The sequence below is a fragment of the Adiantum capillus-veneris genome, chromosome 25 (genome assembly GCF_014529385.1).
Source record: "Adiantum capillus-veneris isolate H3 chromosome 25, ASM1452938v2, whole genome shotgun sequence".
Lineage (NCBI taxonomy): Eukaryota > Viridiplantae > Streptophyta > Polypodiopsida > Polypodiales > Pteridaceae > Adiantum > Adiantum capillus-veneris.
In genome coordinates, this window is record NC_140955.1 from 62,289,892 (window position 1) to 62,578,249 (window position 288,358).

The following is a 288,358-nucleotide window of genomic DNA, read 5'->3' on the forward strand; positions in this document are numbered from 1 at the left end:
AAAGTAGCATGCACGCTGCCTTCTCACCATGCCTTTCAAGGCATGGGGGAGCTCCAATGGAGCCCCCATGGAGCTCCTCCGGTGGATCGAACATGTGCACGCGACAACACACACACACACACACACACACACACACACACACACACACACACACACACACACACACAAGATGGATGCGTGAGTACCTTTTTTTCTTCTACTCCTTCTACTTCATAGCAAAACAACCTCCTTCACTTTCACTTCACTCCACTTTCATTTCAATTTCATTTCAATTTAAATGTGATATATTTATAAAATATATACATTAAACCAACACATAAATAATTATATACCAAGCTACTAATTGAAATAATAGAATAAATATATAGTAAAAATGCTACGTTGTATATGTAGCATGCACACACAGTCATACACACACACACACACACACACACACACACACACACACACACACAAGACGGATGCGTTTTTATAACTTAACTAAAAAAATTGCTACGTTTTTTACACACACACACAGTCATATATATATATATATATATATATAAATATAAATATAAATATATACACACACACACACACACACACACATACACAGACACACACACACACACACACATACACATACACACACAAGACGGATGCATTTTTATAACTTAACTAAAAAAAATGCTACGTTTTGTACACACACCCACAATATGACTGTGTGTGTGTGTGTGTAAAAAACATAGCAATTTTTTTAGTTAAGTTATATATACACACACTCACTCATACAAGGTGGTGAGAATTAGCGATGAAAATCAACTCATAACTATGGCCATGAAATCAAATTGAATGGTATTATCTAATAATTAATGTAATAATAAGCAAAAGTGAACCAAAAATTTACAAAAAATCATCAACTTTTTTGGAAATCTCATGTCAACTAGGCAAAGTGTGTAGCCAATTCAAATTACAATTTTGACATTTTAACCATTGCCAATCAATTTAATCATTAGTATCTCAAAACTAGGAAAAAGTAATGTCAAATTTGACTCAGTGTGATTTGAGTATGCAAATAAACAAATTCAGCAGAGTGTGCAAATAAACAAATTCAGCAAATCATATCACTTCTCATTCCATTTTAAACTCAATTATGCATGCACACATCATTTTAACCATGTAAGTTCACTCGCACGTGCTTGTGCCCGTGCACGCACACAGACAAACACACACACACACACAAAAGCAATTAGGCACAAAAACTAGGTGCACAAAAACTTAACTTAAAAGAATGCTATGTTGTTAACACACACACACAGTCATATATATATATATATATATATATATATATATATATATATATATATATATATATAAATTATACACACACACACACACACACAAGATAGAGGCATATAAATAGCTTAACTTAAAACAATGCTACGTTGTTTACACACACACACACACACACACACACACACACACACAAACACAAGATGGAGGCATATATATAACTTAACTAAAAACAATGCTACGTTTTTTTACAAACACTGAGTCACTCACACACACACACACACACACACACACACACACACACACACACACACACACACACATATATACACACACACACACATGCACACACACACACACACACACACACACACACACACACACACACACACACACACACACACACACACAAGATGGAGGCACTATTAGACTGCATTAAATGCAGTCCTTGAACCATCATTTAGAAATTAAATGGCCCGCCAAATTTGATGACAAATTCCATTGGCAAGCACAAAATTATAGATTGTACATATTCAAAAATTATAATTTACTAGTTTGAATGCACATACATTCACAACCGTCATATATTATGACGTACTAGCCAATTTAAATGCACTTCTTCAATTATGAATTTCATTATTCTTTGAGCCGTCTATGTTAATGCACAATATCTTATGCAACTACCTTATACACAAAATCCATGGGTCTTTTTGTCTACCTACCACTCTTTCACTTTCATTAACCTTCACCACTTTCATTAACCTTCACCACCTTGACTTAACCCACCACAGTTTTCTTGCGTCTCCATCGTGTAATCTTTTGGTTGAGATAATATGTCCAACATGAAAGTGACAATAACTTGGAAGGTTGGTGGTCAGATAGTCGACCACGACATTCAGTTGAGGGGAAACTCATTGTTGCTTAGTGCTTACTATTTGCAGAGCTTGCTACCTCCTTCTTGCCATTTTCAATCACTATCTGCTCTTATTGAAAATGATTGTGGCCTAACAAAAGTCTTATTGCAACCACAGTGGGATGTTGAAGGCCATCATCATTTCTTAATAGATGGATCTTTGTTGAGCTTGTTTGAGTTGCTTCATTCAGACACATTTATACAGATATCTAATAGTAAGAAAGAAAATGATAAAGAGATATCTGAATAGGTTTTAAGCATTGTGCATCTTGAAAGTAGCGGTGGTGACGATATAGGACATCTCAAAACTCAGTGAATCGTCATTTGGATTCAACAAAATCCATGGGGCAAAAAAGTTAAAGGATTCAACATTATGTGGAGCTTCTTTTCAAGTTGTTGAATTTTCACAACATTATGGTGGAAATTTGTGCTTTGAGTTGCCTACAACTCAGGATAAAACAAAATGAATGTCAGGGATGTAACAACGCTTTGAGGATCACTTGTGGATTCGCCCATCTGTTACAACCATGGTGATAGCATTCACAGTTTGTCTAAGCCATTGTTTGGGATGTATGCAATGCAATTATTCAACATGTCCTCATTATATTAAAGAACAAGAATTTAATAGTAGAGATTTTCATGGATATTTGGATAAACAGGTCAAGAAGGACTACCTTGCAATGGAAGAGAAAACAACAATAACTTGTCATTATGGTCAGAAGGTTGTTACTTGTGTTGCTACTCGTCCTTGCAAAATCTATTATGTTTTGCCTAGAGATGGTACAATGTTGGGACTGGCAATACATGCTGGTAAACATTGTCATAATTTTAAGGCAAGAACCTCCAGGGCTGCTATTTCAAGAGTGCGGAAATTGGTAGGTGTAGTACTAAAAATTGAAAACGGTGGCCCAAGAAAAATTCCAATGTTGGTGGCACAACAACTTGTGCTTAACTCCTTGGTTGGTGAGGAAGATAAAGTTACATCCGATGGACAATTCACTGATTTTTTGGAAGAAATGATGCCACTTGTTCAAACGAAAGGGTATGAAAACTCAATTTTGTTCCTTGAATTTGTTAACGCTTTAAAGATTATTGATTTAACTTTCTTGGGATGCATCATGTAGGTTTTCTTCAATTTTTTCAAAAGAGAGGAAGAGTGAAGGTGTTGTTATTGGGGATGGATATGATAGTATTTTATTGCTTCAAAAAAAGTGCATGTTTCCTTTTTTCCATGGGAGTAGACTTCCTAGACAGGGCGAAGAGGATGACAAGTGCTTCCTATTTAATATGTCCACTATGGGATCATAGCACTAGTCCAAATTCACATTTGCACACATCAGAGCCATACACACATCATGAGCTAACTCTACCACAAGTTTGAGCCAAAAATGCCAAAGTAGACATTATACGCGTTGTTGCACACATTTTGAGAACCCCGTTTTTTGTAAATTTGTACATACGGACATGAAGCTCAATGTCAAAAGTGTGTGTGGGCTATATTTTTGTGGGTCTTTTATCTTGATTTAGCAAGCACATGTACATGCACTACAAGTCGCTAGTCTAGTGACAGCTGTCAGGCTACTATAAGTGCCCGTGAGTGAGTTTTTTGAAGTGAGCCTTGTATATAACTTAAACTCATGTACAAAATTAAAAAAGTTCAGCCAAACATCAGAAATTTTCAGGTTTTAGCTCGTTGGGTCTCCTTGGTGCTCTGGAATGCAGTTTTTTGCCCCGACTAGCCTTCTCTACGTGTAGTCGTGCTGGGACAGCTTTCTGTTTGCGTCAATTTTGCTCATGGAGGCGTGTGGAATCAATTTTGGTCATCTTCAGATTTCTCGCCAGTCATTTTTCAAGCTTTCTCTCAAGCTTTAAAGTGCCCCAATTGGAGTTGTGCTCATCAGGTTACGACTAGTTCTCTACAGGGTTATGGCTATGGCAGCCTATTGGCAAATTGTGTGTAGACAGATTCGGAGGGCATGTATCTATGAATTGTGCAATTGATGTTGAAGTTGTGGGTTTGTGATGTTCAATGGTGAAAAGGGAGGCCCTTGTCTTCATATGCATTGGTCGGCGTGTGCAGTAAATCCGTGCTTTGACAGGGTTTTGCTCCTATGTGACATAGTCTCTTGGGTGGGCGACGGCTAGTAAATTCCCAAGGGTCTACTCCTATTGGACTTGTGGTGTTTCAAAGGGATTTTGCAAAGCTTTTGGTATCTTGTGGTTCTCTTTCAACGCTCTTGGGTGACATCGCTATAGAGGTGTTTCAGCTTGCTTGTTTCCCAACAGTGTTTTGGTGCCCACCACCGAGGATCTTCTTCAAGTGACCTTCAATTGACAACTTGGATGGCTATGGTGACAGAGTTTCCAAGGTTCTTTGGCCATGTTGGTGAGGATGCTGATGCATTCATTGAAAAGATGGAGTTTTCTTGTTTGATGGCAAATAAAGAAGATCCAATGATTATGCTCAAGATTTTGTTCTTTTGCTTGAAAGAGGATGCAAGGATATGGTATGATGAGTATGAGTTTTGGTGGAAATCATATCAAACTCCATTGGTGATGACTTATGATGCATTAAAGAAGGCTTTTCTTGAGAAGTTCAAGAAGGTAGAGGACTCAACGGATGTATGGCACTCCATAGAAGGACTTGTCCAATGTGATGGTCAAAGTGTAGATGCCTTTGTCAAGGAGTTCAATGCTTTGTGGAGACGATGGTGTGTTTCTTTGGGAAGTGATGCTCCTCCTCTTATGCTTAAAAAGTGTATGTTTATGCAAAGTTTGAGGGCTGATTTGAAGTTAAAGGTTGAGCTTAAAAGGCCACTTACATTTGATGATGCAGTAAAGGTTGCAAAGCATAAGGAATGGAAGCTAGACAGAGTGAGGCAGCTTGGATTGCAAGAAGATGTGAAGCCAAATGTATCTTATGTTTTAGACATAAATATGGACAACGTATGCAATGAAGACTTCCATGTTTCTTATTCTCTTGAGCATGTGAAAGAAGAATGTCATATGCATAATGAGATTAAGAATAATGCTCTCATTATGCTATCTTTGTTGTTTAAGTGCTTTGATGTCAATCTTCCTGTCAAAGATGATGATGCTAGTAAGGTGGATGTAGACAAGAAGGCTACCATAGTCATGAATGAGTCTCAAATGCAAGGAGATGATCATTTTGAATGTCCAAGTCACATGGCTAATGCTTCTCATATATGTTCCAATGAGGATGAGTATGCTTTTGATATGAATGTTATTGCTGTGAGTTCTTCTCTTGTAGATGAGGTAGTCAAGGATCACAATATGGAGGTCAAGGAAGATAAAAATGACAAAGAGGGTGATGTGTATGATGAGGTCTCTCGAGTATATGTTTTGGGTGATTGTATGCAAAGGGGTGATGAAGCAACTAAGTATACTAATTGTGTTGTTGATGAGGACCCTATCAATGAGAAGCTTCATGGCGTGCATGATGGTGTGGGTGATCCTGCCTTAATTGATGAAGAGAATATTGAGGTTCTAGAAGATATGGAAAATGATGCAGATTCTCTTGTTATGCCTCATGTAAATATGGTTGATGCTACCTTGTTTGATCCTCTTCTTAAGGAGCCTAAGGTATATATGGAAGATGGATTACCTTGAATTGGATAGAGGCTTAATGAAGAGTGGGGAGAATGAAATGGATATGCATGAGGATATAAAAATGGCTGAGATAAAAGTTGAAGACTTTTTGGATGAGATGTTAAAGGCTTCCTTGCATGCTATAATGATGATTTAAGGGTGTTTCTCTGTTGTACTTGTTGAGAGTCCTTTATGCCTAAAGAGGATTTGGATTCTACACATTGTTTGTGCTTTCATATTAAGAGTGACACAATTGATATGGCTGGTGTTTCTTCATGAATTTTGTGCTTACGTTGTATGGCCATTTGATCCGGGTGGATAATATACTTATGCTACTGCTGAGCATGAATGCTCTAGCAGACTGGGGGTTTGGCAAACTATGTTGCACACATTTTGAGAACCCCGTTTTTTGTAAATTTGTACATACGGACATGAAGCTTGATGTCAAAAGTGTGTGTGGGATATCTTTTTGTGGGTCTTTTATCTTGCTTTAGCAAGCACATGTACATGCACTGCAAGTCGCTAGTCTAGTGACAACTGTCGGGCTACTATAAGTGCCCGTGAGTGAGTTTTTTGAAGTGAGCCTTGTATATAACTTAAACTCATGTACAAACTTAAAAAAGTTCAGCCAAACATCAGAAATTTTCAGGTTTTAGCTCGTTGGGTCTTCTTGGTGCTCTGGAATGCAGTTTTTTGCCCCGACTAGCCTTCTCTACGTGTAGTCGTGCTGGGACAGCTTTCTGTTTGCGTCAATTTTGCTCATGGCGGCGTGTGGAATCAATTTTGGTCATCTTCAGATTTCTCGCCAGTCATTTTTCAAGCTTTATCTCAAGCTTTAAAGTGCCCCAATTGGAGTTGTGCTCATCAGGTTACGACTAGTTCTCTACAGGGTTATGGCTATGGCAGCTTAGTGGCAAATTGTGTGTAGACAGATTCGGAGGGCATGTATCTATGAATTGTGGAATTGATGTTGAAGTTGTGCGTTTGTGATGTTCAATGGTGAAAGGGGAGGCCCTTGTCTTCATATGCATTGGTCCGCGTGTGCTGTAAATCCGTGCTTTGACAGGGTTTTGCTCCTATGTGACATAGTCTCTTGGGTGGGCGACGGCTAGTAAATTCCCAAGGGTCTACTCCTATTGGACTTGTGGTGTTTCAAAGGGTTTTTTCAAAGCTTTTGGTGTCTTGTAGTTCTCTTTCAACACTCTTGGGTGACATCGCTATAGAGGTGTTTCAGCTTGCTTGTTTCCCAATAGCGTATATTGTCTAAAAGTCTTGAATTGACATGTTGTTGTGAGTTTGGAAATTCTAACACTTTATACACATCATTATGAGCTCCCCAACACAATTTCATCACACTTGGATATCTTTTGACCTTCAATCACCCAAAAAAAGTGGAATTTTGGATGCAAAAATCCCTTCAAGCCCTTTGACACCCATTCACAAGCTCAAATTCAGATTTGAGACCATGGACATCATGCACAAGCTACACAACTTACCCATGGAGTTTCATGTTGTTTTGCATCAATAGACATTATACGCTGTGAGCGGGATGAAAACACACACAGCGCCTCTATAACGACCCGTCACACACTCTTGGGAAGATACACACACACACACACTATGGGGCACCACTCGGCTTAGACAACACACCTGGCCGAGACAGGGAACACACCTCTGGAGTGAGAGGAGAGAGACTATCCACTTGCCCACTCCACACAGACACACACACACACACACACACACACCCAAAAAACTCAGCTCAAAAGAGGAGAATTTCTGATGGTTAGATACAATTGAGCTTGGGCCAACACCAATGGGGCAAATAGCTCACACACTATGGGTGAAAGAAGCCAGATACAATCACAAACTGGAGCAGAAACTTCGCTCATAGGAGGAACTTACACAGAAAAACAGCAGGAAAAGAGTGAGGAATTTGGCAAAATGGACAGCGCCATCGCGTCCGGAACGGCCCAAAACCCCAGTCTACAATGTCAAAGTGCTCAAATCCGACCTCGGATGAGCAGTTTACGGCCAAAACAGGCTCCAAAATGGGCAAAAACACACCTGCGGCTGTTCCTCCTCTCTTCTCCACGTTTTTTCTGGTCTTCTCTCTATTTTTTCAGTTCCCACACTTAGCTTTATTAGTTGGGCACCCTTGGCCTTTTAGATGACCTCGAACGGACCCCGAACAGGCCAAAAACTGACCTCGCAGTGCATAGTTGTCACCTTTTTGCATCATTCGCACACCTGGCACTCAGCTTTTTTCCAATAATGCATCTCGCCACCACGTGAAGTGGCCCCAAAAAAAGGTCCTAATGATGACCTTTCTGCATAACTCTCACAAGAAAACACCCACGTTGTGTCCGTCCTCATCCGCGTGCAAATATTGACCTCGTTCGCCCTCCTGACGCCACTAGATGCCATCTGACGCACCTGCTGACCTCACGTCGTCGGCCCGCGGATAGCTTCCTCGAGAAGTTTTACGCGCTACCAACTCCTCCTTATTGTAGAAAAACACAATGGTACTAGTAACGATGAAAATCGATGCACTATGTACATGGTGTCCTACCTGTACACATGTGGGCCCCACGTAACCACTTGGCTAAGGAAAATGGGCAATTCTTTATTTGATGCACCATGCATGGGTATGTACATATGCACAATCCCTTGCTCCAAAAAACTCCTGACATAATTTGCCCACCCCCTAGCCTGCTAGAGCATTCATGCTCAGCAGCAGCAACACTAGTAGATGCTCATTCCACCTGGATCCCACACAAAAACAGTTCGCATTCTTTGCATCAAAAGCTTAATCAAACTTTGACCTGGTTCCGAAGGAAAACCTGTAGAGATGCCATTTATCAACCTCCCATCAAGAAAATCATCAATTACTTTGGCATAGACTTGCATGTGCAAATATATCTCCTTCTCCATAGCTGAGAGGTCTCCACTAATCATTTGCGTCATTAATTCCTGCTTCTTTGACAACTCAACCTTGGTTTGCATCAGCCCTTCAATCACTTCATAAGGTCCTTCACTTTCATCTTCAACTTCATTCGCAAATGCGACTAAACCACACTCCTGGATTTCTTTATCCATCAAAAGAAATGCAACATCAGCATCCTCATCACTGCTGGTAGTGCTATCACTGTCCTCATCTGTCACCGTGGAAGAGTCTTCATCACTAGACTCATCCTCATCTTCATAAAGCTCCTCTAATCGTTTCCTTGTGTCCATATTATAAAGCTTCTTGGTACCTGTCTTTCCATAGAGGCTAATTGTACCATGTCGCCAATCTTGAACAGCTCCCACTGCACGTAACCATGGTCTGCCCAGTATAATAGGATATGCTCCCAACCCTGCTGGCATCACATGAAAATCAACCACTGCCTTTGCATCATATGCCTCCACTTCTAAGCTCTTTACAACACCCAAGCATTTTACTTTTTGATGGTTTGCCAATCTGATCCGAAAACCTGACACCCCAGCCACTGTGAGACCCATCTTCTCAACGCATGAGTGTGTTATGACGCATATTTGGGCTCCGCCATCCACATAACCTTGTCCCAAATTTTTCCTTTTATGCCACACATCTACTATTGGACAAATGTCTGGTAGCTCGTCCATTGCCAACACCTTCACTGAACCTCTCTCTGGCTCTTTCTCCATTGGGTTAACCATCCTCTTCCACTGTCGCTTTAGTTTAGGAACCATTTCTATAAGCTGCCCAAAAGTAACCTCTGCCTTCCTGCTCGTCAGATCCTCCTTCAAGTCATAGCTTAATTGCCCATCCCCTAGTGGAAAATCTGAAACATGAAACTTTCGACGAGCTCTCCTTTTCCTCTTGGCCTTGACATCCTCGCCTTCATGGCTCTTTCCTTTCTTCTTACTAGGACCTGGGGCACTTCTTCCTTCCTTATCCTCTGTGGTCCTCTTCCCAATAGGCATCACTAATGTATCCTCTAGCTTTGATGCCTTCTCCAAGGTGACTACACTTAGCACTTTTGTCTTTCCCTTTTCCTCCTGGGTCAGTCCACTGGTTCCTTCGTCTCCCTTAATTTCGATGCCATAATCATTTGATCTAGTTAGCACCTGTCTTGGCAATGGATACATGTCTCCCCCCATCCTTGGTGGCTTATCACATTGCGGGCTGATGTGACCCAACTCTCCACAATTATAACATGTGGGCGTCTGCCTCCAAAACCTACTATTACTTTGTCCAGCACCATTCCTAGGTCTTTCTTCACCTCCTGGCTGATTTGCAAACCGCCCTCGACCTCGATTATTTCCCACTTGACCTAGCATGTTTAGGCTGAGATTCTTCATCAGATCAACCACTTGCCTCATGTCTTGCCTTAGGCCATCATCTTGCACTGCTGTAGTGACCACTGCTGGCATAACCTGAGTAGTAACAGGAACCACTGGTTCATGATGAACCCCTGACATGCGCCCTTGTAAAGACTCTATAGGCTGAAATTCAGACCTCATTGGCAAAGACTCCACCCCTAACTGGCTCATTTTCCTCAGCTTCCACTCTTTGTTCCTTGCTACCTCTAGTGCATCTTCATATGTCCTAGGCTTCTTTAGCTCCACTCTCCAACGTATATTCTCCCAAAGACCAGCCAAGAACCTGTCCTTCTTCATCATGTCAGGCGGGGGTACCTGTGGTGCTAAAGCCTTGCACATTCGCTCCCATGCCAATGAAAACTTTCGTATGTACACATCTACTGGCTCACCTTCCTTTTGCACCAAAGCCTGTACTTCTTGCCACACTTTGTCAGGATCTTCTATCTTCACAAACTCCACTTCCAATCCATGCCTTAGATTATCCCAACTCAATCTTATAGGTGGATCAGCCATACGCAACTCCTCTTCAAATGCTTTGGACCAAGCTCGTGCATCACTCTTCAAACAAATTTGGAGAAGGCGTAACATTTGCGTAGGGTCATGAATCTGGTTGCTAATGCAGGCAACCTCCATCTTTTCCAAAAATTCTTCCACATCTTCATCACTTCTTCCATGAAACTCGGGATAAGAGAAAGCCATGGCTACCCAAATTATGATGCTTTGAGAACCCCTTCGAACACACGTGCAAGAACCCAAAACTTTTCACTTCCCAATCCCCAGAAACTTCAATGGAGCTCAACTTTAGATAAGGACAAACACATGCACATCAAATGAGTTTTCATAGTTGATCATCGGAATGACAACAGGCAAAGGACATTCCAGGATCTCTCTCAATCTTCTTGGCCCAAACATAAAGACTATGCGCTGCTGGAAAAAGATCTTCCTGGACACATGAACATTAATCTGAATTCTTTGCGTTAAATGAAAAGGAGTGAACTGAGGGCCATTTTGATCATCCATTAAAACCAACCATGAAGCTCCCAAGAAGGCACACCTGACTCAACCTCTGATTTTGCCAAAATTTCAGTAGCATAACAGCATAAATGGCTCAAAATACCAAAAAACCAGCCATCATAACTTGGGAAAATTTCGACAGAGTTTCCCCAGAAGTAGAGCAGTAGGAACCCAAAATATAGACTGTATCAGTATGCATAAACTGTCAACAATAGAACCCGAGCATCAATTAGGAATCACTAGTACATAGCCTATGGCGAGGTCACAAAAAGGGTGCTCCAGCTACCTGTATCACCGAAAGGATCTCCACATTTGAGAATCCCCCAGCTCAATAAAAACCTCACGCTATCGACCCTCACACGAAGGCTAATGCAAATCGTATATAGTCAAGTCTCAGAAATGACTATCTTCCAGACCAAGTCTCAGAAATGGCTGGGACTGCCAAATACAACCAAGTATGGCTCCACAAATGCGTACAATGGCAGTTTCCACAAGTAACGTACAATCCAGCAGACAATGCGCTCAAACAAGCGCCAAGTGATGCATACCCACAACAACTGCAAGTGACATCACTGCTAGTATATCACTGTACTCCAGCTACCTGTACGTGTATGAATCACCTGTACCTGTCCCTGTCCCTGTTCCTGTAACCTGTAACCTGTAACCTGTAATCTGCAACCTGCAATCCCGAAGCTCGAAGCTCGAAGCTCGAAGCAGAAGGTACTCGAAGAAGATCCTCCGTGGGGGCGCCAAAAGAATGTGAGCGGGATGAAAACACACACAGCGCCTCTATAACGACCCGTCACACACTCTTGGGAAGATACACACACACACTATGGGGCACCACTCGGCTTAGACAACACACCTGGCCGAGACAGGGAACACACCTCTGGAGTGAGAGGAGAGAGACTATCCACTTGCCCACTCCACACAGACACACACACACACACACACACACCCAAAAAACTCAGCTCAAAAGAGGAGAATTTCTGATGGTTAGATACAATTGAGCTTGGGCCAACACCAATGGGGCAAATAGCTCACACACTATGGGTGAAAGAAGCCAGATACAATCACAAACTGGAGCAGAAACTTCGCTCATAGGAGGAACTTACACAGAAAAACAGCAGGAAAAGAGTGAGGAATTTGGCAAAATGGACAACGCCATCGCGTCCGGAACGGCCCAAAACCCCAGTCTACAATGTCAAAGTGCTCAAATCCGACCTCGGATGAGCAGTTTACGGCCAAAACAGGCTCCAAAATGGGCAAAAACACACCTGCGGCTGTTCCTCCTCTCTTCTCCACGTTTTTTCTGGTCTTCTCTCTATTTTTTCAGTTCCCACACTTAGCTTTATTAGTTGGGCACCCTTGGCCTTTTAGATGACCTCAAACGGACCCCGAACAGGCCAAAAACTGACCTCGCAGTGCATAGTTGTCACCTTTTTGCATCATTCGCACACCTGGCACTCAGCTTTTTTCCAATAATGCATCTCGCCACCACGTGAAGTGGCCCCAAAAAAAGGTCCTAATGATGACCTTTCTGCATAACTCTCACAAGAAAACACCCACGTTGTGTCCGTCCTCATCCGCGTGCAAATATTGACCTCGTTCGCCCTCCTGACGCCACTAGATGCCATCTGACGCACCTGCTGACCTCACGTCGTCGGCCCGCGGATAGCTTCCTCGAGAAGTTTTACGCGCTACCAACTCCTCCTTATTGTAGAAAAACACAATGGTACTAGTAACGATGAAAATCGATGCACTATGTACATGGTGTCCTACCTGTACACATGTGGGCCCCACGTAACCACCTGGCTAAGGAAAATGGGCAATTCTTTATTTGATGCACCATGCATGGGTATGTACATATGCGCAATCCCTTGCTCCAAAAAACTCCTGACAACGCGTACAATGCCTCTTCTCTTATACAGATGCCAAACTCCACATTTTTCATCAGAAGCATGTTCACCACATAGTATAAAAGCCATGCATGCAATTCAGACAAATTTGGGCAAGGTTGTGGTGACCACTTGGATCCTAAAATCAAAAAACCCTGGCAAAAGACACATTCTATGGCCCCACACACATGACTCATCTCCAAATCAAAATATGAGATGATGAAAGGATTTTTAATCACCTAAGGATGCTACAAATGAAGTTTGGGCCAAAATCCTCAATAGTGACATCATACGCGTATAATGTCTCTAGAGGTCCAAATGACAATTTTGGGGGGATTTCTCACTTCGAATGCCTTTATCCCATTAATCTTAGCCCAAAGCCCAAGTCTCATCAAGTTTTGTATATGTATATCCATCTAAACCCAGGTTTTGAAATCCCCAGCACTATACTTGATTATTGGCTCCAATCACATGAAAAGAAACCCAAATCAAATTCTAACATCACAGGAGTGTATACCATGCTAAGGCCTAGCTACATTACAAGTTAGAGCCATTTTGAAGAAAGTAGACATCATACGCGTATGATGTCTCACTAGCTTGAAAATGAACTTGGAGGCTAAATTGACCCATTCTAAGCCTCTACCACATGATTATGAGAACATCTACCAAGTTTCACCCCATTTGAACCTCATTTGCTCAAAACTAGGCCAGAATCCAGCTTTAGAGTCTGAAAGGTGTTCTAATGATCATAGCTTGTCCAAATAACATCCAAATTGAAATTCAGGCATATACCCATGATATACATGATATGAGCTATGCACATATGAAACATCACTCAGTTTTGAGCACGTAGGCATTATACGCGTATTATGTTTGATAGCATTAATCTGCACCTAAATTGCAATTGTGACCACATGCATAGCACCATTAGGCCCTCATTAGCTTGTGTTTCAAATTTGAAGTCATTTGGGTAGCTAGAAACTAAGAAAATGCAAGATTTTTTATTTAAAAAAAATGCTAACTTTTGCGCTTGGAGTGCCTGTAGGATCAATGGAAGCTAGCAAATTGCCAGCCAAGAAGCGTAGAAGATGTCCTTGAAGGAAATTATCACAGCCAATGAGCCTTACAGACTGCCAAAGGAGACACTGAAGCCAGCGAAGGCTTGGGTAGATGAGGCCACATTAGAAAGGGAAGGATTGGCAGTGTACCAAGGTACATTCACAGACCCGCAAGGAAACACAATGGATATTCCACAATGAATCCACAAGAAATGTTGGAATATGCAAACAAAGGAAGAAACACTCACCCAGTTGGAAAGAGCAGATTTTTACAACTTCTTCACAGCACCACACTAGCGGTGTGAGTAGGATGGAAACACACACAACGCCTCTATAATGACCCGACACACACTCTTGGGATGATACACAAACACATTATGGGGCACCACTCAGCTTACACAACCAGCCTAGCCGAGACAGGAAACACACACACGGAGTGAGAAGAGAGAGATTTCCCACTTGCCCACTCAACACTCACACATACACACTCACACACACACTCTCAATTCAGCTCAAAGGAGGCAAATTGCTGTTGTTTAGACTCAATGAATCTCAGCCCAATACCAATGGGGCAAATAGTTTACACAGTATTGAGGAAATACACCAGATACAACCACAAAGTTAAGCAGAGGCTTCACCCACCGGAGAAGATTACACAGAAAAACAATAGAAAATCTGTGAGGAATTTGGCAAAATGGACAGCGCCATTGCGTCCGGAACGCCCAAAAACCCCAGTCTACAATGTCAAAGTGCTCAAATCCAACTTCGGATGAGCAGTTTAGGGCCAAAAAATGCTCCAAAAACAGCAAAAACACACTTGTGGCTGTTCCTCCTCTCTTCTCCACATTTTTTTTGGTCTTCTCTCTTTTTTTTTCAGTTCCCATACTTCGCTTTATTAGTTGGGCACCCGTGGCCTTTTAGATGACCTCAAACGGACCCCGAACAGGCCAAAAACTGACCTTGTAGTGCATAGTTGTCACCTTTTTGCATCATCCGCACACCTGGCACTCAGTTTTTCCAAATAATGCATCCCGAAACCACGTGAAGTGTCCCCAAAAGGTGGTCCTCATGATGACCTTTCTGCATAAGTATCACAAGAAAACACCCACGTCGTGTCCATACTTCTCCGCGTGCAAGTATTGACCCCGTTCGACCTCCTGACGCCACTCGATGCCATCTGACGCACCTGCTTACCTCATGTCGTCGGCCCGCGGATAGCTTCCTCGAGAAGTTTTACGCGCTACCAACTCCTCCTTATTGTAGAAAAAACACAGTGGTACTGGTAATAGTGAAAATCGATGCACTATGTACACCCTGTCCTACCTGTACACATGTGGGCCCCACGTAACCACCTGGCTCTGAAATATGGGCAATTCTTTATTTGATACACCATGCATGTATATGTACATATGCGCAATCCCTTGCTCCAAAAAACTCCTGACATAATTTACCCATCCCCTAGCCTGCTAGATCATTCATGATCAGCAGCAGCAAAGAGAGATATGAGACTCGCCGCATCACAGGTCTCCTCATCCCTCACCAACATTGCTTGATCCACAGACAGCTCATCTTGCTCCACCATCATCAATCTAGCATGATACAATTTAAGACGCAATCCATTTACCCTTGACTTATGTAGAACACCATCCAGGTTAGCCAACTGATATGTGCCATTTGGAAAACACTCCACTACCTTGAAAGGGCCTTCCCACTTAATTTGAAACTTTTTTTGGAAGGTGTTGTCCAGCTTACTGTTGTAGTGCAATACCAAGTCATGTTTCTTGATACCCTTACTTTTGACCTTTTCATTTATCTTTGCCAAAGCCTTATCCTGCATCTGCCCATAATGCTCCAATGCGCTCATCCTATCCAACTAAACCTCTTGTAACTGCAAGAGCCTCTCTTTGAATGCATCACTAGGTGGCCCAAGCAACTTCTCTAACATCTTGACCGCAGGCAACTCTACCTCCACAGGAAATAGTGCTTTCTTTCCATACACCAAATGAAATGGAGTAAACCCTGTAGCTGTCTTCACCGAAGTACGGTAAGCCCATAATGCACTAGGCAATTCCAAATCCCAATTCTTTCCTTGGTGCTCTGTCACTTTAGAAAGAATTTGTACCAACTCACCATTGAATCTTTCATTTAAACCATTCAACTGCGGGTAATAAGGAGTGGTATGCTGGTGCCTAATCTTCATCTTTGTGCATAAGAAGTCTAGCAGTTTAGCTCTAAATCCTGGCCCCTAGACCCTTATATGAAAGTAGCTCTAATGGCACCCCAAACTTGCAACATATTTCATCATACACAAAATTTTCCACATCCTTTGCAGTGATCTGTTTTATTGCTATAGCCTCTGCTCATTTAGAGAGATAGTCCACTGCCGTCAAGATATAGCTTTTGCCCCTGCTTGTGATAGGTAACGGGCCTATTGCATCAATCCCCCACTTTTCAAACACATCAAACGCCATAATGGTTTTTCGTAGCTCTGGCTTCAACACTCTCTTCCCAAATGCTTGACACCTATTGCAAGACCTACACCAATGGTGAACATCCTTGTGCAAACTAGGCCATACATACCCCTCTTGCAAAATCTTATGCAAGGTGATCTTTAGAGGAAAATGGCCACCACATGCGCCTTCATGATTCTCTTCCAACACTCTGTAAAGCTCCTCCCGCCAAGGTACACGTCTCAACACGAGATGAGCCCCTTTCATGTATAACACATCACCAATCAATTTGTACCTGTATGCTCTACGCACAAAGCCATACTTCTTAGACTTCTGAATCTCCTTTGGAATGATTCCTGTTAGCAAAAAATCCTCTTCTTGAGCCAAACTTTCCCGGCCATGATAAAGAGGTAAAGTGGTCCTCAACACAAATAGCTCCCTAATCATGCCTTGAGCTGCTTCATGTGCCTCTCCATTTAGAGCACCTTCAATGTGTCGGATGATCCATGCTTCAGACTTTTTTAACAGGCCTTTAATTCTGAAGCACATTTCCTTCAATGAGGTGTTCTTGCTCTTCCACACACCCAGCACTTGCTTCACCACTAACAAGGCATCACCTTTTATGCTCAACCTTCAAACCCCATGCTTCAAACAAATGTGTAATCTGGCTTCCAGAGTAGCATATTCAGCCTCATTGTTACTATGAGCATCCAATTTGAACCCTCTCTTGCATACTAGCTTCCCCTCTGGATCATAAAGTGCTATACCCCCTGAAGCTGCATCATGGCTCGTTCTGTATGAACCATCAAAGAACAACACATGTGCATTGATGATCTGTGGCACTTCTTCAACTACCTTTCTCACCACCTCTTCCTTAACAATAAGGGGATTCTCCTTGTAGGTCAACAAATCAGCTAGGGTAGCCCTTGTACTATCTTCCACTAGAAAAGAGAACTCAAACTCTTGCAGCTCAATTACCCATTTCTTCACCACATTTGACATGTTAGTACCATTAATTAACTGTGGCAAAAAGGAATAACTCGTCAAGAAAACAAAAGGTCGTGGTAGCAAGTAATGACGAAATCGTCGACAAGCAAATATTACACTGGCCATCACTAGCTCTACTTCCGAGAACTTTCTCTCCGCTACCAACTTCACTCGGCTTGCACAATACACTGGCCTCATATAATGGCTGCCCTTCCCCTTTTTCAATAGCATGGCTCCAATGGAATCATCCCCTACTGATGGATTTACATAAAAAAATTTCTCCCAATCAGGAGCCTGCATGGCTGACAACCCCCCTAACACCTCTTTCACCTCTTGAAACACTTCTTCACACTTGTCATCCCATTGCAATGGATCATGCTTTGCCACTTGCTGTAATGGATAAAGAAGCTGCAAAGACAATGGAATAAACCGTGCCATGTACTTCACTTTGTGTATAAAAGTTGCCAATTGCTTCGTACTCGTAGGTGATGGAAGAAGAATAATAGACTTAACCTTATCTGGATCAGCCTCAATGCCATTTTCTGACACCATATGTCCCAATAACTTCACCCTTGGCTGTGCTAGATGACATTTCTTTGGATTTAGTTGTCCTCCACTTCATCATATCGAGCCAATACCATCTGCAGCTTCTCATGGTGTTTAGCCTTACTGCTATAAACACAGAAGTCATCCATAAAAGCTTTAACACAACTACCAATGAATGGTTCCAACACCCAATTTTCTCTCTCTTGATAGAAGGAAGGTCCATTTGACAACCCAAATGGCAATACTGTGTAGCAATAGTAGCCCCATGGCGTAATAAAAGTGGTCTTTGTGCGGTCTTTAAGAGCAATCTTCAATTGAAAATAGCCTGAAAAACCATCACACACATTGTACCTCTCATAACCTGCCACTGAATCCAAGATCTGATCGATGAATGGAAGAGGATATGGGTTCTTCTTAGTGGCTACATTTAAGGGTTTAAAATCTACACAAATTCTCCACTTCCCATCCTTCTTTGGACTGACTACAACTGGACTCACCCATTCTGTGGTCTCCACAGGGACTATGAACCCTGCCTTCAATAACTTGTCCACCTCTTCTCGCAAGGCTTCCATTTGCTCTTGACCCATCCTTCTTAGCCTTTGCTGCACTGGCTTAGCACCTTCTTTCAGCTCTATATGCATCTCTTCGCCCTTGAACCCTCTGATCTCTTCATATGAAGTAATGAACAAATCAGGAAAACTAGCCAGCATGTGCAAATATATATCCTTCTCCATAGCTGAGAGGTCTCCACTGATCATTTGTGTCATCAATTCCTGCTTCTTTGAAAACTCAACCTTGGTTTGCATCAGCCCTTCAATCACTTCATAAGGCCCTTCACTTTCATCTTCAACCTCATTCGCAAATGCAACTAAACAAGACTCCTGGATTTCATTATCCATTAAAAGAAATGCAACATCAGCATCCTCATCACTGCTGGTAGTGCTATCACTATCCTCATCTATCACCGTGGAAGAGTCTTCATCACTAGACTCATCCTCATCTTCATAAAGCTCCTCTAATTGTTTCCTTGTGTCCATATTATAAAGCTTCTTGGTAACTATCTTTCCATAGAGGCTAATCGTACCATGTCGCCAATCTTGAACAGCTCCCACTGCACGTAACCATGGTCTGCCTAATATAATAGGATATGCTCCCAATCCTGCTGGCATCACATGAAAATCAACCACTGCCTTTGCATCATATGCCTCCACTTCTAAGCTCTTTACAACACCCAAGCATTTTACTTTTTGATGGTTTGCCAATCTGATCCGAAACCCTGACACCCCAGCCACTGTGAGACCCATCTTCTCAACGCATGAGTGTGTTATGACGCATATTTGGGCTCCGCCATCCACATAACCTTGTCCCAAATTTTTCCTTTTATGCCACACATCTACTATTGGACAAATTTCTGGTAGCTCATCCATTGCCAACACCTTTACTGAACCTCTCTCTGGCTCTTTCTCCATTGGGTTAACCATCCTCTTCCACTGTCGCTTTAGCTTAGGCACCATCTCTATAAGCTGCCCAAAGGTAACATCTGCCTTCCTGCTCGTCAGATCCTCCTTCAAGTCATAGCTTAATTGCCCATCCCCTAGTGGAAAATCTGAAACATGAAACCTTCAACAAGCTCTCCTTTTCTTCTTGGCCTTGACATCCTCGCCTTCATGGCTCTTTCCTTTCTTCTTACTAGGACCTGGGACACTTCTTCCTTCTTTATCCTCTGTGGTCCTCTTCCCAATAGGCATCACTAATGTATCCTCTAGCTTTGATGCCTTCTCCAAGGTGACTACACTTAGCACTTTTGTCTTTCCCTTTTCCTCTTGGCTTAATCCACTGGTTCCTTCATCTCCCTTAATTTCGATGCCATAATCATTTGACCTAGTTAACACCTGTCTTGGCAATGGATACATGTCTCCCCCCATCCTTGGTGGCTTATCAAATTGCAGGCTGATGTGACCCAACTCTCCACAGTTGTAACATGTGGGCGTCTGCCTCCAAAACATACCATTGATTTGTCCAACACCATTCCTAGGTCTTTCTTCACCTCCTGGCTGATTTGCATACCTCCCTTGACCTCGATTATTTCCCACTTGACCTAGCATGTTTAGGCTGAGATTCTTCATTAAATCTACCACTTGCCTCATGTCTTGCCTTAGCCCATCATCTTGCACCGATGTAGTGACCACTGCTGGCTTAACCTGAGTAGTAACAGGAAACACTGGTTCATGATGAACCCCTGGCATGCGACCTTGTGAAGAATCCATAGGTTGAAATTCAGACCTCATGGGCAAAGACTCCACCCCTAACTGGCTCATTTTCCTCAGCTTCCACTCTTTGTTCCTTGCTACCTCTAGTGCATCTTCATATGTCCTAGGCTTCTTTAGCTCCACTCTCCAACGTATATTCTCCCAAAGACCAGCCAAGAACCTATCCTTCTTCATCATACCAGGCGGGGGTACCTGTGGTGCTAAGGCCTTGCACATTCGATCCCATGCCAATGAGAACTTACGTATGTACGCATCTACTGGCTCACCTTCCTTTTGCACCAAACCTTGTACTTCTTGCCACACTTTGTCAGGATCTTCTATCTTCACAAACTCCACTTCCAACCCATGCCTTAGATTGTCCCAACTCAATCTTACAGGTGGATCCGCTGCACGCAACTCCTCTTCAAATGTTTTGGACCAGACTCGTGCATCACTCTTCAAACAAATTTGGAGAAGATGTAACATCTGCGCAGGGTCATGAATCTGGTTGCTAATGCAGGCAACCTCCATCTTTTCCAAAAAATCTTTCACATCTTCATCACTTCTTCCATGAAACTCCGGATAAGAGAAAGCCATGGCTACCCAAGTTACAATGGTTTGAGAACCCCTTTGAACACACATGCAAGAACCCAAAACTTTTGACTACCCAATCCCCAGAAACTTTAATGGAGCTCAACTTTAGATAAGGACAAACACATGCACATCAAATGAGTTTTCATAGTTGATCATCAAAATTACAACAGGCAAAGGACATTCCAAGATCTCTCGTAATCTTCTTGGCCCGAACATAAAGACTATGCGCTGCTGGAAAAAAATCTTCCTGGACACATGAACATTTATCTGGATTCTTTGAGTTAAATGAAATGGAGTGAATTGAGGGCCATTTTGATCATCCATTAAAGCCAACCATGAAGCTCCCAAGAAGGCACACCTGACTTAACCTCTGATTTTGCCAAAATTTCAGCAGCATAACTGCATAAATGGCTCAAAAGACCAAAAAACCAGCCATCATAACTTGGAAAAATTTTGGCAGAGTTTCCCGAGAAATAGAGCAGTAGGAACCCAAAATATAGACTGCATATGTATGCATAAACTGTCAACAATAGAACCCGAGCATCAAGTAGGACTCACTAGTACATAGCCTATGGCGAGGTCACAAAAAGGGTGCTCCAGCTACCTGTATCACCGAACGGATCTCCACATTTGAGAATCCCCCAGCTCAATAAAACCTCACGCTATGGACCCTCACACGAAGGCTAATGCAAATCGCGTATAGTCAAGTCTCAGAAATGACTATCTTCCAGACCAAGTCTCAGAAATGGCTGGGACTGCCAAATACAACCAAGTATGGCTCCACAAATGCGTACAATGGCACTTTCCACAAGTAACGTACAATCCAACAGACAATGCGCTCAAATAGGCGCCAAGTGATGCATACCCACAACAATTGCAAGTGACATCACTGCTAGTATATCATTGTACTCCAGCTACCTGTACCTGTGTAAATCACCTGTACCTGTACCTGTAATCTATAACTTGTAACCTGTAACCTGTAACCCCGAATCTCGAAGCTTGAAGCTCGAAGCAGAAGGTACTCGAAGAAGATCCTTCGTGGGGGCACCAAAAGAACTTTTGGGATGATACACACACACATTATGGGGCACCACTTGGCTTACACAACCAGCCTGGCCGAGACAGGAAACACACAGACGGAGTGACAAGAGAGAGATTTCCCACTTGCCCACTCAACACTCACACATACACACTCATACACACACACTCAATTCAACTCAAAGGAGAAAAATTGCTGTTTTTTAGACTCAATGAAGCTCAGCCCAACACCAATGGGGCAAATAGTTTACACAGTATTGAGGAAATACACCAGATACAACCACAAAGTTAAGCAGAGGCTTCACTCACCGGAGAAGATTACACAGAAAAACAGTAGAAAATTTGTGAGGAATTTGGAAAAATGGACAGCGCCATTACGTCCGGAACGCCCAAAAACCCCAGTCTACAATGTCAACGTGCTCAAGTCCGACTTCGGATGAGCAGTTTAGGGCCAAAAAATGCTCCAAAAACAGCAAAAACACACTTGCGGCTGTTCCTCCTCTCTTCTCCACGTTTTTTCTAGTCTTCTCTCTTTTTTTTTCAGTTCCCACACTTTGCTTTATTAGTTGGGCACCCGTTGCCTTTTAGATGACCTCAAACAGACCCCGAATAGGCCAAAAACTGACCTCGCAGTGCATAGTTGTCACCTTTTTGCATCATCCACACACTTGGCACTCAGTTTTTCCAAATAATGCATCCGACAACCACGTGAAGTGGTCCCAAAAAGTGTTCCTCATGATGAACTTCTGGCATAAGTATCACAAGAAAACACCCACGCCGTGTCCATACTTATTAGAGAAAGAAGAGAGGAAGTAAAGTTCTACTCTCAAAAGAAGCCCAATCAGACGTTTGAAGACCTTGTTTGCAGCAAGCGACCCCAAAAGTACACAACACCTCCCCATGCAGTGGCTACTACCATAACTTGGGCATTGAAAAGCAGTGTGCCCAAAGAAGTGAATTACGCCCAATATTTTCATGATCAAGTGGTGAGCATGGGTATAGAGAAGCCCAAGTACATTGGAGGTGGGGAAACACTGATGAAGATTGCATATGAAGCTATCGGTGCAAGAGGACAGTGGCCCAATCCACCAACATAGAACGAGTGGTTCATATTAAAGCAAGATATAGAAGATGAACAACTAATAGCAATAGCCCCAACAGTCACCACATGACTTCGGAGAAGGCTACAGATAGTACCAAAGGAAGAGCTTGAGTAGCCCATAAAGAAGAAGGGTAAGATGGCAATGACAAAAGAATCTAGGCCCAAAGAGACAAATAGCTAAAAAGCCGCTCAGATCAAGAGGTTGATTGAGAAGTTTAGGGTAGAATAGGCACTCAAAGGAGACTTTGAGAAGCATTGGGTACTAGACCCATCAAAAATCGGAGGAAGATCCTCAAGACCTCTAGAGGATCAATTTGAGCACTACATCTGATATATAAAGAAACAAAAAAGGTGATCGAACATTAGAATTTAGAGCCCTTCACAATGGAGGAGGTACAAGACATCAAGAGAAAGTTGAAAGAAACGCTAGAGGATCCAGTTATGAATGGTCAAGAAGGTGACAAAACAAAAATACAACCCCACCACCTTCACCTCTAGGCTCCTCTACTGCTCCTCTAAGTCCAAAACCCTCTACATCCCAACCACAACACTCACCAAAAAGAACAGAAGAGGTAGAAACTCCACCGTGGACTGCCAAACAGGAACTAGAGAGAAAGGAGATCCTAGAAAACAGATGAGAGCTAATAGATCTAAAGGACCATAGCTAGACCAAGAAACATAGAGAAGAGTGCAAGAAAGTAATTCCCCACAGCTTGGAGTACTAGGGTTGGTCCAAATCCTTGGTCCAAATCTTGCAAGCACCAGAATGGAGACCATTGGCCAGCCCATGGAGAGCACCTCCAATAGGGGTCATGTTGAGTATGGGACGCCAGGTTCCATTTTCTGGCCCGATCCCTAGGACATCAACCAAAAGCTTGGTTGTAGAAAATGAAGAGGATGTTAGAGCCGCATATCAAATACTTGACAGAGTCAGAATGCGATCTCTAACACTTTGCAAGAATATAGTATGCTGTGTACTAGGGAAGAAAATATGCACATGGAACATAATCACCTCAAGCATGATCCACATTACCAACCAGAAAGCTAAGGACGCAGAAAAAGAGATTGAGAATCTCAATACAACACTAAGAGAGACTGAGAGCGAACAAGACATTCTAACACTGGAAATGGTAGAGGTTTTGAGAGAGGTAAAGAATTTCTAGGAAGAAAAAGAAAGAGTAGAAGGTGAGTTAGAGGCAGCAAAAGATGAAGTGCTAGAGCTGGAGCAAAATTAGAGCTCCAGGACTTGACAATCAAGACACTAAGGGAAACCTCAAGGGCTGCATGGGTAGTTGTTGCAGGAGCAAATAGTCAAGCTATCCAAGCCTTGGAAGCACAAATCACTACCCTCCAAAATGAATTACACCTAGAACAAAGACAAAGAATGCATATGGCAGAAGGGTCCCTAGCCACAGAAGAAAGAATGAAGACTCAAAACCAAGAGCTCCAAAAAGAACACGAACAGCTCCAACGACAGTTAGCTACTCTGCAAGAGATGTTGGTAGACCAAGCAGAAGAAGCTACAAAGAAAGATATACTTGCTCAACAAAAGATAACAGAACTACAAAATGAGATAGTCAAAGCAAGGACACAAAAATAGAATCGGGGCCCAGTGATCTAGCAACTAGCTCCAGAGATGAGCCCTTGCAAGTTCCTGAAGATGCAAAAGATCTGCAGCACCAAGAAGAATAGCTAAAGATAGAGGAGGAAGTAGAGAAATTGTTAACTGTAGAGGAGGTGACACGCCTCTAAGTTTTGATTGAAAGGTCCACAACTGAAGACCACAAGGTACCCTTAGAGTGGGAGACAAGAATGTTACACTACGTAGGAGTCCAAGGGCTTGCCACAAATGTGCTTAGGAAGGATGACCACAGATAGGGATAGTGAAGCTCCAAGCACGGTCTGTATGAGCAAAGTTCTAGATACCTAGACAAAAGCACGAGATGTGAAATCTGAGGAGAGATCCACATAGATAGCTCCAACTAGAGTTCCTATTGGGGTCTACAAGGCTAGAGATTTCCTCGCAAGAGAACCTGAGTAGTGAGAATGGTTTCAAAAACACAATGAATGCAACCAGCTCAAGTAGCAAAGTGTGTTGCCAAGAAGTACAATGAATTAAGAGATACCTATGCACATGTTTCACTCTTCAAACAAGTTTTGAGAGGTGAAGAGGTGGTGGATTTCCATACTCAGTATGAGGGATTTGGGTTAACATTAGAAGGAATAGCCTAACATGGTTTCACCTTTGAACAACAGAGATTCTCCAAATATAGAGAAACTTCTGCAAGAATTTACTGAGGAATTCTTGAAAAGTGGAATCAAGCACAATACTGTGTCCCAAATCTACACTTTTGAGCATAAAGAGAACAAGACGCTTCAAACAATACATAGAAAGATGTCATGTATAGGAATTACTACAAGACAAGAGATTATCAATTCTCTTTATAGAGGGCTTGAGAAACAAGGCTCTGAAAAATGACATGCACTTAAAAGCTTGCACCACATTGAGTAAGTCACTAGGGAATTATTCTATCTATTGGACAATTGTAAGATTTATGGAGTGGTAACAAAAGATGCAAACAATATGAAAAGCAGTGCCTCTTCTGCTACAAACAACGAAGAATGTTCAGGCTCATGGTTGAAGAAGTGATCAAAAAGATGAACCAAAGCTATCAACAAAACTTAAATGTACAACAACTACCAGCAACAACAAATGTACCATGTGTATTAAAGTGGTGCGTGATCGAGAAAAAGCGTACCAATCATGAGACAAATAAATGTTTCTACAACACAAATTACATGAGGGAAAGGCCATATGGACCTTCGAGGATTCAACCTTCTCCACCACCACCAAGATACTAGATAGGCCAAAATAACGGATCCCAAGGGGGAGACAAGCCTCGATTAGTGTTGGTCCAACAACCTCCCTTACATCGAGTGAACCAAGCAATTGTGAGATACGCACATCTTGTAGAAACACTCGCAATCCGAGGACCGCTGCCATTGATTTTATATTATGAATAACCAAGTGAGACTTACAAGAGAGAGCCTGAGAGAATTGCATATGCCAACAAAGGCCATATTTTGTGGGTAAGTACAAATGATGTTGCAAAGCCATCATATCTTGCTCAAACAACAAAGAATCACTATATGCAATGGACAAAAACATGCTCATGTTCATAGCAAATCATAATTATAAACCTAGAGGTTATCCTCCTAGGTCAAGAGAGCCAATGGGGAATTAGCAAGCATCCCAACCAAAAGCTCCTTGCTATGGATGTGGAAGTCATCTTTGGGCAAACGTTTTCCCATACAAGGGTGAATGCAAGAATATTCTTGGGTTTTGTGATGGATGTGGGATAGATCATATCCTTTCAATTTGTCCCAAAAATATCGACAAGAAGGGGAAAGCAACAATGAACATCATTAGGATATTTCCATGTTCAAATGGATCCAAAATCGAGCTAACCATTCCAACAAATGTGATTTCTTGAGCTCAAGCTCAAAAAGCTGCAAAAACCACATTGATCGAGGACAAAAACAAATTGCCAGTTCAAACAAAATTTGAGATTTTGTTGGTAAGGACTTAGAGAAAATTGTGGATGGAAAAAAGAGACGAAATGAAATCAAATAGGATCAAAGAGAAAATTGCCTTGGAGACCAAGCTGCAACAAACAAGGGAGCAACTTAAAACACCATTTTAGAGAGTTTGAGACTTTAGAGCAAATTTGGGAGTCACCAACGTCTTGAAGATTTGGCCATATGGACAAATCTCAAACTATTTTTCCAGGCCATCTTAAGCTTGTTTTGAAAGTGGGAATTGGGAAATTCCCAGATTCACTAATTTGAATGCACTTAATCTTATCATTTGCCATCTTAATCCCATTTCTGGACACTAAATGTCCTAGAAGTTGTCCCTTCCAAACCATGAACATTGACTTGAAGGGGTTCATATAGATCCTCCTCTCTTTGCACCTTTCTCTTTTGCATTTCTTCAATGGAGAAAATTGTGAAATCATTGACGAAGATGGCCAGAAACTTATGCAAGAATTCATTAGAAATTTCCATCATACATCTCTAAAAAGTTTTTGGAGCATTACAAATCCCATATGGCATCACCAAATACATGAATGCTCCCCATAATGTCATTTTGGCCCTATCTTCAGGTGTAATTTGTAGTTGATTATAGCCGCTATATCCATCCATAAAGCTGTAGATATCATGGCATGCAATCTCATCCAGCATCATTTATATGAATGGTCATGGAAAAGAATCATTAATAGTCTGGGCATTCAACTTTCTATAGTCCACACACACTCTCAACTTCCCATTCTTCTTAGGGACTACCACTATAGGAAACAACCAACCACTACTTGCTACCTCTGTGATGAACCTTGCTTTGAGAAGATTGTCAATCTCCTCCTTCACCCTCTTAGCATAGTTAGGGCTCATTTTGTACTTTTGCATCCAAAATGGTTTGGCATCCGGTTTGAGTGGAATTTTATGTTGGCACACTTTGGGATCTATGCCTTTTAGATCAGTATGTTCCCAAGTGAATACGTCCTTGTATTTTTGGAACACTGCCTTTGACTTTTCTTTGATCTCTGGCTTCAGATGCTTGTTGATATTAATTGTTCTGGGATTTTTCTATGAGCCAAGATTCCATTCCTCTACCTCTTGATCATCTAGTATAGTAACCAGTTTGTACCTCCTCCATTTTGTTTGGCCATTGACTTTGTTTCCTTTTCGGTTTGAATGTCAATAGACTAATCATTGAAAGGATTACCGATTTTTAGAAGATGATTTTGTATTTTAGGTGTTAGTGCCGTTGAATTGCCATCATCAAAATTTACCAAGCTGGTTTCTTCTTCTAGTCTAATATCAAATTTTGATGATATTAATTATTTTGGCAGACACTCATCTATCTGAACTGGTCGTTCTTCAAAGTTTAGCTCAATAAACTTCTATGGATATTGTTGCTGGTGTCTTTCAGCTTTCTCTTTATCCATCATCACAGCACTTTGATAAATCTATGTTAACGAAACAAATTTTCATAGAAGCAAGCATCTTTTCAATATTTTTGGTCCCATACTTCTTGCAAAACTGCTCATGTCTTAGAGCCTTTTTCTAGTTTTTGGTATTATTAGTCTTTGATTTGAATTCTTCTAGAGCTCCAAATAGTCAAGGTCTAGCTTGCATAATTATGAATCACACCAATAGTTTTGAGCCAAGGTCTTCCCTTGCACATCCAATACAAAAAAAATGGTCTTAATCTTTTCCTTCCCCACTCTGATTTGCATATTTCAATCGACCCAGTAACTTGGACTACTCTGTGATCAACCATTCTAACTCTAAATGGGACAGGCTTCATCTCATCATCTATTTCTAGGGTGTTGATGAGAATAGGTATTTGTTGATTCTTGAGAGCAGTTGTTCTTTTGAGTACCTCTATAGGAGCTGACTTTAGAGTTAGGCTCCTATCATTGATCTCTCTAACTTTTTCCCATAAGTGTCCTGGCCAGTCTTCCTCTACGAATGGAATTTCGTCTAAGGCATCTTCGCTGTCTGGCACTATAAGTTCTGGCTCTTTTGTTTCAATGTGGGGTTCTACCACCACTTCAAATTTTACTTGATTGTCTCTTATCACAAGCTCCTCAGGTTTTGCCATACTTTTGAGCTTGGGTTTTTGTTTTTCGAGCATTTCTTGCGTGATTCTTACCAAATTTTGATAAGCTTCAAGCTTAGTTGCTTCCATGTATGGAGAAGGATAGTTTTTCCATGTTTTGGCCTGCTTTAAGTCCTGCTTACCGGCTTCCAAGACTACATTAATAGGCTCAAAATGTCAACCAAAATTGATCCTCCAGATTTCATGGTTGTTTCTTTGATTTTGCTTCTAGTTTCTTTCACCTTTTGCTGGAATAGCTTCTTTGCTTTCTCTTCGATTTTAGCCTTTTGTTTCTGCCTTTTCATCTCATACCTTTTGTTTCTGCTTCTTTTGGTCTTTTGAGAGGCAATTTTTGTATTCTACGAATCATCAGAGGAGTTATGTTTCTTTTTCTTAGCCTGGGATCTGGTGATTACCTTGGTTGGAACTATCGGTTCACTCTCAGATGAGCTACTAGGTATCACTTGGACTACATTTACTACTATTTAAAGGATTTTTAGGATAGTCTTCCGAGAAGTGTCCTCCCTTGGATTTTTAGGACAGTCTTCCGAGGAGTGTCCTCCCTTTTTGCAACATTGTATGCAATAAGCTTCAACTGGCTTAAGGTCCTTGTGAGGCTCTGGACATTCATTTTTCTAATGATCATCTGCACCATAGTTATGACAGTTTCCCGTTCTTGGCTTAATCATGGGTCTTACCATAGGAGGTCTAACACCTTGATTAGCTACATAATACATTGGTGCAAGCTCTGGTGGAGCATAAGTCACAGGTTCTTCCATTAGTGGTGGATGTGAATTATACCAATCTCCTTCTACCATTACTGTAGATGGACTAGGCTCAGCATAGGGTGTAACATGCACCAGTGCTTGTTCATCTATGACTCCTTCTGAATGCATGTACTTTACAGGCACTGCATTATGTCCAGGATATGGAGGTTATTGACCCAACACGGGTTGAGGTATTTCCATAACCATTGGTGGTCTTTGAGTTGGTGCCATGTTAGGCTGGTATCTGTACATGGGTTATCCTTGTGGCCTCATGGGCACGTACTGAACATTCCCATCATACTTTGGTCGGTAGTAGCACTCATTGGTCTCATGGTTGGTCCATTTACCCTCAATTGCACACCATTTCCGTGGTTTAATTGCTTGTCCCTGTTGAGGTATCCCTTGCCCTTGTCCCCTCATAGGTGATTTTTCCATGTTATTCATTATGTCATTCATCCTTTTGAGCATGTCTTCTATGGCTGAAAGTGATGTTGCAGCAGCCGTTCCCACTTGTGCTGGTTTGGTGGATGCTGTTTTCTTGCTTTGGTTGTCTTTAGGGACATCTTCTTCGTTGAAAATATCGCAATTGTCTCCTAGGTCAATAGCATCTGACACACACTCTTCTAGGGTGGTATGCTTCTTGCTATACAATATAGCATGAAGTTCTTTGTTTAGTAGTCCCTCTAGAAACAATGATACTAATTGTTCTTCTGCAGGTATCTCTAGCCCTGGGCATCTGGCAATGTATTGTTTCATTCGAGTTGCACAATCCCTAACAGACTAACCTTGTTTCTGTTTAAAGATGTAGATTTGAGCCACCGTATTGTGTTTGATCCCCGTTTTGGCACAAGTAGCTACAAATCCTTGAGGTAATGTGTTCAAGTCCATGATTGACCTTCGTGGAATGTTTTGGAACCATGTTAATGCTTTTCCTTCTAATGTCATTCCAAACCCCTCAAATTGAGTATGGAAATGGAATATAAGTTCTACTCTTAGCACTTGCTTAAAGCTTGCTAAGTGGTTGTATGGATCCCCTGGTCCACTATATTTGCTAACCCATTTTTGAAAATCAACTGGTCTGCCATGTCTATTTGGTTCAACTCCCGGTCTCCTGGCAGTTGGTCCTTTTCCGAGTCCTTCAAACTAGTCTGTTGGAAATAGTGACTCATGTAGCGCTGGACTGGCTTTAGTGTCACCCGGTTTTCTTTATGATGAGGTGGTTTCTGGTTTCTTAACATTACTCTCAAAAGATCTCTCACGGTGTTCATCTCTTGGAATAGTTTCTGGTCCTTTGCCCAATATCCAATCTCTTATTGAATACCCTTGATGTTTGGTTTGTTCTACCTCTTCAGGAGTCATCATAACAAAGTTGTTATTATAACAATCTCTAAACACGTAGGTTGGTAGATTTGCTGATCCCTTATCCTTGATCTTGAAGATATAGATGGGTGTTAGTTGTCTTGATTTGGCATGTGAAGTCCACAGAAGATCTTTTACATTTCTATCCTCCCAACAATAGACTCCGATCCTAAGATTATCTGTACTGAGCCGTTTCAAACGCTTTAAATCAACTTGATCATATCCCTCAAATTCTAAAGTTGGTGATCCTTCTTTTGCGACCATATCTGAAATTATGGTATTTACTTCTAACCCCCATTTGTCTATCACGTCAGGGTTTTTGACTTGTAAATACTGAGTTCCGTTTCTATCCATGTACATTTTTCCTTGTTTGTTTGCCCTGACCTCTTCTTCGAACTCAATACCATGGTCATCAATGCGAATGGCGTACTCTTCGTTAGGATCCAGGCCGTAAACCTGAGCTCCATGGCAATTAGTCTTATAAAAAGAGAGTTTATGCTTATAGTGCATTGTCGTTCCAGTTTCAGAGTGAGTCGAATAGGAAGACATTTCAGATGTTGAATCTGAAAAAGTGTCTGAGACTTCTTCAAGAATAGTGTGCAAGGAATTGCCTTGATTCACGCTTTCTTCGATGGATACTCTACTGGAGGTTTCTCCAAATATGCCTTGATTTCCTAATACACGACCAGATCTAAGGTTCATAAAGACTTATGAAGCCCTGGATAGAGTAATTACATTTGGATTGACTTGTTGTCAATTTCTTCCAAAAAACTTGACTTGATTGCAACTTCTGTCAAGCTACCGATTCCTTGTCTGCAACCTGATTCCTGTATCAATTTTGATCAAGTTAGCTATTCTTTTACAAAGATAGTATAGTTTTTGCTAGCTATTATGATTGGTCTACGTATATCACTACAAATCAAGCTAATTGAGTCAACAATTGAAATTTTCAAACTCGACTTTGGAAAAAATCAAAGGATTAATCTGCAACCTGGAAATTGAGTGAACATGTACCAATTTGGATCCGATTGAACCCAAAATTGCCCGGTGGCTTTATATTATGCTGGTCTAACACTGTACAAGTTCAAAAGTCAAAATTGGTGTCTTTGTGTAGCAGTAATAAATAGTCACGATTATTTACTTTGGCAAATTTTTGCACTTTTTGGCTTGGTTTGCCAAGTATACAACCTGTTAAGGTCCTTGGACAAGTGTCAACAAGTTTGGACAAAATCTATTTAAGTTTATCAACTATTTCGTGTCCACAGATTGGGTTTTCAAGGATCTGGCTTAAGTCTCACTTTTGTGATCCAAATTTCACCAAAATTGATTTGTGTGTCTATACTTGATATGCTTAACCTTGTGGTATGTTCGAATATGCAAGATTGTCAATTTTTGAAGTAGATGTAAATAATCACGATTATTTACTCTAGCAATTTTTTTTTACAAGTTTTTATCCCAATCTTGACACATATATGTTAAGCACTTCAACTTAAGGTCTCTAGCCAAGTTTCATCAAGTAGTTTGGACTATTTTTGGTCAATGGTCATCAGTTTTATGTCCGCAGATTGACTTTGCAATTTTGGTCACAATTTTCAATCCAATCATCCAAATCTTACCAAATTTGGTTTGTGGGCTTATTACAACATGGTAAAACTAGTGGTATGCTAACTTAGTAAAAAAAGTTGAAAAATGGGACACATGTAAATTATCGCGATTATTTACAATAGGCAACTCTTTGCATCTTTTTGGTCAAATGAGCATATACACATGTCTATCACATCAATATAAGCCTATGAATCAAATTTCATTGAGTTTGGACATTTTTTTCCCAAATTTACACTCAAGTTTCAAAAAGTCAGTACAAACTTTAGTTTTTACCCAGTTTTTTGCTAGTTTGGTGATCCAAATCCTATGTGTTTTTAGGAAAGTTGTTTGTACACATGCAAAGAGTCACTGGTATCAACCTTCGTCAAATTTAAGCTAAAAGTAAATAATCGCGATTATTTACTTCAGGCTTAAAATTTTTTCACTTTTTCAATGGACAGTCTTTTCATGAGTTATTTTAAGCTTAGGAATCAAGTCAAAACTTAATTTCGCCTAAAATGTCAAGAAAAAGTAAATAATCTGAGTTTTTGCAAACTCTTGAAATTTTTACCTCAAAGTGTCCTTTAGCTTACCCATTGATTCATACAACTTTTAAGCATACTCTCCAGTTGGATTGAGTGGTTTGGAGTCTTTTCATACTATTTCTAGCCGTAGACCTGAAATTCTGCAACTTCAAATAACAACTCACAATGATTCTTTCGGAGAGAGCAATGTTCTGAAATCCTACTTACCCTACTCCTAGGTTCTCATGCAAAGGGGTTGTGGAATGTGTCCACAAACACTCGTTTTCTTATTTTTTATGGTTTCCTGAGCATTGATCTTAAGAATTGTCTCATCTATCAATCATTCTCAAAATTGTAATCTAGCTCTACAATCCTACAATCCTAAAGGCACTCACCAAGTACGATTACTTCCAAGCTACCACTACATAGCAAAAGACGACAATCTTAAGCTATGCGGTTTCTAAAAGAAAGTTTTTACTCTAGGAGATCCTAGAGGAAGTTAAAGAATAACTTCACAAGATGCTCATGTTTTTCCCTAGTTTAGGTCTCTTCGATCCTTGGCAGTGGCGCCAAATGTGGGACGGGTGTCTAACCTCACTCCTATCTTATTGCAGATTTAGCGAGAACCACGATTAAATTGTCAATCCACGAAGCTGATTTGACTAGTGCATAGAGGCTACAAGAGGTTGCCAATCTCTCGAAAAATAGCAAACAACTCGCATCTAACTCAAGATACACTCAAGTGGCTCAAATCACCAAAAGCCAATCCGCTCATCGGCAAACAAATCACATCCGTTACAGCATCAAATGACATCCAAACGTAACAAAACTTCTAGGAAACATTTATAAGACCTAAGCACACATGCTTATGGTCTCAAATCCCACTTTAGGTCAAGTGCCAAAATCGTGATTATTAACAACAGTGGATCTTTGACCTAGTCGTTTTCGACCCAAAATACACCTAAATGCTTAGCAATGATGCCCCAATACCCCGCCTATGCTTAGTTTTTGATTGTGAAGTGTAAATTCCTATGATGAAATTAGGTCGTGGGTCGGTGACGCCAAAAGCTACAAAATATCGTGACGTGTTTACATCAATGCGTACAACTCTTACCTGCGGTTGCAATGCAACCAACGCGACGACAATGTGACAACCGGGGAGGGAGCAGGTAGCGCGAGAAGGAGAGAAGCGAGCCCCGTTAGCTCACGCTGTGTATTTCATTATCCAAAAACTTAATAATAACTTACAAAATTGGCTTTTGTACCTTAGCCAAGGTCTTTGTTGGTCAAAACTAATAATTTGGGAGCTCTAACTAAAGATAGGTAATGACAGGTTGATACAATCTGGAATCTTGTAGCCCCGTCTCATCTATTACAAGGTTTATCCAAAAAATAGGAGTTACAATATTCTCGATTTATAAAAAATAATAAGTTTTTTTACAATGAGAGCTCCAAAAAATGGTATTTGAGTTAGCTTGCTGCTAACACTTATATAAGCAGGGTTTTACTTTGGTGAATTTGTTTTACAACCTAGATGTGTAAATTCGCACTACTCGTAGCGCCTCAAAATGTGATAGGGATAGATTAGCACCTCCATTTCTTTTTTTGGAAAGGTCTCTTGGAGAATCTAGGAACTAAGTTGAATTTCTCCTCAGCTTATCACCCACAAACAGATGGCCAAAGTGAGATAGAAAATTTAACTATTCAAAGCCTATGTTATGAAAGTAGATCAAAGAGATCAATGGGAAAATTATTTACTCTTAGTAGAGCATGTTTACAATAACACTAACCATACTTCCACAGGATAGACACCCTTCAAGGTAATTGAAGGAAGACCTAAGTTCCCATTGATAGTCAAGACACTTGGAAAGATATTTGATGTTGATTAGTATAGTAGAGGCTTTGAAGAATATTTTCATAAGATTAAGGAAAATATAGCCATCACGCAACAGAATCAAAAGGCTCCTATTGACAAGCACAAAAGAGCCTTGCCCTTCAAAGAGAATGCTTTGGTATTACTTAAGTTTCCCAAAGCACATCTAAGCCATACTACATGCCAGGGGACACAAGGACTTCCAATGGGTCACCAAAAATATTATGCTAAGCTAGCAAAAATATATCATGGCCGATTTGAAATCCTTAAGTCCATTAATGAATTGGCTTACAAGTTAAGGTTATCAAGCACTTGGTCCATTTGTAATTCCTTTCATGTGAGCCTTTTGAAACCTTATAAGGGGGAGCCACCCAAAGCAACAGTAATTGAGTTTAGGAGCCCCTGAAGTATCTGAACTTCTCCACCAATCCAAGGTTGAAGCCACTTTGTTACATTTTTTAGCAGAGCCCTAGTGAAGCTGCCAAGCTTCAAGAATGTCCAAAGAGACGCCAAGATCTTACAGTGCATTGTGGCATCCATCCATGTTCCCCCTTTGGAGGCAAGCTCTGGGTTCTTAACACTAGAATGGTAACAGGACATTTTTATGTCCTGAAGGGGATCGGGGAGCACCACAGACGGAGAGTGAGAGAGAGAAGAAGGAGACAGACACGATGTGGGTGGGGAGACTCAAAAAGTGAGCAGCCCCATATACACTTATGCTATGTATAAGGTATACAAGTCAGTGGGCGCCCAGACTCTGGGCGGCTGGGCAAGGCACAAATGCCTATACCCCAACAACCTCCCACTTAAAGGCGAATGTGGCTTTAAGCAAGGGAACCTAGTCAAAAGACTACAAAAGGCGAGAGAAAACCGCTCTCAACCGATGCCCACGGGCTGGCTGTGATCGTGTGCATCCGGCTGTCCTGCTCCCGTGTAAGTCCATACACCAACAGACGTACCGCACACGTACTGCAAGTATGTACGCAATACCTGCATATCTCCCTCGTGCACTATGCCATCATCAGTCAACAAACGACTGACAACCCCAACTGCAAATGCTCCCACTGCAGCTGCGATATCTGGTCTCAAGATCAATATCTCATACATGAGACCACTGAATGCCGATGCAATGCTAGCGGGCCCTACTAGCTCTACGGAGCATGCATCAACATATATATCCTTGGCAATAGGCATCTCTGACTGACAAGGCGTGTCAGCCACATGCATCTCCTGACTGTCCACAAAAGACACATCAACCTGTTGTGCAACCTCAGAGCAAACCAGCTGCTCTAGGTGTCTGCTGGAAGACATATCCTGCACAACTATATCCCCATGCTCACTTTCGAGCATAGAAAGGAATGATTGCATAATCGCTGACGTCTCAGCCTCCTCTGCAATCATCCACTGCAAACATGACCACTCAATCTGGTGTGACTCACTAGAGCTCTCATGCTCTAACTCCGTATGCATAGACTCTTGCACAACGTCCTCCTGTCGTGACTCACTAGAGCAAGACCGCTCTACCTGTCTATCCTGCATAGAAGTATCTCGCACAACTGACTCTCTGCTTTGCTCAGTCACTAGCAAAGCATGCATGTCTGACTCTGTCACCTCTCTGTGTGACTGCTCAAGTCGTGCCCCAACTGTGTGCACAACGAGCTCACTACTCTGTACTCCATGCAAAGTACCCTACAACCCATGAGCAAAAGAGACTTGCCTGCTCTCTCGCTCTCTACCTGGCTGCATGATCACAGAGAAAACACCGTCTCTCTCGTGATCCACATGCAATGGGTAACCTGTACCACTCTTGGCACCTCTCGCAATCACTAGCGAACCCAAATGCATCACAAAATCTCGCTCTCGTAGCGAAATCTGACATCCACTATCCCGTAACTGTCTGACTGAGATCAAATCCCGTCTCAGATCTGGCACATAACGCACATGACGCAGGGTAAATCTCATACCACTGGGCAAGGACAAACATACGTCTCCTGCACCTTCAATGTCATACACAACACCATCAACCATGTGCACACAACCAAGTCTCCCACTAGAAAACGTGCTAAACCACTCACGATGCGACGTGACATGGAATGTAGCATCTGAATCTAGTAACCAATGTGCAATCCGATATGCAATCCGTAGACATAAGATTGTCTGAAGACAAGCTAGATGTAAATGTGACATCGCCGTCACAAGAATACTCAATAACCACCGTACTGATCTCACTAGCATCTGTCATGCCCAAATCTGCATCACGCATCTGTCGCCTCCGTTGTCTCAAACGCCTGAAACATCGACGCCTAATGTGCCCTCTATGTCCACAATGCCAACATGTCAAGTCTCTATGCCGTCAAGACTTGCGTGTGGGACCAATCTCTCCCATGGACATAGAAGTGGGACTAGACTCCCCTGTAGACATGGATGTCGCGTACATAGCATGTAAACTCTGCCATAAAGCATGAGTTGTAGTCTCCCTCGAGACCTGCCAGTAAACAGACTCAACCAGATGCAAACAAATCATAGACATGGCTAACTCATCAAGATCCTGACAATCATCATCACGCATAGAATTGGGCTTCGCCGATAAACCACACAAGGGTTTATCCTGCCCCAAATCTGCCAATGCAACAAGCATATGCTCCTTCCAAGCAACAAAATCTGCACCATCAAACTGTGTCAGACCATAACGCTGGAAGTCAAATGAAAAATCAGCCATAATGGTCACAAAAGAGCAGCCAACAATGAGTAGCAAATGTCAACCAAATCAGCCCTAAACTGGCTCGAATCGCATCAACAAAAGTCTGCAAATATGGCTGTAAATCATCCCCGAAATTCAGCTCTTAAACAGCTGCATAAACAAGTCACAAATGTGTCCCAAATCAGCATACAACTGAGCCATACATGGACACCTGCAAAGAGGAAACAATGGCTGAAAATTCAGCGCCCAAATAAGCCCTCAAACCTGTCTGTAAACTTGTAAACATGTAGCTGAAACCTGCTGAAAAACCTCAATCCATTAGTGCTCGAATCCGGCTACCTAGCTCGTAGCCACACAAGCATATATCACAATACTCACTCCTGTGAGTGTGCCAAGATAACTGTACGCCTGTCAAACCCGTGAGCTAATCACCAAGCCCACACTGTGCGGTATCGATGCATACACACGCACAAATCTCCCACCTGCAAAGAACACCGCACGCAAATGCTGAGTGCAACCCGCAACCTCTACCTAGATCGCATAAATGATACGCATAAAACTCCTGGGAAAATTTTGCCAGAGTTTCGTTAGTAAAACGGCCACAAAACTAGTAACCAAACTGACTGCATACTCAAAACCATGAGCAACCAAAGCGCATCAAACCGCACTCCAAATGCATGCACCAATCTCCACACTTTGCATACATCATTGCAAACACCTGCAAATCTAGTACACAAATATTTGCTCTACCTGTGACTGCCAAAAAACATGCTCGAGGCATACATTGCCGAGCTCAAAATGCAATCACATTAGTCTCCTTGAGCATCAAACCACATAAGGCATACATTGTATCCTCCCACCTGTGAGGAAACTTGCAGCAAATATCACTCTCACATCTGAGAGCAAACCATGTGTGGAATCCTCGTCACACAATAAACAATTGCTGCTGCAAAAAATTTAGTGTTCAGAATTTTAAAATTCTGATATAACGAGCCTGTTCGGAGCGTGCCAAAACCCCAAGGTAGACTCCTGGATCACATGTATCCGAGTCCGGGTGTGAAAGCTATGCCAAAAACCTCCGTTTCGACCCAAAAAACGCAGCATAAACTGCCAAAAGAGGGCTGAAAATGCAGCTCCTCAACTGTAGCTCAAATGAGGTTTCTGATGGCTCGAATGGCTTCGAAAGGGGGGTAAAGCGTCAGGACGCCTATGGAAACACTCTCGGAAAGTTGAATTTTTCGATGCCGAAGTCGAAACCCTATTTGCACTCTTGAAAGTGTGCACGCGTGGACGCGATTTCGGGAATGAAACTGGCTCTCCGCTGTCGTCGTGACTGTGCACACACGCGATCCCTCCGCACCTACGCTCTGATACCAATTGAAGGGAATCGGGGAGCACTACAGACGGAGAGTGAGAGAGAGAAGGAGACAGACACGATGTGGGTGCGGAGACTCAAAAAGTGAGGAGCCCCCTATACACTTATGCTATGTATAAGGTATACAAGTCAGTGGGCGCCCAGACTCTGGGCGGCCAGGCAAGGCACAGACGCCTATACCCCAACATGTCCTTGGACACTTTTGTGTCCTGTTAAGTGACCATTTTGCTTGAATTATTTGAAGAGTATGAAAATGGATTTCTAGGTGCTATATATCCACAAAGTTGCCTTATGAGCTGAAAAAAACTTAGCATTTTTTTTGGAGTATCGATCTCACCATTAACCTTACTCTTGCACAACATTTTTGAACCTAAACTGTGTGAAAAAACGGGTACTGTTTTTGACTTTTTTTCAATTTTTGGCAACTATACCACTCTAAACTTCATGTTTGTGAGGTTTAGATGGCTAGAGGTTAGGCCTTCATAGTTCTCAATATGTTTTGATGCTTGCAGGGAGAGCTAAGTGTTAAAATTGAAAGTTATGACCAATTTACAAGAATTGCATAATCCTGTTTTTTGGCCAAAATTAGCATTTTTATGATTTTTTTGGGGGCTTTCTTGATATCCAAATTCAATTTTGATTATGTAAGTGTAATATATAACATAAATCTAATCTTCCTTGAGTTTTGGGGGACCTAATATTCTATATAGCATAGTATATGATGATGGTTGAGTTTTTTTATTGCTGAAGAATACGATACATTTTAGAGTAGCAAGTATAACTTTCTCAATATTTCTAGTTTCTTAGGCCAATTGTGTGTATTTTGTAGGTAGTAAGCATATCTAATCATAGACTACAAACTTGGCTAGATATTGAGTAGTTTCTATGGGTTTCTAGAGGTCATAATGCTAAACCCAGTTTTTTCATGTTTGCTGTATTTAGCACTTTATCATTGCCCCCAAGGTTCCAATTGCAAGAGATCCATTATCCTTTTGACATGCTCTATGGCTCCTTTTAAATCAAAAGGCCCAAAGGGAACTAAGAAAACATGTATATAGTATATGTATTGAGCGTGACTATAGAAACTTTGATGATAGGTGTGCAGAATGGCAGAAATGCAACTTTTTTGTACCTATTTTTTTGTCCAAAAAAAATTAGTGAGGTAAAAGCAACCATATGTTTTGGTCACCAACCCATTGAAGTTAACGGGGCATTTTATCTCATGTCTTACAAAAATCCCCACTCTTATTTATATGCAATCAATCGTAAGAAATTGTTGTTTTGGGCAAAATGCACTGGTCCATCAACTTTGGAGGCTTGTAGTGACCAAGGGATGAGAAAAATTACAAGTTTCTCATTTTTTCCATATGTAGTAGTTAATGGACTATAAGCTCATGAAAGGATTTTTCAAAATGAGTGGATCTACTATGGTTTTGGAATTTTTTCCCAAAACCCTGAAAGGACACTTTTATGTCCTGTTAGGTTACCATTCTAGTGTTAATCATATCCCAAGACATGATGGCCCATGCCTCCTTTTGATCTCCTAATGAAACAAAAAACTTGGCACATACAACTTCTACATGTTGTATGGGGTCAATGATCCCAATGCCGTCTTGATTCTTTAATCTCCCTATCCATTCTCATTTTCCCCATTGGCAAGGGTTTGTGCTTTTGTTGTTGCTCTTCCATACTAACCGTTTGAGATGCTTTAAAAATTCTTTCCAATTGGACTTGCTCATTTTAAGAAGTGGAGACACAAACAAGATGTAAGAGATCATGAATGCATTGATCATAGTAGCTTTGCTATGGAAGGGAAGGAGCACAAAATCTCATCTTCTCATTTTTCTCTTTATCTTGCTCAAGCCCCAGTCAAATCTCTACTTATCCAGTAAGCCTACCCAAAAGGGGCACCTAGGTGCCTGAATAGACTACCTTTACCGATGACTTTCCCTGACCAATCTGTCAAGTCAAACAAGTTGCTTTTTGAAAGAGAGATCAATCTTGATTTTTTAATATTGCAAAGTGAGCCTGACGCAATAGCAAATACTTGTACAATCTCGAGGGCTCTTTTCAACACATTTGTCTTGGCTTTTAGAAAGAGCAAATAATCGTCAGTAAACAACTTTGCAAGCAACTGCTTACCTCCAAGAAGTGACACCTTGAATTTCCCCTTTTGCTGCACTGTCCTTGATCAGGTCTATCAGAGGGTGAGAGCCAATGGCAAAGAATAGAGGATCAAGGGAGCAGCCTTGTTTGATTGAGCACGCATTCTCAAACATTCCCACTATCCTATTGTTGAAGAGAAGCTCAAAGTAGCTTCCCTCCCCAAGTGTGTGCACTATTCCACACATCTTGGGTCCAAAACCCAGAGCCTTCGTGACCACCACAAGGAATGACCAAGAGACTCTATTGTACACTTTATCCATGTCAAGTTACATTCTTGTTTAGATAACACCGTGTATTCAATGCCAACCATGGTTGCTAGGATATTTCATAAATATAGCATCCTTTGATGAAGCCATGATGAGGGGTGATAACTTTGTTCATGATTAGAGCAAGTCTTTAAGCAATCACCTTGGTAATGAGCTTGTACGCCATTGTCATTATGGAGATAGGATACCAATGTTTAAGAATGGAGCAATAAACCATTTTGGGAATTGGATTGATCAGTCCTTTTCTAAGGTTTGCATCCAATTGCCCCTCCAAGAGAGCCCTTTTTGCAATCTACACAAGCGGGGATTTAAGATCCTCCCAAAATTATTTGAAGAATTCAGTTGTAATTCTGTCCCACCTAGGGGATTTTTCCTTCCCCATTGCATGCAAGTTAGTTTAACACTCTTCGACCAAAATAGGCATCTCTAATGCTTTTGCTTCAGCTGGCAGCACACCACATTTCACAGTACCAAGCAATTGGGCTTTAGCCTCCTCGATCTCCTGTGAGCATTCTTTCGGCTAATATGAGTTTGGACATAGCATCATGGTCTCTTACTATGTTCACCTTCCTATCAGTGATTGAAGAAATACAATCCCTTCTTTTTTTTGACTTTGAGCGCTCTACTGAATGAGACTGGTTGGAAGGGTCTGGTTTGAGGGCAATCTCTTGGGCCAACATTTGAGTCTTTTTTATCTCCTAAGCTTGCAACTCAACAAGTAGCGTTTTGGCCTCAAGCCATCTCTTGTGCTCCCCTTCCGATGCTCTACCTTCTTGCTTAATTTTGGAAAGATCCTCTGGTTCTTCTTTTAGATCCCTATTTTTGACCTCTTGAGCCTTCTTCACTAGAGGACCTGCTCGTTTTATCTCTGATTGGGTGCTACGCACTAGGGAAGACTACGTGCGAGGGTCTGCAACATCCACATCACACTTTAGTTTGCATATAGCCTGCTTAGCTAGGGACCTGAAGAAGGGGTCCTTGAAGAGATGTTCCCTAGAGACTAGATTCTTCTTCTTCCCTTTGAGAAGCCCGGGTCATTACTGCCTTGGCTATGTGAAGCAGTAGGGGGAAGTGATCCGACTAACTCATGGAGGTATCGATATCAATTGTCATAGAAGGGGGAAGACAATCCGCCGGAAATGTAGCCCTTGTCAAGACGGGAAGCCATGTAGGCATACTGAAGGCTCATGTACGTCCAGCCAGGAGAGCTGCTCCACGGACCAACATTCCACAAATTGACTAGCGCCCATTTTTCATAGAGCGCTTGCCATTTGGACTTTTTAGAACCTACAAGTAGGCTACTTGAGCCCCTTTTGTCCTTTTGAGCCTCTACCATATTGAATTCCCCCATGATGCACCAGTCTCTTTCCACCCAATGGATGATCTCTCAAATCTGATCCACCTAGAGTTTGGATCTCCTTTTAGCATCAAAAGGAGCATATACATTGATAATAGTAATAAATTGTCCCGCCCACTTCACCCATATCCCAAGGACTCTCCCTGAGGCATGGTTAAGCATTGCTTGTGGCTCCAATTCTCTGTCAACAATGGAGAGCACCCCACTAAACCCAAGAGAGCCATCATCGTAGAACACTAGCTTGCTCCCTATTGCCTGTTTCCTGCAACTGGAAGCTTCAAGATGATGCTCCTAAATAAGCCAAAAATTTGTAGCATGTTTTTTTACCTCCCAGAATTTTTTTTTTCCCCTTTATGCCCCTCACATTCTAGGACTTGATTTGTATGTCATCCATTAGGGGGAGAGGAGGAAAAACTCCTCCACAATTGGAGAGCCATATATCTCTATCTCTCTTTGGTCATCCTCCTCCATCACAGCCTGTGGACTTCCCTTGAGTCCACTACTGCCCTCCTCTGCCACGATCAGCTAGGGGGAAGATAACTCTGAGTTGAGTAGGCCCCTTGGATTCTTAGCCTACAACACCTCGAAGAAATTTCCCAAATTAATGAGAGACTCTTGACTGTCTGGTGGGTTATCTTTGAGGTGGAACTGCTACGTGCCAAAGTTTTACTCACTTGCACTTAATTGTAGAGATTTGATGCCATCCCTCATCCACCTTCTTAAGGGTAGGGCCATAACAAATTTTTTTCGAGGCTTCACTTGTGTTTTGATCATTGAGAATGCTGAGAACTGAAGTCTAGGGGTGGATTGGCTATTGCTAACCTTTGAACTCGGCTCAGTAGTAGAGTGGACTTGTGGGGTGACCTCATGAGTGCCCACCTTGCTAGCTTTGACACTTGCATTTTCAGTGCAACTACCACCTTCTCCTTCCTTAGTAACTTCGACTTCCATGCTGGTATCAGTCGGTTCATTGGATGCGTTTTCTTGTGTCTTATTAGTCTTGCCCTCTTCATCCTCACTTGCCCATTGCACTTGAAACATGCCTCAAAAAATGTACCAAAATGGAGAGGGATAACTTTTAGTCTTGTACCTACATTAATAACCATGCTCTTTGGGGGAGGCTTATGTACATCCTAGAAAATGCATACCTTATTTACTACAGACCCCAGATTTTTGCGAGTTGGTACGAATAAAGGAACACCTAGGGGACTTACCAGATCTCTAAGATTCTCCCATAACTAGATTGGTAAGTGTGATAAAGTCCACCCACATTGGGCACAAATCCTTGAATGACTTTGGAGATTCAAATGAAGGGTTCCAAGGTAATACACGAAGTGGCGAGTGGTTAAGGTACAACAGACCATTGGCCAAAATTTTGTCTGTTGCCACAGGGTGGCTGAACCGAAAAATGAAGAACCCCTTGGTGAGATACTAGACATAGTCTATCGCTTTGCCATGGTTGAGGATCGTAGGGCTGAATATCCATTTGATGAGCTCAATTTGGGAGGGCACCCTACCCATAAAGCCAAACACCAATGGCCAGCGCGGTAAGTTTTTTTTTACTTAGAGCCAACAAAACCAACAACGAGCATGCATTTTGAACTTCGACCACATGTGGTAAGATTTTCTTTAGGGCTTAAAAGGTTGACCCTTCAATTGAGGTGCCACAGCCAGGTGCGCCTCTCCTCGCCTCCTCAATTGACCTTTTGTGATGGCCACATTACTGTGTCTTAATAATGTCCGAACCATTACCAATGAATTTCGGAGGCTCAATTTGAAGCCTCTTCATTGCCTCATGACCCCCCACCACTACCTCAACATACGAGGGTTTTGGCATATATTCCATTGCTCTTGGACTTCACTAAGCACACCGCTAAACAAAACTACTAAACCCGGCATAAGAACATGGTGATAACTAGACATAATCCTTGGAGACTAAAGCCTCGGGTATGAGTTGATCAGCTAGCTAACCACGGGTCAATAAGCGTGCTGATTATTGAGAGAAAATAAGTAGTCTTGCTTGGCAGACATTGCTATAGAACCTAATAGGACATACATAGATTGACACCAAGAATCTAGCACTGAAGAAACAAAGTACAAAGCACATTGACAATTTTTATAAAAGAATTGTGTATATGAAAACTCCTCCAAATCAAGTGCATTCAATTTTCTCTTATTTCTCATTGAACCAGAGAGAGAGAGAGAGAGAGAGAGAGAGAGAGAGAGAGAGAGAGAGAGAGAGAGAGAGAGAGAGAGAGAGAGAGAGAGAGAGAGAGAGAGAGAGAGAGAGAGAGAGAGAGAGAGAGAGAGTTATGTGTTATCGCAGTCGAAGGAAGCTCGTGAGTCTTGGTTGTCGATCACACAACCTAGTGCAAAACACATTTGAGGAGGAAAACATTAGGACAAAGGGATATCCTCATGCTACAAAACAATTATGCAAAGGAGAATGTTGGGCTGCAATATATAAGATGCATTGCCAAACAAGGATGTACATAGATTCACATCAATCACCTAGGAATAAAATAAACATGTGCAGTGCATTGAATACTGTAATACAAAACTTGAATTGACGAACTGCGAGAAAAAAGTTCCTATCTATTTGATATATAGATTCAATGATCGAGATTGAGCATGCACTAGTGAGAGGAAAACATGTGGCTAAACTAAACCTAATGAAGTATTGACAAACTCAAAAAATATAGAAAGCATCAACATACTAAAAATTAAAATGTACTACCGATGTCGGGGGATAAGTGTTCGAAACTTGAGCCAGGTCAGCACCGGGCTGTTGGCTGTGGAAAAACTGAGAGCGAAAAATTGTCACACCGCACAATACAACAGCAATTAATTACTTGGTAATACTATCAACTCACAAAAATTTCTTGAAAATTGGTAACGTCGACGAAACTGATACGCAATCGAGAAGAAGTGTCGTTAACAACACCATTAAATAATGCTAATGATAGTTAAGGAGCTTAAACTCCCATTACAGATCACTCCGGGCCGTTAACGGCTCCGCAATCCATCAAAAAGAATTAATTAGACTAATTTGCCTGCTGACGAGGAAAATCCTATTGTGTCGATTCTATCTGTTGGATTTGTCTTCAATCAATGTCGATGCCGAAAGTATTTCTTCTTCTATGTCTGCTTACAAGACCTGATGATATCTCCTTGCCTAAGCCGATGAGGAATAGTCTCCTTGGTGCCTTGGTTGCAAAGCCTTTGCTTGAGCCTTGCCGAGGTCGATAGAGAGAGAGCTCGCCCTTACATGGATTAGAGATTGAGAGAGAAAGCTCACCCTTGGCTTGGTTTGGAGGTTGAGAGAGAGAGCTCGCCCTTGCTTTGGTTCGATTGAAGGTCAAGGGAGAGAGCTCTTGCTTAGCTTCGATGGAGATCAAGGGAGAGAGCTCTTGATTAGCTTCGATGGAGATCAAGGGAGAGAGCTCTTGCTTAGCTTCGATGGTGATCAAGGGAGAGATCTCTTGCTTCTTCTCGTCTCAACGCACATGCAAAGAGTCCCCACTCATGCAAATTCCCGCTATTAATAGCTCTTTGCTCCCCTTGCAGTAGCGTCGGCGTCATTGACGTGGCGCATGAACGTACATGATGACGTGGCACTCGGCGATGTTGGCAGCTCAGACGACGACCCCACTGGTGCCGGAAGGGAGCGCCATGGCAAGCTGAGTATTTTCTGCTTCATGATCGGCGTCATCCGAGCATCACTGCTCTCGTTGCGAGCTCCCCATTCCCTGCACAATTCCCCCTTTGCTGCCTGTCCGCGCCATGCCCTCCATTTTCTTTTTGTTTACACACCACTTAAGCCCTATTGAATTTGGGCGGCTTTAGGTTGAGCCATTCCCTTGGGTGGCCATTCCTTTTAGGTCGTGGGCATGATTGCCTTTGGGCGGCCCTTAGTGGCTTGGGCGGGCGACTTCATGGTGGGCACCACATTTTGTACACATATCGGCCGAGCATTGCCAAGCACAACACCTTCCTCGAGTGGGCCCCGTCGAGCTAGGCATATCCCACGATGAGTACGCTCCATGAGCTCATCAAGTGATTTCGTAATGGCACCACTTTTAGCATGCATACCTACCAAAGCATTGTCTCGTACAGCTTTCAACTTCAGTAGTCCTTGACTGATATTATCATCATGAATTTTGCTGCCATTTTCCACGACACAGCCTTCAAGATGCTAGTATAGGTGATTACACTTGCTGGAAGGCATTCTCTTTTTCACTTGGTTGTTAATTGTTTGTATCAGCTTCTCAGATAATGCCGAAATTATCCAGCTCAGTATAGTGCCGGCAGCTGACACCAGCCTCAATCCATATTATCTCATGACCCCGAACTCAGTTTGGCGAGCCGTTAATTCCTTTAGACTTCTCAAACTGCATAGAGCGCATACAAACCGTGTAGAGGCTGTAAAATTCCATACGGCGCTCCAACCGAGGCGACCGGCCTGGCACGAAACCGGCCCCCGGGGAATCTTAAACGGCTAATATCTTGGCAACCGGAACTCTGATCACTGATTTGAAAAGACCGACGTGCTCCACAATGTGAGCGCTTCAACCCGACGCATTCATTTCAATTCTCTTACCTCAGCTGCAGTCACCCAATCCGGTACAGATCTGCAATCGACTTAAACTTTAAACTGCCATAACTTCTTCACCGTAGCTCCAATCGACGAGCCGTAAAGACAGGACGGTAGAGCACTTTAAGCACTGCAGTTTTAGGTCATAATCTTCCATCTATTCTCACTTCAAGAATAACACTTTTTACCATCATTAAGGCATGTTTTGGCTCTTTCAGCCGCATTTGATATACATTTAGCATTGAACTTGTCCTGCTACCAGGCCTTAACTACTGTTCATTAATCATGTAGGATTCAAAAAACTTGATGTGCATTTTTCTAGCATCTTTCTTAGCATGGGAGCGGAGCTGCACGACATCCACCCCCTCTGAACCTGCACAGCCTCCGGTCTATGCCAACCGTATTTATAAAGCGTCATCAAGAGCATCATTAGACTCATCGTTTGATGCATACATAAAATTGTCTTCAGGAGGTTGATGTGTGTTGAAGTCTCTAATATGAATCTCACCATCTCGTTGCTTAAACAACTTAACTCTATTCCCTGCAATAGGCACCTTGAGCTCAGTGCCATCGAGCTCGCATAACTTGTAGTTCGCATTATCATAAACATGAAGTACAACATATGGTCCAAACCATCATTTAACCATTTTCCGCATAGCAGTGTACTGGTTCTCCAGGCTACTGTCATATACAAGGACCCAATCCCCATCTTTAATAACACGAGGTTGTAGTTTGTGCTTACCATCAAACGATGCCTTGTTCTTCAACCTTGCTTCCTTAAGCATTACTTTAGCCTGTTCAATATCTTCTCGACGTCTCTCAGTTGGTGTTTGCGCACTGCAAGAAAATATTCTGTAGACATACCTTCTTCCCATGGCATTATAGTCCAAGAGATAACCGCTTCTTCTGTAGGCATAATGGGTTTTTGCCCGTACATTAGCTCAAATGGCATAAAACCTGTAACAGAACTATGTGTAGTTCGATCAGCCCATAAAGCAAATGGTAGGAGTTTAGGCCAATCACCAATATGTCCCTGGCATGCCTTTGCTAAAGCTTTAACAATAGTTGGATGCCCTCTTTCACTTTTACCATTACCCTCTGGATTGTATGCTGTAGTGAGAGCCAATTTAATGTCCAAACGAGCAAAGAAATCCTGAGCTTCATCTGCATCCAGCTCTCCTCTATCAGCAGTAATTCTACCAACACATCCATACCTCTATCAACAGTAATTCTACCAACACATCCATACCTGGAAATAACATCCTCAAGCAAGAACTTGCATACGGAACTGGTAGCTTTGGTACGCAAAGCTCTGCCTTCCACGTGATTAGTACGATCCTCTCTTGCAAGAACAATATACCGCATTTGCCAGACACCTACTGGCATGGTAATCAGGTCCACCACCCACTTGTAGTGCATAGCTAGTGGATAGGTGGCATGAAATCCATCTCGATGTCGCACATTAGAATATTGTTGGCATATTAGGCATGTCTCCACAAACTGAGCCACATCTTTATGCATACCTTTCCACCAGTAAAGATCCTTAATCTTGACAAAAGTTGCCCTTACCCCTCTGTGTCTAATCCATAAACTTTCATGAAACTCTTTGATAACCTGCTGTTGAGTCGCTTTATCACAAACAACCCGCTGTGGTACTCCTTTAGAGCGTTTTGGCTGCTTCCATAAATGGCCATCCTTCAGAAAATAGCCGTAAGCTTTCTTCCTTATCTTTTTGTACTCTTGATCCGTCCACCCTTCATGCTTAGTAAGAGTGCTAAGGTAGCGACCAATCAAAAACCATTCTCCTTCATAGAACTCTTCAGAAAATACCTCAAAAGCATGAGCAATATTTCCACAATTTTCATGCAGATAAGAAGACGAATAGAACTTCAAGCCAACATCATCACTTGTCGTCAACATCTCTTCTTCATCTTCAAATATAGCTCTTGATAACATATCTGCAACAGGATTATCTGTACCTGCAATATGACAAAATTTAGGATTAAGAGATTTAATGTAGGCTATCCATCGCAGCATAGCAATATCCGGAGTAGAGCAATTTGCAATCATCCTTATCAGTGGCAAGCAATCTGTCTCTACCATGACTGAAGCTCCAATAAAGTATTCTTTATCAGACCTTAGAGCAATAGGAACGCCCCAAAGTTCTCTCTTAACCTGTGGGTAGCCTCTTTGGCAAGCATTGAGCACTTTTTCTCCAATTCAAACCGCATACCTGTTCCCTTCTTCATCATCTTGACCTATAGCCCATCCAATACCTGTCGGGCTAGTGTCAACTGTTAAGATTACTGGCCTTCCACATTTGTAGTCAACTTTCCTCAAGGTCGGAGCCTCAAGGAGCATCTTCTTTAATTTCCTCATAGCTCGTGTGTGAACTTCTTCCCAAACAAATCTTTTACCTTTTCTCAACAGTTGATAAAGCACTTCTGCAACATGAGCAAAATGTGGCAGCCAAATAAGATAGAAAACACATGCACCCAAAAACCGACGAACTTCAGTAACCGAAGAGCACGTTTCCTTCATCTTTTTAATAGCTTCAACTTTAGCCAGACTTGGCCTTCTACCTTCTGGACTGCACATGTGCCCTACAATTAGAACCTCTTTGGCACCAAAAGTTGATTTTTGCCCTGAAAGTGTTAAATTAAGTTCTTCAAGCCTGGATAAAATAGCATCACAGTCAGCAATGTGTTGAGCAACGAACTGTCGGCACCCCCTCTGAGATTTTACTTCATCTTTTGAGCCTTCCTTGCAGTCTTTAATCGGTAGATAATCAATGAAAGGCATATTAACATGTGGGATAAAGTCCCTTAAGACCTTATTCATGCCGTTCATCATATGCGCTATAGAATTAGTAGCACCCTGTGGGGGCAGAGTGCACATCCTTACCAATCCGAGAGGTGTACGCATCGTAGTAAGATCCTTGCTCTCCAAAGCTAACTGAAATTGATCATATCCAGAATAAAGATCACCCATAGAGTAAATTGACCTACCTGCAAAAGCCTCAACAAATTCATCCACAATTGGGCCGGTACCCACATTGCGGATTGTTACCTTGTTAACCGGCTGCATATCGTGTATAAACCTTAAAGTACCATTTTTCTTCGGAACAGTGAACCATCGGTTAGAGTATGGCGCACATGATGGTTCCAAGATTCCCATTTGTATCTTCTCATTAAGAAAATTGATAAGCTTTGGCAAGTGAGATTTAGGAACTGGAATAGGACGTAAGCTTCATGGCATGTGAGGAACAGTGAATATAACCATAGGTGCAACAACACTTGGATCCACACACCCAATCTCACTTGGCTCAAAGGAAAAAGCTTTACCATGTTTTTCGAGCATACCTTGAAAACACTTGATTTCCTCTTCGTTGAGAAAACCATCTTCTCCCACCTTCAGCTGCTGCAATGTCTCTTTAGTGAATTTGTGCCCAATGTTCTTAGGATTTCTAAGCATAGGCTGTTGAGAAGCTTCCTTAATTACTTCACCACTTCCCTCTGGTAGAGGTGTAGCCACAGGTCTCACTTTCTTTGCAACTGTCTTGTACTTCGTCTCTACCTGTGCTTCAACTTCTTTATCCAAGTCATCCCCAATATGCATAAGTGCCTCATATATGTCCATTGAGTGCACTGTAATAACTTCAATTCCACTTTCTAACCTGTTTTGCTTGATATCCTCAAGCTCCAACATAGTATCAACATAAGAGATCTCTTCGAAGATTCCTAATATCACATCATCCGGTTCTAGCACATCACATCCCTGCAAGTCACTTTGAATGCTTGAAACATATTGTTTCTCCCATTTGGTTAAATCATTAAATTTCCTGTAAGATACTGAACCCTCAGATGTCAACCCTAGAAATCCTGAAGAGAAGGTTTCTCTTTTCGAGAACTTCTCCTCACTTGCACCACCAAGAAAATCCTGAGCACATCTTTGTTCTTTAAACTCCTTACGTATCTTTGGCATTGGACGATCACGTAAATTGTCTTTGTTTCTAACATGATCAACACATACAGTTAGAAATTGAACCGCTTTCTTACCATGTCGGTTTCGAACCCTGGCATAGGCCGAGCCATCATCCAACACCTTAGTTTCCATCCGCACAGTTGTAATGTAGGGTTGTCCTAGAATGAATGGGTAGGAGGAATGCTCCTGTATAAAAAAGTTTTGCTCATCACAGACATACCCATTAGTTACCTTAACATTTGCGCATGCACCGTAAAGATCTCCAAGAAGCATGTTGGCAGCTCGAATCCGCCACCCGTGATCTACATCAATAGGCCACTTCCCCTTTAGGTACAAATTCTTTGCCATGAGATTGATTTCCGAACCATGGTCTATGAGGGCTAAGACCGGCTCCTCAATGTCGCCAAGCTTTACCACTGTTTCTGTCATTGCTATTGCCCAATGAGTCCTCAAAAAGTGACCCTTGGGTATAACTTCTTCATCTTCACCGTCATTAAAATGCATGTTTCTTACCTCAGGTATAATCGGGTTGGGAACCATCACAGGCTTTGGCTCTTCTTCTTCAAGATTTGCTAAATACTCTATATAGTCTTCCAAGATTGCTTCAATGTGACGAACCACTTGGCTTTTAACTGGATCTGACTCTTGATCACTCGGTACTTGTCGCTTCCTTTTTATAATGTCGATGATCTCTTCGTGGAACTTGCGCTTAGCAATTCCAAGAATATCCCCCAAGGTGAGCTCCACTTTACTACTTAGGATACGTTCTTCAAAAAATTTCTTCAAATCTGTAGCCAATTCAATATCAGACTTGAGTTTATAGGAGGGCCCTTTAGGCTTACCTTGGTTCTTGTCCTTTGGAGCCTCTTCTATAACCACCTCCGGAGCAGGTTTAGGAGCTGTCCCTTCTTCTTTCTTATTGTTAGATCTCGTCTGCCTTTTTGACGTCCCAGCCACCTCTTCATCTCTTTTTCGCTTCTCTTCCACCATAGCTTCATTGACTTGAGCTTTAGCAATATAAGCATATACCGAAAGAGAATCCACTGGATCGGTCCACCCAGTGGTTTCTCGAATTGAATTCCCCACCTGTCGTAACTTCCCGTATGTTACCTTACCTGCTTCTACTATCTTTAGAGCATATGGCCACAACTGGCCCTTTGCACCTGTACCATCATCATCTTCCTTACCACAAACTTGCAGCCCATATGTAGCTACTTCCACAAGGGCAACATTATGTTGTATTTCCTCTACTATCTTCTTCATTCCATCTCTGCCAAAGTTCAAACAGAGCAATTCCCCTATCTCCCTGAGATGAATCTTCTTGTCTTTCCAGAAAACCACATTCTTCTTATAAGCTTCATCAAACTCATTACACTCTCTCACAAACTTGTGGTCTTCACTATCGCACCACATGCATCGATCCCAATTTTTATGTGGTGGCTGCTGCTGCTGCTTAGGTTCAGAAGTAGATGCCTTTGTAGCTAACCCTTAAAATTTAACAGTTTTAAAATTCAAATTTAGTTTTTGAATACCTTTAACGAGATCGTCAAGAACAGGCCCCTCCACTTTGGACAATGTAGAGGGTAACTTCTCTTTAACCTCTTCTTCGTCATCATCCAGTACCTCAATCACGATTTGCTTATCAACCCGCTTCTGTCGTTTTACGATCATGTTCACCGCTTCAGATACTATTTTCCATCTGATGTCAATCCCAATTCTCCTGCCGGATCCTCTAATAATTGCACCAAATTCTTTTGTAGTCGCGGATCAGCAGCTTGAATAAACAATTCCACCTTTTGATCCCTCAAGGAACGTTGTTCTGCTGACGATAACTAATCAAACTTCTTTTCAAACTCTCGCAACAGTTCTCGTGCAGATAAATTTTTAACCTTCTTCTGCACCCACTTCGTAAAACTCTGTCTGGTCACCCGTTGAGAATCCTCCAGAAAATATTCCTCTTGCAGCGCCTTCTTAAATTCCTGCCAGTTCGGCCCTTGAGCCGCTTGAATCTCTTTAATCCGGGCCCTAAGTTCTGGCACTGCAATCAGATGAAATCCTTCCACTGAATCCTCGTATTCAATACCATTATCTTCCATAGACTACTCATACAAATTGCAAAATTTTGAAATATCTCGGCCCTCAAACCGTTGTAGCTTTTCTGTAACATTTTGACGAGCTTTACGAATCCGCTCTTGCAAATTATGTTGCTGATGGGCAGCCTGTTGCTGTTGCATATATGCTGCAAACTGCTCCATCATCTGTTGCATGGCTACTTCTTGTGGTGTAGACATATGCTTCAACAATTTTCCCACCCCAGCTCGGTTTCGCGTCGGGTTCACCAGGGATGTCGGGGGATATGTGTAACCCTTGTTGGCATGCCTTGTGCTTTCCTTCTGCTTCTTTAATTAGGTCAATTCCTTTGTTTATGATGAGGAAGAGCCCCTTGATTTTGCTTCACAGCGCGCGAGAGAGATAGCCATATCCTTCTTCAAATCTTCCCTTGCCGGCTTGCTAGCCGAGGTCTACTTACTCTCGAGTGAGAGTTTCTTCTTCCTTTACTAATCGAGAAACCTTGCTTGTTTTATTAGTCAAGGATGAGAGCGAGAGAGAGTGAGAGAGATTTCCTATTGCTTCGAGGCTCCCTTCCCTTCTTCTTCCTTCCCTCGTAGTCTCCTTCCTTAACCTCTTTAAGCTCTTCTTTGCGTTGCTTTGTATGTTCAAGCTCGAGAGGGAGAGACAAAAGGTTGCTTTGATTGGAGATAGAGAGAGAGAAAGAACTCGCCTTCCTCCTCGCCTTGTTTCCTCGTTAACTTTCCAACACTCTTGCCACCATCACATAAAATCAATGCCTCTATATAGCTCAGTGATCTCACAACACCCCTATCCCCTAGGGAACACACACCATGATACACCGTCTGTAAACAACTAATGCCCAAGCCCAAACCCGACCATCCCTCAGACACCTCAAGATCATTGGAAGACTCACGTTTGCCCACAAGCTTCCATCCTCAAGACATATATCACAACCATACAGATAACACTCACTCACTCAATACATTCGACATACCACAAGATTTTTGTAGCCCTTTGCACACCCCTTGCTTGTACAAAAACAAGTCACATACACAACCCATGCATGAGATCGAAAGACAATGTTATATTTGTGCTCAAACAATGAGCAGAGGGAGCCTGATTTTCTTGAGCTTCAGATCATATACAACAATGGATTAAATTGGAAAGAAACCCCGGCATAGCATATGGAAAGTCTATGGTGAAGTATGGGCGAGAGAGTGTGCATGGATACGCTCTCCCTCAAAGCGGTGCATCACCTTTTCGTTGCTTATACCCCTCCTTACATGAGCTCCTGTCGATGCTGCCCCTGCATGAACGGGTGGCCTTCATCAACCCATCATAGCCTTGCTTCCTTGATGGCGCCTCTCTCCTCTTTGATCACGCTGCCCTGCAACACCTCCCTTCAGCGCTCCTTCACCCCCAACTGCCTCATGCTTCCCTGCTTCAAGCCATAACTGCAGCCCGCCCTTTGGCAACTCTCACACCTATGGTCGGCCACCCTCTTCACTGGCGGCCCCTCAAGCCAGCCCTCCTCAACAACGCTCAGACCCTTCCAATTGATTCCTCGCCTTCCTCACGGCCCTTGGCGGCGCTCCTGCAGCCCTCGCCAACCCTTGCAACCCCCGGGTTCTGCAAACCCGTCACCTCCTCCTTCTCAGGGGCGGCTTCCCTCGATGGTGTCACCACCCTCCGGCACAGTGGCTCCCCTGTCTAATATTCAACTGCGCCACCCCGTGGCTCCTGTAGCCCTGGCCAATAGCGTCGCCTTCCACCCTACAACTGATCCGACTCCCTCGTTTTATGCAACTCCGTATGGCTTCACCCAGGTGGCGCCACTACCCTCTGCATGCAATCTCCAATTGTCGACTTTCCATGTAGCGCTGCTCGTCGACTGCAGACATTGTTTTTTTTATAGCTTGGCTATCTTAAAAAAAAAAAAAAAGGACCTCTGGTGCGACTTAGCGGCCGTCCCCACGCAAAGTTGACCGTAGCCTCAATCACCCCAAACCGGTAGACCTCAAGGCCATGATAACCAAATCCAAATATTTCCATCTTCAAGTAGCCGCGGCCACCTCCTTCAAGTCGCACTTCAATAGCTTTGTAATTTGCCAATAGTGGAGGGCACCCCGATTGTTGGGATTAAAAACTCCCCCTTAGCTTCTCATCACCCGCGCTTCAAGTTGTGCCCCGCACAAAGCTTCATAAAAAGGCTACTTCCCATGCGGATGAATGGCCTTATGGCTGCCCCTCTCATGCCATCTCTCACGACGGCACCATTTGGTGGAGATACCCATCGAGCTTTGAAACCCTCAAGCACTTTGACCTCCAAGGCTTTTGCACCATCTTCGACCCATTCAATGCCTCGTTTGCTATACACTTCTTGATAGTCGAGTGTCGTGCAGACAGCCTGCCCCAAATCCCATATCATAAACTTCATGGCACCTGCATCCAGCACCCCTTGCCTCGTTCCCAAACTTGTGATATAAGCATTTGCTCCTGCCACCTGGGATAGCAAAAAAACACTTGCAGTTTTGACTAGCGACTGCTCCAACTCGGTGTACCTGGCTCCTAGCTCCATCAAATATCTACTCAAAGTCTTTGCCATTTGCCTGCAAACTGCCATACCTCGACTTCCTGCACTTCCATAGATCGACACAGTTTGGCTGTACCAACGTCATAGACAGTGTAGGGTTTATTGTAATGATGAGTTCTCAGTTTGAAAGCCCCACTAGAACCTAGTGAAGAACGTTGTTGCCATGAGCCATTTTATAAATTGCAAAGTTTACATATCTTAATCATGCTCAGTACGTGCTTACAACACTCAAGAGCACAAAGAAGGAAGAAGGAGTAACATATTTGGGAGCTTCAGAAGTTCTAGCCCGGATTGCATACCATGATATTGGGATGGCCGATAACTTGCCGCCAACCTCATATTAGAATACATGGATAGTCACAAGTCAACCCTCTCCACGAGCCACTAGATCAAAGAAGAACATAAACTATAAATCAGATGAAGAACCAACAAAAAGCTCACTTAAAGCCCATAGCAGTGAAGAGAGCTTTGACAATGAAGAAAAAAGGGCAAGGAGAGAAGAAATGAAGAGAAAAGCAGTGGAAACCCATCAGGAAGAACCTCAGCAGAAAAAAGCAAGGTTCGAAAGAGAGAAAGAATCTTATGAAAGAAGTCACCAAGCTACAGGAGAGAACCCAGAATCATGGATTCCAAGGGAAATCAAGGGTCCTAGAACCAAGAACCCCGAGAAGAAACTCCAAGAAGATCCAAAGGATCTGCTTGAGAGAATGTATCCAGAAGCCGAATCCGTAAAGATACAGGAGGCATTAGAAGCGCAAAGAAAGGCAAGAGAAGAGCCCAAGAAGAGTCGACTGCACAACAAAAGCAAATAGAAGCTTCATTATAACAAATTGAACCACAACATGAAGAAGGAGAGATGTCTCCAAGACCACCTTCACCCTCTAGTGAACAAGAAGAGCAACCAATTCCTAGTCCAAGCCCTTCACCAACTGACAAATCCAATGAAGGTGAGGAAACAAAAAGAAAAGAGAAACAAGAGAGGGAAGCCAGTTATGAAAAACCCAAGGAAATAAACAAAGATGAAGCTGGACCTTCTGCAACATCACAAGCAGAATCAGCTGAAGCATCTACAAAACCTTAGGCAGAATCCGTTGAACCGTCTAAAGAGCCGCAAGTCAAATTTGCTGGACCTTTTAAGCATCCTCAGGTAGAATCTGAAGAATGGGAAACAACTGATGAAGTTATCATCCAGGTTAATGAATATGCAAAGTAGATGTAGATGATGACGGAGAAGATGAGAACAACAGCTCTTAGCCGTAGTGCTAAAGCTTGAGAGTTTGAACAAGTGATTGATGCTCTCCAAGGCAAGCTTGAAGACAAAATGAACATCATTGATAATCTTAAAGGCCAGATCAAAGAGCTAAAAAATGAAGCAGAGCAATACCAATGTGTCAAGGAAAAGCAACAAAAAGAGATGGAATATTTAGGGGAGCTTCTGACAAAGCTATTAGACGCATGTAAAAGCAAGGTCCAACAGCTCGCTGAAGTAACAAACGAGATTTTGAACACTACTTAGTCAATACAAAAGCTCCAAGTACAATTAAATGTAGCAAATGCTTAATTCCTTGCAATACTCAGAGCTGAAAATCAATGACCAAGCAGCATTCCTAAAGCAGATAAGGGAAAACTCAATCGTAGCTTCACTCAAGGGGATAGATGAAGTTTACAAGATGTTGAAAAAGAGAAACAAATACCTAGAACTTGAGTTGAAGATAGAACAAGCACAAAGACGGGACCTCGCCCTAATGTAGGTACAAAGAGAAGAGTAGTTTCTTAAAGAGATAGAGGATTTAAAGAGAGCCAAAAACTATTGAGAGACGGGAATATGGCAGCTAAAGAGGAGGTAGGTACATCTGAACAACCAAATCTAAACATACCATCAATATCCTTTGTAGAAATGGAGACACAGCCAACATAAGGACAGACAAGGAGTTTCGAATTCCAAGTACCAATCACCGATGAAGAACAAGTGCCAATGGTCCAACTCTCTAAAGCTGAAGAAGATGCACTTGAAGAGCAGATTGTTCATGAAGTGGATGCTGAATGTAAAGCGGCAATGTATTGGGAGTTGAGAGTTCTTCACTTTGTCAATGTAACATAGCTCACTCCCAACCAAATCAATTCTCAATGGCATCAACAGTCACTGCCCTACCCTTTGGTAAAGGTGGAGCTACTGCAAGTAAAAGAAAGACTTTACAAGGATATGCAAGAAGAGGGGTCAGATGCTCTCCACCCCAAATGGAGAAAGAATTGACTCAACAAAAATTCAAGGTATCTTATCTTGTTTACAAAGGGCACCTGCATCAATTCAGAAAGTCTTGACATTCTGTCTTGTACCAAGGGTAAGGAACCTGGGGGATTCACTCTATATACAAAACGGGACGCCACCTGTGACCGGACAACTTTGATAAAACCCCTATATACGACTCATATTAGGGAATATGACCCCCCTTTCTATGCTTATACGACAATCAATGAAAAAAACTATCATACCCCTATCTTACATATAAAATTTAGATCTCACATGATCTAACTGAGTAAAACTAGTCAAAGAGTGTGCAGCATAGTGACAGTTAACATACTAAGGAACCAGCTTTGTTGATAATGTACTAAGGAACCACTTTTGTCCAATTCTCACCCATCCAAAGCTAGCGTAAATCAACCCTTAACCTGCTCCAAATCAGCCCTTATCTACCAGCTTGATGCAAAATTTGATGTGTGACCTGAGAAAATCCTTCCCCAAAATTTATCCGAGTTCTAGTGCACACTGGTGACCAATCCCTATAAGTAATCAAACCAGGTTAGGTTCCCCCCCCCTAAGTATGATACCCCTCTCCCTTATTCTTAATCTTGGAAGATAAATTATTGGGGGCCTACCCCTAACTTATACACTTATGTAACTTGTAAAAAAAACCCCTCCCCTGCACTTATGTGGTGTGGTAAGTTTTCCATGGTGAATCCCCCGGGGTAAGGACATGGTAGGCACGCGAAGCAATAAAGAAGAAAAGGACGACTTGGCTCAACTACCCGAAACTGCCAGCTCTAGAGCAAGGACCAGCAACTGAGGAATACATGGTTAAAACCCTAACGGGCACCGTGAATTTCTTCAAGAGCCTCCTTGACCTCTCATGTGCAATGCTATATAAAATCTGCAGAATGCTGCTCACATGTATCCAAGTTTTTCACGAGACCTGAGCAAGCAAGAGCCCCATAGATGTCCTTCTTAGAAGGTAACAAAGTCTTGTGCTATGATTTGAGTGGACAACCTTCAGAAGAAGTCCTCTACGGCTTCTACACCAAATGTATGTTCTTGCCATCAAGCAATATGTTGGCATTTGAAGAAGATTTTTTAAGAGGATTCTTCACATGGCGTAAAAAGATTTTCGGGCCAGTGATCAGCAATCTGACAGCAAGGTTTGTTGGATATTCATCCATAGAACTCAAAAATAAAGTCACTATTCAGCTTTTGCAAGTCCTTGAGAATGACGCATCAGATATCAAAAAGCGCTACAAGCACTTAAAGACCGCCTTGTCAATCGTCAACCTGAAGACTTTTTCAGTCCTTGAAATTGTGTCAAGAGACGACACAGTCAAGGAGGGGGGGGGAATGTTAGCAGCAAGCTAATCCATGTAACGTTTTTTGGGAGCTTTATTGTAAAAACACTTATTCTTTTGATAAATGGAGAATATTGTAACTCTTATTTGCCAAATGGATATTATAGTCTATGAGGCGGAGCTATAAGCTTTCAGATTGTATCAATTTATCCTTAGTTAGAGCTCTCCAAAGATTAGTTTTTGACCAAAGAAACCTTGGGTAAGGTATAAAAGCCAATTTTGTAAAGTTATTATTAAGTTTTTGGATAAGAAATACACACGTGAGTTAACGACGCTCACTTCTCTCCTTCTCATGCTTTCTACTCCCTTGTTGATTGTCACATTGCAGTGCCGTCTATTGCGTTGCAACCATAGGTAAGAGCTCTATGCATTGACGTAAACATATCATGGTAAACCGTAGCTTTTGGTGTCACCAACCCACGGCCTAATTTCATCATAAGTAGAAATATAAGCTAGGAAATCACAAAGTAAGCATAGGCGGGGTATTGGGGCATCATTGCTAAACATTTAGATGCAGTCGGGGTCAGAAAAAAATAGGTCAAAATCTCACTGCTGTTAATAATTGCGTTTTTTGCACTTCATCAAAAGTGAGATTTGAGACAATAAGCATGTGCGCTTAGGTCTTATATACTTGTCCTAGAAGTTTCGTAACATTTGGCTATCGTTTGATGCTATAACGGTCATGTTTTGTTTACCGATTAGTGGACTAGCTTTTGATGAATTAGTTCATTTGAGTGTAGCTTGTGTTAGATGCGAGTTGTCTGTTGTTTTCCAAAAGATTGACACCTTTTTGTAGCCTCTATGCACTAGTCGAGTTAGATTCATCCCATGGATTGACAATTATGTTCGTGGTTTTTGCTATGTCTGCAATAAGATAAGAGTGAGGTTAGGAAACCCATCCACATGCTCCTTCTCCGCCGCCAGCTCGGTAGTAGGTGCACCTCTTTGAGCACAAAAGCTTAGGGATTTTGAGTGTCTTTTTTCGGTTTTTTTCCTTGGTTTTGTGGAACTTATTCTATGAAGAATATATGTTTGGTGTATTTATAAACGAGGCACTTATGTATATTATACTCTTGTTGGACCGTATAAGGCCATAGCATCGTGGTGGAAAAATGGTGCAATTTTTTGGCCGTTGTTGTAAAGGTTTCTAATGGTGGACATGTGTCCTCTAAGAAAGGTTTTATAAAGATTATATCTTTCTTTTATAATGTAAAAAAATCTTTCCATCATTGTATTCAAGTCCCTTCTTTTAATGCTTACTTGATTTCCTTGTTTTCTTATTTAAGATTTTTTTATAAAAAAGATCATATCTTCTTTTTATAATATAAATGGTCTTTCCATCATTGTAACTTTTAATCCTTTGATTTAATGCTCACTTGACTTCCTTTTTTTTTGTTGTCTTTGTTTAATTTGTAAACAATTCCTTTAATTTAAGGATCTAATGACTTCCTTTTCAACCTTTTGATTTAAAACATACTTTTTTATTGTAAATTTTTCTTATATTTATAAAAAAAATATAACTAAAAAATTATAAATTGTCCTTAAATAAAAGAATTTCTTCAAAACTAAGAAATTTCTTCAACTTCTGGTTTTAATATGCAAATGTCACATTGTTACTTTAGTGCAACATGTATTAATATTAGGGATTAGGTTTAGACATTCCCAGTATTGAGAAAATACATTTCAAGGGAAAAATTCATATATACATGTCACAAGTAACACTTGATCAAGAGAACATTGCAAGAAAAAAAAAGGGCATTAATTAGTGTCATTTATATAACATATTATTATTATTAATTTAAATTTTCACACAATTACTTAGGCCCATCATTCCTTTGAAAAGTTTCCATAATCCAATGATCTATGTCATTTGTTCATACCTTGATGTCATTTAAATGTCGATATTAACTCTAAAATCCAGCCTATGTTGAAATAATCACATTGGTTTAACATTTATTTCAAAAAGCAACAAACTAAATTTCCAACCTCGGTCAAATTGGGTGTTCACTACTGAAATAACTTGACCTTTTGCCATAACACAACCCTCATCTACTTTTGCATTGCATTTTCTTATTTATTTATGCTCTATAAGGTGACTTTTCACTCTTTTTCAACTTTATAATTTGAAATTTGAACTTAAATATTCAAAGTTTTAGATGTTTCTCTTCAAGTGTATTTATGTGAAAGGATTGCTTATGTATTGTGTTATGGAGCTTTAGCTACTTTTCTTTTTGCTTGAAATCTGAAATCCAAGATTTATACAATTGTTTTTTACTATAAACATTGACATTGCAAAGCAAGAGCAATAAAGAACAAGGTGAGGTGGCACTAAGGCTTGCTAGTTAAGGGGGGGATGAGAGTTATGGACAGTAAGACTAAATGAGTGCCCCTAATCACATGGAATTTTTGTTGTGTTATAATATAACATTATATTATCAATTATACAAATAGTTTATATATTGCAAAGGGCCTCACTTGAACAATAAGGTGAAAGGTGCATACAGCACATTAGCATTTAAAAACAAAGTAAAACAAAAAGAAAGGAAAATAAAAGCAATAAAGTAAAAAGACACATTGATAAACTAAAACAAAAAAGTATTCTAATGCTATCATAAAAAAATGATAGATTTAATAAGCATACGAAATAGTAAAACAATTTAATGAGCTGAACCTTTATAAAGTCCCTGAATAAAAGGAATCTTTGGAGATTAAAAAAAAATTTCATTGATTCAATACTTCACATCATGTGATCAAACTCCTATGAATGCACTCTTTAATCCTTTTTGTAGCTTTGGAAAATAGCATTTAAAAGGACATGATGTGTTTCTCTTCAAGACTTTTAAGGCCCCTTTCAAGGACTTATGTCCAACAATTAGAATTGAACGACCTTCACCTTATGGGTACTCAAGGCCTTTAGAAGGCCAAAAAGTGAAACAACATTAAAAACTTAAATATTCTCAAGTATGGAAGATATATTTTTAAAAATAATTTATAAGGGTGTGTGATTTAACTTATTTTTGGCCAAAAAGGCCACAGGGAAGTGGTAGAGAGAAAGTGAAATTCCTTTTTCCACCTCTCACCATCCAATGGTCACCACCACATTAAATTTGATTGTTGACCTTTCAAGTCATTGCAAGCCTTACGATACTCATTTGAACATTTTCATCATGAAAGTGAGTGTGTATGTGTGTAAGTGTGCGCACATGCATCTCTCTCTCTCTCTCTCTCTCTCTCTCTCTCTCTCTCTCTCTCTCTCTCTCTCCATTAAAGTGTTAGGAAAAAATCATTTTTTCAAATATACAAAATTCCTTTTCTTGAATTTACCAAGAGGAAATTTTAGAGAATTAGATTTATTTTTCACATTTTTACACTATTATTCTCTATTTTGGGATGTGATTTCTACTTTTCCCCCTGCTCTCAACCGACATTTTTGAAATTGAAAACGGCATGATATTAAGCTGAGACACATTTTTCCCAAACAACGGGTCCATTAACATGTCAAATGTGTTCTAATAATCACTCAATTTATTACAGCAAAAAATATTGCCTTCTTGAGGCCATTGTGAAGTCTTCACCTTGTCAGTATTTCTACTTTGTCTATATATTAATTTGGTTGTTTCTTTGATATATAGAAAATTTGCTACTTGTTTGGGTCTTTACTAGTGTGACATCTGAAGAAGGATTAGTGTTGATTTTGATATCCTTAGAGTAGAGACAAAGAAGCAATGACACCATGTACTAAAACCTACCTTCTAAGGTAAAGCAAATACAAGAAGCAAACAATGTACACTTTGTGGATGTAAAAGGGTCTACATCGAAGATTGTCATGTTGGACACAATTATTTCTTGGGTCATTGCAATGGAAAAGGTACTTGTTAGGCAATGCATAGCGCTTGTTGCCACTCAAGAGGTGACTTGTTTATCAAACTCAATTAATAGCAGAATGAGTAATGATGGAATTGAATGAAAAATGTTCGATGAGATTTTAATGGTCTAATGTTGCAATGTTGATAAACTAACTATTCTACAATATGTTGCAATGTTGATACATTAACTAATCTACAATATGTTTTTCTTTAATCTATCGATCAAAATTGACGTGTCATTCATGTACTTTTGTCACAATGGAGTCAAGATGGAGCAAAATGAGATCTATGGTTCCCTCAAGGCACACGTAGTGCTTGAGGCTCATTGTGAATTCTTTGGTGAGTTAATATAACATCTCTACTCGCAATTGTGAGAATCGAAAAAAAAAGAGAGATGAAAGTGCTAACTCTGGTTCCTTCAAGAGAATATATATATATATATATATATATATATAGTAGAGGGTTGTGTTCTTCTAATCTTTCTCTCCTCTCTTTTCTTTCGTTTAATAGGGCTACATGATACTTTGCCTTCCCCCCCTCTCCGTAGTATCTTCCTTGAATCTTTCTCCCCATTTTTCTTTTATGTACTTTTGAGCTCCTTCCGCTTCTTTAATCTCTCTCCCTCAACTCGAAGACCTCTTAGATTGAATGTGCTCTTTGCCTTTGGAGACCATACTAAAGACTGCAATTGTGTACACCTTCTTATGCTTTGAGAGTCAATGTCTTAGCGTTAGCTAGAGGTCCATGTAAGGTCCCTAAGGTACTTTTAGATCTTTTTCAATCAATAATTAATTTTGGTAAGTCAACTAAAAATTAGGGTTCAAGTAAGATATTTTATAAATCTTAAGCATAGCTTTATGGTAAGGATATAATTTGTTTGATTGGAAATCAGGTACATCCAAACGAGATCCAAACCCTTGAATGCATCCTCGAAATATCACATTGAATTCTATAAAAGAATAAATTGAAGGGTTGAAAAGGTAGCTTACAAAGGATAACATATCACATACAATAAAGAAGGCCTCACCTAGAATAGAAATTAGTCAATCAAGTAGGGAAGGCATTTTTTGGACTAAGAAAACTATCGAGAGAAACTATAGGCCTTAGAGGGCAATAGAGGGGGCGTGAAAATGGTGCAGCTAGATTGTAGGGCAAGAACTAGACCCCTTACTTACAAAAATTGATACATATGACCCTTATCTTTCCATTTGGGATTGATGACCTTGGTTGCATTTATTCACTCGCATAATGATTTCAAAACATTAAATTTTCTATTATTTGTATATTTTTGAATAATAGTCGAGTAAAAACATTAAATAATATGGGGTATTAGGTGCCATAAAACTCAAGGAAGAATGTTCATGTGATATGGAACCCATGTGCAAAATAAAATTTGCAACCAAGTCATATCCAACTTGCTAAAAAAATTCAAAACTTTTAAGTTTTGTCAATAAAAATTAGCATGGTCGAATTATTGTATCTACTATGTAACTTAAAATGGTGGCATCTACTATTCCTTTTAAGCATTCACTCATGTTTGCAACTAGCAAAAACTAATTATAGCACTTCAAACCTCACAAAGATGACTTTAACACTACAAGAGGTGCTTAAGCTTAGCGATGCTCATTGTGCGACGCTCAAAACTCGCGCCGTCGCTATATACCAATGCCTATAGCTATACTCATAGCGTCCACTATATCAACATTGACTCTGCGGGTAAGAATAACCCAAGAGCATCAAAACTTAGATCTGTGCAGAGTTTTGACGCTCTCAGATACACGCCGACGAAAACAGGTATATGCCCTCACCTCCCTCTCTCTCTCTCTCTCTCTCTCTCTCTCTCTCTCTCACACACACACACACACACACACACACATATGAGGAGAGGAGAGAGAGCTAGGTATGCTCCCTCCCTCTCCTCTCTCTCTCATGTTCCCTTCCCTTCTTTTCTTTCTCCCTCACACACACACACACACACACACACACACACACACACACACACAGAGAGAGAGAGAGAGAGAGAGAGAGAGAGAGAGAGAGAGAGAGAGAGAGAGAGAGAGAGAGAGAGAGAGAGAACACACACATGCATAAAGAAGCGATCCACACACACACACACACACACACACACACACACACACACACACACACACACACACAAGCACACAGAGATACATTGAGAGAGAGAGAGAGAGAGAGAGAGAGAGAGAGAGAGAGAGAGAGAGAATATGAGAAATGTAGGTTTAGTTTTAGGTCTAGCTTTAGGATCAAGATTTAAATCTAGGGTTAGAATTAAGGTTTAAATTTAATTTTAGGGTTTAAATCTAAGGTTAGGATTAGGGTTTAGATTTAGGGTTAGGTTTATGGTTTATATATATATATATATATAGCTTTAGGATTAGAGTTTGAATCCAAGATTAGGATTAGTGTTTAGATTTAGGGTTCAGATTTAAGGTTTAGGTTTATGATTTAGTTTTTATATTTAAGTTTAGCTTTAGGATTAGGGTTTAAATCTAGGGTTAGGATTAGGGTTTAGATTTAGGACTATGTTTAGGGTTTAAAATTAGATAGAAGATAGAGAGAGAGAGGGTAGAGAGTAGAGAGAGAGAGGATAGAGAGAGTAATAGTAGATAAATCTCCTATTACTCTCTCTACCCTATCTCTCTAGTCTCTACCCTCACCCTCTCTCTCTATCTATATATTAGATAGATAGAGGACAATAGGAGTAGAGAGAGAGCAATAGAAGTAGATAAATCTCCTATTGATCTCTTTCTACTATATTGCTCTCTTTCGCTCCCATGCCAATGAGAACTTACGTATGTACGCATCTACTGGCTCACCTTCCTTTTGCACCAAACCTTGTACTTCTTGCCACACTTTGTCAGGATCTTCTATCTTCACAAACTCCACTTCCAACCCATGCCTTAGATTGTCCCAACTCAATCTTACAGGTGGATCCGCTGCACGCAACTCCTCTTCAAATGTTTTGGACCAGACTCGTGCATCACTCTTCAAACAAATTTGGAGAAGACGTAACATCTGCGTAGGGTCATGAATCTGGTTGCTAATGCAGGCAACCTCCATCTTTTCCAAAAAATCTTCCACATCTTCATCACTTCTTCCATGAAACTTCGGATAAGAGAAAGCCATGGCTACCCAAGTTACAATGGTTTGAGAACCCCTTTGAACACACGTGCAAGAACCCAAAACTTTTGACTACCCAATCCCCAGAAACTTTAATGGAGCTCAACTTTAGATAAGGACAAACACATGCACATCAAATGAGTTTTCAGAGTTGATCATCGGAATTACAACAGGCAAAGGACATTCCAAGATCTCTCGTAATCTTCTTGGCCCGAACATAAAGACTATGCGCTGCTAGAAAAAAATCTTCCTGGACACATGAACATTTATCTGGATTCTTTGAGTTAAATGAAATGGAGTGAATTGAGGGCCATTTTGATCATCCATTAAAGCCAACCATGAAGCTCCCAAGAACGCACACCTGACTTAACCTCTGATTTTGCAAAACATTTTAGCAGCATAACTGCATAAATGGCTCAAAAGACCAAAAAACCAGCCATCATAACTTGGAAAAATTTTGGCAGAGTTTCCCGAGAAATAGAGCAGTAGGAACCCAAAATATAGACTGTATATGTATGCATAAACTGTCAACAATAGAACCCGAGCATCAAGTAGGACTCACTAGTACATAGCCTATGGCGAGGTCACAAAAAGGGTGCTCCAGCTACCTGTATCACCAAAAGGATCTCCACATTTGAGAATCCCCTAGCTCAATAAAAACCTCACGCTATTGACCCTCACACGAAGGCTAATGCAAATCGCGTATAGTCAAGTCTCAGAAATGACTATCTTCCAGACCAAGTCTCAGAAATGGCTGGGACTGCCAAATACAACCAAGTATGGATCCACAAATACGTACAATGGCAGTTTCCACAAGTAACGTACAATCCAGCAGACAATGCGCTCAAATAGGCGCCAAGTGATGCATACCCACAACAACTGCAAGTGACATCACTGCTAGTATATCATTGTACTCCAGCTACCTGTAGCTGTGTGAATCACCTGTACCTGTACTTGTAACCTGTAACGTGTAACATGTAACCCCGAATCTCGAAGCTTGAAGCTCGAAGTAGAAGGTACTCAAAGAAGATCCTTCGTGGGGGCACCAAAAGAATGTGAACGGGATGGAAACACACACAACGCCTCTATAATGACCTGACACACACTCTTGGGATGATACACACACACACACACATTATGGGGCACCACTCGGCTTACACAACCAGCCTGGCCGAGACAGGAAACACACAGACGGAGTGAGAAGAGAGAGATTTCCCACTTGCCCACTCAACATTCACACATACACACTCACACACACACTCTCAATTCAACTCAAAGGAGGAAAATTGCTACTGTTTAGACTCAATGAAGCTCAGCCCAACACCAATGGGGCAAATAGTTTACACAGTATTGAGGAAATACACCAGATACAACCACAAAGTTAAGCAGAGGCTTCACTCACCGGAGAAGATTACACAGAAAAACATCAGAAAATTTGTGAGGAATCTGGCAAAATGGACAGCGCCATTGCGTCCGGAACGCCCAAAAACCCCAGTCTACAATGTCAAAGTGCTCAAATCCGACTTCGGATGAGCAGTTTAGGGCCAAAAAATGCTCCAAAAACAGCAAAAACACACTTGCGGGTGTTCCTCCTCTCTTCTCCACGTTTTTTCTGGTCTTCTCTTTTTTTTTTTCAGTTCCCACACTTTGCTTTATTATTTGGGCACCCGTGGCCTTTTAGATGACCTCAAACAGACCCCAAATAGGCCAAAAACTGACCTCGCAGTGCATAGTTGTCACCTTTTTGCATCATCCGCACACCTGGCACTCAGATTTTCCAAATAATGCATCCGACAACCACGTGAAGTGGCCCCAAAAAGTGGTCCTCATGATGAACTTTCTGCATAAGTATCACAAGAAAACACCCACGTCGTGTCCATACTTCTCCGCGTGCAAGTATTGACCCCGTTCGACCTCCTGACGCCACTCGATGCCATCTGGCGCACCTGCTTACCTCATGTCCTCGGCCCGTGAATAGCTTCCTCGAGAAGGTTTACGTGCTACCAACTACTCCTTATTGTAGAAAAAACACAGTGGTACTGGTAATAGTGAAAATCGATGCACTATGTACACCCTGTCCTACCTGTACACATGTGGGCCCCACGTAACCACCTGGCTCTGAAAAATGGGCATTTCTTTATTTGATGCACCATGCATGTATATGTACATATGCGCAATCCCTTGCTCCAAAAAACTCCTGACAGCGGGTGTGAATATGTAGAGAGGTTACGAGCTTGGCAACTCAATCCAGAAAGACAACAAGGCAATGATTACTGCTTTGGATGAACATAAGACAGAGAATCTGATTACACCTCAAACCATAGCAGATGCATTGGGGATCCACAATAAGGTGTACTCCATTAGAGAAAGAAGAGAGGAAGTAAAGGTCTACTCTCAAAAGAAGCCCAATCAGATGTTTGAAGACCTTGTTTGCAGCAAGCGGCCCCAAAAGTTCACAACACCTCCCCATGCAGTGGCTACTACCATAACTTGGGCATTGAAAAGCAGTGTGCCCAAAGAAGTGAGTTACGTCCAACATTTTCATGATCAAGTGGTGAGCATGGGTATAGAGAAGCCCAAGTACATTGGAGGTGGGGAAACACTGATGAAGATTGCATATGAAGCTATCGGTGCAAGAGGAAAGTGGCCCAATCCACCAACATAGATTGAGTGGTTCATATTAAAGCAAGATATAGAAAATGAACAACTAATAGCAATAGCCCCAACAGTCACCACATGACTTCGGAGAAGGCTACAGATAGTACCAAAGGAAGAGCTTGAGTAGCCCATAAAGAAGAAGGGTAAGATGGCAATGACAAAAGAATCTAGGCCCAAAGAGACAAATAGCTAAAAAGCCGCTCGGATCAAGAGGTTGATTGAGAAGTTTAGGGTAGAATAGGCACTCAAAGGAGACTTTGAGAAGCATTGGGTACCAGACCCATCAAAAATTGGAGGAAGATCCTCAAGACCTCTAGAGGATCAATTTGAGCACTACATCTGATATATAAAGAAACAAAAAAGGTGATCGAACATTAGAATTTAGAGCCCTTCACAATGGAGGAGGTACAAGACATCAAGAGAAAGTTGAAAGAAACGCTAGAGGATCCAGCTAAGAATGGTCAAGAAGGTGACAAAACAAAAATACAACCCCACCACCTTCACCTCTAGGCTCCTCTACTCCTCCTCTATGTCCAAAACCCTCTATATCCCAAACACAATACTCACCAAAAAGAACAGAAGAGGTAGAAACTCCACTGTGGGCTGCCAAACAAGAACTAGAGAGAAAGGAGATCCTAGAAAACAGATGAGAGCTAATAGATCTAAAGGACCATAGCTAGACCAAGAAACATAGAGAAGAGTGCAAGAAAGTAATTCCCCACAACTTGGACTACTAGGGTTGGTCCAAATCCTGCAAGCACCAGAATGGAGACCATTGGCCAGCCCGTGGAGAGCTCCTCCAATAGGGGTCATGTTGAGTATGGGACTCCAGGTTCCATTTTCTGGCCCGATCCCTAGGACATCAACCAAAAGCTTGATTGTAGCAAATGAAGAGGATGTTAGAGCCGCATATCAAATACTTGACAGAGTCAGAATGCGATCTCTAACACTTTGCAAGAATATAGTATGCTGTGTACTAGGGAAGAAAATATGCACATGGAACATAATCACCTCAAGCATGATCCACATTACCAACCAGAAAGCTAAGGACGCAGAAAAAGAGATTGAGAATCTCAATACAACACTAAGAGAGACTGAGAGCGAACAAGACATTATAACACTGGAAATGGTAGAGGTTTTGAGAGAGGTAAAGAATTTCTAGGAAGAAAAAGAAAGAGTAGAAGGTGAGTTGGAGGCAGCAAAAGATGAAGTGCTAGAGCTGGAGCAAAATTAGAGCTCCAGGACTTGACAATCAAGACACTAAGGGAAACCTCAAGGGCTGCATGGGTAGTTGTTGCAGGAGCAAATAGTCAAGCTATCCAAGCCTTGGAAGCACAAATCACTACCCTCCAAAATGAATTACACCTAGAACAAAGACAAAGAATGCATATGGCAGAAGGGTCCCTAGCCGCAGAAGAAAGAATGAAGACTCAACACCAAGAGCTCCAAAAAGAACACGAAAAGCTCCGACGACAGTTAGCTACTCTGTAAGAGATGTTGGTAGACCAAGCAGAAGAAGCTACAAAGAAAGATATACTTGCTCAACAAAAGATAACAGAACTACAAAAAGAGATAGTCAAAGCAAGGACACAAAATAGAATCGGGGCCCAGTGATCTAGCAACTAGCTCAAGAGACAAGCCCTTGCAAGTTCCTGAAGATGCAAAAGATCTGCAGCACCAAGAAGAATAGCTAAAGATAGAGGAGGAAGTAGAGAAAATGTTAACTGCAGAGGAGGTGACACGCCTCTAAATTTTGATTGAAAGGTCCACAACTGAAGACCACAAGGTACCCTTAGAGTGGGAGACAAGAATGTTACACTATGTAGGAAACAACAAATGTACCATGTGTCTTAAAGTGGTGCGTGATCGAGAAAAAGCGTACCAATCATGAGACAAATAAATGTTTCTACAACACAAATTACATGAGGGAAAGGCCATATGGACCTTCGAGGATTCAACCTTCTCCACCACCACCAAGATACTAGATAGGCCAAAATAACGGATTGCAAGGGGGAGACAAGCCTCGATTAGTGTTGGTCCAACAACCTCCCTTACATCGAGTGAACCAAGCAATTGTGAGATACGCACATCTTGTAGAAACACTCGCAATCCGAGGACCGCTGCCATTGATTTTATATTATGAATAACCAAGTGAGACTTACAAGAGAGAGCCTGAGAGAATTGCATATGCCAACAAAGGCCATATTTTGTGGGTAAGTACAAATGATGTTGCAAAGCCATCATATCTTGCTCAAACAACAAAGAATCACTATATGCAATGGACAAAAACATGCTCATGTTCATAGCAAATCAGAATTATAAACCTAGAGGTTATCCTCCTAGGTCAAGAGAGCCAATGGGGACTTAGCAAGCATCCCAACCAAAAGCTCCTTGCTATGGATGTGGAAGTCATCTTTGGGCAAACGTTTTCCCATACAAGGGTGAATGCAAGAATATTCTTGGGTTTTGTGATGGATGTGGGATAGATCATATCCTTTCAATTTGTCCCAAAAATATCGACAAGAAGGGGAAAGCAACAATGAACATCATTATGATATTTCCATGTTCAAATGGATCCAAAATCGAGCTAACCATTCCAACAAATGTGATTTCTTGAGCTCAAGCTCAAAAAGCTGCAAAAACCACATTGATCGAGGACAAAAACAAATTGCCAGTTCAAACAAAATTTGAGATTTTGTTGGTAAGGACTTAGAGAAAATTGTGGATGGAAAAAAGAGACGAAATGAAATCAAATAGGATCAAAGAGAAAATTGCCTTGGAGACCAAGCTGCAACAAACAACGGAGCAACTTAAAACACCATTTTAGAGAGTTTGAGACTTTAGAGCAAATTTGGGAGTCACCAACGTCTTGAAGATTTGGCCATATGGACAAATCTCAAACTATTTTTCTAGGCCATCTTAAGCTTGTTTTGAAAGTGGGAATTGGGAAATTCCCATATTCACTAATTTGAATGCACTTAATCTTATCATTTGCCATCTTAATCCCATTTCTGGACACTAAATGTCCTAGAAGTTGTCCCTTCCAAACCATGAACACTGACTTGAAGGGGTTCATATAGATCCTCCTCTCTTTGCACCTTTCTCTTTTGCATTTCTTCAATGGAGAAAATTGTGAAATCATTGACGAAGATGGCCAGAAACTTATGCAAGAATTCATTAGAAATTTCCATCATACATCTCTAAAAAGTTTTTGGAGCATTACAAATCCCATATGGCATCACCAGATACATGAATGCTCCCCATAATGTCATTTTGGCCCTATCTTCAGGTGTAATTTGTAGTTGATTATAGCCACTATATCCATCCATAAAGCTGTAGATATCATGGCATGCAATCTCATCCATCATCATTTATATGAATGGTCATGGAAAAGAATCATTAATAGTCTGGGCATTCAACTTTCTATAGTCCACACACACTCTCAACTTCCCATTCTTCTTAGGGACTACCACTATAGGAAACAACCAACCACTACTTGCTACCTCTGTGATGAACCTTGCTTTGAGAAGATTGTCAATCTCCTCCTTCACCCTCTTAGCATAGTTAGGGCTCATTTTGTACTTTTGCATCCAAAATGGTTTGGCATCCGGTTTGAGTGGAATTTTATGTTGGCACACTTTGGGATCTATGCCTTTTAGATCAGTATGTTCCCAAGTGAATACGTCCTTGTATTTTTGGAACACTGCCTTTGACTTTTCTTTGATCTCTGGCTTCAGATGCTTGTTGATATTAATTGTTCTGGGATTTTTCTATGAGCCAAGATTCCATTCCTCTACCTCTTGATCATCTAGTATAGTAACCAGTTTGTACCTCCTCCATTTTGTTTGGCCATTGACTTTGTTTCCTTTTCGGTTTGAATGTCAATAGACTAATCATTGAAAGGATTACCGATTTTTAGAAGATGATTTTGTATTTTAGGTGTTAGTGCCGTTGAATTGCCATCATCAAAATTTACCAAGCTGGTTTCTTCTTCTAGTCTAATATCAAATTTTGATGATATTAATTATTTTGGCAGACACTCATCTATCTGAACTGGTCGTTCTTCAAAGTTTAGCTCAATAAACTTCTATGGATATTGTTGCTGGTGTCTTTCGGCTTTCTCTTTATCCATCATCACAGCACTTTGATAAATCTATGTTAACGAAACAAATGTTCATAGAAGCAAGCATCTTTTCAATATTTTTGGTCCCATACTTCTTGCAAAACTGCTCATGTCTTAGAGCCTTTTTCTAGTTTTTGGTATTATTAGTCTTTGATTTGAATTCTTCTAGAGCTCCAAATAGTCAAGGTCTAGCTTGCATAATTATGAATCACACCAATAGTTTTGAGCCAAGGTCTTCCCTTGCACATCCAATACAAAAAAAATGGTCTTAATCTTTTCCTTCCCCACTCTGATTTTCATATTTCAATCGACCCAGTAACTTGGACTACTCTGTGATCAACCATTCTAACTCTAAATGGGACTGGCTTCATCTCATGAGTTATCCCAAGCTCCTGCCTTAGATGCTTGCCAAGGATATTTATTCCAGCTCCTCTATCTAAAACTACCCAAGACAATGGTTCCCATTGTTTTTGAAGCTTATAATCTATCTCAATCACTCAAACCTCATCATCTCAAACAACTACCAAGTCCACTACTCTAGCTTCAGCCTCAACTTTCCTCTTTTGTTTGATAAATTTTGCGGCTTCTAGCAATGTGTGTATGATATCATCCATTTCTGCTGTCAAATTCTAAATGCGTTCAAAAACCTTCACATAGATCTCATCTTGTTCGTTTTTCTAGAGTTTCTATTGTTTGAACGAAAAGATTTCTTCTCTTGATTATCTTCACAATTCCATCCCATTTCGTCTTATTTGGTTGCTAGTTGGCTCTATGATGAATCCTTTGGTTGGCCCTTCATTAGACAATTGGCCAAGTCTACTTTGGCTTGTCGTGTCTCATTTACTAAAATTTCTATTGCAACAATCGTGGACTCATTGAGGCCAGATGTTGCCTTCTCCTTCTAAGATTCTGAAGACTGCAGAGGTAGCTTTTGAATTGTGCAAGCCGCACAAAACATTCTTGTTGTTCTAAAAACTTCTTGAATAAATTTTTACTTAATATTTACTCCTGCCATTCATCCACTAAGTCTTCTTTTCCCATAGCCTTCCACACCGCTCTCTAATGTTCCCACTTTTTGGCTTCAACAATTTGATTGTTCTCTTCATATGGAATCTCTTCAATAACCACACTCTTTCTTCTGGTAACCACCCTGACTAGTACTAGCTATGGTGTCTTTTGGTCAGATGCTTCCGGTTTTGAACTCTCTAGGCATTAGGCAGCAAAGTGGCCATACTTTCCACAACCATAGTAATTTAGGTTTTGTTTTTCATAATTTTTGTCCCTACCTGTGCTTCCCTGATATCTCCCTCTGCCAGCACCAATGCTTGTACTAGCCTCTTTATCCTTGGACCTGTGACTAGTCCCATCTTCCTTGGGTGCTTTAGGGTTGGTGAGTGCATTCATTGATAAACCCTTTCCTTTCTTGAAATGATGAATCCTAATTCCATAGGTATTCCCTCGGGGGGTTCACTATGTGTAAAACTATCATATCACGTGCGTTCAAGACATGTTTGTAAAATCCCTTATCTGTAAATTTTATTAGGAATATAAAGTACCCTTTTCTTTTAAAATCTATAAGTTTTTTTCAAATTTGAAAAAATAATATACTTCTGTATATATATTTCTGTAAGTTTCAAGAACTTTAAATACCCTTCTGTTGAACTCACATGATAGGTTACATTTTTCTTAGGTGACCTCCCCGTGGTTATTCCAAACATGACCAAAGGCTATACAGTAAGTACATTGAGAACATTCATTTGACATATGGTCCTTTGATCTACACTTGGAAGACCAGATCTTTGTTTTCTTGATTGAGGGTCTTGTCTTGGAAATTTCAACTATCTGTTTGGACATGTCCTCTATCTTCTTGGTCCAAGATCCCTTATTCTTCCCCTTACGTACCCTTAGCTTCTGACTCACTTTTAGATGAACTAGATCTCAAACTAGAACTTGCTATGGTTGTTATCGTCTTATTGCACCCTCGTCGTGGTGCTATGGTTTGTTATCGTCTTATTGCACCCTCATTGTCATTGATGCTATTGTTGTAATCAAAATTTAGCAGTTGTGACTATGCATCACTAATGTTTCATAGTATTTGTGTGTCGGCTTGTGTTTATGTGTGCACATGTATTGCATTCTTGTTATATGTACCCATGGAATCATTATTTGTTTCTCTGTCGTCTCTAGAGCAGCATCGTAATCTATCTCTAAGGACAATGTGATGTGATTATTATTAACCTTCACATTTTGATATGTTTCTTGAGTTTATAGGGTAAAAGTCACGTCAAGCAGCATGTACAAGGACACAAAGGCATTGAAGCTGCTCAAAGATATTGAGGAATTTGCATCAATTCAATTCTGTATATAGGGCTATTTAACTTCCAAAGATTCTTGACAGTGCACATTGTATATTATGGAGTGATGTACCTCCTAAAAAATGAATTTTATAAACTGTTTGGCGGACGAAGCGACAAGCGGCCGTTTCCAGAGAAGGGTCATATTTTTATGAGAAACCTTTGTACAATTCTTTTGTAAGGGAGCATCTCTAAGCCGAGAACTTGTCAAAGGATTTATGATTATTCTTCTGGGAGAAATTGTATATTAGAGAGCCAGTTAGAAGTTTAGGAGCTTTTGGCCGGACAAGCCATTTGTAAAGACCTAAACTATAAAGGTCATTTTTTGTAAGTTTGAACATTATCTTTTTGATGGGAAACTGAGAAGATAATGTACGTTTGAGAGCTCCTTCTTGCTCCAACTTGTAATCTTCGCCATTGTGGCTACGGTAATCCAAATTCAGATTCGTTCATTGCATTATGTATCTCTTACCTTGCTCTTCCATTCAAGTGTAATCATTCAAGATTCAGTGTAGGTTTTTAACTACGAGTTTGAGACCTTAAATCGCTGTTTTGAGTGTCTATATGCATATTTTATGTTGTTTTGACCTTAGGAGGGGCCTTAGGGATCCTAAAACGACCCAATAGGATCACCTGTTCGCTGTTTTTGCTGACTTTGGGACGAACGATCGCGATCTTTGTACCTTTCTAGAATGCTGTGACAGTGATAGGATATGATCCCGATAGTCCCCTATAGCTTCCCTTCAAGTTTCGTGCAATTCCGAATAGATTTGCATGGTAAACGGGCGTGACGACTACAGAGCTGTGTAGAAGTACATAGTCAAATTACTTGGCGATAGTGCATTTGATTTGCTTGTAGAGTGAGTAGATGCATCTCATTGAGTTCACTTCATTAGGAGTGACACCCTAGTGAGTTTCCATGCATCATCCTGGTCGCTTCCCTTGTATTGATAAATATGTTGATTCTTGAGAGCTATGCTATGGACGTCCGTCGCGGCGACCCGCAAACATTGGCGCCGTTGCCAGGGAATGCACCTTAGGTGATGAGTGACCGAGTGCGCAGTTAGATTCTTTAAAAAGAAGATCAATCCACAAATCCATTTTACACCTCAGTTAGGTTGCTAGACAAGGGTTTAGAGCTTAGTGGAGTCTAGAGCCAGTGAACCGGCTAGATCCTCTCTTAGGAGCTTTAGGGAGCTGTGAGTGAGAGTGTTCAAAGCATTTCTGCTCTTCAATTTCTCTAATTCGATTGAGTACTGAAATCTCACCCAAAATCCGTCGTGTTTGTTTTGTTTGATTCATTTCCTTATGTTTTTTCATTTTTGTACTTAGGAGTAGGATAAGCAAATCACATTCCAATCAGATTTGGGGCAAAAGTTAGAGTCGAGAAACAAGAAAACCATAACTTTGGCAAAAAGGCCATAAGACTCTGAAATTTTGAAAATATGACAAAACAGAGCTGAAATTGATTCAAATCACAAAGTGGTAGTACCAAACACTGGAAAATACTTGTCAGAGGGAGCAGACCAAATTTCATTAGATTTCGCCTAGGTACTACGATCGCGATCGGTGTACCTGTGTGCCAGATTTTGGCCAAATTTGTTGTGTGCCTTCCTGATAAGATTCTAAACAAGTTTGTCTAAAGCAATAACACCCAAAAACATCAAAAATCAAGGAAATCAGGCCACTTGGGTAAAACTATCCTGACAAACCCAGAAAGTGAAAAATCTTGGATTTTAATGATCCAAATGCAAAAAGACTTGGGGGATAGCTCTAAAACATCAGTGTCTACAAGCATGCCAAATTTGGTCTAATTTGGGCTCAGAAGTACGATCGCGATCGGTGTACCTAAGTGCCAGATTTTGACCAGATTTCATCTGTGGGATCCTTAGGTCTATACAAACATAAAAGTCTAAAGGACCTAGAGCCAAAAACCTCAAAATACCTGTCAAACCATCTGAATATAGATCCAAGTCAAAAACTCCTAAACTGGCATAGAAATTGACTTTCAGTAGACCAAAACACATCAAAACTGGGAAAAAACCATACAGAGGGATAGCCTGTACATAGGACAACTCCAGATAGCTTCCAAATCCCTAATCAAGCACCAAAATCAGATCAAACTGACAGATTCTAGGAAACAGACACTCCCAACCAAGAACTGGTAAAAGCTTGACTATTTAGAGTCTGATTACAAAAGTGTCAGAGAGGTAGCCTTAAAATAGCTTAGTGAACAAGCTGATGAAGTTTGGTCAAATTTGGGCTCAGAAGTACGATCGCGATCGGTGAACCTCTGGCCCAGATCTGACTCATTTTTGACCTGTTCATAGACCTAGACTATTTAACACTAGAATGGTAACAAGACACTTTTATGTCCTTGGACACTTTTGTGTCCTGTTAAGTGACCATTTTGCTTGAATTACTTGAAGAGTATGAAAATGAATTTTTAGGTGCTATATATCCACATAGTTGCCTTATGAGCTGAAAAAAACTTAGCATTTTTTTTTGAGTATCGATCTCACCATTAACCTTACTCTTGCACAACATTTTTGAACCTAAACCGTGTGAAAAAACGGGTCCTGTTTTTGGCTTTTTTTTTCAATTTTTGGCAACTATACCACTCTAAACTTCATGTTTGTGAGGTTTCGATGGCTAGAGGTTAGGCCTTCATCTCAACATGTTTTGTTGCTTGTAGGGAGAGATAAGTGCTAAAATTGAAAGTTATGACCAATTTACAAGAATTGCATAATCCTGTTTTTTGGCCAAAATTAGCACTTTTATGATTTTTTTGGTGGCTTTCTTGATATCCAAATTCAATTTTGATTGTGTAAGTGTAATGTATAACATAAAGCTAATATTCCTTGAGTTTTGGGGGACCTAATATGCTATATAGCATAGTATATGATGATGGTTGAGTTTTTTGATTGCTGAAGAATACAATACATGCATTATAGAGTAGCAAGTATAACTTTCTCCATATTGCTAGTTTCTTAGGCGAATTGCGTGTATTTTGTAGGTAGTAACCATATCTAATCATAGACTACAAACTTGGCTAGATATTGAGTAGTTTCTATGGGTTTCTAGAGGTCATAATGCTAAACCCAGTTTTTCATGTTTGCTGTATTTAGCACTTTATCATTGCCCCCAAGGTTCCAATTGTAAGAGATCCATTATCCTTTTGACATGCTCCATGGCTACTTTTGAATCCGGAGGCCCAAAGGGAACTAAGAAAACATGTATATAGTATTTGTATTGAGCGTGACTATAGAAACTTTGATGATAGGTCCGTAGAATGGCAAAAATGCAACTTTTTTGTACCTATTTTTTTGCCCAAAAAAAAATTAGTGAGGTAAAAGCAACCATATGTTTTGGTCACCAACCCATCGAAGTTAACGGGGCATTTTTTCTCATGTCCTACAAAAATCTCCACTTATTTATATGCAATCAACCGTAAGAAATTGCTGTTTTGAGCAAAATGCACTGGTCCATCAACTTTGGAGGCTTGTAGTGACCAAGGGATGAGAAAAATTACAAGTTTCTCATTTTTTCCATATGTAGTAGTTATTGAACTATAAGCTCATGAAATGATTTTTCAAAATGAGTGGATCTACTATGGTTTTGGAAATTTTTCCCAAAACCCTGAAAGGACACTTTTATGTCATGTTAGGTTACCATTCTAGTGTTAAGATATCAGGAGTTGTCAAAACTCAAATTGGACATACTGTCAATAATCTGCAAGCAAAATTGTGTTGAAGTCATTGTGAAAGTGTTAAATCTGCTGACAGTTTGAATGATACAGTGATCTCATAGCCATCAAGTGTATTCATTTGCAAAGACCGATCAAGTAACAATCCGTGCAGTCGCAGGAGTTGGAAGATCACTCCATCTCCAGGTAAGAGGTTTGGATTCAGTCAGTAAATCCCACTTTCTTCATGTTTTTGAGATCGGGAAAACAAATCAACATCCGACACGGAAATTTAGCGGATCAAGCAAGTGTTGTATCAACGGAGGAGAGTGTAAACCAAGGGGTAGCACGACCGTTAGAGCCGATCCTTGAAGAAGGCATCTCCGATACTTCTTCAGAGAGATCTTACGAGTATTTCACATAACACTTGGGACAATTAAAACTAAACGGAAGAGAAAACATGGAAGCATGACCATCAGACCCCTCGGCTACAATGAAGCTATTGTTCATCAAGTATCAATATGACAACAAGCAAGGTGCCAAGATATACAAAGATGGTATGGACCGCTACTGTGTGAAAATAGAAGATAGACCAAGTGAGTTCAGGGACTTAGTGCCTGTGAGATATAGCGGAGATAGGTACCTAGATGACGAGGGTATCATGTACTTCGTAGTACTAAATCCTAACATTGTAGACAAGTGGGGATTGATGGGCACGAAAGCCAAAATAGATGAGGAACATGAGGAAAAGGCACCAACAATGAGCTTACCTAATGCGAGGTTAAGGCGAGATTTTTTTAATAGTATATACACTATTTACACTCATCGAGACGATATTATCAGTTAAATTTTCCCTGTTGATGAATTATAAGGGCATTATTAGGTAATTTTACAAAAAAATCACATGTTAACATCAAGCTTTTTCCTCCCTCTTCAAACATTGCCCTTAATTACTTAGTACTCTTCTATCCCTCCTAGATGGCGTACTCCAGGACGATTGTGTGCATGGCTTGAACAATCATGTCTATGCATAGCCGTGGTTGGCCTACCATGCTTTGAAGATCAATGCAGTTCAAACCAATATGCTGTGCAACAGTTGGGTCTTGAGTAATTAACTCCAAGGGTCTTTCTCATGAGGTCGAGGCTTTCTGATGCTGTCTTCCAAAGAGAAAATGTTGTAGCTTGTGTGCTCTTTGTTTGATTGTACCATCAGGATGCTTTAGCATGCTGATTGCCTGAGCTGTTGGTATCACTTTTGACTATTGTCGAGCTTTTACTTGCCATTGATATCTTGGTTTGTCTTGGTTAGAATGGTGTGGTTGAGGTTTTTGAGACTTAACTCTCCATTGCTTGATTGGTTTTCTAGTTTGCGGAGAAGATAAGTGATCCTTTTTCTTCCAAATCCATTTCGTGTTAGGTTCCTTTCATGCTTGTCTCTGTGTTTTGACCTTTGGAACCGTCTTTGGTATTGTTGATGATGTTTTGGGCACCCAGATTTGAATCGGCTTGTCCATAAGCTGTGCTTTCGGTACCCAAATTTTCTTGACTCCTTGCATGCTACTTGTAGCATTTTCTTGTTGATACGATGGAGAAGATTGATTACTTTGTGGTTTGCTTTGCTAGTATTTTTCTTTCCATTCCTCCTTGCTTGGTGCAATTGGAACAATGTGTTGAGCTTATATGTGAAGCTACTCAATATATGGCTTCTCTATATATGGCACCCAGGTCCCCTCTATATATACATCATCTCATGTGTGTATTCTACACACTTTGGGGTTCTACTTCTGTGCTCTCTCCTTCTCTCTCAACATGGTATCAGAGCAGTACGCTTTTGTTTTCGATTTTTCTCCTGATCAAAATCGATTTTGCAGATACTACCCTCAAGTGGGGTCGGAATAGATGTGGTCTACAACTTTGCAGAAGGAAGTTTCTTCAAATTCTGCACCGATTTTGAGTTATCGTTCACGGACTACGTACATACCTGAAAAACAGCTTCCGCGTTTTGTTTTTAATTTTTATGCTAATTGGAAACGATTTTGCAGAAACTACTCGCTATAAAGACCGGAATCGATGTGTTCTACAACTTTGCAGAAGGAAGTTTTTTCAAATTCTGCACCGATTTTGAGTTATCGTTCACGGACTACCTACATATCTGCGCAGGGTCATGAATCTGGTTGCTAATGCAGGCAACCTCCATCTTTTCCAAAAAATCTTCCACATCTTCATCACTTCTTCCATGAAACTCCGGATAAGAGAAAGCCATGGCTACCCAAGTTGCAATGGTTTGAGAACCCCTTTGAACACACGTGCAAGAACCCAAAACATTTGACTACCCAATCCCCAGAAACTTTAATGGAGCTCAACTTTAGATAAGGACAAACACATGCACATCAAATGAGTTTTCATAGTTGATCATCGGAATTACAACAGGCAAAGGACATTCCAAGATCTCTCGTAATCTTCTTGGCCCGAACATAAAGACTATGCCTGCTGGAAAAAAATCTTCCTGGACACATGAACATTTATCTGGATTCTTTGAGTTAAATGAAATGGAGTGAATTGAGGGCCATTTTGATCATCCATTAAAGCCAACCATGAAGCTCCCATGAACGCACACGTGACTTAACCTCTGATTTTGCAAAAAATTTTAGCAGCATAACTGCATAAATGGCTCAAAAGACCAAAAAACCAGCCATCATAACTTGGAAAAATTTTGGCAGAGTTTCCCGAGAAATAGAGCAGTAGGAACCCAAAATATAGACTGTATATGTATGCATAAACTGTCAACAATAGAACCCGAGCATCAAGTAGGACTCACTAGTACATAGCCTATGGCGAGGTCACAAAAAGGGTGCTCCAGCTACCTGTATCAAAGAAAGGATCTCCACATTTGAGAATCCCCCAGCTCAATAAAAACCTCACGCTATTGACCCTCACACGAAGGCTAATGCAAATCGCGTATAGTCAAGTCTCAGAAATGACTATCTTCCAGACCAAGTCTCAGAAATGGTTGGGACTGCCAAATACAACCAAGTATGGATCCACAAATACGTACAATGGCAGTTTCCACAAGTAACGTACAATCCAGCAGACAATGCGCTCAAATAGGCGCCAAGTGATGCATACCCACAACAACTGCAAGTGACATCACTGCTAGTATATCATTGTACTCCAGCTACCTGTACCTGTGTGAATCACCTGTACCTGTACCTGTAACCTGTAACGTGTAACCTGTAACCCCGAATCTCGAAGCTTGAAGCTCGAAGCAGAAGGTACTCGAAGAAGATCCTTCGTGGGGGCACCAAAAGAATGTGAACGGGATGGAAACACACACAACGCCTCTATAATGACCCGACACACACTCTTGGGATGATACACACACACACACACATTATGGGGCACCACTCGGCTTACACAACCAGCCTGGCCGAGACAGGAAACACACAGACGGAGTGAGAAGAGAGAGATTTCCCACTTGCCCACTCAACACTCACACATACACACTCACACACACACTCTCAATTCAACTCAAAGGAGGAAAATTGCTGCTGTTTAGACTCAATGAAGCTCAGCCCAACACCAATGGGGCAAATAGTTTACACAGTATTGAGGAAATACATCAGATACAACCACAAAGTTAAGCAGAGGCTTCACTCACCGGAGAAGATTACACAGAAAAACATCAGAAAATTTGTGAGGAATTTGGCAAAATGGACAGCGCCATTGCGTCCGGAACGCCCAAAAACCCCAGTCTACAATGTCAAAGTGCTCAAATCCGACTTCGGATGAGCAGTTTAGGACCAAAAAATGCTCCAAAAACAGCAAAAACACACTTGCGGCTGTTCCTCCTCTCTTCTCCACGTTTTTTCTGGTCTTCTCTTTTTTTTTTTTCAGTTCCCACACTTTGCTTTATTATTTGGGCACCCGTGGCCTTTTAGATGACCTCAAACAGACCCCGAATAGGCCAAAAACTGACCTCGCAGTGCATAGTTGTCACCTTTTTGCATCATCCGCACACCTGGCACTCAGTTTTTCCAAATAATGCATCCGACAACCACGTGAAGTGGCCCCAAAAAGTGGTCCTCATGATGAACTTTCTGCATAAGTATCACAAGAAAACACCCACGTCGTGTCCATACTTCTCCGCGTGCACGTATTGACCCCGTTCGACCTCCTGACGCCACTCGATGTCATCTGGCGCACCTGCTTACCTCATGTCCTCGGCCCGTGAATAGCTTCCTCGAGAAGTTTTACGTGCTACCAACTCCTCCTTATTGTAGAAAAAACACAGTGGTACTGGTAATAGTGAAAATCGATGCACTATGTACACCCTGTCCTACCTGTACACATGTGGGCCCCACGTAACCACCTGGCTCTGAAAAATGGGCAATTCTTTATTTGATGCACCATGCATGTATATATACATATGCGCAATCCCTTGCTCCAAAAAACTCCTGACAGCGGGTGTGAATACGTAGAGAGGTTACGAGCTTGGCAACTCAATCCAGAAAGACAACAAGGCAATGATTACTGCTTTGGATGAACATAAGACAGAGACTCTGATGACACCTCAAACCATAGCAGATGCATTGGGGATCCACAATAAGGTGTACTCCATTAGAGAAAGAAGAGAGGAAGTAAAGGTCTACTCTCAAAAGAAGCCCAATCAGACGTTTGAAGACCTTGTTTGCAGCAAGCGGCCCCAAAAGTTCACAACACCTCCCCATGCAGTGGCTACTACCATAACTTGGGCATTGAAAAGCAGTGTGCCCAAAGAAGTGAATTACGCCCAATATTTTCATGATCAAGTGGTGAGCATGGGTATAGAGAAGCCCAAGTACATTGGAGGTGGGGAAACACTGATGAAGATTGCATATGAAGCTATCGGTGCAAGAGGACAGTGGCCCAATCCACCAACATAGATTGAGTGGTTCATATTAAAGCAAGATATAGAAAATGAACAACTAATAGCAATAGCCCCAGCAGACACCACATGACTTCGGAGAAGGCTATAGATAGTACCAAAGGAAGAGCTTGAGTAGCCCATAAAGAAGAAGGGTAAGATGGCAATGACAAAAGAATCTAGGCCCAAAGAGACAAATAGCTAAAAAGCCGCTCGGATCAAGAGGTTGATTGAGAAGTTTAGGGTAGAATAGGCACTCAAAGGAGACTTTGAGAAGCATTGGGTACCAGACCCATCAAAAATTGGAGGAAGATCCTCAAGGCCTCTAGAGGATCAATTTGAGCACTACATCTGATATATAAAGAAACAAAAAAGGTGATCGAACATTAGAATTTAGAGCCCTTCACAATGGAGGAGGTACAAGACATCAAGAGAAAGTTGAAAGAAACGCTAGAGGATCCAGCTAAGAATGGTCAAGAAGGTGACAAAACAAAAATACAACCCCACCACCTTCACCTCTAGGCTCCTCTACTCCTCCTGTAAGTCCAAAACCCTCTACATCCCAAACACAACACTCACCAAAAAGAACAGAAGAGGTAGAAACTCCACTGTGGGCTGCCAAACAGGAACTAGAGAGAAAGGAGATCCTAGAAAACAAATGAGAGCTAATAGATCTAAAGGACCATAGCTAGACCAAGAAACATAGAGAAGAGTGCAAGAAAGTAATTCCCCACAACTTGGAGTACTAGGGTTGGTCCAAATCCTGCAAGCACCAGAATGGAGACCATTGGCCAGCCCGTGGAGAGCTCCTCCAATAGGGGTCATGTTGAGTATGGGACTCCAGGTTCCATTTTCTGGCCCGATCCCTAGGACATCAACCAAAAGCTTGGTTGTAGCAAATGAAGAGGATGTTAGAGACACATATCAAATACTTGACAGAGTCAGAATGCGATCTCTAACACTTTGCAAGAATATAGTATGCTGTGTACTAGAGAAGAAAATATGCACATGGAACATAATCACCTCAAGCATGATCCACATTACCAACCAGAAAGCTAAGGACGCAGAAAAAGAGATTGAGAATCTCAATACAACACTAAGAGAGACTGAGAGCGAACAAGACATTCTAACACTGGAAATGGTAGAGGTTTTGAGAGAGGTAAAGAATTTCTAGGAAGAAAAAGAAAGAGTAGAAGGTGAGTTGGAGGCAGCAAAAGATGAAGTGCTAGAGCTGGAGCAAAATTAGAGCTCCAGGACTTGACAATCAAGACACTAAGGGAAACCTCAAGGGCTGCATGGGTAGTTGTTGCAGGAGCAAATAGTCAAGCTATCCAAGCCTTGGAAGCACAAATCACTACCCTCCAAAATGAATTACACCTAGAACAAAGACAAAGAATGCATATGGCAGAAGGGTCCCTAGCCGCAGAAGAAAGAATGAAGACTCAACACCAAGAGCTCCAAAAAGAACACGAAAAGCTCCAACGACAGTTAGCTACTCTGCAAGAGATGTTGGTAGACCAAGCAGAAGAAGCTACAAAGAAAGATATACTTGCTCAACAAAAGATAACAGAACTACAAAAAGAGATAGTCAAAGCAAGGACACAAAAATAGAATCGGGGCCCAGTGATCTAGCAACTAGCTCAAGAGACGAGCCCTTGCAAGTTCCTGAAGATGCAAAAGATCTGTAGCACCAAGAAGAATAGCTAAAGATAGAGGAGGAAGTAGAGAAAATGTTAACTGCAGAGGAGGTGACACGCCTCTAAATTTTGATTGAAAGGTCCACAACTGAAGACCACAAGGTACCCTTAGAGTGGGAGACAAGAATGTTACACTATGTAGGAGTCCAAGGGCTTGCCACAAATGTGGTTAGGAAGGATGACCACAGATAGGGATAGTGAAGCTCCAAGCACGGTCTGTATGAGCAAAGTTCTAGATACCTAGACAAAAGCACGAGATGTGCAATCTGAGGAGAGATCCACATAGATAGCTCCAACTAGAGTTCCTATTGGGGTCTACAAGGCTAGAGATTTCCTCGCAAGAGAACATGAGTAGTGAGAATGGTTTCAAAAACACAATGAATGCAACCAGCTCAAGTAGCAAAGTGTGTTGCCAAGAAGTACAATGAATTAAGAGATACCTATGCACATGTTTCACTCTTCAAACAAGTTTTGAGAGGTGAAGAGGTGGTGGATTTCCATACTCAGTATGAGGGATTTGGGTTAACATTAGAAGGAATAGCCTAACATGGTTTCACCTTTGAACAACACAGATTCTCCAAATATAGAGAAACTTCTGCAAGAATTTACTGAGGAATTCTTGAAAAGTGGAATCAAGCACAATACTGTGTCCCAAATCTACACTTTTGAGCATAAAGAGAACAAGATGCTTCAAACAATACATAGAAAGATGTCATGTACAGGAATTACTACAAGACAAGAGATTATCAATTCTCTTTATAGAGGGCTTGAGAAACAAGGCTCTGAAAAATGACATGCACTTAAAAGCTTGCACCACATTGAGTAAGTCACTAGGGAATTATTCTATCTATTGGACAATTGTAAGATTTATGGAGTGGTAACAAAAGATGCAAACAATATGAAAAGCAGTGCCTCTTATGCTATAAACAACGAAGAATGTTCAGGATCATGGTTGAAGAAGTGATAAAAAAGATGAACCAAAGCTATCAACAAAACTTAAATGTACAACAACCACCAGCAACAACAAATGTACCATGTGTCTTAAAGTGGTGCATGATCGAGAAAAAGCGTACCAATCATGAGACAAATAAATGTTTCTACAACACAAATTACATGAGGGAAAGGCCATATGGACCTTCGAGGATTCAACCTTCTCCACCACCACCAAGATACTAGATAGGCCAAAATAACGGATTGCAAGGGGGAGACAAGACTCGATTAGTGTTGGTCCAACAACCTCCCTTACATCGAGTGAACCAAGAAATTGTGAGATACACACATCTTGTAGAAACACTCGCAATCCGAGGACCGCTGCCATTGATTTTATATTATGAATAACCAAGTGAGACTTACAAGAGAGAGCCTGAGAGAATTGCATATGCCAACAAAGGCCATATTTTGTGGGTAAGTACAAATGATGTTGCAAAGCCATCATATCTTGCTCAGACAACAAAGAATCACTATATGCAATGGACAAAAACATGCTCATGTTCATAGCAAATCAGAATTATAAACCTAGAGGTTATCCTCCTAGGTCAAGAGAGCCAATGGGGACTTAGCAAGCATCCCAACCAAAAGCTCCTTGCTATGGATGTGGAAGTCATCTTTGGGCAAACGTTTTCCCATACAAGGGTGAATGCAAGAATATTCTTGGGTTTTGTGATGGATGTGGGATAGATCATATCCTTTCAATTTGTCCCAAAAATATCGACAAGAAGGGGAAAGCAACAATGAGCATCATTATGATATTTCCATGTTCAAATGGATCCAAAATCGAGCTAACCATTCCAACAAATGTGATTTCTTGAGCTCAAGCTCAAAAAGCTGCAAAAACCACATTGATCGAGGACAAAAACAAATTGCCAGTTCAAACAAAATTTGAGATTTTGTTGGTAAGGACTTAGAGAAAATTGTGGATGGAAAAAAGAGACGAAATGAAATCAAATAGGATCAAAGAGAAAATTGCCTTGGAGACCAAGCTGCAACAAACAAGGGAGCAACTTAAAACACCATTTTAGAGACTTTAAGACTTTAGAGCAAATTTGGGAGTCACCAACGTCTTGAAGATTTGGCCATATGGACAAATCTCAAACTATTTTTCCAGGCCATCTTAAGCTTGTTTTGAAAGTGGGAATTGGGAAATTCCCAGATTCACTAATTTGAATGCACTTAATCTTATCATTTGCCATCTTAATCCCATTTCTGGACACTAAATGTCCTAGAAGTTGTCCCTTCCAAACCATGAACACTGAATTGAAGGGGTTCATATAGATCCTCCTCTCTTTGCACCTTTCTCTTTTGCATTTCTTCAATGGAGAAAATTGTGAAATCATTGACGAAGATGGCCAGAAACTTATGCAAGAATTCATTAGAAATTTCCATCATACATCTCTAAAAAGTTGTTGGAGCATTATAAATCCCATATGGCATCACCAGATACATGAATTCTCCCCATAATGTCATTTTGGCCCTATCTTCAGGTGTAATTTGTAGTTGATTATAGCCGCTATATCCATCCATAAAGCTGTAGATATCATGGCATACAATCTCATCCAGCATCATTTATATGAATGGTCATGGAAAAGAATCATTAATAGTCTGAGCATTCAACTTTCTATAGTCCACACACACTCTCAACTTCCCATTCTTCTTAGGGACTACCACTATAGGAAACAACCAACCACTACTTGCTACCTCTGTGATGAACCTTGCTTTGAGAAGATTGTCAATCTCCTCCTTCACCCTCTTAGCATAGTTAGGGCTCATTTTGTACTTTTGCATCCAAAATGGTTTGGCATCCAGTTTGAGTGGAATTTTATGTTGGCACACTTTGGGATCTATGCCTTTTAAATCAGTATGTTCCCAAGTGAATACGTCCTTGTATTTTTGGAACACTGCCTTTGACTTTTCTTTGATCTCTGGCTTCAGATGCTTGTTGATATTAATTGTTCTGGGATTTTTCTATGAGCCAAGATTCCATTCCTCTACCTCTTGATCATCTAGTATAGTAACCAGTTTGTACCTCCTCCATTTTGTTTGGCCATTGACTTTGTTTCCTTTTCGGTTTGAATGTCAATAGACTAATCATTGAAAGGATTACCGATTTTTAGAAGATGATTTTGTATTTTAGGTGTTAGTGCCGTTGAATTGCCATCATCAAAATTTACCAAGCTGGTTTCTTCTTCTAGCCTAATATCAAATTTTGATGATATTAATTATTTTGGCAGACACTCATCTATCTGAACTGGTCGTTCTTCAAAGTTTAGCTCAATAAACTTCTATGGATATTGTTGCTGGTGTCTTTCAGCTTTCTCTTTATCCATCATCACAGCACTTTGATAAATCTATGTTAACGAAACAAATGTTCATAGAAGCAAGCATCTTTTCAATATTTTTGGTCCCATACTTCTTGCAAAACTGCTCATGTCTTAGAGCCTTTTTCTAGTTTTTGGTATTATTAGTCTTTGATTTGAATTCTTCTAGAGCTCCAAATAGTCAAGGTCTAGCTTGCATAATTATGAATCACACCAATAGTTTTGAGCCAAGGTCTTCCCTTGCACATCCAATACAAAAAAAATGGTCTTAATCTTTTCCTTCCCCACTCTGATTTGCATATTTCAATCGACCCAGTAACTTGGACTACTCTGTGATCAACCATTCTAACTCTAAATGGGAATGGCTTCATCTCATGAGTTATCCCAAGCTCCTGCCTTAGATGCTTGCCAAGGATATTTATTCCAGCTCCTCTATCTAAAACTACCCAAGACAATGGTTCCCATTGTTTTTGAAGCTTATAATCTATCTCAATCACTCAAACCTCATCATCTCAAACAACTACCAAGTCCACTACTCTAGCTTCAGCCTCAACTTTCCTCTTTTGTTTGATAAATTTTGCGGCTTCTAGCAATGTGTGTATGATATCATCCATTTCTGCTGTCAAATTCTAAATGCGTTCAAAAACCTTCACATAGATCTCATCTTGTTCGTTTTTCTAGAGTTTCTATTGTTTGAACGAAAAGATTTCTTCTCTTGATTATCTTCACAATTCCATCCCATTTCGTCTTATTTGGTTGCTAGTTGGCTCTATGATGAATCCTTTGGTTGGCCCTTCATTAGACAATTGGCCAAGTCTACTTTGGCTTGTCGTGTCTCATTTACTAAAATTTCTATTGCAACAATCGTGGACTCATTGAGGCCAGATGTTGCCTTCTCCTTCTAAGATTCTGAAGACTGCAGAGGTAGCTTTTGAATTGTGCAAGCCGCACAAAACATTCTTGTTGTTCTAAAAACTTCTTGAATAAATTTTTACTTAATATTTACTCCTGCCATTCATCCACTAAGTCTTCTTTTCCCATAGCCTTCCACACCGCTCTCTAATGTTCCCACTTTTTGGCTTCAACAATTTGATTGTTCTCTTCATATGGAATCTCTTCAATAACCACACTCTTTCTTCTGGTAACCACCCTGACTAGTACTAGCTATGGTGTCTTTTGGTCAGATGCTTTCGGTTTTGAACTCTCTAGGCATTAGGCAACAAAGTGGCCATACTTTCCACAACCATAGTAATTTAGGTTTTGTTTTTCATAATTTTTGTCCCTACCTGTGCTTCCCTGATATCTCCCTCTGCCAGCACCAATGCTTGTACTAGCCTCTTTATCCTTGGACCCGTGACTAGTCCCATCTTCCTTGGGTGCTTTAGGCTTGGTGAGTGCATTCATTGATAAACCCTTTCCTTTCTTGAAATGATGAATCCTAATTCCATAGGTATTCCCTCGGGGGGTTCACTATGTGTAAAACTATCATATCACGTGCGTTCAAGACATGTTTGTAAAATCCCTTATCTGTAAATTTTGTTAGGAATATAAAGTACCCTTTTCTTTTAAAATCTATAAGTTTTTTTCAAATTTGAAAAAATAATATACTTCTGTATATCTATTTCTGTAAGTTTCAAGAACTTTAAATACCCTTCTGTTGAACTCACGTGATAGGTTACATTTTTCTTAGGTGACCTCCCCGTGGTTATTCCAAACATGACCAAAGGCTATACAGTAAGTACATTGAGAACATTCATTTGACATATGGTCCTTTGATCTACACTTGGAATACCAGATCTTTGTTTTCTTGATTGAGGGTCTTGTCTTGGAAATTTCAACTATCTGTTTGGACATGTCCTCTATCTTCTTGGTCCAAGATCCCTTATTCTTCCCCTTACGTACCCTTAGCTTCTGACTCACTTTTAGATGAACTAGATCTCAAACTAGAACTTGCTATGGTTGTTATCGTCTTATTGCACCCTCGTCGTGGTGCTATGGTTTGTTATCGTCTTATTGCACCCTCATTGTCATTGATGCTATTGTTGTAATCAAAATTTAGCAGTTGTGACTATGCATCACTAATGTTTCATAGTATTTGTGTGTCGGCTTGTGTTTATGTGTGCACATGTATTGCATTCTTGTTATATGTACCCATGGAATCATTATTTGTTTCTCTGTCGTCTCTAGAGCAGCATCGTAATCTATCTCTAAGGACAATGTGATGTGATTATTATTAACCTTCACATTTTGATATGTTTCTTGAGTTTACAGGGTAAAAGTCACGTCAAGCAGCATGTACAAGGACACAAAGGCATTGAAGCTGCTCAAAGATATTGAGGAATTTGCATCAATTCAATTCTGTATATAGGGCTATTTAACTTCCAAAGATTCTTGACAGTGCACATTGTATATTATGGAGTGATGTACCTCCTAAAAAATGAATTTTATAAACTGTTTGGCGGACGAAGCGACAAGCGGCCGTTTCCAGAGAAGGGTAATATTTTTATGAGAAACCTTTGTACAATTCTTTTGTAAGGGAGCATCTCTAAGCCGAGAACTTGTCAAAGGATTTATGATTATTCTTCTGGGAGAAATTGTATATTAGAGAGCCAGTTAGAAGTTTAGGAGCTTTTGGCCGGACAAGCCATTTGTAAAGACCTAAACTATAAAGGTCATTTTTTGTAAGTTTGAACATTATCTTTTTGATGGGAAACTGAGAAGATAATGTACGTTTGAGAGCTCCTTCTTGCTCCAACTTGTAATCTTCACCATTGTGGCTACGGTAATCCAAATTCAGATTCGTTCATTGCATTATGTATCTCTTACCTTGCTCTTCCATTCAAGTGTAATCATTCAAGATTCAGTGTAGGTTTTTAACTACGAGTTTGAGACCTTAAATCGCTGTTTTGAGTGTCTATATGCATATTTTATGTTGTTTTGACCTTAGGAGGGGCCTTAGGGATCCTAAAACGACCCAATAGGATCACCTGTTCGCTGTTTTTGCTGACTTTGGGACGAACGATCGCGATCTTTGTACCTTTCTAGAATGCTGTGACAGTGATAGGATATGATCCCGATAGTCCCCTATAGCTTCCCTTCAAGTTTCGTGCAATTCCGAATAGATTTGCATGGTAAACGGGCGTGACGACTGCAGAGCTGTGTAGAAGTACATAGTCAAATTACTTGGCGATAGTGCATTTGATTTGCTTGTAGAGTGAGTAGATGCATCTCATTGAGTTCACTTCATTAGGAGTGACACCCTAGTGAGTTTCCATGCATCATCCTGGTCGCTTCCCTTGTATTGATAAATATGTTGATTCTTGAGAGCTATGCTATGGACGTCCGTCGCGGCGACCCGCAAACATTGGCGCCGTTGCCGGGGAATGCACCTTAGGTGATGAGTGACCGAGTGCGTAGTTAGATTCTTTAAAAAGAAGATCAATCCACAAATCCATTTTACACCTCAGTTAGGTTGCTAGACAAGGGTTTAGAGCTTAGTGGAGTCTAGAGCCAGTGAACCGGCTAGATCCTCTCTTAGGAGCTTTAGGGAGCTGTGAGTAAGAGTGTTCAAAGCATTTTTGCTCTTCAATTTCTCTAATTCGATTGAGTACTGAAATCTCACCCAAAATCCGTCGTGTTTGTTTTGTTTGATTCATTTCCTTATGTTTTTTCATTTTTGTACTTAGGAGTAGGATAAGCAAATCACATTCCAATCAGATTTGGGGCAAAAGTTAGAGTCGAGAAACAAGAAAACCATAACTTTGGCAAAAAGGCCATAAGACTCTGAAATTTTGAAAATATGACAAAACAGAGCTGAAATTGATTCAAATCACAAAGTGGTAGTACCAAACACTGGAAAATACTTGTCAGAGGGAGCAGACCAAATTTCATTAGATTTCGCCTAGGTACTACGATCGCGATCGGTGTACCTGTGTGCCAGATTTTGGCCAAATTTGTTGTGTGCCTTCCTGATAAGATTCTAAACAAGTTTGTCTAACGCAATAACACCCAAAAACATCAAAAATCAAGGAAATCAGGCCACTTGGGTAAAACTATCCTGACAAACCCAGAAAGTGAAAAATCTTGGATTTTAATGATCCAAATGCAAAAAGACTTGGGGGATAGCTCTAAAACATCAGTGTCTACAAGCATGCCAAATTTGGTCTAATTTGGGCTCAGAAGTACGATCGCGATCGGTGTACCTAAGTGCCAGATTTTGACCAGATTTCATCTGTGGGATCCTCAGGTCTATACAAACATAAAAGTCTAAAGGACCTAGAGCCAAAAACCTCAAAATACCTGTCAAACCATCTGAATATAGATCCAAGTCAAAAACTCCTAAACTGGCATAGAAATTGACTTTTAGTAGACCAAAACACATCAAAACTGGGAAAAAACCATACAGAGGGATAGCCTGTACATAGGACAACTCCAGATAGCTTCCAAATCCCTAATCAAGCACCAAAATCAGATCAAACTGACAGATTCTGGGAAACAGACACTCCCAACCAAGAACTGGTAAAAGCTTGACTATTTAGAGTCTGATTACAAAAGTGTCATAGAGGTAGCCTTAAAATAGCTTAGTGAACAAGCTGATGAAGTTTGGTCAAATTTGGGCTCAGAAGTACGATCGCGATCGGTGAACCTCTGGCCCAGATCTGACTCATTTTTGACCTGTTCATAGACCTAGACTATTTAACACTAGAATGGTAACAAGACACTTTTATGTCCTTGGACACTTTTGTGTCCTGTTAAGTGACCATTTTGCTTGAATTATTTGAAGAGTATGAAAATGAATTTTTAGGTGCTATATATCCACAAAGTTGCCTTATGAGCTGAAAAAAACTTAGCATTTTTTTTTGAGTATCGATCTCACCATTAACCTTACTCTTGCACAACATTTTTGAACCTAAACCGTGTGAAAAAACGGGTCCTGTTTTTGGCTTTTTTTTTCAATTTTTGGCAACTATACCACTCTAAACTTCATGTTTGTGAGGTTTCGATGGCTAGAGGTTAGGCCTTCATCTCAACATGTTTTGATGCTTGTAGGGAGAGATAAGTGCTAAAATTGAAAGTTATGACCAATTTACAAGAATTGCATAATCCTGTTTTTTGGCCAAAATTAGCACTTTTATGATTTTTTTGGTGGCTTTCTTGATATCCAAATTCAATTTTGATTGTGTAAGTGTAATGTATAACATAAAGCTAATATTCCTTGAGTTTTGGGGGACCTAATATGCTATATAGCATAGTATATGATGATGGTTGAGTTTTTTGATTGCTGAAGAATACGATACATGCATTTTAGAGTAGCAAGTATAACTTTCTCCATATTGCTAGTTTCTTAGGCGAATTGCGTGTATTTTGTAGGTAGTAACCATATCTAATCATAGACTACAAACTTGGCTAGATATTGAGTAGTTTCTATGGGTTTCTAGAGGTCATAATGCTAAACCCAGTTTTTCATGTTTGCTGTATTTAGCACTTTATCATTGCCCCCAAGGTTCCAATTGTAAGAGATCCATTATCCTTTTGACATGCTCCATGGCTACTTTTGAATCCGGAGGCCCAAAGGGAACTAAGAAAACATGTATATAGTATTTGTATTGAGCGTGACTATAGAAACTTTGATGATAGGTCCGTAGAATGGCAAAAATGCAACTTTTTTGTACCTATTTTTTTTGCCCAAAAAAAAATTAGTGAGGTAAAAGCAACCATATGTTTTGGTCACCAACCCATTGAAGTTAACGGGGCATTTTATCTCATGTCCTACAAAAATCTCCACTTATTTATATGCAATCAACCGTAAGAAATTGCTGTTTTGAGCAAAATGCACTGGTCCATCAACTTTGGAGGCTTGTAGTGACCAAGGGATGAGAAAAATTACAAGTTTCTCATTTTTTCCATATGTAGTAGTTATTGAACTATAAGCTCATGAAATGATTTTTCAAAATGAGTGGATCTACTATGGTTTTGAAAATTTTTCCCAAAACCCTGAAAGGACACTTTAACGTCATGTTAGGTTACCATTCTAGTGTTAAGATATCAGGAGTTGTCAAAACTCAAATTGGACATACTGTCAATAATCTGCAAGCAAAATTGTGTTGAAGTCATTGTGAAAGTGTTAAATCTGCTGACAGTTTGAATGATACAGTGATCTCATAGCCATCAAGTGTATTCATTTGCAAAGACCGATCAAGTAACAATCCATGCAGTCGCAGGAGTTGGAAGATCACTCCATCTCCAGGTAAGAGGTTTGGATTCAGTCAGTAAATCCCACTTTCTTCATGTTTTTGAGATCGGGAAAACAAATCAACATCCGACACCGAAATTTAGCGGATCAAGCAAGTGTTGTATCAACGGAGGAGAGTGTAAACCAAGGGGTAGCACGACCGCTAGAGCCGATCCTTGAAGAAGGCATCTCCGATACTTCTTCAGAGAGATCTTACGAGTATTTCACATAACACTTGGGACAATTAAAACTAAACGGAAGAGAAAACATGGAAGCATGACCATCAGACCCCTCGGCTACAATGAAGCTATTGTTCATCAAGTATCAATATGACAACAAGCAAGGTGCCAAGATATACAAAGATGGTATGGACCGCTACTGTGTGAAAATAGAAGGTAGACCAAGTGAGTTCAGGGACTTAGTGCCTGTGAGATATAGCGGAGATAGGTACCTAGATGACGAGGGTATCATGTACTTGGTAGTACTAAATCCTAACATTGTAGACAAGTGGGGATTGATGGGCACAAAAGCCCAAATAGATGAGGAACATGAGGAAAAGGCACCAACAATGAGCTTACCTAATGCGAGGTTAAGGCGAGAAATGAAACGTTGAGAGTCAACACGGATAATGTCTACTTGGGATTATACAAGTATAATAATGGAGAGCAAGATCTCTATTATAGATGCGAGAAACCCTACATTGGAGAGATGAGTGAGCGGAAAAGACTTTATGTCTTCACCTACACAGAGGGAGCAGAAACAAAAATCGCCCCATACGACAAGTATGGAAGACGATACACATCAATCGATAAAAAGGAGTTGGAAGGATATACGTACTTTGGGGGACCACTTTACCAGTATTATGTCACTCCAAGCCCACTAAGACCAGCACCTACAACTGTCGTGCCAGACTCGATGACAACAGGTGGAGAGAGGACTCATGTAGCTGATTCTTTCAGTCGACCTCATTATTCTATGCCAAGCCCCATGGGAATGTTACATTCCAGAGAATCAATGGCTACAAATTGAGATAGTGCGGTTCCTATCTCTACACATACAGTAGTAGGTCCGACATTTGCAGCCACACCATCACATTTGCCTCCTAGTAGTAGATTCAGGGCAGGGGAGCCAACGAGAGCAACCCACGACATCCATGATGCCCAAGAACGATTAATTCGAGACACGGGAGCAATGAGACTGGTTGCAGACCATAGATAGATTAGGCTGCCCCAAGTAGCGAAGTGCATGCCGAAGAAGTATAGCGGATCAAGGGATCCATATGCCCATGTATCGCTCTTCAAGCAAGTCTTAAGAGCAGAGCAGATCACTGATTTCCATACTCAATACGAGGGATTCGGGCTGACCTTGGAAGGGACGGCCTTAACATGGTTTCAACCTTTGAACCCTGAAACTTGTCCAAATATCGAACATGTATTGCACGAGTTCACGGAAGAATTCTCAAAATGGGGTATAAAGCATAATACTGTATCACAGATTTATGCTTTTAAACAAAGGGAGAACGAAAAAGTGAAGGAAGCATCCTTGAGATTCAAGCAATACATTGAGAGGTGCCCGAGGAGGGAATTCCCGCAGGACGAGAGATTGTCTGTGCTCTTCATTGAAGGACTTAGGAACGAAACCTTGAAAAAGAACCTTCACTTGAAGGCTTGTAGCACATTTCAACAGGTTACAAGGGAAGCGTTATATCTTGTTGATAACTGCAAAGCATATGGGGAAGTGTCAGAGGATACTGATTCAGTAACCAGTGGCTCTTCATCTATTAAGAGTGAACCCTCTACCAAGAAAGATGCTCAGGCTTCCTTGATGCCGACAGCTGACCAAATGATAGAGGAGGTAACGAAGAGAATGCAGCAACATATGAGATCAAATCCGGTGATGAGATAGTCTCAGACAAGGAAATGTGACATATATAGCCTCTTCTGCCAGAAAGTGCTAGTGCTAGATTTCTTTTATAGGAATTAGCAAATTTGCCCTACCCAGTTTCCCAACAAAGTCACTTATTAATAATAAGTGAAAAATGGATAAAATAGGAAAAATGGATTCTGTGCACTGTAAAATGCTCATAATGGGTATTGGTAGTCATGATGATAATCATGTTGTGTGCAATCAGAGGATATATAACTACTCTAAGAGCTTGGACATGAACACCCTGCGCACAAGCTCACTAAGGTGCCAGAACACTTCCTAAGCTGACATGAACCCTAGACCTGAAGTAGCTTGTCCACATGCACATAGGGTTAGATGTGCACGTGACACTTAAGGAGAACTTGCAAAACACCAATAGTATGGATACTCGTGTCTTGTGTCCAAGCCATGCATGTGCCATGCAACATGCCATTTTCCTACCATGCATGCCTACACTCTTGTTTGGAATTTTTTTAGTTCACGCATATGCTAAATATGACTTCTTTACAAAAGTACAAAGGCTGAAATGCATAGTCTCTGATGCCTATCAAGGGCTGGAGAGGAAGGTTTGGACAAGTTTTCCCATGCATACTCTCTTTGAATAAACATTTCGGAGGATATGCCGAGCAAGTTTTGCTATGGCATCCTTGTTAAGGCACAACAAGGTCTTGACCAGCATCTTACCCCAAATTTTGTCTCTAGGACGGAATGATTGTCGGACACGTTGGACATGGGTATGGCTAAAAAGCTTTAGGCTCTTCTTGAAGTCCCAAAGAGATACTAGCTCTCCATATTTGTGTCTGACCTAACAGCTGCCTAACACTCTTAAGACGCTGGCAAGGTGTTGAGGGGTCTCTCCTTTATGGACATGGACAAGAATGGGCAACATGATCTAGCCACTCTAGTCTCCCAACAAATGCAAGGCTCTAAGACAAGTTTAAGAACTTCATTTAAGAATGATTCATGATTAGGTTCTCCTACAGATTATTTGTCTACATTTTGAGATATTTACTAAAGCTTGTGAAATATGGGGTTTGCCACACTTAATTTTCTGCCAAAGGGTCTCTCACTCTCTCTGTCTCTCTCTCTCTCTCTCTCTCTCTCTCTCTCTCTCTCTCTCTCTCTCTCTCTCTCTCTCTCTCTCTCTCTCTCTCTCTCTCTCTCTCTCTCTCTCTCTCTCTCTCTCTCTCTCTCTCTCTCTCTCGTGCGGAGATCACCTGCAATCTTTCTACAGTTGGTTTGACGATGCAATTAATTACAGAAAAAGACAAAAAATGAGGACGAAGGACAAACGTGAAGGAGCAGGGCATACCTGAAAGTTTGCCTTCCACTTTAGCAGTTGTATGCAGTTACCAGCCAAGGAAATGTGAGGGCAATCCATGCTTTCTTTCCCCGAAACTATCCTCGAATGCCATTTTTGCACGCAGCAATTCACCTCCTACTCTCTCTCTCTTCTTCTTCTTCTTCTCTCTCTCTCTCTCTCTCTCTCTCTCTCTCTCTCTCTCTCTCTCTCTCTCTCTCTCTCTCTCTCTCTCTCTCTCTCTCTCTCTCTCTCTCTCTCTCTCTCTCTTCGTCGCCCTGTGATTTTTGGCGGTAAATATCCAATTTGCAGGATTTTTAAAGCTTTCTTTTAGTTGGACTTGTCAAAGGAAGTTGGCCTAGGGTAAAGGACCTAAGCTTGGTGGGTTCCCGAGTAGAACTAGAGTAGTGGAGAGGGCTTCGGGACCTTCTGAGAGGCCAGCAGTAGGACTCGTCGACGGCTTTTGATAATACAAATTTTCTCTAGTGTTGTGACACATTGAAGCCAGTGTTGGGTTGTTGGGCTCACCAGTGTTGGGTTGTTGGGCTGGTGAGCATAGGGAAAGATTGTACCATTACCGTCGGATCGTGAGTTCGAGTCGACGTGGCGCAATGGCTCAAATTTCACCCCTCACTGGCTCCTTCTTCACAACCTTTTTGTTACACATGAAATTTTGGTTTATGTCCTGCGTACTGTGTTCCCCACCATTCGTGATGTGGCTTCCATTCCCAATAGATATTGCGCTCAACTATCGTATGCGCCCTTCGAAGCTGCAAAGAGAGAAACAGAGCGGTTGAAATCAGTTGCCTCTCTTAGGTGGCCTTAACTTGGCCCCTTTACCGTAGTGGTTAAGGTGAGGGGCTTTGTGCACGCCTGCTATAGCTCAACCACTGTGACATGCGCGGTGGATGACTGGTCTCAATTAAAGTAGCACAACAATGTGTGGGAACATGTACATCAAGCGCCCAATATAGTTCAACCCATGTGACCTTCGAGGTGGATGGACTATCTCAATTAAAGTAGCACAACAATGTGTGGGAGCATGTACATCAAGGGGTTTGTAAGAAGTGTACAAAAATAACCACTATGAGATTTCTCATGCCATGTAGTGTGCCCTTGTCAAAACTCACTCCAAGAAGGCCCATGAAGATGTCTCAATCAAAGTAGCACAAGAATGTGTGTGGGAACATGTACATCAAGCGGGTTGTAAGGAGTGTGCAACAATAACCTCTGCGAGATTTCTAGTGCCGTGTAGCGTACCCTTGTCAAAACTCACTCCAAGAAGGTCCATGAAGACAACCTTGTCAAAACTCATTCTAAGAAGGTCCATGAAGGTGATCGTGTCCTAAACAATGTCTATCTATGGTCCTATATGCAGTCCAAATCCTTACTTACACTAATTCTGTAAGAGAGAATCATTTCCTCTTGTAATCCAACAAGAATGCCTAAAGTTAGAAAGGTGTACACATTGAGTTCAAGTATGGAATATGTGTGCAACATGCCTTCCATATGATTCAAAGCACCATGTAGCAAATGAGACGTGAGGCTCACTATCGCGGATGCATCAACTATGAAGCGACACCCACCATCTGAGTAATGAATCCCTACACGTGAGGCTCACTATCGCGGATGCATCAACTATGAAGCGACACCCACCATCCGAGTAATGAATCCCTCCACGAGACATAAGTACTTGAGCAAACAACACCAAAACATTCAGGCTAGGTGGGCAACATGACAAGCAATGCAGATGTGGACTCTCTCTCTCTCTCTCTCTCTCTCTCTCTCTCTCTCTTCCTATTAAGTGAATAGAGTGTCAAAATTAGCAAATTTGGCAGGTTCTTTTCTGAAATGTCCTTCAATTGAAAATGCTGACAAATTGAGTCCAATTTTCTTCAAATCAATTTTTGAACATGCATAAATGCATAAAAACATGTAAAGACCAAAATTTTGCAGTCCAAACAAAAAAATGCAACAAAAGTAAATAATCGCAATTATTTACAGCTAAATAAAATTTTCAACTTTTTGCAAACTTGACATTATAGGCTTGAAGTATTTACCAAATAGATACTCTGAGTGAAATATGGGCTCATTTGGGTGCACAGGGTGAAAATGGTGCCAGATTTAGGCTTTAGGTCTCTAAACAGTAGATGTAAGGAAATTTTGAGATTTTGAGCTCCAAATTTGTTCAAACTTGGCTTGTGGGCTTAGGACATCATGTACTTTGGATCTATGATGACAAAGTTGCAAACTTCTCCATCTTGGCCAGAAAGTAAATAATCGTGATTATTAACTTTTTCATCAATATGAATATTTTTTGGTACAACTTGGTTCTAAGCATGGTGTAGACCTAGTGTATGTGATATGAGGTGATTTGGATCAAAAAATGTGGCTCATAACTCAGAATTTGGCTTGCAAGGACTTCTTTGTGTTTTTTGGCAATTTTCCAAGTTACATTTGATCATTGTGGTTCATACTTGAAATTTGGCATGTAATAGGTGTGTACAAGTGATAGTGACGTGATGATACAATTTTCAAGGCAAAATATTGCAAAAGTAAATAATCGCGATTATTTACAACAGTCAACATTTTCTTGCAAAACTTGAAAATTTTGACCTAAACACATCCTATACACCTAAAACAAGTCCTAAATTGAATTTGGTAAATTTTGGTCTTGCCGGCATCACTTCATGCTTTGTTAACTCTGAATTCTCTGATTTTTGTGACTACATGGCCTGTAGAGTTGGTTAGTCACTTTTGAGACTGTGGACTTGTCCGCAACATAGTGGTGAAGCAACTCATCCAATTTTGGCCCATTTAGAGTCAGTTTGACCTCGTATGTCGAATTTAACGCTTTGTAGCCTTCGTGACGTTTTCTATTTTTCGAGGGCTTAATTTGCTTGATTGATTTTATGAAACCAATCATATACATTGTGTATAGACCTCGTATGCAAGCTGTCTGTGGAGTCAGAATGCAATTCTGACATCTGCCAAAAACCTAGCTTTTCTACTTGGGACCCCCTCGACCCTTGCCAAATGGTCAACTAGTGATATAGAAGTGTTCTATTATGTTGGGGCATGCTACAGTTCAAGTCTCATCCGATTTGGTTGAGTTGACAAGCCGCTATGGTCGATTTTTGGTCGTAGGTCTTCGTGCATTGCTCGGATTCTAGGGTTTTTTCCAGAGGTTTAGACTAGCTACTACTGGCCGTACAAAATGGATCATTGATAAGTATAGAACTTACCCCTCATGTCTCGTGTGAGACGGCGTTGAAAACAAGTGACTGTGGACTCCGGAAAGTACGCGCGAAGAGGGTCGAAAGCTCTCTCTCCAAAGGCGCGCAACAAGTGGAAATGAGGTGATTTTAGCATACCTTGGGTATCTATACCCGGACTTCCCGAACCATTTCCCCCGAGATTCCCCTGTTAGTCCTACTAGGCCGTGAAATCTATGTTAGACTCAAAAAATTCCCCAATCGGATTCTTGTAGCTCATTCTGCAAGAATTCTGCAAAAGTAGGTCTAGCCGCCCAATTTAGGCTTCCCACTTCCATCTGCCAATTTGATTGAATTTTTTTGTGCTTGTCCGCCTTGTCTTTCTAATCACCACTGTGTCTTCAATTTTTCCATCTGAGCTCCTTTGCTGCTTATTATTAATTTTTGACATGTTTATTAAAAAAATCAACGAAAATAACAAAATGCACTAAAAAAGAAAAGTAAAAATCCAATAATTAAGTAAATCCATTGAAAAACACAGCTTCATTGTTTTTTGTTGGATTTCTCTATTTTAAAGTCTCAATATCGAGAAAAATGATGAAAAATAACAGAAAATAACTATTTTTTGATGAATTTTTAATAGTATATACACTATTTACACTCATCGAGATGATATTATCAGTTAAATTTTCCCTGTTGATGAATTATAAGGGCATTATTAGGTAATTTTACAAAAAAATCACATGTTAACATCAAGCTTTTTCCTCCCTCTTCAAACATTGCCCTTAATTACTTAGTACTCTTCTATCCCTCCTAGATGGCGTACTCTGGGACGATTGTGTGCATGGCTTGAACAATCATGTCTATGCATAGCCGTGGTTGGCCTACCATGCTTTGAAGATCAATGCAGTTCAAACCAATATGCTGTGCAAGAGTTGGGTCTTGAGTAATTAACTCCAAGGGTCTTTCTCATGAGGTCGAGGCTTTCTGATGCTGTCTTCCAAAGAGCAAATCTTGTAGCTTGTGTGCTCTTTGTTTGATTGTACCATCAGGATGCTTTAGCATGCTGATTGCCTGAGCTGTTGGTATCACTTTTGACTATTGTCGAGCTTTTACTTGCCATTGATATCTTGGTTTGTCTTGGTTAGAATGGTGTGGTTGAGGTTTCTGAGACTTAACTCTCCATTGCTTGATTGGTTTTCTAGTTTGCGGAGAAGATAAGTGATACTTTTTCTTCCAAATCCATTTCGTGTTAGGTTCCTTTCATGCTTGTCTCTGTGTTTTGACCTTTGGAACCGTCTTTGGTATTGTTGATGATGTTTTGGGCACCCAGATTTGAATCGGCTTGTCCATAAGCTGTGCTTTCGGTACCCAAATTTTCTTGACTCCTTGCATGCTACTTGTAGCATTTTCTTGTTGATACGATGGAGAAGATTGATTACTTTGTGGTTTGCTTTGCTAGTATTTTTCTTTCCATTCCTCCTTGCTTGGTGCAATTGGAACAATGTGTTGAGCTTATATGTGAAGCTACTCAATATATGGCTTCTCTATATATGGCACCCAGGTCCCCTCTATATATACATCATCTCATGTGTGTATTCTACACACTTTGGGGTTCTACTTCTGTGCTCTCTCCTTCTCTCAACATGGTATCAGAGCAGTACGCTTTTGTTTTCGATTTTTCTCCTGATCAAAATCGATTTTGCAGAAACTACCCTCTAGAGGGGTCGGAATAGATGTGGTCTACAACTTTGCAGAAGGAAGTTTCTTCAAATTCTGCACCGATTTTGAGTTATCGTTCACGGACTACGTACATACCTGAAAAACAGCTTCCGCATTTTGTTTTTAATTTTTCTGCTAATTGGAAACGATTTTGCAGAAACTACTCGCTATAAAGACCGGAATCGATGTGTTCTACAACTTTGCAGAAGGAAGTTTTTTCAAATTCTGCACCGATTTTAAGTTATCGTTCACGGACTGCGTACATACCTGAAAAATAGCTTCCGCGTTTTGTTTTTGATTTTTCTGCTAATTGGAAATGATTTTGCAGAAACTACCTGCTTGGGAGAGCGGAACCGATGTGGTCTACAACTTTGCAGAAGGAAGTGTTTTCAAATTCTGCACTGATTTTGAGTTATCGTTCACGGACTGCGTACATACCTGAAAAGCAACTTCCGCTTTTTGTTTTTGATTTTTCTGCTAATTGAAAACGATTTTGCAGAAACTACCCGTTGGAAGTAAACCGGAATCGATGTGGTCTACAACTTTGCAGAAGGAAGTGTTTTCAAATTCTGCACCGATTTTGAGTTATCGTTCGCGGACTGCGTACATACCTGAAAAGCAATTTTTGCTTTTTGTTTTTGATTTTTGTGGTTATTGAAAACGATTTGGCAGAAATTACCCATGCGAAAGACCGGAATCAATGTGGTCTACAACTTTGCAGAAGAAAGTGTTTTCAAATTCTGCACCGATTTTGAGTTATCGTTCGCGGACTGCGTACATACCTAAAAAGCAATTTCCGTTTTTTGTTTTTTATTTTTCTGCTTATTGAAAACGATTTTGCAGAAACTACCCGCGTGAGAGACCGGAATCGATGTGTTCAACAACTTTGAAGAAGAAACTACCCACGATGGGGATTGGAATCGATGTGGTCTATAGCTTTGCAGAAGAAAGTTTCTCTAAATTCTGCACCAATTTTGGGTTATGGTCTCGGAGTGCGAATATGTTTGAAAATCAAAATTTTACTTTTTGCTTTTGATTTTTCTCATAATTGAAAACTTCTCAATTATATTTTTCTTCATCAATCATATATTTGTTACTGACGTAACTTTGCTGCAGAAGCCAGTTACACATCGTTCCGATTCAGTCGAGCCGTTGATGATCGTCCAAATTCTATCGAGCTACTGTTGGTACATGATCTTTTGTTATATGATATACTCGTTCATTGATTCTCATATAATTATTCTTTTAGAGATATAGTTTACGTCGTTTTATTGATAATTTCTCATTGATACCATAGTGATTTTGATGGTACCATGATGATATTTTGTTAATACTTTGGTCATGGTGATTTTCGTTGATACCATGATGATATGTCATTGATACCATGGTTATTCTCGGTGGTGCCATGATGATATTTCGTTGATACCATGGTTATTCTCGGTGATTCCATGATGATATTTCGTTGATTCCATGGTGATTTTTATTGATACCATGATGATGTTTTGTTGATACCATGGTTATTCTCGGTGATACCATGATGTTGTTTCGTTGATACCATGGTTATTCTCGGTGATGCCATGATGATATTTCGTTGATACCATGGTTATTCTCGGTGATGCCATGATGTTGTTTCGTTGATACAATGATTAATCTCGGTGATATCATGATGCTTTTCGTTGATACCATGATCATTTATTCATTTTTATTGACATAATGATGATATTTTGTTAATACTTTGATGGTATTCATTGATCACTACATTGATAAATGTTGTTTTATGTAGTATATACACATATCATTTGTATCACGTAATCACACATTTTGTACTTTTACGTTTATACTTTATGTACCATATGTTGTCGTGCGTATATATGTCGTCAAAAGAGTGGCGTCGCGAACCATCTCTTATGGAATTGTGAACGTAATTATTTCATTAACGATGCTAATAATTTTCATGACATGTTTTTTTTTGGAGTCTATGATCTATGTAGGATTGATCAAAGAATTGATTTTATGAAGACAAACTTGGTGACAATAAAAGATTTATGAAGATATGTTTGGTGATGCCATATTGATGACAACATGAAGACATGTTTGGTGATGCGATATTGATGACAAGCTACACAGCAGATTCACGGAGACACTTTTGATTACAAGCTAATCGATAGCTTTTACACCTCTTTATTGAACCTTTGTATTCATTATTGTATTTGATAGGAGTAATGTAACTCCTCATAAAACATTCATTGTAAAAGGAGTGATGTAGCTCCTCGTAAACATTTGTATATTCAATGATTTTTATAATATAACGGTGGGTGTATATAGAGCTGTGGGTTTTTCCCTTGATCCCCCAAGGGTTTTTTCATCCACAGTTAGGGACCCTTATTTGAGCGGGGGTGTTGAGCTTATATGTGAAGCTACTCAATATATGGCTTCTCTATATATGGCACCCAGGTCCCCTCTATATATACATCATCTCATGTGTGTATTCTACACACTTTGGGGTTCTACTTCTGTGCTCTCTCCTTCTCTCTCAACACAATGAGTTGTCCGCCTTTAGGTGATAGCTTGAGCTGATTGGTATCCCAATTTGGTACTGCCTTGTATGTCCGCATCCATGAGATTCCAAGAATCATTGTCTCATTCATGTGTTCATCTGATAAGCATACAAACTGATGAGGGCATGAAAATTCATGTACTATCACATTCAAGTTGACTGTTCCCAATGTTGGTGTTGGGTTCTTGTTGCATCCTTTGATAGTCGCTATTACTGCCGTCAAAGACTGACTTTTTGCGTTCTTGTACGTGGAATAATTGACTACATTTACTCGAGATCCTGTGTTGATCAATGCATTTGTGCTATGATTGTTGAGCTGTACTTTGATGCGAAGGTCCATCCCATCTAACCATTCATTATCTGTTGACACTGCATCTTTTGGCAATTCCCATTGTCGATCATCTATTTCTAGGGTGTTGATGAGAATATGTATTTGTTGATTCTTGAGATCAGCTTTTCTTTTGAGTACCCAAAGCCGAGCTCCCTCTGGTTCTTCATCAATAACGTGTTGTCGTTTTATCTTTCTTTGCTTGGCTGCATGCATTCTTTCTAGCAATTCATTGGTTAACGGTAAATTGTACTTCTTTAAACGACATCCACTAATCCAATTAGCTATTGGTTCACCATCTAGGGTGGACAACTTAACTGCTCTATTTGGAGATACATCTTCAATGATAAACGGTCCGTTTTCCTTTTTCTTAAACTTGGGAATGTGTTGCTTAAGGGAATAGACTAAAACTAAGTCTCCTTTTTTGAAGATTCTTGTAATTAAATAGGAATCAAAAAACTATTTTTGTTTCCGCTTTTGTGCATAGATGTGAGCTACAACAGTTAGCCTTTGCTCATCTAGCTTCTCTAAATCTTCAAGTCTTTCTGACAATTCATGTCCAGTCCATTCAAGATCCTTAGCTACCCTGAATTTCGGTAATAGAAATTCTATTTGTAGTATGGCATCAAGACCATAAACAAGGTTAAAGGGTGTAGCATTTAAAGCTGTTTTGAATGAAACTCGATAAGCCCATAGAGCTACATGGAGATTCATTTCCTAGTCTGTTCTTCCTGAACTAACCAATTTAGTCAATACCAATCTAAGAATTTTATTTGTATGCTCAGCTTGTCCGTTTGCTTGTGGGTGATAGGGAGCTGATTTGTTATGGATAACCATAAATTCATTAAGCAAATACTGGATTACCTCATTAAGGAAATGAGTTCCCCTATCACTGACAATTTCTATTGGCAGTCCATATCTTGTGAATACATACTCATATAAGAATGTGGTAGTGGTTCTGGCATCATTCTTTTGAGTTGCTTTAGCCTCGGCCCAGTTAATCAAATAGTCCGTAGCTACAATGATATATTGAGCTTGGATTCTATAGGCAAGTGGTTGTATTGGCCCAACAAAGTCTATACCCCATTTTGCGAAAGCTCTAGCTCCCATAATTGGTCTTAAGGACATGCTATCTACACGTGTTGGCATTTTTTCTCGTTGACAAGCATCACACCTTCGAACATACTCTTTGGCATCTGCAAAAAATATTGGCCACCATATGCCTGCCATTAAGATTGCTCTTGCGGTGGTTTCACTAGAAAAGTGACCTCCAGCTAATCCAGCATGTGCTTGTTCTATAATTGGAATATAATCGTCTTCATTTGCACAAAGACGCAAATGTTGATCCTTACCTCTCCGATACAATTGGTTTCCAATAAGAGCATAGTCTCTTGCTTTAGTTTCAATTGCTCTTTGACGGCGTTTACTCATATCCTCAGGAAATGTTTGGCTCGTTAAGTAAGTAACGAGATAGTTACTCCACTTAGGAACATGCAACATTTGGAACAATGTTACATGAGGTATGGGTGTCTGTTTTTGACATTGAGGACAATCATTTACAAAAGAGCGAACATCACTCCTCATAGTTAGCCAATGTACTCCAAGTCTCAAGATCCTCTACATAGTTTGGTCTTTCGCAAAGTGAAGTCCCACTATGGTAATATGTGCTTGACTTAGGTATTGGGTTTTCTCTTCAAGATTAATGCATAAGAGAAATATTCCATCTTGGTTTCTTTTGTATAGCCTACCATCTAGTAATTGAGATACGTACATAGCCGATTGCTCAATTAATCCGATTGTAATAGGAAGTGGTATTTGCAAATCCACTTGAGCTATAGTCATCAATGATACCATATTTTTCGACCATCGAGGTATCATTTCCATGGAGAACAGATATGCATTTGCTAGATCATCATCTACTCCTTTAGGCGATTCTCTGAAAACGATTCTAGACAAATGATACGCTCTTTGATGAGTAGTGCCCTCTTTTACAACCACAGTGAAATCAAATTCTAGAAGAATGATGAACCATCTCACTATTATTCCTGTGCTGCATGGCTTATTGACCAAATACAATAAGGCTTGGTGGTCCACAAAGAACACAAATTTGTTTGCTAATAGGTAATGTTATACTTTTTTATGGCATAGATCATCCCTAATCCTTCCCATTCTGTGGTGGTATAATTCTTTTCCGCCATGTTCAACTGTCGGCTAGCATAAAAAATAGAAAAATCGATTTTCCCGTCTCCCGGTTGAGCTAGTATACACCCAATGGAAAAATTGGAAGCATCTACATGTATGTGGAATATCTTATTCCAATATGATGCTTTCAATATTGGAGCTGAGGTGAGAGCTTGCTTAAGCTTCATGAAGGATTCTTCACATGCCTCGGTCCATTCAAAGTGTGTAATCAAGCTATACATGGGTTTTGCAATTATAGTGTACATGTAAATGAATCGTCTGTAATATCCACAATGTCCCATGAAGGCTTGAACCCCCTTGACTGTTGTTGGTTTAGGCAAATCGGCAATAACATGAATTTTATCCATGTCAGTAGCTATGCCATTTTTAGACACTATATGTCCAAGAACTTTTCCCATGAATGTGCACTTTTCTGGATTTAAGCAAATCCTATAAAGTCTACATTTTTTGAATACTTTTTTGAGGTGTTCAAAATGATCAGCCCGGATTGATGAATGTACGCATAGATCATCCATATAAACTTGCAAGAATTTCCTTAGATATTTTTTAAAAGCATGACTCATCAATCTTTAAAAGGTGGCAGGAGCATTAGTTAACCCAAAAGGCATAACCGGATAGGCAAAAATATCCCATTCCGTTGTAAAAGCCATTTTATGTTGATCTTTTGGGTCAACCAAAAGCTGATTGTATCCCGAAAAGACATCTAAGAAGCTATAACCTTCTTTTCCCGCAACTCATTCTAAAACATGCTCAGTAATTGGAAGAGGAAAGTTGTCTCTAATGGTAGCTGCATTCACTTTCTTGAGATTGATACACACTCGTAATTTTTCATTCTTCTTGAGTACTACCACAATTGGAGACACCCAATCTGTGTGTTCAATTTCATAAATGAATTCGGCTTCCTTTAGTTTTTCAATCTCTTCTTTGATCTTCCTGGCAAATGTTTCATTGTAGGTGTATGGCCTTTGTCTACTTGGTTTCACATCATCTCTCATGGGTATAGTATGTTGACAGAATTCTGGATCAACACCCTTGAGATCCTTGTAGGACCAAGCAAAGATATCTCGGTATTCCTTTAGCAAGATTAACAAAAGCTCTTCTTCTTCTTCTTCTGTTTATTTGCAATGTAGGGAGGCCTAAGCTCTTCTCCTGGTTCAGCCAGATCTATCTTTTTCACCTTTTCAGGTCCTTCGTAGGATTGGCCCTCTTTTGTAGTTCCCTAACAGGTTGTTTGACAATGATTTTTTGATCTTGGAGAGTATATTTTTTGTAATCGGATGGAATACTCATTACATCTTTACCATCCTCTTCTATGGTTTCCATTTCAGTTGTATATATCTCCTTTAGAGCTTTTTTCAACTCTTGATACTTCTTTTTTCGCTCGACTCGCGTCATGGTTGACTCCTTATCCTGTTTTTTGGTTCTGCTTGAGTATCCTGCCTCGTTTTTCTCAATGTTTTTGACATCTCTGGATTTTTGTTTGAAGGATATCTGCCATTGATTTTGTCCTTGACACAATCATGTGCATCTATCTACATCAGGAACTGTGTTCTACTAGAGATTGATGGCATAGGTCTAGCTTTCACGTTTCTGGTGTCTCTTTTTTGTCTATACCATTTCTGTCTTCTCAATTTCTGGTTTGGAAAGTCAATTTTTTTTTCCTCCCCTCCTTTCATGAGTAGCTTAGCTCTCACATGTTCTTTTTCCGACCCCGAATCTTTTGAGATAGTTGAATATTCTTCTAACTCATCTGTTGCATCGTAGTAGAGGTCTGAAAAGACTTGTTGAGCTTTCATCAAGTCCTTGGTTTCCTCAATTTCATCTTCAATGTAGAGGGTTGAAATCATTTGGATGGGAATTATGTCATAGCCGTTCTCATTGCAAAATTAAATAGGCATTGATGTATTCACACATACATCCATTGTCGCTAAAATTTGAGTCCACTCAAATGGCTCAAACAAATGCTCTGGAAAGGGTTCAGATACATAGGCTTCGTCGGTACAATCCCTTTCTAAGATACATTCTTCTCTTTTTAAGCTCCCGTTTTCTGAAGCTCCGCACATCCAAATAGGAGTGTCTCTGTTTAACCAAGATGGAAGCTTAGTTTCAGCCAAAGAGACTGAATCGAACTCTTGTATGGGTGTTTTCATGACATCTCTATAAGTGTGATCTTTTAGATTAACCCTTGTTATAGATCCCACTTGCTTCAAGTACAGATAATTGTTTCCCCAATCTTGAGCTGTATTTGTCGCATGAAAGGTCTTCCCAATATGATTTCGTAATTGAGTTTTTTTTCCAAAGTCTACTATGGAAAAAGTGTGTTGATATTCAATCCCACAGGAATTAACTATCACTTTTTCAAGCAATCCTAATGGTCTTTCAATGTGTCCATCAACCAATTGCAATTTCATTCGGGTTCGTCTAATGGCTGGCTCTCCCCAGGATTCCCATATTGCTTTTGTGGCTATGGCTACGCCTGCCCCACTGTCACACTATCCAGTATTGCCATGGTTTCAATGTCATTATATTTCACTGGAAGGGTGGTGTTTCCTTCTTCCCCTTCGTAGTATTCTCCAACTTTGTTCATTGGAATAGATCAAATCTCTTTGTTGTCCATTTCGTGTTTCAATTTTCCCAAATTTTTTTGAGATTAGCCCCGTTATCCCCACTTTCTCTAGGGTTTTCTGTAGATCATTTCATAAATATGGTCTGAGTTTTAACAGTTATCCCAAAGTAAGAGTGCATTATATGGGTGTAGCCAGGATTGAATGAATGTTGTCTACTTCTAGGGTTTGTTCCGCTCTTTTTACTTGAGTGATCTTACACACTATGGATTCATCTTTATTATCTCCCAAGTAAGAGGGTAATGTTGTCAAGGTCAATGGTTTAGACATTCCTGAAGCTTCAGATCCACAATCCCCATACAAGGATTGTACATCCATGTCCATTATCAGGAGGTAGGTTGTCTAACCAAACTTCCTCTATAGGAGCTGACTTTAGAGTTAGGCTCCTATCATTGATCTCTCTAACTTTTTCCCATAAGTGTCCTGGCCAGTCTTCCTCTACGAATGGAATTCTGTCCAAGGCATCTTCGCTGTCTGGCACTATAAGTTCTGGCTCTTTTGTTTCAATGTGGGGTTCTACCACCACTTCAAATTTTACTTGATTGTCTCTTATCACAAGCTCCTCAGGTTTTGTCATACTTTTGAGCTTGGGTTTTTGTTTTTCGAGCATTTCTTGCGTGATTCTTACCAAATTTTGATAAGCTTCAAGCTTAGTTTCTTCCATCACTACAAGAGGCTATTCATATTAGCGACGCTCACACAGGGACGCTCAAAAAAAAAATCCCGCCTTCGCTATGAGCGTCGCAAATTTACAAGTAAATTTGCAACGCTCATAGCGACGCCGACTGGGCTAAAAAAATAACAGAGAGCGCCCAAAAACTCAGATCTCAGATCTGAGTTTTTCGGCGCCCTCAAGCAAGGAGCAGGTAATGCTCTCCCTCTCTCTCTCTCTCTCTCTCTTTCTTCTCCACACACACACACACACACACACACACACACACACACACACACACACACACACACATGAGGAGAGGAAGGAGAGCCAGGTATGCTCCTTCCCTCTCCTCACTCTCATGTTCCCTTCCCCTCTTTCTCTCTCCCTCTCTCTCTCTCTCTCTCTCTCTCACACACACACACACACACACACACACACACACACATAGTGTTTTTGAGAGAGAGAGAGAGAGAGAGAGAGAGAGAGAGAGAGAGAGAGAGAGAGAGAGAGAGAGAGTACAAACATAAACAAAAACGCACACACACATACATAAACAAAGAATGCACACACACATTGAGAGAGGAAAAGAGAGAGAGAGAGCATGCATAAACAAAAAACGCACACATTGAGAGAGGAAAAGAGAGAGAGAACATGCATAAACAAAAAACGCACACATTGAGAGAGAAAAAGAGAGAGAAAACATGCATAAACAAAAAAACGCACACATATTGAGAGAGAAAGAGAGAGAAACTAATTTAACGTCGTAGGAAACTAATTAAAATTAAAAGACCTAAAGATCTAGCCGACGAGGAGTTGAACTCAAGACCTATTATTCAAGAGGGAAATGGCATAACCAATCTATCGTACTTGGCATGGGTGATAGAAAGGTTATACCATTTATGTCTTTTTATTGGCACACACATCCACACACGCGCACACACACAAGAAGAAGAGAGTTATAACGTCGCAGGAAACTATCCTAAAAGACGTTAAAGATTAGGTTAGATGTAGACTTACGTTAAATTAGATTTAGGTTTATTTAAGTTAAATTAGATTAGATTTAGGTTTATTTAATTAGATTTACGTTTATTTATGCTAGATTTAGATTTACGTTATATTAGATTAGATTTAGGTCTCCATAGACTGCGATGCCTGCATGAAGCGGTGAAGAAAGCCCTCAATGGAATATAGGGTATTGCTGCCTTCACTCATGGTGGGCTCCGTCGATCCAAAAGTACTGGTGAAATGTCTTCAGAAGATAGGGAAGAAGGTGGATCTTCAGGGCGGCAAGAGTCACTACATCCCCGACACAATGACCATCTAGACAACCTCTAGTCATTCAGCAGCAACTTCAAAGTTAGTAACAAGAGCAAGAACGGTCTAAAGGGCCAATTGTTGTCGTCAGATGTGGATGGAGATGAGGCAGCATCACCACCGGAAGTTAACTCTCACATCTTTAGTGATGAGAATGCCAACTCTTGCCGAGTTATGTGAAAAATTATGTGTTAAATCAGTTTTAAGGTTCTTATAATCCTTGTTAGTTTAGTTCTTTGTTTTTAATATAACATAATTTACGTTAGATTTAGATTTATGTTATATTAGATTAGACTTAGGTTTATTTAGGTTTACCCACACACACACACACACACACACACGCACACACACACACACACACACACACACACACACACACACACACACACACACACACACACACACACACACAAGAAGAAGAGAGTTTTAACGTCGTAGGAAACTATCCCAAAAGACGTTAAAGATTAGGTTAGATGTAGACTTACGTTAAATTAGATTTAGGTTTATTTTTAGTTAGATTTACGTTTATTTAGATTTACGCTCATTTACGTTAGATCGAGTCCACGCAAGAATTACTTACGGTTTAGGGTTTAGAGTTAGACAAACAGTGAAAAGATCTACTGTGAAAAGATGTTAAGATGCTGTGAAGTGCTACAGCTAGAGAAGAGGCAAAGGGGTTTTGTCCACTACATGCAGTATCATGTAGACGTGGGTCTGTAGATTTCTTGTACCCACAAATATAGGTATTGACCAATAAAGTCTAGATTATAACCCGGTGGTTCTGATCTCCGTGCACCTCTAGACCGAGGTGTGCGAGGATTGGACATGACTAGAGAATAATGTGAGGTAGAGAGAGAGAGAGAGAGAGAGAGAGAGAGAGAGAGAGAGAGAGAGAGAGAGAGAGAGAGAGAGAGAGAGAGAGAGAGAGATAAGATGAAGAATGCCAATAGAATATTAAATTTGTTGTCCAGGTTATAAGATTTTTATCCTCATTATGAGTAGTGATGAGGATGTGGGACCGTCCAACCGAAACACCTATCTCTCAACGAGGGTCTTATGTCCTTGTAATCAATGCAAGCATGCTGTGCGATGGAAAAGACGTGCTTTTTTGCAGCACGTTTGCGAATTTGGCGAGTTGGATCCATCTATTATAGATCGAGTTGTTGCCAATTATAACTCTGCGGACTCTGACGCTGGCCAACAAGCAGCAATCTTGCAACCCAATAGACGTGTTCGCAGGCGCTTTGGTCAAGCAGCATATGTGAGGCCACAAGATGTAGCCTCTGACAACTCGGGGGATGATCATGCAGAGCACATTCCCAACGAGGCAATGTTTGAGCCTGAGATTGATGAAATGATCGAGACGATCATGGATTCAGAAAGGCTTATCTATGATGATATGAAAAGTGAAGCCGATACGCCATTGTATAATGGAGCACGTATGTCTAGATTGAAAGCACTCCTGGTTCTTTACAACATGCAGGCAAAGTTTGGATGGAGTGACACTAGCGTCATAGCACTTTTTAGGTGATCTATTACAATTAGTTTACTTTAATAAAACTCTAAATGTGTAATGATCTGATAGATTTTTACACGACTGTATCGTATTTTTATGTTGTGTAGATTGCTTGAAGAGCACATACTACCAGCTGACAATGTGATGCCAGATTCCCGAGATGAAGCAAGAAAGATTTTGCGAAACTTGGGGATGGATTACAATTCTATCCACGCTTGTCCTAATGACTGCATTCTTTTCAGAGGGGAATACATAGACATGGAGAAGTGTCTGAAATGTGATTCCGAAAGATATCGAGTAGATTTCCACGGGACAAAAATTCCACAAAAGGTTTTGCGACATTTTCCTCTGCTTCCTCGCATCAAGCATTTCTTCGAATGTAAGTCCATGGCCGCCCTAGCATCATGGCATGAGGAGAATAAATCTTCGGATGGTGTGCTACGAATTCCTGCAGATTGCGCAGCCTGGAAACATATAGATGGAACATGGTCGGATTTTGCCAGGGAAGCTCGAGATTTTCTCTTAGGCCTGGCTATGGATGGCGTAAATCCATTTGGTCAAAGATCAACATCTTACAGTGTATGGCCCGTTGTCATCGTCAACTACAACATTCCCCCGTGGTTGACTACGAAGAAGGGGCACCTATGGCTAAGCTTGATTGTGCCAGGGCGATATAAAATGGGGAATATGGATGTGTATCTTCGTGCACTATTGGAAGAGCTACAACAATTGTGGATTCCCCATAGAGGTGGTGGATATGAGCCGACACACAGGACGACAGAATGCTTTGATCTGAGGCATTCTAATGTGGACCATGCATGACTATCCCGGGCTAACAGAATGCTCAGGTGATCTATTGACACTCCTCACTCAGACACTGTAAATCTTGTTTTTTCCCATAGTTGATCTATTATCATGTGTATACATGCAGGGATTCAAACAAGCGGATACAGAGCATGTGTCATATGTGGACCTAGACTGAATGCACGTAGGGCACCCTCACTGAAGAAGCAAATCTACGAAGGTCATCAAGCGTATCTTCCAGAGAATCATGTGTTACGTGACGGCTTTTTGGGAAGAGAGCCACCAAGGATGTCTGCACAAGAATGGTTAGAGCAGAAGGAGATGTGCGATGACGGATTGCCTCCAGGGATGAAGAGACTATCTCTATGGTACGAGTTACCATACTGGCCCCGACTCATGATCAATCACTTGCTCGATCCAATGCACATATTCAAGAATGTGGGTAATCTACTATGGGACCATCTGACCGGCAAGAAAGATACTTTGGGAGCCAGAGTTGACCTTAGAAATGTGGATTGTATGGAGCAATATTGGCCGCAAACAGCGTCTGATGGATCGATAAAACTCCCTAAAGCACCATGGATTTTCACAGGAGCCCAAGAACGCAAAGTAAAAGAGACCATTCGATCTTTGCGGACCCCCACTAGCGTAATGCACTCGCTCCGAACGTGTTTTACTAAAGAAGGAAAGCTTACCGGTTTGAAGTCACACGATTGGCATAAAATGTGTCAAGTACGTTCATAGTGGACTTTAATATCATTGCATAAAATGTGGACTTTAATATCATTGCTGCACATACTTTACAGTTTATTTTACCGGTTGCCATTGAGGGATGTTTGTCTCTCGACATCCGTAACACAATCTACAAACTTGCAAAGCTGGTGCAATGGATCTCACAAAAGGAGATCAACGTAGACTCCATACCATTCGCCAAACTAAATGCTGCGGAGCTTGTGTGCATGTTTGAGAAACATTTTCCTACTACCATGCTAACCATTCAGGTGCATCTTCTTGTTCACATAGTTGATGAGGTGGAAATAGCTGGCACAATTCATTCCAGATGGATGTTCTTCTTAGAACGTTTCATGAAAACGCTTAAGGGATATGTGCGTCAAAAGGCACGTCCGGAGGGTAGCATGGCAAAAGGTTGGTTGGTATCAGAGTCCCTAGTGTACATTGGAGAGTGGCTAGACGGATTTGATAAAGCCCGGGACACGCTATGGCAAACCATAGATGATGAGCGCATATCTGGGATTGTCATGTGCAATCTCGGTGTTGAGAAGAAGATGACGGAAGATCTAGAGGCTAAATCAACCGATTTTGCATGCTTCACAATCCAGTGATGCAAAAGTGGATTTCACAATATGAGGATGCAAAGCAAGAGCGACAAAGGGCACGAATCGAGTGGAGACGGGGAAGACGACCACCGATGCACTATCCGACGGTTCTGGAGAGCCTACCAACCTTCATGAGCTTAAGATGGTTGCACAACCAATTGAAAAGCGCACAACAATGCGGTGACAAAGTGACTGAGGAAGAGTGGGAGTACTCTCGGGGTTGCGCGACCAAGGTAAGTTTGCAATGTACGACTAGCTAGTGACTTTATTTCTAAACGTTTGAACGGCCACTCAAAATCTTTGTTTGTTGTAGTATAAGTCATACACAGCAGCATGGTGTAAAGGTCGACATTTTAGGGTGGAACAAATCGATAAAAAGCGTTTTACTCAAGATTGTGGAATCATGGCAAAATTTGAACAGTCTAGTTGACGACGTTCCTCTGATGCAGATCCTGTGGTGGCGGAACTCACTTACTTCGGCACGCTGCAAGAGATTTTGAGGATCGATTACAGAGGATTTTTTGTCGACTTGTTCGACGTGCAATGGTTCAAGATAATCATGGAGGGTCGCAACACTACTGTGCGTAGAGGAGAGTCTGGTTTTCTTGAGGTGGATTCTACTAAGAAATGGACTGACCTAAGAGACACTTTTGTACTACCTGAGCATTGTGAACAAGTAAGTATGTAAATAGTTAACATCCCCCTTTTACAAGTTATGTGCTTGAAAGCTCTCATGTAAGTTATGTGGCTCTGGCAGGTAATATTTCATCCTACAAAGTCTACATCAAACTGGTGGTACGTCATAGAGGTAGCCCCTCGTAGTGCAAGGACGCATGAAGGCTACCATGTGCCAATCACAACGGCATCAATGGAGGAGATCAGAGAAGATGCTCAATGAGAAGCCGCTACGGTGGTGCCAGACGAGCATCAAGATGCTACTACTCTATATGGGGTGCATGCAGAGGAGCTACAAAATGAAACAGAGGATATGTGTTTAAACGGAGAGATCTATATAGATATAGGAATTTATGCTGAGTTATGCGAGGATGAGAGAGAGATCTCTGAAAGACACAAATATTGTATTTGAACAATTTTGCTGCGTGTTGTAAAAGCTCTGGCTCTCTAAGTACCTTCCATGGTGTATAACGCTCTTTTCTACTCGCGCTCACATCTTTTGATTGAAAATTCTGAGTTTTCGACTTGCCTCTTCTATCACTCAATTCATTGCGTCATTGTATTTATATGCGTCATTACGTCATTGTATTTAATGGTCTTTCCGTCATTGTCTACTCTATTCATTCAATATTAAGTTTGTCATAAAATCTAATATCTAACTAACCCAAATGATTTTCTCATATTAAATTGATCACTTAATGTGGGAGAATAAACGGGAACAAGTGTTAAGATATAGGTATGTGCTTATAGATCTATCTCAACACGGGGCCAATGGTAAAGGGGCCCAAAAGGGAGATGGTCTATCAAAGAGCAAGGCTAACCAATGGAGCATAAGACCTTAGGGTTAGCTTCATTGAAGACCTCCAATAAATGTGTGTAAAAGTCCTTTGACCTTAAGTAAGCTAGGGCTGAGCTTGAGGTGGGAACCCGGCCCAAGCTCGAGGTGCTTGTCATGCTTGAGGTGCTTGTCATGCTTGAGGTGTTTTTCATGCTTGATTAAGATGCTTGAGGTGCTTGACTGGCTCCATGCTTGAGGTGCTTGACTTGCTGCATGATTAAAGTACTTGAGGTGCCTTGAGAAGCTTGCCTGAGATGCTTGTGGGAACACCCCCTAGTTCAAGTGCTTTGTCATGCTTGGTGAGTAAGGTGCTTGATCACCTAAAAGTCAAAAGCATTCCTACAAGAGGGGGGGCGAGCCCTTTTCCTAGGGGCTAGAGAGAGAACACCCACTCACACACACAAGGGAAGCCCAACTTGAAGAGGCAGCAAGGACACATGTCAGGCCCCTACCCATGTTACCTTCATGTGTTGCTTGAAGCCTATTGGCTAGGCTTCAAAGGGGTCCAATGATAAATTACATGAATTATCTAATTGTTTTAGCATTTATCAAGTCCTCTCTCTCAAAGGGGAAAGGGGGACACTTGTCCCAAGGCTACCCATGTTGCTTGTAATGGCTCTTGCTTGTGATTGGCTAGGCCTGGAAGGGTCCAATGAGCTTCAGGCATGAGCTACAAGGGGGGGTCGACCCAAGCAAGCTAGGGGGGTGCCTAGGGGGTTTACTCACCCACACACACTCACAAGCACTCTCATTGTGTGATATGCAAAGTGCAAGAGCTCCCTCTCCAAGCAAGTAGAGGTTGAGAGCCTACACCAACACTCTTGGCTATGGAGTGCAAATCCAACCAAAAGCCATGCTTCAATGCTTAAGCTTGCCATATCCTTCTTCTTCATTACTATGCTATTATGTATGCTAGCAACAAGAGTATGATAAGTGAGGAACTAATTCTTTCTCCTACGAAATGTTTCTTCTTCCTCTTCCCTACCCTCATTCCCTGCTAGCTCTCTCCACCTTCGAAGGTGTTTGAGGTCTTGGGACTGAGGCTTGGGGTAGTTAAAGCTTTCTTCAAGTTTATGTTATGTTTGTGGTGCATGAAGCCTTCCATCTTCATGGCATCACCTAGGTCACAAGGAACACAAAGACTGTATTGTAACAAGTCTCTCTTTATGGGAGAAATTATAATACAAATGCCTATTGGAGGGGGGACCGGCTCCACATAAATCCGGTCCTCAATTGTTGTCATGTTCTCTAAACTCTCTCTCTTGCAAAAGTATTGTCTATGCCAAGTTAACTAATTGCTATGATTATGTTGCTATCTTCAATTATGTCTACCCGCTATGCTCACGAAATCATTTCTTGAAAGTACTCTCATTAAATTCCGCTATTCTCAAATTGAATAGGCAAATTCCATTACATTGGTATCAGAGCATTTGGTTTCTCTTTTCTTGCTTAAGAAGAGAGGTCCTTAAGTAGCCTATAAATGGTTGATGTTGTTAATTATAATAGAGTAAGTGGAACTGGGATCTAATATTGGTTTTGTTAAGCCCAGTATGTGGGGGATGGTGCACACCTCAGGAGCTTTGGACTTAATAATGGAGTCTTTTTAGACTTGCCTATGGCTTTACCATTATTGAGCCATAAGAAGTCCGAAAGGAGCTAGCCCTTGGCAACTCTGCTATGTTAGACCTACTCCTCTACTCTCTATAATTAACCACTTTGAGCTGTGGGTGTAGATACTTAAGAGCCGATTTTCAAAGGCTAAGAGGAGTGGCAACTAAGGTTTTGAATTGCCAAAGCATACACTAAGTACATACATAAAATTTTGTTAACATGGCTGACAATAATCAAGAGAGTAGAATGAGCATTGATAGCTTTGATTTTGCACATGAAGGTGCTAATGATGATGCTCCCATGTTTGTGAATTATCTTGTGACTAGGTTGCAACAAGCTATGGGCAACCCTACCTTGCAAGCCGAAGTTACTCAACAACTTCGTGCCTATGGAATTTCCCTTCCTCTCCAAGAGGAGAGAGAGCTTAGGAGGCCTCTTGAAGAGACCCCCAAAAGAAGACTCTCTCCCATTCGAGAGGAGGAATCCAAAGAGAAAGAAAGCAATGAAAGTCTAAGTTCTTCTGAAGTTGTGGCTCCACGAAGAAGGCAGTCTAGACGATCGCCTACTCCTCCCAAGAGGAAAAGAGCAACCCATAGTTCTTCTCCTCATCACTCTCAAAGGCAAGAGAGGAAACAAAGGAAGAAAAGGGCTAGGAAGAGGTCACCCTCTTCTCCTTCTTCTTCACCTTCCTTCTCTTCCGATGAAAGTTATGGCTATTCTCCTAGAGAATACAAGAGGGGAGGGCATCGCAAATCATTTCCTGCATGGCGAAGGTCACAAAAGCTAAAGAAGTTCAAGGAGGGAGGAAAGAGTATCTCTTTTCTCACCTACGATGGCACCTTTGGTGCTACCGACAAAGTGTTGGCCTTCATCCAACAATTTGATGCGGCCTTTGGGGACGAGGGCTTCACAGAGTCCTCCAAGCTACGCCATGTAGCTATGCACTTCCAAAAATCAGCTCGTCAATGGTGGGCTAGCCTTCGTGGCAATGGAGAAGCCCCAAAGACATGGAAAACTCTACGAGTTTCCATCATGAAGCAATTTCTTCCAAGCGATACTAAAGATAAAGTTCTTACCGAATGGTGCGGCTTGAAGCTCCTCTCTCATGAGTCTATCAACAAGTATGTAGATAAGTTTTGGGATTTACATATCAAAGCTACTGTCTTTCAAAAGATAGACTTTGCCAAGCAAAGACAGCAATTCTGTGCGGGATTACCTGAAGAGATGGCCGAATATATCAACTCTCAACGGCCCGGTACTATTACCGAAGTAATCCACCACACCATGGTTGCTTCACGCATCAATTTCCATCAAGGGGCTAGACGTAATGTCAAGCCCATGGAAAACAAAGATAAAAATGATGCAAAGGGGAAATCCAATGCTCAAAATAATTCCCAAGGCACTTCCAACAACAACAACAACAATCGGTCCAAGGAGAAGGGAGTTTACAAAGGTAAAAACAAACTCTCTCCTGAAGAGCTTGAAGCTTTTCGCAAGGACCATAAGTGTTTCAAGTGTGGGGAGCAAGGACATGGCTATCGTTCTTGCCCCAAGAAGAATACTCGCAATGAGACTCCTAGGGCTTCCACCATCGAAGCTCCAAAAGAGGATGCTCATTGCAAAGGATCATCACTCTCCTATGCTTGGGGAAAGGTACGAGAGCATGATGCCTTCATCTTGTTTGACCCTGGCTCTACTCTCAACTTCATATCAATAGAGTTGGCCACCAAGTTGAGCATTCAAGCTTTTGAGATGGGAGATATAGTAACAGCTGATGCATCTTTCAAGGGACAACAAGCCTCCATTACTCCCTTGATTGGGAAGTTGAGGCTTCATGTCCAAAGCTATGTCGACAAAGAAGACTTCTTCATCTCTCCCCTCCAACATCAGGATGTTATCCTAGGGGCACCATGGTTTGATCGCATGGCTGCCAACATGAAGTTCCCTGAAAGGAGAATTTACTTCACCTACAGGGGAAAGAACATGTATGTAGATGCTAGTGAGCGTGGTCGCACTATTCCACTTGTAGATCCTCTTTCTTTTGATAAATCAATGAAGAGCTCAGTTTCTGCGTACACGATTTATGTCAAAGAGTCTCTAAAAGCTAATAATGTTTCATCAAATGAAAATGATAGGAATCAAGAAGAGTTAGACTTGTCTACTTTTCTAAAAGGATTCCAAGATGTGTTCATCGATGATATCCCTATGGACCTACCTCCAAAACGAGGGGATGATGACCATCGTATTGAGCTCCTTCCAGGAAGCTCACCGCCTAACAAACCTCCTTATCGAGTCTAACAAGCTCAACAAGAGGAGATCATGAGGCAAGTACAAGAGCTGGTAGACAAAGGGATGGTGAGGCCTAGTTCCTCTCCCTTTTGTTCTCCAGTCCTTTTAGTGCAAAAGAAAGATGGTACATACCGTATGTGTGTGGACTATCGAGCACTAAACCATATCACTATTAAAAACAGATTTCCCGTACCTCGGGTAGAAGATCTGTTTGATAAGCTACAAGGCTCTACCTACTTCAGTAGGATTGACCTTAAGAGTGGCTATCATCAAATAAGGATAGTGGATGAGGATATCTTAAAGACCGCGTTTCGCACAACATTTGGTCTTTATGAATATCTAGTCATGCCTTTTGGCTTGACTAATGCACCAGCTACGTTCAATCGTTTGATGGAGAAAATTTTTAGACCATATCGAAAATTCACTGGAGTTTTCTTCAATGATATCATCATCTACTCCAAGTCTTTGGAGGAACATAAGCAACATCTCCAAGTGATTTTTCAAGCCTTGAGGGAGAACAAACTTTTTCTCAACCAAAAGAAAAGTGAATTCTTCCTTCAAGAGATTCAATATCTAGGCCATATTATCTCTCACGATGGTATTCGTATGGATCCATCAAAGTTAGAGGTAATAAAATTATGGCCTAACCCAAGGAATCTACATGAGCTAAGAAGCTTTATTGGTATGTGTGCATACTATAGACGCTTCATAGCAAAATTCTCTCAAGTGGCAGGACCACTACACGACTTAACCAAGAAGAACGTTAAGTTTGTATGGACTGCTAAGGAGCAAAATTCTTTTGAAAAACTCAAAGAGAAGCTTACTTCCCAACCAGTCCTCGTGCTTCCGGATCTCTCAAAGCCCTTTGAGGTCCAATGTGATGCTTGTGGTGATTGCCTTGGAGCGATTTTGCTTCAAGAAGGGCATGCCATAGCATATGAGAGCCGAAGGCTCAATGGTGATGAACAAGTCTTGGGCATTTATGAGAAAGAGCTTTTAGCTGTTCTACATGCCCTAGACACATGGAAGCACTACCTATTGGGGACTCCATTTATCCTACGAACCGACCACCAAAGTCTCAAGTATTTCATGACGCAAACCAAGCTTTCTGACAAACAAATGAGGTGGGCAAATTTTCTTTCGCAATTTAATTTTCATATTGCTCACATAGCTAGTAAGCACAATCAAGTTGCCGATGCACTTTCACGACGACCAAAAGTTAATGCGGTGTCTATAGCTACTCACAATGATCTATCCTCTATGATAGATGAGTATGCTACTAACCCTGACTTTAGAGACATAATGTCAGCCCTTGCTTTGGGGAAGAAAGAGGAACCATTCACCTTGCAGGATGGTTATCTTCTTCACGGCAATAGGCTATGTGTTACCCATTCCCTTCGTGAGAAGGTTATGTATGAATCCCATGCTCCTCCATATGCAGGGCATAGAGGTATTCAACCTATTCTCCGAGGAGTAGAGACGTATTTCTATTGGCCTACCATGAAAGTGGACATACAAGAGTATGTTTCAAAATGTGTAGTATGCCAAAAGACCAAGTATGATAGAGGGAAGCAACCTGGATTACTCCAGCCATTGCCTATTCCAAATTCACCATGGGAGAGCATATCCATGGATTTCATCTTTGGATTACCCAAGTCTATCCATGGGAATACAGGAATATGGACAATAGTCGACAGGTTTAGCAAGCAAGCACATTTTATTCCTGTCAAAAAGACTATTAAGGCACATCAAATGGAAACTCTCTTCATATCTCAGATTTTCAAACACCATGGATTACCCACATCCATCGTGTCAGATAGAGATCCTAGAATGACCAGTAATTTCTGGAAAGGTCTCTTTGAAAATCTAGGAACAAGATTGAATTTCTCTTCGGCCTATCACCCACAAACGGATGGCCAAAGTGAGATAGCCAATCTTACGATACTCGATCTACTCAAGACTTATGTTACCGAAGTAGATCAACGCTCACAATGGGAAAAGTATTTACCGCTAGTAGAGTATGCCTATAATAATACTGTACATACTTCTACGGGCAAAGCACCTTTCAAGATCATAGAAGGAAGACCTAAAAGTCCCTTGCTACTGAAAGTACATGGGAAAATCTTCGCCGCCGATGAGTATAGCCGTGACCTACAAGAATCTTTTCAAAAGATTAGGGAGGCTATAGCCATCTCTCAACAAAGGCAAAAAGCTGCTGCTGATAAGCACAGAAGAGCCTTAATGTTCAAAGAAAATGATTGGGTCTTACTCAAGTTTCCTAAGGCTGGATTAAGGCAAACGACGGGAAAAAATCCTACGGGCCATCAAAAGTATTATGCTAAACTAGCAAAAAGATACTATGGTCCTTTCCAAATCTTGAAGCCTATCAATGAGACGGCTTATCAACTCAAGTTGCCCAACCATTGGCTTATACACAATGCCTTTCATGTAAGCTTACTTAAGCCCTACAAAGGAGAGCCACCAATTGAACCAATTATTGAAGACCCTCCCGAAGTTGAAGACCAAGAAGAGGTGCTACAACCCGAAGCTATCCTTCGGCATGAAGACAAGGTACTACGACATGGTAAGATTATTCGACGGTATCTTATTAAGTTCAAAAATTATCCTTTTGAAGATGCTAAATGGATGCAAGGAGTACAACTTAAGGATAGTATGAACCTTGTCAATGCTTACAATGCTACATTAGAGTAAGCAAATGTACAAATTTCTTTTAAATAACTCATGTTTTTGTCTTATATGACTAGTCCTCTTTTTAGTTGTGCACAAAATTTAACTAGTATGCATGCTTAGAATCATGTTTGTGATGACGACGTCTCTCAAACACCAAGTAGAATTTGTCACTCTACTTTGGGAGAATAAAATGGACTAAAGAGCAGACATGCTTGCGGCAGCTATGTCTCCCAAGCACCAAATGGATTATTCATCCATCTTGGAAAGATGTCATAGGGTAAAAAGGGATCCTTTACCCGCTAAGTACGATTGACTAATGACTAAGACTTTATCTTTTCTACCTCATAGTCGAGGACGACTATGATTTCAAGAGAGAGGTAATGTCATAAAATCTAATATCTAACTAACCCAAATGATTTTCTCATATTAAATTGATCACTTAATGTGGGAGAATAAACGGGAACAAGTGTTAAGATATAGGTATGTGCTTATAGATCTATCTCAACACGGGGCCAATGGTAAAGGGGCCCAAAAGGGAGATGGTCTATCAAAGAGCAAGGCTAACCAATGGAGCATAAGACCTTAGGGTTAGCTTCATTGAAGACCTCCAATAAATGTGTGTAAAAGTCCTTTGACCTTAAGTAAGCTAGGGCTGAGCTTGAGGTGGGAACCCGGCCCAAGCTCGAGGTGCTTGTCATGCTTGAGGTGCTTGCCATGCTTGAGGTGTTTTTCATGCTTGAGGTGCTTGATTAAGATGCTTGAGGTGCTTGACTGGCTCCATGCTTGAGGTGCTTGACTTGCTGCATGATTAAAGTACTTGAGGTGCCTTGAGAAGCTTGCCTGAGATGCTTGTGGGAACACCCCCTAGTTCAAGTGCTTTGTCATGCTTGGTGAGTAAGGTGCTCGATCACCTAAAAGTCAAAAGCATTCCTACAAGAGGGGGGGCGAGCCCTTTTCCTAGGGGCTAGAGAGAGAACACCCACTCACACACACAAGGGAAGCCCAACTTGAAGAGGCAGCAAGGACACATGTCAGGCCCCTACCCATGTTACCTTCATGTGTTGCTTGAAGCCTATTGGCTAGGCTTCAAAGGGGTCCAATGATAAATTACATGAATTATCTAATTGTTTTAGCATTTATCAAGTCCTCTCTCTCAAAGGGGAAAGGGGGACACTTGTCCCAAGGCTACCCATGTTGCTTGTAATGGCTCTTGCTTGTGATTGGCTAGGCCTGGAAGGGTCCAATGAGCTTCAGGCATGAGCTACAAGGGGGGGTCGACCCAAGCAAGCTAGGGGGGTGACTAGGGGGTTTACTCACCCACACACACTCACAAGCACTCTCATTGTGTGATATGCAAAGTGCAAGAGCTCCCTCTCCAAGCAAGTAGAGGTTGAGAGCCTACACCAACACTCTTGGCTATGGAGTGCAAATCCAACCAAAAGCCATGGTTCAATGCTTAAGCTTGCCATATCCTTCTTCTTCATTACTATGCTATTATGTATGCTAGCAACAAGAGTATGATAAGTGAGGAACTAATTCTTTCTCCTACGAAATGTTTCTTCTTCCTCTTCCCTACCCTCATTCCCTGCTAGCTCTCTCCACCTTCGAAGGTGTTGAGGTCTTGGGACTGAGGCTTGGGATAGTTAAAGCTTTCTTCAAGTTTATGTTATGTTTGTGGTGCATGAAGCCTTCCATCTTCATGGCATCACCTAGGTCACAAGGAACACAAAGACTGTATTGTAACAAGTCTCTCTTCATGGGAGAAATCATAATACAAATGCCTATTGGAGGGGGGACCGGCTCCACATAAATCCGGTCCTAATTGTTGTCATGTTCTCTAAACTCTCTCTCTCGCAAAAGTATTGTCTATGCCAAGTTAACTAATTGCTATGATTATGTTGCTATCTTCAATTATGTCTACCCGCTATCCTCACAAAATCATTTCTTGAAAGTAATCTCATTAAATTCCGCTATTCTCAAATTGAATAGGCAAATTCCATTACAAAGTTTAAATATTCGTGTGTTTAATGCAGGTATGGATGATGAGGAGTTTCTTTCTTCTTTGTCACCGCAGCAGAGACAGTGGTACGTGGAGCATCATCGCTCTGGCGCTTCATCGCGCGTTCCTACTCCATCCGCATCTCCCTCTCTTTCGGAGCATTCGGCGCGCTCCGAAGCTTCGGCGTCAACGAGACGAGCTTCACACTCGTCTAGACACCGGCGCTCTAGTGGTGGCGGTGGCGGTTGTTGTGGGGATACGGCCACCGATACCTCCACACTGCCTCGTATTCGACGAGGCTCTTTACCCTCCCCTTCTTTGCCCGTCCCCACACCAGCCACAGCATCGCCATCTACGCCAGGTTTTGCACGACTGACTGTTCCTAGCAGCTACACACCTCTACCTATTCCGCCAGGAGCCACCCCACTCGACACTCCTCGCTTTGGGGCCCAGACGCCGGTGGAGACACCTGACGTCCGTATCCCCATCGACACGCCGCTAGAGACCCTTGCAGGGACACCCAGGTTCATGCGTCACCGGCCAGAGGGCTTGCCTTACTCCGTCGACTTCAGCGGCGACATCATCATGGATGATGACGGCAAGAAGGTGATCTCGCGCATGCGTGGTCTTTGCTCTCATCTGTTTAGACACTACATACTAAACAAATGGAGTGAAGTACCAAGTGATTTAAAAACAGAGTCATCAGCATAATTCATGATGAGTTTCCCGTTCCAACACGGGATCAGCGCTTCAATGAAGACCTGATGAAGATTCGAATGCGCGAATACTGCAAACACAAGCGTTCTGAAGTGCAAAAATCAATCAAGCATGGGTGGAATAGGCCAGATTGGCTGGCCAAAGACGATTGGAAGAATGGGAAGAAAGCAGCGCGCGAGAATCCCGACAAGTGGAAGCAACAAAAGGATGCAGCCAGAGCGCGAGTAGAGACAGGGAGCTCGCACCACTTGGGGAGCGGTGGATGGGCATCATTTGAGGCCGATTTTGTAAGTGTTTTCGCATTGCTCTTTATGTTCGATAGTTTAGGGTTTATGAGTTTTTTAATTCTAACATAATGAATTCTTTGTATGTTTTGACAGTGGTCGATGACAGGACGTGATCCCACACCATACGAGCGCGAGTACGCAGGCAAGAAGGGCTTAAACGCCCTGATGGAAATTCTCAGTTCTCGCGGCGGCATGGTTAGTATTAGGGTTTACTCTTTTCTATTTTTTGTATTGTTTTATAAATGTCGTTATATGTTTATACTTACTAAAAGCTGTCTTATTGTCTTTTTTTGCAGAATCCGACAGATACGCCGCTTGGACGCGATGAGACGTCTGACTAGACGACGTCAGTTTAGCCGTAGCTAGATAGCATTAGTTTAGGGTTTCTCATAGCTTATGTATCATGAGACGGATTTTATATGTCTTTTTGAACCATGTATATTATTACATTTGTCACCGCAGTTCATTTTGCCAATCAATTCTTTATGCCTATGATGTTGTACAATTATCATTATTACATTTGCCAATCAATTCATTTTGCCTATGATGTTTACAATTGTCAATTTTACGCTTGTCAATTTTGCAAACAATGCGTCTTGTGGGTGACTATTTTGGGTCTATTATCTACCCTTGCACTTTTTTTAACCATCTCTATAGACTTCTGTGTAAAGGTCACTATAACCGTCGCTATGACCGTCGCTATGAGCGTCTCTATATAGCGACGCTCATAGCGACGCATATAGTGACGCCTATAGCGCCGCATATAGCGACGCTCTCGTAGCGATGCTATTAGCGACGGTTGTAGCGACGCCGCGGGTTATAAAAACCCAGTGTATTTCCGTCGCTAACAGCGTCACAAGAGCACACAACCTCTTGTAGTGCATGTATGGAGAAGGATAGTTTTTCCATGTTTTGGCCTGCTTTAAGTCCTGCTTACCGGCTTCCAAGACTACATTAATAGGCTCAAAATGTCAACCAAAATTGATCCTCCAGATTTCATGGTTGTTTCTTTGATTTTGCTTCTAGTTTCTTTCACCTTTTCCTGGAATAGCTTCTTTGCTTTCTCTTCGATTTCAGCCTTTTGTTTCTGCCTTTTCATCTCATACCTTTTGTTTCTGCTTCTTTTGGTCTTTTGAGAGGTAATTTTTGTATTCTACGAATCATCAGAGGAGTTATGTTTCTTTTTCTTATCCTGGGATCTGGTGATTACCTTGGTTGGAACTATCGGTTCACTCTCAGATGAGCTACTAGGTATCACTTGGACTACATTTACTACTATTTAAAGGATTTTTAGGATAGTCTTCCGAGAAGTGTCCTCCCTTGGATTTTTAGGAAAGTCTTCCGAGGAGTGTCCTCCCTTTTTGCAACATTGCATGCAATAAGCTTCAACTGGCTTAAGGTCCTTGTGAGGCTCTGGACATTCATTTTTCTAATGATCATCTGCACCATAGTTATGACAGTTTCCCGTTCTTGGCTTAATCATGGGTCTTACCATAGGAGGTCTAACACCTTGATTAGCTACATAATACATTGGTGCAAGCTCTGGTGGAGCATAAGTCACAGGTTCTTCCATTAGTGGTGGATGTGAATTATACCAATCTCCTTCTACCATTACTGTAGATGGGCTAGGCTCAGCATAGGGTGTAACATGCACCAGTGCTTGTTCATCTATGACTCCTTCTGAATGCATGTACTTTACAGGCACTGCATTATGTCCTCGATACGGAGGTTATTGACCCAACATGGGTTGAGGTATTTCCATAACCATCGGTGGTCTTTGAGCTGGTGCCATGTTAGGCTGGTATCTGTACATGGGTTATCCTTGTGGCCTCATGGGCACGTACTGAACATTCCCATCATACTTTGGTCGGCAGTAGCACTCATTGGTCTCATGGTTGGTCCATTTACCCTCAATTGCACACCATTTCCGTGGTTTAATTGCTTGTCCCTGTTGAGGTATCCCTTGCCCTTGTCCCCTCATAGGTGCTTTTTCCATGTTATTCATTATGTCATTCATCCTTTTGAGCATGTCTTCTATGGCTGAAAGTGATGTTGCAGCAGCCGTTCCCACTTGTGCTGGTTTGGTGGATGCTGTTTTCTCGCTTTGGTTGTCTTTAGGGACATCTTCTTTGTTGAAAATATCGCAATTGTCTCCTAGGTCAATAGCATCTGACACACACTCTTCTAGGGTGGTATGCTTCTTGCTATACAATATAGCATGAAGTTCTTTGTTTAGTAGTCCCTCTAGAAACAATGATACTAATTGTTCTTCTACAGGTATCTCTAGCCCTGGGCATCTGGCAATGTATTGTTTCATTCGAGTTGCACAATCCCTAACAGACTCACCTTGTTTCTGTTTAAAGATGTAGATTTGAGCCACCGTATTGTGTTTGATCCCCGTTTTGGCACAAGTAGCTACAAATCCTTGAGGTAATGTGTTCAAGTCCATGATTGACCTTCGTGGAATGTTTTGGAACCATGTTAATGCTTTTCCTTCTAATGTCATTCCAAACCCCTCAAATTGAGTATGGAAATGGAATATAAGTTCTGCTCTTAGCACTTGCTTAAAGCTTGCTAAGTGGTCGTATGGATCCCCTGGTCCACTATATTTGCTAACCCATTTTTGAAAATCAACTGGTCTGCCATGTCTATTTGGTTCAACTCCCGGTCTCCGGGTAGTTGGTCCTTTTCCGAGTCCTTCAAACTAGTATGTTGTAAATAGTGACTCATGTAGCCCTGGACTGGCTTTAGTGTCACCCGGTTTTCTTTATGATGAGGTGGTTTCTGGTTTCTTAACATTACTCTCAAAAGATCTCTCACGGTGTTCATCTCTTGGAATAGTTTCTTGTCCTTTGCCCAATATCCAATCTCTTATTGAATACCCTTGATGTTTGGTTTGTTCTACCTCTTCAGGAGTCATCATAACAAAGTTGTTATTATAACAATCTCTAAACACGTAGGTTGGTAGATTTGCTGATCCCTTATCCTTGATCTTGAAGATATAGATGGGCGTTAGTTGTCTTGATTTGGCATGTGAAGTCCACAAAAGATCTTTTACATTTCTATCCTCCCAACAATAGATTCCGATCCTAAGATTATCTGTACTGAGCCGTTTCAAAGGCTTCAAATCAACTTGATCATATCCCTCAAATTCTAAAGTTGGTGATCCTTCTTTTGCGACCATATCTGAAATTATGGTATTTACTTCTAACCCCCATTTGTCTATCACGTCAGGGTTTTTGACTTGTAAATACTGAGTTCCGTTTCTATCCATGTACATTTTTCCTTGTTTGTTTTCCCTGACCTCTTCTTCGAACTCAATACCATGGTCATCAATGCGAATGGCGTACTCTTCGTTAGGATCCAGGCCGTAAACCTGAGCTCCATGGCAATTAGTCTTATAAAAAGAGAGTTTATGCTTATAGCGCATTGTCGTTCCAGTTTCAGAGTGAGTCGAATAGGAAGACATTTCAGATGTTGAATCTGAAAAAGTGTCTGAGACTTCTTCAAGAATAGTGTGCAAGGAATTGCCTTGATTCACGCTTTCTTCGATGGATACTCTACTGGAGGTTTCTCCAAATATGCCTTGATTTCCTAATACACGACCAGATCTAAGGTTCATAAAGACTTATGAAGCCCTGGATAGAGTAATTACATTGGGATTGACTTGTTGTCAATTTCTTCCAAAAAACTTGACTTGATTGCAACTTCTGTCAAGCTACCGATTCCTTGTCTGCAACCTGATTCCTGTATCAATTTTGATCAAGTTAGCTATTCTTTTACAAAGACATTATAGTTTTTGCTAGCTATTATGATTGGTCTACGTATATCACTGCAAATCGAGCTAATTGAGTCAACAATTGAAATTTTCAAACTCGACTTTGGAAAAAATCAAAGGATTAATCTGCAACCTGGAAACTGAGTGAACATGTACCAATTTGGATCCGATTGAACCCAAAATTGCCCGGTGGCTTTATATTATGCTGGTCTAACACTGTACAAGTTCAAAAGTCAAAATTGGTGTCTTTGTGTAGCAGTAATAAATAGTCACAATTATTTACTTTTGTCAAATTTTTGCACTTTTTGGCTTGGTTTGCCAAGTATACAACCTGTTAAGGTCCTTGGACAAGTCTCAACAAGTTTGGACAAAATCTATTTAAGTTTATCAACTGTTTCGTGTCCACAGATTGGGTTTTCAAGGATCTGGCTTAAGTCTCACTTTTGTGATCCAAATTTCACCAAAATTGATTTGTGTGTCTACTTGATATGCTTAACCTTGTGGTATGCTCGAATATGCAAGATTGTCAATTTTTGAAGTAGATGTAAATAATCACGATTATTTACTCTAGCAATTTTCTTTTGCAAGTTTTTATCCCAATCTTGACACAAATATGTTAAGCACTTCAACTTAAGGTATCTAGCCAAGTTTCATCAAGTAGTTTGGACTATTTTTGGTCAATGGTCATCAGTTTTATGTCCGTAGATTGACTTTGCAATTTTGGTCACAATTTTCAATCCAATCATCCAAATCTTACCAAATTTGGTTTGTGGGCTTATTACAACATGGTAAAACTAGTGGTATGCTAACTTAGTAAAAAAAGTTGAAAAATGGGACACATGTAAATTATCGTGATTTTTTACAATTGGCAACTCTTTGCATCTTTTTGGTCACATGAGCATGTACACATGTCTATCACATCAATATAAGCCTATGAATCAAATTTCATTGAGTTTGGAAATTTTTTTCCCAAATTTACACTCAAGTTTCAAAAAGTCAGTACAAACTTTAGTTTTTACCCAATTTTTTGCTAGTTTGGTGATCCAAATCCTATGTGTTTTTAGGAAAGTTTTTTGTACACATGCAAAGAGTCACTGGTATCAACCTTTGTCAAATTTAAGCTAAAAGTAAATAATCGCGATTATTTACTTCAGGCTTAAATTTTTTTCACTTTTTCAATGGACAGTCTTTTCATGAGTTATTTTAAGCTTAGGAATCAAGTCAAAACTTAATTTGGCCTAAAATGTCAAGAAAAAGTAAGTAATCTGAGCTTTTGCAAACTCTTGAAATTTTTACCTCAAAGTGTCCTTTAGCTTACCCATTGATTCATACAACTTTTAAGCATACTCTCCAGTTGGATTGAGTGGTTTGGAGTCTTTTCATACTATTTCTAGCCGTAGACCTGAAATTCTGCAACTTCAAATAACAACTCACAATGATTCTTTCGGAGAGAGCAATGTTCTGAAATCCTACTTACCCTACTCCTAGGTTCTCATGCAAAGGGGTTGTGGAATGTGTCCACAAACACTCGTTTTCTTGTTTTTTATGGTTTCCTGAGCATTGATCTTAAGACTTGTCTCATCTATCAATCATTCTCAAAATTGTAATCTAGCTCTACAATCCTACAATCCTAAAGGCACTCACCAAGTACGATTACTTCCAAGCTACCACTACATAGCAAAAGACGACAAGCTTAAGCTATGCGGTTTCTAAAAGAAAGTTTTTACTCTAGGAGATCCTAGAGGAAGTTAAAGAATAACTTCACAAGATGCTCATGTTTTTCCCTAGTTTAGGTCTCTTCGATCCCTGGCAGTGGCGCCAAATGTGGGACGGGTGTCTAACCTCACTCCTATCTTATTGCAGATTTAGCGAGAACCACGATTAAATTGTCAATCCACGAAGCTGACTTGACTAGTGCATAGAGGCTACAAGAGGTTGCCAATCTCTCTGAAAATAACAAACAACTTGCATCTAACTCAAGCTACACTCAAGTGACTCAAATCACCAAAAGCCAATCCGCTCATCGGCAAACAAATCACATCCGTTACAGCATCAAATGACATCCAAACGTAACAAAACTTCTAGGACATATTTATAAGACCTAAGCACACATGCTTATGGTCTCAAATCCCACTTTAGGTCAAGTGCCAAAATCGTGATTATTAACAACAGTGGATCTTTGACCTAGTCGTTTTCGACCCAGAATACACCTAAATGCTTAGCAATGATGCCCCAATACCCCGCCTATGCTTAGTTTTTGATTGTGAAGTGTAAATTCCTATGATGAAATTAGGTCGTGGGTCGGTGACGCCAAAAGATACAAAATATCGTGACGTGTTTACATCAATGCGTACAACTCTTACCTGCGGTTGCAATGCAACCAACGCGACGACAATGTGACAACTGGGGAGGGAGTAGGAAGCGCGAGAAGGAGAGAAGCGAGCCCCGTTAGCTCATGCTGTTTATTTCATTATCCAAAAACTTAATAATAACTTACAAAATTGGCTTTTGTACCTTAGCCAAGGTCTTTGTTGGTCCAAACTAATAATTTGGGAGCTCTAACTAAAGATAGGTAATGATAGGTTGATACAATCTGGAAGCTTGTAGCCCCGTCTCATCTATTACAAGGTTTATCCAAAAAATAGGAGTTACAATATTCTCGATTTATAAAAAATAATAAGTTTTTTTACAATGAGAGCTCCAAAAAATGGTATTTGAGTTAGCTTGCTGCTAACACTTCTATAAGCAAGGTTTTACTTTGGTGAATTTGTTTTACAACCTAGATGTGTAAATTCGCACTACTCGTAGCGCCTCAAAATGTGATAGGGATAGATTAGCACCTCCATTTCTTTTTTTGGAAAGGTCTCTTGGAGAATCTAGGAACTAAGTTGAATTTCTCCTCAGCTTATCACCCACAAACAGATGGCGAAAGTGAGATAAAAAATTTAACTATTCAAAGCCTATGTTATGAAAGTAGATCAAAGAGATCAATGGGAAAAGTATTTACCCTTAGTAGAGCATGTTTACAATAACACTAACCATACTTCCACAGGATAGACACCCTTCAAGGTAATTGAAGGAAGACCTAAGTTCCCATTGATAGTCAAGACACTTGCAAAGATATTTGATGTTGATTAGTATAGTAGAGGCTCTGAAGAATATTTTCACAAGATTAATGAAAATATAGCCATCACGCAACAGAATCAAAAGGCTCCTATTGACAAGCACAAAAGAGCCTTGCCCTTCAAAGAGAATTCTTTGGTATTACTTAAGTTTCCCAAAGCACATCTAAGCCATACTACATGGCAGGGGACACAAGGACGTCTAATGGGTCACCAAAAATATTATGCTAAGCTAGCAAAAATATATCATGGCCCATTTGAAATCCTTAAGTCCATTAATGAATTGGCTTACAAGTTAAGGTTATCAAGCACTTGGTCCATTTGTAATTCCTTTCATGTGAGCCTTTTGAAACCTTATAAGGGGGAGCCACCCAAAGCAACAGTAATTGAGTTTAGGAGCCGGGCCTAAAGTATCTGAACTTCTCCACTAATCCAAGGTTGAAGCCACTTTGTTACATTTTTTAGCATAGCCCTAGTGAAGATGCCAAGCTTCAAGAATGTCCAAAGAGACGCCAAGATCTTATAGTGCATTGTGGCATCCATCCATGTTCCCCCTTTGGAGACAAGCTCTGGGTTCTTAACACTAGAATGGTAACAGGACACTTTTATGTCCTGAAGGGGATCGTGGAGCACCACAAACGGAGAGTGAGAGAGAGAAGAAGGAGACAGACACGATGTGGGTGGGGAGACTCAAAAAGTGAGCAGCCCCCTATACACTTATGCTATGTATAAGGTATACAAGTCAGTGGGCGCCCAGACTCTGGGCGGCCGGGCAAAGCACAAATGCCTATACCCCAACAACCTCCCACTTAAAGGCGAATGTGCCTTTAAGCAAGGGAACCTAGTCAAAAGACTACAAAAGGCGAGAGAAAACCGCTCTCAACTGATGCCCACTGGCTGGCTGTGATCGTGTGCATCCGGCTGTCCTGCTCCCGTGTAAGTCCATACACCAACAGACGTACCGCACACATACTACAAGTATGTACGCAATACCTGCATATCTCCCTCGTGCACTATGCCATCATCAGTCAACAAACGACTGACAACCCAAACTGCAAATGCTCCCACTGCAGCTACGACATCTGGTCTCAAGATCAACATCTCATAATGGTCACAAAAGAGCAGCCAACAATGAGTAGCAAATGTCAACCAAATCATCCCTAAACTGGCTCGAATCGTATCAACAAAAGTCTGCAAATATGGCTGTAAATCATCCCCAAAATTCAGCTCTTAAACAACTGCATAAACAAGTCACAAATGTGTCCCAAATCAGCATACAACTGAGCCATACATGGACACCTGCAAAGAGGAAACAATGGCTGAAAATTCAGCGCCCAAATAAGCCCTCAAACCTGTCTGTAAACTTGTAAACCTGTAGCTGAAACCTGCTGAAAAACCTCAATCCATTAGTGCTCGAATCCGGCTACCTAGCTCGTAGCCACACAAGCATACATCACAATACTCACTCCTGTGAGTGTGCCAAGATAACTGTACGCCTGTCAAACCCGTGAGCTAATCACCAAGCCCACACTGTGCGGTATCGATGCATACACACGCACAAATCTCCCACCTGCAAAGAACACCGCACGCAAATGCTGAGTGCAACCCGCAATCTCTACCTAGATCGCATAAATGATACGCATAAAACTCCTGGGAAAATTTCGCCAGAGTTTCGTCAGTAAAACGGCCACAAAACTAGTAAACAAATTGACTGCACACTCAAAACCATGAGCAACCAAAGCGCATCAAACCGCATTCTAAATGCATGCACCAATCTCCACACTTTGCATACATCATTGCAAACACCTGCAAATCTAGTACACAAATATTTTCTCTACCTGTGACTGCCAAAAAACATGCTCGAGGCATACATTGCCGAGCTCAAAATGCAATCACATTAGTCTCCCTGAGCATCAAACCACATAAGGCATTCATTGTATCCTCCCACCTGTGAGGAACTTTGCAGCAAATATCACTCTCACATCTGAGAGCAAACCATGTGTGGAGTCCTCGACACACAATAAACAATTGCTGTTGCAAAAAATTCAGTGTTCAGAATTTTAAAATTCTGATATGACAAGCGCGTCTGGAGCGTGCCAAAACCCCAAGGTAGACTCCTGGATCACATGTATCCGAGTCCGGGTGTGAAAGCTATGCCAAAAACCTCCGTTTCGACCCAAAAAACACAGCATAAACTGCCAAAAGAGGGCTGGAAATGCAGCTCCTCAACCGTAGCTCGAATGAGGTTTTTGATGGCTCGAATGGCTTCGAAAGGGGGGTAAAACGCGAGGACGCGTGGGGAAACACTCTCGGAAAGCTGAATTTTCCGATGCCGAAGTCGAAACCCTATTTGCACTTTTAAAAGTGCGCGCGCGCGGACGCGATTTCGGGAATGAAACTGGCTCTCCGCTGTCGTTGTGACTGTCCACACACGCGCTCCCTCCGCACCTACGCTCTAATACCAATTGAAGGGGATCGGGGAGCACCACAGACGGAGAGTGAGAGAGAGAAGAAGGAGACAGACACGATGTGGGTGGGGAGACTCAAAAAGTGAGCAGCCCCCTATACACTTATGCTATGTATAAGGTATACAAGTCAGTGGGCACCCAGACTCTGGGCGGCCAAGCAAGGCACAGATGCCTATACCCCAACATGTCCTTGGACACTTTTGTGTCCTGTTAAGTGACCATTTTTCTTGAATTATTTGAAGAGTATGAAAATGGATTTCTAGGTGCTATATATCCACAAAGTTGCCTTATGAGCTGAAAGAAACTTAGAATTTTTTTTGGAGTATCGATCTCACCATTAACCTTACTCTTGCACAACATTTTTGAACCTAAACTGTGTGAAAAAACGGGTCTTATTTTTGACTTTTTTTCAATTTTTGGCAACTATACCACTCTAAACTTCATGTTTGTGAGGTTTAGATGGCTATAGGTTAGGCCTTCATAGTTCTCAATATGTTTTGATGCTTGTAGGGAGAGCTAAGTGTTAAAATTGAAAGTTATGACCAATTTACAAGAATTACATAATCCTGTTTTTTGGCCAAAATTAGCATTTTTATGATTTTTTTGGGGGCTTTCTTGATATCCAAATTCAATTTTGATTATGTAAGTGTAATATATAACATAAATCTAATCTTCCTTGAGTTTTGGGGGACCTAATATGCTATATAGCATAGTATATGATGATGGTTGAGTTTTTTTATTGCTGAAGAATACGATACATTTTAGAGTAGCAAGTATAACTTTCTCAATATTTCTAGTTTCTTAGGCCAATTGTGTGTATTTTGTAGGTAGTAAGCATATCTAATGATAGACTACAAACTTGGCTAGATATTGAGTAGTTTCTATGGGTTTCTAGAGGTCATAATGCTAAACCCAGTTTTTTCATGTTTGCTGTATTTAGCACTTTATCATTGCCCCCAAGGTTCCAATTGCAAGAGATCCATTATCCTTTTGACATGCTCTATGGCTCCTTTTAAATCAAAAGGCCCAAAGGGAACTAAGAAAACATGTATATAGTATATGTATTGAGCGTGACTATAGAAACTTTGATGATAGGTGTGTAGAATGGCAGAAATGCAACTTTTTTGTACCTATTTTTTTTGTCCAAAAAAAATTAGTGAGGTAAAAGCAACCATATTTTTTGGTCACCAACCCATTGAAGTTAACGGGGCATTTTATCTCATGTCTTACAAAAATCCCCACTCTTATTTATATGCAATCAATAGTAAGAAATTGTTGTTTTGGGCAAAATGCACTGTTCCATCAACTTTGGAGGCTTGTAGTGACCAAGGGATGAGAAAAATTACAAGTTTCTCATTTTTTCCATATGTAGTAGTTAATGAACTATAAGCTCATGAAAGGATTTTTCAAAATGAGTGGATCTACTATGGTTTTGGAAATTTTTCCCAAAACCCTGAAAGGACAATTTTATGTCCTGTTAGGTTACCATTCTAGTGTTAATCATATCCCAAGACAGGATGGCCCATTCCTCCTTTTGATCTCCTAATGAAACAACAAACTTGGCACATACAACTTCTACATGTTGTATGGGGTCAATGATCCCAATGCCGTCTTGATTCTTTAATCTCCCTATCCATTCTCATTTTCCCCATTGGCAAGGGTTTGTGCTTTTGTTGTTGCTCTTCCATAATAACCGTTTGAGATGCTTTAAAAATTCTTTCCAATTGGAATTGCTCATTTTAAGAAGTGGAGACACAAACAAGATGTAAGAGATAATGAATGCATTGATCACAGTAGCTTTGCTATGGAAGGGAAGGAGCACAAAATCTCATCTTCTCATTTTTCTCTTTATCTTGCTCAAGCCCCAGTCAAATCTCTACTTATCCAGTAAGCCTACCCAATAGGGGCACCTAGGTGCCTGAATAGACTACCTTTACCAATGACTTTCCCTGACCAGTCTTTTTGAAAGAGAGATCAATCTTGATTTTTTAATATTGCAAAGTGAGCCTGACGCAATAGCAAATACTTGTACAATCTCGAGGACTCTTTTCAACACATTTGTCTTGGCTTTTAGAAAGAGCAAAGAATCGTCAGTAAACAACTTTGCAAGCAATTGCTTACCTCCAAGAAGTGACACCTTGAATTTCCCCTTTTGCTGCACTGTCCTTGATCAGGTCTATCAGAGGGTGAGAGCCAATGGCAAAGAACAGAGGATCAAGGGAGCAGCCTTGTTTGATTGAGCACGCGTTCTCAAACATTCCCACTATCCTATTGTTTAAGAGAAGCTCAGAGTAGCTTCCCTCCCCAAGTGTGTGCACTATTCCACACATCTTGGGTCCAAAAACCAAAGCCTTCGTGACCACCACAAGGAATGACCAAGAGACTCTATTGTACACTTTATCCATGTCAAGTTACATTCTTGTTTAGATAACACCGTGTATTCAATGCCAACCATGGTTGCTAGGATATTTCATAAATATAGCATCCTTTGATGAAGCCATGATGAGGGGTGATAACTTTGTTCATGATTAGAGCCAGTCTTTAAGAAATCACCTTGGTAATGAGCTTGTACGCCATTGTCATTATGGAGATAGGATACCAATGTTTAAGTATGGAGCAATAAACCATTTTGGGAATTGGATTGATCAGTCCTTTTCTAAGGTTTGCATCCAATTGCCCCTCCAAGAGAGCCCTTTTTGCAATCTACACAAGCAGGGATTTAAGATCCTCCCAAAATTATTTGAAGAATTCAGTTGTAATTCTGTCCCACCTAGGGGATTTTTCCTTCCCCATTGCATGCAAGTTAGTTTACCTAGAGTTTGGATCTCCTTTTAGCATCAAAAGGAGCATATACATTGATAATAGTAATAAATTGTCCCGCCCACTTCACCCATATCCCAAGGACTCTCCCTGAGGCATGGTTCAACATTGCTTGTGGCTCCAATTCTCTGTCAACAATGGAGAGCACCCCACTAAACCCAAGAGAGCCATCATTGTAGAACACTAGCTTGCTCCCTATTGCCTGTTTCCTGCAACTGGAAGCTTCAAGATGATGCTCCTAAATAAGCCAAAAATTTGTAGCATGTTTTTTTACCTCCCAGAACAAATATTTTTTTTCCTTTATGTCCCTCACATTCTAGGACTTGATTTGTATGTCATCCATTAGGGGGAGAGGAGGACAAACTCCTCCACAATTGGAGAGCCATATATCTCTATCTCTCTTTGGTCATCCTCCTCCATCACAGCCTGTGGACTTCCCTTGAGTCCACTACTGCCCTCCTCCGCCACGATCAGCTAGGGGGAAGATAACTCCGAGTTGAGTAGGCCCCTTGGATTCTTAGCCTACCACACCTCGAAGAAATTTCCCAAATTAATGAGAGACTCTTGACTGTCTGGTGGGTTATCTTTGAGGTGGAACTGCTACGTGCCAAAGTTTTACTCACTTGCACTTAATTGTAGAGATTTGATGCCATCCCTCATCCACCTTCTTAAGGGTAGGGCCATAACAATTTTTTTTCGAGGCTTCACTTGTGTTTTGATCATTGAGAATGCTGAGAACTGATGTCTAGGGGTGGCTTGGCTATTGCTAACCTTTGAACTCGGCTCAGTAGTAGAGTGGACTTGTGGGGTGACCTCATGAGTGCCCACCTTGCTAGCTTTGACACTTGCATTTTCAGTGCAACTACCACCTTCTCCTTCCTTAGTAACTTCGACTTCCATGCTGGTATCAGTCGATTCATTGGATGCGTTTTCTTGTGTCTTATCAGTCTTGCCGTCTTCATCCTCACTTGCCCATTGCACTTGAAACATGCCTCAAAAAATGTACCAAAATGGAGAGGGATAACTTTTAGTCTTGCACCTACATTAATAACCATGCTCTTTGGGGGAGGCTTATGTACATCCTAGCAAATGCATACCTTATTTACTACAGACCCCAGATTTTTGCGAGTTGGTACGAATAAAGGAACACCTAGGGTACTTACCATATCTCTAAGATTCTCCCATAACTAGATTGGTAAGTGTGATAAAGTCCACCCACACTCGGCACAAATCCTTGAATGACTTTGGAGATTCAAATGAAGGGTTCCAAGGTAATACACGAAGTGCCGAGTGGTTAAGGTACAACAGACCATTGGCCAAAATTTTATCTGTTGCCACAGGGTGGCTGAACTGAAAAATGAAGAACCCCTTGGTGAGATACTAGACATAGTCTATCGCTTTGCCATGGTTGAGGATCGTAGGGCCGAATATCCATTTGATGAGCTCAATTTGGGAGGGCACCCTACCCATAAAGCCAAACACCAATGGCCAACGCGGTAAGTTTTTTTTTTACTTAGAGCCAACGAAACCAACAACGAGCATGCATTTTGAACTTCGACCACATGTGGTAAGATTTTCTTTAGGGCTTAAAAGGTTGACCCTTCAATTGAGGTGCCACAGCCAGGTGCGCCTCTCCTCGCCTCCTCAATTGACCTTTTGTGGTGGCCACACTACTGTGTCTTAATAACGTCCGAACCATTACCAATGAATTCCGGAGGCTCAATTTGAAGCCCCCTTATTGCCTCATGACCCCCCACCACTACCTCAACATACGAGGGTTTTGGCATATATTCCATTGCTCTTGAACTTCACTCAGCACACCGCTAAACAAAACTACTAAACCCGGCATAAGAACATGGTGATAACTAGACATAATCCTTGGAGACTAAAGCCTCGGGTATGAGTTGATAAGCTAGCTAACCACGGGTCAATAAGCGTGATGATTATTGAGAGAAAATAAGTAGTCTTGCTTGGCAGACATTGCTATAGAACCTAATAGGACATACATAGATTGACACCAAGAATCTAGCACTGAAGAAACAAAGTACAAAGCACATTGACAATTTTTATAAAAGAATTGTGTATATGAAAACTCCTCCAAATCAAGTGCATTCAATTTTCTCTTATTTCTCATTGAATTACAGAGAGAGAGAGAGAGAGAGAGAGAGAGAGAGAGAGAGAGAGAGAGAGAGAGAGAGAGAGAGAGAGAGAGAGAGAGAGAGAGAGAGAGAGAGAGAGAGAGAGAGAGAGAGAGAGAGAGTGAGTGTTATGTGTTATCGCAGTCGAAGGAAGCTCGTGAGTCTTGGTTGTCGATCACACAACCTAGTGCAAAACACATTTGAGGAGGAAAACGTTAGGACAAAGGGATATCCTCATGCTACAAAACAATTATGCAAAGGAGAATGTTGGGCTGCAATATATAAGATGCATTGCCAAACAAGGATGTACATAGATTCACATCAATCACCTAGGAATAAAATAAACATGTGCAGTGCATTGAGTACTGTAATACAAAACTTGAATTGACGAACTGCGAGAAAAAAGTTCCTATCTATTTGATATATAGATTCAATGATCAAGATTGAGCATGCACTAGTGAGAGGAAAACATGTGGCTAAACTAAACCTAATGAAGTATTGACAAACTCAAAAAATATAGAATGCATCAACATACTAAAAATTAAAATGTACTACCAATGTCGGGGGATAAGTGTTCGAAACTTGAGCCAGGTCAGCACCGGGCTATTGGCTGTGGAAAAACTGAGAGCGAAAAATTGTCGCACCACACAATACAACAGCAATTAATTACTTGGTAATACTATCAACTCACAAAAATTTCTTGAAAATTGGTAACGTCGACGAAACTGATACGCAATCGAGAAGAAGTGTCGTTAACAACACCATTAAATAATGCTAATGACAGTTAAGGAGCTTAAACTCCCATTACAGATCACTCTGGGCCGTTAACGGCTCCGCAATCCATCAAAAAGAATTAATTAGACTAATTTGCCTGCTGACGAGGAAAATCCTATTGTGTCGATTCTATCTGTTGGATTTGTCTTCAATCAATGTCGATGCTGAAAGTATTTCTTCTCCTATGTCTGCTTACAAGACCTGATGATATCTCCTTGCCTAAGCCGATGAGGAATAGTCTCCTTGGTGCCTTGGTTGCAAAGCCTTTGCTTGAGCCTTGCCGAGGTCGATAGAGAGAGAGAGATCAACCTTACATGCGTTAGAGATTGCGAGAAAAAGCTCGCCCTTGGCTTGGTTTGGAGGTTGAGAGAGAGAGCTCGCCCTTGCTTTGGTTCGATTGAAGGTCAAGGGAGAGAGCTCTTGCTTAGCTTCGATGGAGAGCAAGGGAGAGAGCTCTTGCTTAGCTTCGATGGAGATCAAGGGAGAGAGCTATTGCTTAGCTTCGATGGTGATCAAGGGAGAGAGATCTTGCTTCTTCTCGTCTCAACGCACATGCAAAGAGTCCCCACTCATGCAAATTCCCGCTATTAATAGCTCTTTGCTCCCCTTGCAGTAGCGTCGGCGTCATTGACGTGGCGCATGAATGTACATGATGATGTGGCACTTGGCAATGTTGGCAGCTTAGATGACGACCCCGCTGGTGTCGGAAGGGAGCGCCATGGCAAGCTGAGTATTTTCTGCTTCATGATCGGCGTCATCCGAGCATCACTGCTCTCGTTGCAAGCTCCCCATTCCCTGCGCAATTCCCCCTTCGCTGCTTGTCCGCGCCATGCCCTCCATTTTCTTTTTGTTTACACACCACTGAAGCCCTATTGAATTTGGGCGGCTTTAGGTTGAGCCATTCCCTTGGGTGGCCATTCCTTTTAGGTCGTGGGCATGATTGCCTTTGGGCGGCCCTTAAGGGCTTGGGCGGGCGACTTCATGGTGGGCACCACATTTTGTACACATATCGGCCGAGCATTGCCAAGCACAACACCTTCCTCGAGTGGGCCCCGTCGAGCTAGGCATATCCCACGATGAGTACGCTCCATGAGCTCATCAAGTGCTTTCGTAATGGCACCACTTTTAGCATGCATACCTACCAAAGCATTGCCTCGTACAGCTTTCAACTTCAGTAGTCCTTGACTGATATTATCATCATGAATTTTGCTGCCATTTTTCACGACACAGCCTTCAAGATTCTAGTATAGGTGATTACACTTGCCGGAAGGCATTCTCTTTTTCACTTGGTTGTTAATTGTTTGTATCAGCTTCTCAGATAATGCCGAAATTATCCAGCTCAGTATAGTGCCGGCAGCTGACACGAGCCTCAATCCATATTATCTCATGACCCCGAACTCAGTTTGGCGAGCCGTTAATTCCTTTAGACTTCTCAAACTGCATAGAGCGCATACAAACCCTGTAGAGGCTGTAAAATTCCATACGGCGCTCCAACCGAGGCGACCGGCCTGGCACGGAACCGGTCCCCGGGGAATCTTAAACGGCTAATATCTTGGCAACCGGAACTCTGATCACTGATTTGAAAAGACCGACGCGCTCCACAATGTGAGCACTTCAACCCGACGCATTCATTTCAATTCTCTTACCTCAGCTGCAGTCGCCCAATCCGGTACAGATCTGCAATCGACTTAAACTTTAAACTGCCATAACTTCTTCACCGTAGCTCCAATCGACGAGCCGTAAAGACAGGACGGTAGAGCACTTTAAGCACTGCAATTTTAGATCATAATCTTCCATCTATTCTCACTTCAAGAATAACACTTTTTACCATCATTAAGGCATGTTTTGGCTCTTTCAGCCGCATTTGATATACATTTAGCATTGAACTTGTCCTGCTACCAGGCCTTAACTACTGTTCATTAATCATGTAGGCTTCAAAAAACTTGATGTGCATTTTTCTAGCATCTTTCTTAGCATGGGAGCGGAGCTGCACGACATCCACCCCCTCTGAACCTGCACAGCCTCCGGTCTGTGCCAACCGTATTTATAAAGCATCATCAAGAGCATCATCAGACTCATCGTCTGATGCATACATAACATTGTCTTCAGGAGGTTGATCTGTGTTGAAGTCTCTAATATTAATCTCACCATCTCGTTGCTTAAACAACTTAACTCTGTTCCCTGCAATAGGCACCTTGAGCTCAGTGCCATCGAGCTCGCATAACTTGTAGTTCGCATTATCATAAACATGAAGTATAACATATGGTCCAAACCATCGTTTAACCATTTTCCGCATAGCAGTGTACTGGTTCTCCAGGCTACTGTCATATACAAGGATCCAATCCCCATCTTTAATAACACGAGGTCGTAGTTTGTGCTTACCATCAAACGCTGCCTTGTTCTTCAACCTTACTTCCTTAAGCATTACTTTAGCCTGTTCAATATCTTCTCGACGTCTCTCAAGTTGGTGTATGCGCACTGCAAGAAAATCTTTTGTAGACATACCTTCTTCCCATGGCATTACAGTCCAAGAGATAACCGCTTCCTCTGTAGGCATAATGGGTTTTTGCCCATACATTAGCTCAAATGGCATAAAACTTGTAACAGAACTATGTGTAGTTCGATCAGCCCATAAAGCAAATGGTAGGAGTTTAGGCCAATCACCAATATGTCCCTGGCATGCCTTTGCTAAAGCTTTAACAATAGGTGGATGCCCTCTTTCACTTTTACCATTACCCTCTGGATTGTATGCTGTAGTGAGAGCCAATTTAATGCCCAAACAAGCAAAGAAATCCTGAGCTTCATCTGCATCCAGCTCTCCTCTATAAGCAGTAATTCTACCAACACATCCATACCTCTATCAACAGTAATTCTACCAACACATCCATACCTGGAAATAACATCCTCAAGCAAGAACTTGCATACGGAACTGGTAGCTTTGGTACGCAAAGCTCTGCCTTCCACGTGATTGGTACGATCCTCTCTTGCAAGAACAATATACCGCATTTGCCAGACACCTACTGGCATGGTAATCAGGTCCACCACCCACTTGTAGTGCATAGCTAGTGGATAGGTATCATGCAATCCATCTCGATGTCGCACATTAGAATATTGTTGGCATATTAGGCATGTCTCCACAAACTGAGCCACATCTTTATACATACCTTTCCACCAGTAACGATCCTTAATCTTGACAAAAGTTGCCCAGACCCCTCTGTGTCCAATCCATAAACTTTCATGAAACTCTTTGATAACCTGCTGTTGAGTCGCTTTATCACAAACAACCCGCTGTGGTACTCCTTTAGAGTGTTTTGGTTGCTTCCATAAATGGCTATCCTTCAGAAAATAGCCGTAAGCTTTCTTCCTTATCTTTTTGTACTCTTGATCCGTCCACCCTTCATGCTTAGTAAGAGTGCTAAGGTAGCAACCAATCAAAAGCCATTCTCCTAGAACTCTTCAGAAAATACCTCAAAAGCATGAGCAATATTTCCACAATTTGCATGCAGATAAGAAGACGAATAGAACTTCAAGCCAACATCATCACTTGTCGTCAACATCTCTTCTTCATCTTCAAATATAGCTCTTGATAACATATCTGCAACAGGATTATCTGTACCTGCAATATGACAAAATTTAGGATTAGGAGATTTAATGTAGGCTATCCATCGCAGCATAGCAATATCCAGAGTAGAGCAATTTGCAATCATCCTTATCAGTGGCAAGCAATCTGTCTCTACCATGACTGAAGCTCCAATAAAGTATTCTTTATCAGACCTAAGAGCAGTAGGAATGCCCCAAAGTTCTCTCTTAACCTGTGGGTAGCCTCTTTGGCGAGCATTGAGCACTTTTGCTCCAATTCGAACCGCATACCTGTTCCCTTCTTCATCATCTTGACCTATAGCCCATCCAATACTTGTCGGGCTAGTGTCAACTGTTAAGATTACTGGCCTTCCGCATTTGTAGTCAACTTTCCTCAAGGTCGGAGCCTCAAGGAGCATCTTCTTTAATTTCCTCATAGCTCGTGTGTGAATTCTTCACAAACAAATCTTTTACCTTTTCTCAACAGTTGATAAAGTACTTCTGCAACATGAGCAAAATGTGGCAGCCAAATAAGATAGAAAACACATGCACCCAGAAACCGACGAACTTCAGTAACCGAAGAGCACGTTTCCTTCATCTTTTTAATAGCTTCAACTTTAGCCGGACTTGGCCTTCTACCTTCTGGACTGCACATGTGCCCTACAATTAGAACCTCTTTGGCACCAAAAGTTGATTTTTGCCCTGAAAGTGTTAAATTAACTTCTTCAAGCCTGGATAAAATAGTATCACAGTCAGCAATATGTTGAGCAACGAACTGTCGGCACCCCCTCTGATATTTTACTTCATCTTTTGAGCCTTCCTCGCAGTCCTTAATCGGTAGATCATCAATGAAAGGCATATTAACATGTGGGATAAAGTCCCTTAAGACCTTATTCATGCTGTTCATCATATGCACTATAGAATTAGTAGCACCCTGTGGGGGCAGAGTGCACATCCTTACCAATCCGAGAGGTGTACGCATCGTAGTAAGATCCCTTCTCTCCAAAGCTAACTGAAATTGATCATATCCAGAATAAAGATCACCCATAGAGTAAATTGACCTACCTGCAAAATCCTCAGCAAATTCATCCACAATTGGGCCGGTACCCACATTGCGGATTGTTACCTTGTTAACCGGCTGCATATCCTATATAAACCTTAAAGTACCATTTTTCTTTCGGAACAGTGAACCATCGGTTAGAGTATGGCGCACATGATGGTTCCAAGATTCCCATTTGTATCTTCTCATTAAGAAAATTGATAAGCTTTGGCAGGTGAGATTTAGGAACTGGAATAGGACGTAAGCTCCATGGCATGTGAGGAACAGTGAATATAACCATAGGTGCAACAACACTTGGATCCACACACCCAATCTCACTTGGCTCAAAGGCAAATGCTTTACCATGTTTTTCGAGCATACCTTGAAAACACTTGATTTCCTCTTCGTTGAGAAAACCATCTTCTCCCACCTTCAGCTGCTGCAATGTCTCTTTAGTGAATTTGTGCCCAATGTTCTTAGGATTTCTGAGCATAGGCCGTCGAGAAGCTTCCTTAATTACTTCACCACTTCCCTCTGGTAGAGGTGTAGCCACAGGTCTCACTTTCTTTGCAACTGTCTTGTACTTCGTCTCTACCTGTGCTTCAACTTCTTTATCCAAGTCATCCCCAATATGCATAAGTGCCTCGTATATGTCCATTGAGTGCACTGTAATAACTTCAATTCCACTTTCTAACTTGTTTTGCTTGATATCCTCAAGCTCCAACATAGAATCAACATAAGAGATCTCTTCGAAGATTCCTAATATCACATCATCCGGTTCTAGCACATCACATCCCTGCAAGTCACTTTGAATGGTTGAAACATATTGTTTCTCCCATTTGGTTAAATCATTAAATTTCCTGTAAGATACTAAACCCTCAGATGTCAACCCTAGAAATCCTGAAGAGAAGGTTTCTCTTTGCGAGAACTTCTCCTCACTTGCACCACCAAGAAAATCCTGAGCAAATCTTTGTTCTTTAAACTCCTTACGTATCTTTTGCATTGGACGATCACGTAAATTGTCTTTGTTTCTAACATGATCAACACATACAGTTAGAAATTGAACCGCTTTCTTACCATGTCGGTTTCGAACCCTGGCATAGGCCGAGCCATCATCCAACACCTTAGTTTCCATCCGCACAGTCGTAATGTAGGGTTGTCCTAGAATCAACGGGTAGGAGGAATGCTCTTGTATAAAAAAGTTTTGCTCATCACAGACATACCCATTAGTTACCTCAACATTTGCGCATGCACCGTAAAGATCTCCAAGAAGCATGTTGGCAGCTCGAATCCGCCATCCGTGATCTACATCAATAGGCCACTTCCCCTTTAGGTGCAAATTCTTTGCCATGAGATTGACTTCCGAACCATGGTCTACGAGGGCTAAGACCGGCTCCTCAATGTCGCCAAGCTTTACCACTGTTTCTGTCGTTGCTCTTGCCCAATGAGTCCTCAAAAAGTGACTCTTGGGTATAACTTCTTCATCTTCACCGTCATTAAAATGCATGTTTCTTACCTCAGGTATAATCGGGCTGGGAACCACCACAGGCTTTGGCTCTTCTTCTTCAAGATCTGCTAAATACTCTATATAGTCTTCCAAGATTGCTTCAATGTGACGAACCACTTGGCTTTTAACTGGATCTGACTCTTGATCACTCGGTACTTGTCGCTTCCTTTTTATAATGTCGATGATCTCTTCGTGGAACTCGCGCTTAGCAATTCCAAGAATATCCCCCAAGGTGAGCTCCACTTTACTATTTAGGATACGTTCTTCAAAAACTTTCTTCAAATCTGTAGCCAATTCAATATCAGACTTGAGTTTATACGAGGGCCCTTTAGGCTGGCCCTTCTTCTTTCTTATTGTTAGATCTCGTCTGCCTTTTTGACGTCCCAGCCACCTCTTCATCTCTTTTTCGCTTCTCTTCCACCATAGCTTCATTGACTTGAGCTTTAGCAATATAAGCATATACCGAAAGAGAATCCACTGGATCGGTCCACCCAGTGGTTTCTCGAATTGAATTCCCCACCTGTCGTAACTTCTCGTATGTTACCTTACCTGCTTCTACTATCTTTAGAGCATATGGCCACAACTGGCCCTTTGCACCTGTACCATCATCATCTTCCTTACCACAAACTTGCAGCCCATATGTAGCTGCTTCCACAAGGGCAACATTATGTTGTATTTCCTCTACTATCTTCTTCATTCCACCTCTGCCAAAGTTCAAACAGAGCAATTCCCCTATCTCCTTGAGATGAATCTTCTTGTCTTTCTAGAAAACCACATTCTTCTTATAAGCTTCATCAAACTCATTACACTTTCTCACAAACTTGTGGTCTTCACTATCACACCACATGCATCGATCCCAATTTTTACGTGGTGGCTGCTGCTGCTGCTTAGGTTCAGAAGTAGACGCCTTTGTAGCTAACCCTTAAAATTTAACAGTTTTAAAATTCAAATTTAGTTTTTGAATACCTTTAACGAGATCGTCAAGAACAGGCCCCTCCACTTTGGACAATGTAGAGGGTGGCTTCTCTTTAACCTCTTCTTCGTCATCATCCAGTACCTCAATCACGATTTTCTTATCAACCCGCTTCTGTCGTTTTACGATCATGTTCACCGCTTCAGATACTATTTTCCATCTGATGTCAATCCCAATTCTCCTGTCGGATCCTTTAATAATTGCACCAAATTCTTTTGTAGTCGCGGATCAGAAGCTTGAATAAACAATTCCACCTTTTGATCCCTCAAGGAACGTTGTTCTGCTGACGATAACTAATCAAACTTCTTTTCAAACTCTCGCAACAGTTCTCGTGCAGATAAATTTTTACCCTTCTTCTGCACCCACTTCGTAAAACTCTGTCTGGTCACCCGTTGAGAATCCTCCAGAAAATATTCCTCTTGCAGCGCCTTCTAAAATTCCTGCCAGTTCAGCCCTTGAGCCGCTTGAATCTCTTTAATCCGGGCCCTAAGTTCTGGCACTGCAATCAGATGAAATCCTTCCACTGAATCCTGGTATTCAATACCATTATCTTCCATAGACTGCTCATACAAATTGCAAAATTTTGAAATATCTCGGCCCTCAAACCGTTGCAGCTTTTCTGTAACATTTTGACGAGCTTTACGAATCCGCTCTTGCAAATTATGTTGCTACTGGGCAGCCTGTTGCTGTTGCATATATGCTGCAAACTGCTGCATCATCTGTTGCATGGCTGCTTCTTGTGGTGTAGACATATGCTTCAACAATTTTCCCACCCCAGCTCGGTTTCGTGTCAGGTTCACCAGAGATGTAGGGGGATATGTGTAACCCTTGTTGTCATGCCTTGTGCTTTCCTTCTGGTTCTTTAATTAGGTCAATTCCTTTGTTTATGATGAGGAAGAGCCCCTTGATTTTGCTTCACAGCGCGCGAGAGAGATAGCCATATCCTTCTTCAAATCTTCCCTTGCCGGCTTGCTAGCCGAGGTCTACTTACTCTCGAGTGAGAGAGTTTCTTCTTCCTTTACTAATCGAGAAACCTTGCTTGTTTTATTAGTCAAGGATGAGAGCGAGAGAGAGTGAGAAAGATTTCCTATTGCTTCGAGGCTCCCTTCCCTTCTTCTTCCTTCCCTCGTAGTCTCCTTCCTTAACCTCTTTAAGCTCTTCTTTGCATTGCTTTGTATGTTCAAGCTCGAGAGGGAGAGACGAAAGGTTGCTTTGATTGGAGATCGAGAGGGAGAAAGAACTCGCCTTCCTCCTCGCCTTGTTTCCTCGTTAACTTTCCAACACTCTTGCCACCAGCACATAAAATCAATGCCTCTATATAGCTCAGTGATCTCACAACACCCCTATCCCCTAGCAAACACACACCATGATACACCGTCTGCAAACAACTAATGCCCAAGCCCAAACCCGACCATCCCTCAGACACCTCAAGATCATTGGCAGACTCACGTTTGCCCACAAGCTTCCATCCTCAAGACATATATCACAACCATACAGATAACACTCACTCACTCAATACATTCGACATACCACAAGATTTTTGTAGCCCTTTGCACACCCCTTGCTTGTACAAAAACAAGTCACATACACAACCCATGCATGAGATCGAAAGACAATGTTATATATGTGCTCAAACAATGAGCAGACGGAGCCTGATTTTCTTGAGCTTCAGATCATATACAACAATGGCTTAAATTGGAAAAAAACCCCGGCATAGCATACGGAAAGTCTATGGTGAAGTATGGGCGAGATAGTGTGCATGGATACGCTCTCCCTCAAAGCGGTGCATCACCTTTTCTTTGCTTATACCCCTCCTTACATGAGCTCCTGTCGATGCTGCCCCTGCATGAACGGGCGGCCTTCATCAACCCATCATAGCCTTGCTTCCTTGATGGCTCCTCTCTCCTCTTTGATCACGCTGCCCTGCAACACCTCCCTTCAGCGCTCCTTCACCCCCAACTGCCTCATGCTTCCCTGCTTCAAGCCATAACTGCAGCCCGCCCTTTGGCAACTCTCACACCTATGGTCGGCCACCCTCTTCACTGGCGGCCCCTCAAGCCAGCCCTCCTCAACAACGCTCAGACCCTTCCAATTGATTCCTCGCCTTCCTCACGGCCCTTGGCGGCGCTCCTGCAGCCCTCGCCAACCCTTGCAACTCCCGGGCTCTGCAAACCCGTCACCTCCTCCTTCTCAGGGGCGGCTTCCCTCGATGGTGTCACCACCCTCCGGCAGCCCCTCTCAGTAGTCGGCCAACCCAGTGGCTCCCCTGTCTAATATTCAACTGCGCCACCCCGTGGCTCCTGTAGCCCTGGCCAATAGCGACCTCGCTATTGGTCGCCTCCACCCTACAACTGATCCGACTCCCTCGTTTTATGCAACTCCGTATGGCTTCACCCAGGTGGCGCCACTACCCTCTGCATGCAATCTTCAATTGTCGACTTTCCATGTAGCGCTGCTCGTCGACTGCAGACATTGGTTTTTTTATAGCTTGGCTATCTTTAAAAAAAAAAAAGGGACCTCTGGTGCGACTTAACGGCCGTCCCCACGCAAAGTTGACCGTAGCCTCAATCACCCCAAACCGGTAGACCTCAAGGCCATTATAACCAAATCCAAATATTTCCATGTTCAAGTAGCCGTGGCCACCTCCTTCCAGTCGCACTTCAATAGCTTTGTAATTTGTCGATAGTGGAGGGCACCCGATTGTTGGGATTAAAAACTCCCCCTTAGCTTCTCATCACCCACGCTTCAAGTTGTGTCCCGCAGAAAGCTTCATAAAAAGGCTACTTCCCATGCGGATGAATGGCCTTATGGCCGCCCCTCTCATGCCATCTCCTACGACGACACCATTTGGTGGAGATACCCATCGAGCTTTGAAACCCTCAAGCACTTTGACCTCCAAGGCTTTTGCACCATCTTTGACCTATTCAATGCCTCGTTTGCTATACACTTCTTGATAGTCGAGTGTCGTGCAGACAGCCTGTCCCAAATCCCATATCAAAAACTTCATGGCACCTGCATCCAGCACCCCTTGCCTCGTTCCCAAACTTATGATATATAAGCATTTTCTCCTGCCACCTGTGATAGCAAAAAAACACTTGCAGTTTTGACTAGCGACTACTCCAACTCGGTGTACCTGGCTCCTAGCTCCATCAAATATCTGCTCAAGGTTTTTGCCATTTGCCTGCAAACTGCCATACCTCGACATCCTGCACTTCCATAGATCGATACAGTTTGGCTGTACCATGATTGCCCACCCCCTTGTTGAGCATTCATGCTCAACCACAGTATGATTTAGGTATAATAAGTATGTATAGAGAGCATGATAAAAATAGCTACATAGACTGCATAGGAAAGATAATAATATAGCTGCTATATAGATAGGATAGAGATAGAGAGAAAAGCATCTGCTATTGCATCACCCGCCAAGGTCAAATGGAAAGCTCACAGCTTCCCCAATCATAGTGTAGGCTCCACCTGGATCAAATATAAAGCATTGGCTATGGCCATCCACATGTAAAATATGCCCATTGCAGAAGCTCCTCTTTGCACTTGTTGACCAATAGACACGCCATCCTTCTAGCTCTTCATAGCATCCAGCTTTGTCACCCTACATCAATAAGCCCTCGTGCCAACCATAAACATGCTTTTGCTCACTTGAAGCACCTGTACCATAAAATCCTACCATACCATCCGCTATAGAACCCTCCATATCATCATCTTTATCACATGAGCATTGAAACCTGCAAAGCAACTTGCAACAACATAGATATCAATAGCATAGCATGAAGCAGCCAGACCCTGCCATTTGCATCCACTTGCTGCATAGCCAAGCAAACCTGATTCCTTTGCAAAGCTGTATCCCAACCCTTTGTAAATGGCTCCAAGGCCCCCTTCTCATACTCAAGAACATGACCTGCTAGAGATATAACCCGTTTTTCAAACACCTCATCACCTGCAAGGTTGGTGGCACCTTCCTCATTGCAAGGAGCCTCGTGCTCATAGGCTGCACCTGCATCAGGTTCCATAGAGTCATCTACCGGAGCTAACTCTCCACGGCTACAAACCAACTCTAAAACTTCAAAGTGCACCTCCACCTGCTCGCCAAGGCAAGGTTGCCCCACCCCCTGCATAGACAAATCATTTTGACATACCACAACTTCTGCTTCTAGCTCCTGCAAGTCATTCTCAAAAACCTATTCTTCAACCAAACTGGATGCACAATCCAACCATACCTCTTCCTCCAATAGGGACTCACCATCACATGACATTTGATAGGGCTGCTCGACTGACAGATTCACACAAGGTGAAACACTATACTTCTCTTCGACCTTCAAATGGCTGGCAGGCAACTCACATACATTGCTCTCCACTTCATCTACATGAAAAACATCATAAGTTTCGTACCTAGAAGACCGGGATTCAGTCTCCCACATGCTATCTGTGTCCAAACTGCTGCTAGATCTTTGAGAGCTGTCAAACTCCTCTTCTGCACTTGTCAATTCTTGCACCTTGGCTGTCAGCCTCATTGCTGTCTCTAGAACTGGCACCTCTTCTTGAAAAACTTTTACCACCTCGCTCTCTTGAACAAGCAAGCTATGTGGCACCTTGAATATACCTCTCTGCACCTTTTGAGCCCTGGTTGGCACTTCTTCTACCTCTGCTAGGTAGCCTGGCATCAGCTTCACGTGCTTTCATCAAATGCATATCAATAAAAAGCCTGCTTGGGCTTAGGTCCACTGGCTGTCGTGATTGTCGACTGTAACAATCCTGCCTCCATCTTCTTCATCTTTCGACTCTTTGGTCTGGCAACTTTGACGGCTTCATCATAAGTGCTTGGATCTTCATAATCGACTCTCTCACGAACATATGGATGCAAGCATGATAGAAACCTTTCAAGCTTCAAATATCCCGCATTGGTTGCTTGGGTAGCAGCCGCCAAATCCCCCCAATAAGCTTCAAATTTACCAACAAAAACATCAAAATTTGCACTTACGTCCTATTGCAAACCTTTGATCTTTGCATCTACTTCCGAAGCCGACACCACCTTTCAATACCTTTGTAAGAATTGATTGCGAAATCCGATCCAATTCTGCTTGAAATCATCTTCTAAACCATCGAACCAAACCTTTGCTTTACCTCGCAGTACCAAAGGTAGAGTCCGGAGCTTTGCTTCATCACCTGGCATCCGCAGTACTGTCAGCATAAATAGCTCAAAATCGTCTATCCAATCGTCAGCATCTCCATCTCCTTTGAACACTGGACCAAACTCCTGCTTCATCTTGATTTACCACCACTCGATCGGGAAGCAATCAGTGGGTCCTCCGTGGGGGCACCACAAGATGGAAAGGGGGAAATGGGAAAACCACCAACACATAAACTCGATGCCTCTATATAGCTCAGTGATCTCACAGCACCCCTATCCCCTAGCAAACACACACCGTGATACGCAATCTGCAAACAACTAATGCCCAAGACCAAACCCGACCATCCCTCAGACACCTCAAGATCATTGGCAAACTCACGTTTGCCCACAAGCTTCCATCCTCAAGACATATATCACAACCATACAGATAACACTCACTCACTCAATACATTCGACATACCACAAGATTTTTGTAGCCCTTTGCACACCCCTTGCTTGTACAAAAACAAGTCACATACACAACCCATGCATGAGATCGAAAGACAATGTTATATATGTGCTCAAACAATGAGCAGAGGGAGCCTGATTCTCTTGAGCTTCAGATCATATACAACAATGGATTAAATTGGAAAAAACCCCTGGCATAGCATACGGAAAGTCTATGGTGAAGTATGGGCGAGAGAGTGTGCATGGATACGCTCTCCCTCTAAGCGGTGCATCACCTTTTCTTTGCTTATACCCCTCCTTACATGAGCTCCTGTCGATGCTGCCCCTGCATGAACGGGCGGCCTTCATCAACCCATCATAGCCTTGCTTCCTTGATGGCGCCTCTCTCCTCTTTGATCACGCTGCCCTGCAACACCTCCCTTCAGCGCTCCTTCACCCCCAACTGCCTCATGCTTCCCTGCTTCAAGCCATAACTGCAGCCCGCCCTTTGGCAACTCTCACACCTATGGTCGGCCACCCTCTTCACTGGCGGCCCCTCAAGCCAGCCCTCCTCAACAACGCTCAGACCCTTCCAATTGATTCATCGCCTTCCTCACGGCCCTTGGCGGCGCTCCTGCAGCCCTCGCCAACCCTTGCAACTCCCGGGTTCTGCAAACCCGTCACCTCCTCCTTCTCAGGGGCGGCTTCCCTCGATGGTGTCACCACCCTCCGGCAGCCCCTCTCAGTAGTCGGCCAACCCAGTGGCTCCCCTGTCTAATATTCAACTGCGCCACCCCGTGGCTCCTGTAGCCCTGGCCAATAGCGACCTCGCTATTGGTCGCCTTCAACCCTACAACTGATCCGACTCCCTCGTTTTATGCAACTCCGTATGGCTTCACCCAGGTGGCGCCACTACCCTCTGCATGCAATCTCCAATTGTCGACTTTCCATGTAGCGCTGCTCGTCGACTGCAGACATTGTTTTTTTTATAGCTTGGCTATCTTTTTTTTTTAAAAAAAAGGACCTCTGGTGCAACTTAGCGGCCGTCCCCACGCAAAGTTGACCGTAGCCTCAATCACCCCAAACTGGTAGACCCCAAGGCCATGCTAACCAAATCCAAATATTTCCATCTTCAAGTAGCCACGGCCACCTCCTTCCAGTCGCACTTCAATAGCTTTGTAATTTGCCAATAGTGGAGGGCACCCCGATTGTTGGGATTAAAAACTCCCCCTTAGCTTCTCATCACCCGCGCTTCAAGTTGTGCCCAGCACAAAGCTTCATAAAAAGGCTACTTCCCATGCGGATGAATGGCCTTATGGCTGCCCCTCTCATGCCATCTCTCACGACGGCACCATTTGGTGGAGATACCCATCGAGCTTTGAAACCCTCAAGCACTTTGACCTCCAAGGCTTTTGCACCATCTTCGACCTATTCAATGCCTTGTTTTCTATACACTTCTTGATAGTCGAGTGTCGTGCAGACAGCCTGCCCCAAATCCCATATCATAAACATCATGGCACCTGCATCCATCACCCCTTGCCTCGTTCCCAAACTTGTGATATAAGCATTTGCTCCTGCCACCTGTGATAGCAAAAAAACAATTGCAGTTTTGACTAGCGACTGCTCCAACTCGGTGTACCTGGCTCCTAGCTCCATCAAATATCTACTCAAGGTCTTTGCCATTTGCCTGCAAACTCCCATACCTCGACTTCCTGCACTTCCATAGATCGACACAGTTTGGCTGTACCAACGTCATAGACAGTGTAGGGTTTATTGTAATGATGAGTTCTCAGTTTGAAAGCCCCACTAGAACGTAGTGAAGAACGTTGTTGCCATGAGCCATTTCATAAATTGCAAAGTTTACATATCTTAATCATGCTCAGTACGTGCTTACAACACTCAAGAGCACAAAGAAGGAAGAAGGAGTAACATATTTGGGAGCTCCAGAAGTTCTAGGCCGGATTGCATACCATGATATTGGGATGGCCGATAACTTGCCGCCAACCTCATATTAGAATACATGGATAGTCACAAGTCAACCCTCTCCACGAGCCACTAGATCAAAGAAGAACATAAACTATAAATCAGATGAAGAACCAACAAAAAGCTCACTTAAAGCCCATAGCAGTGAAGAGAGCTTTGACAATGAAGAAAAAAGGGCAAGGAGAGAAGAAATGAAGAGAAAAGCAGTGGAAACCCATCAGGAAGAACCTCAACAGAAAAAAGCAAGGTTCGAAAGAGAGAAAGAATCTTATGAAAGAAGTCACCAAGCTACAGGAGAGAACCCAGAATCATGGATTCCAAGGAAAATCAAGGGTCCTAGAACCAAGAACCCCGAGAAGAAAGTCCAAGAAGATCCAAAGGATCTGCTTGAGAGAATGTATCTAGAAGCCGAATTGGTAAAGATACAGGAGGCATTAGAAGCGCAAAGAAAGGCAAGAGAAGAGCCCAAGAAGAGTCGACTGCACAACAAAAGCAAACAGAAGCTGCATTATAACAAATTGAACCACAACATGAAGAAGGAGAGATGTCTCCAAGACCACCTTCACCCTCTACTGAACAAGAAGAGCAACCAATTCCTAGTCCAAGCCCTTCACCAACTGACAAATCCAATGAAGGTGAGGAAACAAAAGGAAAAGAGAAACAAGAGAAGGAAGCCAGTTATGAAAAACCCAAGGAAATAAAAAAAGATGAAGCTGGACCTTCTGCAACATCACAAGCAGAATCAACTGAAGCATCTACAAAACCTTAGGCAGAATCCGTTGAACCGTCTAAAGAGCCGCAAGTCAAATTTGCCGGACCTTTTAAGCATCCTCAGGTAGAATCTAAAGAATGGGAAACAACTGATGAAGTTATCATCCAGGTTAATGAATATGCAAAGTAGATGTAGATGATGACGAAGAAGATGAGAACAACAGCTCTTAGCCGTAGTGCTAAAGCTTGAGAGTTTGAACAAGTGATTGATGCTCTCCAAGGCAAGCTTGAAGACAAAATGAACATCATTGAGAATCTTAAAGGCCAGATCAAAGAGCTAAAAAATGAAGCAGAGCAACACCAATGTGTCAAGGAAAAGCAACAAAAAGAGATGGAATATTTAGGGGAGCTTCTGACAAAGCTATCAGACGCATGTAAAAGCAAGGTCCAACAGCTGGCTGAAGTAACAAACGAGCTTTTGAACACTACTTAGTCAGTACAAAAGCTCCAAGTACAATTAAATGTAGCATATGCTTCCTTGCAATACTCAGAGCTGAGAATCAATGACCAAGCAGCATTCCTAAAGCAGATAAGGGAAAACTCAATCGTAGCTTCACTCAAGGGGATAGATGAAGTTTACAAGATGTTGAAAAAGAGAAACAAATACCTAGAACTTGAGTTGAAGATAGAACAAGCACAAAGATGGGACCTCGCCCTAATGTAGGTACAAAGAGAAGAGCAGTTGCTTAAAGAGATAGAGAATTTAAAGAGAGCCAACAACTGCTGAGAGAAGGGAATATGGAAGCTAAAGAGCTCGAGGAGGTAGGTACATCTGAACAACCAAATCTAAACATACCATCAATCTCCTTTGTAGAAATGGAGACACAGCCAACATAAGGACAGACAGGGATTTTCAAATTCCAAGTACCAATCACTGATGAAGAACAAGTGCCAATGGTCCAACTCTCTAAAGCTGAAGAAGATGCACTTGAAGAGCAGATTGTTCATGAAGTGGATGCTGAATGTAAAGCGGCAATGTATTGGGGGTTTAGAGTTCTTCACTTTGTCAATGTAACATAGCTCACTCCCAACCAAATCAATTCTCAATGGCATCAACAGTCACTGCCCTACCCTTTGATAAAGGTGGAGCTACTGCAAGTAAAAGAAAGACTTTACAAGGATATGCAAGAAGAGGGGTCAGATGCTCTCCACCCCAAATGGAGAAAGAATTGACTCAACAAAAATTCAAGGTATCTTATCTTGTTTACAAAGGGCACCTGCATCAATTCAGAAAGTCTTGACATTCTGTCTTGTACCAAGGGTAAGGACCCTGGGGGATTCACTCTATATACAAAACGGGACGCCACCTGCGACCGGACAACTTTGATAAAACCCCTATATACGACTCATATTAGGGAATATGACCCCCCTTTCTATGCTTATACGACAATCAATGAAAAAAACTATCATACCCCTATCTTACATATAAAATTTAGATCTCACATGATCTAACTGAGTAAAACTAGTCAAAGAGTGTGCAGCATAGTGACAGTCAACATACTAAGGAACTAGCTTTGTTGATAATGTACTAAGAAACCACTTTTGTCCAATTCTCACCCATCCAAAGCTAGCGTAAATCAACCCTTAACCTGCTCCAAATCAGCCCTTATCTACCAGCTTGATGCAAAATTTGATGTGTGACCTGAGAAAATCCTTCCCCAAAATTTATCCGAGTTCTAGTGCACACCGGTGACCAATCCCTATAAGTAATCAAACCAGGTTAGGTTCCCCCCCCCCTAAGTATGATACCCCTCTCCCTTATTTTTAATCTTGGAAGATAAATTATTGGGGGCCTACCCCTAACTTATACACTTATGTAACTTGTAAAAAAAAGCCCTCCCCTGCACTTATGTGGTGTGGTAAGTTTTCCATGGTGAATCCCCCGGGGTAAGGACATGGTAGGCACACGAAGCAATAAAGAAGAAAAGGACGACTTGGCTCAACTACCCGAAACTGACAGCTCTAGAGCAAGGACCAGCAACTGAGGAATACATGGTTAAAACCCTAACGGGCACCGTGAATTTCTTCAAGAGCCTCCCTGACCTCTCATGTGCAATGCTATATAAAATCTGCAGAATGCTGCTCACATGTATCCAAGTTTTTCATGAGACCTGAGCAAGCAAGAGCCCCATAGATGTCCTTCTTAGAAGGTAACAAAGTCTTGTGCTATGATTTGAGTGGACAACCTTCAGAAGAAGTCCTCTACGGCTTCTACACCAAATGTATGTTCTTGCCATCAAGCAATATGTTGGCATTTGAAGAAGATTTTTTAAGAGGATTCTTCACATGGCGTAAAAAGATTTTCGGGCCAGTGATCAGCAATCTGACAGCAAGGTTTGTTGGATATTCATCCATAGAACTCAAAAATAAAGTCACTATTCAGTTTTTGCAAGTCCTTGAGAATGACGCATCAGATATCAAAAAGCGCTACAAGCAGTTAAAGATCGCCTTGTCAATCGTCAACCTGAAGACTATTTCAGTCCTTGAAATTTTGTCAAGGGACAACACAGTCGAGGAGGGGGGGAATGTTAGCAGCAAGCGCTTTATTGTAAAAACACTTATTCTTTTGATAAATGGAGAATATTGTAACTCTTATTTGCCAAATGGATATTATAGTCTATGAGCCGGAGCTATAAGCTTTCAGATTGTATCAATTTATCCTTAGTTAGAGCTCTCCAAAGATTAGTTTTTGACCAAAGAAACCTTGGGTAAGGTATAAAAGCCAATTTTGTAAAGTTATTATTAAGTTTTTGGATAAGAAATACAAACGTGAGTTAACGACGCTCACTTCTCTCCTTCTCATGCTTTCTACTCCCTTGTTGATTGTCACATTGCAGTGTCGTCTATTGCGTTGCAACCATAGGTAAGAGCTCTATGCATTGACGTAAACATATCATGGTAAACCGTAGCTTTTGGTGTCACCAACCCACGGCCTAATTTCATCATAAGTAGAAATATAAGCTAGGAAATCACAAAGTAAGCATAGGTGGGGTATTGGGGCATCATTGCTAAACATTTAGATGCAGTCAGGGTCAGAAACAACTAGGTCAAAATCTCACTGCTGTTAATAATTGCGTTTTTTGCACTTCATCAAAAGTGAGATTTGAGACAATAAGCATGTGCGCTTAGGTCTTATATACTTGTCCTAGAAGTTTCGTAACATTTGGCTATCGTTTGATGCTATAACGGTCATGTTTTGTTTACTGATTAGTGACTAGCTTTTGATGAATTAGGTCATTTGAGTGTAGCTTGTGTTAGATGCGAGTTGTCTGTTGTTTTCCAAAAGATTGACACCTTTTTGTAGCCTCTATGCACTAGTCGAGTTAGCTGCGTCCCATGGATTGACAATTATGTTCGTGGTTCTTGCTATGTCTGCAATAGATAAGAGTGAGGTTAGGAAACCCATCCACATGCTCCTTCTCCGCTGCCATCTCGGTAGTAGGTGCACCTCTTTGAGCACAAAAGCTTAGGGATTGAGATTTGAGTGTCTTTTTTCGGTTTTTTTCCTTGGTTTGGTGGAACTTATTCTATGAAGAATATATGTTTGGTGTATTTATAAACGAGGCACTTATGTAGATTATACTCTTGTTGGACCGTATAAGGCCATAGCATCGTGGTGGAAAAATGGTGCAATTTTTTGGCCGTTGTTGTAAAGGTTTCTAATGGTGGACATGTTTCCTCTAAGAAAGGTTTTATAAAGATTATATCTTTCTTTTATAATGTAAACAAATCTTTCCATCATTGTATTCAAGTCCCTTCTTTTAATGCTTACTTGATTTCCTTGTTTTCTTATTTAAGATTTTTTTAAAAAAAAGATCATATCTTCTTTTTATAATATAAATGGTCTTTCCATCATTGTAACTTTTAATCCTTTGATTTAATGCTCACTTGACTTCCTTTTTTTTTTTTGTCTTTGTTTAATTTGTAAACAATTCCTTTAATTTAAGGATCTAATGACTTCCTTTTCAACCTTTTGATTTAAAACATACTTTTTTATTGTAAATTTTTCTTATATTTATAAAAAAATTATAACTAAAAAATTATAAATTGTCCTTAAATAAAAGAATTTCTTCAAAACTAAGAAATTTCTTCAACTTCTGGTTTTAATATGCAAATGTCACATTGTTACTTTAGTGAAACATGTATTAATATTAGGGATTAGGTTTAGATATTCCCAGTATTGAGAAAATACATTTCAAGGGAAAAATTCATATATACATGTCACAAGTAACACTTGATCAAGAGAACGTTGCAAGAAAAAAAAACGGCATTAATTAGTGTCATTTATATAACATATTATTATTATTAGTTTAAATTTTCACACAATTACTTAGGCCCATCATTCCTTTGAAATGTTTCCATAATCCAAGGATCTATGTCATTTGTTCATACCTTGATGTCATTTAAATGTCGATATTAACTCTAAAATCCAGCCTATGTTGAAATAATCACATTGGTTTAAGATTTATTTCAAAAAGCAACAAACTAAATTTCCAACCTCGATCAAATTGGGTGTTCACTACTGAAATAACTTGACCTATTACCCACCTTTTGCCATAACACAACCCTCATCTACTTTTGCATTGCATTTTCTTATTTATTTATGCTCTATAAGGCGACTTTTCACTCTTTTTCAACTTTATAATTTGAAATTTGAACTTAAATATTCAAAGTTTTAGATGTTTCTCTTCAAGTGTATTTATGTGAAAGGATTGCTTATGTATTGTGTTATGGAGCTTTAGCTACTTTTCTTTTTTCTTGAAATCTGAAACCCAAGATTTATACAATTGTTTTTTACTATAAACATTGACATTGCAAAGCAAGAGCAATAAAGAACAAGGTGAGGTGGCACTAAGGCTTGCTAGTTAAGGGGGGGATGAGAGTCATGGACAGTAAGACTAAATGAGTGCCCTTATCACATGGAATTTTTGTTGTGTTATAATATAACATTATATTATCAATTATACAAATAGTTTATATATTGCAAAGGGCCTCACTTGAACAATAAGGTGAAAGGTGCATACTGCACATTAGCATTTAAAAACAAAGTAAAACAAAAAGAAAGGAAAATAAAAGCAATAAAGTAAAAAGACACATTGATAAACTAAAACAAAAAAGTATTCTAATGCTATCATAAAAAAATGATAGATTTAATAAGCATACGAAATAGTAAAACAATTTAATGAGCTGAATCTTTATAAAGTCCCTGAATGAAAGGACTCTTTGGAGATTAGAAAACAATTTCATTGATTCAATACTTCACATCATGTGATTAAACTCCTATGAATGCACTCTTTAATCCTTTTTGTAGCTTTGGAAAATAGCATTTAAAAGCACATGATGTGTTTCTCTTCAAGACTTTTAAGGCCCCTTTCAGGGACTTATGTCCAACAATTAGAATTGAACGACCTTCACCTTATGGGTACTCAAGGCCTTTAGAAGGCCAAAAAGTGAAACAACATTAAAAACTTCAATATTCTCAAGTATGGAAGATATGTTTTTAAAAATAATTTATAAGGGTGTGTGATTTAACTTATTTTTGGCCAAAAAGGCCACAGGGAAGTGGTAGAGAGAAAGTGAAATTCCTTTTTCCACCTCTCACCATCCAATGGTCACCACCACATTAAATTTGATTGTTGACATTTCATGTCATTGCAAGCCTTACGATACTCATTTGAACATTTTCATTATGAAAGTGAGTGTGTATGTGTGTAAGTGTGCGCACATGCATCTCTCTCTCTCTCTCTCTCTCTCTCTCTCTCTCTCTCTCTCTCTCTCTCTCTCTCTCTCTCCATTAAAGTGTTAGGAAAAAATCATTTTTTCAAATATACAAAATTCCTTTTCTTGAATTTACCAAGAGGAAATTTTAGAGAATTAGATTTATTTTTCACATTTTTACACTATTATTCTCTATTTTGGGATGTGATTTCTACTTTTCCCCCTACTCTCAACCGACATTTTTGAAATTGAAAACGGCATGATATTAAGCTGAGACACATTTTTCCCAAACAGCGGGTCCATTAACATGTCAAATGTGTTCTAATAATCACTCAATTTATTACAGCAAAAAATATTGCTTTCTTGAGGCCATTGTGAAGTCTTCACCTTGTCAGTATTTCTACTTTGTCTATATATTAATTTGGTTGTTTCTTTGATATATAAAAAATTTGCTACTTGTTTGGGTCTTTACTAGTGTGACATATGAAGAAGGATTAGTGTTGATTTTGATATCCTTAGAGTAGAGACAAAGAAGCAATGACACCATGTACTAAAACCTACCTTCTAAGGTAAAGCAAATACAAGAAGCAAACAATGTACACTTTGTGGATGTAAAAGGGTCTACATCGAAGATTGTCATGTTGGACACAATTATTTCTTGGGTCATTGCAATGGAAAAGGTACTTGTTAGGCAATGCATAGCGCTTGTTGCCACTCAAGAGGTGACTTGTTTATCAAGCTCAATTAATAGCAAGAATGAGTAATGATGGAATTGAATGAAAAATGTTCGATTAGATTCTAATGGTCTAATGTTGCAATGTTGATAAACTAACTATTCTACAATATGTTGCAATGTTGATACATTAACTAATCTACAATATGTTTTTCTTTAATCTATCGATCAAAATTGACGTGTCATTCATATACTTTTGTCACAATGGAGTCAAGATGGAGCAAAATGAGATCTATGGTTCCCTCAAGGCACACGTAGTGCTTGAGGCTCATTGTGAATTCTTTGGTGAGTTAATATAACATCTCTACTCGCAATTGTGAGAATCGAAAAAAAAAAGAGAGATGAAAGTGCTAACTCTGGTTCCTTTAAGAGAATATATATATATATATATATATATAGTAGAGGGTTGTGTTCTTCTAATCTTTCTCTCCTCTCTTTTCTTTCCTTTAATAGGGCTACATGATACTTTGCCTTCCCCCCCTCTCCGTAGTATCTTCCTTGAATCTTTCTCCCCATTTTTCTTTTATGTACTTTTGAGCTCCTTCCGCTCCTTTAATCTCTCTCCCTCAACTCGAAGACCTCTTAGATTGAATGTGCTCTTTGCCTTTGGAGACCATACTAAAGACTACAATTGTGTACACCTTCTTATGCTTTGAGAGTCAATGTCTTAGCGTTAGCTAGAGGTCCATGTAAGGTCCCTAAGGTACTTTTAGATCTTTTTCAATCAATAATTAATTTTGGTAAGTCAACTAAAAATTAGGGTTCAAGTAAGATATTTTATAAATCTTAAGCATAGCTTTATGGTAAGGATATAATTTGTTTGATTGGAAATCAGGTACATCCAAACGAGATCCAAACCCTTGAATGCATCCTCGAAATATCACATTGAATTCTATAAAAGAATAAATTGAAGGGTTGAAAAGGTAGCTTACAAAGGATAACATATCACATACAATAAAGAAGGCCTCACCTAGAATAGAAATTAGTCAATCAAGTAGGGAAGGCATTTTTTGGACTAAGAAAACTATCGAGAGCAACTATAGGCCTTAGAGGGCAATAGAGGGGGCGTGAAAATGGTGCAGCTAGATTGTAGGGCAAGAACTAGACCCCTTACTTACAAAAATTGATACATATGACCCTTATCTTTCCATTTGGGATTGATGACCTTGGTTGCATTTATTCACTCGCATAATGATTTCAAAACATTAAATTTTCTATTATTTGTATATTTTTGAATAATATTCGAGTAAAAACATTAAATAATATGGGGTATTAGGTGCCATAAAACTCAAGGAAGAATGTTCATGTGATATGGAACCCATGTGCAAAATAAAATTTGCAACCAAGTCATATCCAACTTGCTAAAAAAATTCAAAATTTTTAAGTTTTGTCAATAAAAATTAGCATGGTCGAATTATTGTATCTACTATGTAACTTAAAATGGTGGCATCTACTATTCCTTTTAAGCATTCACTCATGTTTGCAACTAGCAAAAACTAATTATAGCACTTCAAACCTCACAAAGATGACTTTAACACTACAAGAGGTGCTTAAGCTTAGCGATGCTCATTGTGCGACGCTCAAAACTCGCGGCGTCGCTATATACCAATGCCTATAGCTACACTCATAGCGTCCACTATATCAACATTGACTCTGTGGGTAAGAATAACCCAAGAGCATCAAAACTTAGATCTGTGCAGAGTTTTGACGCTCTCAGATACACGCCGACGAAAACAGGTATGTGCCCTCACCTCCCTCTCTCTCTCTCTCTCACACACACACACACACACACACACACACACACACACACACACATGAGGAGAGGAGGGAGAGCTAGGTATGCTCACTCCCTCTCCTCTCTCTCTCATGTTCCCTTCCCTTCTTTTCTTTCTCCCTCCCACACACACACACACACACACAGAGTACACACACATGCATAAAGAAGCGATCCACACACACACACACACACACAAGCACACACAGATACATTGAGAGAGAGAGAGAGAGAGAGAGAGAGAGAGAGAGAGAGAGAGAGAGAGAGAGAGAGAGAGAGAGAGAGAGAGAGAGAATATGAGAAATGTAGGTTTAGTTTTAGTTCTAGCTTTAGGATCAAGATTTAAATCTAGGGTTAGAATTAAGGTTTAAATTTAATTTTAGGGTTTAAATCTAAGGTTAGGATTAGGGTTTAGATTTAGGGTTAGGTTTATGGTTTATATATATATATATATATAGCTTTAGGATTAGAGTTTGAATCCAAGATTAGGATTAGTGTTTAGATTTAGGGTTCAGATTTAAGGTTTAGGTTTATGATTTAGTTTTTATATTTAAGTTTAGCTTTAGGATTAGGGTTTTAATCTAGGGTTAGGATTAGGGTTTAGATTTAGGACTATGTTTAGGGTTTAAAATTAGATAGAAGATAGAGAGAGAAGGTAGAGAGAGAGGGTAGAGAGTAGAGAGAGGGAGGATAGAGAGAGTAATAGTAGATAAATCTCCTATTACTCTCTCTACCCTATCTCTCTAGTCTCTACCCTCACCCTCTCTCTCTATCTATATATTAGATAGATAGAGGACAATAGGAGTAGAGAGAGAGCAATAGAAGTAGATAAATCTCCTATTGCTCTCTTTCTACTATATTGCTCTCTTTTGCTCCCATGCCAATGAGAACTTACGTATGTACGCATCTACTGGCTCACCTTCCTTTTGCACCAAACCTTGTACTTCTTGCCACACTTTGTCAGGATCTTCTATCTTCACAAACTCCACTTCCAATCCATGCCTTAGATTGTCCCAACTCAATCTTACAGGTGGATCCGCTGCACGCAACTCCTCTTGAAATGTTTTGGACCAGACTCGTGCATCACTCTTCAAACAAATTTGGAGAAGACGTAACATCTGCGCAGGGTCATGAATCTGGTTGCTAATGCAGGCAACCTCCATCTTTTCCAAAAAATCTTCCACATCTTCATCACTTCTTCCATGAAACTCCGGATAAGAGAAAGCCATGGCTACCCAAGTTACAATGGTTTGAGAACCCCTTTGAACAAAAGTGCAACAACCCAAAACTTTTGACTACCCAATCCCCAGAAACTTTAATGGAGCTCAACTTTAGATAAGGACAAACACATGCACATCAAATGAGTTTTCATAGTTGATCATCGGAATTACAACAGGCAAAGGACATTCCAAGATCTCTCGTAATCTTCTTGGCCCGAACATAAAGACTATGCGTTGCTGGAAAAAAATCTTCCTGGACACATGAACATTTATCTGGATTCTTTGAGTTAAATGAAATGGAGTGAATTGAGGGCCATTTTGATCATCCATTAAAGCCAACCATGAAGCTCCCAAGAACGCACACCTGACTTAACCTCTGATTTTGCCAAAATTTCAGCAGCATAACTGCATAAATGGCTCAAAAGACCAAAAAACCAGCCATCATAACTTGGAAAAATTTTGGCAGAGTTTCCCCAGAAATAGAGCAGTAGGAACCCAAAATATAGACTGTATATGTATGCATAAACTGTCAACAATAGAACCCGAGCATCAAGTAGGACTCACTAGTACATAGCCTATGGCGAGGTCACAAAAAGGGTGCTCCAGCTACCTGTATTACCGAAAGGATCTCCACATTTGAGAATCCCCCAGCTCAATAAAAACCTCACGCTATCGACCCTCACACGAAGGCTAATGCAAATCGCGTATAGTTAAGTCTCAGAAATGACTATCTTCCAGACCAAGTCTCAGAAATGGCTGGGACTGCCATATACAACCAAGAATGGATCCACAAATGCGTACAATGGCATTTTCCACAAGTAACGTACAATCCAGCAGACAATGCGCTCAAATAGGCGCCAAGTGATGCATACCCACAACAACTGCAAGTGACCTCACTGCTAGTATATCATTGTACTCCAGCTACCTGTACCTGTGTGAATCACCTGTACCTGTACCTGTAACCTGTAACGTGTAACCTGTAACCCCGAATCTCGAAGCTTGAAGCTCGAAGCAGAAGGTACTCGAAGAAGATCCTTCGTGGGGGCACCAAAAGAATGTGAACGGGATGGAAACACACACAACGCCTCTATAATGACCCGACACACACTCTTGGGATGATACACACACACACATTATGGGGCACCACTCGGCTTACACAACCAGCCTCGCCGAGACAGGAAACACACAGACGGAGTGAGAAGAGAGAGATTTCCCACTTGCCCACTCAACACTCACACATACACACTCACACACACACTCTCAATTCAACTCAAAGGAGGAAAATTGGTGTTTTTTAGACTCAATGAAGCTCAGCCCAACACCAATGGGGCAAATAGTTTACACAGTATTGAGGAAATACAGCAGATACAACCACAAAGTTAAGCAGAGGCTTCACTCACCGGAGAAGATTACACAGAAAAACATCAAAAAATCTATGAGGAATTTGGCAAAATGGACAGCGCCATTGCGTCCGGAACACCCAAAAACCCTAGTCTACAATGTCAAAGTGCTCAAATCCGACTTCGGATGAGCAGTTTAGGGCCAAAAAATGCTCCAAAAACAGCAAAAACACACTTGCGGCTGTTCCTCCTCTCTTCTCCACGTTTTTTCTGGTCTTCTCTCTTTTTTTTTCAGTTCCCAAACTTCGCTTTATTAGTTGGGCACCCGTGGCCTTTTAGATGACCTTAAACAGACCCTGAATAGGCCAAAAACTGACCTCGCAGTGCATAGTTGTCACCTTTTTGCATCATCCGCACACCTGGAACTCAGTTTTTCCAAATAATGCATCCGACAACCACGTGAAGTGGTCCTAAAAAGTGTTCCTCATGATGAACTTCTGGCATAAGTATCACAAGAAAACACCCATGCCGTGTCCATACTTCTCCACGTGCAAGTATTGACCCTGTTCGACCTCCTGACGCCACTCGATGCCATCTGACGCACCTGCTTACCTCATGTCGTCGGCCCACGGATAGCTTCCTCGAGAAGTTTTACGCGCTACCAACTCCTCCTTATTGTAGAAAAAACACAGTGGTACTTGTAATAGTGAAAATCGATGCACTATGTACACCCTGTCCTACCTGTACACATGTGGGCCCCACGTAACCACCTGGCTCTGAAAAATGGGCAATTCTTTATTTGATGCACCATGCATGTATATGTACATCTGCGCAATCCCTTGCTCCAAAAAACTCCTGACAGCGGGTGTGAATATGTAGAGAGTTTATGAGCTTGGCAACTCAATCCAGAAAGACAACAAGGCAATGATTACTGCTTTGGATGAACATAAGACAGAGACTCTGGTTACACCTCAAACCATAGCAGATGCATTGGGGATCCACAATAAGGTTAACTCCATTAGACAAAGAAGAGAGGAAGTAAAGGTCTACTCTCAAAAGAAGCCCAATCAGACGTTTGAAGACCTTGTTTGCAGCAAGAGGCCCCAAAAGTTCACAACACCTCCCCATGAAGTGGCTACTACCATAACTTGGGCATTGAAAAGCAGTGTGCCCAAAGAAGTGAATTACGCCCAATATTTTCATGATCAAGTGGTGAGCATGGGTATAGAGAAGCCCAAGTACATTGGAGGTGGGGAAACACTGATGAAGATTGCATATGAAGCTATCGGTGCAAGAGGACAGTGGCCCAATCCACCAACATAGAACGAGTGGTTCATATTAAAGTAAGATATAGAAGATGAACAACTAATATATAGCAATAGCCCCAACAGTCACCACATGACTTCGGAGGAGGCTACAGATAGTACCAAAGGAAGAGCTTGAGTAGCCCATAAAGAAGAAGGGTAAGATGGCAATGACAAAAGAATCTAGGCCCAAAGAGACAAATAGCTAAAAAGCTGCTCGGATCAAGAGGTTGATTGAGAAGTTTAGGGTAGAATAGGCACTCAAAGGAGACTTTGAGAAGCATTGGGTACCAGACCCATCAAGAATCGGAGGAAGATCCTCAAGACCTCTAGAGGATCAATTTGAGCACTACATCTGATATATAAAGAAACAAAAAAGGTGATCGAACATTAGAATTTAGAGCCCTTCACAATGGAGGAGGTACAAGACATCAAGAGAAAGTTGAAAGAAACGCTAGAGGATCCAGTTAAGAATGGTCAAGAAGGTGACAAAACAAAAATACAACCCCACCACCTTCACCTCTAGGCTCCTCTACTCCTCCTCTAAGTCCAAAACCCTCTACATCCCAACCACAACACTCACCAAAAAGAACAGAAGAGGTAGAAACTCCACCGTGGGCTCCCAAACAGGAACTAGAGAGAAAGGAGATCCTAGAAAACAGATGAGAGCTAATAGATCTAAAGGACCATAGCTAGACTAAGAAACATAGAGAAGAGTGCAAGAAAGTGATTCCCCACAGCTTGGAGTACTAGGGTTGGTCCAAATCGTGCAAGCACTAGAATGGAGACCATTGGCTAGCCCGTGGAGAGCACCTCCAATAGGGGTCATGTTGAGTATGGGACGCCAGGTTCCATTTTCTGGCCCGATCCTTAGGACATCAACCAAAAGCTTGGTTGTAGCAAATGAAGAGGATGTTAGAGCCGCATATCAAATACTTGACAGAGTCAGAATGCGATCTCTAACACTTTGCAAGAATATAGTATGCTGTGTACTAGGGAAGAAAATATGCACATGGAACATAATCACCTCAAGCATGATCCACATTACCAACCAGAAAGCTAAGGACGCAGAAAAAGAGATTGAGAATCTCAATACAACACTAAGAGAGACTGAGAGCGAACAAGACATTCTAACACTGGAAATGGTAGAGGTTTTGAGAGAGGTAAAGAATTTCTAGGAAGAAAAAGAAAGAGTAGAAGGTGAGTTGGAGGCAGCAAAAGATGAAGTGCTAGAGCTGGAGCAAAATTAGAGCTCCAGGACTTGACAATCAAGACACTAAGGGAAACCTCAAGGGCTGCATGGGTAGTTGTTGCAGGAGCAAATAGTCAAGCTATCCAAGCCTTGGAATCACAAATCACTACCCTCCAAAATGAATTACACCTAGAACAAAGACAAAGAATGCATATGGCAGAAGGGTCCCTAGCCGCAGAAGAAAGAATGAAGACTCAACACCAAGAGCTCCAAAAAGAACACGAAAAGCTCCAAAGATAGTTAGCTACTCTGCAAGAGATGTTGGTAGACCAAGCAGAAGAAGCTACAAAGAAAGATATACTTGCTCAACAAAAGATAACAGAACTACAAAAAGAGATAGTCAAAGCAAGGACACAAAAATAGAATCGGGGCCCAGTGATCGAGCAACTAGCTCCAGAGACGAGCCCTTCGAAGTTCCTGAAGATGCAAAAGATTTGCAGCACCAAGAAGAATAGCTAAAGATAGAGGAGGAAGTAGAGAAATTTTTAACTATAGAGGAGGTGACACGCCTCTAAATTTTGATTGAAAGGTCCACAACTGAAGACCACAAGGTACCCTTAGAGTGGGAGACAAGAATGTTACACTATGTAGGAGTCCAAGGGCTTGCCACAAATGTGGTTAGGAAGGATGACCATAGATAGGGATAGTGAAGCTCCAAGCACGGTCTGTATGAGCAAAGTTCTAGATACCTAGACAAAAGCACGCGATGTGCAATCTGAGGAGAGATCCACATAGATAGCTCCAACTAGAGTTCCTATTGGGGTCTACAAGGCTAGAGATTTCCTCGCAAGAGAACCTGAGTAGTGAGAATGGTTTCAAAAACACAATGAATGCAACTAGCTCAAGTAGCAAAGTGTGTTGCCAAGAAGTACAATGAATTAAGAGATACCTATGCACATGTTTCACTCTTCAAACAAGTTTTGAGAGGTGAAGAGGTGGTGGATTTCCATACTCAGTATGAGGGATTCGGGTTAACATTAGAAGGAATAGCCTAACATGGTTTCACCTTTGAACAACAGAGATTCTCCAAATATAGAGAAACTTCTGCAAGAATTTACTGAGGAATTCTTGAAAAGTGGAATCAAGCACAATACTATGTCCCAAATCTACACTTTTGAGCATAAAGAGAACAAGACGCTTCAAACAATACATAGAAAGATGTCATGTACAGGAATTACTACAAGACAAGAGATTATCAATTCTCTTTATAGAGGGCTTGAGAAACAAGGCTCTGAAAAATGACATGCACTTAAAATCTTCCACCACATTGAGTAAGTCACTAGGGAATTATTCTATCTATTGGACAATTGTAAGATTTATGGAGTGGTAACAAAAGATGTAAACAATATGAAAAGCAGTGCCTCTTCTGCTACAAACAACGAAGAATGTTCAGGCTCATGGTTGAAGAAGTGATCAAAAAGATGAACCAAAGCTATCAACAAAACTTAAATGTACAACAACCACCAGCAACAACAAATGTACCATGTGTCTTAAAGTGGTGCGTGATCGAGAAAAAGCATACCAATCATGAGACAAATAAATGTTTCTACAACACAAATTACATGAGGGAAAGGCCATATGGACCTTCGAGGATTCAACCTTCTCCACCACCACCAAGATACTAGATAGGCCAAAATAACGGATCCCAAGGGGGAGACAAGCCTTGATTAGTGTTGGTCCAACCTCCCTTACATCGAGTGAACCAAGCAATTGTGAGATACGCACATCTTGTAGAAACACTCGCAATCCGAGGACCACTGCCATTGATTTTATATTATGAATAACCAAGTGAGACTTACAAGAGAGAGCCTGAGAGAATTGCATATGCCAACAAAGGCCATATTTTGTGGGTAAGTACAAATGATGTTGCAAAGCCATCATATCTTGCTCAAACAACAAAGAATCACTATATGCAATGGACAAAAACATGCTCATGTTCATAGCAAATCAGAATTATAAACCTAGAGGTTATCCTCCTAGGTCAAGAGAGCCAATGGGGACTTAGCAAGCATCCCAACCAAAAGCTCCTTGCTATGGATGTGGAAGTCATCTTTGGGCAAACGTTTTCCCATACAAGGGTGAATGCAAGAATATTCTTGGGTTTTGTGATGGATGTGGGATAGATCATATCCTTTGAATTTGTCCCAAAAATATCGACAAGAAGGGGAAAGCAGCAATGAACATCATTAGGATATTTCCATGTTCAAATGGATCCAAAAGCGAGCTAACCATTCCAACAAATGTGATTTCTTGAGCTCAAGCTCAAAAAGCTGCAAAAACCACATTGATCGAGGACAAAAGCAAATTGCTAGTTCAAAAAAAATTTGAGATTTTGTTTGTAAGGACTTAGAGAAAATTGTGGATGGAAAAAAGAGACGAAATGAAATCAAATAGGATCAAAGAGAAAATTGCCTTGGAGACCAAGCTGCAACAAACAAGGGAGCAACTTAAAACACCATTTTAGAGAGTTTGAGACTTTAGAGCAAATTTGGGAGTCACCAACGTCTTGAAGATTTGGCCATATGGACAAATCTCAAACTATTTTTCCAGGCCATCTTAAGCTTGTTTTGAAAGTGGGAATTGGGAAATTCCCAGATTCACTAATTTGAATGCACTTAATCTTATTAATTGCCATCTTAATCCCATTTCTGGACACTAAATGTCCTAGAAGTTGTCCCTTCCAAACCATGAACACTGACTTGAAGGGGTTCATATAGATCCTCCTCTCTTTGCACCTTTCTCTTTTGCATTTCTTCAATGGAGAAAATTGTGAAATCATTGACGAAGATGGCCAGAAACTTATGCAAGAATTCATTAGAAATTTCCATCATACATCTCTAAAAAGTTGTTGGAGCATTACAAATCCCATATGGCATCACCAGATACATGAATTCTCCCCATAATGTCATTTTGGCCCTATCTTCAGGTGTAATTTGTAGTTGATTATAGCCGCTATATCCATCCATAAAGCTGTAGATATCATGGCATGCAATCTCATCCAGCATCATTTATATGAATGGTCATGGAAAAGAATCATCAATAGTCTGGGCATTCAACTTTCTATAGTCCACACACACTCTCAACTTCCCATTCTTCTTAGGGACTACCACTATAGGAAACAACCAACCACTACTTGCTACCTCTGTGATGAACCTTGCTTTGAGAAGATTGTCAATCTCCTCCTTCACCCTCTTAGCATAGTTAGGGCTCATTTTGTACCTTTGCATCCAAAATGGTTTGGCATCCGGTTTGAGTGGAATTTTATGTTGGCACACTTTGGGATCTATGCCTTTTAGATCAGTATGTTCCCAAGTGAATACGTCCTTGTATTTTTGGAACACTGCCTTTGACTTTTCTTTGGTCTCTGGCTTTAGATGCTTGTTGATATTAATTGTTCTGGGATTTTTCTATGAGCCAAGATTCCATTCCTCTACCTCTTGATCATCTAGTATAGTAACCAGTTTGTACCTCCTCCATTTTGTTTGGCCATTGACTTTGTTTCCTTTTTGGTTTGAATGTCAATAGACTAATCATTGAAAGGATTACCGATTTTAAGAAGATGATTTTGTATTTTAGGTGTTAGTGCCGTTGAATTGCCATCATCAAAATTTACCAAGCTGGTTTCTTCTTCTAGTCTAATATCAAATTTTGATGATATTAATTATTTTGGCAGACACTCATCTATCTGAACTGGTCGTTCTTCAAAGTTTAGCTCAATAAACTTCGATGGATATTGTTGCTGGTGTCTTTCAGCTTTCTCTTTATCCATCATCACAACACTTTGATAAATCTATGTTAACGAAACAAATGTTCATAGAAGCAAGCATCTTTTCAATATTTTTGGTCCCATACTTCTTGCACAACTGCTCATGTCTTAGAGCCGTTTTCTAGTTTTTGGTATTATTAGTCTTTGATTTGAATTCTTCTAGAGCTCCAAATAGTCAAGGTCTAGCTTGCATAATTATGAATCACACCAATAGTTTTGAGCCAAGGTCTTCCCTTGCACATCCAATACAAAAAAAATGGTCTTAATCTTTTCCTTCCCCACTCTGATTTGCATATTTCAATCGACCCAGTAACTTGGACTACTCTGTGATCAACCATTCTAACTCTAAATGGGACTGGCTTCATCTCAGTTATCCCAAGCTCCTGCCTTAGATGCTTGCCAAGGATATTTATTCCCGCTCCTCTATCTAAAACTACCCAAGACAATGGTTCCCATTGTTTTTGAAGCTTATAATCTATCTCAATCACTCAAACCTCATCATCTCAAACAACTACCAAGTCCACTACTCTAGCTTCAGCCTCAACTTTCCTCTTTTGTTTGATAAATTTTGCGGCTTCTAGCAATGTGTGTTTGATATCATCCATTTCTGCTGTCAAATTCTAAATGCGTTCAAAAACCTTCACATATATCTCATCTTGTTCGTTTTTCTAGAGTTTCTATTGTTTGAACCAAAAGATTTCTCCTCTCGATTATTTTCACAATTCCATCCCATTTCCTCTTATCTGGTTGCTAGTTGGCTCTATGATGAATCCTTTGGTTTGCCCTTCGTTACACAATTGGCCAAGTCTACTTTGGCTTGTCGTGTCTCATTTACTAAAATTTCTATTGCAACAATCGTGGACTCATTGAGGCCAGATGTTGCCTTCTCCTTCTAAGATTCTGAAGACTGCAGAGGTAGCTTTTGAATTGTGCAAGCCGCACAAAACATTCTTGTTGTTCTAAAAACTTCTTGAATAAATTTTTACTTAATATTTACTCTTGCCATTCATCCACTAAATCTTCTTTTCCCATAGCCTTCCACACCGCTCTCTAATGTTCCCACTTTTTGGCTTCAACAATTTGCTTGTTCTCTTCATATGGAATCTCTTCAATAACCACACTCTTTCTTCTGGTAACCACCCTGACTAGTACTAGCTATGGTGTCTTTTGGTCAGATGCTTCTGGTTTTGAACTCTCTAGGCATTAGGCAACAAAGTGGCCATACTTTCCACAACCATAGTAATTTAGGTTTTGTTTTTCATAATTTTTGTCCCTACCTGTGCTTCCCTTATATCTCCCTCTGCCAGCACCAATGCTTGTACTAGCCTCTTTATCCTTGGACCCGTGACTAGTCCCATCTTCCTTGGGTGCTTTAGGGTTGGTGAGTGCATTCATTGATAAACCCTTTCCTTTCTTCAAATGATGAATCCTAATTCGATAGGTATTCCCTCGGGGGGTTCACTATGTGTAAAACTATCATATCACGTGCGTTCAAGACATGTTTGAAAAATTCCTTATCTGTAAATTTTATTAGGAATATAAAGTACCCTTTTCTTTTAAAATCTATAAGTTTTTTTCAAATTTGAAAAAATAATATACTTTTGTATATATATTTCGGTAAGTTTCAAGAACTTTAAATACCCTTCTGTTGAACTCACGTGATAGGTTACATTTTTCTTAGGTGACCTCCCCGTGGTTATTCCAAACATGACCAAAGGCTATACAGTAAGTACATTGAGAACATTCATTTGACATATGGTCATTTGATCTACACTTGCAATACTAGATCTTTGTTTTCTTGATTGAGGGTCTTGTCTTGGCAATTTCAACTATCTGTTTGGACATGTCCTCTATCTTCTTGGTCCAAGATCCCTTATTCTTCCCCTTACCCTTACCTTCTGACTCACTTTTAGATGAACTAGATCTCAAACTAGAACTTGCTATGGTTGTTATCGTCTTATTGCACCCTTGTCGTGGTGCTATGGTTTGTTATCGTCTCATTGCACCCTCATTGTCATTGATGCTATTGTTGTAATCAAAATTTAGCAGTTGTGACTATGCATCACTAATGTTTCATAGTATTTGTGTGTCGGCTTGTGTTTATGTGTGCACATGTATTGCATTCTTGTTATATGTACCCATGGAATCATTATTTGTTTCTCTGTCCTCTCTAGAGCAACATCGTAATCTATCTCTAAGGACAATGTGATGTGATTATTATTAACCTTCACATTTTGATATGTTTCTTGAGTTTACAGGGAAAAAGTCACGTCAGGCAGCATGTACAAGGACACAAAGGCATTGAAGCTGTTCAAAGATATTGAAGAATTTGCATCAATTCAATTCTGTATATAGGGCTATTTAACTTCCAAATATTCTTGACAGTGCACATTGTATATTATGGAGTGATGTAGCTCCTAAAAAATGAAGTTTATAAACTGTTTGGCGGACGAAGCGACAAGCGGCCGTTTCCAGAGAAGGGTCATATTTTTAGGAGAAACCTTTGTAAAATTCTTTTGTAAGGGAGCATCTCTAAGCCGAGAACTTGTCAAAGGATTTATAATTATTCTTTTGGGAGAAATTGTATATTAGAGAGCCAGTTAGAAGTTTAGGAGCTTTTGGCCGGACAAGCCATTTGTAAAGACCTAAACTATAAAGGTCATTTTTTGTAAGTTTGAACATTATCTTTTTGATGGGAAACTGAGAAGATAACGTACGTTTGAGAGCTCCTTCTTGCTCCAACTTGTAATCTTCGCCATTGTGGCTACGGTAATCCAAATTCAGATTCGTTCATTGCATTATGTATCTCTTACCTTTCTCTTCCATTCAAGTGTAATCATTCAAGATTCAGTGTAGGTTTTTAACTACGAGTTTGAGACCTTAAATCGCTGTTTTGAGTGTCTATATGAATATTTTATGTTGTTTTGACCTTAGGAGGGGCCTTAGGGATCCTAAAACGACCCAATAGGATCACCTGTTTGCTGTTTTTGCTGACTTTGGGACGAACGATCGTGATCTTTGTACCTTTCTAGAATGCTGTGACAGTGATAGGATACGATCCTGATAGTCCTCTGTAGCTTCCCTTCAAGTTTCGTGCGATTCTGAATAGATTTGCATGGTAAACGGGCGTGACGACTGCAGAGCTGTGTAGAAGGACACAGTGAGATTACTTGGCGATAGTGCATTTGATTTGCTTGTAGAGTGAGTAGATGCATCTCATTGAGTTCACTTCATTAGGAGTGACACCCTAGTGAGTTTCCATGCATCATCCTGGTCGCTTCCCTTGTATTGATAAATATGTTGATTCTTGAGAGCTATGCTATGGACGTCCGTCGCGGCGACCCGCAAACATTGGTGCCGTTGCCGGGGAATGCACCTTAGCTGATGAGTGACCGAGTGCGCAGTTAGATTCTTTAAAAAGAAGATCAATCCACAAATCCATTTTACACCTCAGTTAGGTTGCTAGACAAGGGTTTAGAGCTTAGTGGAGTCTAGAGCCAGTGAACCGGCTAGATCCTCTCTTAGGAGCTTTAGGGAGCTGTGAGTGAGAGTGTTCAAAGCATTTTTGCTCTTCAATTTCTCTAATTTGATTGAGTACTGAAATCTCACCCAAAATCCGTCGTGTTTGTTTTGTTTGATTCATTTCCTTATGTTTTTTCATTTTTGTACTTAGGAGTAGGATAAGCAAATCACATTCCAATCATATTTGGGGCAAAAGTTAGAGTCGAGAAACCAGAAAACCATAACTTTGGCAAAAAGGCCATAAGACTCTGAAATTTTGAAAATATGACAAAACAGAGCTGAAATTGATTCAAATCACAAAGTGGTAGCACCAAACACTAGAAAATACTTGTCAGAGGGAGCAGACCAAATTTCATCGGATTTGGCCTAGGTACTACGATCGATATCGGTGTACCTCTGTGCCAGATTTTGACCAAATTTTTTGTGTGCCTTCCTGATAAGATTCTAAACAAGTTTGTCTAAAGCAACAACACCCAAAAACATCAAAAATCAAGGAAATCAGGCCACTTGGGTAAAACTATCCTGACAGACCCAGAAAGTGAAAAATCTTGGATTTTAATGATCCAAATGCAAAAAGACTTGGGGGATAGCTAAAAAAAACATCAGTGTCTACAAGCATGCCAAATTTGGTCTAATTTGGGCTCAGAAATACGATCGCGATCGGTGTACCTAAGTGCCAGATTTTGACCAGATTTCATCTGTGGGATTCTCAGGTCTATACAAACATAAAAGTCTAAAGGACCTAGAGCCAAAAACCTCAAAATACCTATCAAACCATCTGAATATAGATCCAAGTCAAAAACTCCTAAACTGGCATAGAAATTGACTTTCAGTAGACCAAAACACATCAAAACTGGGAAAAAACCATACAGAGGGATAGCCTGTACATCGGACAACTCCAGATATCTTCCAAATCCCTAATCAAGCACCAAAATCAGATCAAACTGACAGATTCTGGGAAACAGACACTCCCAACCAAGAACTGGTAAAAGCTTGACTTTTTAGAGTCTGATTACAAAAGTGTCAGAGAGGTAGCCTTAAAATAGCTTAGTGAACAAGCTGATGAAGTTTGGTCAAATTTGGGCTCAGAAGTACGATCGCGATCGGTGTACCTATGGCCTAGATCTCACTCATTTTTGACATGTTCATAGACCTAGACTATTTAACACTAGAATGGTAACAAGACACTTTTATGTCCTTGGACACTTTTGTGTCCTGTTAAGTGACCATTTTGCTTGAATTATTTGAAGAGTATGAAAATGAATTTTTAGGTGCTATATATCCACAAAGTTGCCTTATGAGCTGAAAAAAACTTAGCATTTTTTTTTGAGTATCGATCTCACCATTAACCTTACTCTTGCACAACATTTTTGAACCTAAACCGTGTGAAAAAACGGGTCTTGTTTTTGGCTTTTTTTTTCAATTTTTGGCAACTATACCACTCTAAACTTCATGTTTTTGAGGTTTCGATGGCTAGAGGTTAGGCCTTCATCTCAACATGTTTTGATGCTTGTAGGGAGAGCTAAGTGTTAAAATTGAAAGTTATGACCAATTTACAAGAATTGCATAATCCTGTTTTTTGGCCAAAATTAGCACTTTTATGATTTTTTTGGTGGCTTTCTTGATATCCGAATTCAATTTTGATTGTGTAAGTGTAATGTATAACATAAAGCTAATATTCCTTGAGTTTGGGGGGGACCTAATATGCTATATAGCATAGTATATGATGATGGTTGAGTTTTTTGATTGCTGAAGAATACAATACATGCATTTTAGAGTAGCAAGTATAACTTTCTCAATATTGCTAGTTTCTTAGGCGAATTGCATGTATTTTGTAGGTAGTAACCATATCTAATCATAGACTACAAACTTGGCTAGATATTGAGTAGTTTCTATGGGTTTCTAGAGGTCATAATGCTAAACCCAGTTTTTCATGTTTGCTGTATTTAGCACTTTATCATTGCGCCCAAGGTTCCAATTGTAAGAGATCCATTATCCTTTTGACATGCTCCATGGCTACTTTTGAATCCAGAGGTCCAAAGGGAACTTAGAAAACATGTATATAGTATTTGTATTGAGCGTGACTATAGAAACTTTGATGATAGGTCCGCAGAATGGCAAAAATGCAACTTTTTTGTACATATTTTTTTTGCCCAAAAAAAAATTAGCGAGGTAAAAGCAACCATATGTTTTGGTCACCAACCCATCAAAGTTAACGGGGAATTTTATCTCATGTCCTACAAAAATCTCCACTTATTTATATGCAATCAACCGTAAGAAATTGCTGTTTTGAGCAAAATGCACTGGTCCATCAACTTTGGAGGCTTGTAGTGACCAAGGGATGAGAAAAATTACAAGTTTCTCATTTTTTCCATATGTAGTAGTTATTGAACTATAAGCTCATGAAATGATTTTTCAAAATGAGTGGATCTACTATGGTTTTGGAAATTTTTCCCAAAACCCTGAAAGGACACTTTTATGTCATGTTAGGTTACCATTCTAGTGTTAAGATATCAGGAGTTGTCAAAACTCAAATTGGACATACTGTCAATAATCTGCAAGCAAAATTGTGTTGAAGTCATTGTGAAAGTGTTGAATTTGCTGACAGTTTGAATGATACAGTGATCTCATAGCCATCAAGTGTATTCATTTGCAGAGACCGATCAAGTAACAATCCATGCAGTCGCAGGAGTTGGAAGATCACTCCATCTCCAGCTAAGAGGTTTGGATTCAGTCAGTAAATCACACTTTCTTCATGTTTTTGAGATCGGGAAAACAAATCAACATCCGACACCGAAATTTAGCGGATCAAGCAAGTGTTGTATCAACGGAGGAGAGTGTAAACCAAGGGGTAGCACGACCGTTAGAGCCGATCCTTGAAGAAGGCATCTCCGATACGTACTTCTTCAGAGAGATCTTACGAGTATTTCACATAACACTTGGGACAATTAAAACTAAACGGAAGAGAAAACATGGAAGCATGACCATCAGACCCCTCGGCTACAATGAAGCTATTGTTCATCAAGTATCAATATGACAACAAGAAAGGTGCCAAGATATACAAAGATGGTATGGACCGCAACTGTGTGAAAATAGAAGATAGACCAAGTGAGTTCAGGGACTTAGTGCCTGTGAGATATAGCGGAGATAGGTACCTAGATGACGAGGGTATCATGTATTTGGTAGTCCTAAATCCTAACATTGTAGACAAGTGGGGATTGATGGGCACGAAAGCCAAAATAGATGAGGAACATGAGGAAAAGGCACCAACAATGAGCTTACCTAATGCGAGGTTAGGGCGAGAAACAAAACGTTGAGAGTCAACACGGATAATGTCTACTTGGGATTATACAAGTATAATAATGAAGAGCAAGATCTCTATTATAGATGCGAGGAATCCTACGTTGGAGAGATGACTGAGCGGAAAAGTCTTTATGTCTTCACCTACACAGAGGGAGCAGAAACAAAAATCGCCGCATACGACAAGTATGGAAGATGATACACATCAATCGATAAAAAGGAGTTGGAAGGATATACGTACTTTGGGGGACCACTTCACCAGTATTATGTCGCTCCAAGCCCACTAAGACCAGCACCTACAACTGTTGTGCCAGACTCGATGACAACAGGTGGAGAGAGGACTCATGTAGCTGATTCTTTCAGTCGACCTCATTATTCTATGCCAAGCCCCATGGGAATGTTACATTCCAAAGAATCAATGGCTACAAATTGAGATAGTGCGGTTCCTATCTCTACACATACAGCAGTAGGTCCGACATTTGCAGCCACACCATCACATTTGCCTCCTAGTAGTAGATTCAGGGCAGGGGAGCCAACGAGAGCAACCCATGACATCCATGATACCCAAGAACGATTAATTCAAGACACGGGAGCAATGAGACTGGTTGTAGACCATAGACGAATTAGGCTGCCCCAAGTAGCGAAGTGCATGCCGAAGAAGTATAGCGGATCAAGGGATCCATATGCCCATGTATCGCTCTTCAAGCAAGTCTTAAGAGCAGAGCAGATCACTGATTTCCATACTCAATACGAGGGATTCGGGCTGACCTTGGAAGGGACGGCCTTAACATGGTTTCAACCTTTGAACCCTGAAACTTGTCCAAATATCGAACATGTATTGCACGAGTTCACGGAAGAACTCTCAAAATGGGGTATAAAGCATAATACTGTATCACAGATTTATGCTTTTAAACAAAGGGAGAACGCAAAAGTGAAGGAAGCATCCTTGAGATTCAAGCAATACATTGAGAGGTGCCCGAGGAGGGAATTCCCGCAGGACGAGAGATTGTCTGTGCTCTTCATTGAAGGACTTAGGAACGAAACCTTGAAAAAGAACCTTCAATTGAAGGCTTGTAGCACATTTCAACAGGTTACAAGGGAAGCGTTATATCTTGTTGATAACTGCAAAGCATATGGGGAAGTGTCAGAGGATACTGATTCAGTAACCAGTGGCTCTTCATCTATTAAGAGTGAACCCTCTACCAAGAAAGATGCTCAGGCTTCCTTGATGCCGACAGCTGACCAAATGATAGAGGAGGTAACGAAGAGAATGCAGCAACATATGAGATCAAATCCGGTGATGAGATAGTCTCAGACAAGGAAATGTGACATATATAGCCTCTTTTGCCAGAAAGTGCTAGTGCTAGATTTCTTTTATAGGAATTAGCAAATTTGCCCTACCCAGTTTCCCAACAAAGTCACTTATTAAAAATAAGTTAAAAATGGATAAAATAGGGAAAATGGATTCTGTGCACTGTAAAATGCTCATAATGGGTATTGGTTGTCATGCTGATGATCATGTTGTGTGCAATCAGAGGATATACAACTACTCTAAGAGCCTGGACATGAACACCCTGCGCACAAGCTCACAAGGGTGCCAGAACACTTCCTAAGCTGACATGAACCCTAGACCTGAAGTAGCTTGTCCACATGCACATAGGGTTAGATGTGCACGTGACACTTAAGGAGAACTTGCAAAACACCAATACTATGGATACTCGTGTCTTGTGTCCAAGCCATGCATGTGCCATGCAACATGCCATTTTCCTACCATGCATGCCTACACTCTTGTTTGAAATTTTTTTAGTTCACGCATATGCTAAATATGACTTCTTTACAAAAGTACAAAGGCCCCATTTTTAAGATGTACTCCTCTGAAATGCATAGTCTCTGATGCCTATCAAGGGCTGGAGAGGAAGGTTTGGACAAGTTTTCCCATGCATACTCTCTTTGAATAAACATTTCGGAGGATATGCCGAGCAAGTTTTGCTATGGCATCCTTGTTAAGGCACAACAAGGTCTTGACCAGCATCTTACCCCAAATTTTGTCTCTAGGACGGAATGATTTTCGGACACGTTGGACATGGGTATGGCTAAAAAGCTTTAGGCTCTTCTTGAAGTCCCAAAGAGATACTAGCTCTCCAAATTTGTGTCTGACCTAACAGCTGCCTAACACTCTTAAGACGCTGGCAAGGTGTTGAGGGGTCTCTCCTTTATGGACATGGACAAGAATGGGCAACATGATTTAGCCACTCTAGTCTCCCAACAAATGCAAGGCTCTAAGACAAGTTTAAGAACTTCATTAAAGAATGATTCATGATTAGGTTCTCCTACAGATTATTTGTCTACATTTTGAGATATTTACTAAAGCTTGTGAAATATGGGGTTTGCCACACTTAATTTTCTGCCAAAGGGTCTCTCTCTCTCTCTCTCTCTCTCTCTCTCTCTCTCTCTCTCTCTCTCTCTCTCTCTCTCTCTCTCTCTCTCTCTGTGGAGATCACCTGCAATCTTTCTACAGTTGGTTTGACGATGCAATTAATTACAGAAAAAGACAAAAAATGAGGACGAAGGACAAACGTGAAGGAGCAGGGCATACCTGAAAGTTTGCCTTCCACTTTAGCAGTTGTATGCAATTACCAGCCAAGGAAATGTGAGGGCAATCCATGCTTGCTTTCCCCGAAACTATCCTCGAATGCCATTTTTGCACGCAGCAATTTACCTCCTCCTCTCTCTCTCTTCTTCTTCTTCTTCTTCTCTCTCTCGTTTCATCGCCCTATGACTTTTGGCGGTAAATATCCAATTTGCAGGATTTTTAAAGCTCTCTTTTAGTTGGACTTGTCAAAGGAAGTTGGCCTAGGGTAAAGGACCTAAGCTTGGTGGGTTCCCGAGTAGAACTAGAGTGGAGAGGGCTTCGGGACCTCCTGAGAGGCCAGCAGTAGAACTCGTCGGCGACTTTTGATAGTACAAATTTTCTCTAGTGTTGTGACACATTGAAGCCAGTGTTGGGTTGTTGGGCTCACCAGTGTTGGGTTGTTGGGCTTGTGAGCGTAGGGAAAGATTGCACCATTACCGTCGGATCGTGAGTTCGAGTCGACGTGGCGCAATGGCTCAAATTTCACCCCTCACTGGCTCCTTCTTCACAACCTTTTTGTTACACACAAAATTCTGGTTTATGTCCTGCGTACTGTGTTCCCCACCATTCGTGATGTGACTTCCATTCCCAATAGATATTGCGCTCAGCTATCGTATGCGCCCTCCGAAGCTGCAAAGAGAGAAACACAGCGGTTGAAATCAGTTGCTCTCTTAGGTGGCCTTAACTTGGCCCCTTTACCGTAGTGGTTAAGGTGAGGGTCTTTGTGCACGCCTGCTATAGCTCAACCACTGTGACATGCGCGGTGGATGACAGGTCTCAATTAAAGTAGCACAACAATGTGTGGGAACATGTACATCAAGCGCCCGCTATAGTTCAACCCATGTGACCTTCGAGGTGGATGGACTATCTCAATTAAAGTAGCACAACAATGTGTGGGAACATGTACATCAAGGGGTTTTGTAAGAAGTGTACAAAAATAACCACTATGATATTTCTCATGCCATGTAGTGTGCCCTTGTCAAAACTCACTCCAAGAAGGCCCATGAAGATGTCTCAATCAAAGTAGCACAAGAATGTGTGTGGGAACATGTACATCAAGCGGGTTGTAAGGAGTGTGCAACAATAACCTCTGCGAGATTTCTAGTGCCGTGTAGCGTACCCTTGTCAAAACTCACTCCAAGAAGGTCCATGAAGACAACCTTGTCAAAACTCATTCTAAGAAGGTCCATGAAGGTGATCGTGTCCTAAACAATATCTATCTATGGTCCTATATGCAGCCCAAATCCTTACTTACACTAATTCTGTAAGAGAGAATCATTTCCTCTTGTAATCCAACAAGAATGCCTAAAGTTAGAAAGGTGTACACATTGAGTTCAAGTGTGGAATATGTGTGCAACATGCCTTCCCTATGACTCAAAGCACCATGTAGCAAATGAGATGTGAGGCTCACTATCGCGGATGCATCAACTATGAAGCGACACCCACCATCTGAGTAATGAATCCCTCCACGTGAGGCTCACTATCGCGGATGCATCAACTATGAAGCGACACCCACCATCCGAGTAATGAATCCCTCCACGAGACATAAGTACTGGAGCAAACAACACCAAAACATTCAGGCTAGGTGGGCAACATGACAAGCAATGCAGATGTGGACTCTCTCTCTCTCTCTCTCTCTCTCTCTCTCTCTCTCTCTCTCTCTCTCTCTCTCTCTCTCTCTTCCTATTAAGTGAATAAAGTGTCAAAATTAGCAAATTTGGCAGATTCTTCTCTGAAATGTCCTTCAATTGAAAATGCTGACAAATTGAGTCCAATTTTCTTCAAATCAATTTTTGAACATGCATAAATGCATAAAAACATGTAAAGACCAAAATTTTGCAGTCCAAACAAAAAAATGCAACAAAAGGAAATAATCCCAATTATTTACAGCTAAATAAAATTTTCAACTTTTTGCAAATTTGACATTATAGGCTTGAAGTATTTACCAAATAGATACTCTGAGTGAAATATGGGCTCATTTGGGTGCACAGGGTGAAAATGGTGCCAGATTTAGGCTTTAGGTCTCTAAACAGTAGATGTAAGGAAATTTTGAGATTTTGAGCTCCAAATTTGTTCAAACTTGGCTTGTGGGCTTAGGACATCATGTACTTTGGATCTATGATGACAAAGTTGCAAATTTCTCCATCTTGGCTAGAAAGTAAATAATCGTGATTATTAACTTTTTCATCAATATGAATATTTTTTGGTACAACTTGGTTCTAAGCATGGTGTAGACCTAGTGTATGTGATATGAGGTGATTTGGATCAAAAAATGTGGTTCATAACTCAGAATTTGGCTTGCAAGGACTTCTTTGCGTTTTTTGGCAATTTTCCAAGTTACATTTGATCATTGTGGTTCATACTTGAAATTTGGCATGTAATAGGTGTGTACAAGTGATAGTGACGTGATGATACAATTTTCAAGCCAAAATATTGCAAAAGTAAATAATCGCGATTATTTACAACAGTCAACATTTTCTTGCAAAACTTGAAAATTTTGACCTAAACACATCCTATACACCTAAAACAAGTCCTAAATTGAATTTGGTAAAATTTTGGTCTTGCCGGCATCACTTCATGCTTTGTCAACTCTGAATTCTCTGAGTTTTGTGACTACATGGCCTGTAGAGTTGGTTAGTCACTTTTGAGGCTGTGGACTTGTCCGCAACATAGTCGTGAAGCAACTCATCCAATTTTGGCCCATTTAGAGTCAGTTTGACCTCGTATGTCGAATTTAACGCTTTGTAGCCTTCGTGACGTTTTCTATTTTTTGAGGGCTTAATTTGCTTGATTGATTTTATGAAACCAATCATATACATTGTGTATAGACCTCGTGTGCAAGCTGTCTGTGGAGTCAGAATGCAATTCTGACATCTGCCAAAAACCTAGCTTTTCTACTTGGGACCCCCTCGACCCTTGCCAAATGGTCAACTAGTGATATAGAAGTGTTCTATTATGTTGGGGCATGCTACAGTTCAAGTCTCATCCGATTTGGTTGAGTTGACAAGCCGCTATGGTCGATTTTTGGTCGTATGTCTTCGTGCATTGCTCGGATTCTAGGGTTTTTTCCAGAGGTTTAGACTAGCTACTACTGGCCGTACAAAATGGATCATTGATAATTATAGAACTTACCCCTCATGTCTCGTGTGAGACGACGTTGAAAACAAGTGACTGTGGACTGCGAAAAGTACGCGCGAAGAGGGTCGAAAGCTCTCTCTCCAAAGGCGCGCAACAAGTGGAAATGAGGTGATTTTAGCATACCTTGGGTATCTATACCCGGACTTCCCGAACCATTTTCCTCGAGATTCCCCTGTTAGTCCTACTAGGCCGTGAAATCTATGTTAGACTCAAAAAATTCCCCAATCAGATTCCTGTAGCTCATTCTGTAAGAATTCTGCAAAAGTAGGTCTAGCCGCCCAATTTAGGCTTCCCACTTCCATCTGCCAATTTGATTGAATTTTTTTGTGCTTTTCCGGCTTGTCTTTCTAATCACCACTGTGTCTTCAATTTTTCCATCTGAGCTCCTTTGCTGCTTATTATTAATTTTTGACATGTTTATTAAAAAAATCAACGAAAATAACAAAATGCACTAAAAAAGAAAAGTAAAAATCCAATAATTAAGTAAATCCATTGAAAAACACAGCTTTATTGTTTTTTGCTGGATTTCTCTATTTTAAAGTCTCAATATCGAGAAAAATGATGAAAAATTACAAAAAATAACTATTTTTTGATGATTTTTTAATAGTATATACACTACTTACACTCATCGAGACGATATTATCAGTTAAATTTTCCCTGTTGATGAATTATAAGGGCATTATTAGGTAATTTTGCAAAAAAATCACATGTTAACATCAAGCTTTTTCCTCCCTCTTCAAACATTGCCCTTAATTACTTAGTACTCTTCCATCCCTCCTAGATGGCGTACTCCGGGACGATTGTGTGCATGGCTTGAATAATCATGTCTATGCATAGCTGTGGTTGGCCTACCATGCTTTGAAGATCAATGCAGTTCAAACCAATATGCTGTGCAAGAGTTGGGTCTTGAGTAATTAACTCCAAGGGTCTTTCTCATGAGGTCGAGGCTTTCTGATGCTGTATTCCAAAGAGCAAATCTTGTAGCTTGTGTGCTCTTTGTTTGATTGTACCATCAGGATGCTTTAGCATGCTAATTGCCTGAGCTGTTGGTATCACTTTTGACTGTTGTCGAGCTTTTACTTGCCATTGATATCTTGGTTTGTCTTGGTTAGAATGGTGTGGTTGAGGTTTCTGAGACTTAACTCTCCATTGCTTGATTGGTTTTCTAGTTTGCGGAGAAGATAAGTGATCCTTTTTCTTCCAAATCCATTTCGTGTTAGGTTCCTTTCATGCTTGTCTCTGTGTTTTGACCTTTGGAACCGTCTTTGGTATTGTTGATGATGTTTTGGGCACCCAGATTTGAATCGGCTTGTCCATAAGGTGTGCTTTCGGTACCCAAATTTTCTTGACTCCTTGCATGCTACTTGTAGCATTTTCTTGTTGATACGATGGAGAAGATTGATTACTTTGTGGTTTGCTTTGCTAGTATTTTCCTTTCCATTCCTCCTTGCTTGGTGCAATTGGAACAATGAGTTGTCCGCCTTTAGGTGATAGCTTGAGCTGATTGGTATCCCAATTTGGTACTGCCTTGTATGTCCGCATCCATGAGATTCTAAGAATCATTGTCTCATTCATGTGTTCATCTGATAAGCATACAAACTGATGAGGGCATGAGCATTCATGTACTATCACATTCAAGTTGACTATTCCCAATGTTGGTGTTGGGTTCTTGTTGCATCCTTTGATAGTCGCTATTACTGCCGTCAAAGACTGACTTTTTGCGTTCTTGTACGTGGAATAACTGACTACATTTACTCGAGATCCTGTGTTGATCAATGCATTTGTGCTATGATTGTTGAGCTGTACTTTGATGCGAAGGTCCATCCCATCTAACCATTCATTATCTGTTGACACTGCATCTTTTGGCAATTCCCATTGTCGATCATCTATTTCTAGGGTGTTGATGAGAATAGGTATTTGTTGATTCTTGAGAGCAGCTTTTCTTTTGAGTACCGAAAGCCGAGCTCCGTCTTGGGCTTCATCAATAACGTATTGTCGTTTTATCTGTCTTTGCTTGGCTGCATGCATTCTTTCTAGCAATTCATTGGTTAACGGTAAATTGTACTTCTTTAAACGACATCCACTAATCCAATTAGCTATTGGTTCACCATCTAGGATGGACAACTTAACTGCTCTATTTGGAGATACATCTTCAATGATAAACGGTCCGTTTTCCTTTTTCTTAAACTTGGGAATGTGTTGCTTAAGGGAATAGACTAAAACTAAGTCCCCTTTTTTGAAGATTCTTGTAATTAAATAGGAATCAAAAAACTATTTTTGTTTCTGCTTTTGTGCATAGATGTGAGCTACAACAGTTAGCCTTTGCTCATCTAGCTTCTCTAAATCTTCAAGTCTTTCTGACAATTCATGTCCAGTCCATTCAAGATCCTTAGCTACCCTGAATTTCGGTAATAGAAATTCTATTTGTAGTATGGCATCAAGACCATAAACAAGGTTAAAGGGTGTAGCATTTAAAGGCCCATAGAGCTACATGGAGATTCATTTCCTAGTATGTTCTTCCTGAACTAACCAATTTAGTCAATACCAATCTAAGAATTTTATTTGTATGCTCAGCTTGTCCGTTTGCTTGTGGGTGATAGGGAGCTGATTTGTTATGGATAACCATAAATTCATTAAGCAAATACTGGATTATCTCATTAAGGAAATGAGTTCCCCTATCACTGACAATTTCTATTGGCAGTCCATATCTTGTGAATACATACTCATATAAGAATGTGACAGTGGTTCTGGCATCATTCTTTTGAGTTGCTTTAGCCTCGGCCCAGTTAATCAAATAGTCCGTAGCTACAATGATATATTGAGCTTGGGTTCTATAAGCAAGTGGTTGTATTGGCCCAACAAAGTCTATACCCCATTTTGCGAAAGCTCTAGCTCCCATAATTGGTCTTAAGGACATGCTATCTACACGTGTTGGCATTTTTGCTCATTGACAAGCATCACACCTTCGAACATACTCTTTGGCATCTGCAAAAAATATTGGCCACCATATGCCTGCCATTAAGATTGCTCTTGCGGTGGTCTCACTAGAAAAGTGACCTCCAGCTAATCCAGCATATGCTTGTTCTACAATTGGAATATAATCGTCTTCATTTGCACAAAGACGCAAATGTTGATCCTTACCTCTCCGATACAATTGGTTTCCAATAAGAGCATAGTCTCTTGCTTCAGTTTCAATTGCTCTTTGACGGCGTTTACTCATATCCTCAGGAGATGTTTGGCTCGTTAAGTAAGTAACGAGATAGTTACTCCACTTAGGAACATGCAACATTTGGAACAATGTTACATGAGGTATGGGTGTCTGTTTTTGACATTGAGGACAATCATTTACAAAAGAGCGAACATCACTCCTCATAGTTAGCCAAAGTACTCCAAGTCTCAAGATCCTCTACATAGTTTGGTCTTTCGCAAAGTGAAGTCGTACTATGGTAATATGTGCTTGACTTAGGTATTGGGTTTTCTCTTCAAGATTAATGCATAAGAGCAATATTCCATCTCGGTTTCTTTTGTATAGCCTACCATCTAGTAATTGAGATACATAGCCGATTGCTCAATTAATCCGATTGTAATAGGAAGTGGTATTTGCAAATCCACTTGAGCTATAGTCATCAATGATACCATATTTTTCGACCATCGAGGTATCATTTCCACGGAGAACAGATATGCATCTGGTAGATCATCATCTACTCCTTTAGGCGATTCTCTGAAAACGATTCTAGACAAATGATATGCTCTTTGATGAGTAGTGCCCTCTTTTACAACCACAGTGAAATCAAATTCTAGAAGAATGATGAACCATCTCACTATTATTCCTGTGTTGCATGGCTTATTGACCAAATACAATAAGGCTTGGTGGTCCACAAAGAACACAAATTTGTTTGCTAATAGGTAATGTTATACTTTTTTATGGCATAGATCATCCCTAATCCTTCCCATTCTGTGGTGGTATAATTCTTTTCCGCCATGTTCAACTGTCGGCTAGCATAAAAAATAGAAAAATCGATTTTCCCGTCTCTCGGTTGAGCTAGTATACACCCAATGGAAAAATTGGAAGCATCTACATGTATGTGGAATATCTTATTCCAATATGATGCTTTCAATATTGGAGCTGAGGTGAGAGCTTGCTTAATCTTCATGAAGGATTCTTCACATGCCTCGGTCCATTCAAAGTGTGTAATCAAGCTATACATGGGTTTTGCAATTATAGTGTACATGTAAATGAATCGTCTGTAATATCCACAATGTCTCATGAAGGCTTGAACCCCCTTGACTGTTGTTAGTCTAGCCAAATCGGCAATAACATGAATTTTATCCATGTCAGTAGCTATGCCATTTTTAGACACTATATGTCCAAGAACTTTTCCCATGAATGTGCACTTTTCTGGATTTAAGCAAATCCTATAAAGTCTACATTTTTTGAATACTTTTTTGAGGTGTTCAAAATGATCAGCCCGGATTGATGAATGTACGCATAGATCATCCATATAAACTTGCAAGAATTTCCTTAGATATTTTTTAAAAGCATGACTCATCAATCTTTAAAAGGTGGCAGGAGCATTAGTTAACCCAAAAGGCATAACCGGATAGGCAAAAATATCCCATTCCGTTGTAAAAGCCATTTTATGTTGATCTTTTGGGTCAACCAAAAGTTGATTGTATCCCGAAAAGCCATCTAAGAAGCTATAACCTTCTTTTCCCGCAACTCATTCTAAAACATGCTCAGTGATTGGAAGAGGAAAGTTGTCTCTAATGGTAGCTGAATTCACTTTCTTAAGATTGATACACACTCGTAATTTTCCATTCTTCTTGAGTACTACCACAATTGGAGACACCCAATCTGTGTGTTCAATTTCATAAATGAATTCGGATTCCTTTAGTTTTTCAATCTCTTCTTTGATCTTCCTGGCAAATGTTTCATTGTAGGTGTATGGCCTTTGTCTACTTGGTTTCACATCATCTCTCATTGGTATAGTATGTTGACAGAATTCTGGATCAACACCCTTGAGATCCTTGTAGGACCAAGCAAAGATATCTTGGTATTCCTTTAGCAAGCTTAACAAAATCTCTTCTTCTTCTTCTGTTTATTTGCAATGTAGGCAGGCCTAAGCTCTTCTCTTGGTTCAGCCAGATCTATCTTTTTCACGTTTTCAGGTCCTTCGTAGGATTGGCCCTGTTTTGTAGTTTCCTAACAGGTTGTTTGACAATGAATTTTTGATCTTGGAGAGTATTTTTTTTGTAATCGGATGGAATACTCATTACATCTTTACCATCCTCTTCTATGGTTTCCATTTCAGTTGTATATATCTCCTTTAGAGCTTTTTTCAACTCTTGATACTTCTTTTTTCGCTCGACTCCCGTCATGGTTGACTCCTTATCCCGTTTTTTGGTTTTGCTTGAGTATCCTGCCTCGTTTTCCTCAATGTTTTTGACATCTCTGGATTTTTGTTTGAATGATATCTGCCATTGATTTTGTCCTTGACACAATCATGTGCATCTATCTACATCAGGAACTGTGTTCTACTGGAGATTGATGGCATAGGTCTAGCTTTCACGTTTGTGGTGTCTCTTTTTTTTCTATACCATTTCTATCTTCTCAATTTCTGGTTTGGAAAGTCAATTTTTTTTTCCTCCCCTCCTTTCATGAGTAGCTTAGCTCTCACATGTTCTTTTTCCGACCCCGAATCTTTTGAGATAGTTGAATATTCTTCTAACTCATCTGTTGCATCGTAGTAGAGGTCTGAAAAGACTTGTTGAGCTTTCATCAAGTCCTTGGTTTCCTCAATTTCATCTTCAATGTAGAGGATTGAAATCATTTGGATGGGAATTATGTCATAGCCGTTCTCATTGCAAAATTAAATAGGCATTGATGTATTCACACATACATCCATTGTCGCTGAAATTTGAGTCCACTCAAATGGCTCAAACAAATTCTTTGGAAAGGGTTCAGGTACATTCTTCTCTTTTTAAGATACATTCTTCTCTTTTTAAGCTCCCGTTTTCGGAAGCTCCGCACATCCAAATAGGAGTGTCTCTGTTTAACCAAGATGGAAGCTTAGTTTCAGCCAAAGAGACTGAATCGAACTCTTGTATGGGTGTTTTCATGACATCTCTATAAGTGTGATCTTTTAGATTAACCCTTGTTATAGATCCCACTTGCTTCAAGTACAGATAATTGTTTCCCCAATCTTGAGCTGTATTTGTTGCATGAAAGGTCTTCCCAATATGATTTCGTAATTGATTTTTTTTTCCAAAGTCTACTATGGCAAAAGTGTGTTGATATTCAATCCCACAGGAATTAACTATCACTTTTTCAAGAAATCCTAATGGTCTTTCAATGTGTCCATCAACCAATTGCAATTTCATTCGGGTTTGTCTAATGGCTGGCTCTCCCCAGGATTCCCATATTGCTTTTGTGGCTATGGCTATGCCTGCCCCACTGCCACACTATCCAGTATTGCCATGGTTTCAATGTCATTATATTTCACTGGAAGGGTGGTGTTTCCTTCTTCCCCTTCGTAGTATTCTCCAACTTTGTTCATTGGAATAGATCAAATCTCTTTGTTGTCCATTTCGTGTTTCAATTTTCCCAAATTTTTTTGAGATTAGCCTCGTTATCCCCACTTTCTCTAGGGTTTTCTGTAGATCATTTCATAAATATGGTCTGAGTTTTAATAGTTCTCCCAAAGTAAGAGTGCATTGGATGGGTGTAGCCAGGATTGAATGAATGTTGTCTACTTCTAGGGTTTGTTCCGCTCTTTTTACTTGAGTGATCTTACACACTATGGATTCATCTTTATTATGTCCCAAGTAAGAGGGTAATGTTTTCAAGGTCAATGGTTTAGACATTCCTGTAGCTTCAGATCCACAATCCCCATACAAGGATTGTACATCCATGTCCATTATCAGGAGGTAGGTTGTCTAACCAAACTTCCTCTATAGGAGCTGACTTTAGAGTTAGGCTCCTATCATTGATCTCTCTAACTTTTTCCCATAAGTGTCCTGGCCAGTCCTCCTCTACGAATGGAATTCCGTCTAAGGCATCTTCGCTGTCTGGCACTATAAGTTATGGCTCTTTTGTTTCAATGTGGGGTTCTACCACCACTTCAAATTTTACTTGATTGTCTCTTATCACAAGCTCCTCAGGTTTTGCCATACTTTTGATCTTGGGTTTTTGTTTTTCGAGCATTTCTTGCGTGATTCTTACCAAATTTTGATAAGCTTCAAGCTTAGTTGCTTCCATCACTACAAGAGGCTATTCGTATTAGCGATGCTCACACAGCGACGCTAAAAAAAAAAATTTCCGCCTTCGCTATGAGCGTCGCAAATTTACAAGTAAATTTGCGACGCTCGTAGCGACGCCGACTGGGCTAAAAAAATAACAGAGAGCGCCCAAAAACTCAGATCTCAGATCTGCGTTTTCCGGCGTCCTCAAGCAAGGAGCAGGTAACGCTCTCCTCTCTCTCTCTCTCTCTCTCTCTCTCTCTCTCTCTCTCTTTCTTCTCCACACACACACACACACACACACACACGAGGAGAGGAAGGAGAGCCAGGTATGCTCCTTCCCTCTCCTCACTCTCATGTTCCCTTCCCCTCTTTCTCTCTCCCTCTCTCTCTCTCACTCTCTCTCTCTCTCTCACACACACACACACATAGTGTTTTTGAGAGAGAGAGAGAGAGAGAGAGAGAGAGTAAAAACATAAACAAAAACGCACACACACATACATAAACAAAGAATGCACACACATTGAGAGAGGAAAAGAGAGAGAGAGAGCATGCATAAACAAAAAACGCACACATTGAGAGAGGAAAAGAGAGAGAAAACATGCATAAACAAAAAAACGCACACACATTGAGAGAGAAAGAGAGAGAAACTAATTTAACGTCGTAGGAAACTAATTAAAATTAAAAGACCTAAAGATCTAGCCGACGAGGAGTTGAACTCAAGACCTATTATTCAAGAGGGAAATGGCATAACCAATCTATCATACTTGGCATGGGTGATAGAAAGGTTATACCATTTATCTCTTTTTATTGGCACACACATCCACACACGCGCACACACACAAGAAGAAGAGAGTTATAACGTCATAGGAAACTATCTTAAAAGACGTTAAAGATTAGGTTAGATGTAGACTTACGTTAAATTAGATTTAGGTTTATTTAAGTTAAATTGATAAGATTTAGGTTTATTTTTAATTAGATTTACGTTTATTTATGCTAGATTTAGATTTACGTTATATTAGATTAGATTTAGGTCTCCATAGACTGCGATGCCTGCATGAAGCGGGTGAAGAAAGCCCTCAATGGAATATAGGGTATTACTGCCTTCACTCATGGTGGGCTCCGTCGATCCAAAAGTACTGGTGAAATGTCTTCAGAAGATAGGGAAGAAGGTGGATCTTCAGGGCGGTCAGACTCACTACATCCCCGACACAATGACCATCTAGACAACCTCTAGCCATTCAACAGCAACTTCAAAGTTAGTAACAAGAGCAAGAACGGTCTAAAGGGCCAATTGCTGTCCTCAGATGTGGATGGAGATGAGGCAGCGTCACCGTCGGAAGTTAACTCTCACATCTTTAGTGATGAGAATGCCAACTCTTGCCGAGTTATGTGAAAAATTATGTGTTAAATCAGTTTTAAGGTTCTTATAATCCCTGTTAGTTTAGTTCGTTGTTTTTAGTATAACATAATTTACGTTAGATTTAGATTTATGTTATATTAGATTAGACTTAGGTTTATTTAGGTTTACACACACACACACACACACACACACACACACACACACAAGAAGAAGAGAGTTTTAACGTCATAGGAAACTATCCCAAAAGACGTTAAAGATTAGGTTAGATGTAGACTTACGTTAAATTAGATTTAGGTTTATTTTTAGTTAGATTTACGTTTATTTAGATTTATGCTTATTTACGTTAGATCGAGTCCACGCAAGAATTACTTACGGTTTAGGGTTTAGAGTTAGACGAATAGTGAAAAGATCTACTGTGAAAAGATGTTAAGATGCTGTGAAGTGCTACAGCTAGAGAAGAGGCAAAGGGGTTTTGTCCACTACATGTAGTATCATGTAGACGTGGGCCTGTAGATTTCTTGTACCCACAAATATAGGTATTGACCAATAAAGACGAGATTATAACCCGGTGGTTTTGATCTCCGTGCACCTCTAGACCGAGGTGTGCGGGGATTGGACATGACTAGAGAATGTGAGGTAGAGAGAGAGAGAGAGAGAGAGAGAGAGAGAGAGAGAGAGAGAGAGAGAGAGAGAGAGAGAGAGATAAGACGAAGAATGCCAATAGAATATTAAATTTGTTGTCCAGGTTATAAGATTTTTATCCTCATTATGAGTAGTGACGAGGATGTGGGACCGTCCAACAGAAACACCTATCTCTCAACGAGGGTCTTATGTCCTTGTAATCAAATCAAGCATGCTATACGACGGACAAGACGTGTTTCTTTGCAGCACGTTCACGAATTTGGCGAGTTCGATCCATCTATTATAGATCGAGTTGTTGCCAATTATAACTCGTCGGACTCTGACGTTGGCCAACAAGCAGCAATCTTGCAACCCAATAGACGTGTTCGCAGGCGCTTTGGTCAAGCAGCATATGTGAGGCCACAAGATGTAGCCTCTGACAGCTCGGAGGATGATCATGCAGAGCACATTCCCAACGAGGCAATGTTTGAGCCCGAGATTGATGAAATGATCGAGACGATCATGGATTCAAAAAGGCTTATCTATGATGATATGAAAAGTGAAGCCGGTACGCCATTGTATAATGGACCACGTATGTCTAGATTGAAAGCACTCCTGGTTCTTCTCAACATGCAGGCAAAGTTTGGATGGAGTGACACTAGCGTCACAACGCTTTTTAGGTGATCTATTACAATTAGTTTACTTTAATAAAACTCTAAATATATAATGATCTGATAGATTTTTACACGACTATATCGTATTTTTATGTTGTGTAGATTGCTTAAAGAGCACATACTACCAGCTGACAATGTGATGCCAGATTCCCGATATGAAGCAAGAAAGATTTTGCGAAACTTGGGGATGGATTACAATTCTATCCACGCTTGTCCTAATGACTGCATTCTTTCACAACAAGAGGCTCTTCATATTAGCGACGCTCACACAGCGACGCTCCAAAAAAAAATTCCCGGCGTCGCTATGAGCGTCGCAAATTTCTTTGTAAATTTGCGACGCTCATAGCGACGCCGGCTGGGGTAAAAAAATAACCGAGCGCGCCCAAAAACTCAGATCTCAGATCTGAGTTTTTCCTCAAGCAAGGAGCAGGTAACGCTCTCCCTCACTCTCTCTCTCTCTCTCTCTCTCTCTCTCTCTCTCTCTCTTTCTTCTCCACACACACACACACACACACACACATGAGGGGAGGAAGGAGAGCCAGGTATGCTCCTTCCCTCTCCTCATTCTCATGTTCCCTTCCCCTCTTTCTCTCTCCCTCTCTCTCTCTCTCACACACACACATACACACACACACATAGTGTTTTTGAGAGAGAGAGAGAGAGAGAGAGAGAGAGAGAGAGAGAGAGAGAGTTCAAACAAAAACAAAAACGCACACACACATACATAAACAAAGAATGCACACACACATTGAGAGAGAAAAAGAGAGAGAGCATGCATAAACAAAAAACGCACGCATTGAGAGAGGAAAAGAGAGAGAGAACATGCATAAACAAAAAACGCACACATTGAGAGAGGAAAAGAGAGAGAAAACATGCATACGATCCAAAAAACGCACACACATTGAGAGAGAAAGAGAGAGAAACTAATTTAACGTCGTAGGAAACTAATTAAAATTAAAAGACCTAAAGATCTAGCCGACGAGGAGTTGAACTCAAGACCTATTATTCAAGAGGGAAATGGCATAATCAATCTATCATACTTGGCATGGGTGATAGAAAGGTTATACCATTTATCTCTTTTTATTGGCACACACATCCACACACGCGCACACACACACAAGAAGAAGAGAGTTATAACGTCGTAGGAAACTATCTTAAAAGACGTTAAAGATTAGGTTATATGTAGACTTACATTAAATTAAATTTAGGTTTATTTTTAACTAGATTTACGTTTATTTAAGCTAGATTTAGATTTACGTTATATTAGATTAGATTTAGGTCTCCATAGACTGCGATGCCTGCATGAAGCGGGTGAAGAAAGCCCTCAATGGAATATAGGGTATTGATGCCTTCACTCATGGTGGGCTCCGTCGATCCAAAAGTACTGGTGAAATGTCTTCAGAAGATAGGGAAGAAGGTGGATCTTCAGGGAGGCAAGAGTCACTACATCCCCGACACAATGACCATCTAGACAACCTCTAGTCATTAGACTTACGTTAAATTAGATTTAGCTTTATTTTTAGTTAGATTTACGTTTATTTAGATTTACGCTTATTTACGTTAGATCGAGTCCACGCAAGAATTACTTACGGTTTAGGGTTTAGAGTTAGACGAACAGTGAAAAGATCTACTGTGAAAAGATGTTAAGATGAAGTGAAGTGCTACAGCTAGAGAAGAGGCAAAGGGGTTTTGTCCACTACATGCAGTATCATGTAGACGTGGGTGTGTAGATTTCTTGTACCCACAAATATAGGTATTGACCAATAAAGACGAGATTATAACCCGGTGGTTCTGATCTCCGTGCACCTCTAGACCGAGGTGTGCGGGGATTGGACATGACTAGAGAATGTGAGGTAAAGAGAGAGAGAGAGAGAGAGAGAGAGAGAGAGAGAGAGAGAGAGAGAGAGAGAGAGAGAGAGAGAGAGAGAGAGAGAGAGAGATAAGACGAAGAATGCCAATAGAATATTAAATTTGTTGTCGAGGTTATAAGTTTTTTATCCTCATTATGAGTAGCGACGAGGATGTGGGACCGTCCAACCAAAACACCTATCTCTCAACGAGGGTCTTATGTCCTTGTAATCAATGCAAGCATGCTGTGCGACGGACAGGACGTGTTTCTTTGCAGCACGTTCACGAATTTGGCATGTTCGATCCATCTATTATAGATCGAGTTGTTGCCAATTATAACTCGTCGGACTCTGACGCTGGCCAACAAGCAGCAATCTTGCAACCCAATAGACGTGTTCGTAGGCGCTTTGGTCAAGCAGCATATGTGAGGCCACAAGATGTAGCCTCTGACAGCTCGGGGGATGATCATGCAGAGCACATTCCCAACGAGGCAATGTTTGAGCCCGAGATTGATGAAATGATCGAGACGATCATGGATTCAGAAAGGCTTATCTATGATGATATGAAAAGTGAAGCCGATACGCCATTGTATAATGGAGCACGTATGTCTAGATTGAAAGCCCTCCTGGTTCTCTCAAAATGCAAGCAAAGTTTGGATGGAGTGACACTAGCGTCACAGCGCTTTTCAGGTGATCTATTATAATTAGTTTACTTTAATAGAACTCTAAATGTATAATGATCTGATAGATTTTTACACGACTGTATCATATTTTTATGTTGTGTAGATTGCTGAAAGAGCACATACTACCAGCTGACAATGTGATGCCAGATTCCCGAGATGAAGCAAGAAAGATTTTGCGAAACTTGGGGATGGATTACAATTCTATCCACGCTTGTCCTAATGACTGCATTCTTTTCAGAGGGGAATACATAGACATGGAGAAGTGTCCGAAATGTGATTCCGAAAGATATTGAGTAGATCTCCACGGGACAAAAATTCCACAAAAGGTTTTGCGACATTTCCCTCTGCTTCCTCGCATCAAGCATTTCTTTGAATGTAAGTCCATGGTCGCCCTAGCATCATGGCATGAGGAGAATAAATCTTTGGATGGTGTGCTACGAATTCCTGCAGATTGCGTAGCGTGGAAACATATAGATGGAACATGGTCGGATTTTGCCAGGGAAGCTCGAAATTTGCGCTTAGGCCTGGCTATGGATGACGAGGCTCTTTACCCTCCTCTTCTTGGCCCGCCCCCACACCAACCACAGCATCTCCATCTATGGGCCCAGGTTTTGCACGGCTGACTGTTCCTAGAAGCTACACACCTCTACCTACTCCGCCAGGAGCCACCCCACTGGACACTCCTCCCTTCGGAGCCCAGACGCCGGTGGAGACACCTGACGTCCGTACCCCCATCGACACGCCGCTAGAGACCCCTGCCGGGACACCCAGGTTCACGCGTCACCGGCCAGAGGGCTTGCCTTACTCCGTCGACATCAGCGGCGGCATCATCATGGATGATGACGGCAAGAAGGTGATCTCGCGCATGCGTGGTCTTTGCTCTCAGCTGTTTAGACACTACATACTAAACAAATGGAGTGAAGTACCAAGTGATTTAAAAAACAGAGTCATCAGCATACTTCATGATGAGTTTCCCGTTCCAACACGGGATCAGCGCTTCAATGAAGACCTGATGAAGATTCGAATGCGCGAATACTGCAAACACAAGCGTTCCGAAGTGCAAAAAGCAATCAAGAATGGGTGGAACAGGCCAGATTGGCTGGCCAAAGAAGATTGGAAGAATGCGAAGAAAGCAGCGCGCGAGAATCCCGACAAGTGGAAGCAACAAAAGGATGCAGCCAGAGCGCGAGTAGAGGCAGGGAGCTCGCACCACTTGGGGAGCGGTGGATGGGCATCATTTGAGGCCGATTTTGTAAGTGTTTTCACATTGCTCTTTATGCATGTTCGATAGTTTAGGGTTTATGAGTTTTTTAGTTCTAACATAATGAAATCTTTGTATGTTTTGACAGTGGTCGATGACAGGACGTGATCCCACACCGTACGAGCGCGAGTACGCAGGCAGGAAGGGCTTAAACGCCCTGATGGACATTCTCAGTTCTCGCGGCGGCATGGTTAGTATTAGGGTTTACTCTTTTTAATTTTTTGTATTGTTTTATAAATGTCGTTATATGTTTATACTTACTGAAAGCTGTCTTATTGTCTTTTTTTGCAGAATCCGACAGATACGCCGCTTGGACGCGATGAGACGTCTGACTAGACGACGTCAATTTAGCCGTAGCTAGATAGCATTAGTTTAGGGTTTCTCATAGCTTATGTATCATGAGACGGATTTTATACGTCTTTTTGAACCATGTATATTATTACATTTGTCACCGCAGTTCCTTTTGACAATCAATTCTTTATGCCTATGATGTTGTACAATTGTCATTATTACATTTGCCAATCAATTCATTTTGCTTATGATGTGTACAATTGTCAATTTTGCAAACAATGCGTCTTGTGGGTGACTATTTTGGGTCTATTATCTACCTTTGCACTTTTTTAAAAAAGTGAATCAAGTACAATATGGTTGATGGGTGGCACGGCATTCAATGCCCTGCCACCAAAAAAAAAAATCTCTCTGGCATCGCTATAAGCATCGCTATTTATGGCTGTGTAGCGTCGCTATAAGCGTCGCTATAGTCTTCTGTGTAAACGTCGCTATATGCTTCGCTATGAGCGTCGCTATATAGCGACGCATATAGCGACGCTCTCGTAGCGACGCTCGTAGCGACGGTTTTAGCGACGCCGGGGGTTATAAAAACCCAGTGTATTTCCGTCGCTAACAGCGTCACAAGAGCACACAACCTCTTGTAGTGAATTTTCAGAGGGGAATACATAGACATGGAGAAGTGTCCGAAATGTGATTCCGAAAGATATCGAGTAGATTTCCACGGGACAAAAATTCCACAAAAGGTTTTGCGACATTTTCCTCTGCTTCCTCGCATCAAGCATTTCTTCGAATGTAAGTCCATGGCCACCCTAGCATCATGGCATGAGGAGAATAAATCTTCGGATGGTGTGCTACGAATTCCTGCAGATTGCGCAGCTTGGAAACATATAGATGGAACATGGTCGGATTTTGCCAGGGAAGCTCGAGATTTGCTCTTAGGCCTGGCTATGGATGGCGTAAATCCATTTGGTCAAAGATCAACATCTTACAGTGTATGGCCCGTTGTCATCGTCAACTACAACATTCCCCCGTGGTTGACTACGAAGAAGGGGCACCTATGGCTAAGCTTGATTGTGCCAGGGCGATATAAAGTGGAGAATATGGATGTGTATCTTCGTCCACTATTGGAAGAGCTACAACAATTGTGGATTGGCATAGAGGTGGTGGATATGAGCCGACACACAGGACAAAGGAATGCTTTGATCAGAGGCATTCTAATGTGGACCATGCATGACTATCCCGAGCTAACAGAATGCTCAGGTGATCTATTGACACTCCTCACTCAGACACTGTAAATCTTGTTTTTTCCCACAGTTGATCTATTATCATGTGTATACATGCAGGGCTTCAAACAAGCGGATACAGAGCATGTGTCACATGTGGACCTAGACTGACTGCACGTAGGGCACCCTCACTGAAGAAGCAAATCTACGAAGGTCATCAAGTGTATCTTCCAGAGAATCATGTGTTACGCGACGGCTTTTTGGGAAGAGAGCCACCAAGGATGTCTGCACAAGCATGGTTAGAGCAGAAGGAGATGTGCGATGACGGATTGCCTCCAGGGATGAAGAGACTATCTCTATGGTACGAGTTACCATACTGGCCCCGACTCATGATCAATCACTTGCTCGATCCAATGCACATATTCAAGAATGTGGGTAATCTACTATGGGACCATCTGACCGGCAAGAAAGATACTTTGGGAGTTAGAGTTGACATTAGAAATGTGGATTGTATGGAGCAATATTGGCCGCAAACAGTGTCTGATGGATCGATAAAACTCCCTAAAGCACCATGGATTTTCACAGGAGCCCAAGAACGCAAAGTAAAAGAGACCATTCGATCTTTGCGGACCCCCACTGGCGTAATGCACTCGCTCCGAACGTGTTTTACTAAAGAAAGAAAGCTTACCGGTTTGAAGTCACACGATTGGCATAAAATGTGTCAGGTACGTTCATAGTGGACTTTAATATCATTGCATAAAATGTGGACTTTAATATCATTTCTGCACATACTTTACAGTTTATTTTACCGGTTGCCATTGAGGGATGTTTGTCTCTCGACATCCGTAACACAATCTACAAACTTGCAAAGCTGGTGCAATGGATCTCACAAAAGGAGATCAACGTAGACTCCATACCATTCGCCAAACTAAATGCTGCGGAGCTTGTGTGCATGTTTGAGAAACATTTTCCTACTACCATGCTAACCATTCAGGTGCATCTTCTTGTTCACATAGTTGATGAGGTGGAAATAGCTGGCACAGTTCATTCCAGATGGATGTTCTTCTTAGAACGTTTCATGAAAACGCTTAAGGGATATGTGCGTCAAAAGGCACGTCCGGAGGGTAGCATGGCAAAAGGTTGGTTGGTATCAGAGTCCCTAGTGTACATTGGAGAGTGGCTAGACGGATTTGATAAAGCCCGCGACACGCTATGGCGAACCATAGATGATGAGCGCATATCTGGGATTGTCATGTGCAATCTCGGTGTTGAGAAGAAGATGACGGAAGATCTAGAGGCTAAAATCAACCGATTTTGCATGCTTCACAATCCAGTGATGCAAAAGTGGATTTCACAATATGAGGATGCAAAGCAAGAGCGACAAAGGGCACGAATCGAGTGGAGACGGGGAAGACGACCACCGATGCACTATCCGACGGTTCTGGAGAGCCTACCAACCTTCATGAGCTTAAGATGGTTGCACAACCAATTGAAAAGCGCACAACAATGCGGTGACAAAGTGACTGAGGAAGAGTGGGAGTACTCTCGGGGTTGCGCGACCAAGGTAAGTTTGCAATGTACGACTAGCTAGTGACTTTATTTCTAAACGTTTGAACGGCCACTCATAATATTTGTTTGTTGTAGTATAAGTCATACACAGCAGCATGGTGTAAAGGTCGACATTTTAGGGTGGAACAAATCGACAAAAAGCGTTTTACTCAAGATTGTGGAATCATGGCAAAATTTGAACAGTCTAGTTGACGACGTTCCTCTGATGCAGATCCTGTGGTGGCGGAACTCACTTACTTCGGCACGCTGCAAGAGATTTTGAGGATCGATTACAAAGGATTTTTTGTCGACTTGTTCGACGTGCAATGGTTCAAGATAATCATGGAGGGTCACAACACTACTGTGCGTAGAGGAGAGTCTGGTTTTCTTGAGGTGGATTCTACTAAGAAATGGACTGACCTAAGAGACACTTTTGTACTACCTGAGCATTGTGAACAAGTAAGTATGTAAATAGTTAACATCCCCCTTTTACAAGTTATGTGCTTGAAAGCTCTCATGTAAGTTATGTGGCTCTGGCAAGTAATATTTCATCCTACAAAGTCTACATCAAACTGGTGGTACGTCATAGAGGTAGCCCCTCGTAGTGCAAGGACGTATGAAGGCTACCATGTGCCAATCACAATGGCATCAATGGAGGAGATCAGAGAAGATGCTCAATCAGAAGCCGCTGCGGTGGTGCCAGACGAGCATCAAGATGCTACTACTCTATATGGGGTGAATGCAGAGGAGCTACAAAATGAAACAGAGGATATGTGTTTAAACGGAGAGATCTATATAGATATAGGAATTTATGCTGAGTTATGCGAGGATGAGAGAGAGATCTCTGAAAGCCACAAATATTGTATTTGAACAATTTTGCTCCGTGTTGTAAAAGCTCTGGCTCTCTAAGTACCTTCCATGGTGTATAACGCTCTTTTCTACTCGCGCTCACATCTTTTGATTGAAAATTCTGAGTTTTCGACTTGCCTCTTCTATCACTCAATTCATTGCGTCATTGTATTTATATGCGTCATTACGTTATTGTATTTAATGGTCTTTGCGTCATTGTCTACTCTATTCATTCAATATTAAGTTTAAATATTCGTGTGTTTAATGCAGGTATGGATGATGAGGAGTTTCTTTCTTCTTTGTCACCGCAGTAGAGACAGTGGTACGTGGAGCGTCATCGCTCTGGCGCATCATCGCGCGTTCCTACTCCATCCGCATCTCCCTCTCTTTCGGAGCATTCGGCGCGCTCCGAAGCTTCGGCGTCGACGAGACCAGCTTCACACTCGTCTAGACACCGGCGCTCTAGTGGTGGCGGTGGCAGTTGTTGTGGGGATTCCGCCACCGATGCCTCCACACTGCCTCGTATTCGACGAGGCACTTTACCCTCCCCTTCTTTGCCCGCCCCCACACCAACCACAGCATCGCCATCTACGCCAGGTTTTGCACGGCTGACTGTTCCTAGCAGCTACACACCTCTACCTATTCCGCCAGGAGCCACCCCACTCGACACTCCTCGCTTCGGGGCCCAGACGCCGGTGGAGACACCTGACGTCCGTACCCCCATCGACACGCCCCTAGAGACCCTTGCCGGGACACCCAGGTTCACGCGTCACCGGCCAGAGGGCTTGCCTTACTCCGTCGACTTCAGCGGCGGCATCATCATGGATGATGACGGCAAGAAGGTGATCTCGTGCATGCGTGGTCTTTGCTCTCAACTGTTTAGACACTACATACTAAACAAATGGAGTGAAGTACCAAGTGATTTAAAAAACAGAGTCATTAGCATAATTCATGATGAGTTTCCCGTTCCAACACGGGATCAGCGCTTCATTGAAGACCTGATGAAGATTCGAATGCGCGAATACTGCAAACACAAGCGTTCCGAAGTGCAAAAATCAATCAAGCATGGGTGGAATAGGCCAGATTGGCTGGCCAAAGAAGATTGGAAGAATGTGAAGAAAGCAGCGCGCGAGAATCCCGACAAGTGGAAGCAACAAAAGGATGCAGCCAGAGCGCGAGTAGAGACAGGGAGCTTGCACCACTTGGGGAGCGGTGGATGGGCATCATTTGAGGCCGATTTTGTAAGTGTTTTCGCATTGCTCTTTATGTTCGATAGTTTAGGGTTTTTGAGTTTTTTAATTCTAACATAATGAATTCTTTGTATGTTTTGACAGTGGTCGATGACAGGACGTGATCCCACACCGTACGAGCGCGAGTACGCAGGCAAGAAGGGCTTAAACGCCCGGATGGATATTCTCAGTTGTCGCGGCGGCATGGTTAGTATTAGGGTTTACTCTTTTCTATTTTTTGTATTGTTTTATAAATGTCGTTATATGTTTATACTTACTGAAAGCTGTCTTATTGTCTTTTTTTGCAGAATCTGACAGATACGCTGCTTGGACGCGATGAGACGTCTGACTAGACGACGTCAGTTTAGCCGTAGCTAGATAGCATTAGTTTAGGGTTTTGAACCATGTATATTATTACATTTGTCACCGCAGTTCATTTTGCAAATCAATTCTTTATGCCTATGATGTTGTACAATTGTCATTATTACATTTGCCAATCAATTCATTTTGCCTATGATGTTTACGATTGTCAATTTTACGCTTGTCAATTTTGCAAACAATGCGTCTTGTGGGTGACTATTTTGGGTCTATTATCTACCCTTGCACTTTTTTTAACCGTCGCTATAGACTTCTGTGTAAATGTCACTATAACCGTCGCTATGACCGTCGCTATGAGCGTCTCTATATAGCGACGCTCATAGCGACGCATATAGTGACGCCTATAGCGACGCTCTCGTAGTGATGCTATTAGCGACGGTTGTAGCGACGCCGCGGGTTATAAAAACCCAGTGTATTTCCGTCGCTAACAGCGTCACAAGAGCACACAACCTCTTGTAGTACATGTATGGAGAAGGATAGTTTTTCCATGTTTTGGCCTGCTTTAAGTCCTGCTTACCGGCTTCCAAGACTACATTAATAGGCTCAAAATGTCAACCAAAATTGATCCTCCAGATTTCATGGTTGTTTCTTTGATTTTGCTTCTAGTTTCTTTCACCTTTTCCTGGAATAGCTTCTTTGCTTTCTCTTCGATTTCAGCCTTTTGTTTCTGCCTTTTCATCTCATACCTTTTGTTTTTGCTTCTTTTGGTCTTTTGAGAGGTAATTTTTGTATTCTACGAATCATCAGAGGAGTTATGTTTCTTTTTCTTATCCTGGGATCTGGTGATTACCTTGGTTGGAACTATCGGTTCACTCTCAGATGAGCTACTAGGTATCACTTGGACTACATTTACTACTATTTAAAGGATTTTTAGGATAGTCTTCCGAGAAGTGTCCTCCCTTGGATTTTTAGGAAAGTCTTACGAGGAGTGTCCTCCCTTTTTGCAACATTGCATGCAATAAGCTTCAACTGGCTTAAGGTCCTTGTGAGGCTCTGGACATTCATTTTTCTAATGATCATCTGCACCATAGTTATGACAGTTTCCCGTTCTTGGCTTAATCATGGGTCTTACCATAGGAGTTCTAACACCTTGATTAGCTACATAATACATTGGTGCAAGCTCTGGTGGAGCATAAGTCACAGGTTCTTCCATTAGTGGTGGATGTGAATTATACCAATCTCCTTCTACCATTACTGTAGATGGACTAGGCTCAGCATAGGGTGTAACATGCACTAGTGCTTGTTCATCTATGACTCCTTCTGAATGCATGTACTTTATAGGCACTGCATTATGTCCTAGATACAGAGGTTATTGACCCAACACGGGTTGAGGTATTTCCATAACCATCGGTGGTCTTTGAGCTGGTGCCATGTTAGGCTGGTATCTGTACATGGGTTATCCTTGTGGCCTCATGGGCACGTACTGAACATTCCCATCATACTTTGGTCGGCAGTAGCACTCATTGGTCTCATGGTTGGTCCATTTACCCTCAATTGCACACCATTTCCGTGGTTTAATTGCTTGTCCCTGTTGAGGTATCCCTTGCCCTTGTCCCCTCATAGGTGCTTTTTCCATGTTATTCATTATGTCATTCATCCTTTTGAGCATGTCTTCTATGGCTGAAAGTGATGTTGCAGCAGCCGTTCCCACTTGTGCTGGTTTGGTGGATGCTGTTTTCTCGCTTTGGTTGTCTTTAGGGACATCTTCTTCGTTGAAAATATCGCAATTGTCTCCTAGGTCAATAGCATCTGACACACACTCTTCTAGGGTGGTATGCTTCTTGCTATACAATATAGCATGAAGTTCTTTGTTTAGTAGTCCCTCTAGAAACAATGATACTAATTGTTCTTCTACAGTATCTCTAGCCCTGGGCATCTGGCAATGTATTGTTTCATTCGAGTTGCACAATCCCTAACAGACTCACCTTGTTTCTGTTTAAAGATGTAGATTTGAGCCACCGTATTGTGTTTGATCCCCGTTTTGGCACAAGTAGCTACAAATCCTTGAGGTAATGTGTTCAAGTCCATGATTGACCTTCGTGGAATGTTTTGGAACCATGTTAATGCTTTTCCTTCTAATGTCATTCCAAACCCCTCAAATTGAATATGGAAATGGAATATAAGTTCTGCTCTTAGCACTTGCTTAAAGCTTGCTAAGTGGTCGTATGGATCCCCTCGTCCACTATATTTGCTAACCCATTTTTGAAAATCAACTGGTCTGCCATGTCTATTTGGTTCAACTCCCGGTCTCCTGGTAGTTGGTCCTTTTCCGAGTCCTTCAAACTAGTATGTTGGAAATAGTGACTCATGTAGCCCTGGACTGGCTTTAGTGTCACCCGGTTTTCTTTATGATGAGGTGGTTTTTGGTTTCTTAACATTACTCTCAAAAGATCTCTCACGGTGTTCATCTCTTGGAATAGTTTCTGGTCCTTTGCCCAATATCCAATCTCTTATTGAATACCCTTGATGTTTGGTTTGTTCTACCTCTTCAGGAGTCATCATAACAAAGTTGTTATTATAACAATCTCTAAACACGTAGGTTGGTAGATTTGCTGATCCCTTATCCTTGATCTTGAAGATATAGATGGGCGTTAGTTGTCTTGATTTGGCATGTGAAGTCCACAGAAGATCTTTTACATTTCTATCCTCCCAACAATAGACTCCGATCCTAAGATTATCTGTACTGAGCCCTTTCAAAGGCTTCAAATCAACTTGATCATATCCCTCAAATTCTAAAGTTGGTGATCCTTCTTTTGCGACCATATCTGAAATTATGGTATTTACTTCTAACCCCCATTTGTCTATCACGTCAGGGTTTTTGACTTGTAAATACTGAGTTTCGTTTCTATCCATGTACATTTTTCCTTGTTTGTTTGCCCTGACCTCTTCTTCGAACTCAATACCATGGTCATCAATGCGAATGGCGTACTCTTCGTTAGGATCCAGGCCATAAACCTGAGCTCCATGGCAATTAGTCTTATAAAAAGAGAGTTTATGCTTATAGCGCATTGTCGTTCCAGTTTCAGAGTGAGTCGAATAGGAAGACATTTCAGATGTTGAATCTGAAAAAGTGTCTAAGATTTCTTCAAGAATAGTGTGCAAGGAATTGCCTTGATTCACGCTTTCTTCGATGGATACTCTACTGGAGGTTTCTCCAAATATGCCTTGATTTTCTAATACACGACCAGATCTAAGGTTCATAAAGACTTATGAAGCCCTGGATAGAGTAATTACATTTGGATTGACTTGTTGTCAATTTCTTCCAAAAAACTTGACTTGATTGCAACTTCTGTCAAGCTACCGATTCCTTGTCTGCAACCTGATTCCTGTATCAATTTTGATCAAGTTAGCTATTCTTTTACAAAGACAGTATAGTTTTTGCTAGCTATTATGATTGGTCTACGTATATCACTGCAAATCGAGCTAATTGAGTCAACAATTGAAATTTTCAAACTCAACTTTGGAAAAAATCAAAGGATTAATCTGCAACCTGGAAACTGAGTGAACATGTACCAATTTGGATCCGATTGAACCCAAAATTTCCCGGTGGCTTTATATTATGTTGGTCTAACACTGTACAAGTTCAAAAGTCAAAATTGGTGTCTTTGTGTAGCAGTAATAAATAGTCACGATTATTTACTTTTGTCAAATTTTTGCACTTTTGGCTTGGTTTTCCAAGTATACAACCTGTTAAGGTCCTTGGACAAGTGTCAACAAGTTTGGACAAAATCTATTTAAGTTTATCAACTGTTTCGTGTCCACAGATTTGGTTTTCAAGGATCTGTCTTAAGTCTCACTTTTGTGATCCAAATTTCACCAAAATTGATTTGTGTGTCTACTTGATATGCTTAACCTTGTGGTATGTTTGAATATGCAACATTGTCAATTTTTGAAGTAGATGTAAATAATCACGATTATTTACTCTAGCAATTTTTTTTTGCAAGTTTTTATCCCAATCTTGACACAGATATGTTAAGCACTTCAACTTAAGGTCTCTAGCCAAGTTTCATCAAGTAGTTTGGACTATTTTTGGTCAATGGTCATCAGTTTTATGTCCGCAGATTGACTTTGCAATTTTGGTCACAATTTTCAATCCAATCATCCAAATCTTACCAAATTTGGTTTGTGGGCTTATTACAACATGGTAAAAACTAGTGGTATGCTAACTTAGTAAAAAAAGTTGAAAAAATGGGACACATGAAATTATCGCGATTATTTTACAATTGGCAACTCTTTGCATCTTTTTGGTCAAATGAGCATGTGGCACATGTCTATCACATCAATATAAGCCTATGAATCAAATTTCATTGAGTTTGGACATTTTTTTCCCAAATTTACACTCAAGTTTCAAAAAGTCAGTCGTACAAACTTTAGTTTTTACCCAGTTTTTTGCTGGTTTGGTGATCCAAATCCTATGTGTTTTTAGGAAAGTTGTTTGTACACATGCAAAGAGTCACTGGTATCAACCTTCGTCAAATTTAAGCTGAAAGTAAATAATCGCGATTATTTACTTCAGGCTTAAAATTTTTTCACTTTTTCAATGGACAGTCTTTTCATGAGTTATTTTAAGCTTAGGAATCAAGTCAAAACTTAATTTGGCCTAAATTGTCAAAAGAAAAAGTAAATAATCTGAGTTTTTGCAAACTCTTGAAATTTTTACCTCAAAGTGTCCTTTAGCTTACCCATTGATTCATACAACTTTTAAGCATACTCTCCAGTTGGATTGAGTGGTTTGGAGTCTTTTCATACTATTTCTAGCCGTAGACCTGAAATTCTGCAACTTCAAATAACAACTCACAATGATTCTTTCGGAGAGAGCAATGTTCTGAAATCCTACTTACCCTACTCCTAGGTTCTCATGCAAAGGGGTTGTGGAATGTGTCCACAAACACTCGTTTTCTTGTTTTTTATGGTTTCCTGAGCATTGATCTTAAGACTTGTCTCATCTATCAATCATTCTCAAAATTGTAATCTAGCTCTACAATCCTACAATCCTAAAGGCACTCACCAAGTACGATTACTTCCAAGCTACCACTACATAGCAAAAGACGACAATCTTAAGCTATGCGGTTTCTAAAAGAATGTTTTTACTCTAGGAGATCCTAGAGGAAGTTAAAGAATAACTTCACAAGATGCTCATGTTTTTCCCTAGTTTAGGTCTCTTCGATCCCTAGCAGTGGCGCCAAATGTGGGACGGGTGTCTAACCTCACTCCTATCTTATTGCAGATTTAGCGAGAACCACGATTAAATTGTCAATCCACGAAGCTGACTTGACTAGTGCATAGAGGCTACAAGAGGTTGCCAATCTCTCGGAAAATAACAAACAACTCGCATCTAACTCAAGCTACACTCAAGTGACTCAAATCACCAAAAGCCAATCCGCTCATCGGTAAACAAATCACATCCGTTACAGCATCAAATGACATCCAAACGTAACAAAACTTCTAGGACATATTTATAAGACCTAAGCACACATGCTTATGGTCCCAAATCCCACTTTAGGTCAAGTGCCAAAATTGTGATTATTAACAAAGTGGATCTTTGACCTAGTCGTTTTCGACCCAGAATACACCTAAATTCTTAGCAATGATGCCCCAATACCCCGCATATGCTTAGTTTTTGATTGTGAAGTGTAAATTCCTATGATGAAATTAGGTCGTGGGTCGGTGACGCCAAAAGCTACAAAATATCATGACGTGTTTACATCAATGCGTACAACTCTTACCTGCGGTTGCAATGCAACCAACGCGACGACAATGTGACAACCGGGGAGGGAGTAGGAAGCACGAGAAGGAGAGAAGCGAGCCCCGTTAGCTCACGCTGTGTATTTCATTATCCAAAAACTTAATAATAACTTACAAAATTGGCTTTTGTATCTTAGCCAAGGTCTTTGTTGGTCAAAACTAATAATTTGGGAGCTCTAACTAAAGATAGGTAATGACATGTTGATACAATCTGGAAGCTTGTAGCCCCGTCTCATCTTTTACAAGGTTTATCCAAAAAATAGGAGTTACAATATTCTCGATTTATAAAAAATAATAAGTTTTTTTACAATGAGAGCTCCAAAAAATGGTATTTGAGTTAGCTTGCTGCTAACACTTCTATAAGCAGGGTTTTACTTTGGTGAATTTGTTTTACAACCTAGATGTGTAAATTCGCACTTCTCGTAGCGCCTCAAAATGTGATAGGGATAGATTAGCACCTCCATTTCTTTTTTTGGAAAGGTCTCTTGGAGAATCTAGGAACTAAGTTGAATTTCTCCTCAGCTTATCACCCACAAACAGATGGCGAAAGTGAGATAGAAAATTTAACTATTCAAAGCCTATGTTATGAAAGTAGATCAAAGAGAACAATGGGAAAAGTATTTACCCTTAGTAGAGCATGTTTACAATAACACTAACCATACTTCCACAGGATAGACACCCTTCAAGGTAATTGAAGGAAGACCTAAGTTCCCATTGATAGTCAAGACACTTGGAAAGATATTTGATGTTGATTAGTATAGTAGAGGCTCTGAAGAATATTTTCATAAGATTAAGGAAAGTATAGCCATCACGCAACAGAATCAAAAGGCTCCTATTGACAAGCACAAAAGAGCCTTGCCCTTCAAAGAGAATGCTTTGGTATTACTTAAGTTTCCCAAAGCACATCTAAGCCATACTACATGCCAGGGGACACAAGGACGTCTAATGGGTCACCAAAAATATTATGCTAAGCTAGCAAAAATATATCATGGCCCATTTGAAATCCTTAAGTCCATTAATGAATTGGCTTACAAGTTAAGGTTATCAATCACTTGGTCCATTTGTAATTCCTTTCATGTGAGCCTTTTGAAACCTTATAAGGGGGAGCCACCCAAAGCAACAGTAATTGAGTTTAGGAGCCCCTGAAGTATCTGAACTTCTCCACCAATCCAAGGTTGAAGCCACTTTGTTACATTTTTTAGCAGAGCCCTAGTGAAGCTGCCAAGCTTTAAGAATGTCCAAAGAGACGCCAAGATCTTACAGTGCATTGTGGCATCCATCCATGTTCCCCCTTTGGAGGCAAGCTCTGGGTTCTTAACACTAGAATGGTAACATGACACTTTTATTTCCTGAAGGGGATCGGGGAGCACCACAGACGGAGAGTGAGAGAGAGAAGAAGGAGACAGACACGATGTGGGTGGGGAGACTCAAAAAGTGAGCAGCCCCCTATACACTTATGCTATGTATAAGGTATACAAGTCAGTGGGCGCCCAGACTCTGGGCGGCCGGGCAAGGCACAAATGCCTATACCCCAACAACCTCCCACTTAAAGGAGAATGTGCCTTTAAGCAAGGGAACCTAGTCAAAAGACTACAAAAGGCGAGAGAAAACAACTCTCAACCGATGCCCACTGGCTGGCTGTGATCGTGTGCATCCGACTGTCCTGCTCCCGTGTAAGTCCATACACCAACAGACGTACCGCACACGTACTGCAAGTATGTACGCAATACCTGCATATCTCCCTCATGCACTATGCCATCATCAGTCAACAAACGACTGACAACCCCAACTGCAAATGCTCCCACTGCAGCTGCGACATCTGGTCTCAAGATCAACATCTCATACATGAGACCACAGAATGCCGATGCAATGCTAGCGGGCCCTGCTAGCTCTACGGAGCATGCATCAACATATATATCCCTGGCAATAGGCATCTCTGACTGACAAGGCGTGTCAGCCACATGCATCTCTTTTACTGTCCACAAAAGACACATCAACCTGTCGTGCAACCTCAGAGCAAACCAGCTGCTCTAGGTGTCTGCTGGAAGACATATCCTGCACAACTATATCCCCATGCTCACTTTCAAGCATAGAAAGGAATGATTGCATAATCGCTGACGTCTCAGCCTCCTCTGCAATCATCCAGTGCAAACATGACCACTCAATCTACTGTGACTCACTAGAGCTCTCATGCTCTAACTCCGTATGCATAGACTCTTGCACAACGTCCTCCTGTCATGACTCACTAGAGCAAGACCGCTCTACTTGTCTATCCTGCATAGAAGTATCTCACACAACTTACTCTCTGATTTGCTTAGTCACTAGCAAAGCATGCATGTCTGACTCTGTTACCTCTCTGTGTGACTGCTCAAGTCGTGCCCCAACTGTGTGCACAACGAGCTCACTACTCTGTACTCCATGCAAAGTACCCTGCAACCCATGAGCAAAAGAGACTCGCCCGCTCTCTCGCTCTCTACCTGGCTCCATGATCACAGAGACAACATTGTCTCTCTCGTGATCCACATGCAATGGGTAACCTGTACCACTCTTGGCACCTCTCGCAATCACTAGAGAACCCAAATGCATCACAAAATCTCGCTCTCGTAGCAAAATCTGATATCCACTATCCCGTAACTGTCTGACTGAGATCAAATCCCGTCTCAGATCTGGCACATATCGCACATGACGCAGGGTAAAGCTCATACCATTCGGCAAGGACAAACATATGTCTCCTGCACCTTCAATGTCATACACAACACCATCAACCATGTGCACACAACCAAGTCTCCCACTAGAAAACGTGCTAAACCACTCACGATGTGACGTGACATGGAATGTAGCATCTGAATCTAGTAACCAATGTGAAGGCAATGTGCAATCCGATATGCAATCCGTAGACATAAGATTGTCTGAAGACAAGCTAGATGTAAATGTGACATCATTGTCACAAGCATACTCAATAACCACCGTACTGATCTCACTAGCATTTGTCATGCCCAAATCTGCATCACGCATCTGTCGCCTCCATTGTCTCAAACGCCTGAAACATCGACGCCTAATGTGCCCTCTATGTCCACAATGCCAACATGTCAAGTCTCTATGCTGTCGAGACTTGCGTGTGGGACCAATCTCTCCCATGGACATAGAAGTGGGACTAGACTCCCCTGTAGACATGGATGTCGCGTACATAGCATGTAAACTCTGCCATAAAGCATGAGTTGTAGTCTCCCTCGAGACCTGCCAGTAAACAGACTCAACCAGATGCAAACAAATCATAGACATGGCTAACTCATCAAGATTCTGCCAATCATCATCACGCATAGAATTAGGCTTCGCCAATAAACCACGCAAGGGTTTATCCTGCCCCAAATCCGCCAATGCAACAAGCATATGCTCCTTCCAAGCAACAAAATCTGCACCATCAAACTGTGTCAGACCATAACGCTGGAAGTCAAATGAAAAATCAGCCATAATGGTCACAAAAGAGCAACCAACAATGAGTAGCAAATGTCAACCAAATCAGCCCTAAACTGTCTTGAATCGCATCAACAAAAGTCTGCAAATATGGTTGTAAATCATCCCCAAAACAGCCCCAAAATTCAGCTCATAAACAGCTGCATAAACAAGTCACAAATGTGTCCCAAATCAGCCTACAACTGAGCCATACATGGACACCTGCAAAGAGGAAACAATGGCTGAAAATTCAGCGCCCAAATAAGCCCTCAAACCTGTCTGTAAACTTGTAAACCTGTAGCTGAAACCTGCTGAAAAACCTCAAGCCATTAGTGCTCGAATCCGGCTACCTAGCTCGTAGCCACACAAGCATACATCACAATACTCACTCCTGTGAGTGTGCCAAGATAACTGTACGCCTGTCAAACCCGTGAGCTAATCACCAAGCCCACACTGTGCGGTATCGATGCATACACACGCACAAATCTCCCACCTGCAAAGAACACCGCACGCAAATGCTGAGTGCAACCCGCAATCTCTACCTAGATCGCATAAATGATACGCATAAAACTCCTGGGAAAATTTCGCCAGAGTTTCGTCAGTAAAACGGCCACAAAACTAGTAACCAAACTGACTGCACACTCAAAACCATGAGCAACCAAAGCGCATCAAACCGCACTCCAAATGCATGCACCAATCTCCACACTTTGCATACATCATTGCAAACACCTGCAAATCTAGTACACAAATATTTGCTCTACCTGTGACTGCCAAAAAACATGCTCGAGGCATACATTGTCGAGCTCAAAATGCAATCACATTAGTCTCCCTGAGCATCAAACCACATAAGGCATACATTGTATCCTCCCACCTGTGAGGAAACTTGCAGCAAATATCACTCTCACATCTGAGAGCAAACCATGTGTGGAATCCTCGACACACAATAAACAATTGCTGCTGCAGAAAATTCAGTGTTCAGAATTTTAAAATTCTGATATGACGAACGCGTCCAAAGCGTGCCAAAACCCCAAGGTAGACTCCTGGATCACATGTATCCGAGTCCGGGTGTGAAAGCTATGCCAAAACCTCTGTTTCGACCCAAAAAACGCAGCATAAACTGCCAAAAGAGGGCTGAAAATGCAGCTCCTCAACCGTAGCTCGAATGAGGTTTTTGATGGCTCGAATGGCTTCGAAAGGGGGGTAAAATGCGAGGACGCCTGGGGAAACACTCTCGGAAAGCTGAATTTTCCGATGCCGAAGTCGAAACCCTATTTGCACTCTTGAAAGTGCGCGCGCGCGGACGCGATTTCGGAAATGAAACTGGCTCTCCGCTGTCGTCGTGACTGTGCACACACGCACTCCCTCCGCACCTACGCTCTGATACCAACTGAAGGGGATCGGGGAGCACCACAGACGGAGAGTGAGAGAGAGAAGAAGGAGACAGACACGATGTGGGTAGGGAGACTCAAAAAGTGAGCAGCCCCCTATACACTTATGCTATGTATAAGGTATACAAGTCAGTGGGCGCCCAGACTTTGGGCGGCCAGGCAAGGCACAGACGCCTATACCCCAACATGTCCTTGGACACTTTTGTGTCCTGTTAAGTGACCATTTTGCTTGAATTATTTGAAGAGTATGAAAATGGATTCCTAGGTGCTATATATCCACAAAGTTGCCTTATGAGCTGAAAACAACTTAGCATGTTTTTTGGAGTATCGATCTCACCATTAACCTTACTCTTGCACAACATTTTTGAACCTAAACTGTGTGAAAAACGGGTCCTGTTTTTGACCTTTTTTCAATTTTTGGCAACTATACCACTCTAAACTTCATGTTTGTGAGGTTTAGATGGCTAGAGGTTAGGCCTTCATAGTTCTCAATATGTTTTGATGCTTGCAGGGAGAGCTAAGTGTTAAAATTGAAAGTTATGACCAATTTACAAGAATTGCATAATCCTGTTTTTTGGCCAAAATTAGCATTTTCTTGATTTTTTTGGGGGCTTGTAGTGACCAAGGGATGAGAAAAATTACAAGTTTCTTATTTTTTCCATATGTAGTAGTTAATGAACTATAAGCTCATGAAAGGATTTTTCAAAATGAGTGGATCTACTATGGTTTTGGAAATTTTTCCCAAAACCCTGAAAGGACACTTTTATGTCCTGTTAGGTTACCATTCTAGTGTTAATCATATCCCAAGACATGATGGCCCATTCCTCCTTTTGATCTCCTAATGAAACAACAAACTTGGCACATACAACTTCTACATGTTGTATGGGGTCAATGATCCGAATGCCGTCTTGATTCTTTAATCTCCCTATCCATTCTCATTTTCCCCATTGGCAAGGGTTTGTGCTTTTGTTGTTGCTCTTCCATAATAACCGTTTGAGATGCTTAAAAAATTCTTTCCAGTTGGACTTGCTCATTTTAAGAAGTGGAGACACAAACAAGATGTAAGAGATCATGAATGCATTGATCACAGTAGCTTTGCTATGGAAGGGAAGGAGCACAAAATCTCATCTTCTCATTTTTCTCTTTATCTTGCTCAAGCCCCAGTCAAATCTCTACTTATCCAGTAAGCCTACCCAAAAGGGGCACCTAGGTGCCTGAATAGACTACCTTTACCAATGACTTTCCCTGACCAATCCGTCAAGTTAAACAAGTTTCTTTTTGAAAGAGAGATCAATCTTGATTTTTTAATATTGCAAAGTGAGCCTGACGCAAAAGCAAATACTTGTACAATCTTGAGGACTCTTTTCAACACATTTGTCTTGGCTTTTAAAAAGAGCAAAGAATTGTCAGTAAACAACTTTGCAAGCAATTGCTTACCTCGAAGAAGTGACACCTTGAATTTCCCCTTTTGCTGCACTGTCCTTGATCAGGTCTATCAGAGGGTGAGAGCCAATGGCAAAGAACAGAGGATCAAGGGAGCAACCTTGTTTGATTGAGCACGCGTTCTCAAACATACCCACTATCCTATTGTTGAAGAGAAGCTCACAGTAGCTTCCCTCCCCAAGTGTGTGCACTATTCCACACATCTTGGGTCCAAAACCCAGAGCCTTCGTGACCACCACAAGGAATGACCAAGAGACTCTATTTTACACTTTATCCATGTCAAGTTACATTCTTGTTTAGATAACACCGTGTATTCAATGCCAACCATGGTTGCTAGCATATTTCATAAATATAGCATCCTTTGATGAAGCCATGATGAGGGGTGATAACTTTGTTCATGATTAGAGCCAGTCTTTAAGCAATCACCTTGGTAATGAGCTTGTACGCCATTGTCATTATGGAGATAGGATACCAATGTTTAAGTATGGAGCAATAAACCATTTTGGGAATTGGATTGATCAGTCCTTTTCTAAGGTTTGCATCCAATTGCCCCTCCAAGAGAGCCCTTTTTGCAATCTACACAAGCGGGGATTTAAGATCCTCCCAAAATTATTTGAAGAATTCAGTTGTAATTTTCTCCCACCTAGGGGATTTTTCCTTCCCCATTGCATGCAAGTTAGTTTAACACTCGTCGACCAAAATAGGCATCTCTAATGCTTTTGCTTCAGCTGGCAGCACACCACATTTCACAGTACCAAGCAATTGGGCTTTAGCCTCCTCGATCCCCTGTGAGCATTCTTTCGGCTAATACGAGTTTGGACATAGCATCATGGTCTCTTACTATGTTCACCTTCCTATCAGTGATTGAAGAAATACAATCCCTTCTTTTTTTTGACTCTGAGCGCTCTACTGAAATGAGACTGGTTGGAAGGGTCTGGTTTGAGGGCAATCTCTTGGGCCAACATTTGAGTCTTTTTTATCTCCTAAGCTTGCAACTCAACAAGTAGCGTTTTGGCCTCAAGCCATCTCTTGTGCTCCCCTTCCGATGCTCTACCTTCTTGCTTAATTTTGGAAATATCCTCTGGTTCTTCTTTTAGATCCCTATTTTTGACCTCTTGAGCCTTCTTCACTAGAGGGCCTTCTCGTTTTATCTCTGATTGGGTGCTACGCACTAGGGAGGACTACGTGCGAGGGTCTGCAACATCCACATCACACTTTAGTTTGCATATAGCCTACTTAGCTAGGGACCTGAAGAAGGGGTCCTTGAAGAGATGTTCCCTAGAGACTAGATTCTTCTTCTTCCCTTTGAGAAGCCCGCATCATTACTGTCTTGGCTATGTGAAGCACTAGGGGGAAGTGATCCGACTAACTCATGGAGGCATCGATATCAATTGTCATAGAAGGGGGAAGCCAATCCGTCAGAAATGTAGCCCTTGTCAAGACGGGAAGCCATGTAGGCATACTGAAGGCTCATGTACGTCCAACCAGGAGAGCTGCTCCACGGACCAACATTCCACAAATTGACTAGCGCCCATTTTTCATAGAGCGCTTACCATTTGGACTTTTTAGAACCTACAAGTAGGCTACTTGAGCCCCTTTTGTCCTTTTGATCCTCTACCATATTGAATTCCCCCATGATGCACCAGTCTCGTTCCACCCAATGGATGATCTCTCAAATCTGATCCACCTAGAGTTTGGATCTCCTTTTAGCATCAAAAGGAGCATATACATTGATAATAGTAATAAATTGTCCCGCCCACTTCACCCATATCCCAAGGACTCTCCCTGAGGCATGGTTCAGCATTGCTTGTGGCTCCAATTCTCTGTCAACAATGGAGAGCACCCCACTAAACCCAAGAGAGCCATCATCGTAGAACACTAGCTTGCTCCCTATTTCCTTTTTCCTGCAACTGGAAGCTTCAAGATGATGCTCCTAAATAAGCCAAAAATTTGTAGCATGTTTTTTTACCTCCCAGAACAAATATTTTTTTTCCTTTATGCCCCTCACATTCTAGGACTTGATTTGTATGCCATCCATTAGGGGGAGAGGAGGACAAACTCCTCCACAATTGGAGAGCCATATATCTCTATCTCTCTTTGGTCATCCTCCTCCATCACAGCTTGTGGACTTCCCTTGAGTCCACTACTGCCCTCCTCCGCCACGATCAGCTAGGGGGAAGATAACTCCGAGTTGAGTAGGCCCCTTGTATTCTTAGCCTACAACACCTCGAAGAAATTTCCCAAATTAATGAGAGACTCTTGACTGTCTGGTGGGTTATCTTTGAGGTGGAACTGCTACGTGCCAAAGTTTTACTCACTTGCACTTAATTGTAGAGATTTGATGCCATCCCTCATCCACCTTCTTAAGGGTAGGGCCATAACAAATTTTTTTCGAGGCTTCACTTGTGTTTTGATCATTGAGAATGCTGAGAACTGAAGTCTAGGGGTGGCTTGGCTATTGCTAACCTTTGAACTCAGCTCAGTAGTAGAGTGGACTTGTGGGGTGACCTCATGAGTTCCCACCTTGCTAGCTTTGACACTTGCATTTTCAGTGCAACTACCACCTTCTCCTTCCTTAGTAACTTCGACTTCCATGCTGGTATTAGTCGGTTCATTGGATGCGTTTTCTTGTGTCTTATCAGTCTTGCCCTCTTCATCCTCACTTGCCCATTGCACTTGAAACATGCCTCAAAAAATGTACCAAAATGGAGAGGGATAACTTTTAGTCTTGCACCTACATTAATAACCATGCTCTTTGGGGGAGGCTTATGTACATCCTAGCAAATGCATACCTTATTTACTACAGACCCCAGATTTTTGCGAGTTGGTACGAATAAAGGAACACCTAGGGTACTTACCAGATCTCTAAGATTCTCCCATAACTAGATTGGCAAGTGTGATAAAGTCCACCCACACTGGGCACAAATCCTTGAATGACTTTGGAGATTCAAATGAAGGGTTCCAAGGTAATACACGAAGTGGCGAGTGCTTAAGGTACAACAGACCATTGGCCAAAATTTTGTCTGTTGCCACAGGGTGGCTGAACCGAAAAATGAAGAACCCCTTGGTGAGATACTAGACATAGTCTATCGCTTTGCCATGGTTGAGGATCGTAGGGCCAAATATCCATTTGATGAGCTCAATTTGGGAGGGCACCCTACCCATAAAGCCAAACACCAATGGCCAGTGCGGTAAGTTTTTTTTTACTTAGAGCCAACAAAACCAACAACGAGCATGCATTTTGAACTTCGACCACATGTGGTAAGATTTTCTTTAGGGCTTAAAAGGTTGACCCTTCAATTGAGGTGCCACAGCCAGGTGCGCCTCTCCTCGCCTCCTCAATTGACCTTTTGTGGTGGCCACACTACTGTGTCTTAATAACGTCTGAACCATTACCAATGAATTCCAGAGGCTCAATTTGAAGCCCCTTCATTGCCTCATGACCCCCCACCACTACCTCAACATACGAGGGTTCTGGAATATATTCCATTGCTCTTGGACCTCACTAAGCACACCGCTAAACAAAACTACTAAACCCGGCATAAGAACATGGTGATAACTAATCATAATCCTTGGAGACTAAAGCCTCGGGTATGATTTGAAAATCTAGCTAACCACGGGTCAATAAGCGTGCTGATTATTGAGAGAAAATAAGTAGTCTTGCTTGGCAGACATTGCTATAGAACCTAATAGTACATACATAGATTGACACCAAGAATCTAGCATTGAAGAAACAAAGTACAAAGCACATTGACAATTTTTATAAAAGAATTGTGTATATGAAAACTCCTCCAAATCAAGTGCATTCAATTTTCTCTTATTTCTCATTGAACCAGAGAGAGAGAGAGAGAGAGAGAGAGAGAGAGAGAGAGAGAGAGAGAGAGAGAGAGAGAGAGAGAGAGAGAGAGAGAGAGAGAGAGAGAGAGAGAGAGAGAGAGAGAGAGAGAGAGAGAGAGTTATGTGTTATCGCAGTCGAAGGAAGCTCGTGAGTCTTGGTTGTCGATCACACAACCTAGTGCAAAACACATTTGAGGAGGAAAACATTAGGACAAAGGGATATCCTCATGCTACAAAACAATTATGCAAAGGAGAATGTTGGGCTGCAATATATAAGATGCATTGCCAAACAAGGATGTACATAGATTCACATCAATCACCTAGGAATGAAATAAACATGTGCAGTGCATTGAGTATTGTAATACAAAACTTGAATTGACGAACTGCGAGAAAAGAGTTCCTATCTATTTGATATATAGATTCAATGATCGAGATTGAGCATGCACTAGTGAGAGGAAAACATGTGGCTAAACTAAACCTAATGAAGTATTGACAAACTCAAAAAATATAGAAAGCATCAACATACTAAAAATTAAAATGTACTACCGATGTCGGGGGGTAAGTGTTCGAAACTTGAGCCAGGTCAGCACCGGGCTGTTGGCTGTGGAAAAACTGAGAGCGAAAAATTGTCGCACCGCACAATACAACAGCAATTAATTACTTGGTAATACTATCAACTCACAAAACTTTCTTGAAAATTGGTAACGTCGACGAAACTGATACGCAATCGCGAAGAAGTGTCGTTAACAACACCATTAAATAATGCTAATGACAGTTAAGGAGCTTAAACTCCCATTATAGATCACTCTGGGCCGTTAACGGCTCCGCAATCCATCAAAAAGAATTAATTAGACTAATTTGCCTGTTGACGAGGAAAATCCTATTGTGTCGATTCTATCTGTTGGATTTGTCTTCAATCAATGTCAATGCCGAAAGTATTTCTTATCCTATGTCTGCTTACAAGACCTGATGATATCTCCTTGCCTAAGCCGATGAGGAATAGTCTCCTTGGTGCCTTGGTTGCAAAGCCTTTGCTTGAGCCTTGCCGAGGTCGATAGAGAGAGAGCTCGCCCTTACATGGATTAGAGATTGAGAGAGAAAGCTCGCCCTTGGCTTGGTTTGGAGGTTGAGAGAGAGAGCTCGCCCTTGCTTTGGTTCGATTGAAGGTCAAGGGAGAGAGCTCTTGCTTAGCTTCAATGGACATCAACGGAGAGAGCTCTTGCTTAGCTTCGATGGAGATCAAGGGAGAGAGCTCTTGCTTAGCTTCGATGGTGATCAAGGGAGAGAGCTCTTGCTTCTTCTCGTCTCAACGCACATGCAAAGAGTCCCCACTCATGCAAATTCCCGCTATTAATAGCTCTTTGCTCCCCTTGCAGTAGCGTCGGCGTCATTGACGTGGCGCATGAAGGTACATGATGACGTGGCACTCAGCGATGTTGGCAGCTCAGACGATGACCCCGCTGGTGCCGCAAGGGAGCGCCATGGCAAGCTGAGTATTTTCTTCTTCATGATCGGCGTCATCCGAGCATCACTGCTCTCGTTGCGAGCTCCCCATTCCCTGTGCAATTCCTCCTTTGCTGCCTGTCCGCACCATGCCTTCCATTTTCTTTTTGTTTACACACCACTTAAGCCCTATTGAATTTGGGCGGCTTTAGGTTGAGCCATTCCCTTGGGCGGCCATTCCTTTTAGGTCGTGGGCATGATTGCCTTTGGGCGGCCCTTAGTGGCTTGGGCGGGCGACTTCATGGTGGGCACCACATTTTGTACACATATCGGCCGAGCATTGCCAAGCACAACACCTTCCTCGAGTGGGCCCCGTCGAGCTAGGCATATCCCACGATGAGTACACTCCATGAGCTCATCAAGTTCTTTCGTAATGGCACCACTTTTAGCATGCATACCTACCAAAGCATTGTCTCGTACAGCTTTCGACTTCAGTAGTCCTTGACTGATATTATCATCATGAATTTTGCTGCCATTTTCCACGACACAGCCTTCAAGATGCTAGTATAGGTGATTACACTTGCCGGAAGGCATTCTCTTTTTCACTTGGTTGTTAATTGTTTGTATCAGCTTCTCAGATAATGCCGAAATTATCCAGCTTAGTATAGTGCCGGCAGCTGACACCAGCCTCAATCCATATTATCTCATGACCCCGAACTCAGTTTGGTGAGCCGTTAATTCCTTTAGACTTTTCAAACTGCATAGAGTGCATACAAACCCTGTAGAGGCTGTAAAATTCCAGACGGCGCTCGATCCAACCGAGGCGACCGGCCTGGCACGGAACCGGCCCCCGAGGAATCTTAAACGGCTAATATCTTGGCAACCGGAACTCTGATCACTGATTTGAAAAGACCGACGTGCTCCACAATGTGAGCACTTCAACCCGACGCATTCATTTCAATTCTCTTACCTCAGCTGCAGTCGCCCAATCCGGTACAGATCTGCAATCGACTTAAACTTTAAACTGCCATAACTTCTTCACCGTAGCTCCAATCGACGAGCCGTAAAGACAGAACGGTAGAGCACTTTAAGCACTGCAGTTTTAGGTCATAATCTTTCATCTTTTCTCACTTCAAGAATAACACTTTTTACCATCATTAAGGCATGTTTTGGCTCTTTCAGCAGCATTTGATATACATTTAGCATTGAACTTGTCCTGCTACCAGGCCTTAACTACTGTTCATTAATCATGTAGGCTTCAAAAAACTTGATGTGCATTTTTCTAGCATCTTTCTTAGCATGGGAGCGGAGCTGCACGACATCCACCCCCTCTGAACCTGCACAGCCTCCGGTCTGTGCCAACCGTATTTATAAAGCATCATCAAGAACATCATCAGACTCATCGTCTGATGCATACATAACATTGTCTTCAGGAGGTTGATCTGTGTTGAAGTCTCTAATATTAATCTCACCATCTCGTTGCTTAAACAACTTAACTCTATTCCCTGCAATAGGCACCTTGAGCTCAGTGCCATCGAGCTCGCATAACTTGTAGGTCGCATTATCATAAACATGAAGTACAACATATGGTCCAAACCATCGTTTAACCATTTTCCACATAGCAGTGTACTGGTTCTCCAGGCTACTGTCATATACAAGGACCCAATCCCCATCTTTAATAACACGAGGTCGTAGTTTGTGCTTACCATCAAACGCTACCTTGTTCTTCAACCTTGCTTCCTTAAGCATTACTTTAGCCTGTTCAAATCTTCTCGACGTCTCTCAAGTTGGTGTATGCGCACTGCAAGAAAATCTTCTGTAGACATACCTTCTTCCCATGGCATTACAGTCCAAGAGATAACCGCTTCCTCTGTAGGCATAATGGGTTTTTGCCCGTACATTAGCTCAAATGGCATAAAACCTCTAACAGAACTATGTGTAGTTCAATCAGCCCATAAAGCAAATGATAGGAGTTTAGGCCAATCACCAATATGTCCCTGGCATGCCTTTGCTAAAGCTTTAACAATAGGTGGATGCCCTCTTTCACTTTTACCATTACCCTCTGGATTGTATGCTGTAGTGAGAGCCAATTTAATGCCCAAATGAGCAAAGAAATCCAGAGCTTCATCTGCGTCCAGCTCTCCTCTATCAGAGGTAATTCTACCAACACATCCATACCTCTATCAACAGTAATTCTACCAACACATCCATACCTGGAAATAACATCCTCAAGCAAGAACTTGCATACGGAACTGGTAGCTTTGGTATGAAAAGCTCTGCCTTCCACTTGATTAGTATGATCCTCTCTTGCAAGAACAATATACCGCATTTGCCAGACACCTACTGGCATAGTAATCAGGTCCACCACCTACTTGTAGTGCATAGCTAGTGGATAGGTGGCATGCAATCCATCTCGATGTCGCACATTAGAATATTGTTGGCATATTAGGCATGTCTCCACAAACTGAGCCACATCTTTATACATATCTTTCCACCAGTAACGATCCTTAATCTTGACAAAAGTTGCCCAGACCCCTTTGTGTCCAATCCATAAACTTTCATGAAACTCTTTGATAACTTGCTGTTGAGTCGCTTTATCACAAACAACCCGCTGTGGTACTCCTTTAGAGCGTTTTGGCTGCTTCCATAAATGGCCATCCTTTAGAAAATAGCCGTAAGCTTTCTTCCTTATCTTTTTGTACTCTTGATCCGTCCACCCTTCATGCTTAGTAAGAGTGCTAAGGTAGCGACCAATCAAAAGCCATTCTCCTTCATAGAACTCTTCAGAAAATACCTCAAAAGCATGAGCAATATTTCCACAATTTGCTTGCAGATAAGAAGACGAATAGAACTTCAAGCCAACATCATCACTTGTCGTCAACATCTCTTCTTCATCTTCAAATATAGCTCTTGATAACATATCTGCAATAGGATTATGTGTACCTGCAATATGACAAAATTTAGGATTAAGAGATTTAATGTAGGCTATCCATCGCAGCATAGCAATATCCGGAGTAGAGCAATTTGCAATCATCCTTATTAGTGGCAAGCAATCTGTCTCTACCATGACTGAAGCTCCAATAAAGTATCCTTTATCAGACCTTAGAGCAGTAGGAACACCCCAAAGTTCTCTCTTAACTTGTGGGTAGCCTCTTTGGCGAGCATTGAGCACTTTTGCTCCAAATTGAACCGCATACCTGTTCCCTTCTTCATCATCTTGACCTATAGCCCATCCAATACCTGTCGGGCTAGTGTCAACTGTTAAGATTACTGGCCTTCCGCATTTGTAGTCAACTTTCCTCAAGGTCGGAGCCTCAAGGAGCATCTTCTTTAATTTCCTCATAGCTCGTGTGTGAACTTCTTCCCAAACAAATCTTTTACCTTTTCTCAACAGTTGATAAAGAACTTCTGCAACATGAGCAAAATGTGGCAGCCAAATAAGATAGAAAACACATGCACCCAGAAACCGACGAACTTCAGTAACCGAAGAGCACGTTTCCTTCATCTTTTTAATAGCTTCAACTTTAGCCGGACTTGGCCTTCTACCTTCTGGACTGCACATGTGCCCTACAATTAGAACCTCTTTGGCACCAAAAGTTGATTTTTGCCCTGAAAGTGTTAAATTAACTTCTTCAAGCCTGGATAAAACAGCATCACAGTCAGCAATATGTTGAGCAATTAACTGTCGGCACCCCCTTTGATATTTTACTTCATCTTTTGAGCCTTCCTTGCAGTCCTTAATCGGTAGATCATCAATGAAAGGCATATTAACATGTGGAATAAAGTCCCTTAAGACCTTATTCATGCCGTTCATCATATGCGCTATAGAATTAGTAGCACCCTGTGGGGGCAGAGTGCACATCCTTACCAATCCGAGAGGTGTACGCATCGTAGTAAGATCCCTGCTCTCCAAAGCTAACTGAAATTGATCATATCCAGAATAAAGATCACCCATAGAGTAAATTGACCTACCTGCAAAAGCCTCAGCAAATTCATCCACAATTGGGCCGGTACCCACATTGCGGATTGTTACCTTGTTAACCGGCTGCATATCCTGTATAAACCTTAAAGTACCATTTTTCTTCGGAACAGTGAACCATCGGTTAGAGTATGGCGCACATGATGGTTCCAAGATTCCCATTTGTATCTTCTCATTAAGCAAATTGATAAGCTTTGGCAAGTGAGATTTAGGAACTGGAATAGGACGTAAGCTCCATGGCATGTGAGGAACAGTGAATATAACCATAGGTGCAACAACACTTGGATCCACACACCCAATCTCACTTGGCTCAAAGGCAAAAGCTTTACCATGTTTTTCGAGCATACCTTGAAAACACTTGATTTCCTCTTCGTTGAGAAAACCATCTTCTCCCACCTTCAGTTGCTGCAATGTCTCTTTAGTGAATTTGTGCCCGATGTTCTTAGGATTTCTGAGCATAGGCTGTCGAGAAGATTCCTTATTTACTTCACCACTTCCATCTGGTAGAGGTGTAGCCACAGGTCTCACTTTCTTTGCAACTGTCTTGTACTTCGTCTCTACCTGTGCTTCAACTTCTTTATCCAAGTCATCCCCAATATGCATAAGTGCCTCGTATATGTCCATTGAGTGCACTTTAATAACTTCAATTCCACTTTCTAACCTGTTTTGCTTGATATCCTCAAGCTCCAACATAGTATCAACATAAGAGATCTCTTTGAAGATTCCTAATATCACATCATCCGGTTCTAGCACATCACATCCCTGCAAGTCACTTTGAATGCTTGAAACATATTGTTTCTCCCATTTGGTTAAATCATTAAATTTCCTGTAAGATACTGAACCCTCAGATGTCAACCCTAGAAATCCTGAAGAGAAGGTTTCTCTTTGCGAGAACTTCTCCTCACTTGCACCACCAAGAAAATCCTGAGAAAATCTTTTTTCTTTAAACTCCTTACGTATCTTTGGCATTGGACGATCATGTGAATTATCTTTGTTTCTAACATGATCAACACATACAGTTAGAAATTGAACCGCTTTCTTACCATGTCGGTTTCGAACCCTGGCATAGGCCGAGCCATCATCCAACACCTTAGTTTCCATCCGCACAGTCGTAATGTAGGGTTGTCCTAGAATCAACGGGTAGGAGGAATGCTCCTGTATAAAAAAGTTTTGCTCATCACAGACATACCCATTAGTTACCTTAACATTTGCGCATGCACCGTAAAGATCTCCAAGAATCATGTTGGCAGCTCGAATCCGCCACCCGTGATCTACATCAATAGGCCACTTCCCCTTTAGGTGCAAATTCTTTGCCATGTGATTGATTTCCGAACCATGGTCTATGAGGGCTAAGACCGGCTCCTCAATGTCGCCAAGCTTTACCACTGTTTCTGTCGTTGCTCTTGCCCAATGAGTCCTCAAAAAGTGACTCTTGGGTATAACTTCTTCATCTTCACCGTCATTAAAATGCATTTTTCTTACCTCAGGTATAATCGGGCTGGGACCACCACAGTCTTTGGCTCTTCTTCTTCAAGATCTGCTAAATACTCTATATAGTCTTCCAAGATTGCTTCAATGTGACAAACCACTTGGATTTTAACTGGATCTGACTCTTGATCACTCGGTACTTGTCGCTTCTTTTTTATAATGTCGATGATCTCTTCGTGGAACTCGCGCTTAGCAATTCCAAGAATATCCCCCAAGGTGAGCTCCACTTTACTATTTAGGATACGTTCTTCAAAAACTTTCTTCAAATGTGTAGCCAATTCAATATCAGACTTGAGTTTATACGAGGGCCCTTTAGGCTTACCTTGCTTCTTGTCCTTCGGAGCCTCTTCCATAACCACCTCCGGAGCAGGTTTAGGAGCTGGCCCTTCTTCTTTCTTATTGTTAGATCTCGTCTGCCTTTTTGACGTCCCAGCAACCTCTTCATCTCTTTTTCGCTTATCTTCCACCATAGCTTCATTGACTTGAGCTTTAGCAATATAAGCATATACCGAAAGAGAATCCACTGGATCGGTCCACCCAGTGGTTTCTCGAATTGAATTCCCCACCTGTCGTAACTTCCCGTATGTTACCTTACCTCCTTCTACTATCTTTAGAGCATATGGCCACAACTGGCCCTTTGCACCTGTACCATCATCATCTTCCTTACCACAAACTTGCAGCCCATATGTAGTTGCTTCCACAAGGGCAACATTATGTTGTATTTCCTCTACTATCTTCTTCATTCCACCTCTGAAAAAGTTCAAACAGAGCAATTCCCCTATCTCCCTGAGATGAATCTTCTTGTCTTTCCAGAAAACCACATTCTTCTTATAAGCTTCATCAAACTCATTACACTCTCTCACAAACTTGTGGTCTTCACTATCGCACCACATGCATCGATCCCAATTTTTACGTGGTGGCTGCTGCTGCTGCTTAGGTTCAGAAGTAGACGCCTTTGTAGCTAACCCTTAAAATTTAACAGTTTTAAAATTCAAATTTAGTTTTTGAATACCTTTAACGAGATCGTCAAGAACAGGCCCCTCCACTTTGGACAATGTAGAGGGTGGCTTCTCTTTAACCTCTTCTTCGTCATCATCCAGTACCTCAATCACGATTTTCTTATCAACCCGCTTCTGTCATTTTACGATCATGTTCACCGCTTCAGATACTATTTGCCATCTGATGTCAATCCCAATTCTCCTGCCGGATTCTCTAATAATTGCACCAAATTCTTTTGTAGTCGCGGATCAGCAGCTTGAATAAACAATTCCACCTTTTGATCCCTCAAGGAACGTTGTTCTGCTGACGATAACTAATCAAACTTCTTTTCAAACTCTCCCAAAAGTTCTCGTGCAAATAAATTTTTATCCTTCTTCTACACCCACTTCGTAAAACTCTGTCTGGTCACCCGTTGAGAATCCTCCAGAAAATATTCCTCTTGCAGCGCCTTTTTAAATTCCTTCCAGTTCAGCCCTTGAGCCGCTTGAATCTCTTGAATCCGGGCCCTAAGTTCTGGCACTGCAATCAGATGAAATCCTTCCACTGAATCCTGGTATTCAATAATTTATATTCCATAGACTGCTCATACAAATTGCAAAATTTTGAAATAACTCGGCCCTCAAACCGTTGCAGCTTTTCTATAACATTTTGACGAGCTTTACGAATCCGCTCTTGAAAATTATGTTGCTACTAGGCAGCCTGTTGCTGTTGCATATATGCTGCAAACTGCTGCATCATCTGTTGCATGGATGCTTCTTGTGGTGTAGACATATGCTTCAACAATTTTCCCACCCCAGCTCGGTTTCGCGTCGGGTTCACCAGAGATGTCGGGGGATATGTGTAACCCTTGTTGGCATGCCTTGTGCTTTCCTTCTGCTTCTTTAATTAGGTCAATTCCTTTGTTTATGATGAGGAAGAGCCCCTTGATTTTGCTTCACAGCGCGCGAGAGAGATAGCCATATCCTTCTTCAAATCCTCCCTTGCCGGCTTGCTAGCCGAGGTCTGCTTACTCTCGAGTGAGAGAGTTTCTTCTTCCTTTACTAATCGAGAAACCTTGCTTGTTTTATTAGTCAAGGATGAGAGCGAGAGAGAGTGAGAGAGATTTCCTATTGCTTCGAGGCTCCCTTCCCTTCTTCTTCCTTCCCTCGTAGTCTCCTTCCTTAACCTCTTTAAGCTCTTCTTTGCGTTGCTTTGTATGTTCAAGCTCGAGAGGGAGAGAAGAAAGGTTGCTTTGATTGGAGATCGAGAGAGAGAAAGAACTCGCCTTCCTCCTCGCCTTGTTTCCTCGTTAACTTTCCAACACTCTTGCCACCAACACATAAAATCAATGCCTCTATATAGCTCAGTGATCTCACAACACCCCTATCCCCTAGCAAACACACACCATGATACACCGTCTGCAAACAACTAATGCCCAAGCCCAAACCCGACCATCCCTCAGACACCTCAAGATCATTGGCAGACTCACGTTTGCCCACAAGCTTCCATCCTCAAGACATATATCACAACCATACAGATAACACTCACTCACTCAATACATTCGACATACCACAAGATTTTTGTAGCCCTTTGCACACCCCTTGCTTGTACAAAAACAAGTCACATACACAACCCATGCATGAGATCGAAAGACAATGTTATATATGTGCTCAAACAATGAGCAGAGGGAGCCTGATTTTCTTGAGCTTCAGATCATATACAACAATGGATTAAATTGGAAAAAAACCCCGGCATAGCATACGGAAAGTCTATGGTGAAGTATGAGCGAGAGAGTGTGCATGGATACGCTCTCCCTCAAAGCGGTGCATCACCTTTTCTTTGCTTATACCCCTCCTTACATGAGCTCCTGTCGATGCTGCCCCTGCATGAACGGGCGGCCTTCATCAACCCATCATAGCCTTGCTTCCTTGATGGCGCCTCTCTCCTCTTTGATCACGCTGCCCTGCAACACCTCCCTTCAGCGCTCCTTCACCCCCAACTGCCTCATGCTTCCCTGCTTCAAGCCATAACTGCAGCCCGCCCTTTGGCAACTCTCACACCTATGGTCGGCCACCCTCTTCACTGGCGGCCCCTCAAGCCAGCCCTCCTCAACAACGCTCAGACCCTTCCAATTGATTCCTCGCCTTCCTCACGGCCCTTGGCGGCGCTCCTGCAGCCCTCGCCAACCCTTGCAACTCCCGGGCTCTGCAAACCCGTCACCTCCTCCTTCTCAGGGGCGGCTTCCCTCGATGGTGTCACCACCCTCCGGCAGCCCCTCTCAGTAGTCGGCCAACCCAGTGGCTCCCCTGTCTAATATTCAACTGCGCCACCCCGTGGCTCCTGTAGCCCTGGCCAATAGCGACCTCGCTATTGGTCGCCTTCCACCCTACAACTGATCCGACTCCCTCGTTTTATGCAACTCCGTATGGCTTCACCCAGGTGGCGCCACTACCCTCTGCATGCAATCTCCAATTGTCGACTTTCCATGTAGCGCTGCTCGTCGACTGCAGACATTGGTTTTTTTTATAGCTTGGCTATCTTTAAAAAAAAAAAAAAAAAAAGGACCTCTGGTGCGACTTAACGGCCGTCCCCACGCAAAGTTGACCGTAGCCTCAATCACCCCAAACCGGTAGACCTCAAGGCCATGATAACCAAATCCAAATATTTCCATCTTCAAGTAGCCGGGGCCACCTCCTTCCAGTCGCACTTCAATAGCTTTGTAATTTGCCGATAGTGGAGGGCACCCGATTGTTGGGATTAAAAACTCCCCCTTAGCTTCTCATCACCCGCGCTTCAAGTTGTGCCCCGCACAAAGCTTCATAAAAAGGCTACTTCCCATGCGGATGAATGGCCTTATGGCTGCCCCTCTCATGCCATCTCTCACGACGGCACCATTTGGTGGAGATACCCATCGAGCTTTGAAACCCTCAAGCACTTTGACCTCCAAGGCTTTTGCACCATCTTCGACCTATTCAATGCCTCGTTTGCTATACACTTCTTGATAGTCGAGTGTCGTGCAAACAGCCTGCCCCCAATCCCATATCATAAACTTCATGGCACCTGCATCCAGCACCCCTTGCCTCGTTCCCAAACTTGTGATATAATCATTTGCTCCTGCCACCTGTGATAGCAAAAAAACACTTGCAGTTTTGACAAGCGACTGCTCCAACTTGGTGTACGTGGCTCCTAGCTCCATCAAATATCTGCTCAAGGTCTTTGCCATTTGCCTGCAAACTGCCATACCTCGACTTCCTGCACTTCCATAGATCGACACAGTTTGGCTGTACCATGATTGTCCACCCCCTTGTTGAGCATTCATGCTCAACCACAGTATTATTTAGGTATAATAAGTATGTATAGAGAGCATGATAAAAATAGCTACATAGACTACATAGGAAAGATAATAATATAGCGGCTATATAGATAGGATAGAGATAGAGAGAAAAGCATCTGCTATTGCATCACCCGCCAGGGTCAAATGAAAAGCTCACAGCTTCCCCAATCATAGTGTAGGCTCCACCTGGATCAAATATAAAGCATTGGCTATGGCCATCCACATGTAAAATATGCCCATTGCAGAAGCTCCTCTTTGCACTTGTTGGCCAATAGACACGCCATCCTTCTAGCTCTTCATAGCATCCAGCTTTGTCACCCTGCATCAATAAGCCCTCGTGCCAACCATGAACATGCTTTTGCTCACTTGAAGCACTTGTACCATAAAATCCTACCATACAATCTGCTATAGAACCCTCCATATCATCATCTTTATCACATGAGCATTGAAACCTACATAGTACACCCTGCAAAGCAACTTGCAACAACATAGCTATCAATAGCATAGCATGAAGCAGCCAGACCCTGCCATTTGCATCCACTTGCTGCATAGCCAAGCAAACCTGATTCCTTTGCAAAGCTGTATCCCAACCCTTTGTAAATGGCTCAAAGGCCCCCTTCTCATACTCAAGAACATGACCTGCTAGAGATATAACCCGTTTTTCAAACACCTCATCACCTGCAAGGTTGGTGGCACCTTCCTCATTGCATGGAGCCTCGTGCTCATAGGCTGCACCTGCATCAGCTTCCGTAGAGTCATCTGCTGGAGCTAACTCTCCACGGCTACAAACCAACTCTAAAACTTCAAAGGGCACCTCCACCTGCTCGCCAAGGCAAGGTTGCCCCACCCCCTACATAGACAAATCATTTTGACATACCACAACTTCTGCTTCTAGCTCCTGCAAGTCATTCTCAAAAACCTATTCTTCAACCAAACTGGATGCAGAATCCAACCATACCTCTTCCTCCAATAAGGACTCACCATCACATGACATCTGATAGGGCTGCTCGACTGACAGATTCACACAAGGTGAAACACTATACTCCTTTTCGACCTTCAAATGGCTGGCAGGCAACTCGCATACATTGCTCTCCACTTCATCTACATGAAAAACATCATAAGTTTCGTACCTAGAAGACCGGGATTCAGTCTCCCACATGCTATCTGTGTCCAAACTGCTGCTAAATCTTTGAGAGCTGTCAAACTCCTCTTCTGCACTTGTCAATTCTTGCACCTTGGCTGTCAGCCTCATTGTTGTCTCTAGAACTGACACCTCTTCTTGAAAAACTTTTACCACCTCGCTCTCTTGACCAAGCAAGCTATGTGGCACCTTGAATATACCTCTCTGCACCTTTTGAGCCCTGGTTGGCACTTCTTCTACCTCTGCTAGCTAGCCTGGCATCAGCTTCACGTGCTTTCATCAAATGCATATCAATAAAAAAAGGTGCTTTTACCTCTTGATACTCAACTTGCTTGGGCTTAGGTCCACTGGCTGTCGTGATTGTCGACTGTAGCAATCCTGCCTCCATCTTCTTCTTTATCTTTCGACTCTTTGCTCTGGCAACTCTGACGGCTTCATCATAAGTGCTTGGATCTTCATAATCGACTCTCTCACGAACATATGGATGCAAGCATGATAGAAACCTTTCGAGCTTCAAATATCCCGCATTGGTTGCTTGGGTAGCAGCCGCCAAATCCCTCCAATAAGCTTCAAATTTACCAACAAAAGCATCAAAATTTGCACTTACGTCGTGTTGCAAACCTTTGATCTTTGCATCTACTTCCAAAGCCGACACCACCTTTCGATACCTTAATAAGAATTGCTCGCGAAATCCGATCCAATTCTGCTTGAAATCATCTTCTAAACCATCGAACCAAACCTTTGCTTTACCTCGCAGCACCAAAGGTAGAGTCCGGAGCTTTGCTTCATCACCTGGCATCCGCAGTACTGTCAGCATAAATAGCTCAAAATCGTCTATCCAATCGTCAGCATCTCCATCTCCTTTGAACACTGGACCAAACTCCTGCTTCATCTTGATTTACCACCACTCGATCGGGAAGCAATCAGTGGGTCCTCTGTGGGGGCACCACAAGATGGAAAGGGGAAAATGGGAAAACCACCAGCACATAAACTCGATGCCTCTATATAGCTCAGTGATCTCACAGCACCCCTATCCCCTAGCAAACACACACCATGATACGCAATCTGCTAACAACTAATGCCCAAGCCCAAACCCGACCATCCCTCAGACACCTCAAGATCATTGGCACACTCACGTTTGCCCACAAGCTTCCATCCTCAAGACATATATCACAACCATACAGATAACACTCACTCACTCAGTACATTCGACATACCACAACATTTTTGTAGCCCTTTGCACACCCCTTGCTTGTACAAAAACAAGTCACATACACAACCCATGCATGAGATCGAAAGACAATGTTATATATGTGCTCAAACAATGAGCTTCAGATCATATAAAACAATGGATTAAATTGGAAAAAAACCCCGGCATAGCATACGGAAAGTCTATGGTGAAGTATGGGCGAGAGAGTGTGCATGGATACACTCTCCCTCAAAGCGGTGCATCACCTTTTCTTTGCTTATACCCCTCCTTACATGAGCTCCTGTCGATGCTGCCCCTGCATGAACGGGAGGCCTTCATCAACCCATCATAGCCTTGCTTCCTTGATGGCGCCTCTCTCCTCTTTGATCACGCTGCCCTACAACACCTCCATTCAGCGCTCCTTCACCCCCAACTGCCTCACGCTTCCCTGCTTCAAGCCATAACTGCAGCCCGCCGTTTGGCAACTCTCACACCTATGGTCGGCCACCCTCTTCACTGGCGGCCCCTCAAGCCAGCCCTCCTCAACAACGCTCAGACCCTTCCAATTGATTCTTCGCCTTCCTCATGGCCCTTGGCGGCGCTCCTGCAGCCCTCGCCAACCCTTGCAACTCCCGGGTTCTGCAAACCCGTCACCTCCTCCTTCTCAGGGGCGGCTTCCCTCGATGGTGTCACCACCCTCCGGCAGCCCCTCTCAGTAGTCGGCCAACCCAGTGGCTCCCCTGTCTAATATTCAACTGCGCCACCCCGTGGCTCCTGTAGCCCTAGCCAATAGCGACCTCGCTATTGGTCGCCTTCCACCCTACAACTGATCCGACTCCCTCGTTTTATGCAACTCCGTATGGCTTCACTCAGACACCTCAAGATCATTGGCAGACTCACGTTTGCCCACAAGCTTCCATCCTCAAGACATATATCACAACCATACAGATAACACTCACTCACTCAATACATTCGACATACCACAAGATTTTTGTAGCCCTTTGCACACCCCTTGCTTGTACAAAAACAAGTCACATACACAACCCATGCATGAGATCGAAAGACAATGTTATATTTGTGCTCAAACAATGAGCAGAGGGAGCCTGATTTTCTTGAGCTTCAGATCATATACAACAATGGATTAAATTGGAAAGAAACCCCGGCATAGCATATGGAAAGTCTATGGTGAAGTATGGGCGAGAGAGTGTGCATGGATACGCTCTCCCTCAAAGCGGTGCATCACCTTTTCTTTGCTTATACCCCTCCTTACATGAGCTCCTGTCGATGCTGCCCCTGCATGAACGGGTGGCCTTCATCAACCCATCATAGCCTTGCTTCCTTGATGGCGCCTCTCTCCTCTTTGATCACGCTGCCCTGCAACACCTCCCTTCAGCGCTCCTTCACCCCCAACTGCCTCATGCTTCCCTGCTTCAAGCCATAACTGCAGCCCGCCCTTTGGCAACTCACACCTATGGTCGGCCACCCTCTTCACTGGCGGCCCCTCAAGCCAGCCCTCCTCAACAACGCTCAGACCCTTCCAATTGATTCCTCGCCTTCCTCACGGCCCTTGGCGGCGCTCCTGCAGCCCTCGCCAACCCTTGCAACCCCCGGGTTCTGCAAACCCGTCACCTCCTCCTTCTCAGGGGCGGCTTCCCTCGATGGTGTCACCACCCTCCGGCACAGTGGCTCCCCTGTCTAATATTCAACTGCGCCACCCCGTGGCTCCTGTAGCCCTGGCCAATAGCGTCGCCTTCCACCCTACAACTGATCCGACTCCCTCGTTTTATGCAACTCCGTATGGCTTCACCCAGGTGGCGCCACTACCCTCTGCATGCAATCTCCAATTGTCGACTTTCCATGTAGCGCTGCTCGTCGACTGCAGACATTGGTTTTTTTTATAGCTTGGCTATCTTTAAAAAAAAAAAAAAAAAAGGACCTCTGGTGCGACTTAACGGCCGTCCCCACGCAAAGTTGACCGTAGCCTCAATCACCCCAAACCGGTAGACCTCAAGGCCATGATAACCAAATCCAAATATTTCCATCTTCAAGTAGCCGGGGCCACCTCCTTCCAGTCGCACTTCAATAGCTTTGTAATTTGCCGATAGTGGAGGGCACCCGATTGTTGGGATTAAAAACTCCCCCTTAGCTTCTCATCACCCGCGCTTCAAGTTGTGCCCCGCACAAAGCTTCATAAAAAGGCTACTTCCCATGCGGATGAATGGCCTTATGGCTGCCCCTCTCATGCCATCTCTCACGACGGCACCATTTGGTGGAGATACCCATCGAGCTTTGAAACCCTCAAGCACTTTGACCTCCAAGGCTTTTGCACCATCTTCGACCTATTCAATGCCTCGTTTGCTATACACTTCTTGATAGTCGAGTGTCGTGCAAACAGCCTGCCCCCAATCCCATATCATAAACTTCATGGCACCTGCATCCAGCACCCCTTGCCTCGTTCCCAAACTTGTGATATAATCATTTGCTCCTGCCACCTGTGATAGCAAAAAAACACTTGCAGTTTTGACAAGCGACTGCTCCAACTTGGTGTACGTGGCTCCTAGCTCCATCAAATATCTGCTCAAGGTCTTTGCCATTTGCCTGCAAACTGCCATACCTCGACTTCCTGCACTTCCATAGATCGACACAGTTTGGCTGTACCAACGTCATAGACAGTGTAGGGTTTATTGTAATGATGAGTTCTCAGTTTGAAAGCCCCACTAGAACCTAGTGAAGAACGTTGTTGCCATGAGCCATTTTATAAATTGCAAAGTTTACATATCTTAATCATGCTCAGTACGTGCTTACAACACTCAAGAGCACAAAGAAGGAAGGAAGAGTAACATATTTGGGAGCTCCAGAAGTTCTAGCCCGGATTGCATACCATGATATTGGGATGGCCGATAACTTGCCGCCAACCTCATATTAGAATACATGGATAGTCACAAGTCAACCCTCTCCACGAGCCACTAGATCAAAGAAGAACATAAACTATAAATCAGATGAAGAACCAACAAAAAGCTCACTTAAAGCCCATAACAGTGAAGAGAGCTTTGACAATGAAGAAAAAAGGGCAAGGAGAGAAGAAATGAAGAGAAAAGCAGTGGAAACCCATCAGGAAGAACCTCAGCAGAAAAAAGCAAGGTTCGAAAGAGAGAAATAATCTTATGAAAGAAGTCACCAAGCTACAGGAGAGAACCCAGAATCATGGATTCCAAGGGAAATCAAGGGTCCTAGAACCAAGAACCCCGAGAAGAAACTCCAAGAAGATCCAAAGGATCTGCTTGAGAGAATGTATCCAGAAGCCGAATCCGTAAAGATACAGGAGGCATTAGAAGCGCAAAAAAAGGCAAGAGAAGAGCCCAAGAAGAGTCGATTGCACAACAAAAGCAAACAGAAGCTGCATTATAACAAATTGAACCACAACATGAAGAAGGAGAGATGTCTCCAAGACCACCTTCACCCTCTACGGAACAAGAAGACCAACCAATTCCTAGTCCAAGCCCTTCACCAACTGACAAATCCAATGAAGGTGAGGAAACAAAAGGAAAAGAGAAACAAGAGAAGGAAGCCAGTTATGAAAAACCCAAGGAAGTAAACAAAGATGAAGCTGGACCTTCTGCAACATCACAAGCAGAATTAGCTGAAGCATCTACAAAACCTTAGGCAGAATCCGTTGAACCGTCTAAAGAGCCGCAAGTCAAATTTGCCGGACCTTTTAAGCATCCTCAGGTAGAATCTGAAGAATGGGAAACAACTGATGAAGTTATCATCCAGGTTAATGAATATGCAAAGTAGATGTAGATGATGACGGAGAAGATGAGAACAACAACTCTTAGCCGTAGTGCTAAAGCTTGAGAGTTTGAACAAGTGATTGATGCTCTCCAAGGTGAGCTTGAAGACAAAATGAACATCATTGAGAATCTTAAAGGCCAGATCAAAGAGCTAAAAAATGAAGCAGAGCAACACCAATGTGTCAAGAAAAAGCAACAAAAAGAGATGGAATATTTAGGGGAGCTTCTCACAAAGCTATCAGACGCATGTAAAAGCAAGGTCCAACAGCTGGCTAAAGTAACAAACGAGCTTTTGAACACTACTTAGTCAGTACAAAAGCTCCAAGTACAATTAAATGTAGCAAATGATTCCTTGCAATACTCAGAGCTGAGAATCAATGACCAAGCAGCATTCCTAAATCAGATAAGGGAAAACTCAATCGTAGCTTCACTCAAGGGGATAGCTTTATTGTAAAAACACTTATTCTTTTGATAAATGGAGAATATTGTAACTCTTATTTGCCAAATGGATATTATAGTCTATGAGCCGGAGCTATAAGCTTTCAAATTGTATCAATTTATCCTTAGTTAGAGCTCTCCAAAGATTACTTTTTGACCAAAGAAACCTTGGGTAAGGTATAAAAGCCAATTTTGTAAAGTTATTATTAAGTTTTTGGATAAGAAATACACACGTGAGTTAACGACGCTCACTTATCTCCTTCTCATGCTTTCTACTCCTTTGTTGATTGTCACATTGCAGTGCCGTCTATTGTGTTGCAACCATAGGTAAGAGCTCTATGCATTGACGTAAACATATCATGGTAAACCGTAGCTTTTGGTGTGACCAACCCACGGCCTAATTTCATCATAAGTAGAAATATAAGCTAGGAAATCACAAAATAAGCATAGGCGGGGTATTGGGGCATCATTGCTAAACATTTAGATGTAGTCGAGGTCAGAAACAACTAGGTCAAAATCTCACTGTTGTTAAGAATTGCGTTTTTTGCACTTCATCAAAAGTGAGATTTGAGACAATAAGCATGTGCGCTTAAGTCTTATATACTTGTGCTAGAAGTTTTGTAACATTTGGCTATCGTTTGATGCTATAACGGTCATGTTTTGTTTACCGATTAGCGACTAGCTTTTGATGAATTAGGTCATTTGAATGTAGCTTGTGTTAGATGCGAGTTGTCTGTTGTTTTCCAAAAGATTGACACCTTTTTGTAGCCTCTATGCACTAGTCGAGTTAGCTTCGTCCCATGGATTGACAATTATGTTCGTGGTTCTTGCTATGTCTGCAATAAGATAAGAGTGAGGTTAATTAGGAAACCCATCCACATGCTCCTTCTCCGCCGCCAGCTCGGTAGTAGGTGCACCTCTTCGAGCACAAAAGCTTAGGGATTGACATTTGAGTGTCTTTTTTTGGTTTATTTCCTTGGTTTTGTGGAACTTATTCTATGAAGAATATATATTTGGTGTATTTATAAATGAGGCACTTATGTATATTATACTCTTGTTGGACTGTATAAGGCCATAGCATCGTGGTGGAAAAATGGTGCAATTTTTTGGCCGTTGTTGTAAAGGTTTCTAATGGTGGACATGTGTCCTCTAAGAAAGGTTTTATAAAGATTATATCTTTCTTTTATAATGTAAACAAATCTTTCCATCATTGTATTCAAGTCCCTTCTTTTAATGCTTACTTGATTTCCTTGTTTTCTTATTTAAGATTTTTATTAAAAAAAGATCATATCTTCTTTTTATAATATAAATGGTCTTTCCATCATTGTAACTTTTAATCCTTTGATTTAATGCTCACTTGACTTCCTTTTTTTTTTGTCTTTGTTTAATTTGTAAACAATTCTTTAATTTAAGGATCTAATGACTTCCTTTTCAACCTTTTGCTTGAAAACATACTTTTTTATTGTAAATTTTTCTTATATTTATAAAAAAATTATAACTAAAAAATTATAAATTGTCCTTAAATAAAAGAATTTCTTCAAAACTAAGAAATTTCTTCAACTTCTGGTTTTAATATGCAAATGTCACATTGTTACTTTAGTGCAACATGTATTAATATTAGGGATTAGGTTTAGACATTCCCAGTATTGAGAAAATACATTTCAAGGGAAAAATTCATATATACATGTCACAAGTAACACTTGATCAAGAGAACGTTGCAAGAAAAAAAAAGGGCATTAATTAGTGTCATTTATATAACATATTATTATTATTAATTTAAATTTTCACACAATTACTTAGGTCCATCATTCCTTTGAAATGTTTCCATAATCCAATGATCTATGTCATTTGTTCATACCTTGATGTCATTTAAATGTCGATATTAACTCTAAAATCCAGCCTATGTTGAAATAATCACATTGGTTTAACATTTATTTCAAAAAGCAACAAACTAAATTTCCAACCTCGATCAAATTGGGTGTTCACTACTAAAATAACTTGACCTATTACCCACCTTTTGCCATAACACAACCCTCATCTACTTTTGCATTGCATTTTCTTATTTATTTATGCTCTATAAGGCGACTTTTCACTCTTGTTCAACTTTATAATTTGAAATTTGAACTTAAATATTCAAAGTTTTAGATGTTTCTCTTCAAGTGTATTTACGTGAAAGGATTGCTTATGTATTGTGTAATGGAGCTTTAGCTACTTTTCTTTTTGCTTGAAATCTGAAACCCAAGATTTATACAATTGTTTTTTACTATAAACATTGACATTGCAAAGCAAGAGCAATTAAGAACAAGGTGAGGTGGCACTAAGGCTTGCTAGTTAAGGGGGGGATGAGAGTTATGGACAATAAGAGTAAATGAGTGCCCCTAATCACATGGAATTTTTGTTGTGTTATAATATAACATTATATTATCAATTATACACATAGTTTATATATTGCAAAGGGCCTCACTTGAACAATAAGGTGAAAGGTGCATACTGCACATTAGCATTTAAAAACAAAGTAAAACAAAAAGAAAGGAAAATAAAAGCAATAAAGTAAAAAGACACATTGATAAACTAAAACAAAAAAGTATTCTAATGCTATCATAAAAAAATGATAGATTTAATAAGCATACGAAATAGTAAAACAATTTAATGAGCTGAATCTTTATAAAGTCCTTGAATGAAAGGACTCTTTGGAGATTAAAAAAAAATTTCATTGATTCAATACTTCACATCATGTGATCAAACTCCTATGAATGCACTCTTTAATCCTTTTTGTAGCTTTGGAAAATAGCATTTAAAAGGACATGATGTGTTTCTCTTCAAGACTTTTAAGGCTCCTTTCAGGGACTTATGTCCAACAATTAGAATTGAACGACCTTCACCTTATGGGTACTCAAGGCCTTTAGAAGGCCAAAAAGTGAAACGACATTAAAAACTTAAATATTCTCAAGTATGGAAGATATATTTTTAAAAATAATTTATAAGGGTGTGTGATTTAACTTATTTTTGGCCAAAAAGGCCACAGGGAAGTGGTAGAGAGAAAGTGAAATTCCTTTTTCCACCTCTCAGCATCCAATGGTCACCACCACATTAAATTTGATTGTTGACATTTCAAGTCATTGCTGAGACACATTTTTCCCAAACACCGGGTCCATTAACATGTCAAATGTGTTCTAATAATCACTCAATTTATTACAGCAAAGAATATTGCCTTCTTGAGGCCATTGTGAAGTCTTCACCTTGTCAGTATTTCTACTTTGTCTATATATTAATTTGGTTGTTTCTTTGATATATAGAAAATTTGCTACTTGTTTGGGTCTTTACTAGTGTGACATCTGAAGAAGGATTAGTGTTGATTTTGATATCCTTAGAGTAGAGACAAAGAAGCAATGACACCATGTACTAAAACCTACCTTCTAAGGTAAAGCAAATACAAGAAGCAAACAATGTACACTTTGTGGATGTGAAAGGGTCTACATCGAAGATTGTCATGTTGGACACAATTATTTCTTGGGTCATTGCAATGGAAAAGGTACTTGTTAGGCAATGCATAGCGCTTGTTGCCACTCAAGAGGTGACTTGTTTATCAAACTCAATTAATAGCAAGAATGAGTAATGATGGAATTGAATGAAAAATGTTCGATGAGATTTTAATGGTCTAATGTTGCAATGTTGATAAACTAACTATTCTACAATATGTTGCAATGTTGATACATTAACTAATCTACAATATGTTTTTCTTTAATCTATCGATCAAAATTGACGTGTCATTCATGTACTTTTGTCACAATGGAGTCAAGATGGAGCAAAATGAGATCTATGGTTCCCTCAAGGCACACGTAGTGCTTGAGGCTCATTGTGAAATCTTTGGTGAGTTAATATAACATCTCTACTCGCAATTGTGAGAATCGAAATAAAAAAAGTGATGAAAGTACTAACTCTGGTTCCTTTAAGAGAATATATATATATATATATATATAGTAGAGGGTTGTGTTCTTCTAATCTTTCTCTCCTCTCTTTTCTTTCCTTTAATAGGGCTACATGATACTTTGCCTTCCCCCCCTCTCAGTAGTATCTTCCTTGAATCTTTCTCCCCATTTTTCTTTTATGTACTTTTGAGCTCCTTCCGCTCCTTTAACACTAGGTTGGTAACCTAACAGGACATAAAAGTGTCCTTTCAGGGTTTTGAAAAAAAACCTCCAAGACCATAGTAGATCCACTCATTTTGTAAAATCCTTTCATGAGGTTATAGTTCAAGCCCTACTACACATGGAAAAAATAAGAAACTTGTAAAATTTCTCATCTTTTGGTCACACCAAGCCTCCAAAGTTGATGGACCAATACATTTTCATCAAAACAAGCATTTCTTATGTTTTGTTGCATAAAAATAAGATTAGGGATTTTTGTAGGACTTGAGATAAATTCCCTAGTTAACTTCAATGGGCTGGTGATAAGAACATATGATTGCTTCTCACTCACTATTTTTTATTTTGCCAAAAGAAATAGGTACAAAAAAGTTGAATTTTTACCATTCTGCAAACCTATCATCAAAGTTTCTATAGCCACACTCAATACAAATAATATATGCATGTTTTCTTAGTTCCCTATTGTCCTTTAGGTTCATAAGGAGCCATGGAGCATGTCAAAAGAATAATACATCTCTTACCAAGGGGAATCTTGGGGACAAAGATGAAGTGCTAAATACAGCAAACATGAAAAAACTGGGTTCAACATTATGAGTTGTAGAATCCCATAGAAACTATTCAATATCTAGCCAAATTTGATCCTTATGACTAGATATGGTTACTAGATATTGAAAAAGCTATACTTGATATACTAGAATGTTTTGTTTTCTTCTATAATTAGAAAAATCAACCATCGTTGTCTACTATGCAAAATAGGGTATTAGGTGCCCCAAAACTCAAGGAATATTAGCTTTATGTTACAATATGGGACATAGAAAATCAAAACTGCATTTGGATATCATGAAAGCCACCAAAAAAATCATAGAAGAGCTAAAATTGGCTAAAAAACAGGATTTGACAATTTTTGTAATTTGGTCATAACTTACAACTTTAACATTTATTTCTCCCTAGAAGCATCAGGACATGTTGAGGACTACTAAAGATAGCTCTCTAGCATTATAGACCTCACAAACATGAATTCTAGAGTGGTATAGTTGCAAAAAGTTGAAAAAAGCCAAAAACAGGACCCGTTTTTTCACACAGTTTAGGTTGTGAAATGTTGTGCAAGGACAAGGTTAAAGATGGAATTGATATTCCAAAAAAATGTCGAGTTTTTTTCAGCTCATGAGACAACTTTCTAGATAGATAGCACCTTAAAATCCATTTTGAAACTCTTGACATAATTCAAGGAAAATGGTCACTTAACAGGACATAAAAGTGTCCTAGGACATAAAAGTGTCCCATTACCAACCTAGTGTTAATCTCTCTCCCTCAACTCGAAGACCTCTTAGATTGAATGTGCTCTTTGCCTTTGGAGACCATACTAAAGACTGCAATTGTGTACACCTTCTTATGCTTTGAGAGTCAATGTCTTAGCGTTAGCTAGAGGTCCATGTAAGGTCCCTAAGGTACTTTTAGATCTTTTTCAATCAATAATTAATTTTGGTAAGTCAACTAAAAATTAGGGTTCAAGTAAGATATTTTATAAATCTTAAGCATAGCTTTATGGTAAGGATATAATTTGTTTGATTGGAAATCAGGTACATCCAAACGAGATCCAAACCCTTGAATGCATCCTCGAAATATCACATTGAATTCTATAAAAGAATAAATTGAAGGGTTGAAAAGGTAGCTTACAAAGGATAACATATCACATACAATAAAGAAGGCCTCACCTAGAATAGAAATTAGTCAATCAAGTAGGGAAGGCATTTTTTGGACTAAGAAAACTATCGAGAGCAACTATAGGCCTTAGAGGGCAATAGAGGGGGCGTGAAAATGGTGCAGCTAGATTGTAGGGCAAGAACTAGACCCCTTACTTACAAAAATTGATACATATGACCCTTATCTTTCCATTTGGGATTGATGACCTTGGTTGCATTTATTCACTCGCATAATGATTTCAAAACATTAAATTTTCTATTATTTGTATATTTATGAATAATAGTCGAGTAAAAACATTAAATAATATGGGGTATTAGGTGCCATAAAACTCAAGGAAGAATGTTCATGTGATATGGAACCCATGTGCAAAATAAAATTTGCAACCAAGTCATATCCAACTTGCTAAAAAAATTCAAAAGTTTTAAGTTTTGTCAATAAAAATTAGCATGGTCGACTTATTGTATCTACTATGTAACTTAAAATGGTGGCATCTACTATTCCTTTTAAGCATTCACTCATGTTTGCAACTAGCAAAAACTAATTATAGCACTTCAAACCTCACAAAGATGACTTTAACACTACAAGAGGTGCTTAAGCTTAGCGATGCTCATTGTGCGACGCTCAAAACTCGCGGCGTCGCTATATACCAATGCCTATAGCTACACTCATAGCGTCCACTATATCAACATTGACTCTACGGGTAAGAATAACCCAAGAGCATCAAAACTTAGATCTGTGCAAAGTTTTGACGCTCTCAGATACACGCCGACGAAAACAGGTATATGCCCTCACCTCCCTCTCTCTCTCTCTCTCTCACACACACACACACACACACACACATATGAGGAGAGGAGGGAGAGCTAGGTATGCTCCCTCCCTCTCCTCTCTCTCTCATGTTCCCTTCCCTTCTTTTCTTTCTCCCTCCCACACACACACACACACACACACACACACACACACACACACATAGATACATTGAGAGAGAGAGAGAGAGAGAGAGAGAGTACACACACATGCATAAAGAAGCGATCCACACACACACACACACACACACACACACACACACACAAGCACACATAGATACATTGAGAGAGAGAGAGAGAGAGAGAGAGAGAGAGAGCGAGAGAGAGAGAGAGAGAGAGAATATGAGAAATGTAGGTTTAGTTTTAGGTCTAGCTTTAGGATCAAGATTTAAATCTAGGGTTAGAATTCAGGTTTAAATTTAATTTTAGGGTTTAAATCTAAGGTTAGGATTAGGGTTTAGATTTAGGGTTAGGTTTATGGTTTATATATATATATATATAGCTTTAGGATTAGAGTTTGAATCCAAGATTAGGATTAGTGTTTAGATTTAGGGTTCAGATTTAAGGTTTAGGTTTATGATTTAGTTTTTATATTGAAGTTTAGCTTTAGGATTAGGGTTTAAATCTAGGGTTAGGATTAGGGTTTAGATTTAGGACTATGTTTAGGGTTTAAAATTAGATAGAAGATAGAGAGAGAAGGTAGAGAGTAGAGAGAGAGAGGATAGAGAGAGTAATAGTAGATAAATCTCCTATTACTCTCTCTACCCTATCTCTCTAGTCTCTACCCTCACCCTCTCTCTCTCTCTCTATATATTAGATAGATAGAGGACAATAGGAGTAGAGAGAGAGCAATAGAAGTAGATAAATCTCCTATTTCTCTCTTTCTACTATATTGCTCTCTTTCGCTCCCATGCCAATGTGAACTTACGTATGTACGCATCTACTGGATCACCTTCCTTTTGCACCAAACCTTGTACTTCTTGCCACACTTTGTCAGGATCTTCTATCTTCACAAACTCCACTTCCAACCCATGCCTTAGATTGTCCCAACTCAATCTTACAGGTGGATCCGCTGCACGCAACTCCTCTTCAAATGTTTTGGACCACACTCGTGCATCACTCTTCAAACAAATTTGGAGAAGACGTAACATCTGCGCAGGGTCATGAATCTGGTTGCTAATGTAGGTAACCTCCATCTTTTCCAAAAAATCTTCCACATCTTCATCACTTCTTCCATGAAACTCCGGATAAGAGAAAGCCATGGCTACCCAAGTTACAATGGTTTGAGAACCCCTTTGAACACACGTGCAAGAACCCAAAACTTTTGACTACCCAATCCCCAGAAACTTTAATGGAGCTCAACTTTAGATAAGGACAAACACACGCACATCAAATGAGTTTTCATAGTTGATCATCGGAATTACAACAGGCAAAGGACATTCCAAGATCTCTCGTAATCTTCTTGGCCCGAACATAAAGACTATGCGTTGCTGGAAAAAAATCTTCCTGGACACATGAACATTTATCTGGATTCTTTGAGTTAAATGAAATGGAGTGAATTGAGGGCCATTTTGATCATCCATTAAAGCCAACCATAAAGCTCCCAAGAACGCATACCTGACTTAACCTCTGATTTTGGCAGTAGGAACCCAAAATATAGACTGTATATGTATGCATAAACTATCAACAATAGAACCCGAGCATCAAGTAGGACTCACTAGTACATACCCTATGGCGAGGTCACAAAAAGGGTGCTCCAGCTACCTGTATCACCGAAAGGATCTCCACATTTGAGAATCCCCCAGCTCAATAAAAACCTCACGCTATCGACCCTCACACGAAGGCTAATGCAAATCGCGTATAGTCAAGTCTCAGAAATGACTATATTCCAGACCAAGTCTCAGAAATGGCTCGGACTGCCAAATACAACCAAGTATGGATCCACAAATGCGTACAATGGCAGTTTCCACAAGTAACGTACAATCCAGCAGACAATGCGCTCAAATAGGCGCCAAGTGATGCATACCCACAACAACTGCAAGTGACATCACTGCTAGTATATCATTGTACTCCAGCTACCTGTACCTGTGTGAATCACTTGTACCTGTACCTGTAACCTGTAACCTGTAACCCCGAATCTCGAAGCTTGAAGCTCGAAGCAGAAGGTACTCGAAGAAGATCCTTCGTGGAGGCACCAAAAGAATGTGAACGGGATGGAAACACACACAACGCCTCTATAATGACCCGACACACACTCTTGGGATGATACACACACACATTATGGGGCACCACTCGGCTTACACAACCAGCCTCGCCGAGACAGGAAACACACAGACGTAGTGAGAAGAGAGAGATTTCCCACTTGCCCACTCAACACTCACACATACACACTCACACACACACTCTCAATTCAACTCAAAGGAGGAAAATTGTTGTTCTTTAGACTCAATGAAGCTCAGCCCAACACCAATGGGGAAAATAGTTTACACAGTATTGAGGAAATACACCAGATACAACCACAAAGTTAAGCAGAGGCTTCACTCACCGGAGAAGATTACACAGAAAAACATCAGAAAATCTGTGAAGAATTTGGCAAAATGGACAGCGCCATTGCGTCCGGAACGCCCAAAAACCCCAGTCTACAATGTCAAAGTGCTCAAATCCGACTTCGGATGAGCAGTTTAGGGCCAAAAAATGCTCCAAAAACAGCAAAAACACACTTGCGGCTGTTCCTTCTCTCTTCTCCACGTTTTTTCTGGTCTTCTCTATTTTATTTTCAGTTCCCAAACTTCACTTTATTAGTTGGGCACCCGTGGCCTTTTAGATGACCTCAAACAGACCCCGAATAGGCCAAAAACTGACCTCGCAGTGCATAGTTGTCACCTATTTGCATCATCCGCACACCTGGTACTCAGTTTTTCCAAATAATACATCCGACAACCACGTGAAGTGGCCCCAAAAATTGGTCCTCATGATGAACTTTCTGCATAAGTATCACAAGAAAACACCCACGTCGTGTCCATACTTCTCCGCGTGCAAGTATTGACCCCGTTCGACCTCCTGACGCCACTCGATGCCATCTGACGCACCTTCTTACCTCATGTCGTCGGCCCGCGGATAGCTTCCTCGAGAAGTTTTACGCGCTACCAACTCCTCTTTATTGTAGAAAAAACACAGTGGTACTCGTAATAGTGAAAATCGATGCACTATGTACACCATGTCCTACCTGTACACATGTGGGCCCCACGTAACCACCTGGCTCTGAAAAATGGGCAATTCTTTATTTGATGCACCATGCATGTATATGTACATATGTGAAATCCCTTGCTCCAAAAAACTCCTGACAGTGGGTGTGAATATGTAGAGAGTTTACGAGCTTGGCAACTCAATCCAGAAAGACAACAAGGCAATGATTACTGCTTTGGATGAACATAAGACAGAGACTCTCATTACACCTCAAACCATAGCAGATGCATTGGGGATCCACAATAAGGTTAACTCCATTAGAGAAAGAAGAGAGGAAGTAAAGGTCTACTCTCAAAAGAAGCCCAATCAAACGTTTGAAGACCTTGTTTGCAGCAAGCGGCCCCAAAAGTTCACAACACCTCCCCATGAAGTGGCTACTACCATAACTTGGGCATTGAAAAGCAGTGTGCCCAAAGAAGTGAATTACGCCCAATATTTTCATGATCAAGTGGTGAGCATGGGTATAGAGAAGCCCAAGTACATTGGAGGTGGGGAAACACTGATGAAGATTGCATATGAAGCTATCGGTGCAAGAGGACAATGGCCCAATCCACCAACATAGAAGGAGTGGTTCATATTAAAGTAAGATATAGAAGATGAACAACTAATAGCAATAGCCCCAACAGTCACCACATGACTTCGGAGAAGGCTACAGATAGTACCAAAGGAAGAGCTTGAGTAGCCCATAAAGACAAAGGGTAAGATGGCAATGACAAAAGAATCTAGGCCCAAAGAGACAAATAGCTAAAAAGCCGCTCGGATCAAGACAATTGATTGAGAAGTTTAGGGTAGAATAGGCACTCAAAGGAGACTTTGAGAAGCATTGGGTACCAGACCATCAAAAATCGGAGGAAGATCCTCAAGACCTCTAGAGGATCAATTTGAGCACTACATCTGATATATAAAGAAACAAAAAAGGTGATCGAAGATTAGAATTTAGAGCCCTTCACAATGGAGGAGGTACAAGACATCAAGAGAAAGTTGAAAGAAACACTAGAGGATCCAGTTAAGAATGGTCAAGAAGGTGACAAAACAAAAATACAACCCCACCACCTTCACCTCTAGGCTCCTCTACTCCTCCTCTAAGTCCAAAACCCTCTACATCCCAACCACAACACTCACCAAAAAGAACAAAAGAGGTAGAAACTCCACCGTGGGCTACCAAACAGGAACTAGAGAGAAAGGAGATCCTAGAAACCAGATGAGAGCTAATAGATCTAAAGGACCATAGCTAGACCAAGAAACATAGAGAAGAGTGCAAGAAAGTAATTCCCCACAGCTTGGAGTACTAGGGTTGGTCCAAATCCTGCAAGAGCCAGAATGGAGACCATTGGCCAGCCCGTGGAGAGCACCTCCAATAGGGGTCATGTTGAGTATGGGAGGCCAGGTTCCATTTTGTGGACCGATCCCTAGGACATCAACCAAAAGCTTGGTTGTAGCAAATGAAGAGGATGTTAGAGCCGCATATCAAATACTTGACAGAGTCGGAATGAGATCTCTAACACTTTGCAAGAATATAGTATGATGTGTACTAGGGAAGAAAATATGCACATGGAACATAATCACCTCAAGCATGATCCACATTACCAACCAGAAAGCTAAGGACGCAGAAAAAGAGATTGAGAATCTCAATACAACACTAAGAGAGACTGAGAGCGAACAAGACATTCTAACACTGGAAATGGTAGAGGTTTTGAGAGAGGTAAAGAATTTCTAGGAAGAAAAATAAAGAGTAGAAGGTGAGTTGGAGGCAGCAAAAGATGAAGCGCTAGAGATGGAGCAAAATTAGAGCTCTAGGACTTGACAATCAAGACACTAAGGGAAACCTCAAGGGCTGCATGGGTAGTTGTTGTAGGAGCAAATAGTCAAGCTATCCAAGCCTTGGAAGCACAAATCACTACCCTCCAAAATGAATTACACCTAGAACAAAGACAAAGAATGCATATGGCAGAAGGGTCCCTAGCCGCAGAAGAAAGAATGAAGACTCAACACCAAGAGCTCCAAAAAGAACACGAAAAGCTCCAAAGACAGTTAGCTACTCTGCAAGAGATGTTGGTAGACCAAGCAGAAGAAGCTACAAAGAAAGATATACTTGCTCAACAAAAGATAACAAAACTACAAAAAGAGATAGTCAAAGCAAGGACACAAAAATAGAATCGGGGCCCAGTGATCTAGCAACTAGCTCCAGAGACGAGCCCTTGGAAGTTCCTGAAGATGCAAAAGATCTGCAGCACCAAGAAGAATAGCTAAAGATAGAGGAGAAAGTAGAGAAATTTTTAATTGCAGAGGAGGTGACACGCCTCTAAATTTTGATTGAAAGGTCCACAACTGAAGACCACAAGGTACCCTTAGAGTGGGAGACAAGAATGTTACACTATGTAGGAGTCCAAGGGCTTGCCACAAATGTGCTTAGGAAGGATGACCACAGATAGGGATAGTGAAGCTCCAAGCACGGTCTGTATGTGCAAAGTTCTAGATACCTAGACAAAAGCACGAGATGTGCAATCTGAGGAGAGATCCACATAGATAGCTCCAACTAGAGTTCCTATTGGGGTCTACAAGGCTAGAGATTTCCTCGCAAGAGAACCTGAGTAGTGAGAATGGTTTCAGAAACACAATGAATGCAACCAGCTCAAGTAGCAAAGTGTGTTGCCAAAAAGTACAATGAATTAAGAGATACCTATGCACATGTTTCACTCTTCAAACAAGTTTTGAGAGGTGAAGAGGTGGTGGATCTCCATACTCAGTATGAGGGATTTGGGTTAACATTAGAAGGAATAGCCTAACATGGTTTCACCTTTGAACAACAGAGATTCTCCAAATATAGAGAAACTTCTGCAAGAATTTACTGAGGAATTCTTGAAAAGTGGAATCAAGCACAATACTGTGTCCCAAATCTACACTTTTGAGCATAAAGAGAACAAGACGCTTCAAACAATACATAGAAAGATGTCATGTACATGAATTACTACAAGACAAGAGATTATCAATTCTCTTTATAGAGGGCTTGAGAAACAAGGCTCTGAAAAATGACATGCACTTAAAAGCTTGCACCACATCGAGTAAGTCACTAGGGAATTATTCTATCTATTGGACAATTGTAAGATTTATGGAGTGGTAACAAAAGATGCAAACAATATGAAAAGCAGTCCCTCTTCTGCTACAAACAACGAAGAATGTTCACGCTCATGGTTGAAGAAGTGATAAAAAAGATGAGCCAAAGCTATCAACAAAACTTAAATGTACAACAACCACCAGCAACAACAAATGTACCATGTGTCTTAAAGTGGTGCGTGATCGAGAAAAAGCGTACCAATCATGAGACAAATAAATGTTTCTACAACACAAATTACATGAGGGAAAGGCCATATGGACCTTCGAGGATTCAACCTTCTCCACCACCACCAAGATTCTAGATAGGCCAAAATAACGGATCCCAAGGGGGAGACAAGCCTCGATTAGTGTTGGTCTAACAACCTCCCTTACATCGAGTGAACCAAGCAATTGTGAGATACGCACATCTTGTAGAAACACTCGCAATCCGAGGACCACTGCCATTGATTTTATATTATGAATAACCAAGTGAGACTTACAAGAGAGAGCCTGAGAGAATTGCATATGCCAACAAAGGCCATATTTTGTGGGTAAGTACAAATGATGTTGCAAAGCCATCATATCTTGCTCAAACAACAAAGAATCACTATATGCAATGGACAAAAACATGCTCATGTTCATAGCAAATCAGAATTATAAACCTAGAGGTTATCCTCCTAGGTCAAGAGAGCCAATGGGGACTTAGCAAGCATCCCAACCAAAAGCTCCTTGCTATGGATGTGGAAGTCATCTTTGGGCAAACGTTTTCCCATACAAGGGTGAATGCAAGAATATTCTTGGGTTTTGTGATGGATGTGGGATAGATCATATCCTTTCAATTTGTCCCAAAAATATCGACAAGAAGGGGAAAGCAACAATGAACATCATTAGGATATTTCCATGTTCAAATGGATCCAAAATCGAGCTAACCATTCCAACAAATGTGATTTCTTGAGTTCAAGCTCAAAAAGCTGCAAAAACCACATTGATCGAGGACAAAAACAAATTGCCAGTTCAAACAAAATTTGAGATTTTGTTGGTAAGGACTTAGAGAAAATTGTGGATGGAAAAAAGAGACGAAATGAAATCAAATAGGATCAAAGAGAAAATTGCCTTGGAGACCAAGCTGCAACAAACAAGGGAGCAACTTAAAACACCATTTTAGAGAGTTTGAGACTTTAGAGCAAATTTGGGAGTCACCAACGTCTTGAAGATTTGGCCATATGGAAAAATCTCAAACTATTTTTCTAGGCCATCTTAAGCTTGTTTTGAAAGTGGGAATTGGGAAATTCCCAGATTCACTAATTTGAATGCACTTAATCTTATCATTTGCCATCTTAATCCCATTTCTAGACACTAAATGTCCTAGAAGTTGTCCCTTCCAAACCATGAACACTGACTTGAAGGGGTTCATGTAGATCCTCCTCTCTTTGCACCTTTCTCTTTTGCATTTCTTTAATGGAGAAAATTGTGAAATCATTGACGAAGATGGCCAGAAACTTATGCAAGAATTCATTAGAAATTTCCATCATACATCTCTAAAAAGTTGTTGGAGCATTACAAATCCCATATGGCATCACTAGATACATGAATGCTCCCCATAATGTCATTTTGGCCCTATCTTCATGTGTAATTTGTAGTTGATTATAGCCGCTATATCCATCCATAAAGCTGTAGATATCATGGCATGCAATCTCATCCAGCATCATTTATATGAATGGTCATGGAAAAGAATCATTAATAGTCTGGGCATTCAACTTTCTATAGTCCACACACACTCTCAACTTCCCATTCTTCTTAGGGACTACCACTATAGCAAACAACCAACCACTACTTGCTACCTCTGTGATGAACCTTGCTTTGAGAAGATTGTCAATCTCCTCCTTCACCCTCTTAGCATAGTTAGGGCTCATTTTGTACTTTTGCATCCAAAATGTTTTGGCATCCGGTCTGAGTGGAATTTTATGTTGGCTCAATTTGGGATCTATGCCTTTTAGATCAGTATGTTCCCAAGTGAATACGTCCTTGTATTTTTGGAACACTGCCTTTGACTTTTCTTTGATCTCTGGCTTTAGATGCTAGTTGATATTAATTGTTCTAGGATTTTTCTATGAGCCAAGATTCCATTCCTCTACCTCTTGATCATCTAGTATAGTAACCATTTTGTACCTCCTCCATTTTGTTTGTCCATTGACTTTGTTTCCTTTTTGGTTTGAATGTCAATAGACTAATCATTGAAAGGATTACCGATTTTTAGAAGATGATTTTGTATTTTAGGTGTTAGTGCCGTTGAATTGCCATCATCAAAATTTACCAAGCTGGTTTCTTCTTCTAGTCTAATATCAAATTTTAATGATATTAATTATTTTGGCAGACACTCATCTATCTGAACTGGTCGTTCTTCAAGGTTTAGCTCAATAAACTTCGATGGATATTGTTGCTGGTGTCTTTCAGCTTTCTCTTTATCCATCATCACAGCACTTTGATAAATCTATGTTAACGAAACAAATGTTCATAGAAGCAAGCATCTTTTCAATATTTTTGGTCCCATACTTCTTGCACAACTGCTCATGTCTTAGAGCCTTTTTCTAGTTTTTGATATTATTAGTCTTTGATTTGAATTCTTCTAGAGCTCCAAATAGTCAAGGTCTAGCTTGCATAATTATGAATCACACCAATAGTTTTGAGCCAAGGTCTTCCCTTGCACATCCAATACAAAAAAAAATGGTCTTAATCTTTTCCTTCCCCACTCTGATTTGCATATTTCAATCGACCCAGTAACTTGGACTACTCTGTGATCAACCATTCTAACTCTAAATGGGACTGGCTTCATCTCAGTTATCCAAAGCTCCTGCCTTAGATGCTTGCCAAGGATATTTATTCCCGCTCCTCTATCTAAAACTACCCAAGACAATGGTTCCCATTGTTTTTGAAGCTTATAATCTATCTCAATCACTCAAACCTCATCATCTCAAACAACTACCAAGTCCACTACTCTAGCTTCAGCCTCAACTTTCCTCTCTTGTTTGATAAATTTTGCAGCTTCTAGCAATGTGTGTATGATATCATCCATTTTTGTTGTCAAATTCTAAATGCGTTCAAAAACCTTCACATAGATCTCATCTTGTTCGTTTTTCTAGAGTTTCTATTGTTTGAACCAAAAGATTTCTCCTCTCGATTATTTTCACAATTCCATCCCATTTCCTCTTATCTGGTTGCTAGTTGGCTCTATGATGAATCCTTTGGTTGGCCCTTCATTAGACAATTGGCCAAGTCTACTTTGGCTTGTCATGTCTCATTTACTAAAATTTCTATTGCAACAATCGTGGACTCATTGAGGCCAGATGTTGCCTTCTCCTTCTAAGATTCTGAAGACTGCAGAGGGAGCTTTTGGATTGTGCAAGCCGCACAAAACATTCTTGTTGTTCTAAAAACTTCTTGAATAAATTTTTACTTAATATTTACTCCTGCCATTCATCCACTAAGTCTTCTTTTCCCATAGCCTTCCACACCGCTCTCTAATGTTCCCACTTTTTGGCTTCAACAATTTTCTTGTTCTCTTCATATGGAATCTCTTCAATAACCACACTCTTTCTTCTGGTAACCACCCTGACTAGTACTAGCTATGGTGTCTTTTGGTCAGATGCTTCTGGTTTTGAACTCTCTAGGCATTAGGCAACAAAGTGGCCATACTTTCCACAACCATAGTAATTTAGGTTTTGTTTTTCATAATTTTTGTCCCTACCTGTGCTTCCCTGATATCTCCCTCTGCCAGCACCAATGCTTGTACTAGCCTCTTTATCCTTGGACCCGTGACTAGTCCCATCTTCCTTGGGTGCTTTAGGGTTGGTGAGTGCATTCATTGATAAACCCTTTCCTTTCTTCAAATGATGAATCCTAATTCCATAGGTATTCCCTCGGGGGGTTCACTATGTGTAAAACTATCATATCACGTGCGTTCAAGACATGTTTGTAAAATCCCTTATCTGTAAATTTTATTAGGAATATAAAGTACCCTTTTCTTTTAAAATCTATAAGTTTTTTTTCAAATTTGAAAAAATAATATACTTCTGTATATATATTTCTGTAAGTTTCAAGAACTTTAAATACCCTTCTGTTGAACTCACGTGATAGGTTACATTTTTCATTTGACATATGGTCCTTTGATCTACACTTGGAATACCAGATCTTTTTTTTCTTGATTGAGGGTCTTGTCTTGGCAATTTCAACTATCTGTTTGGACATGTCCTCTATCTTCTTGGTCCAAGATCCCATATTCTTCCCCTTACCCTTACCTTCTGACTCACTTTTAGATGAACTAGATCTCAAACTAGAACTTGATATGGTTGTTATCATCTTATTGCACCCTCATTGTCATTGATGCTATTGTTGTAATCAAAATTTAGCAGTTGTGACTATGCATCACTAATGTTTCATAGTATTTGTGTGTCGGCTTGTGTTTATGTGTGCACATGTATTGCATTCTTGTTATATGTACCCATGGAATCATTATTTGTTTCTCTGTCATCTCTAGAGCAGCATCGTAATCTATCTCTAAGGACAATGTGATCTGATTATTATTAACCTTCACATTTTGATATGTTTCTTGAGTTTACAGGGTAAAAGTCACGTCAAGCAGCATGTACAAGGACACAAAGGCATTGAAGCTGCTCAAAGATATTGAAGAATTTGCATCAATTCAATTTTGTATATAGGGCTATTTAACTTCCAAAGATTCTTGACAGTGCACATTGTATATTATGGAGTGATGTAGCTCCTAAAAAATGAATTTTATAAACTGTTTGGCGGACGAAGCGACAAGCGGCCGTTTCCAGAGAAGGGCCATATTTTTATGAGAAACCTTTGTAAAATTCTTTTGTAAGGGAGAATCTCTAAGCCGAGAACTTGTCAAAGGATTTATGATTATTCTTCTGGGAGAAATTGTATATTAGAGAGCCAGTTAGAAGTTTAGGAGCTTTTGGCCGGACAAGCCATTTGTAAAGACCTAAACTATAAAGGTCATTTTTTGTAAGTTTGAACATTATCTTTTTGATGAGAAACTGAGAAGATAACGTATGTTTGAGAGCTCCTTCTTGCTCCAACTTGTAATCTTCGCCATTGTGGCTACGGTAATCCAAATTCAGATTCATTCATTGCATTATGTATCTCTTACCTTGCTCTTCCATTCAAGTGTAGTCATTCAAGATTCAGTGTAGGTTTTTAACTACGAGTTTGAGACCTTAAATCGTTGTTTTGAGTGTCTATATGCATATTTTATGTTGTTTTGACCTTAGGAGGGGCCTTAGGGATCCTAAAACGACCCAATAGGATCACCTGTTCGCTGTTTTTGTTGACTTTGGGACGAACGATTGCGATCTTTGTACCTTTCCAGAATGCTGTGACAGTGATAGGATACGATCCTCATAGTCCCCTGTAGCTTCCCTTCAAGTTTCGTGCGATTCCGAATAGATTTGCATGGTAAACGGGCGTGACGACTTCAGAGCTGTGTAGAAGGACATAGTCAGATTACTTGGCGGTAGTGCATTTGATTTGCTTGTAGAGTGAGTAGATGCATCTCATTGAGTTCACTTCATTAGGAGTGACACCCTAGTGAGTTTCCATGCCTCATCCTGGTCGCTTCCCTTGTATTGATAAATATGTTGATTCTTGAGAGCTATGCTATGGACGTCCGTCGCGGCAACCCGCAAACATTGGCTCCGTTGCCGGGGAATGCACCTTAGGTGATGAGTGACCGAGTGCGCAGTTAGATTCTTTAAAAAGAAGATCAATCCACAAATCCATTTTACACCTCAGTTAGGTTGCTAGACAAGGGTTTAGAGCTTAGTGGAGTCTAGAGCCAGTGAACCGGCTAGATCCTCTCTTAGGAGCTTTAGGGAGCTGTGAGTGAGAGTGTTCAAAGCATTTTTGCTCTTCAATTTCTCTAATTTGATTGAGTACTGAAATCTCACCCAAAATCCGTCGTGTTTGTTTTGTTTGATTCATTTCCTTATGTTTTTTCATTTTTGTACTTAGGAGTAGGATAAGCAAATCACATTCCAATCATATTTGGGGCAAAAGTTAGAGTCGAGAAACCAGAAAACCATAACTTTGGCAAAAAGGCCATAAGACTCTGAAATTTTGAAAATATGACAAAACAAAGCTGAAATTGATTCAAATCACAAAGTGGTAGCACCAAACACTGGAAAATACTTGTCAGAGGGAGCAGACCAAATTTCATCAGATTTGGCCTAGGTACTACGATCACGATCGGTGTACTTGTGTGCCAGATTTTGACCAAATTTGCTGTGTGCCTTCCTGATAAGATTCTAAACAAGTTTGTCTAAAGCAACAACACCCAAAAACATCAAAAATCAAGGAAATCGGGCCACTTGGGTAAAACTATCCTGACAGACCCAGAAAGTGAAAAATCTTGGATTTTAATGATCCAAATGCAAAAAGACTTGGGGGATAGCTCTAAAACATCAGTGTCTACAAGCATGCCAAATTTGGTCTAATTTGGGCTCAGAAGTACGATCGCGATCGGTGTATCTAAGTGCCAGATTTTGACCAGATTTCATGTGTGGGATCCTCAGGTCTATACAAACATAAAAGTCTAAAGGACCTAGAGCCAAAAACCTCAAAATACCTGTCAAACCATCTGAATATAGATCCAAGTCAAAAACTCCTAAACTGGCATAGAAATTGACTTTCAGTAGACCAAAACACATCAAAACTGGGAAAAAACCATACAGAGGGATAGCCTGTACATAGGACAACTCCAGATAGCTTCCAAATCCCTAATCAAGCACCAAAATCAGATCAAACTGACAGATTCTGGGAAACAGACACTCCCAACCAAGAGCTGGTAAAAGCTTGACTTTTTAGAGTCTGATTACAAAAGTGTCAGAGAGGTAGCCTTAAAATAGCTTAGTGAACAAGCTGATGAAGTTTGGTCAAATTTGGGCTCAGAAGTACGATCGCGATCGGTGTATCTCTGGCCCAGATCTGACTCATTTTTGACCTGTTCATAGACCTAGACTATTTAACACTAGAATGGTAACAAGACACTTTTATGTCCTTGGACACTTTTGTGTCCTGTTAAGTGACCATTTTGCTTGAATTATTTGAAGAGTATGAAAATGAATTTTTAGGTGCTATATATCCACAAAGTTGCCTTATGAGCTGAAAAAAACTTAGCATTTTTTTTTGAGTATCGATCTCACCATTAACCTTACTCTTGCACAACATTTTTGAACCTAAACCGTGTGAAAAAACGGGTCCTGTTTTTGCCTTTTTTTTTCAATTTTTGGCAACTATACCACTCTAAACTTCATGTTTGTGAGGTTTCGATGGCTAGAGGTTAGGCCTTCATCTCAACATGTTTTGATGCTTGTAGGGAGAGCTAAGTGTTAAAATTGAAAGTTATGACCAATTTACAAGAATTGCATAATCCTGTTTTTTTGGCCAAAATTAGCACTTTTATGATTTTTTTGGTGGCTTTCTTGATATCCAAATTCAATTTTGATTGTGTAAGTGTAATGTATAACATAAAGCTAATATTCCTTGAGTTTTGGGGGACCTAATATGCTATATAGCATAGTATATGATGATGGTTGAGTTTTTTGATTGCTGAAGAATACGATACATGCATTTTAGAGTAGCAAGTATAACTTTCTCAATATTGCTAGTTTCTTAGGCGAATTGCGTGTATTTTGTAGGTAGTAACCATATCTAATCATAGACTACAAACTTGGCTAGATATTGAGTAGTTTCTATGGGTTTCTAGAGGTCATAATGCTAAACCCAGTTTTTCATGTTTGCTGTATTTAGCACTTTATCATTGCCCCCAAGGTTCCAATTGTAAGAGATCCATTATCCTTTTGACATGCTCCATGGCTACTTTTGAATCCAGAGGCCCAAAGGGAACTAAGAAAACATGTATATAGTATTTGTATTGAGCGTGACTATAGAAACTTTGATGATAGGTCCGCAGAATGGCAAAAATGCAACTTTTTTGTACCTATATTTTTTGCCCAAAAAAAAATAGTGAGGTAAAAGCAACCATATGTTTTGGTCACCAACCCATCGAAGTTAACGGGGCATTTTATCTCATGTCCTACAAAAATCTCTACTTATTCATATGCAATCAACCGTAAGAAATTGCTGTTTTGAGCAAAATGCACTGGTCCATCAACTTTGGAGGCTTGTAGTGACCAAGGGATGAGAAAAATTACAAGTTTCTCATTTTTTTCATATGTAGTAGTTATTGAACTATAAGCTCATGAAATGATTTTTCAAAATGAGTGGATCTACTATGGTTTTGGAAATTTTTCCCAAAACCCTGAAAGGACACTTTTATGTCATGTTAGGTTACCATTCTAGTGTTAAAATATCAGGAGTTGTCAAAACTCAAATTGGACATAATGTCAATAATCTGCAAGCAAAATTGTGTTGAAGTCATTGTGAAAGTGTTGAATGTGTTGACAGTTTGAATGATACAGTGATCTCATAGCCATCAAGTGTATTCATTTGCAGAGACCGATCAAGTAACAATCCATGCAGTCGCAGGAGTTGGAAGATCACTCCATCTCCAGGTAAGAGGTTTGGATTCAGTCAGTAAATCCCACTTTCTTCATGTTTTTGAGATCGGGAAAACATATCAACATCCGACACCGAAATTTAGCGGATCAAGCAAGTGTTGTATCAACGGAGGAGAGTGTAAACCAAGGGGTAGCACGACCGTTAGAGCCGATACTTGAAGAAGGCATCTCCGATACTTCTTCAGAGAGATCTTACGAGTATTTCACATAACACTTGGGACAATTAAAACTAAACGGAAGAGAAAACATGGAAGCATGACCATCAGACCCCTCGGCTACAATGAAGCTATTGTTCATCAAGTATCAATATGACAACAAGCAAGGTGCCAAGATATACAAAGATGGTATGGACCGCTACTGTGTGAAAATAGAAGATAGACCAAGTGAGTTCAGGGACTTAGTGCCTGTGAGATATAGCGGAGATAGGTACCTAGATGACGAGGGTATCATGTACTTGGTAGTCCTAAATCCTAACATTGTAGACAAGTGGGGATTGATGGGCTCGAAAGCCAAAATAGAAGAGGAACATGAGGAAAAGGCACCAACAATGAGCTTACCTAATGCGAGGTTAAGGCGAGAAACGAAACGTTGAGAGTCAACACCGATAATGTCTACTTGGGATTATACAAGTATAATAATGGAGAGCAAGATCTCTATTATAGATGCGAGGAACCCTACGTTGGAGAGATGATTGAGCGGAAAAGACTTTATGTCTTCACCTACACAGAGGGAGCAGAAACAAAAATCGCCGCATACGACAAGTATGGAAGACGATACACATCAATCGATAAAAAGGAGTTGGAAGGATATACGTACTTTGGGGGACCACTTCACCAGTATTATGTCACTCCAAGCCCACTAAGACCAGCACCTACAGCTGTCGTGCCAGACTCTATGACAACAGGTGGAGAGAGGACTCATGTAGCTGATTCTTTTAGTCGACCTCATTATTCTATGCCAAGCCCCATGGGAATGTGACATTCCAGAGAATCAATGGCTACAAATTGAGATAGTGCAGTTCCTATCTCTACACATACATTAGTAGGTCCGACATTTGCAGCCACACCATCACATTTCCCTCCTAGTAGTGATAGCCGTTTTTTGGCTTTCCATAATTGCCATAGTAAGCTACCTCACCCTACCAAATTCACCCAAACACTATGGCTATCCCTACCATTTCACTGTAAATAGGCGTGTGTGAGTTAGGGGGCTTTTCCCATATCTTCTTAAAATCCTCAGCTAGCTAGTCACTGGGCATTTGAGTCAAAAAAATAAATAAAATCAAAAAAATAAAATATATTATGGCCCATTTGTGTGTAAATATTGCATTATATATATGGCCTAAATATAGAGATTTTTATAATTATTATGGTATTTTATTTAAATATTTATACTTAGGTGTGTGTTTTATTAAACCTGTGTATGCCTTCTTTCATCCTCTTACACCATAAGTATATTTCTTGCCAATATGTACATACTCTAACCTTATATTTTCCTTTATACAAATCAATCCCACATTTTCACCCTCACCCTCGTGAAAACAAAAAATTGATTTCTACTCATTGGTCACGTTTATTATATTATTTACTTGCATACCTTTTTCTCTTTCACCCAAAATAATTCAAAGAGGGACCATATCATATGATTCCAATATCTTTCCATATCCATAACTCCTCCATATTTTTATTATTATGTTTACTCATTATTCTAACACCATGTGCTCATTAAGCTAAAGTCCATGAATAGTCCATACACTAGTCCCACCATGTATATATTTCTTTATTCACCAATAATCCTCCTCCATGCATGTGTCAAGGGCAACTTGGATGCTTTGTATTATGATATGACAAAGGAGGGGCTCACTCTTGGATGCATTGTACAAATTCAACAAAGGAGGGGGCCACTGAAGACTTTTTGTGAAGAAAAAACAGGTCTTTTGGTGGGATTTTTAATATCCATCTCCACTCCGAATTTGGAGCGGTGGTCAAAAGAGAAAATGTAGCCCACGCTTTGAATAATCACCTCAAATGTTTTCATGATTTTTGGAGCTACCAGCGGTGAGATATGATTTTTTGAGTGGACCCCAGTCTGCCCACTTTTCTCACAAGTAGCCCATAGTCTTCTCTCACCTCTTTCCACACTTCTACACACACACACACACACACATTCCTCTCAATCCCTCACTCAAACCTGCACCTTCAATGGTTTCTCTCACCTTCTTCACCATTAACCTCCCCACTTACTCCCATAGCTCTCATATGAGCTCTCCATGTACATACACCATCTCTATGCCTCTCTCTATTATCTCCAGAGTACAATTCCATCTTACTCCTTATATATATACATAAATTCAGCATGTTCCCCATGCTTAACCTCTGCAAATCAAAAGATCTCATCAACGGAATTACCATTTTCATCACGATGATCAACCTTGGCGGCGGTGGCGTAAAGAAGAGAAGACGAAGAAGAAGATCGATAGTCATTTTGAGAACCTACACAAGTAAGTCCAAAACTTCTTCAAGCTTCACCATCACAAGGATTTTCTTACTTAATTCAACCATCTTACTCCAACCATCCACCCCATTCTACCCATTGTAAATATATCATTAACTTTCTAGTGATTGCTAACACTAACCACTAACATATTAACACAAAATAGCATTGACCTAACCATAAAAGACACCTCACCTCAAGACATGTACAAAGTAACTCTCTCTCTCTCTGTCTCTCTCTCTCTCTCTCTCTCTCTCCTTGCTTAGTTTCACCTTATCTACCATCAATAATGCTCTCTTTTGACCCCACACCCATGACTCAAGTAGAGAAAGAAGGCCCACAATGTTTTGATATTCAAAAAAATCATAATCCTGATTTGTTAGCTTGTAAATTAGGATTTCGAATAATCTTAATGAGGGGTCTCCAACCTATAAATAGGCCCCTCTCCTTCTTGTAAAACAACCTCCAACATCTCACATAGCACCCCAACACTCTATGCGTGAGGAGAGACTTAGGTGTAGCAACCACTTGTGAGATTCACTCTTGGTGTGAGAGAAGCCTTCAAGCTACACATTGCAAGTGAGAGAGCGTGAGTTCCTCAAATCTCAAAACCACTATTGTATATGCTCCTTCATCATCAATAAATTGAGGTTTGGTGCATCAAAGGCGTGATTCGACGTTCAAATCTTCGTCCTTCCATTTGTGCAATACGGTTTGGTGAATTCAAGGTGACTTGTGTATTTGAGTTTTTATCGGTTGATCTTGATTTTAGAAAGTGTTTTAGTGTGTTTTTCATTGCCAGCTTTGTGTCCATTGTAAGAGGGTATTGTGGTGAGAGGTCTCCCACACCCTAAGTTAGTGTGTGTGTGTGTGTTTTGGCAATGTTTAGCAATCACTAAGCATTGAGTGAGTTTTGTACAAGTTCTACGATAGCATCATAACGAACTATATCCATTTGCAAGTCACAAATAAGGTATTACGCAAGATCCATTCCTCTCTCTCTTCCCTTTTCTCTAGCTCTCTCTGGTCCATTTTGTGCGTGTCTTGGTGTGAGGTTGCTTGTGTGTGTTGTGTGGTGCATCTTCTTGGTTGTGCCAAAATCTCTCTTGCGTCCTAGTTCGCATACCATAACTAGGTGGTGCCCCTATCTTGTTTGGGTTTGGCTGTGGGTTTGTTGTTTTATTTTGCTTGTGGTTTCCCCAGCCCCAATTGAGCAGCACGGGATCCTTGAGGGGTGTTTAGAGGTCGCCTCTCTTGTTGCCCGCCCCAGACCGCCTCAATTTTGGTGCCCCCACTGAGGACTGACTTTGTGCTTATTGTTGTTGTATTGCATGAATGCTTGAATTTTAGCATAATCAAGTAGATTATATGAATCATGAAAACTTGTATGACCGAGTTTAATTTCAAGGCAACATAAATTGATCTAGAATATGGTTTGGATTAGCATAACATAAGAAAGGAAAAAAACATTTTCACATAAGAATCTAAAATTCATGTTGAAAGACCTTTCAAAACTTTGTGTAGTTAGTTGATGTCATGAGAGAAAATGATTGTTTGGAACTAATCTTTGTGTGGTTCTAGCATTGAGAGACTATGACACGCTATACCTTTGAGGATATCCCAATCTTCTTCGGGAATCTAGAAGAAGATGTTGATGATTTTCTTGTTGATTTTAGAATGGTTTGTCGTATCCTTGGTAAAAGGGATGACATTGAAAAAGGGGGTTTTCTATTGCTATGCCTTAGAGGCAACGCTGAGCAATGGTTTTGGAGTATGTCTTCTCAGATTGAAGATGGGTATACCCAAATTTCCAAAGCTTTGAAGGCCAGATTCTCTAAAGTTCCAACAACGGAGAAAGCATGGGCTTCACTACGGAGACTTCAACAACATGGTGAAGACTACTATGCTTATGAGGATATTTTTTCTCGTCAATGGGAAGGATGTGGATTTAGTTCTACATTTCCAGATTATGTAAAAATGGATCAATTTATTTCAGGTTTGTCTCCTTTCCTAAAGACTAAGGTTACTTGTAGTGGACCCTCTACCTTTGAAGAAGCGGTCACTATTGCCCGAAGGAAGTTTCACAAGTACTTCTACATCAAAAATGGTTTCCATCATGCTGGAAGAACCAACCATCATGAAAGTGTTTCTATCAAGGAGTCATCTCCTTTGCCATACTTGTCTCCTTCTACTCCGACAAATGTTGAAGAAGTTACTTACATGCCAACTGATTATTCAAGTGCTAAAGTGTGTGGCCAAGATTCAAATGTGGAATCTCTTTCTTCTACCTTTATCACAAGCATGCAAAATTCGACACAAGATATCTCAAATGGCATTGATGATTCAATAATGGATACATCCAACCTTTTGGCGGAGGATCAATTTCTAGTCCGAGCAGACGAAGCTTTTGTGCAACATGACTCTATGGAAAATGAAGAACTTGAAGGTAACCTTGATCTTATGGAATGTTCTGAGAGTGCATCTTGTCTAAAAGAAGAGAGTGAAGAAGAAGATGAAATCATAGGTGGAGAGATCATAGACCACATTGATCATAAAGGGATGATTGTGTACATGGAATGCCAACTCCAAAACAAAGTAGAAGAGTGTGAGTTGAATCCATGTGAGTATAGTCTTCAAGAAGTGTTTGAGGATGTTGAAAAGCATTGGTATGACCCATGTATGTTAAGCATAGAGGAACCTATCATGCAAGAAGCCAAATGTTTCACAAAATCAAACAGTATTCCATCAACCTTTGAGGTGGTACAATGTGAGGAGTTACAACCTTGCCAAAGGGGGGGCTTAGAAGGGGATGAAGAACATGGGAGAGTAGTAAAAAATAAAATCATAAAAGGAAACTATCAGAAGGGTATCATTCTCTCCAATGGTGTTTTAGTGGGTGGCTCTTCATTCATGGGACAATCTCTTAGCAAGAAAATCCAAGCTTTTGAAGCCCCAATCATCTTCACATTGGGTTTCACCTCTTCAAGGTCAACTTCTCCTCTCTTCACATATACCTTTCATCGGGGACACCATACCTTCTTAAGTGGAAGAGGACATGAATACTTGGTGATAAACGGATGTTTCCAAATCTTCTTCACTTGGTTCTTTGTTGTATGGAGGTCGCACATTGTGATTCTTGTGGTATTCATCATAGATGAAAAACTTGTTGATTGCTACATGTGGATATTTCATCAATCAGTACCAAAGTCTATTCTCTTCCAATGTGTTGTAAGCAATAGAAACCTTCATCTATTATCTACTTATGTGGTAAACTATCTGCAATATCTTCCAATAGCAGCTGGAAGCATGGATCAAGCTTTCCTAAATCATAAAGGTCATAGAATTTTTTACTTGATGAGCCTACCCAGGTTGAATGAAATTTATGAGCTACAGTTCAGGAATTTGCTCATACAAGATCTTGAAGATCGTAGCAGATACATCAACTTTACACAAGAGGAAGAGCAACCAATCTTTTATATCACATTCATAGTGATAGATGCAATGATGGACAACAGTAAAATCTACAAGTTTCTTCAATCAAAATCAGTAAGTGATTCCATACCATACATCTCGCTTTGGGAAAGATATTTCAAGATCTATGATCCTGGGGGGTGCTTATGGAAACTTTCTCGATGGAGGAGGTTTACTCCATCACTTCATTTCATCATGCTATTGGCTCGAGAACCTTTCATATCACACAAGGTTTTTTAATCATACAACAAAGGTTCTTCAAAGATGAGAGCAGACAAAGACAGACGTTACATAATCTACATGTTGTATGATCGGATAAATGGTACATGAATGTACCATTATCTAAGGGGGGGGCTAATGATAGCCGTTTTTGGCTTTCCATAATTGCCATAGTAAGCTACCTCACCCTACCAAATTCACCCAAACACTATGGCTATCCCTACCATTTCACTGTAAATAGGCGTGTGTGAGTTAGGGGGCTTTTCCCATATCTTCTAAACATCCTCAGCTAGCTAGTCACTGGGCTAGTTGAGTCAAAAAAAAAAAAAAAAACAAAAAAAAAATATATATTATGGCCCATTTGTGTGTAAATATTGCATTATATATATGGCCTAAATATAGAGATTTTTATAATTATTATGGTATTTTATTTAAATATTTATACTTAGGTGTGTGTTTTATTAAACCTGTGTATGCCTTCTTTCATCCTCTTACACCATAAGTATATTTTTTGCCAATATGTACATACTCTAACCTTATATTTTTCCTTTATACAAATCACTCCCACATTTTCACCCTCACCCTCGTGAAAACAAAAAATTGATTTCTACTCATTGGTCACGTTTATTATATTATTTACTTGCATACCTTTTCCTCTTTCACCCAAAATAATTCAGAGAGGGACCATATCATATGATTCCAATATCTTTCCATATCCATAACTCCTCCATATTTTTATTATTATTTTTACTCATTATTCTAACACCATGTGCTCATTAAGCTAAAGTCCATGAATAGTCCATACACTAGTCCCACCATGTATATATTTCTTTATTCACCAATAATCCTCCTCCATGCATGTGTCAAGGGCAACTTGGATGCTTTGTATTATGATATGACAAAAGAGGGGCTCACTCTTGGATGCATTGTACAAATTCAACAAAGGAGGGGGCCACTGAAGACTTTTTGTGAAGAAAAAACAGGTCTTTTGGTGGGATTTTCAATATCCATCTCCACTCCGAATTTGGAGCGGTGGTCAAAAGAGAAAATGTAGCCCACACTTTGAATAATCACCTCAAATGTTTTCATGATTTTTGGAGCTACCAGCGGTGAGATATGATTTTTTGAGTGGACCCCAGTCTGCCCACTTTTCTCACAAGTAGCCCATAGTCTTCTCTCACCTCTTTCCACACTTCTACACACACACACACACACACATTCCTCTCAATCCCTCACTCAAACCTGCACCTTCAATGGTTTCTCTCACCTTCTTCACCATTAACCTCCCCACTTACTCCCATAGCTCTCATATGAGCTCTCCATGTACATACACCATCTTTATGCCTCTCTCTATTATCTCCAAAGTACAATTCCATCTTACTCCTTATATATATACATAAATTCAGCATGTGTATCATGCTTAACCTCTGCAAATCAAAAGATCTCATCAACGGAATTACCATTTTCATCACGATGATCAACCTTGGCGGCGGTGGCGTAAAGAAGAGAAGACGAAGAAGAAGATCGATAGTCATTTTGAGAACCTACACAAGTAAGTCCAAAACTTCTTCAAGCTTCACCATCACAAGGATTTGCTCACTTCATTCAACCATCTTACTCCAACCATCCACCCCATTCTACCCATTGTAAATATATCATTAACTTTCTAGTGATTGCTAACACTAACCACTAACATACTAACACAAAATAGCATTGACCTAACCATAAAAGACACCTCACCTCAAGACATGTACAAAGTAACTCTCTCTCTCTCTCTCTCTCTCTCTCTCTCTCTCTCTCTCTCTCTCTCTCTCCTTCTCTCTCCTTACTTACTGTCACCTTATCTACCATCAATAATGCTTGTGCACTCCTTGCCGCACTGTCGAAGCAAGGGACTTGCCAATACACCGTGTGCGAGCCACAAATGGCTCCAAGCACACAACAAGCCTAAACTAGCAAGCTCAAGAGAGAAAAGGGTGTGTCACTCACCGCTCTACGCTCGTCTTCGTGGTGGATTCCTTGCCGCGATGAAGAAGAAGCTGCAGTCGTGCCGCGCTCAACCGCTACGCCGCGTCGTGCCTTCGTAATGCTCGATCGCACACACACTCTCCCTCTCTCTCTCTCTCTCTCTCTCTCTCTCTCACACACACACACACACACACACACACACACACACACACACACACACACACACACACACACACACGAGGAGGTGAAGAAGAAGAAGATGGAGATGGAGATGGAGCAAGAGCACTCTTCTATTGCACAAATGAGAGAATGAGTGAATTTTAGGTTTAGTTGGCTTTTATATGAGCTCACCCCATTCACAATTGGGCGCCCATGCTTAGCCAACTAATCCCTTGAATGTCCCAGTTAGAGTGCGCCTGTCATCGGCGATCACTCTTACCCTTTTCCTATTGGTCCGACAAGCCCGGTACCTGACTCTACCAAATACATAATACACGTCCGTCGTAGGTGATGGGATGTCCGTGAGCCCTGAGGGTTAACATGCCCCCCTTCCTGATGTAGATTCCGTCCTCGAAAGCTATTGAGTTGAAGCTGGTTCGTCGAGGTGGAAGAGCATTTGAGATGAATGTCCTTAGCCTTCTTTAGTCACTGCAAAATCAAACAACATTGGCACAGCAATTGCATTCTCTTAAAAAGCATATGCAGTTTTAGGTAGACAAATTGATTGGTAAAAGAATTTTAAACAGTTTGTCAGCAATGAACATTAAATTGCAATGTAAGCAAATGCATAAACAGATGTAAAGGTAAAAAATTAAACAAGTCTGGGGTCGCTAATTTGACGGTCGAAAGGCACTAGAGATCGAATATTAATACCATGGGTAAGCTTCTTAACTTTCAGTGGTCAATTAAGTTGTTTAATCGCGAGAGCCAAGTATTCATGTTCGAGGGCTGATTAGAGGCTATATCTAGAAGACCTTGTAGTTAAGCTACCATAAAAGGAATTTCTCATGAAATCATCGCCTGACTGATTACTTTTCCTTTGACCCCCCAAAGTCTTTTCACATTGATTCAATTATGATGTGTGTGCTTATTTTGTATGCCTTGGGTTTTTTGCTTTTCAAGGAAAAGCGCCCACACTGGGAACCTCTAGGGCTCTAGTACCATAGGCGATACATGTAAGTGAAGTACCAATTTAAGCAGGGATTTCTCTTCCAGCTTAAAATTTTACATTGTGGCACTTTGATTTTTTGTTTGTTCATTTTCAGCATTTTAATTTTGTAACTTTGGGGGGTCATATAACACTGTTACCCTCCCCAGGCTCATCACATTAGTAAACTCCCTTTATAATACTTAAGCTAAAGCTCAATAGGGTTAAGCCCACTAGAAAGCCCTAGTACATTTCATACAATGCTGCCTAAATCGGATTAAGAACCTAAGTAACCATTGCTTATTAGGAAGGCATTCCCCATGGTATTAAGAGAAGATTTCTAATACCTAGCTTGGTCAAACTAGCTTAGTCGGACTGCTTGATTGTTACACCTAGACAAGTGATTATGACAAAACATTACATTGAATTAAATGTTTGATAGTAAGCAAATGCGGTGAATATTAGGCTACCAATCACAATCAAAGCAGACAAACATGGATGCAAAAAGATAAGGGCAATGCTAATGGACATAAAACACCTGTTTGTGTTGATGGTCACGCTTGATTTGAAGTGTGAACGAGAGAAAGGTTCCATGAAGGTCCAAATCCTACCAATAGCAACACGCTCCTGTACACACTAGGAAACAAAAGGAATACCTCCAGGAGGCACATTGGTGGAAAAAGAGAACTTTGTTAATCACTCAACTCTAAAACAGAAACACTCCTATCGTACTAATCTTACCTACCCTCCATCACTCAAGTGATGAGGATCAAAGGTGTTTTATGGCATAGGTTTCTGTTTCACTGTACCAGATGTGACATGTGTAGGTCTGAGTCAATGTTTTGACTTTAAATGTGCATACTCGTTTGCTAATTGCTCTTACTCTTCTTTTTTTTTTGTGAGTATAAAGCTTTATATGTACATTCCCTAAGATCGGAGATATAGAGGTCAGGGAGAAAGGTTGAGAGGGAAGCAAGTGAAGAATGGATGTCCACAAACACTCCCCCCTTCCTTGGGTAGATCATACCGTTTGAAATGAGCTTGTCACCCTTTGAAACCAATTGTTCCAGTTGGTAATAGGTGAGGATTTTTGCCAGTAGTTTTCTATTACCCTAGGTGCCTCGTCAAGTTGCAAGGGTGGTAAGGTACTCTCCCAGGATCGAGCTTGAAGTGGTTCATCAGGTGATTCTTGAACACTGGGAGGTGTGGATTCTTTTGTAGCTTCATGGAGGTCCACTACTATAGATGGAGGTTGTGTAGAAGCTTTTACCTCTATGGATGTATTACATGAGGAGCTAGAAGCTTCATGGGACTCCCCCCTTCCTGAGCTAGGTGGAACAAATCGTTCTTTCTTTGGTACCCAAACTAGCTCGGGAGCGGGTGTGTAGCAGTCTGTGATTTTTTTCTTTCCACGATCATTGATTCGTTTTGGAGCTACGGGATTGGGCTCACTTAGGTCAGGTGATAGGTAAGAGCACAATCTACGTTTTGGCACCCAGATTTGATCATTTCCTTGATAGTAGCCTTGGGCTTCCAATAGTCGTTTAGGGATCCATCGCAACATTTTCTTACTTTTCTTGGAGCGAGTGGTACGTTTCTTACAAGGCTTTTGTGTTTTAGCACTAGCTATGGTCACTAAAGAAGCTTTAGGGACCCACTTGTATGTTTTCTTCGTTACATTAGGATGAGTCTTGTCGGAAGCGATATGCATTGCTTGTAGCATATTTAAGGGTACATGCATTTCATCCCCCTCAGGTGTTACCTAGGTCGTCCCCCTATTTCCCCAAGTGTCTATGGTTGCTGCTAGGTGGACCCAATCCACATTGTCCGACTCAGTCATCCCAGGTAGGATATCCATATAAGGAGAATCTTGGCCAATGTCTGTATCCTTCTTACAAGTGTAACAATATTGTAGTGGGGCCGAGTGAAATGTGGTGTCAGAGCGATGATCAATAATGGTTTTACTCCCTAAGGGGTGTACCTTACCAGTCACCAAATCCACTCTAAGGACAGAGTCTTTGAATTGCAAATAGACATGATTTTTAGACCAATCATGAACCATTTGTGCTTCCCTCATGAATGGTCGTCCTAAAATCATTTCATATGACATAAGGTGTTTAGAGAAATCCATTACAATGAACGTATGTCGTACCTTGTGTCCTAGAACTTTGATCTTAAGATCCTTGAGCATCCCCATAGGTTTGGCTATGGTACCATTTGCCATCTTTACCACAATGTTAGTAACACTGAGGTGGGGTTTTCCCATGGATTCCCAACAATCTTTTGTAACGATGCTAACTCCCGCACCACCATCAAGAATTCCCTTTATAGTTAATCCCTTGGTAGTGATGGGTAGGGTCGCATTAGACTCGTCGCCTTCAAAATACTGCCCTAATTCGTTAATGGGTACCTCGATCACAGACCCGTGTCCATCTAAGTCAAGTGATTGCACATGATTTTCCTCATCAATCATAATCGAGTCAGGCCTATTTGGTTGCGCAAACTACGGTAATCCCGTTCGTAGCTCTCCGTTAAGGAATGCTCAAAGTGCAAGGAATAACTAAGGATCTCCATACAGCTTTGCTATGATCGTGGTTCGGACCTCAGAAGACATGAAGTCCACTAGTTTGGCAACATTCATTGGCATTTCGGAGGGTGTAGGTCCTTGACTAGGAACTGGTGAGGATGGAATCTCATATTCCTCAATGGGATCAGGTATTCCTTTGTTAAACATCCTTTCCAACAAGAAGGGTGTATGCTTACTTTCTGATGTCCCGTCCTCACTCCCTTCTTGGATGATACTAGATATGGCTAATAGTCTATGGTTCATGTGGGGTGGATGAACTTGCATGGGAAACACTGTGTCATGAATTTTGACATGCATGGGTTCTGGTTCTAGTTTCCTTTGAGTCTCCTCCACTAAACCTCTTAGATGTTTCATCTGCTCAATCTCGTGTACTGGGTTTGGGTACGTCCCAATCTTCTTTTTACGATTCTTCCCTTTTTGCCCCTGCGGTTTATCTTGGGGGTCTTGGATTGGATTTGGAAACACTCTTGGTGTTTTTAGAGGCTCTTTATGATTTTCTCTTATTCGGTTTTCATTTGGTTCCATGTTATGGTTTTCTTTGTCGGTCTTTCCCTTTGTGGTATTGGTTCTAGTCTCCATTGTCTCGATTGAATCTGAATCATCCTCGAGGTCATTCATATACATGGGGTCATCTTCTGTTCCTATGTTTGTTTTGGAACTTGGCTTTGAATTTCCCGTATTCTGCGACCTCTTCCTTCGTGTCTTCTTTTTCTTTGCTTGGATAACTGACGCGGTATCTCTCTCTTCGAGGATATAGCCTGGCCCTTGAAGCATGGACCGTGTAATCGCATAAGCGGGTGCGACGGGTGGTATTGGCGATGTCACACTAGCAATTTCGACCAAATTTAGGGGTGTGATTTTAGGCGCATTTGGGTTATAGGGGCATTGGGCAATCAAGTGATCTATGCCACAATGATTGCATGTGAGTATTGGCATTGCAGACGTGATCCCTTGATTCATTTGCATCTGTGCAGCATTCTTTTGCAGCCTAATAGGGCACTCCGCTGCCCGATGTGGTCCACCACACTCGTAGCATTGAAGAGGTGGCCTCCTAGCCTGGGTGTTGATATTTTGACCTCTGGATGCGAGAGCAGCAACTTGATAAACCGGCTTGACTTGGCCCCAACAATCTTCCATGTAGAATATAGGACACTCTTCCAATGTATCAAGTCCGTAGGCAATACTAGTGTCTATTTCCTCCTCACAGCCATCTGCATAATCATTTGATGGCTCGCAACCCACTTGGTTCATAGGGGCAACTCTTGGATGCGGGGGCTGCGGTCCTAGCACAGGAGGTGGTAGCGGTGTAGCTTGTACAACATTTTGAGATCTAGGGACCATGTGTTGCGGTAGTTGCTCAACAGGTGGAGCAGGCATCAATACAGGAGCTCGAGGTGTATCCGTCCAGGCTACAGGTGGTCTATTTGCCATCATACGTTTGATCATTAAACAATCCTTAGCTTGGTGACCATACCTACCACATGCGTTGCAAGTTCCATTAAATTTTACTCTAAACGTAGGGCACTCACTAGTGCTATGTGGACCTAAGCAAATGGAACACCATTGTTGCTCCCTTCTTGGATACATGTGACTATTTTGAGGGGGTCGATTATCCTTAAGAGACTCTTGGATTGCCTTGGTGAGGTCTGTCAAGAATGTCTCAAATACCTTTGGCTCATTAGCAATGGGCTTTGCAGTCATGGGTTCATACTCAATGGCTTGTGAGCTAGTGGATCTCGTGTCAGTAGACACCCTCATGCCTGCTATCATCAAGTTGTCCTCTAATTGGATTGCATTGGCAGTGACATCTTCCCAGGTTGTGATACCTCTAATCACTAATCCATTATAGATTCCTTCATTCCTCAACCCTCGAATGAATCCATCAAGCAGTTGGTTATTGTTGAAGCGCTCATTTACAGGGCAGCGAGAGTTTAAGTGCTTTAGATGACTAATGAAGTCCCTTACTGACTCTCCTTCCTTACGTTCGGCCTTCTGTAGCTGAGATGCTACACCCCAAAGCACACCTTCTCGTATGTACTCCTTTAGAAACAACCTTCGAAGGGTAGGGTAGATTGTTTTCTCGTCCACCCTTAGGGTTCTATACCAATCTCCAGCCTTCCCACTTAATGTCAAGCTTAAGGAATTGCACTTATGTAGTTCATTGCGTTCCCCTAAGGAATCACATACTTGTTCAAACACTTCAATGTGTTTTCTAGCATCTTCGTCCCCATTGAATTTTTGCGTGAGTTTGGCAATTTGTACCGCCTTACTTCTAGGCTCTCTATCAGATGCATGACGCATATTTTCCGCGATAGATCGACCTATGGTTTGAGCAAACACTGCCAAGTCACCTATGTGAGGAGGCAGGGCCGGTGGAGGTACTCTTGGAATCATATGTGGGAAAGGGACGGGTACCGGTCTTGGCATATGTGTGGATGATGCAGGATATGGAACATAACCGGGCATAGTTCCACTCGGATAAGGGCTAGGGAGCGGCACTCGAGGAGCATAAACAAGTGGTACAATTGGAGGTGTGGGGGCCATGTGTGCATAAGGGGCTAGAGGCACATACGGTCGAGGCCCCATATTAGGTACTACGACACTAGGTAGTGTCGTAGTACCTAATATGGGGCACTGCGCAGTGCCACTAGGTAGTGGCACTGCGCTAACCGTAGATGTCATCGGTACATTCTCTGTCAGGCTTATCCTTGGAGTGAGCACTGTGTTTTCCTTAATAGAGGGTTGAGCCAAGTTAGGGAAGCTAAAGTTGTCGCTCGGAGGCTCAGATTGCATAGAGACCCCAAGTGAAATGACGTAAGATGGGTCCATGGGGCTCATTAGAGGAGTCTCCATTTGTGATAGAGTAGGCTGTTGAGCCTTGCTCGTATCCAGAAATCTCATGGGGCCAGTTGAGAGTATATTTACCGCTCGGTTTTGCCTTTCCGATTGAATAATGCCATGGATAACATTACAGATCATTTTCTGTTGATCTTCGATGCTCGTGGCACTAGAGGTGGATTGTACAATCTCTATCCATCCTACATGGTAGGCGTGGCTAGAGTGTAGATCCGTCAACACCTCAGTGTGGAGGTCGTATGTCCAATGATCATTAATGAACAATCCTTCTAGAGTGGACGTGCTAACCGTTTCTTGTGAGGTAGAAGCAATGTTGCTCCCCGTGGTTTTACTTGTCACCAACGGTACTCTAGAGGGAACTTCTGAAGGAGGCAGCTCAACAGGGCCTTCTTGGTAAGAAGTTGGTAGGATATCCACATCGACACTCTTTGGGGGTGTGGGGTCCATGTGCGATGTGAAAGGAGAGTCCACTTTCCCACCGCCTTCGTGTGCTTCATTTGCATTAGGTTCCGAGCGAGTAGCTCTACCTAATGTTTCCATGAAACGACTAAACATACTAGTACTAGGCTGTGGAGCTTCGGGAGGTGCATAGCCTTCTCTCTCAGTGTTTTGGGTAGGGTATGCTACCATGATTTCTGAGTCGGAGGAGGAATCACTAGCGGCTATTTTAGGGTCTTGGGTGGTGCTACCTTGTGTCCCCGGTGAGGGTCTAGAGCCTATCGTGGATGGGTAATGGGTGTCCGTATCAACAGAGGCACCCTCAATATGCTCGTGTTCTAGCACCCGCCCAGAGCGTAAGTGCATGTGCTTTTGATACCCTAAGGTGTCAAAAAGCTGCTCTAGGAGGCCTTGTGACTAGTTTTTTGCGTGTTTTTTGTTTGTTTTTTTGCTAGATTTTTTAAAGCGTGTCGTGGAACGGGCCATGTGATAGCTCGAAACGAGCGTATCGCTAGGAGGGACGCGCTGTGCTTTACAGCCCACCATTTGGTTCTATTTTGCTCCAGAAAAGCCCGAAACAGTCTTTTCCTAACTAGGGAACTAGGCTCCAAATAGCAAGTCTAAGGGTGCAAGTGGGAAGAGAAGGGAGGAGAGTGGAGGACTTGTCCCACATGCTCTCATTCCCTCTTGAGGGAGTAGGGTATATATATAAGAGTGAGTCTAGTATATATCATAAGACTGAGGACTGAGGCCTGGGCCTGGGCCTGGGCCTGGGCCTGGGCCTGGGCCTGGGCCTGGGCCTGGGCTTGGGCTTGGGGAACCGATCCCTATCTAACTTTTATACAAACCAACCCATCCGTTTATACTGTGCAGTGCAAACCAGAAAATGCAAAAAACGCAAGAAATGCTAACTATGCAGTGCAAACCAGAAAACGCAAAAAACAGAAATCTCCACACAACTACACACACTCATTCTCTGCCTTTCCTATGATAGAAATTGCACCACAAGAAAGCGTAAAGTGCTTAACCGAGCTTAGTGTAGGGCATTTCCCCGGCAGCGGCGCCAAAAATGTACGCTCCTTGCCGCACTATCGAAGCAAGGGACTTCCCAATACACCGTGTGCGAGCCACAAATGGCTCCAAGCACACAACAAGCCTAAACTAGAAAGCTCAAGAGAGCAAAGGGTGTGTCACTCACCGCTCTACGCTCGCCTTCGTGGTGGATTCCTCGCCACGATGAAGAAGAAGCTGCAATCGTGCCACGCTCAACCGGTTCGCCGCCGTCGTGCCTTCGTAATGCTCGATCGCACACACACTCTCCCTCTCTCTCTCTCTCTCTCTCTCTCTCTCTCTCACACACACACACACACACACACACACACACACACACACACACACACACGAGGAGGTGAAGAAGAAGAAGAAGATGGAGATGGAGATGGAGCAAGAGCACTCTTCTATTGCACAAATGAGAGAATGAGTGAATTTTAGGTTTAGTTGGCTTTTGTATGAGCTCACCCCATTCACACTTGGGCGCCCATGCTTAGCCAACTAATCCCTTGAATGTCCCACTTAGAGTGCGCCTGTCATCGGCGATCACTCTTACCCTTTTCCTATTGGTCCGACAAGCCCGGTACCTGACTCTACCAAATACATAATACACGTCCGTCGTAGGTGATGGGGTGTCCGTGAGCCGTGAGGGTTAACAATGCTCTCTTTTGAGCCCACACCCATGACTCAAGCAGACAAAGAAGGCCCACAATGTTTTGATATTCAAAAAAATCATAATCCTGATTTGTTAGCTTGTAAATTAGGATTTCCAATAATCTTAATGAGGGGTCTCCAACCTATAAATAGGCCCCTCTCCTTCTTGTAAAACAACCTCCAACATCTCACATAGCACCCCAACACTCTATGCGTGAGGAGAGACTTAGGTGTAGCAACCACTTGTGAGATTCACTCTTGGTGTGAGAGAAGCCTTCAAGCTACACATTGCAAGTGAGAGAGCGTGAGTTCCTCAAATCTCAAAACCACTATTGTATATGCTCCTTCATCATCAATAAATTGAGTTTTGGTGCATCAAAGGAGTGATTCAACGTTCAAATCTTCGTCCTTCCATTTGTGCAATACGGTTTGGTGAATTCAAGGTGACTTGTGTATTTGAGTTTCTATCAGTTGATCTTGATTTTAGAAATTTTTTTAGTGTGTTTTTCATTGCCAGTTTTGTGTCCATTGTAAGAGGGTATTGTGGTGAGAGGTCTCCCACACCATAAGACAGTGTGTGTGTGTTTTGGCAATGTTTAGCAATCACTAAGCATTGAGTGAGTTTTGTACAAGTTCTACGATAGCATCATAACGAACCATATCCATTTGCAAGTCACAAATAAGGTATTACGCAAGATCCATTCCTCTCTCTCTTCCCTTTGCTCTAGCTCTCTCTGGTCCATTTTGTGCATGTCTTGGTGTGAGGTCGCTTGTGTGTGTTGTGTGGTGCATCTTCTTGGTTGTGCCAAAATCTCTCTTGCGTCCTAGTTCGCATACCATAACTAGGTGGTGCCCCTATCTTGTTTGGGTTTGGTTGTGGGTTTGTTGTTTTGTTGTACTTGTGGTTGCCCCAACCCCAATTGAGCAGCACGGGAGCCTTGAGGGGTGTTTAGAGGTCGCCTCTCTTGTTGCCCGCCCCGGACCGCCTCAGTAGTAGATTCAAGGCAGGGGAGCCAACGAGAGCAACCCACGACATCCATGATGCCCAAGAATGATTAATTCGAGACACGGGAGCAATGAGACTGGTTGCAGACCATAGACGGATTAGGCTGCCCCAACTAGCGAAGTGCATGCCAAAGAAGTATAGCGGATCAAGGGATCCATATGCCCATGTATCGCTCTTCAAGCAAGTCTTAAGAGCAGAGCAGATCACTGATTTCCATACTCAATACGAGGGATTCGGGCTGACCTTGGAAGGGACGGCCTTAACATGGTTTCAACCTTTGAACCTTGAAACTTGTCCAAATATCGAACATGTATTGCGCGAGTTCACGGAAGAATTCTCAAAACAGGGTATAAAGCATAATACTGTATCACAGATTTATGCTTTTAAACAAAGGGAGAACGAAAAAGTGAAGGAAGCATCCTTGAGATTCAAGCAATACATTGAGAGGTGCGCGAGGAGGGAATTACCGCAGGACGAGAGATTGTCTGTGCTTTTCATTGAAGGACTTAGGAACGAAACCTTCAAAAAGAACCTTCACTTGAAGGCTTGTAACACATTTCAACAGGTTACAAGGGAAGCGTTATATCTTGTTGATAACTGCAAAGCATATGGGGAAGTGTCAGAGGATACTGATTCAGTAACCAGTGGCTCTTCATCTATTAAGAGTGAACCCTCTACCAAGAAAGATGCTCAAGCTTCCTTGATGCCGATAGCTGACCAAATGATAGAGGAGGTAACGAAGAGAATGCAGCAACATATGAGATCAAATCCGGTGATGAGATAGTCTCAGACAAGGAAATGTGACATATATAGCCTCTTTTGCCAGAAAGTGCTAGTGCTAGATTTCTTTTATAGGAATTAGCAAATTTGTCCTGCCTAGTTTCCCAACAAAGTCACTTATTAATAATAAGTGAAAAATGGATAAAATAGGAAAAATGGATTCTGTGCACTGTAAAATGCTCATAATGGGTATTGGTTGTCATGCTGATGATCATGTTGTGTGCAATCAGAGGATATACAAATACTCTAAGAGCCTGGACATGAACACCCTGCGCACAAGCTCACAAAGGTGCCAGAACACTTCCTAAGCTGACATGAACCCTAGACCTGAAGTAGCTTGTCCACATGCACATAGGGTTAGATGTGCACGTGACACTTAAGGAGAACTTGCAAAACACCAATAGTATGGATACTCGTGTCTTGTGTCCAAGCCATGCATGTGCCATGCAACATGCCATTTTCCTACCATGCATGCCTACACTCCTGTTTGGAATTTTTTTAGTTCATGCATATGCTAAATATGACTTATTTACAAAAGTACAAAGGCCCCCTTTTTAAGATGTACTCCCCTGAAATGCATAGTCTTTGATGCCTATCAAGGGCTAGAGAGGAAGGTTTGGACAAGTTTTCCCATGCATACTCTCTTTGAATAAACATTTCGGAGGATATGCCGAGCAAGTTTTGCTATGGCATCCTTGTTAAGGAACAACAAGGTCTTGACCAGCATCTTACCCCAAATTTTGTCTCTAGGACGGAATGATTGTCAGACACGTTGGACATGGGTATGGCTAAAAAGCTTTAGGCTCTTCTTGAAGTCCCAAAGAGATACTAGCTCTCCATATTTGTTTCTAGCCTAACAGCTACCTAACACTCTTAAGACGCTGGCAAGGTGTTGAGGGGTCTCTGCTTTATGGACATGGACAAGAATGGGCAACATGATCTAGCCACTCTAGTCTCCCAACAAATGCAAGGCTCTAATACAAGTTTAAGAACTTCATTTAAGAATGATTCATGATTAGGTTCTCCTACAGATTATTTGTCTACATTTTGAGATATTTACTAAAGCTTGTGAAATATGGGGTTTGCCACACTTAATTTTCTGCCAAAGGGTCTCTCTCTCTCTCTCTCTCTCTCTCTCTCTCTCTCTCTCTCTCTCTCTCTCTCTCTCTCTCTCTCTCTCTCTCTCTCTCTCTCTCTCTCTCTCTCTCTCTCTCTCTCTCTCTCTCTCTCTCTCTCTCTCGTGCGGAGATCACCTGCAATCTTTCTACAGTTGGTTTGACGATGCAATTAATTATAGAAAAAGACAAAAAATGAGGATGAACGACAAACGGGAAGGAGCAGGGCATACCTGAAAGTTTGCCTTCCACTTTAGCAGTTTTATGCAATTACCAGCCAAGGAAATGTGAGGGCAATCCATGCTTGCTTTCCCCGAAACTATCCTCGAATGCCATTTTTGCACGCAGCAATTCACCTCCTCCTCTCTCTCTCTTCTTCTTCTTCTTCTCCCTCTCTCGTTTCGTCGCCCTGTGATTTTGGCGGTAAATATCCAATTTGCAGGATTTTTAAAGCTCTCTTTTAGTTGGACTTGTCAAAGGAAGTTGGCCTAGGGTAAAGGACCTAAGCTTGGTGGGTTCCCGAGTAGAACTAGAGTAGTGGAGAGGGCTTCGGGACCTCCTGAGAGGCCAGCAGTAGGACTCGTCGACGGCTTTTGATAATACAAATTTTCTCTAGTGTTGTGACACATTGAAGCCAGTGTTGGGTTGTTGGGCTGGTAAGCGTAGGGCAAGATTGCACCATTACCGTCGGATCGTGAGTTCGAGTCGACGTGGCGCAATGGCTCAAATTTCACCCCTCACTGGCTCCTTCTTCACAACCTTTTTGTTACACACGAAATTTTGGTTTATATCCTGCGTACTGTGTGCCCCACCACTCGTGATGTGGCTTCCATTCCCAATAGATATTGCGCTCAGCTATCGTATGCACCCTCCGAAGCTACAAAGAGAGCAACAGAGCGGTTGAAATCGGTTGCCTCTCTTAGGTGGCCTTAACTTGGCCCCTTTACCATAGTGGTTAAGGTGAGGGGCTTTGTGCATGCCTGCTATAGCTCAACCACTGTGACATGCGCGGTGGATGACATGTCTCAATTAAAGTAGCACAACAATGTGTGGGAACATGTACATCAAGCGCCCGCTATAGTTCAACCCATGTGACCTTCGAGGTGGATGGACTATCTCAATTAAAGTAGCACAACAATGTGTGGGAACATGTACATCAAGGGGGTTGTAAGAAGTGTACAAAAATAACCACTATGAGATTTCTCATGCCATGTAGTGTGCCCTTGTCAAAACTCACTCCAAGAAGGCCCATAAGGATGTCTCAATCAAAGTAGCACAAGAATGTGTGTGGGAACATGTACATCAAGCGGGTTGTAAGAAGTGTGCAACAATAACCTCTGCGAGATTTCTAGTGCCGTGTAGCGTACCCTTGTCAAAACTCACTCCAAGAAGGTCCATGAAGACAACCTTGTCAAAAATCATTCTAAGAAGGTCCATGAAGGTGATTGTGTCCTAAACAATGTCTATCTATGGTCCTATATGGAGCCCAAATCCTTACTTACACTAATTCTGTAAGAGAGAATCATTTCCTCTTGTAATCCAACAAGAATGCCTAAAGTTAGAAAGGTGTACACATTGAGTTCAAGTGTGGAATATGTGTGCAACATGCCTTCCATATGATTCAAAGCACCATGTAGAAAATGAGACGTGAGGCTCACTATCGCGGATGCATCAACTATGAAGCGACACCCACCATCTGAGTAATGAATCCCTCCACGTGAGGCTCACTATCACGGATGCATCAACTATGAAGCGACACCCACCATCTGAGTAATGAATCCCTCCACGAGACATAAGTACTTGAGCAAACAACACCAAAACATTCAGGCTAGGTGGGCGACATGACAAGCAATGCAGATGTGGAGTCTCTCTCTCTCTCTCTCTCTCTCTCTCTCTCTCTCTCTCTCTCTCTCTCTCTCTCTCTCTCTCTCTCCCTCTCTCTCTCTCTATTTGATTTAGGAATTTCCTATTTGATTTTCGCTCTCTTGTACTTGAGTTTTCAAGTGAGGTCCTTGTTCTATAGGGGGTAGTTCAACTAGAAGGCGTAGCTACACTACTAAGGCAATTAGTAGATTGGTGGCTTATATACATAGCTTGTAGATTCTTTAGATTAGCTTTTTTGAGTAAAAAATGGGTCGTTTTTATCTATTTTTTGTTTCACAAAATAAAGTTATTAGTTTTCCACCTTAATAAAACTATCACTTAATTCGAGGGCTAAACAAAATTGTTAAATAGAGTCTTACACACTATAGCTAGAGAGAGGACATGGTTGAGTCCAAGTCCAAAGTCTAGGAAGGAATGGATTCTTGTGGGACGGGTGTCTAACCTCACTCCTATCTTATTGCAGATTTAGAGAGAACCACGATTAAATTGTCAATCCATGGGACGAAGCTGACTTGACTAGTGCATAGAAGCTAAAAGATGTTGTCAATCTCTCGAAAAACAACAAACAACTCGCATCTAACTCAAGCTACACTCAAGTTACTGAAATCACCAAAAGCCAATCGCTCATCGGCAAATAAATACATTCGTTACAGCATCAAATGGTATCCAAACGTAACAAAACTTCTAGGATATGTTTATAAGACCTAAGCACACATGCTTATGGTCTCAAATCCCACTTTGGGTCAAGTGCCAAAATCGCGATTATTAACAACAATGGATTTTTGACCTAGACCCATAATGCACATAACTGCTTATCAATGATGCCCCAACACCCTGCCTATGCTTAGTTTTTTATTTTGAAGTGTACATTCATACTTATGATGAAATTAGGCTGCGGGTCCGCAACGCCAAAAGCTACAAAATATTGTGATGTGTTTATGTCAATGCGTAGAGCTCTTACGTGCGGTTGCAATGCAACAAACGCGATAGCAATGTGACAACCAGGGAGGGAGTAGGAAACGCGAGAAGGAGAGAAGTGAGCACCGTTAGCTCACGTTGTGTATTTCATTATCCAAAAACTTAATAATAACTTACAAAAATTGGCTTTTATACCTTAGCCAAGGTTTTTGATGGTCAAAACCAATCATTTGGGAGCTCTAACTAAAGATAGGTAATGACAGGTTGATACAATCTGGAAGTTTGTAGCCCCGACTCATCTATTACAAGGTTTATCCGAAAAATAGGAGTTACAATATTCCCGATTTCTCAAAAATAATAAGTTTTTTTACAATGAGAGCTCCGAAAAATGGTATTTGAGTTAGCTTGCTGCTAACATTCCCCCCTCCTTGCCTGTGTCGTCCCTTGACACAACTTTATGGGCTGAAATAGTCTTTAGATTGACAGCTGGCGAGGCGGTCTTTAAGCGCATTTAGGGCCTTTTCGTATCTGATCTTTCTCTCTTTATTTGACACCTGCAAAAACTGCATAATGACTCTGTTTTTAAGCTCCACTGCTGAGTAGCCTGCAAATCTCGAAGTCACGTTCCTGATCACTGGCCCAAATATCTTCGATCGCAAAGTGAAGAACCCTGTGTAGAACGCTTCCTCAAATGGAAATATATTATGTGATGGTAAGAACATGCACCGGGCGTAGAGGCCATAGAGGACTTCTTTGGAAGGTTGGCCACTGAGATTGTAGCATAAACCTTTATTACCCTCGAGGAATGACATCCACCGGGCGCCTGCTTGCTCTGGCTCATGGAAAACTTCAATGCAGGTAAGCAGCATTCAGCAGATTTTATATAGCATTGCACATGATAGATCCGGAAGACTTTTGAAGAATGACAGGGCACTCGTTAGGGTTTTCACCATGTACTCTTCAATCGGTAGTCCCTTTTCTGGAGCAGGCAGGTTGGCTGCTTCTTTGTTGTTTCCTCATGTGCTTGCGAGGTTCTTACTCTTGGTACATGACAAAAAAGTAGGATCTTTTTGTAGTGCCGTAGGTGCTCTTGTGAACAGAATCAAATACCTTGGATTCTTGTTCAACCAGCTCGACCTCCACTTTGGGTGGTCTTGATCTGCGCCTTCTACTTGCATGTCTTCGTAAATCCTCTCTTTGACTTGGAGCAACTCCACTTTTATTAAAGGATATGGCAGGGATTGCTGATGCCATTGCGCATTGATTTGATTGGGAGTGAGTTGTGTAACGTCGACGGAGTGAAGAACTCTTAACTCCCAATCCATCGCTGCTTTCTACTACTCATTCACCTCTTCTGTAATCTTTTCTTTCGATGCATCTTTCTCAGCTTTTGACAGCTGGGCCATTGGCACTGTATCAATTTCTGTTATTTGTACCTGGAATTCATCCTCACCACCTAGCCCTTCTGCTTGGTGTTTCTCCATTTCAGCGAAAGAAACTGAGAGGATATCTATCTGTGGCTTATCTGAAGTTCCCGCCTCTTCTTGAGTTTCTGGTCGTCCATCTGTCAACAACTGGTTGATTCTTTTAAGCTTGGCTATTTCTTTTAGCAGCTCTTCCTCTCGTTGCACTCGTATCAAAGCCAAGTCTCTGCGTTGAGACTGCTCCTGTTTAAGCTCTAGCTTGAGGTCTATGTTCTTTTGTTTAAACGCTTTGTATACCTTGTCTGTTCCTTTGATTGAGGCCACTGCAGGATTTTCTTGTATTTTCTGCAAGAAAGTTTCCTGATCATTTATTCTCTGCTCTGAGTATTGTAGGGAGGCGTTTGCTAATCTAGCTGTACTTGAATCTTCTGAACTGAGAGGGTTGTAGTTAGAAGCTCATTGGTAACTTCTGTCAACTGTTCATCTTTGGCTTTGCAAGCATGTGACAACCTTGTAAGTAGGTCACTGAGCTCCTCCATCTCCTTTTTTTGTTTATCTCTTGCTAGCTGATGTTGTTCAGCTTCAGCTTTCAATTCCTACACTTGATTTTGTAGATCGGTGATGATATTTAATCTATCATCTAACTCTCCTTGGAGAGCGTCAATCACCATCTCTAGTAATTTAGCCTTTGTACTACGGCTAAGTGCTACTGATCGGAGTCTTTCGGTCATGTCCTGCATTTTCTTTGCATATTTGTTGACTTGCAGGATTACCTCATTGTTTGATTGCCATTCTTCATTTCTTGCTAGCTGCCTAGATGTCTCAGCAGTCTCTTGTGTCTCTCTTGGCTGCGGCATGGCGACTGGTTGTTCTTGTCCTTGAAGCTGTTGGCTGGTCTTCTTCTGCTTTGTCATCCTGAGGCTTCGTGGATGCCTCGGCCTTTTCTTGCTGTGTAGAGGTAGAAGGGGTTTCTTCGAAATCTTGTTCTCTTGTTTGCTCAAACTTTGTGGTGTCCTCTGGTGCAGGACTCACTGCCTTTTCTGTATCTGGTTCTTGCTCTTTGTGTTGCTCTTGTGTAGTAGATGCCTGTCGCACAGATTCAGCTGCTTCTCTTTGTTCAAGCTCTATCTCCTTTGTGGGCTCAAGTTTTGTGGCTTTATCTGCTGGTGATGGTGGTGGGCTTGGCATGGGGTGATCATGTTTTTCTGAAGCAAGTGAAGAAGGTTGGGGAGACATATCACCTCGTTCATGTTGTGCTTCTCCTTGTGCAGTTGCTTCCTCTGCTTTGGGCTTCTTTCAGCTTCAAAGCTTTTGCTTCTTGATGTATTTTTTCAGTAACTCGGTGGGATCTTCTGCATGTTTCCTGGCACGGTGCTTTGTTCTTGGTCCTTTTAATTCAATTGGTATCCACTTTGCCGGGTCCTTGCCTTGTGCTTGGCGGCTATGTTTATAGGAGTGCTTTTCTCTTTCAATCTTGGCTTGTTTTTTTTGCGGCTCCTCGTGATGTGCTGCCACGGCTTTTCTTTCATCTCCT

General features: G+C 41.2%; 1 protein-coding gene and 2 pseudogenes across 1 annotated transcript; 1 reads left to right on the forward strand and 2 right to left on the reverse strand.

Annotated features, from left to right (window-relative positions):
* Nucleotides 1–153,604: 153,604 nt before the first annotated feature.
* Nucleotides 153,605–154,478, reverse strand: LOC147424982 (uncharacterized; annotated as a pseudogene).
* Nucleotides 154,479–235,983: 81,505 nt separating this feature from the next.
* Nucleotides 235,984–236,708, reverse strand: LOC147424983 (uncharacterized). The gene has a single exon (XM_086499436.1). It carries the CDS (start codon nt 236,695–236,697, stop codon nt 235,984–235,986), a length of 714 nt encoding a protein of 237 aa, XP_086355562.1. The 5' UTR covers nt 236,698–236,708.
* Nucleotides 236,709–237,195: 487 nt separating this feature from the next.
* Nucleotides 237,196–238,170, forward strand: LOC147424984 (uncharacterized; annotated as a pseudogene).
* Nucleotides 238,171–288,358: the final 50,188 nt, after the last annotated feature.

What these genes read in the sequence shown, in the direction of transcription:
- LOC147424983 (XM_086499436.1), bottom strand. Translation starts at nt 236,697, where the DNA reads ATGAAGCAGGAGTTTGGTCCAGTGTTCAAAGGAGATGGAGATGCTGAC.